The 277,430-nt window shown below is 41.0% G+C and overlaps 12 protein-coding genes across 16 annotated transcripts; 8 read left to right on the plus strand and 4 right to left on the minus strand.

Moving 5' to 3' along the window:
* The first annotated feature begins 4,769 nt into the window (after positions 1-4,769).
* Positions 4,770-6,439, plus strand: fam167ab (family with sequence similarity 167 member Ab). Its single transcript, XM_070926240.1, has 2 exons — positions 4,770-5,138; positions 6,176-6,439. Exons 1-2 carry the CDS (start codon positions 4,770-4,772, stop codon positions 6,437-6,439), a joined length of 633 nt encoding a protein of 210 aa, XP_070782341.1.
* A 5,892-nt stretch (positions 6,440-12,331) lies between these two features.
* ccm2 (CCM2 scaffold protein) lies at positions 12,332-20,138 on the minus strand. Of its 3 annotated transcripts, XM_070925948.1 has the most exons (10): positions 20,021-20,138; positions 16,127-16,303; positions 15,905-15,988; positions 15,508-15,691; positions 15,018-15,154; positions 14,517-14,652; positions 14,228-14,285; positions 13,993-14,128; positions 13,757-13,895; positions 12,332-12,804 (listed from the first exon to the last, which is right to left on the minus strand). In XM_070925948.1, the coding sequence occupies exons 1-10, from the start codon at positions 20,048-20,050 to the stop codon at positions 12,509-12,511; spliced, it is 1,377 nt and encodes a 458-aa protein (XP_070782049.1). In that variant the 5' UTR covers positions 20,051-20,138; the 3' UTR covers positions 12,332-12,508. The 3 variants fall into 3 exon arrangements, with proteins under 3 accessions (XP_070782049.1, XP_070782050.1, XP_070782051.1); XM_070925949.1 differs by lacking the exon at positions 16,127-16,303 and having other exon boundaries at positions 20,021-20,050; XM_070925950.1 differs by lacking the exons at positions 14,517-14,652; positions 15,018-15,154.
* A 7,890-nt stretch (positions 20,139-28,028) lies between these two features.
* On the minus strand, positions 28,029-76,558 carry xkr6b (XK, Kell blood group complex subunit-related family, member 6b). The gene is made up of 3 exons (XM_070925852.1): positions 75,993-76,558; positions 29,790-29,986; positions 28,029-28,999 (listed from the first exon to the last, which is right to left on the minus strand). The coding sequence occupies exons 1-3, from the start codon at positions 76,556-76,558 to the stop codon at positions 28,029-28,031; spliced, it is 1,734 nt and encodes a 577-aa protein (XP_070781953.1).
* Positions 76,559-84,249: 7,691 nt separating this feature from the next.
* On the plus strand, positions 84,250-92,298 carry mtmr9 (myotubularin related protein 9). Its single transcript, XM_070926048.1, has 11 exons — positions 84,250-84,264; positions 84,667-84,851; positions 85,590-85,698; positions 85,862-85,987; positions 86,095-86,268; positions 86,406-86,623; positions 86,839-87,000; positions 87,141-87,282; positions 87,658-87,878; positions 88,327-88,478; positions 91,721-92,298. The coding sequence occupies exons 2-11, from the start codon at positions 84,670-84,672 to the stop codon at positions 91,882-91,884; spliced, it is 1,650 nt and encodes a 549-aa protein (XP_070782149.1). The 5' UTR covers positions 84,250-84,264; positions 84,667-84,669; the 3' UTR covers positions 91,885-92,298.
* Positions 92,299-97,652: 5,354 nt separating this feature from the next.
* On the plus strand, positions 97,653-104,021 carry tdh (L-threonine dehydrogenase). Of its 2 annotated transcripts, none has more exons than XM_070925587.1 (9): positions 97,653-97,763; positions 99,592-99,786; positions 100,136-100,178; positions 100,290-100,360; positions 101,082-101,231; positions 101,361-101,533; positions 101,714-101,804; positions 102,085-102,354; positions 102,862-104,021. In XM_070925587.1, the coding sequence occupies exons 2-9, from the start codon at positions 99,600-99,602 to the stop codon at positions 102,999-103,001; spliced, it is 1,125 nt and encodes a 374-aa protein (XP_070781688.1). In that variant the 5' UTR covers positions 97,653-97,763; positions 99,592-99,599; the 3' UTR covers positions 103,002-104,021. The 2 variants fall into 2 exon arrangements, with proteins under 2 accessions (XP_070781688.1, XP_070781687.1); XM_070925586.1 differs by lacking the exon at positions 97,653-97,763 and adding an exon at positions 98,832-98,841.
* A 5,763-nt stretch (positions 104,022-109,784) lies between these two features.
* On the plus strand, positions 109,785-130,084 carry pinx1 (PIN2 (TERF1) interacting telomerase inhibitor 1). Its single transcript, XM_070925964.1, has 7 exons — positions 109,785-109,818; positions 110,553-110,662; positions 110,775-110,867; positions 111,748-111,838; positions 112,454-112,543; positions 116,737-116,819; positions 128,570-130,084. The coding sequence occupies exons 1-7, from the start codon at positions 109,800-109,802 to the stop codon at positions 129,281-129,283; spliced, it is 1,200 nt and encodes a 399-aa protein (XP_070782065.1). The 5' UTR covers positions 109,785-109,799; the 3' UTR covers positions 129,284-130,084.
* A 2,839-nt stretch (positions 130,085-132,923) lies between these two features.
* Positions 132,924-135,241, plus strand: sox7 (SRY-box transcription factor 7). Its single transcript, XM_070925735.1, has 2 exons — positions 132,924-133,155; positions 134,248-135,241. Exons 1-2 carry the CDS (start codon positions 132,924-132,926, stop codon positions 135,234-135,236), a joined length of 1,221 nt encoding a protein of 406 aa, XP_070781836.1. The 3' UTR covers positions 135,237-135,241.
* Positions 135,242-139,590: 4,349 nt separating this feature from the next.
* On the plus strand, positions 139,591-156,398 carry LOC139302620 (retinitis pigmentosa 1-like 1 protein). The gene is made up of 6 exons (XM_070926322.1): positions 139,591-139,704; positions 151,192-151,197; positions 151,288-151,827; positions 154,875-155,051; positions 155,231-155,965; positions 156,264-156,398. The coding sequence occupies exons 1-6, from the start codon at positions 139,591-139,593 to the stop codon at positions 156,396-156,398; spliced, it is 1,707 nt and encodes a 568-aa protein (XP_070782423.1).
* Positions 156,399-174,598: 18,200 nt separating this feature from the next.
* blk (BLK proto-oncogene, Src family tyrosine kinase) lies at positions 174,599-182,975 on the plus strand. Of its 2 annotated transcripts, XM_070926214.1 has the most exons (14): positions 174,599-174,701; positions 175,836-175,926; positions 176,115-176,211; positions 176,387-176,414; positions 176,862-176,952; positions 177,046-177,144; positions 177,254-177,357; positions 177,519-177,665; positions 178,141-178,293; positions 178,390-178,569; positions 179,435-179,511; positions 180,692-180,842; positions 181,940-182,071; positions 182,247-182,975. In XM_070926214.1, exons 3-14 carry the CDS (start codon positions 176,116-176,118, stop codon positions 182,447-182,449), a joined length of 1,461 nt encoding a protein of 486 aa, XP_070782315.1. In that variant the 5' UTR covers positions 174,599-174,701; positions 175,836-175,926; position 176,115; the 3' UTR covers positions 182,450-182,975. The 2 variants fall into 2 exon arrangements, with proteins under 2 accessions (XP_070782315.1, XP_070782314.1); XM_070926213.1 differs by having other exon boundaries at positions 178,141-178,569.
* Positions 182,976-193,933: 10,958 nt separating this feature from the next.
* Positions 193,934-213,743, plus strand: fndc4a (fibronectin type III domain containing 4a). The gene is made up of 6 exons (XM_070925938.1): positions 193,934-194,009; positions 201,157-201,272; positions 202,881-203,085; positions 209,538-209,627; positions 211,876-212,009; positions 213,702-213,743. The coding sequence occupies exons 1-6, from the start codon at positions 193,934-193,936 to the stop codon at positions 213,741-213,743; spliced, it is 663 nt and encodes a 220-aa protein (XP_070782039.1).
* A 9,950-nt stretch (positions 213,744-223,693) lies between these two features.
* LOC139302622 (low density lipoprotein receptor adapter protein 1) lies at positions 223,694-241,255 on the minus strand. Its single transcript, XM_070926323.1, has 8 exons — positions 241,220-241,255; positions 238,979-239,091; positions 232,134-232,248; positions 231,647-231,719; positions 231,260-231,406; positions 229,016-229,143; positions 227,644-227,678; positions 223,694-223,799 (listed from the first exon to the last, which is right to left on the minus strand). Exons 1-8 carry the CDS (start codon positions 241,253-241,255, stop codon positions 223,694-223,696), a joined length of 753 nt encoding a protein of 250 aa, XP_070782424.1.
* A 20,498-nt stretch (positions 241,256-261,753) lies between these two features.
* On the minus strand, positions 261,754-274,234 carry LOC139302687 (E3 ubiquitin-protein ligase RNF19B). Its single transcript, XM_070926393.1, has 9 exons — positions 274,082-274,234; positions 272,776-273,266; positions 269,132-269,337; positions 268,805-268,952; positions 266,435-266,597; positions 266,047-266,161; positions 263,367-263,498; positions 262,458-262,728; positions 261,754-262,036 (listed from the first exon to the last, which is right to left on the minus strand). Exons 1-9 carry the CDS (start codon positions 274,232-274,234, stop codon positions 261,754-261,756), a joined length of 1,962 nt encoding a protein of 653 aa, XP_070782494.1.
* Between the last annotated feature and the right edge of the window lie 3,196 nt (positions 274,235-277,430).

A 277,430-nucleotide genomic window follows, 5' to 3' on the forward strand; every position in this document is an offset into this window, starting at 1 on the left:
TTTTAGTGCTTTGCCATATGTTTCACTAATAATAGTTTGGGGTTTCTGTTATTATTGATTGGTTTGGGATCTGTATTCAGACAAAGTTTGGGCACCGTAATGTTATTTTAGAGTCCATGCCAAAAGAATGTACCACTAAGCAATATGACAATCACAGCATGTTTACACTGCTTGCTGAATGTTTGACAATTATAAAACGGGTTATTTGTAAAACTTTTATTATAAAACTTCATAAAAATGGCAATTTTTCTGCAGGTTTTTAACCACCAATATTATATTGATACTGATGTCCTATTACAAGGAAAATGTATTAAACATGTTAATGCCCCCCAAATTATGCTAGATAATCAATGTAAGCACACTGAAAGCTAGTGTAGTTGTGTGTGAAATGAAATCAATCTAGCCTATGTTGTGTTTTAGCAGACAGAAATGGTTACTATTTGACTAACTTGAATTTGAAGATACTGGTTGTTGGAGGGCTGATACACAAAGTTACTAGAAATTCACATAGTATCTATATTCAAATATCAATATTCCCCTGCAGGGATGATAGCGTGTCTCATGAGATGGCAGCAGCAGTAAAACAAACCAGTGGCTGTAGAAATTACAAGCTATATTGAAGTGAATAGACAAAATGCTCTATTTTTATCTATATTTATTTATGTTGACTTCTTATAGACTTATATTCTATGATGAAAAATCACTTCTTACACTTACATTACCACTCTGCATCAATATACAAACTGCAACGTGGATACTACAAGATATGTCCATTTTTGAAGAGCTCTTTGAACTTATTCTGGCAGAATTTATTGTAGTAACTTTCGTAATGGATGAAATGTGTAACCACCAATGAAAACTTTGATGTTAATGAGTCTGTATTCAAATTTTTCACATTTTGTACTTATTGTCAAATTGTATTGTTTAAAAAAAAGTTTATTTGTGGTATTTTGTGGACTGAAAATAAATAATAGTAAGAGTGAAGCTGTTGCTAAGTTATCAGTCTGTGACGCACTTTCATTAATATTCATGCGGCGGGAAGTCTGATAGGGATTCCTGGGACGTCTCCAAGCAACCAGAACCTGACGCAACCTTCCCGCCCCTCCTCCGGTAGCTCTCTGCTCAAAAACAAGTGGACCGTGGAGCTGTTAGAGGGATGATATCAGAGAGAGAGAGGGCTCGTGATGGTCTTCACTGATGCGGCTGCTTGGACTCTGGCTGGCTGACTTCATGCTGGACCGCAGCAGGGGGATTCTTACAAGGTAAACGAGCCACACGCAGTTTGAATTACAGCAGGATGCCGGCAGCGTCTCACCTTGCAGCGCGGTGTCAGAAAGGCAAGCGGAGGTTAAAATGAATGTCTGCTCACGTGGAGAAGATGTGGACGCAGTATCTCCCGGTTTATCCGTTAAGTTAAACTTTAGCCTTAATGTGGTGTAGTGATGCTAGGCTGTAAACCTGGAGAGACCAATGAGAAATACATGATGTTGCCTTTATGCTGAGAAACTAACTGGGCTGCATGAACAAAATGAGAAAAAAGTATGAAATGAGTAAACTTGACCACAGCTTGACATTCCGACCCCCCACCCCACCCCACCCCTTTTATGAGCTAGGCTAAGACTAAAATAAGGTAAAGTGAAATCTAAAGAAGGAAATAAGGTATTAAGTTGTTTTACTCTCGTTACAATAGCTATGTTTTGTGTTGACGTTTTTTCACAAATAAAGTTATTAAGGAGAGAAACATGTTTTTCTTACTTATATAATGTTGACATGATAGTTTATTGTGTGTGTGTGTGTGTGTGTGTGTGACTACAACCCATCACACATAGCTATGCAGGCACATACAATTTCAGGTTGTATTATAGTATATGGTCTGTTTAACTTTAGGTGATGTGATTCGATTAAAGACAGAAGGAGTCATGCTTGATGGTCACAATGATATTTACGTAGAAGCTGTTATAGAATATGTTAGATCTTTTTTAGAAAGTATCGTAGCCTCTCCAAATGTGCCTTTTATACAAATTCATCATCCTTCTGCACTTAAGAGAACAGGGAAGAACACCTGTTGATACTGATATCCAGTGTTGTGATTGGTTTAGGCTGTTAATGCTGCTTATTTTGAACCTCAGGCTGCTTTATTACGTTTCTGTTGCCATAATAAAGGAATCCAATATGCCACAGTAATTAAGTGTTTACCTTTATGAAGAGCAATTGTATGAGGCCACTCTTAAACTTGATTCTGCTGATGATTTCTATAGATAATGCTCATATTCTCATGCACTGTACTGTATATCACTGCATAATCAGCCCTCAAGTCTGAAATTCAACACCTCTGAATGGAAATGACTCAGAGGTGTGTTATGTTATAGATATGAGAGATACACACTAAAGCCTTTACTCTGCAGTCATGTTTATTATGTAGACATGCTTGCATGTTCCAGATAGGAGAGCCAGACTTCTTAAGCCAGACCAAGTTTTGGCATCTTATAGTCCAACACCACAAAATAAATGTTATTGGTGTGGCAACACTGCAACTGGATGTTGCTGAGCAATCAAATTCTGCTGCCTTAAAACCAGAGGAATGTATGGCTGATGCTTGGTGATTTAGATGGCAGTTGGGGCATTTGGATAATGGGGATAAATGGTCTTTTTTTCTCCCTCCAAGATTTGTCCGTGTTTGTATTTTCCCCAGGCTGCATTTGATATTCAGGATGTAAATTTTGGCTTCTTTAAGATACAGATTTCCTGCTGGTCTATTCAAAAGTGGCTGGGTTTACCAAAAGTGCCTCTTAAATGATCAGGCAGCCAACAAGAGGCTGGCTTGGGGTTTTTGATATTATAACTTTAAACCCTTTATTTCCTTATAATTGTGGTCACAGCTCGTTATATAATAATTGCGTACCCACACTTTTTCCTCTATGTTTCGAAACCTCTTGCCTCTGCAGTTCGTATTTGTATTCCTTATTGTACATACAGGGTCTTTACGAACTGCATGTGACATGGATTTTCCTCCTCCTTCATTGGTCTCCTTTAACAATGTGGTCTCCAGAGACTGACTCCTTTAGAGAATAAGGAGAGGATCCTTTCGTGGGCATTCATAGGTCAGCTACTCTGCACAGTCAGAGGTCTATTTTACCTTGCTAAACAGCCAAGCCTATCATTAGATACAAGGGCAATGACTTCATTGCTGGTCTGCTGTGCCCATTATGGAATAACTGAGCACTAACCACTTATTGAGTGCTTGAAGACTTTGTAAGAGGACCCAGGGCAGAAAGTCTGCTTTATGAGTGTGTGTTTGCTATATCATTTAAGAGGCTGCGTTAAAGATTTAGTTTGTGATGCTATTAGAGTTAATCTTTCCTGTGGGCCTCGATACTCACCCCAGTATTCCTAAACTGGGCGGATTAAAAAGTAGTGAGATTTGGATTTGGATGCCATATGTTGTGGTGTAAATCTATGGGTGTATGGATGTATAGCATGATAAAAATACTGGTTCCTTTAAAAATGTTATGTGATATAACTCTTTAGCCATGTTAGTCTGTAGGTCAGCCCACCACTTTGGTCCAGACCGAAATATCTCAGCAACTATTGGATGGATTGCCTTTACATATTTTACAGACATTAATGGTCCCCAGAGCAAGAATCCTACTAATTTTAGTATTCTCCTGAATATTCCTCTATAGGGCTTGCACCACGATGATGGTGACATGGTTTAAACTCCTCCTCGGGACGACACTGGTTCCTCTAACTTTCCATCTAGCGCCACCATTAGGTCACAACTTCAGTTTGTCCAATACTTTGGTTCATGAACAAATACCTGCAAGACTAATGATTCCCATCAGCCTCAGCTGTACTTTAGCATGCTAACACACTAAATTAAGATGGTGACCCGACCAGGGGTTAGCATTGTCATTGTGAGCATGTTAGCATGCTGATGTTAGCATTTAGCTCAAAGCACTGCTATGCCTCACAGAGCCAGCCAGGGCTGTCGACTCTTATTGCTGTTAATTTCTGCCTGGGAGACAAAATGAGGAGTACTTAAATATGCCTGCAATGTTCAGAATCCGTTAAAGTAATTTTGGAAATGTGTATTTTTGTCACATACTGTATGTTTTTAGCTATAAATAGAAGGGTTGCTGTAAAAGAGCCAGACTATCAGCCAACCCAACTGCCAGTTGTCTGTCACTTCAAGGCAATAAGCCCTGAGGACAGGAGGTGGAAAATTGCTGATTCATTTACAGTGCCTGTGTCATTGCCATGGAAACAATTTGTTCCTGTTAAATGAAAATCCTGGAGGTGGGTTCCCTCAGTGTGCTGGTCCTTTATTATTTCATATATGAGAAGCCAAATGCTCAATCGAAATCAGTTTACACTTCGAAGGACAGCGTGCACAAACTTTAATTACACCTGTCATATTAATATATTCTATCCAGTCATACAACTGAGCCTGTCATGCCAAAGTTGAGGTAGCCTTTTTGTCAGATGTCGCGTTAGTTTTGCCTCTTGTCATTTGAAAGTGGTTGCCAGTGGCATAGTCAGCAAATGTTTCATGACTTGCTTCTTCTCTCCTCTGCAGTTCTTAAGATACTCTGCCTCCAAAACACCAATGGAGATCTTAAGGATCTTTTGAAGATTGGACGTAGGAAGGACAAAATCCTACAACTATTTTTATTTGTAACAACGAAAGAGGCCACCAATGAAGAACAGATACCTTTATCTGTTTTTATTTTGACACATTTTTTAAGGAGATTTTTGTATTTAGTATATTAATGATGGACGCACCCTCAGCTCCTCAGATTATGGTAGATGGGGCTTGTGTCCAGGAGGAAGCCGAATGTGGGGAAGACGTGGATCTGCCCACAGATGACCATCTCATGAACCTGAAGGCCTTGACAGAGAAATTAAGACTGGAGACCAGGAGACCTTCCTACCTGGAGTGGAAAGCCAGGCTCGAGGCAGAAAGCTCCAGAGAGTCAGGAACTGGAAAATGCCCCATCCAAGTGGAGCCTGAAGGGAAAGCAGTCACACCCAAAGAGACTGTGGTGAACTCTGATGTGATTCAGTGCAAGTTGCCATCAGGTGTACTGAAGGGATTTGGGAACATTGATGAAGCTCTCAGTTGGCTGAGGAGAGAACTGGTGAGACATGACTTAAATTCTTTACAATGTACAAATGTATCATCTATTGTTGAAATATGGAGCAGTTTGCTTTAAGTTTATAATATCTTATTTTGTTTAGTATTTGCAGCCAGTGGATGGCCCATTACAAAGATCTTGTTTAGGCACTTAGCGCTAACACATACAGTATATTGGATACTCAAGATTCAAATACACACTTTCATTCACAATTATTAATTTGAAGGGATTTTTAATTTTGCAGTTAATGGCCAGAATAGAAAATAACTTCCTGCTACTTGGCTAATTAGAATTTAACAATGGACACAAATGTCCAATTACTGACCAGAGGAATCCCATTGACATGAGTGAGTGAGATTGATTTGGACTCAGGCAACAGCATCAGACATTTGTTACGCGCAGTTTCTTCCAGCATAATCATTTTTACTCTGCTCAATTACTCCACACATTCACCCACAGTTCATGGGTGGCTTGGACTGAGCACGCAAAGAGGCACTGTCCGAGGCAGAATCATGCTCACAAACATTTTGCACAAAGACAGTGGACAAGAGGGGTGATTATGATCATTGCACAGACGTTTGCACAGAGACAGTGGGCACCAAAGAGATCAAACTGAGAGAGCTTATGATGAGAAACTTGTGTGTGGATGTCCCACTGTGAGTTTTCTTTTTAGATTTTGTTACACAATAAGGACTGAATGCATGGACCTCCAGTGAATCTAGATCATGTGAACTACATTGTTGTTTTTAGAATAGGTTTAGGAAGTACACTTATTCGCTTTCCTGCAGAGGGTTAGATGAGAAATTGATTCCACTCTCATGTAAATATAGAGCCACAGCCAGGAAATTATTAGCTTATCTTAGCAGAAAGACTGGAAACGGGGGGGGGGGTAACAACTAGCCTGACACTGTCTGCACTAATTAATAAATAACACCCCCTGAAAAACAACCACAACTGAGCAACTCCATCCAGGGAAAATTCTAGTTGATTAAGAGATTAATAAGTTAATCAGCAGACTGTTTTCTGTCTCTCTCCATCAGACAGACATGCGCTTGCAGGACCAGCAGCTGGCGAGGCAGCTCATGCGGCTCCGGAGCGACATTAACAAGCTGAAGATAGAGCAGACGTGCCACCTGCATCGCCGGATGCTCAACGACGCCACCTTTGGCCTTGAGGAGCGGGACGAGCTGTCCGACCTGCTGTGCGAATGTCCAGTCACCCCGGGGCTCGGCCTCTCGGCCCCGCTGAGACTCATCGGCGTCACCAAGATGAACATTAACTCTCGCCGTTTCTCGCTCTGCTAGTGGCAGTGATCGCACTTCAGGCAGAAAATCTTTGCTCCAGTGCAACGTGCCAGCCGTGGCCAGATGTTAGACAGTGGTGAAATCCTTTGTGCATTTAGGGCTTGACCACAATGTTGTGAGGATGAACCTAGATGTAAATCCTGTTTTACAGTCCCTATAATCAAGAGAGAGATTTAGGTAATGTATATTATTTAGAAAGAATAATTTGAGTGTAGTAGGTACATATGTAGTGTTTTTGCCACTTAACTATACATGGCAGCTAAATACAGAAACCAATCTGTCTTACAACCGCAGCAGATTTTAGACCTTTAGGCCATCATGACTTGAAACAGAATACTTTTTTAAAACTAAAGTAAAGCCATCTCAAGCTTATTCCTGTCCACTAATCAGTTATATTGTTACCAGTTACCCGATATATTTCCATATACTTTGGTTGTTTGCTGGGGCTTTTGTGGTTTCTATCTACAAGCCAAGATTCATCAAGCACAGATTAAATATTTAAATGTATTTTTACTGCATACAGATCTCTGTATGATGCTTTCAGTGACAGTCAAGATGTGTCTTTTAATCTGAATGTTTCTTGTTTTTAAAAAGATGCCTTAATATTGTATACAAATAGCACACTATACTATACCCAATGCATATTTGATTTTAGCGCATAGAAGTATCAATTTAGCCAGCAATGCTTTTTTGTAGAGTATGATGAATTCTTTATAATGATTGTCAAATTGCACTAGTTGGTTTCAAGTCTTTTGCAGAAGTTTGCTTCTTATACGTAAGGATGTTAGAGCTTTGCCCTTTTCATGCTCTAATTGTTGAGTTCCAGCCTGAAAGTAACCATTTGAGATGAGATTGTTTGTTTGAAACAAAAGCATGGTTTAGTTTCATGGATAAATATTGAATTATAGCTCATCTACATCCCTGTGTACGGAATGACATGATTATGTGGATCTTGATGTGAGCCTTCTGTTATGTCGGCAGTAATGATGGGATATGTCATTGGAGGTAACCTTTCCTTACTCCTTTTCTTTTGGGTCGTGGGGGTTTGCATTTGAAATGTGAGCATATGAAATTTGAGTGAAGTATAGTCCCAATGCGCAGACCATGCAACAGCAAAAAGGAGTTTCAGGGTTTGAGATGCCCCTCCTTGTGGCCCAGATATACAATAATACAACCTGCACAAAAGCACAGCTTTAATGCTCTCACACACAAGACGTCTAATTTGTTAGCCACAACGGTGCCAATGGTACCAATAGAGCAGATTACCACTGAAATGAGGTTTAACATTGGTGACTACTACTGCTCAGACTGTTCCAACATTATGTTTTGCTTTTTGTACCAACACAATACTTTTGTATTGTCTAAGTTTGCTGTGTCCCCTGAACAGTGAGGCACAAAACCACCTGGCAAGAAAACACCTTGATCTTGTGTTACTAAGCCTAATAATTGACAGGAACATGCCTTAAAACTGGTTTGGTAAAGTATGGTACCCTAAAAGGGTCATTGTTAGCGCTAGTATGTTTTCACAAATGTACCCGAAATAAATAATCCATCAAGAAGTTGGATGTGTTACTTTTTCACCCTTTGATTTGCTGTCATCGCAACAAAATGTCACCTGTGGCCTCTTATGTTCCCTTGAGGTAAGACTTGTCACTCAAACACAGGATAAGCAGGGAGTCTTTCATCAGTACACTGTGTATGAAAGTGCTCACTGAACCATGGAAGGATTATAAAAAATAAAGTAGCTTAGATACACTGAACCTGCAATCTTTTTGCACTTAGACGCACTGTACGTCACTGTGGACTAATTAAACACCTAAAGTTGCTCTTAAGCTGGGGGCTTTTAACACAATATCTTAATGGAATGTCCTGCTATGTCCCCAGTGTCTTACCTGCTCTAAAAAACAACTACCGTTTTAGGATTTCTTGTGATATTTTGACATTTTCCAAACTATGCTCATTTGAATACCAGCATCTCTAATTAACACCTTATACAGTAGTTGGTTTGTTTAATCCATACAAAAAGTGTAAAAACATCAATTTGCCGTTTTGCTTGAGGTTATGTTTGACGAAACAGTCCGGCACATAATCCCCCATAAATGGCACATTTTTACATTTGTTTTTGTACAGATTAAACAGCCCATATAAATTGTTCTGTAATTAGTCAGCGTTAGAGGTACTGGTAGATTGATTCTTTACTTTCCAACTAAGCCAGACTAGCTGTTTCCCTCTGTTTCCTGTCTTTTCCTTAAGCTAAGCTAAGCTAAGCTAACCAGCTGCGGGCTGTTGCTTCATATTTAACAGGCAGATGTGAGAGATGTTATCGATGTTCTCATCAAACGCTCAGCCAGAAAACAAACAAGTGGGTATCTCACCTCCTTTCTTCAAATGAGCTTCTCAGTCATGTCTGTCTTAATTCTTTTGCTCTGCTAATTGCTGTCATCTGTGCACCCGGCACAACAACTTGCATAAATAATGTGTAAACAGCCCGGGCTCCCACAGTTTTGGGTATGTGTGAAGATGGTTTTGCATGTGAGAGTCAGTGTGTCCCGCTCGCTGAACCCTGTGTCCCTCTCCATCTGGAGGGCCTGAAGTGGCATGTCATGAATGACTTTGCTGAGCCTGAGATTTTCATGCATGAGCTCCAGCTTTATGTGAGCTTATCGCAGCTGAAAGCCACAACTCCTTTTGACTGAAAGGCTGCCAAAGGGGCTATCGCATACTTTTTCTAACAAGCTGCTGGTGATCAAGATGGTTTCATTTCTTTCTTTCTGTTGTACCATAAGACTTTTTAAGCTATTACAATGAAATAAATGCTGTGTAACAAGCAGTTTGTTCCAGAGAAAATTAAAAACAAAAAGTACTTTATGCTTGTTTAGATTCCAGTTTTGTGTAGTTCCCTGGAATTTTCCATTTTATTAATTTCATGCCTAAACCATCTCATGTGCATGACAAAATGACTTGACAGGCATAAAATCAGGCACTGTCTCTGCAGCTGAAGCATGAAGACCAGACACTGTATCAAAAGCCACAGTCCTGATGCAAAAATTAGGCATCGTGCTGAGAGTTTAAATATGCAGTTGCTTTTGGTTGGTTTGGACAAACAAACTACAATATGAGCTTAAGGGAAATTATTGTATGTGAAGACTTTCCTCCAGTGTAAAGAAGGATGCAGTCAGTTAATTGCTATCTTCACCTTTTGTCTACCAAGAGCTTTTTTTCCCCGATGTTCTTGACTGGGAATGTAGCTGCCATCCTGTTCCAGGAACATAACAGATGTAACACCGCAGAGACGCAGTTCTCACCGTGACTGAGCTGCAAACATGGAGCATGAATGGCTGACAGAAACCTCACCAAGGTGAACCGCAGGGTGAGACTGGCGAGCATCCCAGACTGCATCTCATGCCGAGCCTTTGTGTAGGAGTGTCTCGGTGCATCCCATCACAGCAATGATTTACAGTAAGGATGAGGCGTTTGAAGGCCAGAACACCACAGCCCAGAGATGAACACAATAAATAGACAAACTGCAGTATTTTAAGTGATTGGTTATTCCTTATTTTGGCTCCTTTTTGGATGCTGACCTAGATGATGTCATGACAAAAATTCCTATTTCCTCATTTGTGACTCTTTGCAAAGCTGGAACTTTGACCGCTCTATCAATGATTTACTGGAAAACATTTATGACACTCTTAATTTTCAGTGGTGTGGAAATGAGAGCTGAATCAGACTGTTTTTGTTGGCGAAACAAGACACGTAGCTAACTCATGAGGCTTTAAGCTTGACCACACAATTAAACCCCTGGAGTGTCGACACACTGATTCTGACTGTGTTGGTTCTTAGAAAATAGATTTATAAGGTCAGGGGAACACTTGGACCTGTTCCTGGACACACATTAAACATGTCAAGGAGCTAAAAATTGCTTTTAAACCACAGCTTTCTATGTGGAATATTAATTTGAGGAAAAAGCCCCATGCTTGCAGATTCCTTTTCATTTTGGATTTGGCTAGCAACAGGGTCTTAAGTGAATCACAGGTTACTGTTTTTTATAAATGTGAAGCTATATATTATTTGGATTTGTAAATGTAAATGTAAGTAAAATGTTTTGCTTCAAGCATCTAATCTAGCACGGCAGGGGCTCCGGTCATTGTTGTTAAGATAATTGTCAAACTCTTTGTAAAACAGCATGGGATCTTTGAATTACTTAATTAAACTAACTGATCTATTTAATGATGACTTGCTTCAAATGAGGCACTGCAGTGAGTCATTCTGTTGTGACTAAAACTGGATTAAGATGAGAGTTTACAGGAGGCCAATTAGGATTCTGCCACATACAGTGAGAAAGCCGAGACCATGTCAGAAACAATAATTTACTCTCCTCCTGTACCAAAACAATGAAGCAACATTGTTGCAAACGGGTACAACTAACCAAGAATAGTTTGCACATGTGATGAGAAAGAATCTGTATTTGCTCAGTGAGATCATAGGCTCCTTGATTATCTCATCCTTTTGTTCAAGGCAGACAGCATCTCAAGCCAAAGAGGCTATGTGAACCCAGGTGTAGGGTTCCAGTCCGTGCATGCACTCCTATACCTCTGCTTCATTCCCACAACAACCATGAGACAACCCAGACAATGGACGAACACCTCTTGATTCCAGTTGGTTTTGTACTTTCAAACTTACTGAGGAAAATCATATAAAAGTAGAACTGTGAAGGAAATGGTTTAAAAACCTGGTGAGTGGCTTTACAGAGTGGAATGTGCTCGACTCGAACTCTACTGCCAACTTCTCGTCCCTCAGACTCACAAAACTAATCCCTAACTTTGAGGGCAGCATCCAGCGTGATTGCTTTGATGAAACTCGGGCTGAAGTTCCACAGCAGCTTAGGTGCACCCAAGCAGATGATCAGTCAGAGAGGATCAGAATCAGATTAGAAAACTGACACAACTTGTCAGTTTCAGTGTATGAAAGTCAAATTAAATGAAGAGGTTAGTCTCACTTCAAACTGCTGATAATGCAGCAGACAGGTGTAAAGAATAATAACCATGTTGTTTTTCAAAATACGTCACAATGCTTGTCATTTTACAACAAAAAACAGACAATCAGTATAAAGTAGCTGTTATTTAATAACCATGATTTGCTCAACGACTGTAGTTACAGTTCATAATTACCTGTCCGTGTGTGACAGACAGTTGGCAGCAGTACTGCAGTGTAAAGGCACAATGACAGATAAATGCAATGTCACAAGACATAACTAGATGACCTGCAGAGGAAACAAAAAAAATACAATTTTATATCAGCCATAACCTAACTGGCTTTGTCAAAGACAGTCCCCACTCAATCGCTTACATTGAATGAGAATTTTTGTTTTTACAGCATTTCCTTGGTCAGTTTGAATAAAGGCAAAATTATATAAATGAGTAAACACTGATAAACAAATGATAGTGTAAAACAAAGTGGTACACAAATCTTATTGAAAAACAAAATTATATATAGAAAAATGTCACACTCTCACAGCAACAAACAAATGTGAAATAAATGAAGAAAGTTCTCCTGGCGGATAGAGCGGATTGACCTATAGTAATACAAAAGCACACACCATTACAGCCTCAGTCTTAACCTTCTAAAACATGTCCACTGTCCTCTGATGGATTCTCCAGAGTCTTTAAGGGTATTCAAAACAGACTGACTATTTTCAAAGACTCGCTACATTGCTGACAGCCATGGCAGATACTGCCAATAAATGAGTACAAAAAAATCAAAGAAACTTTAAAAATACATCAGAGGCTATGAATCCCTCTGAAATGCAAAAATAGCCAGCTGACTGCACGTCATCTACAGGGTCTGCATAAGTGCATTTGTTGACTTCATGTTTTTGTGATAATAGGTTGAGGTTTTCCTTGAGTGCGTAGGGACTATGGAACTTCCTCTTGACAATTAGAGGAAAATACAATTAACCAAATCTTAGGTCAGTGCTAAGGACCACCTTCATCTGATCCGTTCAGCTCATGCCTACTGCTCAGTTGAGGATTGGCTGCCATTCCGTGTCCTCAGCTCCCTTTATTCACCACGTCAGGGCGTCACTCCCTCCTGGTCCATACTGCAGCCGAGAGCCTCGATGTCATTACTGATATCGGTGATCATGCGGTCCCACTCGTCTCCCTCAGAGGCCTCCTGGCCCTCGTCTGAGGCGGCGCTTCCTCCGGCTGCTCCGTTGCCATTGGTGGTGGAATCAGAGGCGGAGCTGGCGGTGCGCCGGTAACGACCAAAGCTGTCTGTAATGATGCCTCGGCCGTCCTTCACGCCAATGGTCTCGAGGAAATTCTCAAAGTGCTGGCTGTCCTTCTCTGGTATGAAGGGTCGTAGGCCTGCAGGGGCACATTATATTGCATATAGTCACAGACAAATATGATTGTGTTAAACTTATTCTGATATAACACGCAGGTAGATTTACATTATTGAGGAGACAGCAGTGCAGACGGTAGTTTTACTCACATATTGGTTTTTATAATGTCTCCCATTTTAATAAGGAGACGAAAGTGGGTCCCAAACTGTGGAGGTGTGGCTATACTGGCATAACCACCAAGCACAACTGTGACACTGCTGTCGACTGTGTGCTTCACTATTCCCCAGCATCCAATCACAACTGACCACATCAGCACAATCAATCCAGTTTGGGAGCAGCTACTTAGTGTTAATTAATACATCCGAGTGTGAATGAACAATGAAAGTGGCACCGGTGTAACTATGACCAAACATTAGACAAGTTCAACATATTGGACAGAAAACAAAGCTTATGCAGTGAAAAGCATTTCCAGTGGCAACAGCTACTCGGTTAGCAAGCACTTCCTGACATGGAGAGACCATAGACTGTATATAAAGATGGACAAAGTGTCTCCACTTCCTCCCACTGTACAAAAATGAAGCCAAAATATCATGCTACCATAAATACAATTTGTACACAGCTTGTTGTGCTCTTCTACTAACACGTTTTCATTAAACCAGTTTTCAGTTGATTCACACAAAACTAATCTCACACGGCCCGAAACGCTCAGAGGTCTGGAAATCAAAACATGGATCTAATAGACTTTTGAGTTGAGTCCAGTGACTTTGACAACGCCTGGTTTCACAAACAAATTTTGGCTACTTACAAACACATGTTCTAAATATAACTGTATATAATAGCCTACTGTTGATCTCCTTTTCTAAACAAATGTTGTGCTTTAAGTCCTTGTTGAGGTTGATGAGAAATTGTCTAGCTACACAAGTAATGTGTAATGTCAATGTATCTTAACTTATGGGGAAACAGAATGGTCATACCAAGTAGAAGGAACTTCCTGCTGTCCCCGTAGAGTTGTCGCAGGTTAATGCAGAACTCATGGATGGAGGCACCGTTACGGTATTCATGGAGGAGGGTGGCAAACTGCTGGATCTCCTGTGATGACAGTTTTGTCCGCAGCTAGAAGAAGAAAAAAATAATATATTAATACAACTTGAAAAAATGCCTTATTCTCAAATACAGAACGGGACAAAGAAAGAGGGTGAAATCATCATACTGTGGTCATGTAGTCCTGCAGCAGCTCTGCAGCAGTGGTGCTGAGCTCTCCTTCACTTGCGGTCTTCGTCTGAGGGGACGCTGGGGTGGAAGGGGATGCAGAGTTTTCTTCTGCCTCCATAGAGCCCTGGAAAGGACTGAGAGACGAATGCACCCCTTGGGTCAAAATCTGTCTTCATCACTGTGTCTGAAATTTGAAAACCCATCGTCGAGGTAGGACTCAACGCTGTACTTACAATGTGCTGGCTTCCCCTTCAAAGGCCTCCTTAACATCCACTTTGCTTGAAGAGTCATCTGCAAAATAATAGCCAAAAAAAGTATATATTTACAGGTTCATACCTGACTTGAGATCTGGCACTTTAGTAGCTTGAGAAGAGGGTAAAACTCCAAAGATATCCAGAGTAAAACAGTATTACACAATATTACACCAATCAAATTTTACAAAAACATATATGTTAAGCTTGTTAAAAAAATAAAACCAATAATGTATAAAATGAGTCTCATTCAGTTTGTTTTTTTCCTTACCGCTGTATAGAGAAAGGTGTCTGGTAGGTGTAGTTGCTCCATCAAAAATGGCTCTGTCCAAGAAGTCGATGGTTGATTCTGTGTAAACGATCTGAAACACCTGGCTGAGCAAAAGACACAGCTCCTCTGCTGCTGCCTGAAGGAGAAAAACATTAGCAATTAACAAAGCACTCCACTGCAGAAACTAATCCCTGTGTGAGACTGACAAGTGCATCATGATGAGCTGAATTCTGCTCATTTCACTGTAATTTACCATTTGTGGTCTTTACATTCAGTCCTGTCTTTATACCAGTAGGAACACGCATAACAGACTTCAGACTGTGGTTAGCTAGGGTCGTTTCATTACCCTAGATTTCAAAAATCTAAGTTATTGCTGGCAACTAGAAGTCAATGTCTGCCTCGCTGTACCAACAAAACAGTGTTTTTTAATTTCTGTAGTTGATTCTGGTTACATTCTGACACTTAAAGGCGTCCAAAACGTAGATGGATGCAAAATAATACCTTATTATCAACGGCCAGCACAAGCAGACAGCAGACCTCCACAAGCACAGCTCCACTCTCTGACAAGGAGCTCAGGGTCTGAGACTTGTTGAGATCAGGACATGAGCTGGGACAAGGAGAACCTCCTGACTCCTGGGCTGAAAAACAGAGACAAACACACACAGTGATATTTGATTGTTTAAATGTTGAATTGTTGCCAACTTAGCAGACACTACTTTGGATATTTTTTGAAATATATGAATCCAAACTTTTCTTCATTATTGGGCCGCATTATTTAAGCTACAAAATAATTTGACATTATTGCTAGTAATGAAAGATGTCATTTACGCTTGTTTTAAATTGGATTGAACATTATCAGATCCCTATTATTCCCTGCTAATTAATTTGTCCTTGTGCAATGACAACATTACCAAACAAAGAACCAGAGGGACCTGACAACAGTGACTACAACTTAACATTTACAGGAACTTTTATTTATGTAATTTTTTACCTGTTTTGATCACCACGAGGTGCAAAGAGTCGTCCCTGATGTAGGAAACAGCAGCAATATCATGGATGGGCACTCTCAGGATGATGTCTTCTCCATCACGCCATACAAGCTTTATGTTGTACGCCGACAAGCTCACCACTGCATCCTGCTCTGATGTCAGCTGGCCTGCCAACTGATGGGACTTCTGAGAATCACAGAGGTATACAAGGTGGGTAATTATCCCCGTTATGATAGAAATTATAAATACCATATCTGACAACTTTATTATTCCAGTTCAACACCAATAAGTATAAGCATTAAAGCTTTTATCATCTGTATTCTTATGTTTGCATGAACAGAACTCAACAATTTAAGGAATCTCATTGAATATTATTTATGTCAGTTATGTACTACTTACCCTTGCAGTGTCAATGAGCTGCAGCACTTCTGTGCGACTCGATGGGTTCAAGTATCCTGGAACTGATGTCAGCTGCCCCAAGTACTGGACAGGATAGAACATGCACAACACACACACTTTAATAAAGATATCAAATAAATCATTATGGCCTCCTAAATCAATTGTACTACAGTATTTTTAATATATGGATAGGGACTTTATATCTCTGCTAGTCGCACTCACTTTGACTTCCTTCTCAATGTAGTCATTGAGCAGGATGTCAGGGTCGATGCGGTGGTCAGGCTGAGAGAGTGAGAAGGTGTGGAGGGCCCTGCGTTCTGTGGCTTTCTCCTGGGCCTTCTTGTCTCTCCCCTTCTCTCCTTTCAGGAAGACTCGCTTGAACGGAGACACGATACCAGGCTAGTGAAAAAAGACAAAGAGAACAGGGTGGAGAGAAATTAGAAGATTGTTGAGCTGCCTTCAAAAATGCAGTGAGAACTGAGACTCAATTTGTGTGGATATGTAGCATTTCAGACTCTCTGAATTGTAATCCATTGACAGTATGTTTCTTTGCAACAGAATATTATTATATATATATATATTATAATAATTACAGCACTATTCATATCCACAACATACATAGGGTTTAATTGCAAAGGGCTGGCAACACGGTAAAGCAAGTGCAATTGCAGCTACAAGTTTAATGTCCTTCCAAAAAGAACTATATCAAACTTCTGTTGACTGTGGTACTTATACGCCTTGTACTTTCTGCTGCTTCCCCTGACTGTGCTAGTAGCTGCAGAGTAAGATACAGCAGATGGACAGCCCTTCGTGTTACCCAATACTGTTGCTCAAATGTCAACAATAGCATGTGCAAAAGGAAACTGCATTTTGAAATACTGGGTGGTTTTGCAGTTGAAGTCAATGTAAAACATGATGGAGAATCGAAAATCATGAACATTAACCTCAAAACATCAACAAGCAGTTTCCTTTTCTCCAAAACCTCTTCATTGCTTTGATTGCAAATGGCCAGTAAAAAAACCATGAAATTATATAATTCTTTAGCTTTTGTATCAATCAATGTCAACACGGCAGCACTGCTCAAGAGCTTGATCAATTTTCCAATTTTCTGGCATTAAGCCTATGCATAATACAAAGCATTTCAAAGCATGTCTCTTGATTCACAGCATTTTAAAAAGCCTACCTCGTTCTCCATGAACCCACGCACTAGAAGAGTCGCCTATTCAACGGCACGGATGCTGCTATACTCACACTCTTAACTGTCTTAACTGGTCACCTGTCGCCTCCACTCACACACACACACACACGCACACACACACACACTCACACACACACAGTGACAGCTGCCAACCAGTGACAGACGTACAGGATCAAACACAGCCTGAGTGTGTATGTGAGGGGTGTGACCCCGTCACAGAGGAAGGGAAGTGTCTCTGTCTTTATACTCAGGCACAAGAACAGGAAGAGGACTAGCCACAACTTCCTGTGATGACACGCGCATTCATGCTTTGAATACTGAGAACGCTTAATGACTTCTCATGTTGTTTTGAAAACTGTATCAGATGTTGAAGACAGACAAAAGAGAGTGTGTGGCGAATAGGTGATAATTACTTTTACTCCTCATCTTCATATTATTGTGACATGATGATTGCTGCCCTCCATCACTCACTCAGGACTCTGCAACTCAAGGTCCAGACATGTTGATGCTACACCACAGAAATACAAGACCTTGTTTATTCTATTATGCTAACCACAGATGTTGCATCTGCAACGCTGTTTACACTGCAGATTCAATAAGGTGAAAGGTGCAGACAATCTGATGTGGCTCTATAGGATTTATTTCCTTTTTTCGGCCACTCTATGAAAAGGTAAATGTAACAACTTTGCTCTACAAGCATAAAATCAAGCAAGAAGAGTAAACGTCATCTAGATGATGTTGGCTGACAATATCCACAACAGGAAAACTATAGCGTTACTGTAGTATCAGTGCATTATTTAACAGTACGTAGCTCGTAAAGACAAGCGCATTAACATTTTATGGCTTTTCCTTGTGAAATGTGAGACAACAGCTACCGTAACTGAGCTCAGTGAAGGGCCTTAAGAGCAACAAGTGCCTCTTTTGGTGAAAGTCAGTTCAGAAGAGAAACACAATTGTGGGTACGATATGGCTTCTTTGTGCTGTGATGGCCAGGGTGAAAACAAGTGCAGGTGGACTCTCAAAACGTTCTCACAGTATAAGAACAGTCCAATCTCTTGTAATCTAAGACCTATTTGTCTCCGATACGCCTAAAAACTATGACTGAGTTTTTAAGTAAAATGCTATGATCTTTCCCAGATCTTTCCAGATCTCAGCTGCAGCACTTTTCTTCATTGTTGATTTGTTAGTGTCTGTACAACATCACCACTCCAGCTGGGCTGAAAGCAGGCTAATACAGTGTATGTGTGAGTACAGACAGCGTTCATTCTGCTATGTTACTGTAAGGTAATACAGCTGTAAAATTCTGACAGTGTCCAGACTTTGTCTAAATGTCATAAGTTCCCAGAGCTTCCCCTGACAAGTAGAAAGCTCTGATAAAAGAGAAATCAGTTAGCATGTTATCATATGAAGAGGTCTGAGCTTTCACTTGAGCCTGTGTAATAATGTAGGCTAATTCTGTACAGTGAATATTAAAATACATCTGGGACAAATGCTGTTCACTATCACCACCAAGTGGCACAAACAAGAACTGTATGTACTGGTGACACTGGTCCCTAAAAGCAAAGATCATCCACCCTCACCAGTATCAAGGAGGTCAAAACATAACAAGAAAGGATATTCAACTTTCCAAAAAGCTACAATGCTGATAGATATGCATTTAAATATATTTACTATGGATCTATCTTTTTTGTGGTCACGACTAGGCAATTTATTCTCAGTGATAAGTTACTTTGAGTGGAAGTTTTAAAGTTACTGCTTATCAAACGAAGAGCAGGCTTTGGGTTAGTTAACACTGCTGACAAAAACATTTCCTTGCCACAACAAACCTTCTTAACACTAGGATATCACTTCATTTCTGTTCACATCATGAGGACGCGGAATTAGCTGGGAGGTAACATAAGTGTTTTTGTCACTGGGGGGGGGGGGGGGAGATAGAATGACCAGCACGATCATAGCAAAGATGTTAACCTCAAGACACTTCACTTCTCATTGGGCTGTGAGAGCTTGTCAATGTCATGTCCTGCATGGATTTGGTGGGTCCTGCCCTTCAGTTTCCTCCTGTGCCAACCAGAAGAACCAGAATCTCCTCTGTTTGTTCTCAGACACAGTAGGAAGAAAAGATAAAAAGAAATGTCAGCTATGTGTCTGGACATAAAGATATGTCTCCATATCAAACGGGATCACTTGGTAGTGCCTGTAATGTACTGTGTGTGAGAGAGGGCTGGATAGTTGGCATAACCCGGAGTGCTGATTCCCTTTAGCATGACTGACACTGATAACTGCTGCCTCTGACAGCTGATGTTGAGCACACAGATCTTGCCTGACCCATGCCTACACATAACAACTTGGGTTATTACTCTGGGAAACCTGGTTGTGCTTTCACTACCTTTTAGAGAATACTGACACTGTGGTATATCAGCATCACACTACGGATAATACATTAACCTCATTAATGGCCATAACAACAATGACCGGTGATTTCCTATAAAATACATTTACCACAGCGAACACAGACAATATCGGAACACGTTTTAAATGTACTACAGAGCGAACAAATGTGTTGGAGTAGATATTAATATAACTATGAGAAACAAAAACATCCTGAACCGAGACAGTAACGATAACGTTTTAAACTTCACTTTAACACTTCGATCGCTCTTTTAGGGTCAATCTGTTGCGCCTTAGTTTACCTTTATTTAATGCCCATTCGGTTTATGCGCACTTAAAGTAACGCCGATTGATAGAACAAACATGTCAGTGAGTTATCGTGAGGGATTTGCCCCTGTCCGCTGATATTTACTTGATATTTGGTTAAACTTAGCCGGTTAACAGCTAAGCTCGCCAGGTCTGACTAGCTAGTAAGTTGCCTTAGCTAGCTAGTCAACTTGCAGTACAAAGTATGTCAATTGCCGACTTACCTTTTTCACTTTTTTCACATCATCCTCCATTTCTACGTGAAGATCCTCTTCTTCATATTCAGTTCAGCGTGGAGATCCAGGTGGGAAAAGACATAACTACCGAAGCTTTTAACCAGCCCTCATCTGACAGTAGTTAGCTTGCTAGCCTAGCTTAGCCTAGCCTAGCATTGGTAAAGTGATGCCCGAATTTGAGCTGATAGCAAAACGCCATCCTGATTTTTGCCTTATTCCACAACCATTAGAGAAAATGCCGGCGTGCCACCAGTATGAAAAGTGTGTGCTTCGGTGCTGTTAAAATAACTAAAGAAATAGTCTGTGAGGAAGACAAACTCGGATAAGACAGGCAAAACTTTTCAATCGTGCCGCCATTTTGGGCGTTGAACTGTGGTCCAGCATGCTTTGCTTTGCACAAACCAAAACAGCTGCTACTGTGTATTACAGTGATAATACGGCCGAGTGATCAGAGAAGCCAGTTTGACGAAACCGTACTGTAGTGTTACTTCACGGGCAGCTTTTCAAGAAGCTAACTAACGTTAGAATAAAGAATAATGAAATTATTCAATGACAGAGATTCACTTCAGACCAAAGCATTATAGCCAGAAATGCAGACAAGGATTGCCTTTTGCATAAGTGACTAGACTGTAACATATCTTAATATTAATGCTACGTATATTGCTTTATGGTTGAAAGTCCAAAATCTCACACTTTTGATCACTTAATTATGCACAAACAACAGAGTTTTTTTCACAGCTGATATTTTCTACTTTTAAGAAATTGAGAAAAAGTACAGGTGGCTCGTTTCTGTTTAAGAGTCCCAGTAAGCCATACCTCTTGACCTGACACACCTAAATCCAATGAAGCTGTTATTATTGTTACACTTGTGTTTTCCCGCTAAGATGATTGTAAATGTCTTGCCCTGATGTGTTTCACTTGTAACATCTGTGAGTGGAGCAATCTTGACACGCTGTTTACAATTAGTGTTTTTTATCCCTGTTTTACTAGGACACGAACGTAGACAGACAAACAAGACAGCAACAGAGAGAGAGGCAGATGAGAGACAAGTGGAGAAAGACAGAAACATGTATTGATACAGCAGGAGGCTATCAGATAGTAAAAGAGACCAGTCACTCACAAGGTTGGCTGCACGAGTGCCAACAAAAGAAGGGTAAGCTCTGCACACGTCCAGTAACTGTCAGTGGTATTAACTTTTTAATAAAATCATATTCATGTGTCTTTATTTTCCTAAACCTGTGTCTGCTATTGGTTTGAAGTATTTGGGATGGTCAGGAAATGTCACTAAATGGCCTCATTAGGTGCCTTTTAATTTCTTCATTTAAATTGTAAGAATGAAACGCTAACCTCCAGGTATTTGGGCTGAATTTGTTATGTTAAAGGTCTGTGTTCAAATATGAATATACACTTTTAACTCATTTGCAAATAGCAGTACACGTGGGCATCAATGCAAGTATGATGATGAAAAAGTATTACATTTAGTAACCTAGTTATTAAGTTTGTGGGGCCTTATTTGGCTTTTATTTTATGAAGAGTATAAAAAGATTCTCAGCAGATGTAATCTCTCAATATACTATATTGTATATTTTTCCAAAATGTGTCCAAAAAAGATGACCCCAGACTCAACATTTATATTTTAACTATTGTTCCAATGAAAAAAATAAATTCCTTTGTAATTAGTGGTGGTTGTGGTTCGTGAAATGATTAGCAAAGTTAATCTTTTAACCATGTTAAAAGCCCCAACGCTGCCATCGTCAAACCACGCAGGTGTTTTCACTTGTTTGTCTCAGGTCTCTCACTTTCTTGCAGTTTAGTTGCTGTTTATGCCAGACAACTTAGGCCTTTATCATTCTTATTAGAACATCAGTTTGGCGGCGTCACATACAGTAATAATTCCCTCTACAACTTTAACCTGCAGAGGTCTAATCAAAGTAAAGGAAAACACCTGTGTGGGTGTGCAGGCCTTAAACTAGCTACATTTCAAGATGCACTAATAACAAGCTGAAAGATTAACTGTAAAGCAATATATTAGGACACATTCTCTAAACTTTAGCCCAAAGTGTGTAGGCTCACGTCTTACACCTTTACAGGCCATATATGTGGCAGCTGCTTCCATCTGTTGAAATGTGAAATGTGCATGTGAATACAGTACTGATATGTTGCACTTTCAAATACTATATTTATTTTTCTCTTCTGGGATGAACAGTCTGATATATGAATCTACAGTAAGGCTTAACATTACATTTTCAGCATAATATTTCTCTTTTCATCTAAAAACCAAAACATACAAAAAGAACTTTAGCACCATATGTTATTAATAATATTCATATTGTTCCCAAAAATAGGACATCAGTTTTGCTTTTTTAAAGAACGGGGATTCCATGAAACAATTTACTTACATTTTATATTTAACAACAACAAAGAAATCATTCCTTATATGTTCTCAGTCACAACATAGGTTGTATGAGTACACTTTCAGAAACATGCTACAGATTGTAGCAAATTTGCTTACTGACGTTGTGCCAACTTTTGGAATACCCCGGATAAATCATATAGTCTAGGGAGTATCCTGATAGATTTGTGAAATACACCAACAAGCTAACACAATCTAGAAATTGATTGAATATAAACAAAGCAATATTTCCCAACACCTTTGATAACAATTTCAAAAATCAGCAGCAATTAATATGACAACCATAGTCGCTTCATTGGAATATCAAATCCATTTTTAAACAAAATATTACAGCCAATTCTACAATAACAACAAAAATAGATACACACAGATTAAGGACATATAGATGACAGGAATTTACAACACAGCAATCACGTTCTATATATTTTTTTTTTACCCAAATCCCAGTAGCAGAAGTACATTTGTGCTCCTGTGCGTTTGCCAAAAAAAGATGCATTTTGTCATCTACCAGTTTCATTCTCTCAGAGAAAAGAAAGAAAAAAATCCTAGTGCAGATTGAATCATAGTAAAACAAAAACATACCGTATGCTGAAACCAGTATAATAAACACTGTATGAACAGTAGAGTAACTGTTGGTTTTTGTGCAGATTGGAAACTTAAAAATGGCACCATTGAGAGTTGAGTTCTGCTGTAAACTGTGTGGATTTGAGGTGCTAGCTCTCGAGCATTTTGAGACTGCAAGTTTCAGTCAACCTGAAGGCTATGCTCTCAGAAAGCCAAAAAGTGGACTCTGGAGTCCACAGTGGTAGCACCTTTTAAAATGTATTTATTCAGCACCAGGTTATTAACAAAAATCAAAGAAGGATCAAAAGTAAAAGAAGAAAATGCACCGTTTTATCATCTGAACGTACTGCTCCAATGGTCAAACAGATGGTCATGACACAAAGGTACAGACTTAAACCAAGTCAAACACTACAATGACCTGCTGCTACACATTAATGCAGAAATCAGAGGGTTTGTTGTGCAGTCGAGAGCACTTACATGCTAAATGTTGCGGGTCACCTCACAATGAGTTCTAAAGGCATGCTAGGAGGTGGTGGGAAAACCAGGAAATTAGGTTATTCAAAAGTGAATCAGTGATCGGGCCTGTTTCCTCATTCCATTGTTAGAAAATGCAACATAAATGATTTTTTTTTTGCGCATTTTGTCATCATTGACTTCTTCCATGTTTTATTCCAACTGCAGGCATTATTGTTTTGGCTAGAGGATGTATTGTTCACACGAGACAAACGACACAGAAAGTTTACATCTTGGCACTACAAATCATTCATCATTGCAAGACAGAAGAAGATGTAAAGGCATAGACAAAAGTACAAAACAATCATTGACCACATCGTTCGGTGTCGTGGCTGGCATCTGGTAAGACTATCCATCAAACAGTCCAAAACTAACGCTTTTGAGCTCAGTCCAAACTGCTAATTGTAACTTGCTGAATCTACTGGGGCTGCTGCGATTCGGCATACTCAAACGTAATAAAGATGAAGAACCCTACGTTCAAGTACGGAAGATGTTCAGTATTGCCTTACTTTTTCTCCTACGTCTTTGACTGAACCAATAACTGGGTTTCACACAGTGCCCACCACTTGGTTCTGTCACACTGTGAAGTTTAGTTGTAACACTGTAGCTAGGAAACAGTACAGTCCAGTAGATGACAACTTGGATGAAACTGTAAGACTAAATAGCGCTGTTGAGGTGTGAGCTGACGGAATTGAGAACTTGGCTTGATCTGGTTTTCGGGGAGACAGACAGTGAGAATATTGTTTGGTTGTTGTCGTTGTCTTGGTGAGTGTGCTGGCACATGAAACAAGTAAAGAAAGACATTGGCATTGTTGTTTTGCGGACCTGGCTGCCATGGCTGGATTGAAGCACCCAAAGTAACAAGGCACAACAAGGACTGAGAAGAACAAGCTTGCTGTTCAAACGCTCTTGCTGTGTGTTGTGGCTGTCGAGGGATGTGGAGTTGGGCAGATAACCTGACAGAAACAATTCTCTGTAGGGGATTTCTTTGTGACCATGTTTATGGTATAAAGTGTGGCAGCCTGAATACTACACTGTTCAGTATAGTTACGGCCTCCACTTTCACTCTTGTGTAGCTTAGCTCTTGAAACCCGTGTATAATTTAAAGAAAACAAGAAAAATATACAAAAACTAAAACCCACTTATTAACCAGCTTCTAGCTAATCATTTTCACGAGATACAGAATGTGGCAAAATGGTGATTGTTCTGTAGAAATACTTAAAATATACTGCATGTTTCATAAAAATCCAGATTTGTAGATAGACTCTTTGTAGACTTAATTAAAACCAATTAGTTTAATTAACTGTCATTACTAGTATCCTAATGACACAGTTAAGCAAGCATAATGGCGTTTTACGACATGAAGCACCACTAGATGAAATGCAGCCCAGTTGTACATAATCTTGTCTATAATGCTATATAATATACCGTCGTCTCCCACACACACACACACAAAAATGAATGAATCACAGTGTATTTGCACCTGATTTGGACATTTGTCCACGTCTGGAAAAGGTCAGCAGTGTTTAGAAAGGATGCACCGTACGCCAGGCAGCCAACTACCACAAAAAAATGCCCCTCCCCCTACTAATAAGAATGAGTAATCGTTACCAAGAAAACAAAGTGTGCAAACTGTAATTTAGTGGTACAATCCCAGCCGAGGAGTGGTCCAGGATGCAATATGTTAAGGAAAAAATGGAGACCCTTGAGGACATGCCTGGGGATGAGAACTGCATTGAGACACCCCTGAGTCAGCTGGTTCAGTGGTCTTGTTTGTTGGTCCTGAGGAACCCCTGTATTGGCTGTTTTGCTTAGGTTTTTTTTTAAATTTAACAATATTTATTATTCATTATTCATTCATTGACTAACTATTAACATGGCTGTTCATTCACTACAACAGAGAGGAACTACTCTGGCTACTATGGTAAACAATGAACAAGTTGGTTGTTTGCATACTCATGTGTATCTATACATATGGTGTGTCGGATGTTTGCTCCACCCTAGCTGACCCAACAGTTCTCAATTACTCAGGGCTGAACATCGCTTTTAAGCTGAAGGGTGGCAGACCCTGGATGTTGAAGCTCTTGGTTATGGCAGTGTACCTCATTGCATGTTCTCATGTCAGGATCTCCAGTTGTTCAGCCTCAACCCCGTTGTTCAGTTACCAGAGAGTGTGAGAGTGTTTCACTGGAGGGTACCAAGGCCCAGCACCGCAGAGATGGGGAAGAGGGCGGAGCAGCAACCGAGGATGGAGCCGAACAGTCGGTGAGAGAACAGAGCTGTGGGAAAGGGCTGAGGAGACGCAAGCATACGTAGATCCCCTTATACATACTGTAGGTTGTACAGTAAAAGTAAAAACTCTTTCTCACACAAGAACACAAGGAATCATCCACCAAACTCCAGTCAGGCCCTTTATCACAATCTGTCCTCATGTTCTTTTCCAACCCCGGCAAAAACCCCCTCTCACCTTTGGCCTGGACTTACATGGCATCTGCCTTTTACAGTACGATGTTAACAGGCACGTGTGGCCACAGCTAGGCAGGAAGCCAGTAAGCCAGGAGAAAGGAATCTCTGTTTTGTGTAGGGCTGTTGGCCATCCCTTGTTGGGTGCATTTGTACTAATGCCTCATACTAAAGTCATGCCAAACACTGCAATGTAAAAAACACACATTATATATTCAGATGAATCATTTGAGTAAATAGATAAAATTGGAGTATGAAATGCATTCATTTTTCTCATGAGTTGTTCAGTAGCCCTCGCTGGAAATTTTAGTCAAGCTCCTTTGACATAGAAGGCATGTTTTTTTATTTTTGTCATGAGTGAATACAGTGGTCTGTATCTGCAGTGGAGAGCTCCCGCAGGTTCAGCTGGGAGATGTATTTCAGTGTATAATTGCTGCACAGCAGGCCTATAGATGGCACACATTTTGCAAGGACTCATTCTACTGGTTCAAGGGGGCAGATAAGTTGGAAAGACAGTACTGTAAGATGCGATTTGGCTTTGTTTCAACTGCGCTAGCAGGTGCCAGAACAGTCGCCCTGTGCACCCATGTAAGAGTATAACCTCTTTGAGGGCGCACTGATGTTGAGGAGTATACCTTTTAACTGCACCGCACAACATTTTTTGTTATGTAAAAAAGTGTGTGTTCTGGCAAAATATAGTTATGTCAATGACTATAAATGTGGACACAAATACGCACTGAAGTATAATAGCATAGAAATATCAGATTTGTCATATTTTTTTCAAGAACTTATTACAAGTCTTTGCACCCAATACGCATATATTAATCAACCTAAAACATTTGTTGATAAGAAAAACAAAATAGGGAGGTTGGATAAGGGAGTACTTTCTTGGATTCAGAAGGGAATGGTGGAGGATTCCTTGAAGGCTGTCTTTGCACTTTTGAAAAAAAGTGCGTGTGAACACACATTTGTACCCTTCTACCCTTTGCTAAACACCTACAATCTTTAAAAAAAAGTCTTTGGAATGTTTTTTACTGTGATTTTCTACCCACCAATTTAGAAAACGTTGTGCTCATTTCAACTACATTCTACATTCCTTTCATTGTGTCTTTTCACCTCAGGTGCTTATCTTCATATTTTGTGCTGTCACAACTACGGGCAGAAATGACCAAGTAAGGCATGCTGTTACAGCTTGCCTCCACTGGAGGGCAGTCTGCACTGTAAAAATTGAATATGTGGGTGGAACTGATTGAAGGTCAGTGTGCTTCTTTTTTCTTCCATACATGATGCGATTACGATTTAGGATTTTGAACAAAAATAGTACAGCCAGGATACACTTGAGTCACGTAAGCTCACAGAGGGAAAATCCATTTTGAATTGCTTCTCTTTGACACATCTTTGATCGTGTCCTTTCTGTAATGTATCATGACAGAAATGTCAGTGCTTTTTAATTTACAGGCTAAGGACTTGGTAAACATTATCATACATTTCAATAATTCACATAAAGAATGGCAGTAAATGTTGGGATGTGCAAAGACCTGCCCCCTCCGAGACTCTCCTCCATCATTCCCATCAGGCTTTGCGCCAGTCCCATGTCACAGGGACATACAATATGCCCTTCACAAGTATTCACAGGTTGAATCACCAATACAGTATAATGCATTAAACACATTTCATAATGAAACATTCATATGTTATCTACACACCCATACAGAACCCTCCTCTATCAATGTAGAGGGATTTATATGAGACTTCTGTATGTATCACATAAGATATTGTAGGTTCATAATTTTCTCTCTGTACTGGATGTTTTTTCCAAAAATAAATCATGACTGTGTGTTCAGACTGTCTTGACAGATTTTCAGTTGACAAAACACACATCTCCTGCAGAAAAATTGAATGATCATAGAGGTGAGAAGAGAAGAGAGCCGAGTCGAATGGAAAGAGATAATATCTGGAGAGGAGGAAGAGCAGAATGAAAGAAAGGAAACGCATGTGCATTGTTGTGTGTAAGAGGAGGTGACAGAGCTGCGGGAGATGCCTTCAGAGGGAGGATTCGTACTGCAGGAGTTCATAAAGGAGCGGACCATCCCTATACCTGATGCCCACCGCATTAGGGCTAATGTACTGCAGCACATTTATGGTCCTGCGCAAGCGCCGATCCACAAAGTGTGCATCCCAGGCTGGGTAGCGTTTTCTGGGCATGTCTATCTTGATGAGAGGACCCTCAGGCCGGATGGGCCTGCCAGCTGCATCCACAGGCTCTGTGGACCTCACCTGGAAAACCGGAAGGCAGGTGTCCGTGGCTGTTTCATCGGACTCCTCATGTTCCCCTGCCAGACCCCGTGTGGGGGTGGCCTGAGAGCCACGGGGGCCCGGAGTGGGTGCCATGGGCTCGGCCTCAGGGGGTAATGGAAGGCCCCACAGCAGCTCAGCACAGCAGGAGCTGGCCAGCACCCTCAGCCGGGGGCCCATGGGGTGTAGAACCCCGTAATAGAGAACCATACAGGCCACACCTGAGGCAAAGCACAGGAAGACGCCGCAGAGGGCAAAAGAGGCATAGGCGTCAGTGGTGGCTGGGTCACGGTACGCATACCAAAGGGAGCTGAGGATGGCATTCTCTAACAGTACTACTGTGTAGTAGGCCACCATTCTGTACCGCGTCCGGCCCTCACGTACATTGAACCAACAGAAGACATAGACCACGCCCACCACCATGTTGAACAGTACCTCCTCCCACTTGGACATGCAGAAGTCGGTGCCGCCATGGATGACCCAGAAAGCCATGGCGCACCAATGGAGCACCACAAAAATGCCAAAGTAGATGTGGAAAACAGAGGCAAATAGGGCAAGGGAGAGCACCCGTGAGGAGATGGTAAAGAGGCGCCAGAACAGATGCACCAGGGCACCTCTGTAACTCATGCTCTTCTTGTCGTCACGTGAGTCACGCAGGAGTTTGTGGTAAGAGGCTAGCACCCAAGCCAGGGACAGGAGGGAGGACATGGCAGAGACACCTGGGAATATAGACAGAGAGAGTAAGAGTAAAAGCAGAGAAAGACCAAGAATGGCAGAGGTACTGACAGATGCTGTTAGATGGTTCTAAAAACATCAGAAAATGAAAGAAAACCCCAGTTTCATTTGAAGTGCGAAGCATAACCCAAAGAATTCTGGTTTTATCTCGACTTGGCTGCCATTCCACTTACTGTATACAGTATGTTTCATTTCAGCCAAAGCAATCCATCACAGTTTTGAAAGGCATATTATTACCAAGATCATCATAGGTCATTCAGTCAACACAGTCTCCATTTAGTGCACCAATTCAGTTTCCTTAAGATTTGTATAATGGTAGAGACAGCAGATATGTCAGAGCGGTAACCTGCTGCATGAAAAATGATAGAGGATTATCTGCAGAGCAGCAGCATGGTGCCTCTCAGCAAATGTATTGATGGCATTTCTATAGACACCCAGACAGGGAAGGGTATCACTTGTTATGATTGAATTGCCTTCCTTGGGGAGCTGTATTGCACGAGGAAACTGGAATTGTAAAAGAGGTTCCAATAACAAAAGTGATGAATGTTGGAAATTGGATACAACGGTGGAGAATATTGCACACTGTAAATAGAGTGATATGTGAACTTCACAGAAAAATGGATCGTCAGTGTAAAATATGGAAGTGTCTCAGCATCATGCGATAACCACAGTATGACATACAGTACAATGCAAAAAAGACAGAGATGAGAGATGTCTTGAACTACACAAAATTAGACTAGTGTTGCTCATATAGAGCCTTAGGGAACCCCTTACACTGCAGCCACTCAGCCTTGTTGCTCTGGATCATGATGCAGAGCTGCAGCACCAGCTGAGGGGCGCTTTCTAAGAAGGTCTCTAGCAGTCGCAGCATGTTGACATCGGCATACTCGTACATCATAGCCCAGTAAAAACGCCGCTGGTTCTCCTTCTGCCGGTGACTTTGTATACCAAGGTACATGGTGCGTATGTACCTGCAGACAGAGAAAAGAGGGGCGGTTAAACAATCCCAACATTCATAAATATTTCACTGTACTGATACAAAAGGCGCAAGAACACTTGCTGACATCAATATTGGATCTTTGCTACCCGGAGAAATTAATAAATTCACTATTCAGCACACCTGCACATGGTTGAGTTTTGACAACACTAGAGGGCATACTTAGCTGCACATTTTAATACATCAATCTGCATTCATGAGGAGTTTATCATTGGTTTCTTGAATTAGTGAAAGGGACTTTTCAGATATTCAAATGAAGTTGACTTTAATGGAAAGAACACTTAAAGGATTTGACAAAAATGTGTGGATTTTGATCGTCACATAAACGTATGTGAACACAAACACCTTGTTCTCAAAGCAAGAAGATGTAGTTGTGAAAGGAAAAGATATACATGAAGAAAATAACACCAATGTTAACTAAAATGAAAAAACATTCTCACTTAAAAAGTCTCTCATATTCAAAAGAATCGCATCCCTGAGCACCAAGTGACTACTTTCATATCTTAGCAGCTTTACTCCACAATATAACAGCCTTTGTAAAGCAGCATGGAGGAAAACATCACTGCCATGGCCGGATTAAAAACATTTTGCAAGTGTCTTTATGGCCTCTGAAGGTGTGGTTTTTGAACTTGTTATAGGATGCATATAGTAAGCAAGGCAAAAATCATTCTCTTAAGTGCATCACATGACCCATATTGTAAGCGGCTGGACTGGCTATTTTCATGAGTGATGGGGTTACATAATGGTGAAGTGACTCTGGTGAAGCCAGGGAGATGGTAGGCAATCCAGTTGAAAAGTGGCAGTTAATTGAATCAAGCTCCTATTGCAATCAAAGCTGTACCACTGCTTTTCTTTTTTTAAAGGACAAGACACCGAGAGTCATTGTGTGCTGCTGAGCAAAAATGTAATATGCTCAGGCCTGTGTTATAACTAATTAAGATTGTAATCTTCTTTGGGTATGGATTTTGAAATGGAGCGCTGCAGTCGGAGCCGCCAATTAACGTGTGCAGAAGACAAGTAAACAATGATGAGGAAAACATTTAGCGGACCGAAGCTTTGGACAGGAACATCACACCATAAGCTTGAAAATGCACAGTGAAAAAACATCAATCCCTCCAACAAAAGAAAATCAAAACTACAAAAAAAAAAGGGAAAACAGCAGTCTGGCAGGAAAACAACTTTAGTTCTTCAAACGTGGTAGCCCGAGTCTGGCTGTAGAGAAAACAATCACTGAAACCAGTATGACAGTTATAGTGGTTTATAGTTATCTTAACAGTGACTTTAGCCATTGCATATTGGGTGGTATCTGCAGGGCCTATCTGCCTGAGCTGGCAGAGTGGCCAAATAAATCCAGCACTTGATGTGAAGGCAGTCAACCGAGGACAATAGTGTAGCAAGGACAGAAATAGACTAGACAGTAGCACTCCCCAAAACAAATTGAGAGGCCATGGATCTAAATTCAGTTCCTAAAAGTGAGACACAAATCCACTGCAGCAAAACAAACAAAACTAGGAAATGCTTATGAGTGGTTTTCAACATAATTAGCTTCTGCATTAGCTATTGGGGAAGAGATTACTGTTCAATTTGAAATGACGCTGAGAACCGTGCACTGTAAAGAATGCATCGTCTCGTAGGGTCTGATTGCTTTTGGTTATTGTTTTGGCTAAGATTTAAGCGTTAACCAGTTCCTATTCTCCACACACACAATACAACAGCTCACCAGACCTTCAGTTAAATGTGATAACTGGAACATGAAATACATGTGGTACACATGGAAGGCCTGAGTGGCAATTGTTTCTCACTTTTTGTTTACTTGCACTCGACAAACGCTTTGTTTTCCATGAGACATTATTTTGATGTGACACATTTGCTCTGATCTTGAGAAAATTGATTTGAGGTTGTTATTTTTGCAGAATTAGTACTTACAGTATAATTTATTACATACGGAGATCACAACACAGACAAACACTTTTCTTTATCACTAAATAACTATTTCATGGCCAAGAAAATAAGCATGCTCTGGTGAGAGATCACAAAAAACACCTATAACTGTTACATGTAGAAGGAAATAAGACACATCTGAGCACAAACTAGGGAACTAAAGTGAATTATTCTTTTTTTTGTGCCCACAGCAAAGCTCCCGCTGCTTCCCTTTGCTTTTTCTGACAAAGTTGGCAAACCTTTACATGGTCCAGTCTGTCAGTCAGACAGTCAATTAGCTAACCTGAAAAGACAGCCAGATTTTCCCAAAAGGTGGGAAAGAAATGAAACAAACAGAGCTCCATCTGTAGCTACAATATTAATGTGGAGACTTGAGAAACTCTGGAATTAGGTACATTTTAGCAGCTGTGTTACAGTAGCTCTCAGATGTGGCTGACAAATATGCACATTCAGGTGTTTTATACACATATTGTATACAGGTATTATCCATGCTTTATTGTAACAAAAGATACACAAAATCCCCCCCCTATTCTGTCCCTAGCACTGTTATGGCATCCTCTACCCCCTGAGTCAAGGCTGCTAATGCATGGAGTAAAAATAGAGAAAATAGGTCTGGCTGGGCAAGGAAATTTAGGAGCACAGGCATGGTGGTCTTTCTCGGGACAGTGGACAAGGGGAACAAGAGAGGGGGCAAAAATGGACAAAAGTTTTTTGGGATCAATAGCTCTGGGCTGTAAGAGGCACCATTATATCTGGAGGTAAGGCTGGCATTCCGTGACATTTTCAGTTGGACTGGTAAATGTCAGATGGAACAAGTCAACCCGTCTCCCTCACTAATGACATGCCACAGAGACCTACACGGGCCCTTTGTCTTCATCCCCCAATTTCCATTAGTCTGTGTGTTCCAGTGATACGTCTCACTGGTCTGTAGTTCCTCCGTCAGAAATAGTAATCTTCATGGCCTCCGTCGCTGTCTCGCTTTTGATAAAACAAGACTCTACAGCCATGCTAGCAGCTCTGTGAGGCTGTACTTTGGCACAGCAGTGCTTTGAGCTCAATGCTGATGGCAGCATGCTACGATGCTCGCAGTGACAAAGCTAACATGCCGATGTTTGGCAGGTGTAGTGTTTACAATTCACACCTTTTTTTTTTTAGCATGTTAGCATGCTAATATGTCATTGGTTTTGCAGGTATTTGGTCATAAAACAAAGGACAAATTACATTTTTGACCTGATGGTGGCACCAGATGTAAAGTTCATCCTGTAGCCAATTTAATTGGAATTGATCCAATAGTTGTCAAGACATTTAACTCAAAGCAACCAATCTGAACTTCATGATGGCGCTAAAGTAAAAGTCATGGTATCACCAAAGTCATTAGGACGCATCATCTGGGAACCATGAATGTTAGTACAAAAGGACTCACCAATCCATGTAGTAGATGATGAAATATTTCTCTGGATAAGTGAAAAGTCAGAGAATCACCAAGTCAATGGGGTTTATTCTTTGGGCAAAATGGATTTTTTTCCAATAGTAGAGGCATTAAAGCTAAAGCACAAAAAGCTAAATGAGAGTTCTCACTGTACACATCCACTCCCCTTTCCTCTCTCCTCTCTGATAATATACTTGGTTAGTTCATATTCCCTTGGTTTCAGCAACAACAAAAAAATACTTACAGTACAGTACAGTTAAACACTTTGGGTTTCACGGCTGTCAGAAAAATCTGAACTCACTCCATCGCGTCTCCAACACACACATAGTGCATGCATTCGCGAGAATCTCACACACATCCCGCAATTGTGATGCACACTGTTAACACTCCCACTGTGCCTTTTTTTCAGATGTAGTAACACAAATGGCTCTCTAAAAATAAGCACACACAAATACATACACACACGCGTGCACAGGCATACTTGTCAGCGCTGTAGGTAATAGGGGAATTCCTTTCTATTCCAGACACATTTGTCAGATGGAGCTCTCTCTGTCTTCCTCCCCTCACTCCACTTATGCTGTGGTCCACTCCTTCATGCCCCCCCCCCCTTCCCTTTTAGCTCCATAGCTCCTCTACAGGGCTCCTCATGAATTATTTGTGGCGAGATCATAGCAATCGCTCATGGCTCGTTAAGCAGCGTACGCATGGCCTAACAGCTCGACGCTGTGCCGGGGTCGTGTTCCAAGCTCAGCCGTCTGTCATTGCTGTCGAGACACTGGCAACCATTACCCCCCCACACATACACGCACAATCACAAACATCTTCTGAAACGAGAGATTTGCCTGCATCTGTAATTATTAACTAAAGGAAGACATCTGATGTAAAGCCCAGATACAGACATGTTTACACAAGTTTACAGTTTGAGATCTGAGCATGAGCTGCAGTGAGGGACAGGTGGAATGACAAACACACACACACACACCATGTGGACGACTTGGCCATGTTGTTCCTCCCTCTCCTCCAAAGTCATTGACCGATGAGTCATCCAACCACCCTTACACTAATCCCTTGAGTGGGTGGTTAGAAGGATCACACACACACACACACACACACACACACACCTAGCCAAGTTTAACAGCATCTGTCTCCGAAGTCATGCTCGTGGGAAGGCTCAGCAGCTCAGACCGCATTCATATCTTGTCATAAGCTGATTCATAAGAAGATCACAAGTACTATTACAGCAGCGTGAAGCAGAGCTTATGCATCGTCTGTTAACAGGTGGAATCTGGCAGGACACTAAGTATGGGGGACACATAACATACGCAAGGCCTGAGGGTTTATGAAAATGTGTGTGTGTGTGTGTGTGTAAGGTGGAGGCAATGCCAGCTGCAATGAGTCACACCCTGAGTCACTCCAAGGGGCCGCACATCGACTCTCAATGAGGTTTAAACCTCCTTTATCAGGGAGATTTAAATTCTCCCTATTTTGCTCGGTATCCTCACTTCTCTGTGTCTTTCTCTCTTTTCATAACTCTCCCGAACACCCCACCTCGCCTCTAAGACAGAATTCAATTTCTGTGTGGAAATTTTTTTCTTCTTTTTCGATGCTGATTTTGAAAAGTGGCGGGGGTGTGTGTGTGTGTGGGAGTGTGGGGGAGCCGGGTAGCAGTTACAGCAGGTACTGCCTATTCATGGTCATTCTGTGTCCTCTCTACCTGTGCTGTTTGGCTCTGTCTCCACCTTTTTGGTGCTTTTTCATTTGTGCCTCTCCCTCCTCGTTGCCCAGTTAGATTATACCAGCATATCTCTCCATCAGGAATGCATCTCTATGTTGTCTAAGAATGTTGTTTTAATATAACCAGTATTTAATAAAAACATTGCCCTTTACTAGATGACATGAAACTGCACAACAGGAGCAACAATTACTGTGAGGACTAAAATCTACAAAGAGTTGCAAACAATTCTAAGACGCAAACATATTTTGACAAAGCAATTAAATACTACAAACTGTAATATACCTACATATTAGAGCTTAGTAAATGTATCAATTAGTTGATTGAAAGGAAATGAATCGGTAACTACTGTAAATTAATTGTTTAGTCTAATTATATAAAGCAAAAATGCCACACATTTGATGTTTCTAGCTTGTTAAATGGAGAATTTCTTTTCCTTGTTTTACATTTAATATTATAGTTTTTTGACTGTTGATCAACAAGTGATTTGATTACGTCATCTTAGATTATAGAAATTTTACTGTTTTCTGATGTTTTATTTTTGCAGCTCTACTGCATATTGATCTGGATGCTCTGGTCAGAAGATTTCTCAGGCCTTTTGGTCCGACCTTAATTGCCCCTTGTTATGTGAAATGTGTTATGTGTGTCCTGTATTTGATCTTTTCTAATCTAGAGGTTTCACCATGTCCACTGCTTTAAAGTTTCTAGGATATAACTGTTACTGTAAAGTGTAGAAAAGTGACATGATAAAGATCCATTTGTGACAAAATTCTTCCCTCTACGTATGCACAGCCCTCTGCCTGCATGAAGGAGTCGGTATGCTTCAAAGTGTATTATCATCCTCATTACAATGATTATTGCGTCAAACTTCTTTGCTTTAAGCATACACCAACATTAACTCTTGATCAAATTGATTCAAATACTATGCCATTCTGTTACTCCAAGTTTAAGGTCTCTTTCTTTTAGTCTAATTACCAGTATTTTGAAGTAGCAATCATGCTCACTTAGTACAGAAAACACACTCAATATCGTCCTCTTTCATGCTCCTATCCAGACTTTATAAACTGCATGTGTGTTAAGCAGAAATTCCTGTTGTGGCTTTCTATTAAAGTATGTAAAGGACAGATTTTCCTGTCTCCTGGAGCACCTGGAGTTACCTCGCCAGGATGGCAGCAGTCTATGTATGAATGGCTAATAGCATTTCTAGTGTTGATTTTTGAGGGAGAAAGTCATCTTTTCACTCAGCCACAGCGAGGTCAGCAGCATGGGTCAGCTATAGAAAAACTGGCTGGGACTCTTGCTCAAGGACACTTCAGAAGGCCGTCTCACAAATCTGCCATCCTTTTGCCCTTTACAGTGAATGAAAGTATCACAGCTCCGCCGGGAGCTTAACAGTGATGCCAGTGTTGTGTTATTCATCATTCGCCAATTTGTACAGTGCCAAAGAAAACTGTTATAGCAAACATCCCTTCAACTCAGCATCTTAGCTGCTATGGGAGAGGAATAGGAAATGAAAATATAACATAGGTGTTTTGAAAAAAATGTCAAGACAAAGGATTTTTGCACTTTTCGGAAACACTTTGTGGCTCAATGGGCTTCCCCTTTAACAGTGTACCACTGATCCTACATCCGATATGTCTTTATCCCCCTTATGGCGGCGAATAGCCCTGGATGAAAGGCTGGCTGAGTTGAGATCTGAGTCCCACAGGCGAGGTCAGATACACTCACATGCAAACACACAACGATCTGTGACCAGTGCCTTTGGGTGATTCCTACACCGAGAGCTGCTGGAATGTTGAATGGAGACCAGGTTGACATGATGCAAGCTGAAAGCGATGGGGAACGGCAAGCCGAGATGAGAGATGCTGTGTCAACTCTGCTCCACCCTGTCAGTTCTTGGAGTGCGCACTGGTTAACCACCTCTGACATCTTGACTAAATAATATCACTGTAATTATAACACTTCATACATATACATCATTTCATGTGGTCTGTTAGAGGAAGTGATTTATGATGGGCATTTTTTTCAAAGGTCACTAATGCCAGTGAGAATCTTACCAGTTAAATACAAGCTTGCTGTAGTTTGGTGCTTCATTTATAAACTGACATTAGCTTGTTGGCATCATATTGTCATAGCAACCTGGAATTTGTACTGTTACTGAAATTTGTCTGCCTGTGTCCAATTGTTTCCTGTAGAACCAGAACAAATGATTGCCAAAGGTTATGAGAAGATCAATACCATTTTGTAGCTTCATACTTAACGTCTGTTACCTGGAGACAGTTAGCTTAGCTTAGCATTGAGACTGTAAACAGGAGAAAACAGCTAGTCTGGTTTAAGGTTTATATAGACAACACTTGGTTTTATATAGGGTTACGTGCTGGACTATTTATTGCCCGTGAGCAATGACTTCCTGGAGTTTCTGCTGGTTAACTGGCAACCTCACTGTGATGACTCTGTGCATTCTGCGCTCGGCTAAGAAAGGTCAAGTCTTTATGCTAAGATAAGCTAATGGCCCCCTGGTCCCCTCTTTTCATCTAAAAAGAAAGTGAATAAGTGTATTTCCTAAAATGTCAAACTATTCCCTTCACTGTGTGATGATGAGGATGTTGAAGAAAACTGATATTGTTTCGCATTTCAGTGGGAAAAAAGCTTTTCCTCCCTTTCTTTACCTGTGCACAGAGCACAAACACTGACCCCCAGCATGTATAGTAGCTCTCCTCTCCTCTGCTGTACTCTTTTTCTCTCTGTGCAGCCAGTCATTTGTTACCATTAGCAACGGTCCTCAGGTACCCCAGCTCATTGCCCTGGGATCACGTGACACAGCACCACCACTAAGAAGAGAGGAAAGCAGAGAGAAGAGGGTAAAAAAAAAAAGGACATGGCAGGAAAATATATAAGATGATAGTGGAGGAGGCATGTGGAGAAGAAAGAGATGTACACGAGTCACATGATCAAGGCCTCTCTGCCTTTAGATGGACGACAGCCAGAGATTCAAGCTGATCCAAGATAATTTGGGGTCATTCTCCAATAATGGACTAAAGCATGATACAGATAAGGAGGTGCAGATTCTGTATCAGTGCTAAAGAGAAGGGATGTTGCCTTGCCTTTCAGATACAGAATGCTATTGATCACTTCAGCTGGGCATTAGCAGCTATCAACAACAACGTGGCTCCACTATCCAATGTCCAGATGGGTAATCAAATGAAGGGCAGGCTTAATTAAAGGATTGATTTGATTCAACAGTTTTTACACGGCTCCGACCAACATCATCAAATGGAGATTGCACAGAGGCCAAACCTGCAGTCTCCATAGCCTGAACTCTAAATCTAAGTTTAAGAAGGAGATCTGGCTTGTAACATTTCCCCCAAAACATTCTTAACATTCTCCCCAAAACAGCAATGTTTACAGTATTATTTTTTTTCTTTCCTTTTTTGAATTCATGATTCCATCCCACAGCAGTGTTTGTTTGTTTTTACCTCCTGTGGTTACTCAACTAGTATTCATGTAGATACTGTTACTACCTCTGTTGTTCACCTGGTTTTGCTGAATGTACTATTTTCAATGAGAGGACAAAAAGTGGAGCGCTGAAAGATACTTGCAGATTTACTATAAAAAACACTAAAACACTTTAGGGCTGAAACCAAACGTTTCATTATTGTTTACACTGCTGAATATTCTTTTGATTAATCGATTGATCTTTTGTTCTATAAAATGTGAAAAATACAGTTTTTCACTAAAGCCCAAGGTGATGTCTTCAAATGTCTTGTTTTGTCTGACAAGCAGTCCAAAACCCAAAGATATTCAGTTTAATATCACATACGACAAAGTAAAGCAGCAAATCCGCACAACTGAGAAGCTGGAACTAGAGCATTTTTGGCATTTTGCTTGAGAAATAACTATTAATTAAATATCAAAATAGTTGCAGATTAATTGACTAATTGTTTCAGTGCTAAAACACTGTGCAAATACGCTGCCTCTCCCCCTCTGCATGCTGGGATAGGCTCCACTCTCGATCTTCATTGTTTTTGATTTGAGTTGGCTGGCAACAGCTTTTTGATTTGTTGTTTGTTTTTTAAAGGTTAAAGTGCCAGTTGCAGTGATATTTCTGAATTACCTTCTCAAACACACAGCACATTACAGCTGGTGTCACAGCTCTTTTTATCAGATGTAGATTGTAGAGTTTCTACCCGAGGCACACACACATGAAACGTGGCGCTGTATGACTTCCTCTGCCACTGAGAAGCATTTGACAGAATGAGCTTGAATATTAGGATAGGCAGTTATTACAGTAAAAGCAATTTGTCACTCTGTGGCCTTCTACTACCTGAAAAAGCTTTCTTTGGAGAGAAATGCCCCCGCAGCCTCAGGTGAAATCCTCTTTCTCTCTCCCTTTCCTGCTGTCTGTCATCACTCTCTGTCTCCCCACCCCTCCTGTACTGTTTTTGTGGCATGCTCTTCAACTAGAGGAAGGGCCAGATTATGTGCGGATTAAGAAGAAAAGGCTTGACCCACTTGCTTTTCAAAGAGCACCAAACCAAAAGGGGCTGTGCAGAGGCCGACTTCCATTCAGTGTCAGCACTCCTGCTGCACTGTGCGAGACACTTGAAGCTCATGTTTATTGCTCTTAAGACTATAATTAGCAGGACTGGCTTATGGCGTTAAAATGCTTCCAGAATTTAGAGACTGGTTGAAAGTTCTCTGAGTAAATCTCCTTTGTGCCTGAGAGTTTTTACCGCTACTAACACATTACCAAAAGCACATGATCATCTCACAGTGTTTTGTTTTTGTTTTTTTAAGGTTTGCTTACAGGTTAGGTGGCATTATGCATTTCTCAAGCCCCTGAAGATAACGCAAGAATGGAGGCGAGAGCCAAGTCAGCACACAAGGAGGAAAAGAGGAGGAGGAGGGAGGAAGGAGGGGGGCAGAGATAGAGAGGAGAGGCAGTGGAGATAACCGCCAAGAAAGTGTAGAAGAGGAGGAGAGAATAGAGAGAAGTGACAGTGTGATGTAGTGACAGAGGAAGTGGAAGGAGGCGAGAGGCAGCGAAAGTGGCAAGACAAAGACACAAGGAAAAGCTACTAGAGGTAGAAAAGAACCTGGGGAGTGAGAGGAGAGTGAGAGGAGGGGAGTGAGACAGAATGAGACCCAGGAGGTAAACTAATCACCGAGCACGCAATGCAATTTTCTGGCTCTGTGCCTCCACTCCACCATACTCCTCCCTCCTTCGCTCTTGCTCCTTTCCTCCCCCCCATGCGCCCCCCTCCTCATCCTCCCCATCGTCTCGGGGGCTCTTTTTACTATTCCGCTCACACACACTGTCTCTTGCTCCTCTATCTATCAGGCTGTACCATTTCGACGTTACCCTCTCCTCTTTAGTGCTGCCCAGTGATCCCCTCTGGCTCCCAAAAATGGATTGAGCCACTCTTGCCATCAGCATTCAAAAATATGCTGTAGATGAAGGGAAAGAGAGTTTTAATGAGGAGAATTTGGTGGCTTTTAAGCAATTATTATCGAGTGCTGGAGGATGTTTCCTCAGGTGTTTTTATACCCCATCTTTATGAGGGGGTTTGTGTGTGTGATATGGTGAATGACGGGGAAAATACAAACACAGTCAGCAAGAGGAAAGAAAAATGATATAAAACAGAATCTGTCTGTTTGCATCTGTGCATGCGTGTGCGTAGTGTGCCTTTGCCCCGAGGCGAAGGCATTTAAGAAATGTTTGATATCGCTGCAGTAAAGGTTTGAAAGTGTGTTCAGTCTCTCTCCCGAGAGCGTCGGCGGCGCCTGCCTGCCTCACTGTTTTGCAGCGCCTTGATGATGATGATAGATGTTCGCTCCAGACATGCAAATAAAGGAGGTGGCTCCCTAGAACTGCGCACATGCTCTCACTCTCAAACGCACGCTCAGACACACATACACACACACACACACACACACACAAGCACATGTGTATGTTTGACTATGATCAAGTCATCCATTGATATATTAATCTTCCTCTTTAGGGAATATACCCCTGGGAAAATGCAGAAAGCTCCCACACACAGCAGTCTCAAAATTGCCCTATTTTCACAGGCGCACTGACTGGAGAGGAAGATTAGTCACATAACGTGCTCATTTGAAAGATAGGAGCCCTTCTCTAAGAGGAAGGTGTGAATGTGTGAGAGGAAAGTGAGCTAGCTCATTATTGACATGCAGTATATGTCAGCTCATCCATCATAAGTGACACTGCTGTTGCTACTGAGGCTTATGGGGACACAAATACACACACACACACACACACACACACACACACACACACACACACACACACACACTTACAGAAACACACACACACTATAGGAGCGATTTCAACAAGCTTATCAAATTTTATAGTATTAGTGTGCACATTTTCTCTGTAACACACACACACACAGATATATAAAATGTGAGCACAGACCAACATGTCGGTTCCCACAGCATGTCATGAATATGACACATAAAACACCTACACCAAAAACAACTTGCGCACATCTTCACACGTTTTCAAGACAGACACACACATATGCACACACATGACCACATTTTTACACCAGGCTTCACACCATCAGACGGTGTCACTATGGGAAAGCCCCGAGCCCCATGCTAACCTGAGGGGATCCAGTGGCACAAAGCATATGTGTGAGCCCCCAACTGCTAGTCACTGACAGGCCCGCTGAGCGAAACCTGTTGTGACAGATCAAAATATCAGCCTGGCAGGCACAGGGAAGGAGAGCGAGAGACAGACAGATAGAGAGAGAGAGTGAGAGAAAGCACATTAAGTGGCCACCATAAAAACTAATCCAGAGGTGCTTTAGCTATGCGGGGTACTTTAAGGTCACAGACATGCACAAGTGCAGTAGGGCTGCACAGCAGACTGAGAGAGATATGGTTACTGACAATGAGGGAAAAAAATTAAGAGTCATCATAGTTTCCTTCAGGAACACACACACACACACACACAATGCTGGTGGAAAAAATATCTCTCCTGCCCGTTCCAGCATTTTCAGCCCCATAAACAGCTTCCTCCCATCACCCAAACACTGGCTAACACAATATGATATAAATCCTCTGAGAGAGCTGCCTGGATTCATGGTGTCAGCTTTTCCAGCTCTTAAAAACGCATACAAGCACACACAGAGTAGCAGACACAACACACACGTACAGACTCAGCTAGGATGAGAACTCCTGGGTCTGCTCTACCATTCTCGGCTGGGGGATGGTGAGATGGAGGATAGAGGGAAAAAAGAGATGTGGGGGATGGGGCCAGATCGATAGAGGTATCCTGGGAACTCTTCCTTTCTTCCATGAATCTACGCAGGGAAGATCGGATGCTGACAGGGCACAGCCCCCCGTTGGATACCGGATCTAGGCTTCTGCCCCCTCTGAAGGGACTTCATCAGCACAAGGAGTAAATGATTGGCTGTTTGAACAGACGGAAACATCCCTCATGCAGTCATGCTTGTCGTATCAATAAAAGAAGTGTGTGTATCATAGCAGGTATATCTCCTTGTCTGCACCTCAGGGTGAAAAGGAAAGGGCTGTGATGTGTGATAAGATACATACTGTGTGTTGAAAATAGTGTAGTATGTATTATGTGTTGACAACATGACATGAGGGATGAGTGTGTTTTTATTGAATAGTTTAAAGATAGAGGTGAAAAAACACTGACAGATACAAATCTCAGACATGTATAGAATAAACTGGACTGCAGGACAGTGAGCTGTGGCTGAATTTGAAGCTCAAGTATTTGAGAAAGAACCTATGTATATATTTATATATATAGACCTCACTGGAGAGTCCATCAGTCGTAAGACGCCAAATAACACCTCACAACATCCATGGATATTAAAGGAATTGTTCGGCATTTTGGAAAATACACATATTCACTTTCTCGCTGAGAGTTCGATGAGAAGATTGATGACACTCTCATGTCTGTCTGTTAAATATGAACCCAGCTAACCCAGCAGTCAGTTAGCTTAGCTTAGCATAAAGATTAATTCCTGGCCAAGAAATAATCCAGCACTAAACCCCCCGTAAAAACACAAGATATAACGTGTTTCTGTAATTAGTGAGCTTCAGAGGAGCTAACAGGTGGATTTTTTAATCTTCAAACAGATCTAGCTGGCTAGCTGTTTCCCCCTGCTCCCACTCTTAATGCTAAGCTAATTGTCTCCAGACTGTAGCTTCATATTTAACAGGCAGATATAAAAGTGGTATCGATATCGGTATTCTCACAACTTTTGGCAAGAAAGCAAACAAGCGTATTTCCCAAAATGTCTGATGTCCTGGGTGTAGCATCAAAGCTTCGTATTTAACCTATAATTAAGTTATGGTCAATTTAAACAATGTGTGCTGCAATTATCTTTGCCAGTTATTGTTATTGGTCTGAAGTCGTCTATTTCCAGGACATGTAGTTGCAAGATAAACTGCCAAAGTGATGATAACTGAGGATTTCACCTTGAGTGTTAAACCTTTGAGTTTTAAGAGATGACAAAGACCACCCCTTGTCACCTCCTAGACACACCTCTGATGAGTCAGCTTGTTTTCTAACTGCAGTCCAGTTATATGAAAAGCTTTAAACAGAGTTCAATATTTTGTTCAGCTGTTTTGTCACTGTGATTTCCAAGTGAAGTTTCCAATCATGCATACCTTCCATCTGAAAGAACTAGTACACTGGTAAACCTGAATGGAGCCATGTTTCTCTCCATTAAGGCTTGTTCCACATGTCATGTGGCATGGCGAAACACAGGTTGGCCATTACCGCTACAGAGCACTTTAAGTTCAGTGGGTGGATGGAGAGAGAGGAAGAAAGAAGAGAGGGTCTGTGGTTGTTTGGATGAGAGTTTAAATGAGGTTGTGTGTGTGTTTGCCTGTAAATGTGGGCTGAGTAAGTGAATGAGAAGAAGCAGTAAGTAATGGTCAGAGTGGAAAGGATACATTAAAGATGGAATTGATTTTTTACTGTTATAGCCCCAAATATGAACAAATCATGAAAACATTATCATTATTAGTTAAAAAAAACTGTACTGATACTTGGAGAAGAAGATGATACCATGTCTATTGCAAAATACACATCAGCATTAGCTCACTCAGTGTATTTAGATTAAACTATAGATTAACTCATGTATGTAACATCCTAAATGACATATAACCAGTATGTCTTTTATTTTATAACTTTTGTCACAAATGGAGTTCCCTTTACTTACCTTTTATATGTCTTTGTAATTTAATAATAAACCTTTAGTTTTACAATATATACTGTACAATACATATGCTTTACTGAATTACAATAATTTAAAGCTTATTTGAATTGAATTGAGACAAAGAGACGGAGAGAGAGAGAGAGTGAGAGAGAGAGCATCAGAGAGAGCTGATGACTCCTGGGAGTTGCTAAGTGATGGTAACTGGACTCCAACATGTTGCAGTCTGGGAAGTCTCCTGATGAATAGGAGGGAGCGAGGGCAGCGGAGGAGGGACGGGAAGGAAGACAGGAGAAAACCTAGCTGTGTAATGTACGGGCACAGAGCCAAGGCGTCCATTTCATTCACAAAACCCCTGAGCATGTCCAACCTTAGGCTGAACAATCTGCTCCTACTCAGCCCGGGGGGAAGAGGACAGGAAGCTTACTCCCTCCTTCCTTGCTCGCTTCTATCCTCTCCTCTTCCTCCTTTGTTTTTTTTTTTCTCCTATTTTTGTTTTCTTCATTAGGCTTCTATTTTCTGCAAACCTTTTTTAATGCACCATCACTTTGGATGTGTCGACAAGACCAACCAGCCAAACCAATGTTGTTTTGGGACTCCCTGACTGAGTTTATTAAAAATTTTTCTAAGTGTGAAATGAGTCATTTGGCATGGAACATAGTGGATTTGTTTCTTTCATTTTTAAATGAAATGTTAATTGTACTTAAAGACTGGCCATCAGCTAAACACGTCCTCTTGCTGGTGCTGTCTGGGCTGCGTACCTGCTCTAATTAACCGAACCAAATTACTGAGGCCTGTGTGCCAACATTGCATCCTACTAAAGTTACAGAAGACTCTCCAAATTGGGAAAAAAAATATGGTTTTAAATATTTCATAAAAAGCATCCCATCCCACATGTAGCAGCTCAACTTGCCCTGACCCTGGGGTAATTTGAGTCAGAGGAGCTGCTTCAGCCTGTCTGGTCATCATTTTGACAAGGAAAAACAGCACACACAGAAATATGTGCCTGTAAAAGATGATCTGAAACTATCACTATCAAAAATGTGAAATATCATAAAAAATGCCAAAATACACTGGAGTGGGGCTTTAAGAAAGATTTTTTATAATTATTTGCAGTTTGTTTTGCACTTAATGTCAAGAACACAGCAGAGACTCTCATCACACACCTACGCATTCACAAATGCACCCGTAAAAATGTACAGATTACAACTGCCCCAGTGACACGTTGAAGGACACACAGTTGCAGCACATTAAAGCAAACTCTTTCAAATAGTGTTTTTTAAATTAGCCTAGTGATACTCACAAAAAGCAAACCTTAAAAGGTTCAACACACAACTAAGCTTTAAGATACATTGGTTGTTTATTGCAGGTGTAGGGATCCACCAATACAGAGATACCTCGCCAAGGTTTGCTATCACTGATAACTGTAGTGTGTTTGTGTACATGTCTGTGGGTGTGTATGTAGGTGTATGGTTTTGGAAAACAAATTTAGACACATTTCTGTCCCAATATTAACCTTATGTGGGCCTGTGTACATGCGAGTGTGGAGGCATATGTATGTGTGTTTTTTTTCATACAAGCTAAAAATGCTGCATATCTTCTCATAGGATAAGAAGTTATGGGTGGCTGAAAAACCAACTGGGGTTTTAAAAAAAAAGGCACTAGGATCAACAAGAAAAAAAAAATTGTATGCAGTGTGATTTTGTGATTCTTAAGCAGCAGCTTGGAGCATGACTTTAGGAGCGGGTGGGGAACTAGGGAGAGAGGAAGATCAGGAGGAGGAGGAGGAGAGGAAGAGAAAGTAGGACAGAGATGTGTGGGCCTGGCTCTGTAAGGACGGTGGCTCTAATCAGGACTGAGCAGCTGCTATTACTCCAGCGCTCTCTCAGGGAGGGCAGGCAAAACCCTACTCATGCTTCAACATCAAGGAAGGAAATCTAAATCACACAGGCTCCTGTTAGAAGCAGCACACAGCTTAGGAAAAAAACAGGATTTTCACTTGTCTTGCTATATGAAGACATTGTGAGAACTGCGGATTATTTGGTAGAATTGATCTGCAGATGAAAATGATCAAGGTGGAGCTGATGAGAAACCGTCTATGAACTTCACTCATTTGGACACTGTCTATTTCACCCAAAAAGAAATGATTGATCGAGCTCAACCATCCCGACAGGCCTGTCAAGCTTTGGATTTCTCAACATGCCAAAGCATGCGGAGAAAGAGACATGGTTTTGGACAGGGTTTTTTTATCCTTTCCAAATCTAAAATCACAAGACCAAAAATGTAACGAATGGATTAAACAGTGTGTTTATCTGCTCCAAGGTAAGCTGAAATCATGTCCAGTTAACTAACAGTACAGTAGTAACTGAACATTACTTCCAATCCCCATTCACAACTTGCACACCTGCTGTATAGTATTTCTGATTCTGGATGCTATCAGAATTTAGGCTTAGCGGGTCTGTCCTGCTCGGATTTGCTCAAGTTTACACTTCAGAAACCCCCGCTAACATTAGCCGAAGCAACGGGTAGCCCTCATCCTTTTTCTCTTGTAAAGTTAAAAGTGAAAACTTTGTCTAAAAACACAAGGACAAACTAGTTCTACACTGCAGTTTCTAGTTTCTGGTGAGGTGCTGACTTTTTGACTGGGACATGCACTTTCAGCCTCAGTCTCTTAGCACCACATGCTGCCTGCAGCCATTTACAGGGTTCTCATTTCAAAATTTGTCAGTTGTAAACATTCAAAAGTCAGCCGGAGAAAGTGTTTTCAACCAACACGTGGAGCTATTATTGGCTTATTTAGCTAGCTTACAAGAGTGGTTCAGCCAAGAAAATCGACAGTCACCAGCTAGTAATGAGAAGCCTGTATTTGTCAGGGCTTGCAAACAGTCAATTTGTTGTCAAACTGGAGCTGCTACGTAAATTACATTTCCGGCAGTAGTTTAAATATAGATGCATTTCTTGATAAAAAAAAGATATTGTGTTCCAACTCATGAAAAACGTATTTTTCATTCAAACTTTTTCACATCAGCCTCAGTGCAGTCCACAAATTGTTTTTCATGCAAGTCACCGAAGCCCCAATCCCTTGTAGCAGGCCCTGTAGCAACAACACCCAGAAACATCTCACGCTGAAATATTAAATAGCAAATGGGAAGCGACAGTCTCCCGAAAACTCAGCACTTTGTGGGAAAAACAAGCTGTCAATATCAGCGGTCTGGAAGCACATGAAACTTGAAAGAGACAGACAGACAGACAGACAGCGACGGAGATGGAGAAACAGAAAGAGAAAGAGATGGAGAGGGGACACATTGACATCTTTGTCTCCCTCACTGTGGGCAAAGGTGCTCGTCTCTGACAAGGGAATGTCGATCTATATCTAAAGTGGACAGCTGAACCAAAAGAGCTACAGTGTGTTGGTGCCTGTGTTCGCCCAGGAGGCAGCGCACGGTGGAAATCCTACTAAACACACACTCTCTTTGCTTTTCTACCCCACTGCGCTTAAAATATTTGGAGACACTAGTTGACCATGAAGTTTTGAAGCCATTAAGTTTTTAACATGATGAAATTCCAAGATTGTTTTCCTACCAAGAGGAAAATACACTGTACATCCACAGTAGAGTAAATCAACATCCACACACTGTGTTGTTTGATATGCCCAAGTGTGATCTACATACAACTGTGTGTAATCATTCACTATCGCAACACAGCCATCTGTTACGTCCCAGACAACTGTTTGTATGTGTCAGACGTTCTGAAGGAGTTATATGCTCTAATTTATTCATGAGGTTTTTGTTTGGCAAAAATGATCACAAGACAATTCAGTGATTAACAAATGACAACACATAGTAAGGATTCTGCAAAATTCTCCCAAAAGGCCAGCTTTCGAAGTCAGTAGTAAATATGACACAAGAGTCCTACACTTGCAGGTGGTGGGCCCACATAGCAAGATCAGCTGCTTGGCTCCCAGCTGAATAGTAATGTCCAATCAGCTATGTATGCGTACAGGCTGCGCTCACAATTACTCTGCTGATACACTCACGCCAACGCTGTGTGCTCCCTTCACCACCCGACCTCCTCCTTATGTGCTAAGCTTTTGGTATAGTGGATTTCACGAAGATTTAATGTTCCTGTATGTTTACTGGGGGGGGAATAGTTCTCCAAGCAGAATCATTGTTGCCATGATCAGCACGTAAACTTGAACGGTGCCTTCGTGTAGTCAAACTTTGGGTGCGAGGCTGGTTTACCAACCATAAAGGGGCAAATTGCCCCTGAGCCCCAGAACTACAGGGTCCCTGAAAGCTCCAAGCTTACTGCTTTCTGCAAGCTTATGTGTCAACTGTCTTGAGTCCCTGAGTCAAGTCTAGTTTCAGGACCTTCATTATTCAGTTTGTGCTTTCCCAGACAGCAACAGATAGAACATAAAACAATGGTTGTCACTATCTAGGCAATTCTGCAGTGTACAGTACAAAACAGTAACCTACGAAGATATCTGATATCTCGCAATATCTGTGTAACTTTAGAGAAAAAAATATCATGTGTACACATATAACATACTGTTTTGTGAATGCAATTTGAACAGCCTTTGTTTTCATTTGAACCACAAAACCGTACCAAACATGTGATCCAAATAATAAAATATCAAACAGCAAAAAACTGACCAAAGTGAGCTGTTATAAAGCAAAGTGTTTAAAGTGTTAGCAGACCTCTGTTTCAGTGTGTGTGGTGGGGCAGGGTGAGAGGGGAGGGTGTAGTATATTTAAAATAACTGCAATTCCTGTATGATCCGTAGTCCAAAATCAATGCTTTTTGTCAGGTCAGACACAGCTTCCTATGAGATGTAACCATCCACGTCCATGGACCAGTTGGGGAAAAAAGTTAAAATTTAGATGCCTGTTGTTAGTTTGAAGTTAGTTTGCCAGTAAACCTGCAACGCTACAACGCGTTTGTCTCAGGCACATGCATCCACACTCAAAATACATGAGTAGCAAAGAATATCAAACATCAAAGTTCTCACAAGAACGTAGAAACAATGACTACCATACTTTTTCGAAACCGCCGCAGTGGCTGATCTTACCCGCAGCCTTCTGTTGAAGCTCAAAGGCACGCACCGAAACGATATCCTACAGTATCGCCCAGCAGTTCAAATGAAATCATCTGCCAGAATTTAAAAGGAAGAAGTCCTACCTCTAAAATAATTACAACTTGAAAAATGAAAATACTGATCAGATTTCCAGTATGTATACATGTCTGCCCCAGGTATGGCCTATAATCTTTTACCGAAGTCAGCAGTGAGCCACACCTCAGCTGGAATCGGCCCACATGTGATTGCTATCTGGGATATGTTGCATATTCCTACACTGTGTTTAATAAAATTACCACACAGCAAACATGAGGCTGTACACAATGCACAGACAGGAGAAGGAACAGGGGGTTAAGAGGGGCACAGTTAATAAACAAGTTAATTCTTATAACCTTATTTTGTTGTTGGTGCCACATGATAAGGATTCCCTTTGTGCCAGGGTCGCCGCGCATCCAAAAAACGAAACATCTGGGAGTGGATAATTAGCTAGTGCCTGTGTGTGTGTGCATGCTTATCTGTGTTTGCACCCAGGTCACCTCCCCAACTCACATCAGACCACATCAAACGGCTGCATCTCAAGCCTGTGACACACTTCCATCAAAGGCAGCACACAAGAGAGAGAAATGTCCTCAGAAAGGCTCAATATGTTACGGTCGGGTTGCGTTCCTAAAGCAGCCCGGGATATAAGCAGCACTATAAGGCACACACACACACACACACACACACACACACACACACACACACACACACACACACACAAGTGCACTGCTGTAAATGGAGCCAAGTCTGAAAGAGAAGAAACCCACAAGCTGTATTCAGTAAACAAAAACAGGACTGTGCACAAAGTAATGCGACACATACAGTACAGTCTGAGGCTAAATATACATGCAGCTGAAAATATGGAGCTTTTTCAAAGGAGAATTCTCCCTATACGTCAGCTATATGACAGAACATTCAGCTCAAATATTTCTGTACAACTTCAGAGGCTCGTATCTTCTTGGCTTTTCCTATATTTACTGTTTTCTGCACAGTGTCTGTCAGAGTGCAAGACGAGGCAGAGTTGACTTCAAACGGTCTTGTCCCATCGAATAACAAATCACAGCCCTGCCAGCTCTACCTTTGAAGCACCCTGGACGGAGCATGCTCAGAGAGTCAATAAGTCGTTAGTGGAGGCTTTAATGGCAGTTGCTCACCTTGTGAGGCTGTGCACTGACCCAGAGTCAGACCAGGGACCACCGGCGTACCACCCTGTACACAGCTTCATCTTACAGATCCAAAGGACACACACAAATGAGAAATGTCTAGGAAGATCAGCTGAAGAATTGGCTTCTATATTATCTATCTATTTTGTCTGTTTTTTAAAAGCTATGGATTGATGCATTACTGAAAATAAAGTGTTGAGATTAATGTATTTTTGGCTAAATTCTGTATAGCAATGCAGCAACATTAGTGGTGCTTACCAGTACGAAAGGTTTCATAAAGGACTACATGCTAGTGATGATAAACTACTCAGTAAGTCTCTTTCAATACAACACTGAATTCTTGAAAAAGGGTACAGGTAAACTTTAATTCCACCTGGCTATGTCCAGAACAAAACTTTGATTGCAAATAATCATCAATCATTAACATACAGGGATATGATAAATGTGAGTGATGGAAAAGAATTACACTGGACTCTCTACCTCTGCCACACTACCTTAACTGGATCATAACCAAATTTCCTTAAAATAAGATGTATGAGAACATTGGACCAGATAACAAAATGAAATGCGACTGAGTTTAAAGAATTTTGAGAAATACGCTTATTAGCTCTCTTTCTGAGCGTTAGATGAGAAGATGGATACCACGCTCATGTGAAGCTACAGCCAGCAACCCATTAACTTAGATTAGCATAAATACACTGCGCACAGCCAAGAAATTCCTGCACAACCACTTTAAAACCACAAATTGTCGTTTTTTATACTCCTTTATACTTATTAAACAAACAAGATCTCAAGCGTTAATTTGTGACCTTTAGAGGTTCTGGGAGACATTTTGTAAACTTTGGACAGACCTAGACTAGCTGTTTCCCCTAATGATGGCTGTAGCTTCGTATTTACCATACAGACATAAAAGCGGTATCAAAATTCATGACTGGGAGGTCTAGTACTTCCCCCAGAGTAGGTCAAGCTATTAAAATCTTTGGAAAGACCAACATCATTCTCACAGAAGCATTCATGTGAAGAGCATTGACACATCCTTTACCAGCATGGTTATATTATCCAACCATGCAATATTACATTTGCCTTTGTAAAGTCCTCACTATCTTACAAGTGCAATTTAAGGCCAGAAATGGAACAAAATAAATAAATAAATAAATACCTCATACTACAACCAAGACAGGAATAGCTTTAATCGGGTCAAGTCACGCTGTGTAGACATTGTACGAAGATGTGATGGCAAGATTTAAAAGTAAAAACTCACAGTAAGATCAGTAGGCATTCATGAGGCCTGGAGACTGAGATCAAAACCTCTTTGCATAGTGCATGGGCAGGAACGCTTTCGAAAGTCTCCTCTCGTTGTGACCCATTCTGAACCTTTCTTTTGTTTTTTTTTTACCTTCAATTCCTTATTTCTTTGCTTTCCACACTCTCGGTCCTCTTTCCCAATTTTCACCTTCTGTTTTTCACCTCTTTTACATTATTTCTCATCTTTCCTCTCTCAGTCCTTTTACCCAGTTTTGTCAAGGCGCTTTTTATGAAAGGCACTGAAAAAAACATGCGATGACAAACTGCTTTGTCGCTCTTCTTTCCTTGATGTTTTCTTAATGTGGAAGAAGTGATGTAACAGCATGCAAATCTTTCTTTTCTGTATAAAGGAATAAACATAAACAGCAAACTTAATTATGTATTAACAAGTAGTAACATTAATTTTAAAGAGCAAAAAGTATTTCACCATTAGTCAAATGTTTGAGAAATGATGAATATATGTATAAGCACACCCTTGTCTCGTACAGAACTTCTTTCATCTTGCGTAAAGACAGTTTTGTGCAATTGTGTCCTGAGTTAAATCCGTATAATACAGTCATTGTGAGGACGGAGAAGAATGCATATCTTTCATACACTTTGCAGTTAATGTGGACAATAGGACTCTCTCCCACAGTTGAGTCACTATTAATTAGCTCCTCAAACATAAGAGGATCTGGTAAAGGCACATCCTGCATTAAGTAAATTCATGTTGAACAGAGCAACAATGGCACACATCTTTTTTTTCTTGCAATAATGGGATGCATTGGCTCGTATCCCTCCTTACTTTGGCAGCCGGATAAGATATTACTGTGCTGACGGCCAATGTGTTTGTAGGCTACTCAATCCAAGTGTAGTTTAGCCAAGGAACTGATGTTTGATTTATGTTTATTACCCTTAATTTGTGTCAATAACCTTTTTTTTATAGAAGTTAAACACTTTCTTGTATTTCAAATGAACAAATTCATCAAAGGATTCTAACACTGCAGAAGTGTAGCGACAGTTCTCGTAACAGTAACTGTGGTGGAGATCTGAGGTCAGGAGCATAGCAGAGCCTCTTGCTATTGTGACTAACATCAATAATATCACTGATTCACTGATGTATATCAGAACTACATGTGAATTCTTAGTTTTAAGTATTACTCATAGTATCAGCATCGCACTGCCCATTTTACATTTTATGTTACTACTATAAAGTACTGCATCAGTGTAAAAATGGGTAATGCAGTTTCACAATAATCTGTCTACACCAATGTTGGCTGGCTTTCCTCTCAAATAAAGCATGTACCAGTAGCCAGAGCTTGTGTCTTAAATCCGCTATCATCCCTCTAACTCCACATCCCTCTGTCCCTTGTCAATTTCCTCTGTCTCCACCAGGCTGTGTGTGAGTGAGTGACTGCGGGAGAAACTGTAATTTCCAGGGAGAAGCTGAGAACTGTCTCAGTAGCGGCACAGCCCGGGGCTTTACACACACAGCTCCTTTTCTGCAATTCTCAGAGGAGCTGCCTGTAACCAGAACGATACCTGACAGCCGAGAAGGAAAGAGAGAGGCCACGTAATGGTGGGTGGAGCCAAGAAATAAGTGCCCCGTCACAAGTTATTCACATGCACCCTCCACTGTTGAGCTCTGGTTGCAGTGTATTCTAGGAAATGAAACTAAAAGAAGACTGAGCTGCTGGGATGTGTTATATAGGTCATTAAAACAGCCCGTCATCCTCTACGCATTGATCCAGAGGAGGCACATCATTAAGAGGCCATCGTCTCCACTTAAAATGTCAAAAATTACACCAAACCCAGCTTGCATTATGACTCTTTATGAATTTTGCTCTCCCTGCCATCCTTCTCACACTTTCACAATCCAGTGGAGCTGAAGGGGGGAATAACTTTAAGTTTCAAGAATTTACATATAGACTTAAGGATTTGATAACTTGAGTAAGTCTATCTTACAGCTATAGAGATAAAAAATATATAAAATATAAATATTTAAATCTGTTATCTTTGATGTCAGATTAAAATAGAAGTATTTTAATGAAAATAACTGGACAGTGTTTTAACCTTGTTAGTGCTACCAATTTCATTAATACGCATCAATCCCTAGAATTGTTTCCTGGATCCTGTTGAAGTCGTCAAACCAGTGGTTTCTGACCTTTTTGCCAATTTGTGACCCCTCGTCACAGGTTGTTCATGTTTATCAGCTGTGAGCAGTTCAACCAGAGTGAATTTTCCTTCCTGAAGCCTGAAGCGGTATGAAAAGGCAAAACTAGATAGTATAACACAAGAAGAAAGCAAATATCAAGACAAAAAGTCTGAGAAAATTAACAAATTTCTGTATTTCCCAGATTTGTTTTTTTCCTCTTTTCTATCTTGTTAATCACCTCCTTCACCATGCCTTGAGCAGGTGAGATGATTTGGTAGAAAATCTCATTTATACATTATTGGTATTCCAAAGCTGAATTTCAGAGTGATTCTCCTTTAATATCACTGCAAGCTTGATTTTATTTTTGAATACATGTATTTAATACAAAAGAGTATCACCACATACCATGTAGAGTCCATGATAACTGCATGACATCATTGTCCAGAGCAGATATACCCACCAAAGCAGAGGACAGAGTCACTCTGTGGGAGGCCCTTGCCTCTCATTACCCTTTAGAATAAGCAGACTGAAGACAAAACATCTTGTGCAAAGCACCAACGCAAGAATCCGCCCACCCTGACTCTCCAATAAGTTCAGTGGACCCCTGCTGGGTGGCGCGTCGGCATGACACCATCTGCACAGGGCTCGAAACGCCCGCGCACTTGGACCTCAGCAGGGGGGTTTGTGCTTACAAATGGATGCTATGGTAACTAGATGTGACTCTTCTGTGAGTTTTTGAACACCCATATCCAGTGCCACCTGCAGATGAAATGAAACTGGAGTGGTATAGAGTGTGTGTAAGAGATGCTGAGAAAGAGATGCTGGTCTGCACATAGCCAATATGGAAAACAAACACAGCATTACAGTTCAGATTCGTAGGGATTCCCCGTCCTCCCACCCACGCGCCTTTTCTCTCTTCTTCAGAATTCCATGCACAAACGTTAGAGCGACTGCTCACATCGCTGTTTGCTCAACAGTTCATACTGATTCCACTCTTTATGCACATCCACACTTTATGCAAAGCTTGCAGGGAGACAAGTGTCTGAGACAGGAGAGAGAAACAGAGAGACAGTGTCAAGGGGGGAAGGCAATAGGAGACAGTGGGATGAGTCAACACTGTGCAGAGCCAGATCACAAGACGGAGACAAACACCATCTGGAAGCCAGAGAGTGTCGCCGTCATCGTGTTGTTCCTTTGAACCTGAGACCTACCACAGAACCTTGTAATCAACACAATGCCGCTGGAAGCCGACGTCCAACTGGGAGACGAAATGATAGTAATGGCGCTTAGCACCCAAAGTCCTGCAAGAGCCAGGGCCGGCAGAATCCAACAAGCATGGGCTGAGCGTCATTGAACACTTAATCACGACTAACGGCTACATTTGAATAGTGAACATCTGCATAGGTGGGTTTAGAGGGTGCAAGGGGTCCGTTTTTGGTGCTGGACTCCTTAGAAAGAAGCTGTGGAAAACGACAGTGGTAAGGCTCAGTTAGAAAGTCCTCAGTCTCCCGTCTTTCTTGCAACCTGGCGACTAAAAGCTCTCAGGGGAGCAGTCACTCTCAGCCCACTCGTTGCCATGGCGATTAAATGTCAATCAAGAGATGGTCCCTCTACATTAGATTTTACACCCACACTCAGTCTCACACTTCCCTCATTCAAGCTGAAAGGACCACAGAAAATAAACATAATCATACGTAGGTGGAGTTCATGTCATGAAAATCATCAGAGCCCGATGAGAAAGTTTTTCTTTTTTTTTTTTCATTTTACACAGCAGGAAATAAAACATTCAGTGCACTCAAATGATGTATTCACCTCATTTTACCTCAGATACTTTCAGATTTCATTTTACTCATAACTCTGTTTCATTACTACACTTCTTTATCCTTCTCTCTCCTATGTACAGTATATATAGATAGATAGATATACATCTATCTATCTATCTATCTATCTATCTATCTATATATATATATATATAGATAGATAGATATACATATATATATATTTCCAGTCTCTCTCTGTTTTTCAATATTTTCCATTTACTACCCTCTCATATTCCTCTCTTTGTTTCTGTGGCTCAGACAGTGCTGCTGAGTCTCAGTGGGGCTGAGTGAAAGTGACCTCGCAATCGACTGCTAATACAACTGTCATCGCCTGCTGCCCGCCAAGGCCCACCAGGGTAGGTCTGGGGAAAGAACCAGAGGAACGAGAGAAAGAAAGAGATGACTGTGTGAGCAGAAATGTGGGAGAAGACGGCAAAGTGGAAAAAATAAATAAATAAATAAAATAGAGGCCCTGGAGGGGAGAAAGCAGTAAAAATGGGAGAGTGGCGAGTAAACAGAGGGATGGCAGACAAGCACAGTGAGACAAAACTTATGTCAGTGGGTGAGCAGGAGCAGAGTGGGCCGCAGAAGCAGACTGCTCAGACTAGCATGAGTCACCGAGGTCATCCAGTGACAAGGCTGCACACTGTAGCATCACGGTCAGCAGGTCAGACAGGTGGATGGCTGTGAGCAGACAATGTTTTCTACCTCACTGGACACAACAGGGAGCACATGGGTGCCCCTGCCACTGTGCATTGTTAAAATAAATTGCACTTATTCACTTAGATGCATGCATCATTTGATCTTGCCTTAGTCTTACATCACCTGCCAGTCAAATTCTGCATTGGGGTATCTTTCCTTTTGAATTTTGGTGCTCTTAATTCTTTAATGGCTATTAGGGTTATTATGCTGTTGTGTGTTTTTAAAGGGGTTCACCCAAATTACAAAAAAGAAAACATATTGTTTCACTTAGAATATTGTATCTAGCCAAGCAGATAGTATTGGTTTATTTGCCATAGTTTTAACATGTATATATCTTAAATGTGTTCTTTTCAAACAGGACAAAAGCTTAGTGAGAAACTCCGGTGTGATTCCTGCTCCTGTGCAGCATTTGGCTTAGAGTTGCTGATATGTGAAGGAGCTTTGGTTCAATTAGGAAGATCTTTTCTCTCACATTTTGTCTTTTTTTTCTCTGAGTGAACTTGATACTGCTATTTCTTTCCACTCTAATCTTCTCCATCACTTCCACTGTCCCACGCTGTCAAAGTCCCTTACATGCACAAATTTCGACCAAATCTGAACAATCTTTCTGCCCCTCATTGAGTCTTATCGTCAAAGCCTTCCTCTGTTGCTAACCTCAATAAATACAGTTATACACTTCCACTGATTTCTTCTGACTGAAATATATTTTGATGAAAAATACAGCACAGAGAGGAGGAGACATAGAGAGGGGTGGTGCTTTTTGTTCTTCATGTTTCTCCGCATGGCTGGAGCTGTGTGTGTTTCAGCCACTGTACAGCAGCACTGGTTTGACTGGTCAGTGCTGGACTCCACTATGAATCTAGGTCACAGTTTGCAGCAGGGCATTATCTCATTAACAGTTCTCGATACACACAGCTCTCTGACTACAGGCCACAAACAGTAAAATATGTATGTCAAACCAAAAATGGAGAGAAGGAAACTTCAAAAATATGTCACAAAAAGAGCTTCTAACACATACGAATTTTTAATAGGACTAGTTTCACGAGACACATGTAAAGACAAGCAACACTCCGGTTAATTTGTCAGAACTTTCTGTCTTCAATTGTGGGACTTCATGGGAACTGGAGGATATGAAACTTAGTGACGGTTCAATCAGGAAGACTATCTTTCATGCTTACTCTTTTAATTAAGTTTTACCCTTTCCCGCTTCCAACTCTCTGCTGACTGAGGGCGTTTACAATTTTCATCTAAACCAATCAGATTTTTGCCAAGACCTCTGTGAGCAAATCATCCCGCTGCTGTCAAACTTTAAAAACTGTTTCTTTCTCTGCTGCTGCCAGCTGTCATTTCAGTGACCGATTAATGAGAACCACCTCCACCTCCAGTTTTCATCAGAATCAGCTGGGGAATGGGTCCTTCAAGTGAGCTCATCAGGAATCCCGCTCCAGGTCACATCCACTCAGATTTTCAGCTATAGGCTCTTTCCACCACCATCAGTGTCTGCCCCTGTGAAATGATGATGTCACACACGAACCCATGACTGAGGCTGGTTCAAACACTGATGTATTTCAGTAAACTCTCCTCACATGTTAACCAGCCCAACTCTGACTGACACCCTCGCCTGCAGAAGCTCAACCTAATACTGCTGACAAAGAGGCACCTCCTCTGGCTGCTGCCTGCCGCTCGCACATTCGTCTAATACCGCTTCTCCACAGAAGGCATAACTGCTTCATTAATAACGGGCAATAAGATGATGCTGATGTTGTATGGCTAAGATACTTTTACTATGTGCTGAATTACTTTAATATAATTCACATATCATATAATACTGAGGCTTGGAGGACATCAATTCTAAACAAGCAACACATAAGCTTTAGATAGGGTGGTTTTTCTTTTATTCGAGATAAAGATTTTAACATTCCTTCATTCCTTCTCTACCTACCTCCAAAAATACTGAAAAACCATAGATATACCGTACTTGCTACATAGTACATGAAATATAAATATAAAACAAAAATGAACAGTGTATTTATACTTTCTTTGTCCCACATACCTGATGTCTGCCTCAAAGTAACTTAATCATCATCACTCAGAGGTTGACTCAGTTTAAAATCATAGGGACGTTTCAGTATACAAACAGCAATTGTTTATATGTAACTTATTATATTATATTATATTAGTATTATATGTACATTTCACAGAACACAATAGGCTGTACAAATTCACAACGTCACCACAGCTTTCCTGTAAATCCCCCCAAATGTCTAAAAATGCAGAAACTTTATCTCAACAGCTTTATTTACACATCATATGCTCTCCACCAACACCGCTCTGCTGATAAATTCCCCAGCCATTTTGACACTTGGAAAATGAAGTGTCAGATTCTTAGTTGTAATTCTGATGGGCAGATGCTGCGCAAAGAGCTAATTAAAACTGCACAGGGAGTTCAGCTGCGAATAATTAATTGCATTATTACTGTACTGTCAGATGATCTATTTAATAATTCTCACTATAGAACAAATGTATTCAGAGAGTCTCCCTCAAAAAGCGGCAGACAGAGCATTTTCACAACCTCATAATCAAGTTCCAGTGCAGAGCTTTCCTATGATCTCTTCGTCCTCTCACCGTCTTTGTCTTTCTCTCCTTCAATCACTCTCTCACACACACACACAGGCAACACAGATATTTTGCTTGGCTCTGGTATTTCCTCTCCATTGCACACAGGAAAAAAAGCCAAAAGCTTTGATGTGAGGCATGTTAATGACTGGTTGGGCATTTTGAGAAACCTTAAATGCACAGTATGTAATTTCTGCCGCTAGGGGCCTCTCAATCAAAACAGTAACAGAGACGTAGTTTGATGATGTTGTGAAGTGGCGAGGGATCATGGGAGTTGTTATCTTCATTGTTAAACAACCACCAACACGATGAAAATCTATCGTGACACGGACAAGGAAATGTATTAAAGTTTTATTCATGTTTATTCACGTTATGTCATTTCATTCCAATGAAATAGCTGTAAGTAACGTAAGCTAATGTAACGTTAACTTGCTAACTTACCATTAGATGAGTCGACTACCGTAGATTACGTTATGAGGCAAATTCAATCAAAACAGTCAAAACAATCTAAAAATAACTTTATGAGCCTGTTGAACATTGTTGTAACATTATAACGTTGCCGTGCACATTAGCTTGGTAGCTGGCATGAGCCACTTGTCATAGTAGCACATACAGTCGACACTGAAATATCATCTCAATAAATTAGGTCTCTATTGGATTACTGAGTATAATTCTGTGACATTATATTCCTTTCTCACTCTCTAACATATCATCTGGTGTTTCCCCAGAAGTTATAACAACTATCGTGTAAAGAGGATATGATGCCATTAACAGGCGACCAATGTGGGATAATGTAATTACACAACTCAACAAAATATATAACATAGGTCTAGTCGTTTTTACACATTTTAATGTGGAAATGTTACATACTATGCCTTTCAGCGAATTAATGTTTTGGCTCAATTAATTTCACAGTGTCTCTGGCAGGGACAGGTGTAAATGAAACCTGACACATCAAATCATCGTCAGCAGTCCAAATCCAGGAGGGGAACGCACAAACACACAAGCCAGCATGCACACACAGACACACACACACACACACACACACACACACACACACACACACACACAGTCAGCTGAAGTGTGAAAATAACTGCACAGCAATAACAGCATTCGGCGTGGTATATTCATGTAACAGGTATGTGCAGTTATGTAGGTGGTCATAGTGAGCCAAATAGACTCATTGTTATTCAGGGGATTAGTAGGAGTCATGTTACGACATACAATGTAATGTAATATAATTGCAAGTGACGCTTTAAATGACACTCAGTTAAAGTGTGATTATAGACTTTGTGAGTGAGCCTTTCTAAATGTCCAAAATGCCCATTTGAGCTGTCGAATGCAGACATTTATTTGATGTGTCAAACTGCAAATATACAAAAAAATACACAGACGAGCTTCTCTGTTCCAGATGACAGGAGAGAAACATTAAGTGTAGTTAATGTTTTACAAAGCTTTATATTCTACATGAAATACAGTATAAAAGTCATAAATAAATCATAATCATTAACGATTAATGTCAAGATTTTTCTCTACAAGAAAGTCTCTTACAGACAGACTTTGAATCAGAACAAACCACAGCTAAATGTTTTGTTTAGTTTTGGTAGCAAACAGGTCACTGAGGTCGTAAACTGCTCTCTGGAGGACAAACGGCCAATTTTGCTGATATACCTACAATACGCTGATATAGGCTGATATTGGTACGGTCAATTTATTGGTCTTGCTCTAATAAAAATGCATTAGAGATTCAAGGCCTAATAAGGGCATGGATGTGGATTGGTTGCCCTGTTTACACTAACGCCATAAGTCTGAGGTGAGATAAGGAGAAAATAAAGACTGTAATGGTGTAGGGTCACCTTCAGGGGCTATACTGACAAATTAGTTCAAATGCATTTGTGCTGAGGTGGAGAGAGGTTTAAGTAAGATCGCCCTGTTAGGTCAGTGAAGGACTTCCAGCCAACCCACCCTCTACACCTGTTCCTGTAGGTGCCTTATGATCCTCTGAACTAAAGTCTTGATGAGAAGCTGCCTAAAGGTCTCATTTTGGGTTAAAATACTGCACATTGGAGCCCAAACTCGTCACGGTGCAGATTTTATGTCTGCTGTCAGCTTGTGGTGCATGACGGTGCTGCATATTGCTCCATGTTCTGTTACATTCAGTTGTCTTCAAAGAGCAGAGATTTGTGCCCAATGGGGAGGTGAGAGAGAGGAGAGCTCAACCATGCCAAAAAAGACAAAGACCTGTCTGGAATCGCTTGTGCCAGTGAGGGAAAAATGCCCGACAGGACAAGAAAAAAAAAAAAGAACAACCATCTCTCTCTTGGACATAAATGGTTTGGGAAAAGCCTCAAAGTTCTGCACAGAAAACACAATATCAAATAAGTCCCAAATAAATCAATAAACAGACACTCAAACATTGACAGGGCTGCTTGATTTTGTATTCCCAAGGACCTTTCTCCTCAGCGCAGACTAAAATAATTCCTGTGCTGTTTTATTCTTTTTTCTTTTTTTGGGGGGGGGGGGGGGGGGGGTCGCCTAGCATTCCAATAAATGTTAAGCTTATTTCAAAAGGCTCCATGATTAAACATCCCGCTAATCTTGGCGCGTTCTACATAAAACTCCACAGAGCATAAATCCAGTTATTGCAAAATGTGAGCAGAGGCAAACATAGAAAGAGGGGTTGCCGTCAATTTTCAGGTCGAAAATGGCAACTTTATAAAGACAGGAAATGTGAGGAAATGGGTTAAAAACGTGTAAATTAGCCATATGGCTACTCAGGACTGCTGCATGTGTGGGTGAGAGAAAGAGACAGAGAGAGGGGGGAAAAAAGAGTATGAGGAGTCTAAGAAATGCTGTAAATACATTATAGCAAGTCCTTACTTAATTAAAGATTAGATGCAAATCTATTTGTGTTCTTCCATAATTTATAATAGATAAATGTGTGAAGTAAATAAAATCAACAGCTCTCGCGGAAGGGATATTTATCGTCTACTTTTTTGTTGTTTCTTCCAAACCTGTAATCCATATGGAGGCAAGGGAGTCGCAGTAGCAGTTTTCAAACTGTTATGTCCCTTAAAGGAATACTGGACTAATCCACTCAGACACGGTGGCTGAAAATATCTCACTGACTCCATTTCATCCTGAAACCACTGCAGACGAAGTATAAAGTGGAACAATGTTCATCCACATCTTGGACCCAAATTGGCAAGTCATATGGTATATAATATCCCTTGCATATTAGAAAACCACATGATTGTTATGTATATAAGTGTATGTATAGCAATCAAGGTTGCTTGTACATAAACATAATATTTAGACTTTTGTTGTGTATTCAGATTTTATTTAATTTCCCTGTTTTATGCAGTGACATCAGAGATATCTTGATCCACATTTGAGTAGTTTAAATCCGGTCTCACTGAACATTCTCGTCTCCATAAATGATCAAGTTTTAATAAATGGTGTCCCACAAGGGTCAGTTCTTGGTCCAATTATGTTCTCTGTGTACATACTTCTCCTTGGCCACATAGGCCACGTAATTTAATGTTTTGATATCTGTTATTACTTTCATGCTGATGACACATGGCTGTATTTTTACCTCTTAGGTATAACAAGATACTGATATGCACACAATTACTTGTTCATGTGCAAAAATGTTAAGTCCATTGAAATATCTGGTTCAGTCCAGCTTTATCCACCCACATCAAATCGCAAAGTATGAGATCCTTCCTTCAGCCTGAAGATTTTGAAAAAGTCATCTATGCTTTTATTAGGTCACCTGCCTTAGCAAATCCTCTCTATTTCGACTACAGCTGGCACAGAACTCTGCAGCAAGGCTTTTAACAAAAACAAGACGTAGATCATACATTACTGAAGCTTTAGCGTCTCTCAATTGGCCCCCTATCAGTTATAGGAATGATTTTAGATTTTTAGTATTATCATACAAGGCATTACATGGTCAAGCCCCTCTGCACTTACAAGAGTTGTTGTGTCCTTCTGGCTGTTACAAGGTCAAGACTGAAAAATACAGGCTATCATGCTCCTTGACTCTAGAACGGCCTATCACAAAGTGTTATATACACTAAATCAATGCACATCATTAAAAAAAAAACATCTTAAAACTGACTTTTATCTCCCTCTTTTCTTCTTTCTGTATAGCACTTTGGAATTTATGTTTTGAAAAGTGCTATAAATAAAGTGTGCTTGCTATACATTTTGTCTTTCAAAATGACTTCCACTAATGAGGATCTGAATCTGTAATAATCTCATTAACAATGTCACGCCATGTCTTTCTGCAGAGCCAAACTTCACGGCAAAGCATCAGATGTTTTACACTATACCATATGAGATGAGTCAACTGCCTCTCAGCACTCATTGTAGCATAAGGCAAAAGAACATTCACACCTCCCATGCATGTATTCACACACACACACACTCACACATTTACATACATACATGCATAAATAAGCATTTACACGTATATAGCATGAGTGAGAGGCAGGTGGCTGAAGTTCTAAGTTTTTCTTGTGTGTGTTTGTATATAAGGCGTAGTGCCATCAGCAAGTTCCTGCTGCTTTTGTCTGAACACACAAGCACACTGACCACAGTGTATTTAAAAACGCCGCAGGGCCCAAAGCATACAGGCTGTTGTTAATATGTAATTCACTGTGAGGGCAAACAGACAGGGAGCGGGGATGCAGTGGAAACAAAACAAGAGATAGGAGAAGAAAAATAGTGATGGAGGTAAAGAGGGAGGAGAGGTGGGAAATAAACGGTAGGGAAAGAGCAAACACAAATAGAAACAGAGACAGACATGAAGAAGTACAAGAGTCAGAGAAGAGAAAGACAAAATAACCGGGAAGCAAAGAAAATAGGTCTGAGTTTCAACATCTGAAGCACACTTGGTGTAGACCCATTCCCTGTCCGACCTGAAGAGGTGGTGATATGTGACATCTAACTGATCACTGTTGGACTCCTGAGCAGATGACCTCTCTGCTGTGATGCTCTCAGGTCCCCCTCAAGAACCCAATTTAGCTCTCCTGGCTCGCCACGGTCACCTGAAGAAAGGAAAAAGCCACCCAGCCACAAGCATCAGGAAGAGAGGAAGGACACACGAAGGACAGTGATGGACTGCTGAGCAGGAGGCCTGAATATGGGCTGTCCTAAATATGATGAAGCCCCTAACATTATGTGGGCCAGGTTTTTCTTACAGGAAATGTCACATGAACATGAATTCAAAGCGTGAGGATGCAAGCTGGTTTACATATACTGTAAAAACATGTTTTTAAAAAAATTTAATCTCTTGGGAAACTCTTATCTCCTTGCCGAGAGTTGAGAAGATGAGTACTTCTGTCATATCTGTCTGTAAAATATGAAGCTGGAGGCAGGAGATGGTTAGCTTAGCATAATACTGTAAAGACCAGCAAACCAAGGGAAGCAGCTACCCTGGCTCTGACCAAGCTAGCTGGTTATGGGGTTATGTGTGGGACTATTTCTTAGTCAGTATTCATGCTAAGCTAAGCTAACTGTCTCCTGACTTTAGCTTTATTTTGAACAAACATGAGGGTGGTATTGATCTTCTCATCAAACTCTCTGCAAGAAAGCAAACAAGTGTATTTCCCAAAATGTCAAACTATTCCTTTATAAATTACCATCAATAGTCTGCGTGTAAAATACATTTCTACATATGAAACAAATATTTTATTATTAAATGATAAAGCATACTTGCCATACCTCTCCAATCTAACTAATAATAATAATACAACAAAAACTAATCAGAAGTACCATACATATGCTCACAGTGACACACATATACTCTCGCTAATACCTGTTATGAGTTCATATCTGATAATCTGTTGGCACTGCTCCTTAAGATCCTTAAGATAGATGTTCTGGTGCTCTTTTCTAAGGGATTTTTAATGTACTCAAAAAATCAGTGCGAGCTGTAACAACTTGGTGTGTGTTTATGTTTGCATGTTGACAACTTTCTGAAAAGGAGCGCTATGCAGTGAGTTGGAAAATGATAACATACATAAGAAACGACTGCACAGCAGTGTATTTTACTCACTTCTCTCACTGTCAGAGTTGGCATGATTTTGTCTTCTTCTCATTCTCATATTAGCACGGTGACACCCTGCTCAGTGAGCTGAGACAGCATGCACACTCTGCATGCAACGGCACTGATTTGGTGAAAGGAGTGAGCTCTTTTGACTTTGCAGGCAGCGTATCTTCATATAGCTCATTTCTCAGTGAGTGTAACAGCTCACTAAGCAGGGTATCACCATGCAAATATGAGACTGAGAAGAGACGACTGCGAAACCCTGCAAGTGTGACACTGTGAGAGCGAGAGAACTAACGGGGCTGTTCAATTATTTATAAGCAGAGATTGTCTGTTTATCAAACTGACGCCTGGAGCGTCGACCATGATTAGACTCAAACAATGGTGGTCTTCTCTGAGCACTGCTGATGCAGCTTCTAAGACACAGCCCAGATATGAATGAAACACAGACAGCATCAAAAATAGCTATGAAGTGTGTGTATGCATGTGCGTGTGTGTGTGTGTGTGTGTGTGAGGATTTTAAGAAAGATGTACAAAAATAATTTGATAATTAGGTTTTGGGTACACGTCTCTTTCATTGTATATGATTGCAACTATGTAATACTACGTTGTACAGGATTTATTAACCATTTACACACCTGTTATGGAAGCTTTTTTGGGAAAAGTTATAGTTGTTGACAAATAAAGTGTTACCAGGTTAGGTGTATTGTGATGATTTATCATATATTGCTAAAACACGATTGATCCTATTTAACTGCAATGAAATGTGCGTTGAGTAGTGGTCCAACATACTAACAAACCTCAAAGTATTCATGCGTGCTACTAAATGTACATCATTAGCTAAAACATAATGTAATTATGAGGACATCTATCTATTTTTCTGCTCTTTTTCTCCAATTTTGAACCTGCCAATTACTGTCGTCGTTGTCGCTGTAGTCATGCGTCTCCTCCAATATACAGCTGCTTCTTTTTACCTGACGGCAAGGGGCAAAGGTCACGCAGAGGCTCACACTTCTTCTCAAGACTCCACACCCCTCTGCCCCGACAACTAAACGGCAAGAGACAACACTGCAATGACAGTACAAACTGTTCGACTCTGTTCGATGGAGCACGTTGCTAAGCAGTGAACACTGCTGCCCAGGATTTATCCAAATCTCTGTCATTGCAAACAAGTGCTTTTACCCTGTTGAACCCCTGCCCCACTACGGCCGCATGGCGTATTGTCAATCTTCATTTGCACTGGCCTTCCATTTTATTGTTTGTTTTCTTGTCCATTGAATATTGCTATTCAAATAAAGTTTAATATTATTATTGTTATTAAACTTTAGTCCAGTATTTACACTATTTTACCCTTGGTTTGGGTGTTAATATCTGGGACTGTTTGGCTTTGTAAATGTTTGACTTTCTTCACCTGCCACTTGTTTACTTCCACTTCACACTGGGCAGGTTGTGTGCAACCAGTTTATATGATCTCCTGGGCTGAGTGCAGCTTCCCACAGATGTATGTGAACATTTTTTTTCTTGAGCTGAAAAGTGGGGCTGAAAGCTGCACAGCACTGCATCATGGGGCGTTGATTCTCAGTTGGATCTGCAGTACTAGCAACCCATTTACAATAAAGGAGTAATTTGATTCAGTAGTAATATCAAAATCTTATTTAAAGACCCTTCAAATGTTGGTTATAACCTCTCCCTTGTGCAGCTTTTTGTATCAATTTGCTCTATTGTGTGAAGTCTTTTCAACAGCGCATAAATAAGTGCCTGTGAAAAGCAGTGAATCCAAAGAAATGGCATGTAGCGTGAGAGGAGAGCTATTAAGCCACAGGTTGACTCATGAACCGAGGTGTAACAGTTTCCTGCACAAATGAGACGTTTTGTCAGAAAGAGGGAGCAGAAGTGAAAAACTAAAAGGACGGCGGAATGTGGGAGATCTGAAAATGGGCTCTGTAGGGAGTAAAAGATGGGTGGTATAGCAGGATAAGGGAGGCAGGGAGGAGGTGTTGAGTTGTAATGGGGCAGGAGCCAGATGCTCCAGTTTCCTTGACAGAAATGGAGGTCAAGTGCAGCTTTATGTGAAGGCAACACAGGGAGAGAGGCATAGACATAAAGAGAAAGATGGAGGGGAGGGAGGTAGCATGATGACTTTAACTAGTGGTAGGGGACACAGCATTTGAGCTCACAATGTAGAGAGCCAGATTCTTCTAAAGATAGCAAATAAAGAGAGGATAAGACAGCATAGAGGAACACACAGTGAGGTGTCTTCTTCCAGGATGGATGGTGGGGGATAAAAGGCTTTATGAGAAGCCTAAGAACATTAATAGGTGTAAGTGATAGGGAGGGATAAGAATAAAAACATATGTTAACTTCGCAGGGAGGACAGATGGTAATGTGGTGGCTTGAGCTTATGGAGAGCACTAATGGATAGAGAGAGTGTACGGGGAGAACGCATGATGATCTCAAATAGTGCATCTGGGAGTGTAGGCCTCAACTATTTCAGGAGAAATGGAAGCATAAATATATATTAGGAATATAGCTATTAGGCTGGGGTCTCCAGATGAAAAGTAGCCTTTGTGTGTAAGCATTTCAACTTGCACTGGATATCCTCTGGGCCCAGGTAATGATTTTCTCTGAGTAGAATATGCAGTAGACTAATGTGAAAAAATATCACACAACATGCACGGTGTGTTTGTTGTGAACACTTCTGAATGAGCTCAAAGGAAGAGTTGCAACAGGGCAGATTTAGATTTTTGTTTAGAGGAGAATGGAAATAACAGACAGCTGTAGGGAGGATTGAGAATTGAACTGATGCAGCCAATCTAATTGCCAAATAGAACTAGGCACACAAACACCAGACTTCAAAGTCAATAAATCCTACATTGTCATGAGCCAAGTTCCACAAGCTCGCAAGCTACAACTGTAGCAAGCAGAAAAGAAGAGTGTAAACATGTTAACAGAGCCTACAGTACACAGAAGCAAATTGAAAAACACTCTGAATCAGGAAAAGATGTGTCAAATTTAAAGGATAAGGCTGGTTTTGAATGAATAGACCAAAACCAACAATGCAATAGTCCATCTCTCATCGCTTCCTGACTTCCCTGTCCTGTCTGTGCACTCAGCCACAAGCCCACTGGTTCCCACACTGAAATCTTTAAAAAACAGGCTACACATATTAACTCCTTTTTTAAAAAAAGGTTCAGTAATTTCATAACAGCTGGACACTGTCGTTTTAAGCAAACATTACTCAATCAAGAGTAAATAGTGCATTTATTGGGTACTACTTTCAGCTGCGGATTAAAACACATTTAGTGCTCTTGTGAGTATTTCTGGCAGCAAGATGGTGTTTGTGGGATTGAATCAAAATAAACTCCAGTGCCCATGTTTATTAAAATAAACAAACATGTCACCCAGTGCACTGGTGTGGCTCACTGATGTGTTTTTAATAGCTTAATCTCTGTGCTCTGAGGGAAAGTGTGCAGGAGATGACTTTTCATAAAAGAGGAGAGCCAGGGGAGGGTGGGAGGGGTTCATTGTCCACTGGCTGCACCACCTCTCTCTGATCTAAAGTGCCTAAAGAAACAGGACATGGAAATGTGTAATTCTGCCAAGGCGTGTGTGTTTCTGTGTGTCTGTGAGCAAGAGAGAGGCTGGGACGTGAGACTGCATATAAGGAGGTATATAAAAAAGCTACTCTCAACTCCCCTGAGGTGTGGTTTGTGTATGTGCGTATACACATATGTATGTGATCTGCACACAAATCTGTCTGGTAACCCATCTGCCCGTGTGCTTAATATTCCTTCATGGGTGCCGGCCTGTTTCTGTCTGTTGACCAGCGTTGAGAGGCAGCAAGGATGTAACATCAGGGCCTTCAGGCTTGTACTACTAAATATTGTTTTGCTCAGGAGGCAGGCCTGAGGCGGTTAAATCAAGCATCATCACAGGCTCTTCATCCCCATTAATTTGCCCTACACTGAGCTTAAGAGCTCTCTGCAGTAACAGTGGGTGTTACCGCCTGTGAAAATAGGATTGCAATCAGCTAACATGTTGGCTACTAATTTATTTAGGGTTTTACCCTTACATACAGAGGTAGGGTCACCAACAACATTCTGTTAAAACTTGTTGATTTTCATGACAGACTGTTAAATGGTGCATCTGTCTGTTTATTAAGAGGTGAAACATTTGGATTCAACTGAATACCGCATGCTGAATCAAACATTTTCCAGCAATACTCTCTAATTCAATAACCCAGCTTGAACTCACATCCTGATGACACTGAACCAAAACAGCAATTGAATCGGTTTTTCAGATCCCCCTCTCTCCCTCTGCTACTTGAAAAGCTGAAGCACATATTTCGGTATCATTTATGGCTTTCCGTCTCTTTACCCCCAGCTGTGACAGGTTCCAAAGAAAGCCGGCTTGCATTGAATGCTTTCTTGCATTTTGATAGGCTCCTCTGTCACATAATTGGGGGTTTTCTTCGAGCGCTGACTTTAAAGGTTTGTCCCCTGTTATCAGTGCTAATGAGAAAATGAGTAGCGTTGCACTGATATGTTCCAAAGCAGCAATGGAAGTTTAATGTGCTGTCTGTAAATAACACAACAGAGTCAGACGTGTACTTTAAGAAAGATAAGTGCTTTCCGTCTGTCCCTGCTCTTTTCATCTTTCGTTCACTCTAGAACAACGTTAAGTTAGTGGTATTTAAAGTGTTGTAATGTGTTTCTTATAAAATGAACATCAAGACACAATATTTTTTCCATTACAACAGTGGAAAACAATTGGATTTTTTAAGGAGATTCACAGATTTATTTAATCTGCCCGCAAACAGAATGAGCAGCCTAGTGCGACCCAGCCGTCTATCTGTTGGTTCCTTCACTCCTAAAATACTCCAGTGCCTCCACAGTGGAGGGAACAAGATGTTCCTATCTTTCGCCATTTTAAACTCTCAATACATAATTACATGGATTGTAACCAATTTATCCAAGCCTTCATCTTTTCCCTCTTTCACCCCCTCAGCTGTTTTTTTTTCCTTGACAGGGCAGCTGGTTGCATTGTATCATCTCAATGTCTCGCTTCACCGCGTGTACAAAGATTTTTTGGCAACTACAAGCAGCCCAGCCAGCCAAGAGAGGCTTTTGTCGACTCCTTCCCAGTCTGTATTAATATTTACCAGGCTAGGAAACAGAGGCAGATGTCAACCATGAGGCGATTTCTTCATGTTGCTCTGTGGTGAGCCCACTCTTGTTCTGGATTAAAGTGTAATCCAAGCATCAGATTTGTGGTGTTGAAACATTTTGTACAATTGCAAGGTGCAGGGGGGATTGGTCCCCACTTCTTTGATTCCTGCAGAACTGGAGGATTTCTTGACAGCCAAGATAAATGTACAGTTTCAGTTATACAATGACAAGAACGTAGATGTTTACCAGCATATTTATCATTCTCACTGTGGTCTCATTTGACCCCTACACATATGGAAGATTTGCAATTCAGCAGTCTGAAGTGTATTTCATTTTGGCACTGAACTGGAATATATTATGTTTATACAATAATACAACCCACACACTCAATGTAACATAATGAAAAACAACAGGAATTAACATACATCTTTCTCATTAACCCTACTGAAATCCAACTACCTACTCTATTCATTTTAATATGCAGACATTACTTAACAGAAACTAACAAGGCCAACATTAGTCTGTTCCACCCTTCACTATTGACAGCAAGAGTCCAAATGTGCACTGAATATCATTTTAAACCTAATATCACTATCACACCATGACTCATATCTTCTAGATATCGTCTTCATTGTGGTTAAGATGCTGTGCAACACAGTGTTGTGTTTGTCTGGGAGGCTGTATGACACCCAGTGAGACAGTATAAATCAATACACACTCTCATGTACACACACCCTACAATGCTCAGTGTGTTTAAATTGGTAAAGGGCTGCTTGAAGTTAAAAATGCCAATGCATTAAAACGTATCAGCACTGGACAGCTCGCACAAAGAGGACAAGAGAAGATCAGTCTTTTCAGGAGGGACAGCTCCCGAGACCATAGACTGTATATAAAGATGGACGACATAACAGCTCCCTGAAAGTGAAGCCAAAACATCTCGATCGCTCCCTGGTGGCTGGCTGCAGTATAGGTCATAAACCCCGCCCCCTCCATGTTAGCGAATGGGACATGGGCCAAACGGAAAAAAAGTAAGTGAGATAAATTATTTCATTTTAGGTAGTTCTTATCACGCCGATGTTTGTTCAAGTGTTCATTTTTCTGATACATTTGGTTTCAATTAGGTATTTGATGCATGATTGACAGCTGAGATTGACTGTGGTGTGCTCACGATTGGGTGGGACCTTGATACCGCGGCTCCACTCCCCAATCACCACTGTGCAGACTCTGACTCCAAATGACGTCACCAGTGCAAGATGGCAGCAGCCATATCCGGGATATTTTGGCTTCATTTTTGTACAGGCCAAGATATCCTGACCTTTAGTCTCTAGTTTGGGTCAAGCTCCAAAAATCCTGGATCTTACATTTCCTACAATACATTTCCATAGCAGCCTCCATTAGACCTAGGCTCCGTGCCTCCTAAATGATGACATCAACGGGGTAATTTTTTTCAAGCTCTGAAAAGCTCCCTCCAGAGCCACGGAAGACATTATACCGCTGTTTTCCAGATATAGTACTTGTTGTGGTGAGTTAACTGAACTTAATGTGTAATATCAGTGGAGTGCCCTTTTAAATGTGCAATAGTATTTAATAGTTTAACCACGTTTAAATATTTGGTTACTGATTGTATTTAGAGGTTGTTTTTAAGCTGCAGCACATATTTTTCTTTTAATACTGAGACAAAGAATGGCTTCAGAAGATATTTGATGTTGCTCACTGCTCAGTCTTGAAATTCTTCTCAGTTTGTGAGAAGCTACTGGAAATGTCCTTTTATACAATATTTTCACCTCCAACTATAAGAAATTAAAAGGAAAGAAGACGACGACACCCCACCCAATTCTGCTGGGATTTCCCAACAACAAAGAGCTTCCAAAACTTTCTGCACGGATTTCCTCGGGGGAAGGGGGGCAAAGATGGATGCAGTTCTTTTTCAGCCAGACGCTAATTTGGGTTTACACTGATTAAGCTGTCCATCGTACTGCCAGGAGACCTCTGTGTATGTGTGATCCACTGTGCGCCTGAGCGTATGTGTGCAGAATCTCTAAAGCTTAAGGGGACACCGTCAGCAGTGCCGGTGATTCACAGGGAGGACGACATGAAAGAGCTGTGGTGAGCCAGTGACATGGTGGGATTACAGATGGGAGAGGAATCCTCCCCCGTTCAGTCAACAATTAACAAGGGGATAACTGCAAAACAAGCTTGGCCATTCTGTCATCAGCTCGGTCCTCAGGTGCACAGAGGGAAAGCAGCTAATTGAATGTAGAATTGAAACTAGAATTGAGTAATGAGACATGATGAGGCAGTGTTGTTGACTGTCAGCACTTCATCTTGTTTTCTCACATTAATGAAGGCAAAACATTTCACAAACTGATACTGTAGCATCTCATTAACAGTTGCAGTGATAGTTGTTTTGAAATCCAGTCATAGAAAATGATCATTTATTCCCCATATGATGACAAAATACTAGATAGGAAAAGTTCAGACAAATCCAATAAATTGCATCATATAGTGGAACTAAAACCTAAAATAAGCAACGTGTTGTTTAATATATGTTCATGCACCATACTACAATGTAATATGATAACATATGCTACCTTTTGGCAGTTTGGCCTCTCACAGTGCCTAATAATCTCCATATCAAGTGTTAGTCCTGTGGGTTGTGAACTCTCACTAAGCTGACAAGAGCAGCTTTTGACCCTCAACCCCCGAACCAGCAGCCAGGCGGATCATGTCCGAAGGGAGACAGTGGCCTGACAATGATCCCTCGCCCCTGGCTTTGTGCTGTCACAACATACACACCAACACATTATGTTTACTTGAGTTCCTCATAAGCAAGTTTCAACGCACTAGTTTCTTTTTTTTACTTTGATTTAGTAAAGTTCGATTCGGTTCATCTTAGGTCAATTTCTACAACTGTACATGTAAATTTGAAGCTAGGGGTGAAAACCGTATAAATGTCCTTAAAAGCAAATATTTCTAATGTCTATATAGTCTTCACTATACACACCAACAGTATTTGTTTATCAATTTTCTGAAAGGAATAGTTTGACATTTTGGGAAATATGCTTATTAGCTTCCTGGCGGCGGACAGGATGAGAACATCGATACTGCTCTCAGATATGTTTGCTAAATACAAGGCTACAGATAGCAGTTAGCTTAGCTTAGCACAAACGGCAAAATAGCTGGCCTAGCTCTGTCCAAAGGTAACAAAATCCACATACCAGCACATCTAAAGCTTGTATGTTTGTTTAATACATACAAAACCCGAAGTTTAAAAAACGACAAATTGCTATTTGTTTTTTTAAAGATACTTTTTCGGGCTTTTTGCCTTTAATCGATAGTGACAGACGAGAGAGACAGGAAAGGTGGCCTTTTATTATATATGGGACGCCCGCTCAACCAGGTGAGCTACAGGGCACCCCAACAATTTGCTGTTTTACGGCTATGTGCCGGGGGGTTATGGCTGCAGTTGCCAGGCAACCATCTAAGACGCCAGGAAGAAATAGTGACATAACACATAACTTAATTAGAGAGCTTGAGAGGTGCTATAGCAGATGGATTTTGTTACGTTTGGACAGAGCCAGGCTAGCTGTTTCCTCCTGTTTGTGCTAAGCTAAGCTAACTAACCATAAGCATATTTTCCCAAAACGTTTAGCTACCCCAATTTGTAGGCCCCTACAAAACATAGACACAACGTAGACATTAATATACACAAGGTAATATTTCTATACAATTTCTACAATATGGTGGACATAAAGTACATTATGCATACAAGAATGAGACAAGACCATGTGCAATGTTTCTTTCCCCGACACTGGTACATCCTGTCCAGTGACACAGCAGACAGCTGCTGCTTACTGCAACAGAGATTGCTCTCACTCAAAGGTTTACCTTCACATGCATCAACCACTATTACCACCAACACAGCCAATGACTTTGACTGTGCAACAGTTCACAACACTCTCCACATCTTCCTCCCGCTACAGATATGAGCAATGTAATCAATTGAACTGCACTAGAGTAAATAAACTTGAGCCAATGCAACTGCAGCTAATCAATATAATAGCCTTCAGGTGCAGCTCAAAATGAGTCTGATGAGGAATACAGAATGGATTGTCTCATTCTGGGAAAACCCATCTTGACAGGGGATGTGCCTGCATGCACTAAATGTAACTTGAAGATAAGAGTGAAGATGCCACATGGAAAGGAAATTAGGCTTATTTTCAGACTAAATTGTGAGGGGGGGGCAGGTGAAACTGGATGAGAAGGTATCTCATTTAAGCCTTATGGCAAATTTTTTTTTCCAAAAAGGTCAGTGAGTTTCAGTTCAGATTGTACTCTCAGTCTCAGTTTGTGAGTAATTTATCCTGTAGCACAAATGTTCTCATGCATTAGATTACAACACAATCATGGCTTAGAGTATCCATTTGTCTGATGAGGAGCGAAGGCAGCTGTCAAACACAACCACTGTAACAGAATCAGTGCTCAGTTTCTGGTGCACAAAAACGCCACAGACGTCGACTGAAACCTGAACTGAACTGAAATGAAATGATTTGACCCCTTCCACTGAGTCTCGCAGTGTGCTGTTTTACATTTTTTTAGCCGCTGGCAGTCCTCTCAGAGCAGCCGTCATGCGTTACTTTTTTTCCCCCCATTAAATGCCAGCCACTGCGTCTGTCTGCACCAAAAACAACTCGCTGCTCAGAAGCTCCGACTGAACAGCCTAAATGGACCAGATGAGCTGCGCGCACCAGTGTCACATTTTACTACTGCTGTAGCCGCTACATGTCACAGATTACGCGCAGAGACGAACACCGCGAGTGTCCCCGCGGTCCCCCGACGCATCGATTTGTATGGCCAAGAAGCGGACTTGGGGACCAAAGATGTCGAGCGTCGCAGAGGAATCGATGACATCATGTCTGTGGGGGGAAGATGTAGTTTTGTGAGCCGTGAAAACAGATGCTCGTCTGGCCTCTAGTTGCAGAGTTGGAGTATTTGATGCGGGGAGGGAAGAGCGGGTGAATCGAGGCGACCGTGCGCCGTGTGATGCACTGTGATGTGAGCGGCGCGCCTGATACACACTCAGACACGCGCGCACGCGCGCTCATACACACGCACACACACACACACACACACACACACACACACACACAAGCTTTCGGCTACTACCTGTCCGTCTTTGAACAAATAGCCCTCTTCCCTCCCCACACAAGCGCAATGGCGCACTGTGATGAAATAATCACCGCGGTGTAATTTCTGTGCAGCTGTAGCAGTTTGTTCTGGACACGTTTTGGCTGAGAGCATGAAATATGTTGCAACACGCTCAAGATGTAACTACATGTATTGGAAATGCAAATACAGGCATGTGTGACACCAAATAGTGGAGGCTGTGAGGCGAGCGTAATGGCATCACCACGGAGCTGATTTTCACCCCAGTCATGTCCACAACAACGGGTTATACCAGGTGACAGTCAAGAGGAGGTTACAAGGCAGAGTGAATGGATGGAGTGAGAGGAGCTGGCGGCGCCGTGCTTTGAGGGGTTTAACTGATTCTTTTAAAGGCAAAACTTGAAGTTTGTCTTACCTCCACACTTGTCCCATCTGAAAGATGTGTATGACGGTCTGCCAGACCCAGACAGAGAGGCGGCAGCACCTGTCTCTTTGCAGACTGGCTGCTCTTCGACTACTCAGCCCCTCCACGGAGCCCAGTCCGCCCCCTGTGTAATCCTGCACAAACCACCTGAAGCTCAGGATCTGGACCAGAACCGAGGGCACCAGCACGAAGAACAGGGTCAGGCCTGACCACAGGAAGTCCTGCTTGTGGTAATAGTCGATGGCCAGCCACAAATCGGTCCCCACGTCCCAGAAAAAGACCAGCAGCGCCAGGATGATCCACAGGCAGTCCAGCCAGAGGCGCTCCTCCTGCGGTGGCCGCGCCGCATCTCTCCCCTTCCCCTTCCCCTTCCCCCGGAGGTAATGCAGGCAGGCGCTCCGGCAGCCCCAGTAGCACGACGAGGTGTTGCAGCAATGGCAGATGTGGAATGAGCTGCCGTTCCGAGTGTCGTCTTCTCCCGTCCCCACCACCTCGTCCAGGTTGTGCAGCTGGGCGAAACCGGTGACGACCCCGCGACCATCGGATTTCGCTGCCATCTTTCCCTCTGATGTTCCCACCTCCTCCGGCTTCCGGGGTTCGTGACGACACTTCCCTGACACCTGTTTTGCACCCCAAATGTTGGAGCCATCTAAAAGCGGGGTGTCAGCGCGTCGCCGTCGCTCACTCTGTCCCCAGATAGCGCACTAGTGGCGCCACGGACGCAGCGCATCTTGTCTCGCTTTCCCTCCACTGCAGATCTTTTCCCACCTGGTATCAATAATCGAATCTACAAGTTCAGACAGTTCAATTGGTAACTCATGCATCCAACTGTGGTCCAGCAATTTTTACCTGTGCATTATCTCATTCCCCGCTGTTCAGTTGTTTCCCCTCTCTGCAGCTCTCCTCCAGCTGCAAGCTGAGTGCCATGAGCAGACCGTCCCTCCACTGTCCCACGCCGACGTAATTCATCCCCCCACCTCTCCCTTCCTCCCTCTCTCTCTCTTCCCTCCTCTATCTCTCTCTCACACACATAAACACACACAAACACACACACACACACACACACACACACACACACACACACTCTCACACCGTTTCTCCTTCTCAACGTGGTTGCCATCTAGTGTCTCGTTTGAAGCCCCCAAATATGCAGGAGAGAACTGCATGATGTAATGCAACATGCCTCATCACCACCAAAGGAAGTCTTTCCTGTTGTTTGAACATTTGAATCAGCCACAGTGACACAGTGTGGGGTCACTTTTTGTTGGAGGAAAGCGGAACAAAAACAAAAGCTCTCCTGCTGACGAAAAATGCATCCTGCAATGACTTTTATTGCTCTATAAAGAGTTTATAGTGTCCTCACTGGGCTTTTTAGTATTTGTATCTCCTGGTATGAGTTTAATGTTCCTATATGATACTATCGGCATTGGGTATGTTTAGTATACTTGTGAAAGTAATCTTTTTTTGTAAGAGAAAAGTAATTTCTACCAACCTGCATCAACAAATTGGAAGTTAACTATGGAAAAGCAAGCTATAAGCGACATCCACACACCAAAAGACAGAATGCATCTATATGTGAATCTATAGAACTCTAGACCGGTTGCTAAGGGACATGTTAGGTTTTCTCTCCTTCCTGCAGCATTTTTTCCCAGCAGCAGTCTAGGGGTTAAGCATTTGCTGAAAAGTGACCCCCCCCCCCCCCCCCCTTCTTGTAGCATGTGCGAGCAAAGGGCTGGCCAGTCTGCTGCAGGCTCAACAACACTGTGATTAGACTGTGCTCACAGAGCTGCCATGCAGGGTCATATCCAGTGTGAGATTGATTGGATCATGTCCGCCTCACCCCCGCTGTCCGCTCTGCTCTCCTGTTCGGTTTTGATGGGAGCTGTCCAGTGCTGAAATAGGGCTGAAACTCCCTCTCCCTTTATCTCTGAGGACACTCTTTGAAACATGCATCCCCTAAACCTAAACCTAGTTCTAGTACTAACCCTGAAACTAAGTCTTGACTGTCAAAGAGCCCTTTGAAGAAGTAAGGACTGGGCCAAATGTCCTCACTTTTCAAAAATGCCCTCACACTCAAGGTTTTAAATTCAATTCAGCTCCAAGGGGCAAGCTGGTTTGTAAACACACAGACAACTAATTCACACACAAAAAAGAATGTAAAAATTCAAACTATGAGTGTAAAAGATTAAAGGAGACTGGAGAAAAAACAGAGAAAAGTTAATGGCAGTGAAGCCAAAGGTATATTGTGTCAAAATGTGCAAGAAGTACACGTGAATTTATCAATCTATAAACAGTAAACTGACCATCTCTTATCTTGGCTGTTCACAAGTTCATACACAAAGACCAGACACACCAAATCAATTCAGCATTGAGCAGTAACATGAATTTCCAATCCAAACACAGGGGAAGACTGTAATTATATAGTACATTTGTATGGGTACAAAATCATGTGAAGTGCAGACAACCTTGGGCCATTGAAACCCCTCCATGGCACTTCACCAGGCAGCTTGGATCCAGAATTTGATATTTAGGAATTTCAACAAATTATGTGTTTGTATAATGCTATTTAACCTGGGAGTGTTTTTTGTATTCATCTAAGAAGAAATTTAACAAAAGACTTTTTCTTATTACAGGACGTTTACATTTACCATGTAATCATGTTTCGAGTGGAGGCAGACTTTAATACTATCATCATATCCACCTCTGCTGGTCTTGTGACTAATGATAAATCCCACTGGAGCAAAATGTTAACACATTACAGAGAGGAAAAGCATGACTAGTTGGCAGGCTTTTCTGTATTTGTTAAGAGATGCCATTGGACCAGTGAGCTGGAGCCCAGGGCTACATTAATTCACTTAATTATTTCTGACTGGGTTCATTGGACCAGATCTTCTGGTTTCACACCAAAAGTAATTATAATATACCTGACAATACAAACATACTCCTTGTGTGTACTTCATGTGATTACAGTTAAAATATATCCAGCTCAACTAAACATACAAAGCTTTAATTTTATTCTTTTTAGGTTTTTTTTTAAACTATCAGAGTGTCCCAGACGGTCTGGTGTGAATACATCATGTAAGATTACATTCCTTTAAGACTAGCACTTGTCGTGGTGAATTGTTACTTCTTTATCTGCGGAGGACGGAAGCAGTGGGAGGAAAAAGTCACAGTGATGCTGCATGAAAAGAATTAGGGTGTAGCCGTTCCTCCGGGCCCGGATAACTTTTTAAATGTGATCGAATGCACACAAGAGACTGTGTGGCTGTGTGCAAGGTACCGGCACATCATGAAACCTGTTTCATCTGAGTAGCCTTCATTTTCTCTTCTTCCTCAGGGCTGTTAGGCCTCCACAGTGCCTTCTGGATGCACACTCAGCTCTAATGTTCACACACAATAGAAACAATCAAATCAGGAGACATCAATTCAAATTATAAAGCACTTTTTATCCAATTTGTCACAAATGGCTTTACAGGGCAGCAAACAGGCATTAGTCATTTCTAACAAAACAAAAACAAATCACAGGCCAAACGTGAGTGTGTGTGAGACAGAGTGAGTGGGTGAATATTAAAGCAGACTTAAAAATACAAGGCAGGAGGAGCAAGAAAAACTCAGGCCTCCTGAGGAAGAGATCAGTATGAAGGCTGGTTATGGGGGCGTAGGCTAAATAAATCAGACAGTGTGTGTGTGTGTGTGTGTGTGTGTGTGTGTGTGTGTGTGTGTGTGTGTGTGTGTGTGAGTGACTTCTACCCATGGACAAGGAACCTGCAGAGGAAGGGAGCAGTGATTCTTTCTATTCGGCTGTACTTGTATGTAAGTCCTGCATCCTGTGAGCGATATGTTCAGGTGGAGCAAATCAATGATGCATTGCGGACAAGGCTATGTTAATGTTTTGTACTTCAGAGGCGTGACTCTGTGTAATCAACACAAGTAGCAACGAGAAGCCAATGACAAGTCTGTGGGAGTTTATTCAAGTTTGTGCTGCTGCTGAGGCTTACCACGGTGTTCAGGTCACTATACCATACTAAGAAGGTGAAAACAAGCAACGTAATCAATCTGTATGTGCTCACTTTCATGTTGATGGATTTTACAGCAAAGTAGAAGAGAAACTGATTTGTGTTTTTAATACTGGGAACAGGGTTTGAGAAGAGGGACATTTTCAGCACACCCAAACTGTAACATAAAAAACACATCAGGTTACCACTCATGTCAAATCTTATCTCACCTACCAGTGACACATTTAACCGAAAGATGAGTTATGAGTGAGTATATTGCAAGTGACTAGAAACTAACTAGGCTTTGGACTACCAACAGCTAGGAAAAACCACTGTAATGCACTTTTCAGTATAGTACAACACATACTAAAGATACTTATTCAGTAACAATTAACAAATTACTGCTAAGATTTAGCAATGTTTTAAGTCTGTTAGCTGTCCTGATCAACAAAAGTGCAAACTAGTTGTTACTAATTTCATCTCAGGTCTGTTATTTGAATGTGCAAATCAAAGGCAACAGACACAGACAGGTGCTGTTTTGTTTTCTGTGACTATGTTTCATTAAATGATCTCAGTTTTGATCTGATCTGAGATCTGAGAAAAACCAGCTCTCAAAACGTATGAAAATTTGATGAAAGCAAATAGGGAAACATATTGCTCAGGCTTACAAGGTTTACAGCAGCACACATGTGGCGTGTGCTGCATGCGCTAAATAATGCAAAGAATGTAATTAGTGATGAATCCTTCAGGAGCTTTCACACTTTTTTCACTGTTTTTTCCCTTTGGGGTGCGAGCTGATGACTGCAGCTGTAGCAGATGTGGACGTCTCAATGCAAAACTCCTTCATGTACCACAGACATGGCGGAACAAATCTGTCCAAACAATAACTTCAATTTACAATAAAAAAACAAAAACAAATGTATCGTTCTGCCATTTATTTCATAAGCTTTATAAAGATATAAAATGACCTTTCCAAACTTTCAGAGGGCGGTGGAGCTATTGATGCAGCTTTGAGCGAAGAAATAAAATAGCTTCTCACAGAGCTTACGCAACAAAATTTGGTATTAGACTCTGCACCCACGTTTAAGTCATCATTATCTGCCGTGACAGGCTGCTCTGATTCACTGGACATGCCCAAAATAACGAAACGACATCACACAACAGAACAAACACCAAACAAGCCGTTCAGAACAGAAGGTTGGATGGGACATTGTCTTTATCAGAAATTGAATGAAAAGCTTGAGTGAGTAATATGGTGTAGGTGTGGGTACAAACTGTCAATCCCTAAAATGTGCCGGAAGATGTTCCAAAATGCTCAGAGCTTGTTAATAAATGTCAAAATCTGATCTGTGTGACTGAAACTCAGCGATAGCGACAGTTTGACAGTCATCGGTCGTTGTCACTCATCCAGGTCTATCAATGTACTTTTAATGGAAAATTTAGTTTTTGACAAGTTTATTAATATTTTCCCTTAGATTCTTCCAAGGCACGGTGAGTAAAGTGTGTTTCATCAAGTGTTATCTCTTTAAACATTCATCTGCTGCCATAAAAGTTACTGTTTTATTACTGAACCTTTTATAACAGATGCTTAAGTAAATCATCTCCTCCTCCACCAACACATTTGTCTAAGCATCCTGTTAAATAAAACATAGAGGTTAGGTTACTCTATTGTATCCTGTGTAGGGCTGTGAAGTGAATATTTGCTTTGAAAGCTATTTTTTATCAGCCCATCTTATTTAAAAAAAAAAAAAAAAAAAGCCATAGCAAAGCATCTTTTCCTCAGAGGAAGGGCAGTTATTTGGTTTGTAAAGCAACGCTGGGTTTCACATTCAATTGAGCCGGGGCGTCTGTACATGCATTCTCTATGATGTGGGATGGAAAGGCCCAGAGCAAGCCATCTATTGTGAAGACCAGACAAGCTGCAACTGAAGCAAATACTGCACTGATTTGCAATACATCACACACACACACACACACACACACTGCCCTGACAAAGACGTGCCTACAATAAACAGGCCTGTTATAGCCTTTGCCAAGCCATCTGCTCTTCTTCTTCTTCTTCTCTCTCCAAAAGTGTTCACCTCTTTAGGGAGTCTCCCATTCAAGGTCAGTGTGTGTTCCTTCATGTGCTTTAAGATCTCAGCAGGAAGGCCTCCTTGCTATCCTAAGAACTAAAGACAAAATCCTCAGGCAACAGCTTTTATCAACCACACCCCCCTTTTTTAGAATAAACTCCCAGCTGCTGTTCGGGAAGCCGGTCCTCTTCTGATCTTTAAATCTAGACTCAAATTGTATTTAGTACCTCTATTCCATCAAGATATGACTTGAGTGTCTTTACTCTTAGCTCAGGCTTGGTCTCATCAGTAACTAGATTGGCCGTCGTGGAGTTTAGTGGATGGAGCACATCGTCCAGCTGTTTGCTACTATGGTCGTTCTTAACCTGCGGGTCTTCTCCTCCTCTGTCATTTGTGCATCAGGATACTGAAGTCCAGTCTGTCTGGTCTGCCGCTGCCCGCTGTGTGCCCTACTGGCTTCTCCTCCTCAGTCGTCACTGTTCCCCGGATTCTGTGCTGCTCTTTTCTCTGGGGCTGTTAGGAAGAGCTGGGCCTCCCGTCTTTCAAGTTACCCTGCTTCACTAAGCTGCCCACGCTGTCATACTGCACATCCTCCAAGGGATCCCATCCACTTATCACCCCCGACTACACCGCCATCAACTTGGAAAAACATAAATAACTGACACTGGACTTGTTTCATTGGACTCATTTCACTGGCATAATTTATTGGAGTTATTTCACTGGACATCTTGACATTAGATTAACTGTTAAAACTCTGTTCATTTTACTGTAATTGCCATTTTTCCTTTTGGCTCCTATTCCATCCCCAGCCATCCAAGGAGAGAGGGGTCTCCCGAGGTTTCTTCCTTTTTCCCCCCTCATATTTCTCTGCAATTGCTTGTTAGTTTGGCAAGACTGTATATACACTATAGATGCCAATTTACTTTTTCCTTCTGTTAGATTGTGTAAGTAGCCTTGACATTCTTGCCTTCTAGTTTCCAGCCTGTTCATGTACCTGACTTATCTGCCTGCTGTTTTTATTGAATATAGTCCACCTGGTTTTTGCTGCCTTTTAGTTATTTACAGGTCATGTAGGCAATCTGACTGACCAACCAATAGCAAAACCACCTAGTCTGCATGAAGAGTCTACTGTTGAGTCTGGGGCCTTTTTACTCCCTTACAAGCTATGATTTGTTATCAAAATAACACGCACACATTTTTCTACACCTGGCCAGCACTATCATTTATTTCCCATGATCATGCAGGCCACAAGTCTCTCAAAAATCTTTCAATGTCACCACCTAGTGTCCCTTTTTGATATTGTTAGATGTTTCATACAGGCAGCAAGTGAATAGATGTTACATAGGTGAGTCTGAAAAATAAAAGCAGCTCCATGTATGCAACAGGAATGTGAAAAGATGTGCCATAGAGGAAATGTGTAGGTTTTCATTTCATAATGAAGAGGTAAATAAATAAATAAATACCTGTGTGATTTTACTAATCATTTGCATTTAATGCTTGAACAAATAATCAATGGAAACATTTTGCACAGTCGCTGATAGACATATATAATAATACAAATAAATAATTACTAAATACTTTTGTTTACCACTATCCCTGTATCGTAATTTAAAATGTTTGACCATGCAGTGGCTCTGAAAAAAATGGGTTTAGTTCTTTTAAAATGTGTTTGGCTTTCAGAGCAAAGGGTTATGACGTGAACCCCTATCAGTGACCAAACTAGTTATGTTTTAGATGTTAGACCCTAAAATAGAACAAATCTTCTGAACAAATCTTTCCTTAAACTGAAGTGCAGTTCTGAAATAAGGCTCCAGACGATTGATGAAAAGTCTTCAACTCTTTAATTTAAATCCAGCAGATAATTTCATTTTGACTCGACGTCTGTCTAACTGGATGAATGAGATCAACCTACATTTTACATACATTCATATTTCATCTTACACGTAATTTGTTTTGTCACATTGAGTCCCGAGTTGATGTTATAAACTCTTCGCATGTATTTAAGTGTAGCGTTAAAGTTCAAAATCATTGGAAAGCAAAGAGTATTCTTTTTTGTAATTTTTAAAGAAGAATTTTGAAATTTCCTATTCAAATTGTCCGGAGCCAAATTTCACAAGTCAGTTGTTTCCAGCCGGCGTGTTTTTGTGAACGTACCGGGCTCGCCCAACAACAGATAAACGGAAAGATAAACAGGTAATTGTGCGATAAATCATTTTAGCATCAATGAAAAAGGATTTTTTTTGTTCTGTACATTTACATAATGTATGATGTTAACATGTTGACGTAAATATAGACGTGACAGACAATTCATAGTCACGATTAGCTAGCTAGCTAGCGTTAGCCACTTCATTTCCTGAATCAAGCTAAGTTAAGCTAGCTGACAGATGTTGCAGAATTTATTGGTTTAATGTTAATTGACATCGACTTGCACGATGTCTTTATTTAAAAGTAACACAGCAGAGCTTGAGTTAGTCTGTCTTAACTTTAATAACGTTAGCTAATAGGTTGCGTTGTCCATATGCGTTAAAAAAAAACAACCATACTAAGCATTTCTTTTTACCCTGTATCTGGGCTGTCTGCTGCCCTTTTCTTCAGATCATGGAGTTTGCAGAGTTGATAAAGACACCTCGGGTGGATGGGGTTGTCCTGCATCGGCCTTTCATGCCCACTGTGGAGGGGACCCTGTGTTTGACAGGTCATCATCTGATTCTCTCCTCCAGACAAGACAACACAGAGGAACTGTGGCTGCTTCACTCAAACATTGACTCTATAGAGAAGAGGTGATGAGCTTCTTATTAACTGTTGTGTTTTTTACACCTTTTTCCTTCACTGTTTTTCAGACAATGTCCCTGTCAAAATGCAGTTTTATTAGTTGCGCTTAAAAGGACAATGACACATGACAAGAAGACATTGTGCTGTGTATTGTTGTATATTATGACTCTTTATAACACCCATTATGAAAGCAGAGGCAGATCAGCAGGGCATGTATTCTGTGAAATCATTTTGAGTAACAAGGTAAGAAACACAGAGCGAAAGTAGAGTTGTGCCTGACTATGGTTATGCCTGTATTTTCCGTGCAAATATTGTGGTTGCATGCACCAGATCTGAGCATTTCTCAACTATTTGTTTTTGACTTTAACATTGGAGAGAGTATCTGAAACTGTTGTGGCAGGAAGTTTGAGTCTGACTGTGTGCTCTCACTATAGTGTTTCCCACAGGTTGAGAATTTCTTTTGTGTGGTTGAGAAGGGTGGGGAGCTGTAAACAGCTTTGTGGATTAAACATTGGCTGTGAAAAATTACAAGCAAACAAGTAAATTAAGGATTGCACATAAATGCACCACCAAACATGTAAGGAAGAAATCTGTTTGGGTGGAATTGGAGCCATGCTGTCGACAACTCCCCAGCATCATAGGAGATGCGTGCATTCTCGCTGCGAGGCATCAGTACCAGCATTGTATCTTTCCCATGACAACTGCTGTGTTCACCTTTTGAATAAAATCTTCAACTTCTCTTTCAGATTCGTGGGGCCTCTGGGAAGCATCATAGTCAAATGCAAAGACCTTAGGGTGATTCAGCTCGACGTCCCTGGCATGGAGGAGTGTCTCAACATTACCAGCTCTATTGAGGTAAATAAAAACAGCATACATTTTCATGCCAAAAAGCCAAATACAGATTATTTTTTTAGTTTCTAACTGCAAAATGTTCACTTTTACTATCTAAAAGGTTGTCCCATTTTTAATGTCAAATTAAATTCTACATATACAATACATGTTCTTTATTCCTCTCTAGGCTCTGTCCACGCTTGATTCAGTCTCCCTGATGTATCCTTTCTTCTACCGGCCCATGTTTGAAGTCATAGAAGATGGCTGGAATTCATTTCTTCCAGAGGATGCCTTTAAAGATTTGGAGTCTATGGTACAGACATGATTAGTGACAAACACCTCCACGCTTAACATGCTCTCAGCCATCTATTGTACATGCTGAACACCCCTCTTTTAACCTGTCTCCATGTCTTTTATCAGACAGATGAATGGAGACTGAGTGAAGTCAACAAGGACTTCAGTGTGTGTCCATCATACCCCCCTTTAGTAGCAGTGCCCAAAGATGTTGATGATGACACATTGAAGAAAGTAGCTACCTTCCGTCATGGTGGCCGCTTTCCAGTACTTAGCTACTACCACAAGAAGAATGGCATGGTGAGCGCCCGGGAAATGGAGTTTATATGATTCTGACTGTTTCTGTTGCAAAAACTGTGAAATGGCTGAACACTGTCTGTAGGCATGGTTTAGTTTTGTTTGTATGGACTGCGTTTTTTAATCACTTCCACTTTCAGGTGATGATGCGAGCAGGGCAGCCTCTGACAGGCACCAACGGGCGACGGTGTAAGGAGGACGAGAAGCTGATCAACGCCACCCTACGGCCAGGCAAACGCGGCTACATCATTGACACGCGCACTATCAATGTTGCCCAGCAGGCCAAAGCTCGAGGTGGAGGATTTGAGTCTGAGGCTAACTATCCTCAGTGGAGGAGGATCCACAAAGCAATCGAAAGGTGCTGAGACTTAAAGGGCTTCAGTGGCTCCATTGAATAATAACTAATCTTTGTGCTGAGTTCTACAAGGCACTATGCTTGTTATGTATTTTTTTTTCCTTTTTTTCTTAAAATGAATATTGCTAAGACTGATACTGTATACATGTGTTCGTATGACTGAAATCTGTATTCAATATATATGAACTATTCTGTTGTGACAAATCTGTCATTTCCAGGTCTAACGTCCTCCAGGAGAGCCTGATAAAGCTGGTAGAGGCGTGTAATGATCAGTCGCACAGTATGGACCGCTGGTTAAGCAAGCTTGAGGCTTCCAGCTGGCAGACTCACGTCAAGGAGATCCTCACCACGGCCTGCCTGGCTGCCCAGTGTATCGACAGGTCAGGGACCAAAGTTTGCTTGTTATACTAGTCCAGGACCAGTAAATACTAAGCATTACCGTCACAGTTCATCTGCTCTGTACATACTGAATTGAGAAAAACACAGTGCTCAGTATTGAATCTGTGACACTTCGTCTTAGGGAGGGAGCGTCTGTGCTCGTTCACGGTACAGAGGGGGCAGACTCCACCCTGCAGGTGACCTCCTTGGCTCAGATCATCCTTGATCCGGCCTGCAGGACCATCAGAGGTTTCCAGGGCCTGGTGGAGCGAGAGTGGCTTCAGGTAAGCTCATCTGACCTTTGAAGCACAGCCCAAATTTTTTTCACCTTTTTTGATAAAATTAATTACTTGAAAGCTTGAAATTACACACCTTATTTTGTAATACACTTTGGTATTTATATGTCGGTCATACAAGGAACAATATGGCCACAAATTAGGTTACAGAAATATTTATCACCTCACATAAGCTGACATTCATAAACACTTGTACACAGGTGTAGTAATCACGTCCACATCTTTGCATTTCTCCTCTCACTCACGCCGTTTCCATCTTCAGTTTGACATTGCCTCTACTTCAACCGATTTCTGTGTGGGAGGGGGATTTGATTTTCCCTAACCAATCACTAGAGACCAACCCTCTTTTACCATCTATCCCAGGCGGGTCACCCGTTCCAGCAGCGCTGCGCCCAGTCGGCCTACTCCAACAGCAAGCCTCGACAAGAGGCTCCCGTCTTCCTGCTCTTCTTGGACTGTGTGTGGCAGATCCTTCGCCAGTTTCCATGCTCCTTTGAATTCAGCGAGAGCTTCCTGGTGCTGCTCTTTGAACACGCCTATGCTTCTCAGTTTGGCACCTTCTTGGGCAACAGCACAGCTGAGAGGTAAGTCTGTTGAGGTTAGCTTATATCAGCCATATGCTTATTGATTTTGTTTTGTATTGCTCTGTAATTCTCTCAATGTCATGTACACCTGCATATCAAATACATGTATATACAATACAGTGTTTATAAAAGTTAAAATGCAGTATGTAGGCCATTAGTGTGGTAATGTCTCCTTCGTGACATTGATGTAAAGAGTATTTTATGGAGCCTTTCCTTCACATTCTTGAGCTGCTGCCCGGTAAGCAGCTTTACGAGAACAGCTGTGGATTAGGTGACTTTCCCAAAGTCAATTCAAAAGTTTTTATTGAGGGAAAGGAGAATATTTTCACCAACATCAATGACAACATCCAGGGATGTGTCATTGTGCAGGTTACAAGCCCACTTCCACAAACTGAAGGCAACCACTGTTCTTATTGGTTGACCTAACACCCTCTCACCCTTTCCATAGAGCCAAACTGTCTCTGCCTGAGAAGACTGTGTCCCTCTGGTCGTGGGTGAATCGGCCCCAAGAACTGGAGCGTCTGACCAATCCGCTCTACGAGGCCAACAGTCTTGTGATCTGGCCCTCAGTGGCCCCTCAGAGCCTGCTGCTGTGGGAAGGTAAGAAACAAACACAAAAGATATGCAGTGACTGAGATTATATACAGCAGGTGACCTAAAAGGTTACGTCCATCCGTCACATTTGTAATATGCTGCAATAAACAACTGTGTCTCTCAACACTAAATGTAGAACAGAAGAAAACTCAGCTGGTCTTCAGACTAGAAATTTGGAATACTGATCACAATAAGTGAAAATACCCACAAAGGTGTAAGGCAAAAACTTGCAGCAACAAGTACAGTGAACTTAATGGGGTTTAAAAACAGGCTTGATATATACTAAGTGGAGCTTTTGTTTGATTGGCTGGAACAGATGATAGAAGAGGGTTAGAGTTGCCATACTCATCATAAAACTATCACACTCAGTGGTAAATTTGTTCCAAAGCAGACTGGCAGTAGCTACACCACTGAGAGCAATCCTGATATTCTTGTTTGACACAAAAAGCCTGCTTCTCTGTGCATATGCTGTGCTGTGTACTTAGAGCATGACACATGTCACATAAGTTTGTGGGTTTGACTCATGTCTTTGGTTTGTGCTTGGACTGAAGACCGGCCTGAAACCAAGTGTGAGGACGTTAATTGCCAAAAACAATTGTTAGCAATGGGTGGGAAAACCGCAGTGATAGGCACAGGTACACTGTGTTAATTGTTCATTGTCTCACCTGTGATTACTATTTTGCTCAGACAGACACTCTGAAATCTCACCAGAAGGGGGCGCTATTGATTTCACCAGTTTGCAGCCACTAGTAAACACTGTAACATACAGTCCCCATTTACTTTCAGCCGTATGTTCAAAGTTACAAACATCCATACATTTTATTTTACAGGGAAATTTGTGACAGCAACAGGCCCCCATTTCCCCCATTCTATCCATCCAATTACATGACCTTTTGACACGAAAATATAATATATAAAATATAATAAAAACATTTAGTAAATGGTAAAAGATAGAAATTCTGAGTTTATCTACAACTTAAGTCATGTTGTACAGTACAAACATAATAAGCTATAATACAATAATGAGCATATGACTGATAAGATTTGGTATTTAGTCTTTACAAATACTGTGTAAACAAACATTCTAGCATTTTCTTTCTCAGTAGTGAACGTCCACCTGCGATAACCAGCCTTATGAACCATGTCACATGAAGAGGTCAAACTCTGCATGTGGCTGCTGAGCTCAAATTACTTTTTTTTCCCTCATTTGGCTTTCAGCACCTTTACATTTTCTACATTGCTCAGATTGCTTCTCTGGCATCTCGATGGTGTGTTTGGCTTGCATGTTTGTCTTATTATAGGTTGCACAGAAGGTGTCACTGACACCTGAGACTGACGGTTTACTACTAGTTAGCAGTTAGCCGTCATATGCACGCTAATCTTAGTCCTGTGGCACACTTTCGTACTTGTCTGTAGCAATTGCATTATAATAGCCTTTATGAATTTAAGGCTTATGTTGCACCACGTAATATCAGTTAGTGTGACATAATGACTTGATGACTGAAAACTTTGCTGCTGCTCACTTCATTTAAACAGATTAAGAAACTTTTTTATTTGAGCTGTAAATTTGATGTCTGAATTATTAACAACTCCTTCCACCTTGATACTTTGAAGTAAACTTTGTTATGTTTCAAAGCACCACATGAACAAAATGAGCAGTGATACAGTGATTGTTGCATGATGCTTAAGAAAATCTGTGTGGGTGAAGTGAATGCATGCTGCTCTTTTCTCTCATTGGCAGTGTGAGATTTCATCAGGCTGCTGTCTTTTCTAAGCAAACTCTCTAAAGATTTAAGATTGTTTTCTTGTGATTTATGGTCATTGTAAATGGAGGATTGCATGTTAAGTAGATAGCACCTTAAGTATCCACTGCTGGAAATACATTTTCTAACCTTTTCGTGATTTCTGGGATCTGAAATGACTTCATGAAATGCAACAAACATTTCTAAATGGCTATATTTTAAGGAGCATGGTTTGGCTTGTGGTATGGTTTATTCCAGCACAAATGTAATGATGGTGATAAAACATTTTTGGAAATTGTTTAAATAAGAAGAATTTAGTTCATTTCAATAATTGTGGGTTCAGTGACTCCGCAAACGTCCCAGGGGTATCTACGCTTGAACTTGCTGAATCTCAAATCAGCTCAAAGCTCAAGCCATTCATAGAAAACTAGGGGGCGGGTTTACAGACAGATGAGGGGTCATTTGGTTCAGTGTGAGGGGGGCCCCCCTTCCTGTCTAAAAGCCTTAGAGCCACTCCCTCGTCCTATATGAATTGGAATGTATGAGAACTACTGAAGCACGTGAAATGCAACAGACATCCTGCTTATGCAACGCTTTCATAGAGAATGACGCACGCTGCTCGGCCAACTTAAAAGACCCCATGGAAGTCCATATCTGCAGCTCTAGATGTTGACACTAATAGGGGCTGATGGTGTGGGCACACTTGTTGTCCTTCAACTAGGCAGGCAGTTGAAGTTTGATGAGTTGACGCTTTTACTAAAAGTGCAGAGCAGTGTTGTAAGGGCTCCATGCTTTAGTAATGGGACTCTTTAAACTGCAATTTTCGATTGCCTTAGTTTACTGTGTAATCCAGAGTCATATAGGGACACACTCACACATTATCCCCCAGTCTCCTTCCCCTATTGTATAATATGTGTGCCATCCAGGAAAGTATCATGCTCCTACCTACCTCAACTACCCAAATGTAAATAAATAACACAAGTAAAATAATTGAGATCTCAATAGTGCGTGAGAGAAGTGTCATTTTAGCCACATAGACGCATGACAGTAAATCCCTGTTATGCCACACTTGCACTTGTTATGACGGACAAGTCACCTCCTCATTATGTTGCACATTCCAGTCATGTGGCACACCTCTGTGGTCACACTTGTGTTTCCAGTGTATCAGTCCCTCAAGTTCCCCTGTCAAAGTTCCCCACCCACCATCATAGAGTAACTCAGTTCACACAGTCGGTGCTCTGTTTGATTGTTTTAGCTTTTTGTATTTTTATCACCCTCAGTGCCAACATGCTAAACTATGATGGTGAACATGTTTTACCTGCTGAACTTCAGCATGTTAGTGTTATGATTGTGATTATTTTAGCATGTTAGCATTTAGCTCAAAGCACTGGGCTGTTCACTTAGTACATTTGTTAGAGCATAATAGGAATAAGAGAAACCACTTCCTTGTAATAGGTTTTGCTCTTTATAGATTATTCACGGTGCTCTCCCCCTTTTCTATTACAGGAGTGTTCCTTCGCTGGAACCGCTCCTCCAAGTGTTTGGACGAGGCCTTTGAGGAAATGGTACATATAATTGAATACAACAAGGAGCTTCAGAACAAAGTAAACAGCCTGCGCAGGCAGCTGGCCCAGCTGGAAACTGAAGATCCTCTGCTGCAGACGCCGTAGAGAGAGAGAGAGCTGCGAAAGGTAGCGAGATGGAAGAAAGAGGTAGAAAATGTGAAAATATAACTAAATACAAAAACAGATCAATGTCAGCCCGGTTTTAGGCTTCGGTTAGGTTTAAATTCTTTTCAGATGTTTGAGAATATAATATCCAAACAAATATAATTTTGGATTTTGCACATATTGTTACATTTTGGTTTCCTGCACAGATTAACTTCAAGTTATCTGTCACACAGTTTACATGAGTGAAAGGACTGAAAGAGCGCCCTGACACCTTACAGGCATAAAGGAAAAAAAGAAACATACATTTCTAGCAATTTTTTCCACGTTGTGTTAATGAAACTAAGCAGGAGAGAGGAAAAGTTTCATAAAACCAAAACAACACACATCCAGTTACTTCTCAGAGTGCTGCTAAAAGCCAAACACTCATTATCTCATTGTCCTCAAATATAGATCTGAAACAATTAGTCGATTAATCAATTAGTCGACCGAGTAATTTTTATAAGCAAAAATTGTCAAACACTCACTGGTTCCAGTTTCTAAAATCTGAGAATTTGCTGCTTTTCTTTGTCATAACTCATTTTAAATGTAATAACTTTGAGTTTTGGGACGGTTGGTCGGACAAAGCGACCAATTTGAAGATGTCACTTCGGGCTCTGGGGAGTTTGGACGGGTATTTCTTCACAATTTTTTGACATTTCATAGACTTTTTCATAGATTGATTCATCCAAAAAATTATCATCAGATTAAATGATAATGAAGACAATTGCTAATTGCATCCCTACTCTAATGTTAGTGTGCACACAGAGCTGTGTGTACAGAAAAAAAAAGCTCAGTTCCTTAAATGATGCTTCAGCTTGTCGGCTGACTTCACAGTTGCTAAGCCTCGTCAAACCCACGCGTCTCACACTCGCTGACTCTCATTTACATACACAGCTATCTAAAAATTCAGCGAGTGAGTCCGTGTCCTCTCAGTGTGTTTTAATAGGATCCGATGATTTTTTGTTGCTATGATCGCGTTCAGGAGGGAATATCGGTCCCTCAGATGTTCATTTACTACAGGGGACACAGCCACCCAATATCCTGCTGAATGTATATGCCACTGAAGCACTGCAGAGTAACTATGGCAACATATAGGGTGCTATAAGGCAGCATGTGACTTTGCTGCACGTTGAGATGATATAATAAGCGTAGGTAGGGTCAGCACCTACTGTACTGTACAGTGAGAGGGGAGGCTTGTTTAATAGGAGTCCGACCAAAATAACCTGACTCTTGTGTGTTCATCAGATCATTACTTGACATTCCAGTAAGTAGCACGGCCAGTGGTGTTGAGAAAGACTTATTTAACACAACCTTTATAAAATGTTAATGTCCATCAGCTTGCCTGGTTATGTTTGGTCAATATTATGGTGGCAAAGACTTTACAGAGTTAATCACATAGAGGTTTGTCTGCTTAAAAAGTGAAAATATTATATTAATGTGAGATTTTGCTTTAAAGACCAATTTATATTTTGGTTATATAATAATTGCTGTGTTCAAGTTCAAACGGAATGCATATCTGCTGTTTTGTAGTTCAAGATCCAAAACTAATGCACTTTGTGTGAAAGGCATCCACCACATCATAAACATACTCTTGTAATTAATATAGTGTTTGTTGTTAGTACTCACTCAGCCGCTGCCATATTAAACAATAAATGTCAATATATCCAACTAATCAGACTTACTGCAGATGACACAGGCACCCGCATCCACAGTGATCGTTTTCTCACCAACCCGCGACTCATCATAGCGAGTCCATGACCAGGAAAAGCCACATAAAAACATTGTTGGGGTTTCTTGTAAACCTGTAATTGCAGAGGCAGCTGAACACATTTAAAACAACATGAAAGTTGCCAAGTTTTCTTGGAACACTGACATTAAAGCTCATCTTTCAATGCTGTACACGGGTGAAGGAAACTCCCATTAATACTATTAGGAAGGTTTTATACTGCACTTTAAATCCAAACAAAATGGCAGTTTTGGGGTAAAATGAAATCCACAGTCTTCATCCTTATTTTGTTCCGCCAGTAAGATTTTCTCTCCTTGTCTCCATGTCATCTTCACACATTTCATCTGTTCTGCTTTGAATGATATAATAATCACACTAAACTGAACTGATTCCAGCCACTACACTAAACTGTTTTATAAAGGGAAAGTTGCTTATAGCTACACTATAATAATTTGTTTCCTTTTGCCAAAAAATTACACCTTACCTACCGTTGCTTTGTGTGTGCATGAATGGAACAGTGAGTTCAATCAGGGTAATGGTGTGATTTACAATTGTACAAATGCTTGCATTGTGCTTAATATTATCCTTAAATGATTGTTGCTTTGACAAAACTCTAAAAGATTATCAGCCCTGTGGACAAATAATGCTTTTCTCTGATGTTCTTGTACTTATCAGCTTTGTGCAATGCCTTACTGCAAAATAAACGTTTCAGTTCTTTTATCACTGCTGATCAGATGTCTGTAAAATTATATTGTCGTTCAAAAAATTGTTTTTCTTTTTAATTTTCAAGCCATTAAAAATTATAGCACAGAAGATGTTTGATTTTGACTTTTTGTTCTCACGGCAAGATTTGTGTAATTTTTCTATCAGTCTTAACATTTCATCGACTATAAAAACATTTTTAGATTAATTTTGTTTATGTATTGATGTAATAGTACTAAACTTTAAAGCTGCGCTAATCGATATTTTTAAAAACATTGGATCAGATCACTATGTGTCATGTGAACGGTGTCACTTGTAGTGACAGAGAATTATCACCGGACTCTTACAATTTTCATGGTTTTGGTTTCACAGCCAGCAACTTTACCTTATTGGTTCAGTCCCACGGCTCTCATCGACCCAGTTTCTAATCGCAGCTGTTTTTATGAAAAGGCTCTAAAAACCTGCACTACCTGCCCAGCACCAAATGCCACACAGCCAAAGTTAGCGATTAGCTGGTGAACATAGAGGAGCATTCTGCAGCTCACGATCCAGATATGCTAAAATGCTCACCATAACGACTTCATAAGGTGAAATATCAGAATTGATTGTTATTTTCCAAAACAACAAATACTGCAATGGTTTATGTCTCGTGTCACCTTCGGGGCCCTGGTGACATCTGTCACTGCCCAGCATGATGCAAAGTGTGTTTCCACCATACTGGCAGGTGACATAGAATTCAATTTTCCCACATAAGGATTAGTCAACAGGGGCCCAGCCACCTCACAAAACATGTTGCCATCACTGTGACGAAAGGATCATCTGATGAGGTGACCGGGGAATAAATAGCCAGGGATCAGCTGCTCCGTGGAGGCATGTGATGGCAGCCAGTGTTTACAGTGCTCCACACTTCTCTCCATATTAATGTGGCCTTGGCTCTGTCACTACTCCCATTTCATGGCTCAAAACACACGTGATGCATTTACAGCCTCTTGGAACAATGGAGGACAGTGTGTGCCCTCAACCAGGTGTCGAGTGGAAATGAGGGTTTGTGGTACTTTCTGGAGTAATACTGTAGTATTGAATTATATTACACTTGATAATTAAGCCCTATTTAATTGTAGACATTGAGTGAAGACACATTTACAGCCAGTCATGGACTTCAGGGGAAAACACAGTCTGTCTTTCTGAGTTTGTCGGTCCATTGATAAGTCGGCGAGACTTGAAGAAATGATGAATTGTGTTTTTTGTCTTTGCTGCTGATGTTCTCAGCTGGGGTTAAACCTCGCAATCACCAGTACACTAACACTAAAAGAAAAAAACTAAACCAAAACTATGTCACTCACGGTTATCAGGTGTCATTTTCCTATCACGTTGCCTGGGAATGAGGAGTGGAGGTTATCTATGTTCAAGGCAAAATATGTCCGTGATTTTTGGAAACGGATGCAAAGTTCTCCTTAAAGAAATTTTTGTTTTTAACAAAAGTGTGTCAGTTTACAGATTAACTTGTTTTTGAGCAAGTCATTTCCTACCCAGTGATGACAGGCGTGGGGGTGTGCACCTGTCCACCACTCACGTTTCAGCACAGATCTTAGGCCCGCCCTTTTGTTCGCTCCACTCAGAGACATCGTCAACCTCTTTGTTTGACTTTGAGGTTTGTTTGCGGTAGATAGAACAGAGCCAGTCAACCTACCTTTCCCATGATGAACGGGAATGGATTCTGTTGCATTCAAATCAGAGCGGCTGTAGAGTTTCACCACTCCCTTTCACTGTCAGGTCACAAAAACGTGCAGTGCAGCCACAGTGATTTTGTTTTAAGTTCATGTGTCGTCCAGCCATGTTTAAATGACTCAATGACTCATTGACTCTCAGTGTTTGTATAGGCCCACAGTACAGACATGTGAGCTCATTTGGTCTGACTTGTTGTCACCGTCATGCTCTTGAGGACGTGCAGCACTTGTGTTGCTACATGATAATATTTTTAGAATCACTGCAGTTGTATAACAGAGTTCAGGGATATCATACAAATATCACAGCTAAACTAATATACAGTGGTTATATTACAGGAGATAAAAGGTAAAATAATTACTTTAAAGTCTGTTTTAAACCATGCATCAGCCTTTACAAACTCGGACCGTGTGGCCAAAGAAAGTTTCCAAAGATAACAAAGATGTCAGGCTTTTGTGGAAGCAATGGATAAAAGTATGCATAAGACATCAAGGATATGTCGATTTGAATTCAAACATGGGTTTGAATATTTCATTCAGTGTAAACATCCTACGGCTTCAATGTTGGAGCAAGTTAATACAAGATACACAGTATATTGTGGTGTCAGGCCAACTGATCAACCAATCTTAAAGTTATTTAAGGGGAAAATGGAAAAGCTGTATATATAGATATAGACTTGAAATTCTGAGGACATTTGGCAGTAATCTAAAGTTTGGAATACAGGAAGTGTTATAAGTATATGAAGGCATTAAAAAAGTATTCTTATTATTTGTACTTTTTATTACCCTGCAAGTTGTGAGCCATCTGGGGATGTTTGGAGACATTTAAACTGAAAGGTGTAAAATTTCTGTAAAAACAACCTGGTGGAAAAACCCAACTAAACCTAGATTTACTCACATCTTACATTTTTAGATGTAAATATTGAAATTAAAATATACTATAGCATACTTATCTGCTTGTTAAATGTGAATATTTTCAGGTTTTGTGGTCTTCTATGATAGTAAACTGAATATCTTTGGGTTTTAGACAAAATAAGCAATGTCAGTACGTACATTTGGCTCTGGGAAATTGTGACTTTGTGTACCATTTTCTGCCATTTTAAACACCATATGATAATGATCGAAAATGTAATTGGCAGATCAATTGTTAATGTAAATAATCAGCCATAAATAATACAATATAATGTAATGCAATACAATATAATAGGTTATTTGTGGTAGTTTGGTTGTGTCATTTTTGCATCCCCTACACCACAAGGCTCCATCACTAATATGGCTTCACGCAGTATCAATCACCACATGGCTCCGTGTGTGGAATCAGTTTTTTCTTTTTTTTTTCTTTTTTCTTTTTTTGGAGACGACGCGTAAAACCGTACTCGTGGCCTCAGATTTGACTGGCAGTGAATGGAGAGGACTTGCAGCCGCGCCGAAGCAGCGGGCAGCGGGGCGTGGTCTGTGAGGGAGGACCGCACCTCCGAGGCTCCACCAATCCGAGAGAAAGCCGGCTTCCCCTGAAACCAGATGGCCGCTGATATATAGCTTGAAGACGCAGCTGATGCAACACTGGACGGAGATAACACAGACAACACGTCAGAGCGGAAGGCTACAGGATCAGCTCAGAGAGGAAGCAGTATCTCATTCTCGTCCAGCAAGTCCGGCAGGAGTTTTGGCTGCTTATAGATTAACCGGTGAGTAAACTGCCTCCGTTATATTTCCTGTAGGCTATTAGTCAGATTGTGTTTTAAATTAATGTTTTAACCTCATTTATCAATATGAGCCATCCTGCATTTCATTTGCTCATCGCGACCACGTGCTGCCTGTTAATGTGCTTCTTTTATTTCATTATAATGGCCTTTTTCTAATATGCTTAACCGATATTTCACCGTTTCTGTGCTCGCGTGGAGCTCTTCTGTTTCCAGAAGCAAAGATCTTCTGAATTATATCAGGCTGCCAGTGTAACAGTGACGTGTTGAGCTCAGGCAGTGGGTCAAGCTTCACTCCGGCGCACTGGCCTGGTGTAATTTGTCTGGATGGCTGACTGCGCCTCACAGATCCCTATTTTAAAAAGAAAAGATTACATTTGAAATAGTATTCTGGATCGCACTGCTGCTCACCAACCCAGTCCATGGCGCCCAGCAACCCGTCCATTAATAAACCACTAAATTATAGACTTATCTCCAAAGATCCCGACCATGGCGCGCCGCATAAGGTCCAAAAGTGTGGAGGGGGGGGGGGGGGGGGGGGGGGTTAGGGTTATTAGGCTATTACGCAACTGGCTTACATGATGTGCACGTTAAACCTTGTTGGCACAACAGTCAACAGCACATGCTGTGAGGAGAGCAAAGGGTCAAGAGATGGAACAGGAGCGCACGGTTTTTTTTGTTGCGCAAAATAGTTTTACTGTTGATGCTTAATCTATAATCTACACCTATAATAATAATAATAATAATAATAATAATAATAATAATAACAACAATAATAATGCTCTTGTATATTACATTGTACTTTCTTTTTTTTTACTACAAAAGAGAAGTAATCTACAAAGTGTTGCACACATAGATCTATGAAGTAATTTCTAGAGAAAAAAAAGGTTCCAAAAATATTTCCAAATCCCGTCCTGTCTGATCGTGGATCTGTTCTTGGCACTGTTTTCGTCTGCTACTGTACGCCCTCTCTCCCTGATTGGCTCTCGTTGAAGGCAGGGCAGTATAAATACTCTCAAGTTACTCTCTCCCGTCCTTTTTTGGGACGCTCACTGCACTCTCGGTAAGTTCGCCTCTGAAATGATGCGTTGCGCTGAAGTTGAGGCGGCGCGGTGATGAACTAATGGAGAAAGCCGCTTTTCGCGAGATGAAACTTACCGCGCTGTCTGTACATGATGGTGCACTTTAGAGAGCTGCTTTCAGTGTGCCACGTTAATGCTGCTTGTGTTCTGTAGTCGTGTGCGTCTCCAGACAATGAAATGCATGTTGAAATATATGTCTGCTGTGAAGTTTTGTAAAAGTGAACAGCGAGTGAAGTCTATATAATGTTTGGCGGTTCTCTGTGCTCGAGTGCTCCGTTGCGCCTCGGTGGAAACAATAGCCTGTCATTTGCATGAGTGTAGCCTACGTGTCTCCCCTGCTGGCACATTTGGCATCTCTGACCGTTTCCATTGTTCTGAAGATTTGTCACTGTTGCGAGTTTCACCATTTTGCCGCAGATAAAAATTCGAAAGTGTTTTAAATGAACTCCTCAGAGCCAGTTTTGTCGCCCTGTCCTCAGTCTGTCTGTCTGTCTGTCTGCCTCCTGGCGCCTGATGTCTGGAGAGGAGCCCAAATCTCTTGACACAGACCTTCGTGTCTTGGCCAAAAAATGCACTGAAAGAGGCCACCAGATGATGGCAGTAACATGAATAGTACATCTAGATATTCACATTAAAAAAAAAACTTGACACACTGAATTTTGCTGATGCCTGCCTGACTTTAACAACCCAGATGCTCCCCAGAAGTGTGAACACCTTCTTTTCCTCCGCAGGTACCAGCATGCCTGTCATCAGAACCCTCAGTAAGGTGGCCAAGCAGGCCCTGCTCAGCACCCCGGGGTGCGGCTGCCAGCCCCTGACGGTGGCTGTGCGCAACATCAGCTTCTCCCCTCGGCAGGTGACGTCTGACGCCAGCTTCCACTCCGTGTCCTTCTCGGAAACAGACCACCCCAAGGTGCTCATTACAGGTACGCAGCTTCTGTTTTCTTTTTAATAGTTTACTTATTAAACTCAGCACAGTACAATCTATTTTAAACAACGTTTTTATCATGCCTCAAAGTTAAGATGAGGTTTATGAAGAGAAGTTGTACTCTGCAGGATTTCTTACAAGTTTGGCGATGAAAGCAGAAAGGGACGACTGTTAAAGACAAAGTGTAGGCGGCAAATGCTGTGGCCTTTTTTCTTATGGCCCACTTTCCTCCTTAGTTAGTTCAGTCTCCATGGAAACCAGCACTAACGATTATTATATGATTTAATGTGTTCAGTGACCTCCGATTACAACTTGTGTTTTCTGTCCCTCTCCATGTAATAACGCAGGTGGCCTGGGTCAGCTCGGCGTGGGGCTCGCCAAGTTGTTGAGGTAAAAGTTCTCATTTTGTCTGCGCACAAATTACACGTAGTTTGCCTGCAGCAGCAACGTGAGAAGAGTTTCTGTTTTCAAGTTGTATAATGTTGGCTATTTGCTTCACAGGAAGAGGTTTGGAAAGAACAACGTCATTCTGTCTGACATCCGGAAACCTCCAAGCAACGTCTTCCACAGTGGTGAGTCAACTTGTATATTGTTTAAGAATTGAGTTGTGCAGTCTGAAATTAATCCGACTCAAGCAAGATTGCAAGAGGGTGTGTCTAATTACATTACATTCATTTAGCAAATGCTTCTGTCCAAACGACAGACAACAAGTTCAGTAAATCAAGGAACAACACCTAGATGTTGTCAAAATGTGTTGTAGCTGTGACTAATACCCTTCAAAATTTCAGGCATTTGGCAATAAGGGTTGTTAATGTGTTACAAATGTACCATAGTTTTATTGCCAAATGGATCAACAGTGTTTGCAATTAAAGCCTGTCTAGTTCTGATTGACTTTCATTCATTTATGCTCAAGAGGAAGGCATATCTTACTGAAAAATGAAGATGTGATGACTCCAAATCAGTATGTGACACACAGTGACTTTGTTCTGCTAACGTCCAGTAATCAAGGTCGCTGTTAACAGCTTCCAGTTGTAAACAAAACTGAGCTTTTAATTTAAAGGACATATGAGGAAAAAATACATGTAACAGGAAAGAAACACACATTTACAATAAGAGCTTGTTAGCTGCTATAAGGACGTCTGTTGCAAGCTAGGGGTTGGCCCTGAAACACAAGCAGAGTCATTGCATCTACTGCTTCCACTTAATAATGATACAATAAATTCTAAATAAATACTTTATACAAGACACATTTAACAGTTGACTTGAATCTTCAATCATCTCTATCACCGCCAGGCCCCTTCATCTACTCAGACATCCTGGACTACAAGAACCTGCGGGAAATTGTGGTGAACAACCGCATCACTTGGCTGGTTCACTACAGCGCCCTCCTCAGTGCTGTCGGAGAGGCTAACGTGGCCCTGGCGCGCTCTGTTAACATCACAGGTAAGCACACTAGTGACTAGCTAACTTCGTCTCATGGGATCTAAGTATCGTGACAGCAACAATAATGTTCCCTTAAACGTAGGTGAGGTGCAGTGTTCTCATGGTGTGGTTCTTTGTCTGTTTACTTAGGGCTCCACAACATCTTGGACATTGCGGCGGAGCACGGCTTGCGCCTGTTTGTCCCTAGCACCATCGGTGCCTTCGGCCCCACTTCTCCCCGCAACCCCACGCCAGATCTCTGTGTGCAGAGACCTCGCACCATCTATGGTGTCTCCAAAGTCCATGCTGAGCTGATGGGAGAGGTTAGATCTCCGATTTCTTTCCCTCTTTTGCTACTCCAAAACAAGACCCCATATAAACCATGCACTCCTACTGGCAACTTAACATGGCATTATTCTTCTCTTCTTGTATTTAAGTTGTTGCATTTTTTTAAATGTAATCTGTTCATGATCAATAACTGATTCCTTTCTCTTCCTCGACAGTACTACCACCACCGCTACGGCCTGGACTTCCGCTGTCTCCGCTACCCAGGAATCATCTCTGCTGACTCCATGCCTGGAGGTGGCACAACAGGTGAGGGAGATGATATTCAGACCATATACAAGGTTTCAACTTTAATGGATGTCTATTCCTGTACCGCTCCTGTCATGTCACAAGTTTGTTATGTAACCGAATTATTCCAGAGAGTCGTCGAGACTTGTTGTATTTTTAGGCCATCAGATAACTCGATGCGATGATCTCCATATTTTCACTTGTCTGAACAGCTACCACACCCTGCTTTTTATTTTCTGTAGTTGATCAGAAGGTTTTATGTCAAAGTTGGTTTAATCACAATGTTTTTATTTCTGAGCAGACTATGCCGTCCAGATCTTCCACGATGCAATCAAATCCGGCAAGTTCGAGTGCAACTTGAAACCCGACACACGGCTGCCCATGATGTACATCGACGACTGCCTGCGTGCCACCCTGGAGGTGATGGAGGCGCCAGCTGACACGCTGAGCATGAGGACCTACAACATCAACGCCATGAGCTTCACCCCCGAGGAACTGGCCCAGGAGCTCCAGAAGCAGATGCCTGAGCTGGAGGTCACGTATGACGTTGACCACGTACGACAGGCCATTGGTGAGTCTCCCTTTGGTTTGTTTAAAGGAAGTCTGTGAAGCTGAACACCGACGGCTGTGGCCACAACTGTTAAATACAGGACAAATGCAGATTGGATTTACCTTCATTTCCTCAGATTCTATTGAGCCTGGCACAGAAACAGTAGAGAAAAGTCAAAGTCAACAAACTGACTCAGTAATGTCAGTAACACAGCAGTATCTATTTACAGCTGACCAACATTAGCCACCATAAGCTACTGGTCATACCAGACCAAGTAAGGCTGTAACAGCAAAAAAGACCCTGAGTGTATTAAGTTGAGCAAGGGTGCCTTTTATTTCTCATGAATTTTACTTTTCATTTGCAAGAAGAAGATTGGGGGGGGGTTGTCTTTCAAAAGCTGCGTAGTATCACTTGAAGGTAAAGAAGCTATTGACAAATGCAGCTCTGTAGTCAGGTTACTCAGATAGAAACCAGCAAGTTTTTCTTTAGAAATAAAATTCTATGTCTCGCTTATGTGTTTCTTTCCAGCTGACAGTTGGCCAATGAACTTCGATGACTCCAACGCACGGAAGGACTGGGGCTGGAAGCACGATTACGATCTACCAGAGCTCGTCCAGACAATGCTCAACTTCTTTGGAGCAGAAAGGCGCATGGCTCACGCCAACTGAGAGGGCGCGCACCATTGGTCCGAGTATTCTTTGTACATAATGTAAAATACTGACCAAAGAGAATAGAGAAACGTGGCCTGTACATAGTCGTTCTCTCATTTCTCTGTAAAATCAGAAGGGCTCTGCTTGCCTGGCACAAAGCCACCGTGTCTCCAGAATGTAAAGGTCAGTGAGGGCTAGACAATCCTTCCCCCGCTCTCGTCTATCTACCCCTGCTTTGCTCTCCTTCCCTTTCTATTTTCTCCTTGGAGATTCGGTGAGGAGCAGTCTGTCAGTGGCAGGTTGTCAGCGCTATCAGGGATAACAAACGTGGCCTGTGTTTGGATGAAAAAGGAGATGACTTGCATGTTGATGAATTGCGCAAAATGCTGCAATGTTTTCTGGGCAAAAATCAATTTAAACAAACGGAGAATGTTGCATTGTGTATTTGTAAGTGTTTCCACCAGTTTTTCTTTGGAAATCCAAATCGGTCAGGGTTTTTGTTTTCTGCAAAATTTCCAAGGATTGTTAAAATTCAGGTTTTCAGGGCCTAAAGCTCAGTAAAATCAGTAACTTTGGATTGAGGGGCGTACAAATGCACAAGTTGTGTGCTTTGATGTGGATTTGTAAATTACAATTACTTACAAGTAAATGAGCCTAATCACCTGCTGGGGCGATTTCTGATACAGTGCGTCTGTATTTCAAGCAGTGCAGAGTGGTAATTCTTAAGAATTGTTCTTCTGTTTATTCCACGTAACATTATTTATTCTGTCTGTCAGTGTTAAACATGTGGGAGCTTCATCGAGTGAAAGCATTTCTTAACGCTCTTGTTTGTAAGTGTACACTTTTTGTTATTTTGTTTTTCATCAACTCGGGGGATTATTTTGAAATAAAAGGGAAATGTGACACTATGCCACATGTGTCGGTGTTTCAATGATTTCTAAAAGTGCTGAAATTGTTTTCTATGTGAAAAGTCTTAGCAGGTTCTGTCTGTTCTTTCGCTCACATGGGCTTTGACAATAAAACCTTTTTTTCCACATACCTCTGCCGGTTTCTGTTGTCGTTTTCACACCTTCACAACATGAAGAGGCCATTTAATCTCTAACAAGTTTATAGACTGTATGGAAAAAAAAAAAAAAATCCACAGGCAATGTTACCTCAGTTCTTACCCTCAGGGTGTCAGAGAACATGCCATGGCAAACATTTGAGTACAAAATGTCCTCGCTGCCTCTAACTGTGATCTCTTAGCTCCTGAGAACACAGATCTGTCTTTACTAACAGAGTTTTAGATGGGTTAAATATTGAAGGAATTTATTTTCTTTTGCCGAGCCAAGCAATCCTATTGGGCTGTGAGTTACGCAAGCTGTCGAGTGTTAGATGGATATCGATTGCAGCATTGCTGGCGGTGTGTAACCCCCCGTAGATGAGATGCACCAGAGTCTGCAAAGTGCAGTGGCATGCAGAATCACTCTGAAATTACAATCATCAGATTTGACCTTTTTTAATGTAATCAAAATATTGCCTTTCCAGCATTCCTGAACAGGTTGAAACCAGTGTTGCGTGAGAGGATATGAGTATGTCGTATGTATATTCTGTTTCAGTTCAACGGGTGAAGGTTTGAGCTTGTGCTGAGACCTGTAATATAATCCATAGATAACTCTGTGTGTGCTCCAACCAGAAGCGACGCAAAGAATGAAATGGCTTGAAGAAGTAATTCAAGAGTTGTGATTTGCACACGTGGACATTTGAGAAAACACATCCAGCTGTCTCCGTAACTGCGCAGCTGTAAATGTGCCCTCACTGCATGTTAAGGTTAACGCTGGAAACTTTTTCTCTTATGCAATGACAGGTGGCATTTGTGACTCATTAAATTCCTGTTTCGTGAATTGGACTCATTGTGCAAGTGCTTACCCTTTACTGCCTTAACCAACTGCATTTTTTGTTTCAGCATGGAGTGTAAAAAAATAAGTCAATTACATGTTTTAGTAGTGGATGTGGATGATCACTGACTACAATTAACATTTTAGATATTTAAATCTTACCCTTTACTGCCTTCATATTTATTGCAAAGTGAGTTGCACATGAGAATCAAGCACAGTGGCACAGACTCAAATTATAGCTTTCCCCAAACTGGCTTTGGTTCCCTTGTTCATATTTTCTCCAGTGTGTGTCACAAATAAACAAATGTATTTCCCCAAAAGGATCTCGTACAGAGAAGTGGGGTTGATATTGCAGGCAATCATATAAACATATTAAACATATCAAAATATTTAAGCCACAGTCTAGTCAGAAGGCACAAAAACAAAACGATCCCAGATGAGAAAAGTGTCCTTCTCAGCACATCAATAAACACAGAATGGGATCATAAACTGTAACCCTGAGCACAGCAGTGTCCTTCACTACACGCTTGATAGCCTTTCTTCAATTTCTCTGTGTCAGTAATTGCAGCTGTTCCGGTGTGACCTTGTTTAGTTTTGTTTTGCAGTCATGCCGCAGAGAGTGCGCAGAGAGATTCGCCTCATTCAGCTAAAATTCAATGTTAACTAAGATGCATTTTTCATTAGAGACTGGAGAGCATGCATGCTCCAAACACTTCTTGAGCTCTCGTCACTAATGAGCACCTCTCCTCTGTGAATGGGTGTCAATAAAGCTGCAGGTGTGCTCTCCGCCTGGAATGAAAAATCATAATTTACTCATGAAACTGTGTGCAGGCTTTTTCCACACACACATCCTGTAACTCAAGTAGGAATGATTTCACACTGTTCTCACATCCATCAGATGTTCTACAAATAATATTATCTTTGTTTTCCTAAGATTTTGCAGCTTGTATAACCAGAGACAGAACAATGTCAACACCTCATGGAAATGAACTCTGAAGTACCTTAATCACACTAGCATGACTACAAAAGTGTGTCCTGTTCCTTTGAAAGCAAGTTTTAGCTCTTTATAAAAGGTGTTCAGTTCACAAAGAAAGATGAGACAACTAGCAGGGAAGCAAACAGGACACACCATTTGTGCTACAGGTGCCGTTGATGGTAAAGTCCTTTAAATAGTACTTAGTGTCATTTCTGTTCTCCCTCATATGAAAGAATGCAGTTCGTCTACCTCCAGGAGCTTGGTAGCAACGTGGAATTGCAAATGAAAATCAATGTTTGCATTGGATTTGAAATGTTACACATATGGCTCTAATTCAGTTTTCCTACTGCCGGGAACAGAGTGTCTATTTGTGAGATGGTCTTAAAGAAGCAAGAGCAGCCTGCTGTGGACGAGGGCATGACTGAAAAATCAACATACATCTTTCAGGATTTACAACACATACACACAGAATCTATGCACACATGTAGACCTGTTTCAGAGGCAAAATATCCCCACAGACAAATTTTATTTTGCATTTCTGCATGTGAATGTGACACAGAGGGAGCTTTCCAAGAAGAGGCACTGAGAGGGTGGTGGAGGAAGGTGTTTTGAACAGAAACAAAGGCGCATGTGACATGGTCTTCACTTATTTTTTATTTATTTATTTTTTTACTTCTTTTTCTCTCTGTAGCGAGGGAAGCCTTGCCTCTTATGTAAGACGTCTCCCTGGGTGTGCACACACACTTGCAAGCCCGCCTCCCACCGGCCAATCAGAAAGCTCCCTCGGTCTCCTGGGCCCCCAGTGTTTTGTTCGTCATCGTGTAATAAGATTCAAACAGTGTGCAGCAGCTTACGTGGGGGCTGGGGCAGAAAGTGAAGGGCGAGACATAAAGAAGACCATTGGCTAGAGGGGGGCTGCTGGGCGGTGGGCCAAAAACGCCATAACACTCTGTGCCACAGCTGTTATTCCACATGGAGACGTGTTGCCATGGTAATAGAGCCCAAGACCCCACCACCACCCTCCTCCCACTCTCTAGCCTTCAGAGTAATGTAAAGGCCTACTGTATGTCACTCCCCTACACTTACAGTACAGTTTTGTGGTTTCTGTTTCTCATACGTGACGATGTTTCATAATCACAGACAGACAGAAGCAACCAGCAGACAGATTTCATGCTGTTAATGTCTCTTATTGTTTTACTGATGTTTTTTTATGCTGCAAAAAGAACTTCCTCTTGTGGGAAAATAAAGAACTGAGCTGAAAATCTTCTTTTTTTTGTTGTTTAGAGAAATGCCTTTGCATGGCCTTCTCTCTGCTCCAGTAGTCTGGAACAAGACTGCCACTATGATGGTCAGAAAATCAATTTTGGCTTTGGGATCATGGTCACATTTATGAGCTCTAGGACTCAATGATCCCTGAGCTATACATTTTGAATGGAGTGTTTGACCTGATCTGACCTTTGCATGCACAGTTTGAAAGTGTGACCTGTGCATACTGAAGCAATTTTCTGATCATTTTAAATCAGGCCATAATGGCTGTAAGACACAAAACAAAACAGGGATGGAAAGCTCAGGTATTATGAGCTCTAATGTCAGCTTCTTTGTAGGACAATTTGGTTGAACCAAGTTGACAATATTCACTGTCACTGATCCGTTTCAGACTGTTACACAACCTTGCCTTAATCCCATGCTTGAGGTGGTAATTTTAACCACAGATTTGGGGTCAGATTAGAGCTTCACACAACTCAGCCTTGGCCATTATAGAAACAAACTGTCTTCTGACTCTGAAACAGAAGATGTGATGATCTTGTTCACTTTAATCCCCACATAAAGCTGTGCAATTAGGACAAAACTCTGTGATATACAAGATTGTCAGTCTCTTACCTTACATAGTGCTCAAAGTCATTTTTTTGTTTCGAAATTTGTTGATTAGATTTAGATATGAAAAGAAAAAGTAAATATGTCCAATGGCAGTCTTAATTTAGAGTGCTGCAGTATGGTACATATGTCACTGTACAGACCATATAAAAATAATTGCATCTCAGGAGAGACCATGTGTGTTACTGAGACTAGACTGGTGTCCAGTTCTGAGAGAGGAACTCTAAACTAATAACTCTGAAGCACATTTATGTTTTAGTTTTTGCAATTTTCCCCTGCTATGATATCATACATGAAACGTTCACAATCACTCACTCGCGAACTGTTTCTCACTGTTCAATCACTTTTAAAGATTAATTTGACAGCATAATTTTACCTTTAGAATTCAGATGGGGAAAAAGTTTCCTTGGTGACATAAACTTGATACGTTGGCTCCTTCCCAAGGCAAACAACTCCTGGAGGTGGCTCTAAGTCAGCCTTTGTTTTTAATCCTGGGCATGATTTCAAAGGACTAAGCTGTAAACACCTTCTGGGACTATTTAATATATGTCCATTTCTTGGTTTTAGGCACACACAAATTAAAGTAAACATTGGCCATATCAAGACTAAGGTTTTTTCCTTCTGATAAGGCTGATAATTACCATAACCAATACGTAATTCAAGGACACTCAGTCCCAGCCACCGCTTAAAACTGTAGAGCAACCACTCAAAATATGGAGCCTGGTGAGTGCCACTGGAATGATTTTAGACTTTTACAGCACTTCATCAATCAATTAATAATCACTTCAGGCTCTGTACTATAACACCCTAACAGCAACTATAAGTGAGACCAAAGCAACCACCCAGTAACATCCAAGAAACTACCACTGACACTATTACTAGTCCACTAATGTTACTGTTGCTGCTATTACATTCCTTTATCAGGCAGCTATAGCTTTCTACTAATGCTTCACTTACTGGTTATGTATTTAGATTCGTCTATTGTCTTATATGTTGATTTTAGTTACATAACAGGACTCTAATATTCATGCAGAATCCAGCGGCTCACTTAGTTGTGGCTAAAGCTGCTGCCTTCAAGTGCCACTTGTAAGCTCCTGTTTCAAAGTGTTTTTGTTGGCAGCAAGAGAGCTTGTCACAAAAAAGAGGTATTTGGAGCCGTGTTCAGAGAGGACAAAATGATGCTCGTCTTCTTCTTCGTTCCCCTCATTTAAAGCAGCTCCTCAGCTCTCTGCACCACATTGACGTGTTCATGATCGCTTGTGGTCAGTACAGGAAGCATCTCTATGCCAAAAACTGTTGAAATGTGATCTTGCACAGGCTTAGATCAGTAAAAACATTACAGCATTGGCTGCAGGTATTGTAGCAAGAGCACATTATGCAATGCTTTGTTGACTTGGACATATCATACTTTAGTTTTAGGTGGAGCTTGACTAATAGATTAGTGGGCTGATATCAGCTGATATTGGCTGGAATATAATGTATACTGGAAGATGTTTTGTCTGTCTGAATTTTTAAAATACTTGATCCTTGCCTCAAGGATAACAAATGTTGTGGTAATTTAGTTTTTATAAATATGAATTGTAATAGTTGAATTTCAGTTGAATACAAAAAAATCTACTTTTTCATATGAGTGTGTATTATATATTATATTATTGTTCATCTTAGTCACAACTCTAGTGACCGATTTAAATGTATGAGTAGTCTATACATTTTATTTAGCCATATTTTCTTTACATTGATACATATCAGTATCAAACTCAAAGATCCAGTATCAGTCGAGCTGTAGTTTTAGGTTAATTGAATCTGGGTGGCCCATCGCACATAGCATGTTTTCATGCTGTGGCTGTGAGGCCGTGGCGCCCTCCCTTGGCGAAGAAAATATATTGCAGTGAAACAAATAAAACAAAGATAATATAAAAAGTTAATGTAATACAGAAATTAATGCACTTTCATCTGTATGGAATACGACACACGATAAATATTTTTGAGGGATATGTCTACGATAAACAACCAGCGTGGTCACATATTCTCTTCAGGCTTTTTCTGGGATGCCTACTCGACTTCGGCAAGCTGTTTAAGGACCCCAGGATGTCCATGCTTGCTGAACGTAAGTAAATTTCTTTTAGAGTTTTGATGGATATTTCCTTTTTTTCCAATGTAACAATATGTATTTATATGTTTTATTTTTGCAAACAACAACCACTACCAGCTGTCAAGAGACTGACTGACCGAAGTATTTCGTACTCGTTAAAGTATTGGGGTAGCTAACATTAGCATTAGCATAAACTAGAGCAGCCTGTAAACACGTGTTATCTCTTGTAACTCTGCATTTAACTGCAGTAACTTGCCATTAGCTCATTTTAGCTAACTATATTGACCTTTTATAGCCTTTATTGTTTTATTTATTTGCAGTCTGTTTTTAATAAACCTGTTGTAAGCTGTGACACATTGTTCTCTCAACACATGGTCGGAAATTGGAGTGTAAAACATTGTCCTCGGCTGTGATTCCCGTAATGTTGACAGCTGACAGTTGACATGCATGTGACACCTTAATGTCCTGGTTATTATGTGAGCTGGTTATCGACTAAACAGGGAGCCTTCCGTTCCGCGTATATCGATTAGCATTGCTTTTATTGATGAAGTACTAACATCATAATTTAAGGTTTTAATATGTGTGTATTTAAATGACCAACGCGGGACGGCATTACGGTGTAACAGCGGTGCGATGAGGCTGAATCTGGTATCTATCTTTGTGTTAACAGTAGTTTTAGAGTAAACCAGTGTCATCTGTGCGTTTTGTTGGCTGACTGTTATGTAATGATGTTGCTGTTCTCTCTCCAGCCCGGAGGAAGCAGAAGTGGTCTGTTGACCCCAGGAACAGCGCCTGGAGTAATGATGACTCCAAATTTGGCCAGAAGATGCTGGAACGAATGGGCTGGTCCAAGGGCAAGGTGAGTGTTGAGATGGACATCTACTGTTTCAGGTTGGGTCAACGGTGAATGGATGAGTTGGTGAACGCCTGTGTCACGTGTTATGTTTTCTTTTTTCACTTTTCATGTTAAGGGCCTGGGCAGAAGTGAGCAAGGCTCCACTGACCACATCAAAGTAAAGGTGAAAAACAACAACTATGGTCTTGGAACCAGTGCCAGCTATGAGGTGAGCACATGTTGTCTTGTATTTTTTGTTAGTTTGAACACATCCTAAAAGCAAATAGGTCTATTTTTGAGTGATTTTCCAAGGACTGGTGCCTTAGTTCAGGTTCATTATTATTAAAAATATTTTCATGTAAACACTTGCTCTTGTGCTTGTGTTATTTCCTCCTCTTGGTGTCACTTTCTGAAGGAGCCAGACTTTAATAGCACACATTTTGATCACAAATTGAGACATGCACAGCTGGTGCATGCATACCCTCAATTTTTAAGAGGCATATTGCAGGTCCTTTCAAACCAGAAGGTTGGTTTTGGGAAGATAAAAAAAGCCTTTTAGTTCGAATGCTCTAATTCAGTTGAATACACACTTGGTTGCAGTCTTATACATCAGTCCTGCAATAAATCCTCTCTTCATGAAGGTTGTTAATGTTCAGTTCTTGTGGAAACTGTTTTACAGACATGTTGATTCAACTATATGGTCATTTTGGAGGATGAGCTGTCGGACAGTGTTGCATTATACAGAGTAGTTTCTGTTACTTAGACCACCCTCATTGATATAAATAGTGACAAAATTATAGAAACACCTGTTGGTATAATGTAACACAATTCAACAGCATCACAAACTGCAGCCTCCAAATTGACCATACAGATATAACAGTCAACAAAAACAGCACATTATACCCGTCATGGAGGGAGGATGTATTGCAGCCCTGTTTTATTAAACTACATTAGTTTTAGCTTGGTGTACGTAATAAACTGGCAACTGAGTGTGCAAATCCGTATCTATCTATAACATTACTTTTGAAATCATCTGACACTGTAAAGATACATTATTGTCGAACAGAAGTTTCTTGGTTCTGTTGTGTTGAGATCTGCTGTGTTCACAGGATAACTGGATCGCCCACCAAGATGATTTCAATGACCTTCTTGCTCAGCTGAACAACTGCCATGGTCAAAACAACCAACAAACCAGTACTGGTATGTACAAACAGCAGCGTTAAGATGCGTAATGTGTATTGTGTAATGCACTGTTTACAAACTGGTGGAGATTTTATTTGTGGTGGTCGACTCCATGGGGTGGTATTGTGTACAAAACAGTGTCACATTAAAGAAAATGTCTTAAGTGATTTCAGAATAAACCAAAAACAAAGACCTTAAACTTGACTGCCTCTTGCAACACTGCAGCTCACATAGTGTGTCCTCAGTTGTGTAAAAAACTTTATTTCTCTTTAATTGGTCGGCAGTAATATCTAGAGCCATCTAGAGTTGATAAATTATGTGTACTTACTGTCAGTGGTAACCTCGCCAACACTGTGGCTCTGTATCAAACTACACATGACTACACCAAACTACAGTGCAGCTGTTTCTGGTTGGCCGGCCCATCTATTGGACAGTAGAGGGAGCTGCACTGCAACATATGGATACAGTCACTGTCACACAATGAACATCTTCATTATCACTGTTCTGGGAAACAAAGCACGTACTGTTATATCAGAGTTGGTAAAGAGGTGCAATGAAACTGAACGTGGTAAGTTTGTAACTACACATGACCATATTTTTCTTATATTCTTACATTTCCTATATTATCTATAGAACCACCACCAGAGGAGCAGAAAGGATTCAGCTTGGAAGAGAAGTCCAAGACGTCCAGAAAGAGGGTCCATTACATGAAGTTCACGAAAGGTGGGTTTCTGAATGGATCAACTGTTCAGCACAGTTTCTAAAAATTCTCCTCTGAAAATGTATCTGCCTTTTAAATATAATTGTTTTAGGGCAACCATGTTCTGATTTAAGCTTAGTACCTGCCAGTAACAACTCAAGTGTGTCCCTCCGCTTTTTTAGGTTTCCACCTTTCATACAATCCACACACACACAGACGGCCTCCCGTTACCCCTGGTTGAGCCTTGTGCGCTTGGCTCAGACCACAGATGCTGATCAGAGCTCTGTCAGCCTGTGCTGGGTCAGTTGGCCCGGTCAGTGCTAGGGGAGGTTATTAATAACTCTTCCTTCTACTTTCATTACTCCTTGACACGTCAGGAAGTCAAGATTTGCTGGTCAAGGCCAGTACACTGATAGGCACAAGGAGGAATTTCGTGTTCAGGACCACTGGAGACCAAAATGAAAAACCACTAGCCCATATTTTACTGCTGAGTCGCTTTACTTGAACATGGAGCATAGTTGAATGATTACAGGCACAATTTGTTAAGATTGTCAGGGTGTTCATTATTAATGGTGTTTTGTGTTGGACTGAACTTGCAATGCATAGCTGATATTAATCCGTACCGATTTATTACAGTAATTCTGTGAGTCCTTCTACAAGAAAGTAGTGCAAGCTAATCAAATACTAACATGTGTTAAAGTAATTCATCTATAATTGTTTTTGTCACTGGGTTCAGATGTAGCTCATCAGGTCAGCATACATGGGAAAACAAAATATCTCAACTTTTGCCTCACCTGGAAGAGGCTTTTATATTTTACGTCATTCAATAGCAACTTCCTGTTTCCTGTTTGGGGCATCTGGCATGTCCATTTGCTGGCCCCCCAAAAACAACACCTCCCAGGGGCTGTGACCCATTAGATGACCCTGCCAGATAAAATGTGGCCTCGGTCTCTCCCCCAGACCCTCTCACCCTGTTTTTGTGATCTTAATTTGGCAGGAGCCAGAAAAAGACCTCGTCCCTGATGGATGAGATGCACCATACAAGGCGCACCTCAAGACACGAAGCACAGACATTAGGGGTGTGATGATGACTCTTGTTTTTCTTATTTTCCTCCGGATGCTCTCCTTCCTGCCCTCACTCTTTATACCTACTTTATTGAAGTCCTACAGCTCGGTATAACCGCAAATGTTTGCTCAAGTTGAAACTTTTCTCTGACTCGTGCAGAGGCACCTTTGCCTCAGTTGGTGTCCTATATTGTGAGTCTGCGAGAATGTGTTTGCATCCATGTTGTTTAATGTTACCGCACGGCACCATTTACCATATTTGGTTTGGAAAATTGCATTTGTGACCAACTATGGACAATGTTATTCCAACTAACCACATGATTGCATCAAAATCTTAACCCTGTATTGTGAATCCCACCAAACCACGAGCTTATTGAATTGCTACACTTCTGTTTGGGCTTCTTTATCCTTACAGCTATGTCCACCCGCAAACAGCCTCATTGACCCCATGACAAGCACCACAAACAATACCTTGCTCAAGAGTTTTGACAGCCACATTTGTCTCTTGTTCATCACTGGACATTTGTGTTGACTGTGAACTTGGGCCTCTTTTATCGTCTTTGCATTAGGACGCACTCGTACCCCAACCTGTTGTCAACTAATAAAGTCTGATCCTGCAGGACTTTAAGTTCTAATCCATTTGAGGAGATCCCTTCTGTTAGCACCACCAGCTGCTTATAAATGTCAGGGGAAGCTAAAGAGCATGTAGCACATGACACTACTACTGTTTGTTACATGAAGACATTTGATATCTACTTTCTTTCAATATCTTTATTTTCTCAGACTGTCAGAAAGCAGAGAGGGAGGCCGTATAGGGGATATTGCAGGTGGGAATGTTTTCATTGGAATTCAATCTTAAGCCAGTTTGTGACTCTGTCTGCAGTGGACCTGTCAATTCAACTGTCTTAGGAAACACAACACCTCTTTAACCTGTTTCTTCTCAGAGACGCGCAACCGTTGTCATGTAACAGAAGGGACGCTGGCACTACTTGTTTGTCCATAAACGCCTCATAACATAATTGGAAACTTGAGTGTTGAGTGCTGAGTACCTTCCTTGAGTGGTCTGACAGGCATAAACTTTGAGTGCACTGAAACCTCAGTTTTGAGGTGTTTAAATGTTGGAAATATTCATGTTCCTCTCACAGTGGTAGGCGACAGCTACAGGAAGTCTTACTTTATTTACTTACTTTATAATTCTTACGGTTATTCTTCTGTTGACATCGGCATGAGCAACCAAAGAGTTACCTGGCAATATATAACCTGCCACGCCTGTTTGCATGCTTCCAGTGGCTGTCAGCTCGTCTCCCTGTGAAGCTGTTGCCAAGTTAAGGCTTGGTAATAGATTTAGTGTTGCTAAGCTTGTTACATGAGAGGTTGAAAAAGTCAGGTACTACACCCATAGCTCTGGATGTGCAGAGATCATCTGTGAGCAGGCAAAGGTCAACCATTGAATCCACCATTAGATGACCATATGATTTCATATCCAGTAAAAAATATTGTAACAGACTTTAAAACTATATTGTTTGCTTAGTCTGTAACCAGTTACTAAACTCAAATACTAGTCTTGTCTAGTAATGTATTATTTATTGATTGCCCTTGATATTAAATCTGTTTAAGAAAAACAAACAAACAAAAAAAAAAACCCGTCTCCGTGCAGGCTTCCTCCTTACTCTCCTGCTTTTTTTTTTTTTTTTATTGATATCCTGTTCAGGCTGGTTCCCTCACTGCCAGCGCTGAGGATTGATGGCCTTTGTTTGTGGGGAAAGGCACCAAAATCTCCACTGCTTAGGTCCGGGGCCCACAGCATAAACTAGTAACCCAGTTTTAATTGCTGCCTCCATCTATCACCTGTCATGGCAGCAAGGGTGGTTGATACAGAATTTAACTACAGCTCTCCATCCGTTGCTCTGTGTGGTTGGCTGTATTGCAGTGTTTGGGTTTTTGGGCTTTTCATCTGTTCCCCTAGAAAGACATCTACCTCCAGTTCCGTGTTTAATACTGGTGACATTGATATAACTGGACACCATCAATCTTATTTTGCTTTTTTAGTAATTTGTACGTTTTTGATTCATCAAATGTGTGTGCCTCTGTAGAGCCTCAGCGATTTGTTGGTCTGGTTTGACTAGTTATCTGTACTGACAGTTGTTGCCATTTCAACCGTGTCCTTGGAAACCAGCATGTATTCGCTAACACTTTCCACTGCATGATAGCAGCGCCCATGCTTCATCCTGTGTAGTGGCATTCAGCCGCCTTTTTCAACGTTTAAAGGGAAAGTATGGTTTAAAGGGAAAGTATGGTTAAGCTCCTTTTTATCAGAACACTGTAATTTGCACTTTCACCTGAAAAGCCTGAATTTTCTGACAGGTACTTCCTCATCCAAACAGCAGAAAGGTCAGATCGGCCATAATTTTACGTCTGACCTAAGTTCACTAGATGACAAACACCACAGGCTTCTCGTTTATTGTAGTTTTCAACGTACTTTCTTGGTTTTACTTCTTAGACCTGCATGTGCAGCGACTTTCAAAGCCAAGAGTAGATAGAGGTTTAAAAGCAATAAATAACCAAATGTTATCAGAGCCCCGCTGAAGGAAGAGGATGCAGCTGTACGAACAGGACCCGGGCCTGAGACAGGCGACTGTGTGCTTCAGGAGTCTTTGAGGCCCGGCTTGAAAATGGGAATCCGGAGGCGTGGCGTGGCAGACCTTGTCGTTGGTTTATTTTTCTTTGCCGTTTTATTCCTGGAGCACGAAGCAAACCATGCAAACCTCCCCTTTCTTTACTCAAGAGACCACCTCCCCTTACCTTGCACCCCCAACACACATACAGACACACAAACATACTCATGCTTTCAACTGCAACCATTACAGGTTGCCTCAGTGAAACAGTTTACCTCAAGATGCATTTTAAATTTTGGGTGGAAAGGTGTGTTTTGGGGAAAATTGTGACTATGAACTGTTTTTGGTCACCCTTTGCTACATTTGCCAGTATGGATGTTTTGTTTTGCGGACATTTCTGTTTGATTTTATCCTCTTGTTTAAATTAGCCTTGTTTCTATGTGCCAGAATAGTCCAAAAAACAAACTTAGTTCTAAAGTGAGTTTTAATTTGCTGTATGATTTTGAAAAGGTGTCCCCCCCTCCCCCTTTTTTTAGGAAAGGATCTGTCGTCCCGTACTGAAACAGACCTTAACTGTATCTTTGGGAAGAGAGGAAGAGCTGCCAACGACCAAGAGCAGGTAAGAGTCATCAAGATTATTTACATTATCCTCAAGGAAAGAAAAAATCCTCTTTTGTCTTGAAGTTCAATGCAGGCAGCAATTTCAAGTTTACCTTTGAAATATGTTTTTCTTTTTTTTGATTAACCTGCAAACAAAGACAGATACAACATTTTTAGATATATCTAGAATATGCAAGAAGAAAAAATCCCTCACACTGTTGATCACTTGTACTCACTTCATAACTTTGTAAATAAAGTGGTTTTGCTTGGTTTTATTCTGTCATAAAACAACATACACATAAAACACTTATCCAAATAGTTCCCAAAGAAAGCAAACAAACAAAAAGACACTCAGAAACACAAAAGCAAACAAACAAAACAAACTATAAACAGCACAAACAAGTGTTATAATTGAAGCAAGACTCAGGATAAAGTTAACATAACTTCCATTGTTCCAAAGTGTGTTCAAGGGATGGACAGTGAGAGATCTGTGGAGAATATTCCTAATCTAAGGTGTAAATGACCGTAGTTTTGAAAGCCGAGAGGGCAGGCCTCTGATCTTCCTTAACCCAGTCAATGTCAAGTGTTTGCTGGGGGAGGAGGTGGCGTACCTCTGGCCAGGTGGCTCGAGCTTATCTGCCTCTGTCTTGGTAATTAAGGATGACCACCGGTGCTGATGCCTCCATCAGTCGTTGCAGTATCATGTGATCCCTCTGCTTCTACGGGGCCCAGCTCCTGAGCAGCCTGTGGCCTTAGATTAGCTGTGTCGCAGCGTGCAGCTTTAACACGGCCAACAGGCCTCTGATGGCTGCAAGAGCACCTAAATCCAGTTAAAGGATTTGCACTCTTACCCCCTACTCTTCTCTTCGCACTTCCTCTCTTCTCTACGTCTGTCTTGGAGCGCTCACATCAGGTAGTTATAAGGCCAGGGGGCATTATTAAAGGCAAATCAAAATCGAGTGAGGTGTGCAGAAATCTTAAATGATGACGCTTGCAAAAAAGTTCTCTTTTTGCTCTTGGCATTGGTGGTTGGTCACTTCAAATGTCACTTTGCCATTTGGCGTTTTGCTGGCTCTCATGCTTTTGAAACGTAGCTTACAGGCTCACAGGTGCAAGTTGCATTTCAAATTAACCTGCGTTTGGTTTCTTACATTTTTACGGTCTTTTTAATTAGTAATGGGTTGCATTGGAGTTTGCTTGAGTTATTGTCAGAAATGAAACATGAAAATTAAACACAAATATCTGCTAATGAAACACACTCAGTTGAAAATACTGAAATCATCATGTTAAAGAAGTATTGCATATTTAAAACCAGACAAAAAACATAACTGTGGGATTATAATTATAAAGACATGAGAAGAAGCACAAGCAGACACAGAACTTCTGTGTATTTTATTATGACTTAATAAATCTTAATTTAAAAAGCTGGTATTTATGGTGTCACAAGTTCTGCTGACCCCATACAGAGCCCGCAGGACAATGACAAATGTAGCTTTTGGACACAGGAAAGCCTCTTGCTGGCCTCCTCCGTTTATCTCAAGCATTTAGCTTGAAGAAATTGGCATCTTAAAATCCATAAATTGCACGAGAAAAACCTTCTCTATTCCCCCTGCAGGTGTCGAGCCATAACATCACAATGGCCGCTGCTCCCCAGCTGATTAACATTGGAAATGCAAGCAATACACACCATCATTTTCCCCCTAATCGTTTGGTTATGGGTTGTTATTTTTCAGCCAGGAGGGACACCATTGACCATATCGAAAACACTGAACACAATTACAATGGCTTCCCATGAGGCTTTGTGTTGAAGCCCAGCAACATCTGAGGTTGCTGGGAAGAGGTAAAGAGGGTGATGGACCAATCAAGCTCTAGGCATTGTGCAGGATCTCCTGTGAGTGTGTCCGTGACCCTCTGTGCACCCTGATGTGTGCTTACAGTACTGTTACACCTCTACAATATACACACATGCAATAATCTCAATGCCCCAAAGACTTGCAGTGACTATATCAACGTTAGGAGCTTTGGTTTAGTGGTGGAGTTGATTTGCACAAGTCGCATTATCACATATCTGCATTCCTGACAAGGTGAGGCCGGGAGACTCAACCAAATCTGGATCGGCCTCTCCTGAACTGCCCTCTGTCCCGTTCGCGAGTCTTCCAGCACTTTACCCACCACCCAGTGCTGTCTCTCCAGCCTCCCTTCCACCAGCCCCCCACTGCTGGGGTTTTCCTTCCTCCTGCAGTGATGTGCTTCCTGCTCGCCTCTTATCGCTGCTCACAACGCTCCCTGAAACGCAGACAGGCAGACACACACACACACACACACACACACATACGTGCACACGCTCAGCCGTCCCACACGTCTCCTGTTAATCAAAAGCAGCACTGGATGTGTTGAAAAGACCTCATGAGTGCATGAGACAATTATTAACCCCTTCATATTCATTGGTTGTATACAGGTAGCTCATCCAGTATTGTTTCATCAGAATTTCCATCTTTAAATTGTGTAGCTGTAAACCTCCTGTCCTGACATCAGAGCTGTTTCAGAGGTTAAAATCACCCTTTTTTTTTAAGTAGACTTTAAAATTTGAAACATTTTCCATTTTTAATGTATGACGTCTTTTTCTTTTTTTTTTAAGTTGAAACTAAAACATTGGAGGAGTGCTTTTGATATTCTTCAAACAACCACAGATGCACTTAGAAGCATGAGGGGGAAAGAAGACCATGTAAGACCACAGACAGTAGCTGTGTGAGCCCAGGTCCAACCACGCAGGAGGCTTAAAATAACAAAAACATTAAATGAAAAAAGTACTCTGATTTCGATCATCAAATTTCTGATCAAAGAATAATTAAACAAGCCTAAACAAGCATATCAAATCATATATCTTCCTTGGGATGTGTGACAGAGCAGGGACTTTAAGCACTACAATCCCACCTATCATCTATTTGTTTAGAACACACACAAATATACACTTAGTGTCCACTTTATTAGGTACACCTGTACAACCTAATGCAATCCAATACAACTGCTCTGCCATAAAGTCTACTTTTATGACCTAAGCCTATAATGTTCAGTTTTTTGATTGCTTTTTGAACACCTTGATAGGCGTGATAATTCAATTATGTTTTATTGAGGTCATAGTTAGTGGTGGTGGCGCTCTACTGCACTGCAATTTATTGAGAAGTGTTTCTAATATTCTGCCCTCCTTTTTAAATAGGCAGGACAAACAAATAGAAACACTTCTCAATATAATCCAGTCCAGTACAACATCACCTCCAATTATGACCTCACTAATAAACATGTAATTGAATTTACAAATTTCCGGCATTGTCAACAAAACATTATAAACTTTGTAAAGGTAGGATTTCTTTTACAGGTGTATCTAACAAAGTGGCCACCGAATTATAAGTTTATTACACTTGTGCAACATGACTTGTTAATTTCCAACTGTTAAGTACAAGATAAATGGATGACCACCATTTCACCCACAACCTCATTCCACCCCACCGAGTAGCCTCCTGAAAATGTATGCTTAAAACCATTATTTACACTCCCTGACCAGTGAGGGTTATCAAGTTGTGGTGGAGCACCTGTCCATCTACATGGCTCTCTGCTATCCATCACCCATCCCACGCTCGCGAGCCCCCTTCATCTCCCACCTCCTCTTGTGCCCCTCAACACAATTACTCACGGCATGACAAACGACAGGCTCTCTCTGCCGAGATATCAAAAAGCCCCGGCCACTTCTAAATGAAGGCACTTTGGCAGCCCTGTGCTCCCCGTGCTTATCGGCGGGCGAGCAGTGCCCCTGGCCGTCCTGCGTCCCCCTCTCACTCCCCCTCCTCCTCCACCACCGTGCCCTCCTCAGGGGGTTTAGTTAGGGGAGCCACATGGAGGGCCAGCCCGGCTTGATTTATCTCCCTTGCCCCTCTGCCCGGCCACTCAGGCAGGCCGAAAGAGCCGACGAGGCTCCAACGGGCCTCAGCTCGAAAGCCCGGCATTAGCTGAAATAAACCATTCTGCCGCCCAGTGAAAAATGTCCTCTGATTGGCTAATTAATCAGTCAAAGGGGAGCGACGCGGCTTGTGACTTGAGGGACCCAAGCGGGCGACCGCAGAGGGCCTGCTGATAAATAGACTCCCCGCCGATTCATACATCAACAAAAGTTAGTCATTTTTTAAAGCCGCCAGCTCAGTTGAAAGGTGGAAACAAGCCATAGTTTTATTTTTCCACCTACATTTCTTTCTTTTTTGGGGGGGGGGGGGGGGGGGGGGGGTTAAAAACAGACAAAATTCAGTTTTATCTTTTTTTGTGGTTGTTTTTCTTCTTGCTGTTAAACGACATAAAAAACTTTCTAATTTCTGATATTATGACCGTAAAATGGTGATGCCTTAGATGTTGACATTCATACTTTGTCATTGTAATAAATTATAAAATAGAATTAGATTTCAATATTTCAGTTTTTTCATTTAGTCTTCCAGATCGTTCTTTGAAAAATCTCAGCATAATTTATTATATAATTTTACTTTAGCTTAATGCAATCACTGAATAGAATATTGAGTTTACTGATTCTTAATCAGCACAGTAAAAAAAAAAATAACATTCATGTCTATGAATTCAATTTTACAGTTGATTAACAGATACAAAGATGCTACTGTTAGAAACATCAACGTTACAATATCAACCCGTTCATTAGTTCTGTACTCTTTTAAAGATGTCAGGGAAGAAAAATGGTTGAGGATAATTTGGTACAAAGCTTGTTTTGACTTCTGAACGTCGGTACGCCGCACCCTGCTCTCGGGTCAGCATGACCCCTGCGGCCTCTCCCACTCCCACTCTTGCTCAGGCACAAAGGGCCGAGGATCAAGCCTCATCGGGTGGCACCTGTTGCAAGTTTTGTCTGCCCACGCGTCGTCCACATGAAGGATCGCACATCAGCGGGGGCTCCCCCGATACCACCATCTTAAGGAATATGGAACGGGGGGCGGCGCGGGCTGGGGGCTTGAGCGTTCGGCAGATGCGTCGGCAAGGCGCCAGGGAGCCGATGGGCGGAGTTGAGCGGTGAAAGTTTGCTGACAGCGCAGATGCAAAATGTCTTTTCGGTACAGAAATTGTCCGCAACTCTAGTTCGGGTCTCGCAGGTTGCTACTGAGGCCTGCGAATATAGATAAGGTATCAAGTGTCCCATTCACATGTCTTTAGTTACTATTATCATTTAAGACTAACATCTTTTTATTTCAGCTTGACCTCATGCAAGTAAGCAGGCTGTAAACTGTTTTTGTCTTCCATTACTGTTATTTTAAAGCTCTTAATTTTTCTACATGTTGACTTCCATCATTGGGACGTAAGCTAATACAGACTGGCTTAAATGGCTTTGCCCGTACCTAGCACTGTATATATTTAAGCATTTGTTTGTATCAAGCAGTTTTCTTGTTGACTTACATTCTTCACAGGGTTAACTGTCTGTCCTGTTAGTTCAATAATAGGATTATTCTTTACTTACTGCAGACTTCCGCAGTATAAATAGAAATACGGCATCAAAGCAGAGAGTTCCTTTTTCTTTTGGCTCAGTTGTCCATCAACTTGCAGCATTGATCTGTTGAAAGGGGATGCCGGTGTAAACGTGCGTTGTCGCAGTGTGGCTGCCGCACTTTGAATGGGCCAGTGCACTCATTCAGGGTGCCGGGCTTATTGTGAGGCCGAGGAGCTCTAATTCATTCTCAGATAACATCTAATTGCCTCAAGCAAAAGCTCTCCCTTTCTTGAGCATGTTTGTTGACAGGCCCTTTTGCTTCTACCGCCGAAAAAATATCAAGACCCGCCAAGTAAACCCCCCCTCTCCTGCAAAGACACACACACACACACACCCCAACACATTTAGCACCTACCTCCCTGGCAGTTCTGTGGATTGCTCCCTCCTGGCCATGCCAGCTCGCTGACACTTACAGATTAGCGCAGGACAAAAAAGAAAAAGAGGGCGTCCGTCTCTTAGTTACGGGCCTAAACTAGAATACATGGGGCCAGGGTAATTACCGCCTGGTGAAGCTAACCGCCCAAAGATTTCCAGCCCTCTCGGCTGTTTACAGCCACCGACTACCGTTTAATCACTGACTCTTTAATCTAATAAATCACAGCTGGGGAAAATAATCACTGTATCTTCCCTCTCTGGGGTTGGGGTGAGGGGGGACCCTATGCTCTTGAGGGGGGCATTGTCGGCAAGCGTTTGCAATGTTGAACAAGCACAGGGCAGTCATGCTGCATGCATAATGTTGTCTTCATTTGTTACTTATGATAAACGTTCTCGTACTGGGCACAAAGTGCAATTTTTCAAAACCCATTTTTTTGTGTTTTGTCTTAACTACACACAGAAAGTATGCCTTTAGCAAAAGCGTTGCTTTGTGGAAGCTTCCATGTGTGGCATTTAATGAACTTACGGTACATGATTCTACTGTTTCTAACTTTGTTACTCTGTGTAAATATTATTTCTGCGGAGGACAAAGATAAATATTTGTATCAGTTTCGAGGCAGTGACATTACTTAAAAAATATTGACGGTCAACCCGAAGGCTTTGCTTATTTACCAGGGAATAAGGTATCCACCTGTTTCTCTGTCCGCCCACATCAGGCTCATGAAGGATGGGCTGCTGGACTTGTGTGCTCATCAGGGAGAGACAGCTGGCTAATCAGGGCCTGATCCATAGACCTTGAGTATCGCCAAATTTATTATTGTGGCAGGACAATGAGGGCACACTCATGCAATTACAGACCCAACCAATATTGGCTAGAAATTATTGAAGAAAAACAGCAAGTAATGCAAACAGGCAATTTTTAAGAAAATAAATGGGCGACTGCAGCTTTGTCAAATGCTAATTAACATGTGAGCCAGAAGGTGACTTTATACCTCCGAGTGGCTGATTGGTAAGACATAACTCTTAATATTTACCAGTTTTAATAACTAACAAGTAAACATCCCAACCTCGCATTTGAGTCTTGTCCAGTTTTACACTACTGCATGAGGTTTAGATTTTTCATGACTAAAACACAGTATAGCCACACTTGATTGCTCTATTTTTAAACCTCATACCCACACCTGTAAAGGGCTTGAGGGGCTGGTAGTGCATGTGAAGCCTGACCTCGTTACTGTTTGTTTTGGAGCTACCATAAAATGTTAAAAAAAATAAAAATAAAGTAAACGAGACCTAACACCTCCATTTAACATGGTTTTATCGGTGCATCAGGCAAACATGCTGCTAAAATACCAATGCTTTCTGCGCCTTTTACAGGACGTCTGTGACATGACTTCAGTTGCTTGATTGGTAATGCTTTGAATTAACACCCCTTGCACTCCAGACTCCAGCCAGATGTCAAAATGCTTTGGAGCTTTGCATTGAACATTGGAACAGTTTGTTAATGCTCAGCATTGCAAGTGATTGAGTTGAAGAATTACAAACAAATCAACAGCAGCCAGCTGTTTCAGTTGATGAAATTCACACTGACTGCGAGCATCAACAAGTGGTGCAAAGTGAGCGGTTATATTTGACTATATTTCAGGGACATTTTGCAACAGATCTGTACTGCCACTCTACAGATTATATACACAACTCTCTAAAAATACTAAAGGAAACCACTAAACGGCTTTGTTTTATATTTTCTAAATGCAGAACCATTCAGCTGACACACAAACTGTTTTACTATTTCGGTAAACGCTGAACAATGTAGGGGATAAATTAAAAGGGTTATTGGATTGGACTCAATATTAGCAAAGGCTCCATTTGAAAGGCCTTGGAAGGGGAGACATCCATAAAAATATAGATTTTGAAATTTTATTCTCCTTAGAAATAAAAACATGAAGTAGCTTTGCTTGCTCGGTAAAAATTTCAGATCTTGTCAGTAGCTAAATAATTGAATAAAGTTGAAGACATTTCCCTGCTGATCTTGTTGGGTCAAAAAAGTTTCACATGCACTCTAGTGAACCTTTTCCACCGTCGCTCTGCTGGCTTGATTGACTCTCCTCCTGAATATGTTGGCCTCAGTGTCTTGGCACCTTGGCACATGTCTCACAGCTGGCTTTCCATCAGCTACATTAGCAGGGACAGATAGAACTGGAGTGTCTTGAAGGAGGCGGCCTGTTGAATGTCTTCCCACCCTCTCCTTTCTCTGGGACCCTCGGCGGGCCCTCCCTGTGTTCCCTGCCCAGCCCCAGCCCCCGGCAGGGGAGAGAGTGGAGCAGGAAGGGCTCCGATAGCCAGCCAGACCGCTCCTCTGCTGAAGGAGCCTTATCTCAGAACTGCACACAGCGCGCTGAGCGCATCCTTTTCCTGGGGTTCTGGGTCCAGGAGGAGGTGGAGGAGGTGGAGGAGGAGGAGGAGGAGGAGGAGTAGACACGGCTGGATATAGGTGTGTTCTCCAACCCTCCACTCCTCAACCTCACTGTTGTAGCCTGGGACTGTCTTTTATCATTCTTCTCTAGTTCCAGCAATTATGTAAACTGATTTTCTAAATTAGAAATTGGTTGTGTCCCTTGGTGTTATTATCTTATGGTGTGACAAAGTCTTACTTACCTTCAGTCTGCACTGTATATTGAAGGTCTAGTATTTTGTTGTCAGGGCTTCACCTAACCAGTTCAATGAGTAAAACTAGACATGAAAAAGACTTAAGTAATTCTCTTCACTGCAGGGCTTTTCCCTGTGAGCCACCTGCAGGAAGTGTTGACTGTCCACTAATAGTTCAGAAATGTAAATCAGTACTGTAGTAATTTAGTTTGATATTACAAAATAAAAACATTAAAACATTTTCAAATTCTCAAAGAACAAAATGGCACTGGTCTTGAAGAAAAGCAACACAGCAGCAGCAGAAAGGTTTTCTAATTTTTGTTTTATGTATTAATACTACATCATCATTATGTTGTTAATGGCAGGAAATTAAGCATGATAAAATATTAATTCTACAGTGCTTACATTTTGATATAGATTAATAAAATGGCTTTTTGGAATTGCTCTATTACATAGTTGAAGCTTGTATCAGGATACATATATTCTGGTCTGAGGGTATCGTCTCGTGCCTGCTGAATGCAATAGATCTCACACAGAAATGGTGACTGATCATAACAGGCCAGAAGAAATAACACACACCTGGAAAAAGGGGAAACAAGATCTCAAACATTACTTGCCGAGTTGTTTCTTAGTAACATGTTGCCCTCAACACAAAAGTCTCCAGGGCTGCCAGTAATGCTGACTGGTTCTGTAGGTTTACATCCATACTGTACGTGTGTGTGTGTGTGTCCAGCCCGTGCTCAGCACAGCACTTTCCCTCCTGTCGGATCAGGGTCTAATGGAGATCCCCAGGCAGTGAGGACGAACCACAAACCAAGTTCCAGCCACTTCCCCTGATGAAGGAGATGTTTCTCTCTCAGTCACTCTCCTCTCCTTTTTCCCCCGCTCATTCACCCTCTCCCTCTCTTGAGAGTAATTTCACAGGCAGTTCTAAAGTGGCCCCCAGCCATCTTCCCAAATCCCAGTTACATGTTGTTTGGCGCTGTCAGCTCTAAACCCCATCTCCACTCTCCCAAGCAGAGAGGATGCCATTGTGCAGTAACAGGGAGTATAGATTTTCTCTGGGAAATGGGAAAGTTTTGTTTAATGGCACCTCAGCTGAAGGGCCTTATCCCCCTTGTTAGAAGTTGGGGTTCTTTCTAGTCAAGGTCTGAGGTGGCGGAAAACTTTGCAGTCCGCTTGAACACCTGCCTTGTCATTTAGCCTCATGACTGTGTGAGGCTTCTGAATCCATCCTTTCTATACAAAGTACAGTCAACAGAATATGCAGTAATTCATGTAATACTCAAACATGTGATACCCAGTCAAATCCTGATTTTTACATGCATAATCTATACTATACTATATTAATCAATATATTAGGTCGCAAAAACAATGGTTGTTTCCCTTATGCAAATATATTGACTATGAAGAGCCTTTCAGTGGGTTAGCTTTTAGCTTGTAGGGTTTCATTGAAGTCCCAGGTGGCCACTTTAAAAGAATTGACACTATTGGTGTATATATAGATAAATATAGATATAGTACACATCAAGCCCAGTGCATGTGTAGTCACTTTGCATTTCAGTCTCTTGAAGTCCCACAAGACCTGTTTGGATCTACATCCACATTGTTTTACTAGCCCATCAGTTAGCTTGTCTATCTCAATCAGTGTTCAGGGTCAAAGTAGTGTAATCTGAACGTAAAAGCTTAAAGGCCAAAGCACGAGGTGACTCGGCACAACACAGTGTTTTCAATTCATCTCCAATCTGTAGGGTTTGAAAAATGCCGTCCACTTCAGCATCTCTGAGGTAACACCGGGCGGCGGTATTGTTTAGTGCGACTCTCAGGAGGAGCTTCTGTATTCTAGTGGACAAATCATTATGCATTGAGTAGGCCATTAGGAAAATGAAGACAAATGGGTCGCAGGGGTGAGGTGACAAATTGTTCATGCTGTAGAGGTAAAATCTAGTGTTGTAGCTCACAGTTGTGAAGTTGGCCCTGTTTCTTAATGCAGCCTAAAGGTTGGAGAGATGAGTTGGTGACATACGTCCCCAGATTGGAGCACCAAAACAAATGAAGGCTCTTTCCTCCTTTTTAACAACTAGTCTCAGTGTGTCTTTTAGCAAAGGGATCACCTCCTGACTGCCTCACTGGAATCAGTAGAAGCTTTTTTTTTTTTTTTTGTTGCTCCGAGCAGCTTCCACTTTGATCCCAAAATGGATCGTTCTCTGACAAAAGTCTGTGAATCTGATGTTGCTCATTGGCAGACGCACAATTTAACAAAAACGTGCCTGAATTGTTATGTCATCTTTTGCAAACATTATGTGATGTTGCGGGGGGAAAGTCTCATGTCTCGAAATCAAGATGATATACACCAAACACCAGAAACCTGTTTTAGCCAGGAAAGATAGCGATCACATACATTTCATTCACCAGAGTTGCCTGAAAGATATTTGAGATATTGCGACAAAATAGTTTTGAAAGATGAACAGTGTTGTGGTTAAATCAACACCTCAGACAGTTTCATCAAAAGATCCCCAAAACTATTAACTGCACAATTATTGTGGTCTATCATTCAATGGTTTCCCTAAAAGCACTGAATATTTAAGGTACGAATTGTGGTCAGTGTCTGTTTTTTTAATTTCATTTCTGTTAAAGAAGAGTTGGTTACTCAGCACATTTAATTATAAGATTTGCAATTTATTGAATAAGTTTGAATAAACCCAGTGTAATGAATGTAATAAACGTGTAAATATTTGTAAATCATGTGAAATTATTATACGAAGGTTGTATCCTGTTATTTATTGAATAAGGTGTGTTTTTGGTTGGATTACCTTCATCAGGCACATATAGTATTGTTTCACACCGGTATGGTTTACTTGTGAGGAGCTGTCACAGAGGGATGGCAGTTAAGGAGCTGACTGTGCAAGGACACACAGCTGGATGTGTGGAGCGACGTAGTGTTGAAGAAGAAGATGATGATGATAAATGTCAGATGTGTGACGATTAGGTCCGCGGAACTTATTTTAAGGGGATCCTTTAACACCTATTGTTACATCAACATCCTATTTTGGCCTCTTTTCACTCACCAAAATCTGCCGGGTTAATCTCTGCACGATGATTGACGATCACTTAAGCTCCACCGTCCACCATTGTGTGCTGTCTATTTCTGTGTGGATTCTCTAAATGCTGCATTAAATCCTAACGCTGTCTTCTCATGTGTGTATTTTTTGGTCTAGGAGAGCAACAGCAGTGATTCTCAAGGTGAGACGGAGGAGGTTTTTACTCCTGCTACTTCTCAACTGGATACAGAGTCCATCACCAAGACTGTGACGAGTACTCTCAATGTGCAGGAGTATTTTGCACAGCGAATGGCTCAGTTGAAGAAGGGTCGAGGACAGGGCCAGAGTACAGCGCCCTCAGTGGAGGCGGAGGCCAACGAGATGTCTGGTCCAACCGAGGAACCCAGTCCCATCTGCAGCAGCAACGATGACTCGGACAAGCCCAAAAAGAAAAAGAGGAAGAAGAAGAAGAGCAAAAAGTCAGCAGATGAGCTGGAAGTGGCAGAAGAGAACAGTGCCAATCCCATCGTAATAGAGGACGATGAAGAACAACAGCAGGTGCGTCAGGGGAAAAAGAAGAAAAAGAGGAAAATGGTCGAAAACGAAGGAGCTACAAATGAGAACTGTAGCGCCACCTCTGGTGTGGAGCAGAACTGTGAGGAGCTGCCTCCGTCCAAGAAGAAGAAGAAGCTTAAAAAACACAAAAAGGATACTGAGCAACTAAATGGACACGGGCCAACTGAGGATCAAATTGTAGAATCTCAGGTTGCTCACAAAAAGAAGAAGAAACACAGAGAGGAGGTGGACGATGTTATTAAAGAGGAGAAGGAGGAGCTGGTAGAGAAGAAATCCAAAAAGGACAAGAAAAAGAAAAAGAAACATCAAGAATAGGGTGGAATTAATAGAATTGACCTCCAGTTCCACCAAACCTTTAGGCTTCAGGGGGACTCGCGTTATCCTGTTATCATAAACATGATCATAGGGACACACGTGTGGAGTAATTGCCTTTATGATCAAATCAGATGTCTTGTGTATTTTGTGTACTTTGCTACAGTGAGGAGAAAAGGGAGGTTAGACATTTGATCACATTAAAAACCTGCTGCCCAGTAAAGCCACATGTGTGCTGGTGGCGACTGGGATGCAGCATTGTTGCCCCAGATGATAAAATGCCTTAACTTAAAGAGTTTGACATTTGGGGAAATATTTAAAGTATTTGCTTTCTTTCTGAGAGTTAGATGAGAGGATTGAGCCCACTCCCATGTCAGTCATTCTTTACTCATCCAACTGTGGGCAAGAAGCAAATACGTGTATTTCCCAAAATGTTGAACTATTCCTTTCATCTGTTGGCTAAATCAATTTCTCTACAAGTGGCTCCACAATGTCTAAAATATAGACATCATAAGTTGACATACTTTTTAAATGTGTTTCCATGGTTGTTTTTCAATGTGTCAAAAATGCATTTTTACCATCATTTGTGTCTTGCCACCTAATATGTAACTCTTCATATTGTTCATTAAAGTGGCCCAATGAGTAGTCTCTTTGATGGTTTTATGTGACTTGACAAATATGAACGAATGCAAGTTGATGTTTTGCTTGAAATCTGAAAAAACATTTGTCTGACACATTCACTGTAAGAAAACAGACTTTAAGATTTTGGTGCTGTAACAGGATGAAATCACTTTTTAAATAAATCTAAATAGTCATGCATGTTTGATTGTTTTTTTTTTTTTTCTTCCTTCATAGGTTGATGAAGTTTAAGTGAACATATAATTACAATGTAGGAGAGTGGTGAGGAGAAAACGGTTTACTTCAAATCTGGAGTAATCTGGAGAAGACCACAGTCACTCTTTCCACTTCCTAATGTGAATGATGAGGTTACGAAATCTTTTCTTTGACTTGACAGACGAACTCTCAACAAGCCGGTCTTGTTCAGCGACGAGTGGGTGGTGTGAGTCAAAGGAGGAAAAAGGAAATTGCAGCTGTCCAGTCTTACACTTCAAAACAACACAGCATCTCTCGTCACTATTTTGGGTTTGTAAGTTACGAAAACTCTAGACGTGGATTGGTTCAGAGCCTGACTATCACTGCGAGCATCGCAGGTGTTCTCTCCATGTCCTCCTGTACTGCCGAGTCATTGTCAGATTCAGTTCAGTTTTATTACAAGACCCATTAGTCCACGTAGAAGACAGTTAACAGTATAAAATAGACAAGTAAATGGATTTAGAAAGTAAACCTTTATCTGTGTTAAATTAATTGAAGGTTCAGGGGAAGCTGCATCATTTTATTAATTTAGACAGTTTTTTAAATTAAAGATACCTTGTTGCAAGCAAAACATTTGTCTCTCCAACTGATGTGGCTATTGTGTTTTATGTTAAGAAAAGGTCACTTTCCTTTTTAAAGGTCACATCAACAGTATGAATACAGTATAATTGTTCAATCACCACCATTTACTGACATTTGCACGAAATGGTGTTTTATTTTGAAAATAACGTTAAAATTCTACAGGTATAACAGCAGGTTATGTATGATGGAGAGTAGGGTCGATTTAGCCTAATAATACTCAACACTGGAATTAATTGAAACTGATTTGGATGTTTGCTTGCTTAAAAAATAGTTAGTGAAATTTCCTTTCATATAGCACACATGCAGAGACAAACACCCTCCTCAAGTCTCCAGTAGCCACATGTCTTTTACACTGAAAAGGTGACCGACAGCAGGCTGATGCAGATCCCACCCACACAGCGGTTAACACACACTGCTGTTAGTCATTTCACAAAATCCCCAACTCCGAGCTTTCATGTCCTTCAATCCAAATCACAAATATGATGTGAAACTTTAGTCTCCCACATTGCCGGTGCTGCTGTCTAACTGTACTGTACACGCGCTCTCACTCACTCTGCGCCTCCTTCAGCTCACACTTCTGTTCTGTTGTGCTGACTTTCACTGGCTTCACATCAATGTGGCCCAAGTCAGAACAGCAGGAGTAAGTGCGGCCCTATATATCACTGATGTGCCTGCTCTGCGCACAATCTGTGGCTTCAGGTGCCGCATCCTGTTCCTGTGGGGGGGCTAGAGCTGACACTTCAGTTTGATGGGTGGAAGGGCACTAGAGTTTAAGATCCATGTTGCCTGTGGATTAACTCTGGAAATTCTTTAATTCCAGGAGTAAAAACCATCTAATCAGGCTACTCCCTCCTCTATAAATATTACAAACCAAGATACTATCTGACCTGTGATCAGTAGCTGTATTTGTGTGTGTGTGTGTCTGCCCTTGTGTGTGAGAGTGTGAGCTACTCCATGGCTGCAGCCCAAGAGTATCCTGTCAACAGGAACTCCTGGATTTGATATGCACCGGCCTCTGGCCACAGAAGGAAACTGATTTGTATGTAGTGTGTGTTCAGTGGTTTTTATCTCTCCTCTCACCCACAGATGTGTTTCAGAGGTTCCAAAAATTGCTCAGCACCCAAACTGTTAAAAAGACGACCCTTTCCTTCTCTTAGGGAGCTATTTTAATACAGGCATTGGCATGTAGATGTTATATATATATATATATACACACACATATACATACAATATATTTATAAGACTAGTTCATTTCTGTAGAATGCATCTGTTTGTTAAAAATGTAGGAAGTAAAGATTTTCCTCAAAAATGGGAGTGTTGTGTTTTCATTAGCATGCCAACACCGTGACTGTCTGGTAGCTTAGGCTTCAGTGGAAATCTGAAAACACCCCTTAACCAGTGTACTCAGTCCTAATGTGTTGAGAACAGGTTAGATAAGTTTGTCAGGTCAGGTTTTCCTTGTTGCCAAATATCTCACTGTAATCACAATAACATTGAAGCAGCCTGCCTGTAAAATAAGAAATGTGTTTTCTCTCATGTTTTTGAATTATTTCTGTGGGTTTTTTTTTTTCATTTTGACAAACTATGGTCCCATGTGAATTTAACCCAGTTGATCAGTAGGCTATAAAAAGAACTGGTAGGCTGATCAAATGGACAACAACTAATCATGATCTGCGCAGTGACTTGTTTTAGGATGATGAAATGACGTTATCTGTCAGTGGAAAGTGTTGTTTTGTTGCGAGGCCAGTTTAAGTAGTTAGTAGTGTTGAAATGCTGCTCTCTCTCTCTCTCTCTCTCTCTCTCTCCCCCCTTTCACGGGGCTCAACAATCAAGGAGGAGCTGAGAGTCCTCCGGGGCTTCTCCTGGAACCTGCTCCTCAAATATAAAGCGCTCCCCCCATCTACCAGGAAAGACTGAATCATAACTCACAAGGAGGAGCCGCTGCCCGAACACATCTGTGGTTTCTCCTGAAACCTGCACTGACGTCTGACTGCAGCCTGACAGCTCTAGTGATCCGGCCGTCAGTGTGTGTGAAACACCGCAAAGTGTGTGAAGTTGTTCAGGTTTTTTTTTCTTTTTTTCTTTCTTTTTTTTTAAACCAGGCTGCAGTGTTCCTCGACAGAGAACACAACTTGTCAGCGACAGAGTGAGAATCGCGTCTTGAGTTTGGAGAGGAGAGAGCGCGCAGATGGCAGCCCTCATCAGCGCGTACTCGTCGTGGCCAGAGTCCTTCGAGTGTCCTCCAGGAGACGGGGACGTGCCCGACGGACATGGCCCGCACAGGACCCCTGTGGACAAGGCGCCGGAGCCGCGGATCAGACGGCCCATGAACGCGTTCATGGTGTGGGCCAAAGATGAGCGCAAGCGGCTGGCGGTGCAAAATCCAGACCTGCACAATGCCGAGCTCAGCAAAATGTTGGGTGAGATGAAGAAAGTTATTTAAAGTTAAAGTTTTATTATTAACAGGCCTATCTACGAATTATTACTACTACTATAATTATTGTTAGGCCTATTATTATTATTATTATTATTGCTTCTTTCTAACACGTGTAATTCACTTCGGGCCTCGTCTGTTTTACAAAAGTTTAAATGTTTCCAACGCCAAACGGATAAGTAAATTAAAATCTAAAAAAAACTCAAAAAGATGTTAAAGACATTACAAAAACCCATGTTTTTAATCGTAGTTGGTCCTAAATGAAACCAAGTAAATGAATCAACTTAACTATTAAAGTCTGAAGCGCGTCGCCCAAATCCCCTGAAATTCCAACTTAATGTCACTGAGCCGTACAATTCGTTGAGACTGTGGACAGAGAAAGACAGAAATGTTTCATTCTGCGTTGGATTGAAGATACTTGGATTCGTCCTTAATGTTAAACTCAAAATCTGGCACTCTCGCAAATCAGAAATCACCTTCAAGCCAATTCGAGAACAGAAAGAAAATATGCTTTCATAAATGAAGGTAAAATCGGCACTTATGTTTATCTTAAAATAGGGAATTCATTACTTGAAGGCCCTTTAACAACAATTAAGAACCAAAGAGAAAGCTGGATATTACAGCTGCCGTCAAAGTTTTAATTTAGATGTTTTTCTTTCTTTCTTTTTTTTTAAACAGTCACACACCTGAGAAGTAAATCACAATTATGTTTTTTTTTTAAACATAAAGTAAGACTTATCTTATTTTTATGTTATGTCTGTTTTATATTGCCATTAAACTTTTGTTTAATTTTGGAAAACATGTTGTAATCCCACCATCATTCATATGAATTTAATATCTTAACTATCCCATAAAGGAGTGTAAGCCTACAACTTTAAAAAAAACATTGAGGGCATATTTATGGATATTTGATGCAGATTTAAAATGTAGATATTGTTGAGTGTGAGAAAATATATTCACTATAATATTGTCTAGTTATAACAGACTTTAAACATGACGCAAAAGTAAATTGCAAACTAATCTGTTTAGGATTTTTTTTGTCAAAATTCAAAAATTCTTCTGTCTCCTCTTCCTACAGGCAAGTCCTGGAAGGCCCTGACTCCCCCTCAGAAGAGGCCCTATGTGGAGGAAGCAGAGAGGCTTCGGGTGCAGCACATGCAGGACTACCCCAACTATAAGTACCGGCCTCGCCGGAAGAAGCAGCTGAAACGCATCTGCAAGCGAGTGGACCCTGGCTTCCTCCTGAGCGGGCTGGCCCCCGATCAGAACGCCCTGCCTGACCAGCGAGCCCTCTGTCACCCCCTCGACAAAGACGAGGGCAGCCCTAATGGTGTCGGCAGCAGGTTTTCCAGCCCAAGCCCTGCTCTGCCCAGCGTCAGAAGCTTCAGAGACCCTGCCGGCTCCAACAGCAGCTTTGACACCTACCCCTACGGCCTGCCTACTCCTCCAGAGATGTCCCCCTTAGATGCTATGGACCACGAGCATGTACCCCCCTCTTATTATTCAACGTCCGGCAGCTCCTCTGTGTCCTGCTCTTCCTCAGCCTCCTGTCCAGATGAGCACCACCAGAACCAGACACACATGGGCAGCCCGCCCCCTTACCACACTGACTATACTCAGACCCAAATCCACTGTGGGGGCACACACATAGGTCACATCCCTCACATGTCCCAAACTGGTGGCGGTGGACTGATCCCTGGCCATCAGCTGTCTTACTACAGTACCTCATCTTTCCCCCAGATTCACCACGGGCTCCACCAGGGCCACCTGGGTCAGCTGTCCCCCCCACCAGAGACACAGGGTCACCTGGAGACTCTAGACCAGCTGAGCCAGGCTGAGCTTCTGGGTGAGGTAGACCGCAATGAGTTTGACCAGTACCTGAACTCCACTGGGACCGGGTTCCATCCTGAGCAGGGCAGCAGCATGACTGTCACAGGACACATCCAGGTGGCGTCCGCCACCACCGCCTCTGCCACTGCGTGTCCCAGCAGCACCACAGAAACCAGCCTCATTTCTGTGCTCGCGGACGCAACGGCGGCCTACTACAACAACTATGGCATCTCGTAAGCTTGGTTACAGCCCCCATTACACTCGTGACTGATCAGAGACACGGTGAAGACATTTTGGGATGACGTTACACTTGGGTGCTAGTAAGGGAAAAGATTTCTGTGCTTTCATCTGTAATTTCAAATCTCGTATTAGCATCTTTGAGCAACTTCCTCCCACCATGATTAAAACCTGAACTGATTACTGAGCAATATGATTGTCTGGAGCCGAGGAAAGAACAAAGAGGAATTGGAGGAACATGAAGAAAGGGAGATGGACAACTCAGGGATGCAGACACAAAATACTATAGTATGCCACCTCCAGTTGTCATGACATTTCTAAACCAGAGGAACAATCATAAAGACTTGTCATCCACTTGTAAATGTCACCAGTTACTGTTGCCACTGCGGCATGTACAGATGCTCTTTAGAAGCTAATTTAAGTCCTTTGATGTTTCGCATAAATGCTAACTGTAATGCTATTATCGATGCTTTCCATTCGAATGTTTGTATTATATGTTCTCGCTCTCATTAGTTTGGGAGTCTTACCTCAGTAGTTGTAATTGAATGAGGTTTTAGTTGGACATTTCTTATGCAATTTAACAAAACGGTGTATAATGAAGAAAAAGGTGTTTATACTTCTTCTCAAGTACTTAATAATATATAATCATAACCTCTACGATGAAAAATAATAATGGTAACTATAACTGTATGCTGATTTTAGGTTTGTGAAAGACAATAATTTAAAATAAAGTTCAATTTTTATATAAATGCAGTTGCTACTTGGATAATGCGCCCACAGTCAACATACCACAACAAAAGAATTACTTTTTATTATTTCATTATTACACCTAAACAGGAGACATTGGTAATAACTGATACACTTAAAAGGCATTGTGTGCTAGCATATATTTCTACTCATACACATAATAGCTAATTAATACAATCAGATTCGTGAATAAAAACAACAAAAGAAAGTTTTCATACACAAATGGGGGAAAAAACGGTGTGTGCTACTTGTCCATCTTTGAATTCAGTGTCACACCATGTATTCTTCTATTCTGGGCTCTGTCTAGTTGTTGTACTGCAAGTGGCCCGTTCTGACACCCACTCCCCTGCTCACTTTTTCCACCCTCCATCGCATCATCCTTCTCCATCCGTCTCCTCTCGCTTTCATTTCATCCCGGTTCAGAGGATTAGTGTAAAACAGGCACAGCCGTCGCCACCCGCCTCCATCTTAACGTTCCTTTGTTTTCCTGGAGTCTTATTCTGGGTGCCATTCTTAGGCACTCTGGACCCCCCTTCCACCCCCACCCCCTCACCCCGTCTTCTATCTTGCTGATGCAGACCTTTCGTAATCTGTGCAAAATAAATAAAAAAATAAATCCCAGGGCCTCGTTGACTGTTTTACACCCTCCTCATTTTTCTCTTCCCCCCTCCCCCCCCTCTCCTCTCCACTCCTCCCCACTCCTCCCCTCTCACCCTCTCTGTTCTCTTGAATTTTTCTTTTTCGATAAAAGGAATTCAGGGGGCTTTTGACAAATCCTGGAGTCTGGCTGGTCTTCCTGCATTTTTTGGGAACGGTTGAGTCGTGCTTCTTGTAAAGAGGATGTGGCGGAGGAGCGGTGTTTCCTGACTGATAAGGGAAAAGCCTCTCTCCGTCAGGATGTTTGGGCCTGGCTGGGCCCTGCATTAAAGAGCCAGAGAGAGGGAAGGGAACCCGCTGTTCAGCGAGCAGGAGGAAACACTGCCGTGCTGATTAGCATCTTACTTACCCGTCTTTACTTACCCGCCGTTTTTCAGGAGAGACTTTCTGTCAACCTGGCCTCTCGTACGTTACTCGGAAAGCAGAAAACAACGCTTGTGGTGAACATATGTACCATATATGACCTTTCTCTGTACTCAACCATGATAGTGTGCTTTTGACACACCTCAATGTGAATGTGATTAAACTGACCAGAATGACAACATTCATCAAGTGCCAGAGTTTGCAGCTGGCCGATGTTGTACTCATTTCTTCAGGGTTAGATCATTACCCTTTGTGCCTGCGGAGGTTCAAAACTCTGCGGAGGGTCCATTTGAGGGCGAGCATATTTTGGAGGTGGGAGTCGGACGGGTGGTGCCCCAGGCATACGGGGTGAGAAAGTGGTCTTTGGTGCGGCATCAACCCCAGAGTTGTCAGGGTCAGCTCAGGGTGCTGCTGCAGACTCCCTTGGTGAAGACGCCCTGCAGTGTCTCAACAATCACATCCACCACCTCAGGGTAGGACACTGTAACATGGACAAGGACAAAGACTCAAGCGTCAACAAAGCATCACTTGAGCATACATTGCAGAATAAAGCAGTGTTTTCATCAATGACTAAGAAAATATATTTATACGAGCAAGATAAAATGCAGTTAATGTCACATAAAAACTATTTATCTCCAAAATGTCAACTTTTCATGAGCTAAGAAAAACAGTCCTTTGAGCTTTATGAAAACACATTTTTCAGACAATATGTTTTTTTTAAATGGTTCATTTAGCTGACAAAGTAGAATTTTCTCAAACCATAAAGGAGCACCAAATCAAATCACCAAATTTGGAGATAGTCAAGATCAAATAACTACATGTTGTATTTATACAGTGGCTATTCATAGTAAAGGTATAACACATATGCATTTTCTACTAAATTATATATAATGTTGCTGTTTTTTTTTTTTTAATGTGATCACCTTTCATCTATAAAGCCTCTGCAGTGATAAGTAAACAACATTTGGTTTCTAAACCATAAAGTATACAGTAGTCTCCAATGATAAACTACTAAGTACTGACCAGTTCGCATCTCCTGTGGATAATAACACATATCTTTGATTAGCGCACCAAAATCCCTTCTGTGAAATGCCCAGAGGAGCTCTACAGGGGTATTTACCGAGAATTGTGGATCCTGTGACTTTCAAGTTTTCAGGAAGTGAGGGCAAAACACTCAACTTGTCAGCCTCAATCCTTTCCTCCCTAGAAGTTGACTCATCGTCATCGTAACCTTTAGTCAGAGCCGTCTGCTGAGAACGTGAGACAGCCATTGCTGCTGTTTTAGCTGCAATAAATCAACAAGAGAGGAAAGAGAAAATAATGCGTCAACAAACACTGGCATGACATTGTTGTGAACTGCATAAACTTTACACTTTACGCACACAGGCACTTGCAGGAATTGTCTGAGAAGTCCCCTCTTGTGTGAGAGGGGAGTGCACAATCTTAATTTGACTAATTGATTTTTTCCACACTTGCGGGATCATGAGAGTTACAATATTTGCAAATATAAGGATATAGGCTGAACAAACAAAAGAGCCTCCTCTTGTTATTTCTCTCTGATTGCTGACTGGCTCAGTTCCAGTCTCAGGTCAAGCCCATGGAATGAGTCTGTCAGGTAGTCTGTTATGTTTCCTATTTCCTCCTTTGCCGTCATGTCACTTCCCTCGGCAAACAAACAACTCGGCAGTCTAACTCAACACTGTCAAGGTAACAACGTAAGGCTCGGTGCGTGTGGACGCGGCGCAGAGCTTGCACAGCTGTGTAAAGTATTATCCATCGGCTGGGGCCGAGGTGAGCAGTGACCACTTTAAATATCGTGTCCCCCGGAGGCACGGAGGAGGCTGACTGTCTGGTTGGTCTAGCGTCCATTGTGTAGCCAGCGAGGGAGCGTCCAATCACGTCACATTTAGTGGTCGACCATTTGTGCTATATGACGTATTGACTGTAGGTCAAGAGGAAGTGGCTGATTTGAACTACATGGCTAAGACTGGGAGACTGAGACTGGGATGCCCTTTAAACCTGCATACTGTGGATCCTGTATGTTGTGGTGTGTTTGTGTCAGCTTCTGTATTGTAAGTTATTATGAGCATGGTATGTTGCTTACTTTACTATTTTAAAACCTAATATATACAGCTGCATGTATAACAAGTAATTTATTTGCAATTGAATGAAGCAAAGTTGTCATTCCAAGTGATTCTGGGGGAATAATCATGTCTTTCCTGTTAAGCCTTGCAAATAGAAAACAACAAACCCATTACCACATCCTCATCACAGTAAATGCAGTGAACTTTACACCAAATTAAACTAGTCTGTGCGACGGATAAAGACACTTACATCAGTAAACACTAAATGTTGTCGGAGTGCATTTCCAGTTGGAGTGTGTTACAGCAGCATAATAACCTGTTTACAATTTGTACTTGGCCCTAAATCTGGCCAAAGGAGGAAAAGAAGGAGAAAAAACACACACACACACACACACACATCTCACAGCAAGGGATTATGGGCGCAGCTATTCTTCATCTCATTGTGGCTCAACAACAGGCAGAGTGTGGGGTGGCAAGCAGGCGTGTACGTCGCCGGACGAAGAATGGACCAGACTCGTCGAGGGACAGGTGCCATGTGGCAGAGGATGTGCGGGGACACAGATGGGGACCCCTGGAAAACTTGGGGGACCGTGCGAGCAGCCAAGGGCCTCCCACCCGTACCTGTGCTGTGAATGCTGCAGCTGAACGGGATCCGGCACCTGTTCTAAGCAGATACAGGCGACCAGCAAAAGCACAGAGGGAGGCCAGCACATGGCTGCCAACCCAGGGAAGGAGAAGGCTAGATTTCCATTTACCCATAAGCGCAGCCTGATTACCAAATCGGCACAGGCTTTGCTGCAGAATGTACAAAAAAGGATTGAGAAATGTGCTCTTCCAAAACTATGTGCATTTCTGTAAACTCCTCACTTATTAAGAGCTTTTTAGTTGTGTATTAAAATGTTTGTTAAAGCGTCAATGTCAAAGTAGAAACAGCACTGAAAAGCCAAGAGGTGTAAAAACGTATAAAATACTAGCACAGATGTATTATTCTTTTAAAAAGTGATGCACAATTGCAGTGCATGTCCTATTTTTACAGCCTGGCCCGCATTGGTCTCTCTCTCTCTCTAATAGCATGGCTTGCATTGGTCTATGTGTGCTGCAGCGCTATCTGGCTTGTTTTTGACTGCTGCAGATTCTCCCAGGGGTGGTGTAACTCTTCACCTCAATGTGGAGGAGGATGTTCCTATTGTGCTTCCTAATTGCAATGTGGTTGTTCCATTTAAGAGATAGAACATGCTTATCTGGTCCGTATGCGATCTCCTATTGTGGGAATAACTGGAAGAGGCATCACGTATTTTGACTCATGTCTTAATTGAGATAATTACAATATTTCATGCAGCGTTTTCATTCTCTGACAACTCTGTTTAATCAAGACTGGGGTGAGACATGCTGTTAAACCGCAAAGGATATGGCTAATTCCTGCAAAGTTTGGAGAGATTCAAATTGGTCGTCTTTTGAGATGTCGCTGTTTTCTCTTCTTATGAATTCACAGTTGTGAAAAACACCAGCTAATACCACGTCCAAGCATTAAGTGGATTTGGACACTGCTCTTTAAAAGTTCTACATGTCTTTGATCTTAAAGTCACTCCAGTGGGCCCCACATACTGCCATCGTGGCTCTGGCCCCGTCATCCTGCACCAACAGTTTACTCAGCGTGCATCCTGAAAAGCAGACACACTAATGATTTAGATGAGTGATGTTATAAGTTCAGCGGTGTTAGAGAGACCCTTTTAACAGCTACTGTGGAGGATATAGACAAAGCAAACCACCAGGCTGCCTGATGACAGAGAGCCATTACGTTTGAAATATTTCAGTCCCCGTGAGAGATTAATTGATTTGAATAACTTTATTATCCTTCAGTGAAATAGATTCGCATTGCAGAATGTTGGCTGACATCAGTAGCAATAAAAAGGACTCCTTCATAAAGTTATTCATTAAAGTTATTATAACAGTTCCCAATGATTTAGTGATGGCATAAAAAAATCATCTTTCTTTATTTTTTTGGACAGAGGACTTTAGTGCTCACATTAGATGAACACTCACCCAAACCTTAGACCCTCAACGAGAACAAGGAACAACTCCCTAAAGGAAGAGACCTTGGGAGGACGTACTCAAAGAGGGATCCCCCTCTGCGATGATCAGCTGGTGGGTGCCAAGAATGAGCTGGTGGTGATGACTGTCGTCATTCCCTCTGTCTGACCAAGATCTGGATCTACAGCTTGGTATGGAACAGATATAAAACAGGTTGGGTTGAAGTATTTTTCATTATTTTCTGACATTATTTTCTATTTTTACGGACGAAAAGATTCTCGATTACCCAAGAAAATAATCAGCAGATTAATCGATAGTGAAAATAATTGTTATCTGCAGCCTTGATAATATTTATTTATATTCATCAGTATAGAAAAAAAGCAAAGACATCCTGCCCACATCTGGAATTATAATTGAAGTCCCCATCACCCAGGGGCCTGAAGATTCATGTAAGATGACTGATCAGTAATGCAAGTTCCTACATACAGGAACAACAAACCTCATTTACAGCTGCTTATTCAGAGATAAAGTGCGTCAGTCATGACAAACAGCATTTCCGCAGCCTTGATGTGCGTTGTTTACACTTAATAGAAGGCTCCTGGTTGACCTTGGCAACGGGTCACTCTGGCATCATTTCCATGCTCACTCCCATTCCTCCGACCTTACGTTATGAGCGTAATATTCGGGATGTTGTTGATGTCTGAGCTTGGAGGAATCCCTTCCTGCTGGATGCTCAGCCCCGTTTCCTTAAAGACTCAACATCAAAAATGAGACACATGGAAATGACTCACACAGTTGTCCCCAGAGTTCAGACACTTCAACTAAAGTACCATGTTGACAGGTTCAAAACAGGATATGAGCTGGATGGGTCTATGTTTATTACAGATGGTGGAATACTTAAGAGCAGTGATAGCTGAAAGCTCTGATAAGCAAATCAAGCTGCAACAGTCACGTATCCACTGTGACCTGTAAGTGGCCACACAAATACTGAACTCACTAACCATTAGCACTAAAAGTCTCAACTTACAAACTTAGACTAACATTCAAACATAGATTGATAATAAATAGGCTACCGTATTTTCACATTTAGGCTCCTTGGACACTTCAACTGCTTGTCAATTCCAAAAATAGCTGCACAGCAATGCAGCACATGTAGGCAAATAAAGTTATATCAAGGCATTTTCCAGAATCACAACTCTGTTAAGCACACACTGTACTCAGACTTGACCCTGTAGTTTGGTAAATTCTGCTTCAGCAAAATATTACACAGTTTGCATTTTCACAGGGCAGTTTTCCCAAGGTGTTTGGAACTAAGAATCTATAAAAACTCATTAATTACAATAGCCCATGACCTTATAGGCTAACTTATGCCATTTATAAACTGACCGATTTCTGCTTAGGTGTGGGATAATAATTCTACGGGCAAGAGTGCCTCTCAATCATATAAATTAAACATTAACATGAGATATGTAGGTTGCACTATTAAATTACCCTACAGCCACCATCAATGGCATGTGTTCATTTAAGAGAAGATAACTTATTCTGATGCAATTTTTCTCTTAATTAGCTCCAGCTGTGTTACATTCAAACAACACAGAGATAATACTTAAAACTTCATTCGTAAAAAAATGGTCTATCTGTCTTTCTGCAGAATATGTCCAGCAATGTTGCTCTAATTTTGCTCATATTATTTCAAGTAACTTTTTTTAACAGCTCAATTACTCTTAATTGTCTGTCTTGTAGCAAATGTCATTATAGGCTTGTAGCTGCTAATTGATTTGAAAAAGCTTACAATGTGGTTTTGTTTTCAGGCAGCTAGTCTGGTTTGACTTCTGCCATTCACAACAGTGTACTTGCGACAAAACACAAGGAATTACACTAGAAAACTGCCTGCCTGAGCATCGGCTTGATTGCAATAGAGAAGGATGATTCCTCCATTGATTTGATGCAGTTTTCTAGGAGTTAGCATCTAGTGGCTCTGAGAGGAACTGCAGCTGAAGCCACGGCAGAGGTGTGTTCCTGACTCCGGTCCACTGCAAGGGCACAAATTGTATTCCAGGATTGTCGGGTTTCCTACAGTCGTACAGGAATCACGGTAAAATGAATGTTAGAGATTAACTTCCTTTAGCTACATCCATGATAGTTATCTCATTAGCCAGCTAAGCTCAAGTATCGATCATAACAAGTTTTTAACATCTATATCTAACGTGTACATTTGGTAGATCCAGTTTCAATGCTGTCCATGTGTGTTTGATAACTTTTTTCAACATCGTTGTCCCGTCAGTCGTGTGTAAAGTATTTCTACTCTTATGGGGACCGAGCACGAATACACGTTAGGTTGGCCGAGCGGTCTAAGGCGCTGCCAGCGTTCAGGTCGCAGTCTCCTCTGGAGGCGTGGGTTCGAATCCCACTTCTGACAAATGTGTTTTTTCCACATCTTTTCAAAAGTGCGAGAACGTTACACAGTTTCGGAGCAGCCGGGACATCTTCCGGTGGTGCAGTGACTGGAAGATGCTGTTGGCAAACCCACAATACCGTGAAGTCAACATGTATTGAACATTACACTGTGACACTGCAGCACACACATACTCATGTAAGGTATCAATAGCAATCATAATATGTAAGTTACAGTAGCTGTATGATTAACGTTGGTTACCTACCATCCATGTCAGAAGTCTTAAACTGGTAGCCAGTAAGCTAATTAAAATGGTTAGCTAACTGACACGTTTCTATAAGTTACTGACTTCTATTACTGTGAATTTCCACTCAGAGTAATATTACAGCTAGCTTATTGCATGTAATGTATAGCGGTACTTGTGTTTCTTGGTTTACACAAACTATGGTTGCTACCTCCTTATCTCATACCAGGTAACTCAAGTGAGCTAGCTAACTTGTTAAGACACCAAGACTTTCACAAAATCTCCTCAGAGAAACGATCCTTTCCTAAACTAATGACGTAACTTAAATTTGCATTAGCGATCGCTAGCTATACTGACTGAAGTTGCAGTATAACTTAATGTGACACAGAAACGTCACAAGACAACAACATAATAAAAAGACTTCGACGAGACGTATGGTAATATAAGGGGTGTGACTATTTATGAAGAAAATAAAAACATTTAATGGTTAGGCTACTTACTTTGATGAGTTATCTTTCGCTACTGACATGAACGCAGAAAAAAATGCTGTTGTTCTCGCGAGCGTTGTTCTTGCAACGGTAAGAATTGCCGCGATGTCATCCCGCGGCGTGATTGGCTTACATCCAGTCTCACATTGGACATGATCCTGACAGGACTAAATGACTGATCAGAGGATCTCCAAAAGGTAATTGCTATAATAACTATGTACTGTGTGTGTGTGTGTGTGTAAGTATCACCTCTATTGTGGCAGTGTTGTGTTAAAAGATACAAATGTTGATGACTATTATTTGAATGAGGCAAGATAATTGAGATAAAATATTTGTTTGAGTGACTTATTAGATACATGGGCATTATGTTGCCTGTGCCATGTAGTCAAGACGTCTTTTTTTTTTAGTTTATCAAACTGAAATAAAAATAATAAATCAAAATACAGGAACCTGAAATTTGAATGAATAAAATAACAATAAAAACAAATAATGATTACACTTCCTGCCATGGAGATATATAGGTATATATATATATATAAAAGTATTTTAGTAAGTAAAGTGTTAAAAATCAGATAAGGTCATGTTTAAATATGCAGTAGACGAGGCTGTTTGTGTATTTTTAGATCTCACTAATACAATTGTCAATCCTCATGTCTTCTGTTGGCAGGTTGTAAAAATAGTGACTCGTTTTGAAAATATAGATGGCCATACATTAATTGTACAAGCACACAGATGCGAAATATTCCCATGTCATGCAGCGCACACTCACACACAGTGTGTGCAAATGAGCACATACACACAGGCATTGACACAAGCATTACAGTATATAGTAACACATTGTTGCATTCGCTAATGCACAGTAGTCTGAATTTATGGTGGTGAAATTAAACACATGAAGCAATACTGTGTGTTAACCTTTGATGTGGCATCAACCTCATTACATACATGAAAGTAAAATAATGAAACACATGCACATCTGTTACCTCTACTTGGCTAAACCCCAAACTTACAGATTTCTACAGCTTGGAAATAAATAAATCGAACAAAACTGCGAATGGGTAAATATAACAGGACATTTCAATTAGCATTCTCCAGAGGTTCCCTGTAAGTACAGCAGGATTTGTCCAGAGCGTGGGCCTGCTACTGTAGGATTGTGCAAATGTGCTTTGTGTGTAAATGTACGTTGGCTCCGTCTCTTGGTTATATTTATACTCCCTCCCTGTGATCCTCACTGTGACCTCACTGTGACATGTAAAGGTTAAAGAGTGGACAGAGGTTAAGTCTGTCTGGACACTCATTATCATTAGATTGGCACCGGCCCTTTATCGTATAGATTAAACTCTGGGGACAAAGACATTCATTCCTCAATTCGCTCCTTATATCTTCTCTTGGTTTACTTAAATTTATTTATCAACTCTTATTTAACACTCAGGGACAGGTGACTTTTTCAGGGTGTTTTCCTGTGGTATTTTTAAATGCCTTCATGAACTTAAGATTGGCACTTGCATCGAACTTAGAAAAATACTGAACAACAAGAAAAAAAAGAATCCATTTGAAATCCTAGACCCTTATATTGTTTGTATTTAATTGCAATTTCTTCTCTTTTTTTTCTGTAACAATCGAATTTGCTAGTATTTGTTGTGTACTTGTATGCCATCATTTATTATTTAATATGTCATCGTGGAAGGTTAACTGTAGTTCTTTAGTACTTTTGAAAGTGCAATTACATAACAATGTGAGTATTTGTGACCATCCCTTTGTGTACCCTTTAAGTGAGTATTTATCACATCTTATGTTCAGCCATACAACCCTCAAGTCTCATCCTTTAACTGGGGCCATTTATCAAGGCTTCAACTTCCTGGGTGTAACGCTTTAGCAGGACTGTGACTTACACAGCAGGTTGCACACTAATTAGCCCTGATATTTTAACTGCAGCCAGGAGGGGGGAGTGCTAAGCCTGAGCATCAGTGCACACGTGCGAGCTTGACAGAGGATGAGCCTCAGGGCTTCCTGCTGCGACTGTGATCCAAACGGCATTCACATGGTGGAAGCTAGACAGCTGACAGGAGACTGAAATGTCTGCTAATCATATTTAATTCACTTTAATGCAGACTACAGGTTCTGGGAAACCCTTTCTTTGTGGCTTTGTGGCGCTTAGAGCTCTGAGAGGCTGGCGGTGGATGGAGTAGTTGATTGCTCACAGAAAAGTAAAAGCATTGTTGTGTTTAGTGTTAGTAGTTGTGTAGTAGTGTTTCAGAATTCAAACGTTTAATTAAAAGATAAATCATCTCTTCATCATGACTCAAGCTGATCGGTACCTCTTCATTTGACTCTAAGGAGTGCGGGGAGGTGCCTTGCTTGCACAGGAAAGCCCACAGTCAGAGGACAAAACCATGTCCTCAGCAGTTCCTTTCGAGTCACTCACTCACCGTCATGACTCAGCAGGGGGTCTTTCTGCTATTTTCTCCCATGAGTCAGGACACAATAAATCTGACAGATGGCAGCAGGAGGGCTTCCCCCACTGTGTGCGTGTGTGTTGTAGGCTTTGTGGGAGTGGGTGCTCCTGTGATGAAGCACTTCTTGAAACTCCCGGCATCATAGGGAGGGATCGGCATGCTGTCTGCGAGCCTCCGATAAGGGTAACCCCTCACGTACTCTGTGGCAGTTCCTTTGTCCTTGAAAAGAGCGAGCTGACCCCCGAGTGATATTTAAACAAGGAATGTACAGTCTCTAAAATAGTTTCACACACTGCACCTTTCACATGTAACAAGTGCAGGTGAAACATGTATAATTTGATGTTTTTGGCCTTGTGAGTATTTCACATGCGTTATCATTACAATCTGTCTGAGGAGACTTTGCCAACCAGGCAGCTGGGTTGAAGTAGGCTAATTAGCATCTCTTATTTGTATCATACTGCCCTGGAAAATAAATTCAAACGCTGCCATCTCTGCCCATTTATCTTGTTATGACCCTTGAGACAAGTCTTTGTCTCCTGTTGGCCGTTTGTTATATGTAAAGTTGTATCTGCTTTGTGATGGTTACAGGGCATGACACAGCAATTAGGAGAGCTGGTGTGAAAAGGGTGAAGTGACATTTTGACAGAATATCACTGGAAATCTTGATCTGATGGCTATCCTGTTACTGTTCAGGTTGCTAAATGTAACACGAAACAAGACAGCAGGTTTTATTTAGTGAAAATGAAACACAATATGAACTCTTCTGACAGGAAAGAAGGAGTGGCAAAAGATACATCAACCCACAATCTCCGAGAAAAGAAACAAAAACAAAAAAGTTAACGCTGCTGTTTGAAAGACGTCTGACATTCCTGAGTCCATTTGTTATAATAATAATAATCTAAAAATGTTGAAGAATACTAAAACACAATACATGTGCAAAGTAGTGCAGGATATAAAATCAAACATTAAAAGCATAATTAAAAGTTTGGTTCTGTATTTTCTTTATTCTCACTGACACATTTTAAACTGTAGACAACATCATGTCACAGTGTTGTATATTTAAACTACAGTGTAGTTTCATACTTGGAAGACAAAATGCTTTGTGTTCCTGAGAAATGAAAGAGCGATTTGAACTTGTTTTGAACTTGAGCTCAAGAGCCACACAGAGAGAAATCTGTCATAATAAAAAGAGGCTGAGCTATCAATTTAGCTCCCTCAAGTCGCCGAGTGACATTTTTGACAATAAGTAACAAACCCACCACTCGGATCACAGCATGTGTTCGGACAGTGATGGATTTAATTTGCCTTTTCTTGGCTTGAAACGGTTGTCATTACTATGACAAATTCTGTGGTTATATCTCTCTTCAGCAGCAGAAAACCTAACATGCAACAAATGCAGGTGAGGGAAAGCAAAAATTTGAAAAAAGTATAAAATGTTGAAACATGCGTGTTGAATAGAAATCCTTCAGTTATAAGTTAAGTCAAGTAATTGAACCTGAAATCACAAATTTGCCTTGAAAGGCTTTAAAATCTGTAAGAAGAAAAGTCCTTGTTAGTTATAATATTGTTTCTCATTATTGACATACAAACTTATTTCCTCATCCATTTGCATACCAAGTTGGTATATAATAAGAGTTGTTGATATTTAACATTTGTTGTAGTATCTTGCTCAGGTATAACACATAAACGAGAAGCCTAACCAACATGTAGTGTTAGAGACAAAACACAGCAAAAACTACAGCCGTGTAATGATGACAGGAGGGACATTATGCCTAGTCATAGATTGTCGCTGAGCCTTCAACTGCTTTCTAAAAGCGTGTTTAACTCCCTTTATGCAATGGTGAAGTCCAAGTCATGTGTCCAAAGCCTCAGCAGATTTCAGTCCAATCTCAGAGTGATTAGCAGGGCTTTCCATTCTATCCTTAGCTTCCCATGTATCTGATTAGCAGGTAGGCCCGCTTCTGGAGGGAGGCTTTTGAACTGCTTTCTCGTTTCTCTGCTTGCAATAGCTCTGGTGTTTCTTCGGGTGCCACATGCTGTGGCTTTGGATCTATTCATTTTCAGTTTGGTTATTTCATCCTCTGGATTATGATTGTGGATCATGTGAGTATACATACCCAGTCTGTATTAGTCCATTCACTGTGCATTTTGGCTAGACTTCTTTATCTTTCGTACATTAAATGTTATTTGCATAGCAGCAGAAATATGTGCTAATAAATAAAGAATGGCACTGGAAACTGCACTTGTAAGGGATCAAATTAAGTTAGAATTTGAGTCATGTTGGGTCGCAGTGTGTTTGTGTGATTAGCACAAAGAAAGGATGCAATAATCCATGTTAAACTGGAAGAACTCGGGCTGGCCTGTACGCAGGATGTGATATTTATTTTCCTTGTTTGAACCCTTTTAGGTGCCTCAGTTGGCAAACATGACACCTTGGGGATAAATAGCATTATTCTAGGGATCCAAGGCCACATATGTTTCCTGGTCATGGTGAATAAAGAAAAAGATAAATACTTTTTGCATCTGTAATCCACCCAGTAGAAACAAGCACTACATTTGCTTAGCAGCAGCTAGTTTGCAGAATAATTGTCTCTGCCATGTTTTTGAAATAACTTCACTCAGCAACTTTGCAACTGGAGTAGACAATACTGCCTTACAGTATGGTGAGTTATCTTTACATACAAGCATATACTTTTCCTGTACCTTTATTTTTATCACAAACCCTCCTGCAAAAAAATTCTATAAAATCTCCAAAATTATATTTTTACAGAAAGATTTGTTGAGACATGAGACATACGGACAATGTCAGCATCCATTGTGGCTGTTCAGGGCTCCTTTACTGTAGGACACAGATTATATGATTGATATTATAACACCGTTGACAGAAGATTGTATTAACAACTCTGAATTCAGTCAACTGAAATAGAATTCACCTTCATAATCCTGGATTATGGGGGAAGGAAAACCTTTTCTACTCAAGTTATATTCTAAAACAATCAAAATGCCTTTGTAAGCTATAAATGTGAATACGTTAGGTTTAACCTCAAGACTTAAAGGCCGAGGCTGGCAACATGACATGTAAGAGTATTTACAGCAATCAATTACTTGTCTTTTCTCTGCCAAAATGTTGAAACACTTGCTGCTTTACTTGCACATAGACAATGTTGCTAATACAAGAACAAGGACAACAGCCAAACCTGTTCTTTATATGTGTCAGTCAAGCTTAGCCTATTTTTGAGTCACAGAATTTGACTCATTTTTATTTGCATTTCACATTGGGCTTGCATCCTTTTCTATCAGGCAACAATGAATTATCTTTACCTCCAAGTGTTGTCACAGTGAGAATGCATTGTGCTTATTGCAGATATTTCTGCTTTTTATAGGTAATCCATGCATTATTGATTGCAGGAAAAGCTGGCTAAGAATGTATTTTCTTCAGTGAAAATCACAGAGGTAATGTCCACTTTCACTGCTAGCAGAGACTTAAGCTCGTTATTTAAAGTCACTTGGGGGATTTATTTGCGGCTGTATCCTCATTATCCCCGTCTTCATTTACTCTTTGATCTTCTCAGCAGTCTGTACATACACTATGTAACAACCGTCTCATGTGTATCCCGCTTTAAAATGTAGCAGATATTTGCAGCTGCTAAACTGTGAATAAATCTAATCTTAAACTGGATATATTTGTCTGTTTTGTGTCAACCAATATAACAGCACATAAAAAAGTGTATAATAGGTATGAAAAGTATATAAAAAAGTGTATGAGAGCATGTTAGTCTCTGACCTAATGCCACAAGGTTAATGTCAACAACTTTTTGTGTCATCCAGGTTCTGAGATATCTAGAAGTACCAAATCTAGAAGATTCTTAGATCAGCTGCGAAATGTCTTCAAGTATAAAACAGCAAATCCAGTGACCTTTGACTTCTTCACTAGACACTAGATAAATGTAAAACAGTATTTTGCTGATTACAGGTGTCTCTTTGTAAGGATTTTCTTTTTCAGACGAGCCTTGTGTCTGCTTTAATCAAGCATGTTTAGCTACTAATTGAAACAGGGTTCTCTGCCAAGCGATATACAGTTGAATCAGGCACTTCTTAGTCCGAGGACAGGACAAAATTTGATTCTGATGAAGACGCAGTCGTGTCGAAATGTTAGTCTGTTTGCACAATTAAAGGCTGCAAATCAATCAGTGTGCTCCAGTCTCTGTTTTTCCTTTGGATGTTTAGGTACTACTTTAGACTTAAGTACTTTAGAGACGACGCTGAGGAGCCATGCTGGGTTACCAGGAAAAGCTAAAATGGGCATAACACTGCAAGTGCAACTTCAGTGTCTGCATGCAGGTTAGCCTGGGATAAAAAGTTGCATTCTAAAGGAAACAGGAATTTCTGTCGTGTTTTGTTTGCTTTGCCTTTAATCACTTTAAGTTGCATTCTAATGTGTTCTTCAACCTGTTCTGTTTTTTCACCTCTTGTTTTAATTTCTCTTTCAGCCTGGGGTGAGTGGGAGCCATGCGGATGTGTGGTGCAACACCTTCCCCTAGGCAGCGCAGGAGAAACATGACAACCCCCTTTAACTGTTTACCTAGGCTGACCTGAGACCATCCTTCATCCAGAGCAGACTACCATCCAAAATGTCCTCGCACAAACGCAACTTCCAGTGCTTCAATGCTGTAGGTGGTGAGGGCTCCCACAAGTCCTCTCACCCCTTCAAGCATCACACCAGCCGGCTCCCCAGGATCCCCCAACATGGCATGGTGGCACCTCTGGAGGAATGCTACCTTTGCTCTGAGTATAGACATGCCCAGGCCCTGGAAGCATTAGAAACTCCGGTCACACCTTTGTGTCACACTCATACACCATATCACCACCATCATCCACACCAGTATGTTCTCACGGGACCGACCAGGCCTGCGGAGCACCCTGTGGCACATTCAGGCCACAACCGGCTCATTCCTCATCACAGGTACAACAAGAAGGTGGTGCTGGTGAAGAACAGCGACCCCTCATTCCGGAGGACCATCGTCTTGTACCGCAGGAGTCTACGCAGTTTTGGGCTTTTTTTAGAGGAAGTTTCGGAGCTCATGCAGTACCACATCAGGAAGTTCTACACTCTGGAGGGCCGCAAGGTGAGCCATAAACATCTGGAACAAGATTATGTAAAGATATGTTTAGTTTTCGTGTTCTTTTAAAAAAATATTCTCTTACATAACCTGCAGAGAGTTTGGGAGTACATGGGGTTGTATAAGATTTTATTCTATTATGTGTTCAGGAAACTTCTTTTTCCGAGAGGAAGTGTCTGTGCTTGACCCAAAGTAAATACCATCCCTTGTGTTTTAATGAATTAAAAAGCATGGCAGAATGAAATTAACATTATGAGATGCGTTTGTCTAAATTCATTTAAAAAGTATGCTGCTTTAAAGTGTTGTTACACATTGCTGTTATTTATGCCTGCGATTGAAAACCAGAGTGAAAGAGAGGCCTCTAGTGACAGGACTGATTCCCTACTAAATCCCAGTTGAGAGCTTCGTTAACTATCAGCCCTACAACAAACACACAATTTCAAGTTATTTTCTTCTACCTTTGGACCTTAGAATATGGTATTGTAGCTCATTGAACATGAATATATGGCAATATGGAATACATCAATGTCAAAGACACAACAGAAACAGCAAGGTTAAAGGATCACAATACTACTAGTAATAGGTTTTTAATAATTGACATCATAGGATTATGATTATTATATATCACATTATGTCCTGGGTGCATTTAAAATGATTTTAAACAGAGTACTGCATCTTTTGTCATGAAGACATTGGATAGTTAAAGCCTTCTAAAAGGCGCATCCGCTTTGTTTTTACAATAAGAGGATGATTTATGCTCACTTTGAAATCCTTTGCCATCTATAAGAAGCTATTCCATACTGTGCCAAAGCATTTCTGAAATAGGAAATTCTACCCTGTGCTTTAAAACCCCGCTGAAATGTACAGAAACATGCAATGCCTCATTTTGTTAGTATTCGAATCCACGTGATATTCAGTTTAACTTGTGTTTGACTTCACCAGTATGGTCATTTCATCTGGGAGGAAATACCGCTGCAATGCAATTCATTTGTGCAATTTAAATTTCAACATTTACACAACAAATACACTCATACAATATTTGTTTACTTTAATCTATTTTATAATCTAAGTCTAGTGGAATAAATATTGTGAGAGTGTGTGCATGAGGGAATGAAACAGGGATATTCCCTCACACACACACACACACACACACACACATTTAGATTGTGGGTATCGCTCTAAACCCCATTAATCTTGGTCAAATCAGAGCTATTTTTGAGAGAGGAAAAACAGGTCAACGTTGAAACTCCACTCCCTCTACTTTGATACTAGAGGTGTCTCAGAAATGTGTCTTCCACAGTGGCAATTAATTATCTTCACCTGGGCTTTGTGTGACCATGGATGAAGCCATTCATCTGCCTTTACCAACAGTGGATTCAAAATTCAAAACTGCACTTTCATCAAAACTGGCTGCTCATGAGAAAAAATAAAATCAACAAAACTCTCAATATTTTAGTCTACATGTTTTCTCTGAGTTTCATAGCTGTCGGTAGTGAACAGAAGCAGCAGTATTCAATATTAAGTGTCATGAAAACGTAATAGCAGTATTTCATACAATCTGCAGTATTTGCTCTACTTCACCTGAATACTTCACCACATAAAGAATAAAATATGAAATAGAAATTATACATACATATCGTATTATCTGTTATTTTAAGATGTAGAAATACTTAACAGCATTATCGTCACTGTCTAGTTAAAACCATGTATCTCGGCCTTTGTATGGAGATGTGAGGGAAAACAGGTCAGTACACACTCACCCCCTAGATTAGCATTCAGCCACTCAGGCTAATCACCTGTAATACAGAAGACTGTGATGATGATGCTGATGATAATTATCCTGCATGGTGTTAGCCATCCACTTTTGTTAATAACTTAGCAACACTAACGGGCATAAAGAGAGCCTTAGTGTTTGTGTTGCATTACACATTTTAGGAGTAAGAGGTGTCCTAAAGCAAAATAAATCAACATAATGATACTGTGTTAATGGATTACAATGTTCAGACCACTGTGTTTGCTTGTCTATATCATTTAGTCTACTATTTCCACACACTCCGCAAGCTTGAAATATTGCTGAGTAATTCCCACTCTTACAAGTGACAATGGCAGCTCACCAGTGCAAGAATGCTGGTGAAGTTTCCCTGAGATCATCCTGGATTAGTATATTGACTCACTGCTTGACACACAGCTTTCTTTTGCAGGGATTTAAAGCATTCAGTTGCACAAAAGATGGGACAATGTTTAGACCCAATTAAAATATTCTAATAATACTTGTTTCTTAAATATTTCCCTATGAATATTTTTATTTGCTATAGTCCTATGTATTTAGTAAGAGAACAGACATTTACTAAAACCATGACTACAAACTAACATCAGACTAACACATTAAAGTTTTAAAACTTGGTTAGTGGACCCCTTCAATATTAAACAATATTGAATACATAAAACCCATACTTAAAAGTAATATGGAAAGGGGCCACAGAAGGTTCAATCTTGTTCAAATAAGAGAGGACGGGTTATGCAGCTCAGTGGCTGGAAATATAGCACCAACACTGCAGTGTTTAACCTCCACTATGTCCACAGTTTCATAAATATGCACTCAGCTGTAGGGTTACAAATGTTCACCCAATGGCATATTTTATACTAGGAAACTCAAGGCAAAAGTAACAAAATGCTGCACTATATCTGCCTCATCCTACTTCCGAAAGTGTTCTGCATTCAGTTTGCTCACACCTACAGTGCCTAGAAAGGCTGACAAGGACTGATAGCCAAACAAAACTTTTTTAAAAAGTGGTCCTGTAGTGTCTCACAAAAACAGCATAAAATATGGTGAGAGGTTGGGCATGTTTTAATTTGCAATTTTGTATTAGCCAGAAACATACCTGGCAAAATTCCCATCTACTTCAAATCATGGCATGTCCATGGCATTTAATGCAAACTGTTCCAAATCAAATGTACTTGTAAGCCTATTATCTTTATTTTGCTATAAACTTCATTCAGATGTTTATAGAGAGACTCAATCTTTACTAACACTTTCTGTTCTTCGGTTTCAGATTGACAATGTTCAGAGTCTTATGCAGTGCCCCAGTGTCCTTGTCTGTGTGGGACGTGAGCCCTCTCACCCTTCCATCGTGGAGAATTTTCGGAAAACATCTGATGACAAACTTCCAAAGCTGAGTGCGAGGTCACGTTCCAGTCGCTGCAATGAAGGACATGAGGGTACGAGAAACAGTTTATTGTTTATTGGCTTCATTTCTGAATTATATTTTTAACATTAATTATTAATTACATTCTAAGCACTAGAAAATGATTTGCAAAATACAGTATAACTGTATTGTACACAATGAGCAAAAGAGACTAACATTGTCTATTTTTTGTTTTTTTCTTGTTTTTTTTCCATTTCTTGATGGTAAACCAAGGACTTCCAACAAAGAGAAATGTCATCAATCCAAAACTGGAATCTGACAACAGATCTGCCAGGCAGTCAGTGTCATCTGACAAGTCATTACCAGATGAAGCAGACTCTCCGGATAATGTGGATTCCTGCCTTCACACTGGTGATGGAATGAGAGATGATGATGTAGAGAAACGGGTTCGTGTTAATAAAGATGGCAGTTTGTCTATGGAAATGAAAGTGCGCTTCCGGCTACAAAATGATGAAACATTACATTGGTCGACACAAGTAAGAAAGACAACAGGTCCCGAATGTGAGTACCTGCAAGGACAAAGGAAACCCTATTTTGCACAGGTTAGTGATAGAAGCTATTCAGAATCTGAAAACATCTCTGCTGGTGAGCAAGATGAGGCTTACATCACTAGGCGCTATCAAAGACACATAGAGGAGCCTCACTGTCCTAACTGCTGCCGTCACTGCCAGGATTATGACATCTGGAAAAACGTCCCAGGGACACATGGAGCAAGTCGCAGAATTCTAACTTCCAGCTCAAGTGCATCCTCACATACAATGGTCTCTAGAAAGACAGTGGTTGAAAGGCAAACTATGTCTAGATCAAGCGAAGATCATATAGAACAAGTGGTGGAGAGAGAAACTTGTGTGAAGCAGACTGAAAATATAGAGTACTGCACCATCAGGAGTTGCTCACCAAATTGCAAGGTGCAATCCTCCATACTGGACAACTGTGAGGTGTGTGTTGACAGTTGTCCTAGTGCTTCTTCTGAAGTATTAACAGACCATGAGGAGAATCAAAACGATGAGGATGATGATGTCCTACCGGGTGCTTCAAGAGCATCCTTTCAGAATAGTAAACCTGAGGGGGAAGAGACCACTGGAAGTGCAGCGTTGGATACAAGATCTACTTTACAACATTTGTCCCTGAGCCCTACAATTAGAGCATCAAATGCTTCAGGGCACTCAAGCAAGTCAAGAAAATCCAAAAAATCATACACTTGTAATTGTGGAGTGTCTGAGGATGATATAAAAGGACAAACCAAGGCCCAAGCTGAAGAAGAAGGTGAGCTACAAAGAGATCGATCAAGTGCCATGTCTGTCAAATCAAATGCCTCTGGCAGATCAAATAAGTCTGAAGAAATACAGAATACAGAGTCTGAAGATGTAGAGGAGAAAAGATCCAAAAGTGCCATGTCAGTTCATTCAAATGCCTCGACAAAATCCAAATCCAATGTTTTAGATGCCGAAGAAATGCAAACACATGATGACAAAGAAACACAAGAAAGACCATTAAGTAGCATGTCTGTTAAATCCTCTAAATCTGAAAAATCAATGAAGTCAGAAGTGGCAGCTGAACAAAATAAATCACAGGAGGATGTTGCTGAAGAAAGAGCATTAAGTTCCATGTCATTAAAATCCAAATCCTCTATTAAATCAAAGGGATCAAAGGTCTCTTCTCTCCCAGATACTGAACAAGCTGAGGAGGAAACTGAGCAAAGGACATCCAGTGCCATGTCAGCTACATCAAACGTCTCTGCAGAATCAAAATTAGGAGCATCTGAAGCATCTGTAGAGGAAAGCATTCAAAACACAGCTGAAGAAAATGAAAATGAAACTGCACAAAGAGCACAAAGCGCACAAAGCGCGATGTCAGTGAAGTCAAATGTTTCTGCAATATCTAAAAAGTCAAGAACTTCTGAAGCTCCACCTGAAGAAAATTCAGAGGACAAATCTGAGGGGAGTATACATTCTCCTGTGTCATTAAAGTCACAAAATGCTGATGAAAATTTTGAGGGAGAAGAGGAAGCTGAAGAGGCTGGAGAAGATCAAGAGAGAGTGCCAAGTGTCATGTCATCCATATCAAACACCTCTGCAAGATCTACACGTTCCAAAGCATGTAAGCTTCAAGACGAAGAAAATGCTCAAGATGATACTCAAGAGAGAGCATCTAGTGCCATGTCAGCAAAATCAGCAAAGTCTAAAACCTCTGAAATTGAGGTTGAAGTGCAAGATACAGACGTAAGAACACCTAGTGCTTTGTCAGGAGTGTCATCAAATAAAGCTGACAGTGAGGAGGAGGAGGTAGTGGAAACTGTGGAGAGAGCTCCAAGTACCATGTCAGTAAAATCCATGAAGTCAAATGCATCCGCAAGATCCAGAAAATCACAAAAATCAAATGCATCTGAACAATCAATAGTGTCTGATCTTTCAGCTGAGGAAAAAACGGTTGAAAATAAACAAAGAGAAAGAGCATCGAGTGCAATGTCAGCTAGGTCCATCAAGTCAAATGTATCTGCAACATCTAGAAAGTCAAAAGATGTAGAAGGACCAATGGAGAGAGCAGCTAGTGCTATGTCAGCTAAGTCTAATGCATCTGCAAGATCTAGAGAATCCAAGAGGTTTGACCTTCATGCTAGAGAAAGTGTTGACATTTCAGATGATGGAAATGCTGAAGGGAGACCACAAAGCACAATGTCAGTCAAATCAGCAAAGTCAGTGAAGTCAAACATTTCTGCAAAATCCAGCAAATCTAAATCATCTGACGTTCATAATAAAGAAAGTGATGACAATCATGAGGATGGAAATGATGGAGAGGAAACTGAAGAAAGAGCAGCAAGCTGCACGGATGAGGTTGAGGAAACACCAAGCTATGTTTCAGCAGAGGAAAATCCTGTCAAACATGATGAAGCTGACACAAGAGCATCTAGTGCCATGTCAGAAATATCAGTCAAGTCAAAGTCATCTGCAATATCCAGTAAGTCAAAAGCCTCTGAAGGTAGCTTTGAGGAAAACAATGATGAGGAAATTGCGGAAAGAGCACAGAGTGCAATGTCAGCAAAATCTGCAAAGTCAAATGCCTCTGCAGTATCTACAAAATCAAAAGCTTCTCAAGTTCTTCCCAAACATGATGATGATATTTGTGATGAAGGAGATGCTGAACAGGAAACCAGTGAGAGATCGCAAAGCTGCATGTCAGACAAATCATGCAAGTCAAACATTTCAGCAAGATCAAATAAGTCAAAATGCTGTGATGGTTCGGATAGAGAAAATAACACTGAATATGAGGAAGAGAGGGGACCTAGTGCACTGTCAGTGAAATCAGCACAGTCAAATGTGTCAGCCAAATCAGCTCAGTCAAATATTTCTGCCAAATCTAATATGACAAAGCACAGTGATGTTTTAGCTGAAGAAAATGCTGCAGATCAGACAGAACATGGAGAAAGAGCGCCAAGCAATATGTCAACTACATCTGCTAAATCTGCTAAGTCGAATGCTTCAGCAATATCTAAGAAATCAAGAGGTTCTGCAATTCCTTCCAAAAACTGTGGTGATGCTTCTGAAGAAAGCACTTCAGAAGGGAGATCAGTGAGCTCAATGTCAATACAGTCAGTTGAGTCAAGCATTTCTGCAAGATCAAATAAGTCAAAATGTTCTGCTCATGTTCCAGCTAAAGAAAGCTTTGAGAGTCCTAATGAAGAAAATTACAAAGAGCAAACTGAAGACAGAGCACCAAGCTGCATGTCAGCCAAATCAGTCCAGTCACATGTTTCTGAAATATCTATTAAGTCTGCAGGGAGAGCACCAAGTGCTTTGTCAGTAAAAACTTCAAAGTCAACTTCTTCTAAATCAGCAAAGTCACATGCTTCGACAAAATCTATCAAATCAAACGCTTCTGAAGTTTGTTCTGGCAAAACTACTGGCATTCCTGATGAAGGAGATGGTGAAGATGAAACTCAAGAGAGAGCACCAAGTGCTTTGTCAGCCAAAACAGCAAAGTCAACTATTTCTGTCAAATCTACAAAGTCAAAAGGCCTGGATGGTCAAGTGGAGGAAAATATATTTGATCACGAGGAACATGCAGCGCGAGCTCCAAGCAATATGTCAGCCAGATCAGGAAAATCAGCAAAGTCAAATGTTTCTACAACATCTAGAGCGTCAAAAGTTTCTGAATTTCCCTTGGAAGACAGTGTTGACAATTCTGAGGAAAGAATTGTTGAAGGGGAGAGTGAAGGGAGAGCATTGAGTTCAATGTCTGCCCACTCAGTTAAGTCAAATGTTTCTACAAGATCAAATAAGTCAAAATGTTCTGCTCGTGTTCCAGCTGAAGAAAGCTTTGAGAGTCCTGATGAAGAAAATGACAAAGAGCAAACTGAAGAAAGAGCATCAAGCTGCATGTCAGCCAAATCAGTCCAGTCACATGTTTCTGGAATATCTATCAAGTCTGCAGAGAGAGCACCAAGTGCTTTGTCAGTAAAAACTTCAAAGTCAACTTCTTCTGCAAAATCTACTAAGTCAAAAGGACTGGATGGTCCAGCTGAAGAAAATACAGCTGATCATGAGGAACATGAAGAGAGAGCTCCAAGCAATTTGTCAGTCAGATCAGGAAAATCAGCTAAGTCAAATTATTCTACAACATCTAGAAGATCAAAAGTTTCTGAAGTTACCTTGGAAGACGGTGCTGACAGTCCTGCGGAAAGAATTGTTGAAGGGGAAAGTGAAGGGAGACCAGTGAGTTCAATGTCCGCCCACTCAGTTAAGTCAAATGTTTCAACAAGATCAAATAAGTCAAAATGTTCTGCTCGTGTTCCAGCTGAAGAAAGCTTTGAGAGCCCTGATGAAGAAAATGACAAAGAGGAAACCGAAGAAAGAGCACCAAGCTACATGTCAGCCAAATCAGTCCAGTCACATGTTTCTGATATATCTATTAAGTCTGCAGGGAGAGCACCAAGTGCTTTGTCAGCTAAATCAGCAAAGTCACATGCTTCTACAAAATCTATCAAATCAAACGCATCTGAAGTTTGTCCTGGCAAAACGACTGGCATTCCTGATGAAGGAGATGGTGAAGATGAAACTCAAAGAAGAGCACACAGTGCAATGTCAGGCAAAACCGCAAAGTCAACAATTTCTGTGAAATCTACTAAGTCAAAAGGACAGGATGGTCCAGCTGAAGAAAATACATTTCATCATAAGGAACATGAAGACAGAGCTCCAAGCAATATGTCAGCCAGATCAGCAAAATCAGAAAAGTCAAATATTTCAGTAGTATCTGAGAAATCAAAGGCTTCTGACATTTCTACTGATCACATTGCTGATTCTCCTGAAAAGGCAAATGAGGAGGAGCACAATGAAAGCAGATCAGTAAGTTCAATGTCAGTCCATTCAGTCAAGTCAAATGTTTCTGCAAGATCAAGTCGGTCAAAATGTTCAGTTGAAGAAAGCATCGCCAGAACAAAGTCACATGCTTCTACAGTATCTGTGAAATCAAATGCTTCTAAAGTTCCTCCTGATACTAATGATGAGGAAGAAACTCAAGACAGAGCAGAGAGTTCAATGTCTGCTATTTCTGCCAAATCAAATAAGTCAAAAGTCTTGGCTGAAGAAAATACTTGTGATTCTGATCATGTGGAAAGAGCTTCAAGCAATATGTCAATCAAATCAGCAAAATCAGCAAAGTCAAACGTTTCTGAAATATCTAAGAAATCAAAAGCTTCTGACATCCCCTCTGATCACAGCACTGAAATCGCTGATGCAGAGAACGAAGGGAGAGTGAGCTCAATGTCAGTTAAGTCAAATGTTTCTACCAGATCCAAAAAGTCAAAATGTTCTGATGTTCCAGCTGAAGAAAGCTTTGAGAACCCCAATGAAGAAAATGACAAAGAGGAAACCAAAGAAAGAGCAGCAAATTGCATGTCAGTCCAATCAGTTCAGTCTCGTGTTTCTGAAAGATCTGTTAAGTCACAAGCCTCTGGAACTACAGAGAGAGCACCTAGCAGATTGTCAGCTAAATCAGCAAAGTCACATGCTTCAGCACAATCTGCTATATCAAATGCTTCTGAAGTTTGTTCTAAAACTACTAGCATTTCTGATGAAGGGAATGGTGAAGATGAAACTCAAGAGAGAGCACACAGTGCATTGTCAGCCAGATCCACACAGTCAGCCCTGTCAGTAAAATCAGCCAGATCTGCCAAATCAACAAAGTCAAATATTTCTGCAAAGTCTAGTAAGTCAAAAGCCTCTAATACTCCTCAGGAAGAAAATCCTGAGGAGACTATGGAGCGGGCACCAAGCAGTACCTCCATTAAATCAACAAAATCAAGAAAGTCAAATGCATCTGCAGTATCAAAGAAATCAAAAGCTTCTGAGATCCCTGCTGAAGATGGTGCTTGCATCACTGACGAAAACACTGAAGAAGAGGCGAGAACAATGAGCTCAATGTCTGCTAAATCAGTGAGGTCAAATGTAACATCAATATCTACAAAATCAAAGGCTTCTCACAGTCCTCAAAATGTAAACAGTGAAGAGGATGGTGGAAATGAAGCTGAAAAGAGAGCACAAAGTGCCATGTCAAATAAATCATTAAAGTCTGCTGGAAAATCAGTAACTTCAAAAAATACTGAAATTTCATCTGAAGAAAATGTGGCTGATTGTGAGGAAACTGAAGAGAGAGCACCAAGTGTCATGTCAATTAAATCACTAAAGTCGGATGTGTCTCTGAGGTCAAGGAAATCAAAAGTTTCTGAACAGACAGCTGAAACACATACCGAGGAGGTAGATCAAACAGAGAGGACTCCAAGCGTTTTGTCACTGAAGTCAAATGTTTCTGTAAGAACCATGAAGTCCGACGTATCTGGAATTACCCCTAGTGAAAAGACTGAACATCATGAAGAAACTGATGCAATGTCAACTAAATCAGCAAAATCAAATAATTCAACAAAATCAAACAAATTAATAGCTCCTGAAATTCCTACTGTAGAAAGTTCGGACACTCCATGTATAGAAAATGTTCAAGAGAAAGCTGAGAGAGCTCCAAGTGCCATGTCAGCAAAGTCAAATATGTCAGTGAGATCAAGGAAATCAAAAGTATCTGATGTTCCTGGTGATGAAAATATTCATGAAACGGAGAGAACACTTAGCCATGTGTCAGCAAAATCCAATCGCTCTGAAATGTTAGGCAGGTCTGAAGTCCCTACTGTGACAATTGAGGAAAGTGAAGACAGAGCACCCACAGCCATGTCATCAAAGTCTAAGGTTTCGGCACGTTCAAATAAGTCAACAACATCTGGCGCTAAAGGAAAGAAAAGTGAAGGGCGGCCACAAAGTTCTTTATCTGTCAAGTCAAATATGTCTACGAAATCTCGAAAATCCAAAGTAACTGATATTTTAACAAATGAATATGTGGAAAAAAAGGAGGAGTTGAAGACAACCACAGCCTCTGAGGTTTGTGCTGAGGAGAAGACAAGTGTTTCGCCAATAAATGCAGGGGAAGTTCTGAATCCTGAAGACAAAAGTTCACCCACGTCTAGTTTGCATGACAAAGAGAAACAACAAGACACAGCTGATAAGAGGAGTTGTCACTCCAAGACAAGCAAGTCAAAGTCTGCTGCAAATTCTGCTGTGTCAGAAACCTGTAAAAATGCACAACAGCCAAAAGGAAATGAACGTCATGTGATTTGTCACACAGAGTCAAATGAAAGTGATTTGTCTCAAACTCTGTCCAGTTCAGATATTGTCAAAGAGATGTGTGAGTCTCGAGCCACTGAAGAATCCAAATCAAAACTGGAAGCTACAGACATTGATAGAAGTGCCACTGATAACAAAAGTGACAAAAGCAGCAAGCGCAGACGCAAGAACACAAAGGCTGAGGACTTTGAACTGGTCCCATCTAGCCTACCAAACGCATCCCCTACTGAGGTTGTGAATGAATGGCTGAAAACAATACCAACTGACGGTGATATGTATGACCTTGAGGAATTTAATGAAAACTGTGATCGTCAAAAAACTGCCCACACTACAGAGGAAATTAATAGAATGGAGGACAATGAAAACAATGACGACCCTGCAGCTGAGAATACAAAAGACACAAATGAAGGAGTTGGGATGAATACCGAACCTAGTAATGACTGCCAAACAAGCACAGAGGCACCAAATGCAGATAATACCTGTACTCAGGGAGATGATGCCTCAAAAATATTTAATTCCTCCGTACAGGTGATGAAAGTACTTTTAAATCCAAAGCTTGACAGATGTAAAAGTTTACCAGAAATTTCTCCAGTACATGGACGAAAACTAAGCTCTTCAGCAAGAGGTCTTCTAGATTGCCTTGTGAAGTTGCAATTAATAGACCATAATCCTAAAAAAGCCAACGAAAAAGATGAAAGATACCAAGAGCTAATGAATATTCTTCAGTCTCTTTGGCTTTGTGATCCTCCAGAAAATGAACATGTGTTAAAGAAGGATGATCGTCATTCTGTGGATGATGAATTCAATCATACATCATCCTCTGGTGTGGATGTCAACAGTGGCTCCACAGGCTCCGGGAAGAGTAGTGATGGTGTGAATGGTGATGCATCTCAACCACATACCAGTGCAGATATGTTAAGGATTGTACAAGAAGTCAGTGAAGGTGAAGGTGAAGCAGATGCTCAATGGACATGTGTGTATGAGGAAAAACAAAAAGAAGATGATCCAGCAACAGATGACACAATTAGAAGCAATGATAGTCCAAGAGAAATGCCCGAAACACCACCCTCCTCAAACAAGAGTTCAGGAAATGACAGCAATGGCCAAAAACTTGAAACAGAATGTCAAGAGGACACCAGTTCTGAAAGTCCTCCCTTCGCTCAAAGAGCACAGTTAGCCAAAAGGATTTCTCACGATCCTGATCCTGTTTGGGTTTTAACCTTATTAACTAAAATAGAAAAGCAGTTCATGACACATTATATCAATGCAATGAGAGAGTTCAAAGTCCGATGGAACTTGGATGATAATGAGCAGCTCGACATGATGATAAGTGAACTTAAAACTGAGGTCCACAAAAGAATCCAAGCAAGTGTAAATAGAGAACTGAGAAGAATTCAAGGTCGAGCAGGCCTACCAAGACCCCCTAAAGAAGCGATGTCCCGTGCTTCAACAACACAAACGGAAGAGAGAAGACAGAGGCTGAAGATTATGCTCAAAAAATCAATTGATCCGCAAGCAGAAAAAAACGATGATTCAGCAACAGGCACATCTTACAGTGACCAGCGCAGTGAAAACGATGATGAATACTGTCCATGTGAAACATGCATTAAGAAAAAACTGACACTGAGGCCGCCACTTCCTGCAGAAGTTATGAATACTGCACCTGTTGTCATGGACTTTGACCTAAAGAGGATTCTGATGATGAAGACTGGTGACCCAGGCAACACACAGGCAATCAACTGTACACCTCACTCTGAAAATGACACTGAAACAAAAGCAGCAGAAACCCTTGTAGAAAAAGTTATTGTCAAAGCTGCGAGAGAAGTGGAAGGGGATGAAATACACCATGACACTGAAGATGACTCTGCAGTTGCAGCAGATGAAAAGGAAGCAGATGATGTGAGTCAAGATGCAGGTCAAGAACATGAATCTGAAAACAACCAAGCAGACGAATTAGACACCATCAAAGAATTGACTGATAATAATGAGGAAGAAGAGTCTATTGTGGCAGCCATAACTACACAGGAACCTGGCAAAGAGGAAGCAAAGAAGGGATGGAGGACGATAAAGAAGAGGTTGCTACCACCAATGCAGATGATTCTGCAGAGGAGAATGAGGACAAAGCAGCTGATGAAGGCAGATGAGAACGACGCCACAGCTGAGGAATTGTCAGAGGAACCAGCAGAAAAAGCAGAAACTGAAGACGAGTCAGATGTTGAAAGAGAAATTGCTGTCACAAGTGAGGATGAGTCAAGAGAAGAGACTGCTGAAGACACCACCGCTGAAGATGACAATGCAGCAGAAGACAGTGATGTGGCAGCCACAAGTGAAGATGAATCAAAGGAACCAACTGAGTTAGCAACAACTGAAGATGAGATTGCTGTAGACAAAGAGACTGCTGTCATAAGTGAAGAAGAACTTGAGGAGACATCTGACGCCATCATAGCTAAAGATGAAAATGCAGCAGTAGAGGCCACAAGTGAATGTGAATCTGACAAAGATGAGGATGTGGAAGAAGGGACAGTCAGTGATGATGAGGAGATTGCTGACTCCAGTGAAGATGAACTGAAGGAAGAGGGTGCTGAAGCCACCACAGCCGAAAGTGAAAATGCAGGAGAAGAGGCTGATGTGGCATCCATAAGTAACCATGAATCTGACCAAGAGGTAGCTGTTGAAGAGGGGACGATTGATGATAAAGAAGAGCTTGATTCCACAAGTGCAGATCATTTTGCAGATGAGAATGATGACACAACCACAGCTGATGAATCATCAAATGAACCAGTTGAAGAAGCAACAACTGAAGATGAGATTGCTGTAGAAAAAGAGATTACCATCACAAGCGAAGATGAATCAAAGGAAAAGACTGGTGGGGCGGCTACAACTGAACATGAATCTGACAATGAGTTTCTGGCCACAAGTGCAGATGAGTCTGTAGATGTGAACAATGACACAGCTACAGCTGATGAATTGTCAAAGGAAACAGCTGAAAAGGCAGAAACTGAAGATGAAGAAAAAGAGATTGCTGTCGCAAGTGAAGATGAATCGAAAGAAGAGGCTGCTGAAGCCACCACAGCTGAAGATAAAAATGCCGCAGAAAATGTGGCAGACACAACTGAACGTGAATCTGAACATGAATCTGAACATGAATCTGACCAAGAGGAGGCTGTAGTAGCAGGGGCAGTTGAAGACGTGGAAGAGACTGCTGCCACCAGTGATGATGACTCAGCAGAGAGTTTCGATGCCACCACAAATGACGATGAAACTTCAGAGGAGAATGATGCCACAGGTGATGAACTGTCAAAGGAACCAGCTGAAGAAGCAGCAACTGAAGATGAGCTTGTTGTAGAACAGGAGATTGCTGTTACAAGTGAGGATGAACTCAAGGAAAAGGCTGCTGAAGCCACCACAGTTGAAGATCAAAATGCAGAAGAGACTACTATGGCAGCCACATGTGAATGTGAATCTGACAAAGGTGAGGCTGTAGAAGAAGGGACAGTCGATGAAAAAGAAAAGTTTGCTTCCACCAGTGCAGATGAGTCTGCAGATGAGAACAATGCCACAGCCACAGCTGATGAATCATCAAAGGAACCGGCTGAAGAAGCAGAAACTGAAAGTGAGATGAATGTAGAAAAAGAGATGACAAGTGAGGATGAATCAAAGGAGGAGACTGCTGAAGATGAAATTTTAGCAGAAGAGACTGCTGTGGCAGCCACAACTGAAAATGAATCTGACAAAGAAGAAGCTGTGGAAGCAGGGGTGGTTGACAATGGAGAAGAGACTGCTGCCACCAGTGATGATGATTCAGCAGAAGATTCTGCCACAAATGAAGATGAAACTGCAGAGGAGAATGATGCCACAGGCGATGAATTGTCAAAGGACCCAGTTGAAGCAGCAACAAGTGAAGATGAGACTGCTACAGAAAAAGAGATGGATGTCATAAGTGAGGATGAATCTAAGGACGAAGAGCTTGCTGAAGCCACCAAAGTTGAAGATGAAAATACAGCTGAAGAGTCTGATCTGGCAGCCACAACTGAAGATGAATCTGACAAGGATGTGGCTGTGAGAGCAGGGATGGTTGAGGATGGAGAACAGGCTGCTGCCACGGACGACGAAGATGAAACTGCAGACAATGATAAAGCAACAGCAGATGAAGATGAAAGTGCTGAACATGAATCTGACAAAGATCCTGAGTCAGGTGAGGAGGGAACAGCTGAAAGAGCAACAACTGAAGATGAGATTGCTGAAGAAAAAGAGATTGCTGTCACAAGTGAAGATGAAATGAAGGAAGAAGCTAGTGAAGCCGCAGCGGCTGAAGAGGGAGATGCAGCAGAAGATGTGGCAGACACAACTGAACATGAATCTGACGAGGAGGAGGCTGTGGAAGCAGATACAACTGCTGCTAGCAGTGAAGATGATTCTGCAGAGGACATGGATGCCACCACAAATGATGATGAAACTACAGAGGAGAATGATAACACAGCCAAAGCTGACAAACTGTCAAAAGAAACATCCAAAGAAGCAACAACTGAAGATGAGGTTGATATGGAAAAAGAGGCTGTTACCACAGATGAGGATGACACCAAGGACGAGACTGTTGAGGTAGCCACAGAAAAAGAAAACTCAGGTGAAGAGGAGATGGAAGAAACCACAGATGGAGAACAACCTGTGGAAAAGGATGATAATGTAGACGCTGATCCTGAATCTGCAAGAGAAGAAAGCTCCAAAGCTGTGACTGAAAATGAATCAGAGAACGATGAATCAGCCACAGATGAAAATGAATCAGTAAACAATGCGACGACAGATGCCAATGAGAGCGCGGGAGGAGATAATTCTTCCAACGTCACAAATGATAATGAATCAGGAGAAGAGTATTCAGGAACCAGGCCTGAGAATGAGACTGTAGATGAAAGTGAAGGAGAAGACAAAAATACAGAAGAGGGTGAAGTGGCTACTGATGAAAATGAGACCTTAAGTGAGGCAGAACATGTTGAAGTGGCATCAGCTGAAGAGCCTGCAGAAAGCAGTGCCACTGACGATTTTGTTAAAGGAGGAAAAAAAGATGAAGAAGAAGATAACACATCTCATAATGATGAACTAGTAGAAGGTGAAACAACTGGAGAGGAATTAGAAGAGTCTGAAAATGATGGAGAGGAACCTGCTGAAAATAAAAGTGCTATGGTGTCTGGAGCAACAGGTGAAGATTGCACAGAGGCTGCAACAACAGGAGATGAGATTGAAGAACGTGAAACAGCAGAAGAAGAATCGGGAGACCCTGAAATGACAGGGAATGAGATTACTGAAAGGGAAGAATCCACCGATAACACAGAAGATGAATCTGCAGAAGATAATAGACAGAAACACACAGAAGGAGAAGATGAGGAGGCTGCTGTCAGTGAATCTGAGACTAACCCTGACAAAACCGAACAAACATGCGAAGAAGGTGACATGACTGAAGAGCATCGGGAAGACGCTTTAAGTGAGTCAAACGATGAAACAGAGGGCCCAGATGATGTGATGGAGCTGAAGCAAGAAGAGGATGTGGAGGAAATCTCAGAAAACAACGAAGACAGCACAGAAAACAAGCCAGTGGAAGATGAAGAAAATGATGGACAGACAGGAACAAACGAAACACAATGTGGATGTATTAACATCACAAATGGAAGCCATAATAATGATGTCAAAGTCTCCAAAAAAGGGGAGGAGGAAACTGAGGCAGCCAATGAAGACTGGAGTGGAAACCAGGGAGATTCAGCGGATGGAGAAGATGAGGCAGAGGAGGATTCAGACGAACCAGAGGAAGAAACTGATGATGGAGGGAAAGATTTCGTTCCAGGCAAGACAGATAATCAAGAGGCAGCTAAAAGAGCAGCTCAGAAAATAACATTATTCCCACTTGATACTTTGATCACTGTGAATGCGGAATCTGAGGATGGCGCTTATGCTGATGCTGAAGACGATTCTGAGACTGAAATAAACAGCCAAGAAGAAGTTACAACCCTAACCCTTCCCTAACCCTTGAGTCAAAGACTTTGAAAAAGATGTCATCGTAAATTGACTGTGACTCTGTAAAGGCTTGAGGGAACTGATAGAGAGGGAGATGCACGAATAAAAAGAGGAGTCCACAGTTGAAAGTAACAATAAGACAGTTATTAGTAAGTAATGAGCATTTTCGTCATTGTCTTCCAGAGGAGCTGTAACAAGAACTAAAGAAATACAAGCACTTTGTTCCTTTGTTCTAATGCTGAGATTGAACACATGCACAACAACTACTGATCATACAGCTGTATGAAAAGGGAATCTTAAAAACTTGAATGTATATACTATATGTAGGAGGTTTGCATAGTTTTAATGCAAAGCTACATGGGATTTATTTTCATGCACTACGAGTCATAGGGTATTTATTACATGTTACCTATCTGCAACTCTGAGCCTCAGACAGAACATGGTACTAATGATAAACTATGCTTTACGGTGTTTGATAGAATCTACGACTGTTACATTAATGAATGTAATATATGCACACGTACTGTAGTTTTTCTTCAAATTACTGCAGTATATTTACACCATTTTTGCTGCTCAACATTTTTTTGCAGGATTCAACAAGTCTCTGAATGTATTTGATCTAATCAAAAGTATTCTTTGACTATGTTTGGTTCCAAAGTAAAAAAAATAATAATAATACAAAGTTATATATTTTTCTAGTTAATATTGTATTTTTCTGGAAAGCCAGAAAATGCTGATAATATTCATTTTGAATGTTTAACTTATTATTATGCAGATACAATGCTGTTCATGGGAATTTTTTTGTTCTGGATCTAAGGAACAAAACTGGATGATGTTTAACATCAGCATCTTCACAATACCATCAGATAACTGCATTATAGATTTAAATGATTTCTATAGCAGATGAACACTAACATATTTGGAAGTTAGCAAAAGTCATGGCAGGGTTTTATGTATGATGACAGGCTTTCCTGTTCTGTATTTTAGACCATTCAACAGTGTTAATCAGTAAGAAAATACATTATTTTCTGTGGTTCAGAGGTTATGACCTTTGCTGGATGTACTGTACTTATTGTCTCTGAAATTAAATGTACTTTAAAGCCATCTTTGTTATTCTTTTGTAAGACTTACGATTCAAATCCAAAACAAAACTCTTCGTAACATTTTATGCCATAAACTGATGCTTCACACGTCATCATCCGAAGAGACTTTCTGCAGCCTATAATACTGACAATCAGTGAAGAACTAAATTTATGGGTAATGATGGGTTCTTTTAGGAGGGGCTATAATAACATCACATGCACAGTTCTTGGCACAACAATGAATACAGGGCCCTTGAGTCTCTGAATTGTCCAAGATAATTGAAAACATAATAGATATCCCATACACAAGTATAATCAACTTCTGTGGAAAGGGATGGTGAATGAGTGCGTGAGTCTGTCTATTGAGACTTCATTCATTCTCCTTCAACTGTGAGCCCCATTAGACAGAGCTGATGGATGTGCCTTTCTCAGAGTTTCCATTTACAGTCTCTTGTGGTCATGTGACACACATAATTGGTGTCACTCTGATTGACTACATATAACACCACAGGGAGGGGCAAGCCACTCTTCTTAAGCTGTCTTATCTAAAGTCCTTTTTACTGCATCTGCACGCAGCAGTCCAATACTGCGGAGTACTTTTGGGAAGTATTTCCTGTCAAACCAGTGATTAAGAGGAAAAAATCAATACAGTTGTATTTAGGTTAGCTTGGCACAAACACTGGAGGGGAGGCAGTTACCATCTACCAAAATGAAGCTTCACAAAACTCCAACATTTCCTTATTTACATCATTTATCCTAATAGCAAGCAAGATACCCGCCAACAGGAAAAGAGAATAGTAAGGAAAGATACTTTTCAGCCACAACAATTTACTGTATGGTTGAATCTTACATGTCTCATTAACCCACTCCAAGCAGCAGCAGGCAGCTGTTTTCAGCACCAGACAGGTTTAGCCACTAGCTGCTAAAGAAAGTCTCGGAGCAATGACACCTAGATGAGTCTCAAACAGGCTATAACAGATTTAGTTTCTCAGTTTCTAGATGAAATACAATGATTCTATTCCTCTACTCAATATTTACCGTTACCGCTTTCATAATAATGCTGCACTAATGTTTGATTTGGTGAGATGAACTCAATCCTCAAATCTTCTGGGAAAGCAAAGAGTGTTTGAGGAAGCACCTGCTTGCTGGCACAGAGTTATTTCCACGGTAAACACTGGAAGAGTGAGGAACGTCATCCGGAGCACAATAATAAGGGGCTTTCCCGCAGCCATGTTTACCTCAGAGCAACTTGCCTCTGGAACAGCTGCATAGACTCCCAACTACGTTACTGCAGACTCGTCTGCAGATGTGTCTTTTAAACATAGAGTGTGACAGGTACAAATGCAGTTTTTGGTACTTAAAATATCATAGTAATGCATCATTTCACTGTAAACATGAACGTTAAGAAACACAAATAAAAAGAAGAATAAATAAATGTGCTGAATTTAGTAAATTAACTCAGTATGAAGGCTGCCATCTTACTATACATACAATAAAATGCCTTTAAGTATGCGGGAAACCCCACACATAAAGCTACAATTCAGTTTCACCAGTTTGATGTCTGCTGTCTAATGGAGGAAAAGTGAATTTCTCCCAAAACTCATGAACATCCCAGAGGAACAGCAGAAGTGCCTGTTGAACGCATGGGGGAGTTCAATTGTTCCTTGTTTATTGAGAATCACTTTGTCTTTTTAAGGCAAATGCAGGAGTGAGACCTTCTTTCACTCCATGTGAGACAGAGGATAGAAATGGTTCCCACACAGACAGGAAGTCAAAGAGGGGCCTCTTGTGATGTAGAGGGGGATCAAAATTGAGGAAAGTGTGTGCCTGCATGTTGACACGTGTGTGCCTGAATTAATCCAAACTTTGATAAACTTTAAAACAACACTTACTGAGTACTAACACGACAGCTTCTTGTCAATATTCAATTCATAATCTGTATTTTATATAATGAGCGTCCTGTTTGGCCACATACTCGCACACAAAATGTACAGACATTTTCAGTCACATGCAGTGCACACTCACATTGATAATGGGAACTGAAAGCGCTCATTGGCAGAGTGTATGCTTTTGGCACAGAGGTGGCCAGGACCACGTTAGTAAAGGAGACCCACGCTCCCTGTCTTTCCCACCGTTGTTCAGGTTATCCTGTGGGGCCACTTATGACCCTTCTGCAGGCAGGATGCAATGTCTGGGGACCCCAGCAGAGCCGTACACCAGCATCCGCCAAGCCCTGGGAAGAAAACAAGGGCTGATGGAAAACCAGAAGAAGGGAGTATAAAGAGAAACAGCAGTTAGCAACCAGGACGCACTCAATAACACTCACCATGCACCTGCAGCCTGTGTGTGTGTGTGTGTACACATTAGTGTGTATGTGTGTGGAGTGAAGTGAGGTTGTTCCTTCAGAGAACTACAGCACAGCACAGTCCCCACACACAGCACAGGTGGTCCAAACAAAAAAACCTGTGAAGTGTTGCCCAGAGAGTAATATCCCCACGTTGCGTGTTGTATAAAGCCCCCCATAGGAAACAAACACTTCCGGTGCTGTAAGATTTATTGTTCCCTGCACTTATAGGTTACAACATACTCTGAACGATATCTTCCTTACAAGGTTCTCTGATTCATTCTTAATGACATTTAATAGCAATTTAGCATGCAAACCAGAAACAAAAGGGGTCATAATTACTGCTAGATAACTCAAGGACACATTGTTTTATGTTTATTGTTTCCATCGCTGAAGAAGAGGGGTGAATTCCCTCTTCAGTGCATTGTGCGGTGAGAATAGGAAGGACCTGGTTAACTGTGCTGTATGGTGTGAAAAACCAAAGCATTGTTATACTTTGATAGATTGACCGCACATCAGGTTGTGATTCTTTTCCCCCAATGTGACAGACTACTGCATCTGCATTCACATCCGCACACTGCCCTTCAGCTCCAGATACAGATATGCAAGCATTACACAATAGAAATCCCTGAAGTTCAACACTCTGTTGAAACACTTCCATATAGCAGGTCAATGCAAGGGTTATCTATAAATGGAAATGGCATGAATTTAGGGAAAAGCTGGCAACGTGTCTTGAATTGAACCTACTGTAAGAGAGACAGGGTTTAAAACATGACTTTCTGCGCCCTCTAGTGTCAACACTGGGGACCATCCAGAAGCAGACAGCCTACACTGTAGGCTGTCTGCTTCTTGAAGGGCCCTACAGTACAGTAAACCATCAGTCGTGGACAGCTTAATGTGTCCGGAGGTGAATACAGAATCAGTACAAAGACTTTTAATACATTTTACAACTTTAATCCAGAGTAGTGTTTATTAACTGTTTGTTGTTCATTTATTTGCACAGGAAAGAAAATATAAAACTGAAAAACAACAGCCTTGTGTAGGAGCGCTTATAAGAGTCCTCCTCCAAGAGCACTTGAAGTAGTGGTGTGCTGATCGATACCTAAAGTATTTTTACTACTAAGATACTAAGTATTGCTACTAGCGTCAATAGCACTGATACCAAAACAAAAATGGATCTGTCTCACGTTATAAACAATTTGCTATTTACCATTAAAAACTTTCTTGTGTTTTAACATGTGACTAAATAAAAGTAACAGAGAATAATAAAAATAAACATCAATTCTTCCCAAATCATTTGGTGGTAATAAAAATGTGCAGAAGTAGCCTGTTAATGATGTCTTCACCTTGTGATGTTTGTCCTCTACATGACAGTACATTAGCTGTTCTCAATATTAAAAAGTGTCAGCTTCCGTATTAATTCTGGTGATTCCAGTCCCGTGATCAGATCAAAACTGTGAATGTCATATACAGTCCTGCTTTTATTATGTTCCAATTTCTGGTCAGCAGGTAATAAAGGTAAAAGGAGGGTTGCAATGAGAGAAGAATAAGGAGTAAAGCGGGAACACACTGAGACACTTTCATCTAAAAAAAACTTTAAAATGTGTTTAAGTAGAAAAACATGGTGATAAACATAATTTGCAGATCAGGCACAATATGAAGAATTAACACTGCAATAATACTTGACATAAAAAGCTTCATCACTAAAAGAAGCCAAACTTTTCCTTCAGTCTGACCTTTGACCTTGCATAGGTTAATGAGAAACGCATTCCCATTCTTCCCATGAGCCATGTGTGCAGACATGCCGATATTATTTCTCAATTTGAGGGTTTCAGTTCTTCAGTCCATCTTGTGGCAAGAATGTGTACTGCTTTATGGAAGTACTGTAAACATGTATGACAGTTCAAGCGTAGAGTTGAAGAATACAGTGGCTTAAACCACCAGAGGAACTGAGAAATTAGTCATGGAAACCATGCTCTGTCTTTTATAAGTGAGTATCCGGCACTTATCACACATACTGTACAGACTCAGTACAGTACAACCCCTTTTCCACTGCAGATCTCACGTATTCAAGTATTAAACACAAATAATTGAATGTCCACCAACACATTTTGAAATGTCCGTTTTGATTAGTAATCTCCCTTCTCTTTGTAATTTCTCTTTGTAGTGCCACATTTGTGTCTTAAGACTATAGATGAATTGTACGTATGCACTTAATTCATTACCAAGTTGAAGGTTTGATCAAAGTTAACTAATTGAAGCTTAATCAGCAGGTGAGGTGACTGTTTGACTTTGTACTGTTTTGGTGATGATCTGCCACAGGGACAAGGGAGGGAATTAAACAAACTGCTGTCTATTTACAGTAAACTCTATGTAGTCCCCCAGGGGGGGCCCAGGTCTCCACTGTGAGGGAGAGAGAGAGCGAGAGAGAGCAAAAGAGAGAGAGAGAGAGAGAGTTTCAGACACAAAATGAGCAAGTGAGAGTGACACACTGACAAGCAGTTGGCTTTCAACAAGGAAATTGAAGACATTTTGCATGTGGAGTGCTTCTGAAGACACAAGCCTGGGGGACAAGTTCAAGGTATTTATCTGCTGTATGTTTATTTCACACTGCAGACTGCTAACAAAAGTACAGCTACTGTAATATTATGAACAATCATACCAAATAGTGTAAAATGTACAATAAAAAGTGATTTTTATAATGTTGGTAAATGGAAATAAATTGAAATACTTGACAGGTGAACACTAATTGAGTCTATTGGCGTTCCGTAAAGTCACATAGTTAATAATAATCACAACAGAATTTACAGCAATCACTTGCACACAAAAAACATGTGTTAACATACAAACAAACTGTCATGACATTATAGATGAAAATAAATTTAGACTAAGAAAAACACAATTCCTAGCATGTGTGGATAAATCGCGATGAAAGTATTGATATGGTAGGGGAAAGGTTGCAAAGGTCAGTGAATATAAAGCAAATTTTCCTTTAAATGATCAGTTTCTCCACATGAAAACAGACATGGATGTATACTGAAGCTTATACTTAAATAGAAATAATGATTACGGAAAGTGTGTCGCTGTTGTTTCCCACCACAGTTTTAATTACATGTCATTGGACATCATTAGGTAGGTTGTGATCGTGACAGTTGTTTTCTGAAAGTACGTTTTATATGTGATTTTATGGCATAATTAAAGTATAGACACAAACATGCTGACATCAAAAGTCATTGAATGAACAGCAAGACAAACAATGTGTGACGACCGTATGAAGGCCAAGCCCTGTTACTGTACAGGTGTTTCCATTTAACTTGCAAATTAGCATGTACAACCATAAACTTAAACTTCCGTGACAAACATTAATCCATTCAGGATTAAACTGGATTTTACAACTTTTCATTTGACCGTTTGGTTCAAGTGTTACATTTTTAAATTCATCATCTATCATATATACCCTTCAAATAGATTTATTTCATATTGGCTCAAACAGTGTACATTTTAACAGTAAATTTCTGCATCTGCCTCAGTTATTTTTAGTTTGTTTTTAACTCTGACGTGGCAATATGGCTGTGTCTTAAACTGTACATGCAAATGCTACCATACAAAGTTGAAAACATATTTTTCCACTTCCTCTTTTTGAGAAGCAATTTGTTTGAAATGCTCTTGTAACCAAGACATAAAACTAAAAGGAGCCTCTCAATTCATTTTTCAGCTCCGGGCATGAACCCTCAGACTCTCTGGCCCTGCAGCGGAAGGACTGGAGACTGAAAACCAGCTTCAGTAAAGCTCATCTGCTTTATCAGGTAAGAGCACAGAAACAAACACGCTGTAAATATCTGAGGCTCTGAGCAGGAACTTAGTATGAGTGGTGGTATTTGATAATGTAGAATGAACTGCACTGCATTATGCGGCATGTATTGCATTATATTGAATAAATCTTGTTAGTAGTATGCAGTGTAACTGAGGAATATACATTGCATTATACATGCAGGATGGGCTGCGCCTGCAGTGGCCAGAAACAAGTACAAGATGGCACGTTCTACAAAGGAAAACACAACTCTCATGACTCCCACTCGTCAAATCACATAGTAAGTAGACCACTTAAAGGAAAAAGCCTTACTTACTGAGCACAAAGTATAGTAATTCACAGTGATTTGAAATTAATCTAGATTAATTACTTAATTAATTAATGTGTCTGTGTTTTTCATTGACTTCCTGCACATTGTGAATATTAAAAAATATACTTTTTTTCTCTTTCTTTAGGGAAGAAGTGGGAACACCTTGGATAATGGTAATCAATGAACACAACACATACAACACACTTTCTCCTGAAAATAACAGGCCCGCTTTTTATGCAGTCGGCTGCTGCTCAGAGAGACAGTAGCAGTGAGATGAGGCTGCATTTAGCGATTGAAATCTCACTTGGATTTCCTCTGTTCTCTTCTGGGGACAAGATGAGATTATTCACGAAAAGAAAGTCTTTTTCATGTCACAGACGGTATAAAAGCTACAGAATCCAGAATTCCTCAGAGAAGAACAGCTTTTGTAATGCTGTGCTTTGAATTTAGTTGTATGCTTGTGTGGTATACTTCCACTATATTAACCTTTATGTAGAGTTGCCGCCAAATAAAAAAATAGACTTTTTTTTACCTAAATTAACCACCATTCGCAATCAATAAAATGAAATTACTGTTTGATCATTTCTCTTGAAATAACTCTTTGCTCCACTTGTCTTTAGATGACGTGTTTGTGGCACAGCATGACTTCACAGGGACCAACGACAGTGATCTACCTTTCAAAAAGGGAGACAAACTTAAGGTTTTACAAGAGTAAGTAGCCTCGTCCTCGTCCCTATTATACAGTATGTACGTATAAATTATTCAATACTTCTAACCTGAAGAAATAATCTGCCATGTTTGTAGAAATGGAGAATGGTGGGTGGCTAAATCGTTGGCGACCGGACAGGAAGGCTTCATACCATGTAATTATGTAGCCAGGGCAGATACACTGGAGGTGGAAAAGTAAGAAACGATTTTATACGTATTGTTATTTTATACAAATGTTAAAAACTCTTAAATAATGTTTTTAAATAGTTGCATAAAGTGTGTTTTGTGGTTCTCTCTTCTGCAGATGGTTTTTCAAGGGCATGAGTAGGAGAGAGACTGAACGACTGCTTTTGGCGCCTGGAAACAAACCGGGGGCCTTTGTAGTCCGGGAGAGTGAGACCTGCAAAGGTGACTGCCATCAGTCGCTTTTTGTGAGCTCGCCGTGAATCAGAATTTCAGTGGCAATGCATCGCAGGAAGGGACAGTCAGAGACAGTCAGAGACGTGAATATGCCCTTCAAGAATTAAACTCTACAGGTAACTGTGCAATCTATTTGTTTTTCCCCATAGGGTCCTTCTCACTGTCAGTCAGAGATCATGTATCAGAAGGAGATGTGGTAAAACACTACAAGATCCGCTGTCTAGACAATGGTGGCTACTACATCTCGCCCTCCAACACCTTCCCATCCCTACAGGAACTGGTTAAATACTACAGCCGTAAGTAATAAACAGAATACGCTTCATCTATACACAAAACTTTGGTACATTTTTTTGGAGCTATCATTTACAAAGAAGTACAGGCCTGTGTTGAAATGTTTCCTAATCAGTCATTCTAAAGCATACATCATGTTCGCTGCTGTGAATTATGAGACGTCTGCACTGACTTTGAATTAAAGGGTGAAGTTAGACCCTTGTGATGTGTTGTGCATTTCCTGTGTGAGAGAAGCGATAGTCTTTCCACTCCTGTGACGAAACCACAAGATAAGAAGGCCAAATCTCTAGAGCGGCTGCCAATGCGCAGCAACTTATGAGACAGAAGAACACACAGACAAGCTTTCAAAATGATTTAACTAAACACGAGCTCATCAGGCCTTCTCTACTTAGTAACTAAGTAACTAAATTTAGCACAACAGAAAAAGAAAGTAAGAAAAAAATGTGTTTATTACATTTGCATGTATCATGTTTGGTGCAGGTACAGCAGACGGTTTGTGTCAGCGGCTGTATGCCCCATGTAGGCCTAAGGAACCCCAGCAGCCGTGGGCACATGACGAATGGGAGATTCCCAGAGAGACTCTGAAAATGGTGAAGAAACTGGGGGCCGGGCAGTTTGGAGAAGTGTGGATGGGTGAGAGAAAGCTTCATCCTCTCAGTGGCAACATTTTACAAGCCAAGACAGTACAGTACAGTGAGTTAAAGCACCCTGATGTAATTCCTACTGCAGGTTACTATAAGAACACCCAGAAGGTTGCTATCAAGACCTTAAAGGAGGGAACGATGGAGCCTGAGGCCTTCCTCCAGGAGGCCAACCTGATGAAGCAGCTGAAGCATGAACGACTGGTGCGCCTCCACGCTGTGGTCACCAAGGAGCCCATTCTTATTGTCACTGAGTTCATGATCAACGGTAAGAAAAAGAGGAGGAGGGGAGATTTTTGATGATTAAAGTCTCTCCACTGAGAGGTGATAAATTGGGCTTCAAATAGGGCTGCAACTATCGAATGTTTTGTTATTACAGATGGATCTGGCAATTATTTTGTCAATTGATCGTTTGGTTAGTTAAGAATGTCCATCGTATTATTTTCAGAGTCTGAAGTGACAAATGTCTTGTTTTATCCAACCAACAGTCCCAAACCTAAAGATATCCAATTTACAAGGATAAAAAACAGAAGAAAGCAGAAAAATCCTCACGTGAGAAGCTGGAACAAGAGAAATTTGGCATCTTTGCTTAAAATGACTGAAAACTATTAATTGATTATCAAATTAGTTGCAGATTAAGTTTCTGTCTCTGGCTTGGACAACGTGGACAAACCATTTACAGTTCGTTTTTGTCTGTCTTTGCTTAAAGAACTCAAAGACTTCTCACTTGGTTTGTGAGGAAGGTCAATGTGAACAAAACACACAATTTCAATGTATGTCAGAGAGTTGATGCACTTCTGTGGTCATAATATGAGGTGATGTTGTATTGTGTTAAGGTTTGATGTGGAGAGGGCAAACTAACTGGAACACATAAAATATACACTCAAACCTGAGAACTCCATCAACTAAAGGCCTCACAAGTGTTGCATTTATTGCAGGACTGTCTTGAGCATTATTGTATAAACCTGCTGGAGCCTTAAAAGCAATGATTGTAACCTTATTATTTAGTATCATGGAATATCATGAACTGCAGCATCGCATGAATGTGGTTGCTTTGTCTTTCTGTGTAACATGTTGAAAATGTTATCTTTCATTTTCTGATAGAGTTGTGCTTCTCCTTTTCTCATTTGCAGGATGTCTTCTGGACTTTCTAAAAACAGACGAAGGAAAAAAGCTGAAGCTAAATAAGCTGATAGACATGTCGGCACAGGTGGGAAATCCTTTAATTCTAAACGGTTTCAGCAACATGATCTCTGTGATCAGACAGATGTGAAACCCACAATTCTCCGTGAAACAACGAAAGCCTTTTTTCTCTGAAAATGTTCTAAATACAGAAACTTTTTTTTCTCGCAACAACATGACGTTAATATTTAATTCACAGATGTTTGCATCCTCTGACAAAAACAAAAACACTGTCCTTTTCACTGTCTATTTATACACACTAGCTGCTCTACAGTAACGCGTTGAACGTCTGTTATAGTATGCGCTTTTGACACCAGTCATGTGAATGTGAATACACATGGAAACTGTCAGCAGTAGCTGTGCGGTTTCTGTGGTGGGGCTTTTGCTCATCTAGCTTGAAAGCCTCGCCCTACGTCAATTATTAACATCCGGACAGGAAATCATGCTATTTTCCATGAGCTCCCCCCCGAACTCTTTTGCCTCTCCAAAAAAAGCATTTTCACTTCCTGAGAGTTGGCATCCTGTTAAACCCACTTTTCTGCCAATGTCACACACGTAAACACAAGTATACACACATTCTGTAGCTGCAGAGTTTGCATATGCTCAACTGAGACTACTGTACACACTGACCAGAGAAAACAGACACATACATTACAAAACCTCCACTTACTGTCTGGATTCAGTGTGCTGTAAAACAGGTTGTCGTGGGAATTTCAGGAAAACAGAAGACTGGCAACAAGGGAGTAGTTCTTGTGGTTTTATTCACTCCTGCAGACAGACGGCCGCGGCAGCAACTCAGTTGCTCCTGCCCGGCTGACCGTACTGCATCTCAGAGTGGTCTGCCTTTATACAGCATGTACACCGAGGAATGTGAACACTTGTAAGACATATGTCCTTCTCTTTGACAATCATTACCTTGTAGGCAACAAAGCCACAATAAAAGGTAATGACAGACATACACACAGCTGAGAATACGTAAAGAAAGCTATAGTCCTTTTACAAGGGTCAAACGGTACTACAGCAAATCCCTGTGACCACAAATGAACTCTTCAGGGTGGGAAAGGAATGTGTTGTATTTTCCCACAACACAGGTGTAGTTCTCTTTTTTCTTGGGCCAAATGAATGAATTAACAGCTTCATTTTGTGACTTCGCGTTTCATGTGATAATTCATGTTTCCGATATTCCTCTTTTCCTTCCTATATGACAGATAGCTGAAGGCATGGCGTACATCGAGAGGAATAACTACATCCACCGAGACGTGCGTGCAGCTAACATTCTGGTCAGCGACATCCTGCACTGCAAGATAGCAGACTTTGGCCTGGCCAGGATCATCGAGTCAGAATACACCGCTCAAGAAGGTGCAGTATGTGCAGTGTTGCTATAATAAATGCATCCAGGGCTGTAGCCAGGATTTTAGAAACACAGGTCATGACTTCAAGTCCCCCAATGCACCCTCCAACCCCCTAAATTTTAACCAGACACCAAAAAGAAGGCTAAAGTTGACTGTTAAATTGTACTTTTCTGTAAAGCTTCCCCTCTCCAGCAACATGAAGGTCTAAATTACATCACATTCATTTGACGCTTTTGTCCAAAGTGACTTCAGAGTGCAATCAGACTAAAAAGGAACAAGAGATATATTTTGAAAGTGCAACGCTCTCAAAGAAACAGCTAAAAAGCTAAAGAAGAAGTTAGAGAGCTTTGTCACAAGTGCCGCTATTTTCGTTTCTTAAGAAACGAGATAGCGTGGGGTGTCGAGGTGAAATGCTGTAATCCTGTTTCAATGACAATTAATCAGCCGATATTTTTTAACAATTTTATTATCATTGTGAAGCACTTTGTGACTCTTGCTCTGTGAAAGATGTTATATTAAATACACTTTACTTACTTACGATACAATTTTTTATTGTAGAATGTAAACTCTCCCCAGATCACTAAAACCCCCCAAATTCCCAGAAAAAATACTGAAGACATGACCGCAGTAACTTCAATGGTGGCTGTGGCCCTAAATGCATCATTCAAATCCCAGGGATCAATAAAGTATTTCTGATTCTGATTAAGTTAGATACACATTATCTAACATGCTGTGGTTCTCATGCAAACATCTGTCTAGAGGGCGATACGAATAAGTCTTCTATCACAGCATACATCATTTCATATTGTGATAGCAAATCTATCACACTGATCCAACAATTCTGTGAATCCAATATTTGCCACCATTGCCTTAAAAGGACAAATACAACCAGAGATATCAAAGAGACCACCTTGGTACAAATCATCATGAAGGGAAATCTCTACCGGTTATCAAACCTCTATCACCTCAGGGTATATGTCGTCATATCGCCCCACATTAAGGAGAACAAACACACATTCACGCACACCTACATATTTCTCTGCAGTCACCACCCAGTAACACAATTCTTCCTCTGCCTTTTCTCACCCTCTTTCTGACAACTAGGTGCTAAATTTCCCATCAAATGGACGGCTCCAGAGGCCATCAATTTTGGCACATTCAGCATCAAATCAGATGTATGGTCCTTTGGCATCCTCCTCACAGAGATAGTCACCTATGGAAGAATACCCTATCCAGGTACGAGGAGTGAGAAATAAATATAAAAACAGAGAAAAATGTACTTCAGCACAAATTACGTTTTATTATATTGTCTAGAAACCAATGCAAGCGGTGCATTGTTTCTTTGCAGCTTAGTACATTTCAAATTATGATCCATTAAAATCTCACATTGGCTGCATTCCATTTTTTCCAGGGATGACCAACCCAGAGGTGATCAGGAGCCTGGACAGTTCGTACAGGATGCCGTGTCCGGACGGCTGCCCAGAGGAACTCTATGACATGATGATGATGTGTTGGAGGCAGAGGCCCGAGGACCGGCCGACGTTTGACTTTCTGCAAAACACTCTGAACGACTTCTTTATCGCCACGGAGGGACAATATGAGATGCAGCCGTGATTAAAGAAAAAGAAAACATTTCCTGTTGATAACCCGCAGACAACAAAATGTCCTCAAGAGAGACACATTTTTTTTACGCCAACCTTATGAGTGAATGTAAAAGCTATTTATGGCTTATTCCGTCTCTAGCAGCTAAGAGGGTCAGAAAGGAAACATTCAGAAAGTTGTGCTATACTGACTCTCTTGTTAATGATGGCTCCCATTCTTGATGACAGCCTCGGAGCATGAGGAGACATAAGTAGGACTGATATATATATATGATGGTTAAAAGGAACATGGAAATACAAATGCAGTACAAGCATGATGTAAAAAGGCCTTTGGACCCGAGGAAGTCGGCACAGGTAAAGTTGCAGATTAAACACTTGCATGATACAGAATCAAGCAGCCTGAGATTACATGCACAATACTTTGCACTTTTTGTTTTTATTCCTTCAGTCATTCAGCGGATACATAAAAAAGAAAGGGGTTTTCTAAAGAGAATTGATACTTGCATACATGTTTTTTGTAAATAAAAATATTTACATTATTTAGAACTTTGACTTGTATTTCATTCCAGTTGCTTTAATTAAAGTGCCATAAAACATTCATTTTAAATCACGGTTTTAGTGGCTACAATCACTTTCTATGTTTTTTTGTCGGAAATGTTACTTAACATAAACCTTTCACAAGGCTCTTTTGCTCAACAGCTTTTCTGAGCTGTTAAGCGGTGGGACATCATAAAGTAGACGGTGCTCTGAATGACGCAAAAATAAAGAGAGTTTGCAATCACAGGATGTCCCATACAAACACAATAATCACACATAATCATTTCTGCAGACCAAATTAAAGTCTGGCATTTTTCATAGTTTAGTTTGAATCATGTTAAAACCAAAATCATAGGTGAAAAGTAAAACACTAACTTTATGACACAAAAGTTAACAACAGTATCAAGAGTGAGAGAAGGCAGTAGCCTACAGGAAGCCTTTAAAAGATCCTACTAAATTACAGTGGTTTTGATCTTCTAACTAAACCATCCCAGGGGGCCCAGACAGTATCTTGAAGATAAGAGAGTCGAATGGCTGCGGCAGCCAGGGGTTAAACCTTCCTTCCTGAATGGACATGAAACAGGAAGTGTGAATAAGCATTCCTCAAATGCCACACAGCTAGAACACAGCTCACATGCCAAATTGGTTGAGGTCTTCACATTTGTTTTTTTCGGCCTAAAAACATCCATTTGGTATTTGGTGGCCGAGAGACTTTCTGATAAAGTGCCTTTGAATTGTGAGGGTAGAGAGAGACTTTTACTTTGATATCAACTGCGAATAAGATGAGAAAAAAAGCTAAAATCATTTAAAACATGTACCAACCCTAATTAATCAATAGTACACACACATACACACACAAGATCAGCACCATCATTACATTAAGTGTTATCTGCCGTAAGTCGAGCAACGAGTGTAATGAGTGTTTACGTCCCACTGTCAGGCTTTCCTGTCGTATCATCAAAACATTCTGTAACAGCGATTGATTGGTTTCTATATAAGTGAGCTCAGGGCTTCCTCTAAAAAATACACATACTCCTTGGAGAGTTTCCAACTGACACAACAATAGGAGAGGCCTGTATCAACCGCATCTTTAATTTTTTAATATAATACATTAATACCATTAAATGCACACCGGCATCAGATAGCTGCCGCGATGGCAATCTGTGTAATATCAGTCTTTTTATTGAATGCAAGCAAAGACAGTATAACGGCAGTTTGGACTGTTTAATGCCTGTGGTGGCTTGGATGGATCCCCATAGTCATGTGGTTCCTTTTTCTTTCCTGACAAAACAGATTTAAAAAATATATATAAATGGATAAAGCCTGAAATTTCAAATGCAGAAAACTTAGAGGAAAAGGTGTTACAGTCATGTACTGTACTCTGGTCATCCTGCAGAGGGCAGTGTCACACAGTTTCACATGTGCTCTGCTGTAAACAGCAAAGAGAGTTGTCCAGCAGTCCAATTTCCTTCATTCAAAACAATCCGTAAAATAATACTTCAAATCATATATTACCACAATGCCAACATTGTGTCTCATATTTTAATGTTTTTTATTATTACATTTTTATAATACATTTTTAACCTAAATTGTATGCCTTTTGATGACAGGAAATGAGGGCAGAGAGAGAGAGATAGATAGATAGAGAGAGAGAGAGATGTGGAATGACATGCAACTTAAGTTAAATGTGTTTTCATAGAATACTGAACTAGGATACAACATTCACCTTGACAGCAGGGAAATGCATTCTCAAAACACACTGCACATCCTCCAAATGGCATTATGTACATGTTTCTAGATCACAGCTAGGGTCACTAATTCCTCATAAATCATATTTCGGTCTACCATCAAACCCGCTGTGCTGGAGAGTCCAACTGTGTACAACCTCACACATCCTGTCCTGCACGGCGGTCTGAGTCATTACAGCTGTGGGGCCACCTTGTCACGCACTGATCCTATCACAGTTATCTGCATGTATTTGGTCTTTATCTGTCTACTTGTCGGGCTGTCTTTGCATCTAAAAGTGCTTTTTTGGTGCTGGAAGACATTTAAGAAGAGCATATTATCTTTAATTTAACTTTCAGTTAACATGGAAGGCGCAAAAGGAACAATTATCATAATAGAAAATCTTCATTCTTACTGTAGAACAAATGCATTACCCTGCTTTAAGGTTTTTCCTTGTCACACTTTTATTAATGTACACATTTTTCTTTGCTAATTCTGCTGTTTACCTCTTGCAGCATCACCGAATATAACAGTGGTGGATTATCTATCAAACATCCCAACATCCTGTTGAGCACAAGCTGAACCTTCATTCAGTGCCAGATACTGTAAATGTTATGGGATGCAGCTAATATTTGCTCACAGCTTTCAAAAGCTATACCCCACAGGCACAGATGATAATAACATCAGTCTGTCAGCTGATGAACTGAGGGAACTACTACTAATATGTCTCACACTGACTGATAAGCAGCCTCACCTTGAAACGAGCCTTGATGTTGACACAAGACGACAAGACATGTGGGGTAAAGGTTGGGAGGCCTAATCACCCTCTACCCTCCGTCTGTTCATCACTGCTGCCTTCGAGGAATAATGACGGGAAACGGCGGCTCGTAAACAGATTGATGACTGATCCCCGCAGAAGGCAACACATCATTAGCATCTTGAGAGGATAACCCTGCGCTGTCCTCTGAGATAATAATAAAAAAAAAAAAAAAGACCACATCACCGCAGATGAAAAGAGATGTGCTTTCATCTTCCAGTAATGTTGCTTTTTTCAATGGCGTTCAATTGGGATTGTGCTCCTCATAAACATGCTTTCTCTCCTGGGCTTTGATGTCATCAACTTAATGGGGTCCATCAATCAAGAGTGTTTGGGCCAACAGATGTGAGGGCTCTTGAAACGATGACAGAAGAAGTCCACAAAACGTTTCGCAAAATGAGCATTTGGAGGATGACACATGGACGAGAGGGCTTGTAAACTCATGTACTAAATGTGTACATTTCACATGATTCACAGATTTCATTTATGACTTGCCTTATATACACACTAAATGAATCTGAGCAAAACTGATGTCCCTCAAAAAATATCTAATTTATGGTATCTTTTAACTCATAATATAAATCTTTATTTCCTTCCCTTAATTTAAATTAAAAACAAATCTTTGTACACATCAATCTGTCAAGACTTGCTTCAAACAAGAAAGTTTAAGTCAAGACTAGATTCAAACATGAAAATATCTCTCTTAATATGTGTTAAGAGTTACTAAAATTCTAATATATCTCTGTGAAGCCATTTATAACCTATATAGTACAGCACTGTACCAAGGATTTATTTAGGAAATATCAATAGATCAATAGAGAGGATGCTCATTGATGGGTGTGTAGAGCCAGCCATATTTTCTTTATGCTCTACAGACCTTTTAGCATCTTTAAGTTAACTCTTCAATCACTCCCTCCGCTCTCTTCAGTGTTGTTTTCAGACACAGCAGACAGCTGTTGTCAGCTAAAAAGCTCTGATTAATCCACTGTACACTTCCTGTCCGGCACTGAAGAGGTTTTTAGATGTTATAACTGATACCCCCACCCAACGTGGATATTACACTGAGTAACGGCTGTTCTACGACCTTTCAAACGGACTCCAAAAATCTACACGCAAGACCGTCTTAGCCTGCTTAGGGAGCCTAGTTACGTTCCCGGAATACCACGTCTCTAGGGCCTATATAGTCGACTATGTGCCAATGACCGGATATTAGCAGGAATATCTGTGTGTGGTAGGTGTTTGGAGATTGGTGGTACCCCAGTAAGACCCTGAAGGAAAAGATCAATACTGGGGAAGGTCCACAGTGAAGGGTGGCAGACACTCGCCTGGTTTTACACTGGGCCTGCCTCGAAGGCCCTAACCCTAATTTATAATTTAGAGATAAATTTAGGAAATCCCTCCCTGTGTCCCAAGTATTCAGAAAATTTTAACCTCAACACCAAACATAATACAACAGCAGCAAAACACCAATCATAACACAGCAGCAGCAAAACATCAGACAACTGAGCTGAACCTATTCAACATGTCCTTCCATATTGTACATTGCAATATAAACACAGCAGCTTTCATCAAATTTCACCAATCAAGGTCAAATGATTATCTACTGTCGGCATATCTCAAGGAGAGTAGTCTTCTTACCTGAGGGAGGCTACTTAGATGATCTCAGAGAGGAGCAACACAGGAATTTGGTTGGAATGTACAAAATACAACCCAGTTTTATTGGAGTTTTATCAAAAGAGTAAATGGGTACAAAATGTTCAAAAAGAAGAAAATATAACAACCAAGTAACAAAGTCTCACAAACAACCAAGGACCCCGAGGGACCAAAAAGGCAGTCTCGAAGAGAAGCCAAGCAGAGTTTGTCAGCCAGTCCTGAGCCTTTGTTCTGCTCTTCCTTTTATAACCTTTGCCCCCTGTTCTTGGGGGTCGGAGATCCATAAAAGGTCTTCCTCTGCACAAGCACTTTAGCTATTGGGTGAAAACACATAAGATCACAAAATACATTTTCCACGCGGTTTTTCACTGCAAGCGTAGGTGCAGAAACCACAGGCATGTGGCTGTACCTTCAACTGCTGTTTTAGCAGTTTCATAAAGGTGTGAAGTCTAGCCCCGCATTGGGGGGACACGTCACCTAAAGTACATCTTGACCTGAACTGTTGAACTTAATTTGAACTGTTTCTTAGAAGAGAGAGGGGGGAAAGGGTATGACTCGGACACAACACAGGTGGATTGCTCAACAGCACCAAACAGACTGACTTACAAAGTTAGCGACAAGCTGGTGAGCACAGTGAAGCATTTAGCAGCTAAAGAGACAGATATTTCCCACAGGAGCTGGTGGAGAGCTAAACAGAGCCAAAAGGAGAGTGGAAATTGGAATTACAGCACATCCGCCAAGTGGACAGAAACACGACTCCAAATGAATGCTAATGGTGTCTGCTGGGTGTGTAAATAGGCAACTGTTTGCTTACACATTTGCCATATCGAGTTTATAAATTGATAGCATGTCAGTGTCGTGTTTATAGCTTGTTCAGCCGGCCTCAAGTGACCAATAAATCTATTATTGCTGCTATCACCACAGGAAGATGGCCAGGATAGTGGTGGCACTTATAACACTATACATTAGATAGATTGAAAAATATATATCCACACCCAGTAACAAATCAGATTAGCCAAATGCTATCAGGCTTTAACACAAATACACCTGCACGCGGGAAAAACTCAAATGGATTATGTCAAACTACTATCTACGCCTGACATACAAAAGCATTAACACGTGCTTGTTATAATATTTCTTCATTCATTTGGAGCAGAAATAAAAACATTGCTCTCTCTAGTCAGTAGTGAGCACTTAATGTTAAACATTAAACAGAAGAAAATGATGCAGACAAAAAAAAGAGAAGAGAGCACTTTCTACTTGGCTCATGTTGTATAGATCTATACAGTTGGCTGATTATATTCTCCTTTTTTTAACCAAAATGAAGTCTTATGCAGAGGCCATTCGAGCTAATGGAATTTTCTTTGATGAAGCCAATACAAAAGAAATCTGCACACAGGGGCACAATTTATGGAGGCCTGCTTCCTTTCCTTTGGCTGGTTGGAATGGATTTACGAAACCATCTGCTAGATTGATATTTTTTCTTGATATACGAGTCTATGTCAACTCATTTACCGTAGGAAGCCTTAAAGCCGCGAGGTTAGCAGGAACCCCACCAATCCCCACACATGTATCTGGTGACAGACCACCATTGTGCTCAATGAGGAGTCAAGGGCACCGGTAACTACAGGGACATTTAATTACATGTGCGCTGGTGCAGTAAAAAGAACTGAGAGGATACTGCTGGCCTACGCGATGTGGGCTGAAATGTGACCATTCAATGTTCATTTAGACCTTCCGTCTCCACTGATGAGCGTTACAGGACAAAATGATCTGATTAGTTTTAAGAGAATAGTCAGTAATGAAGAATCAGACGAGGAATTAATGAATTCTGGTAGGAGTGCGAGTGTCTGTCTCTCAGCTAAATTGACTCCATACAATCACATAAACCTTTTACTGGACAGTAAAACACCAAGCTCCATTACAGCTACACCTCACACACTGATATCTTGTGTCGTGGACATATGAGTCTTTTGTTAGCTCACCAACGACACAGCTCATCATCCCCGATCAGTATGCAGCGCAGTGCTCCTGCCCATTTAAGATCCCTGCTGTCACCATCTTCCTTCTCCTATAGCGGGTTCTGTACCAAATGTCAGCGTAAATATTCATATGTGTGGCTTTGACCTTGGGTGGCGGTCTCTTCCACTATGCTTTCTCTCTGCCTGTTTTTTTTTTTTTACATTCAGTGTCATAAAAAAGAGGGAAATCGAGAAGAATGCGACATAAAAGTGAAGGTGAGATGTTTAGTTAACATGTGCTCTTGAGCGAAAAACGCAAAAACTAAAGTTAAAAAGTTAAAAAATTGTCTTTTGCATTGATACTTTCTTCAATATATGAAGTTTACTATGTACAGTATAGCATAGGAGGTATACACAATGCTTTTATCCAGTCGTGCCATACTTTCTTGTGATTGAACTGCTTTGTGTCCAAGCCAGAAAACTCTTTAAACATTGGGAGGGTGTCATCCAGCATCCAGTTTCCACTCTGACACTGTAAGTACCTGAGAGTCATCAGGAGAATGAACTATAAACAGTCGGTATGCAGCCACTTATTTAATCCTCCCTGCCATCTTTCTGTCTTCTCATTACTTATAAAGTTCTTCTACTGGGCACTGAACACCAAGCAATTAACATTTGCAGTCTTTCCTCCTGCCAGGTGAAGTTATTTTTGGTCTGTTTTTAACCCTGTCCTCATGAGATCTTGTTAGAAAGTGTTCGAAATGAAACGATGACTTGGCAACACAGAGAAAAATGCGACGTAAAGCGGTGTAGGGATAAATGGGGCTCAAAACCTGGAGGAGGTTTGAAGGTGACCTTCTGCACTTTTACTTGCTTAATTTATTCATTAAAAACAAGTTCTTTAAAACGGCACCTGCATTAAATTATTTCTATGTTAAAGTGTTTGAGAGTCCGGTAATGTGAAGGTGACACATTCCTTAATGTATACAGTGGGAGATAAAAAGGGCCAAGCCTAAATATGTTTTCACACACACACACACACACACACACACACACACCATTGCAGGATCACTATAACTGTGACAATATCTCCTTTTATATAATCAACAGTGGTAAATAACATCAACATGACAGGTGGTGTCCATGAAGGGTAGAGCTGTGGGGGACATGTCAGACAAAAATGGTTGGGAATTACTGTCTCAGAGGAAATAAAAACTAAGGATTTAAAGGATTTAATGAACTACCCAGTCAGCACACAGATGACACTTTTCAAATCCCATGAACTCAACAGCACAAAAATGTCTCATTATAATGAGGTGATGGGAAGCTGACACCATGAGAAAATATATGTCTACTTTTAGACATATACTTGACAGCAACAAACGAGATATACATTGACAATACAGAATAATAAAATACAACATGTACTGTAAACCCAGGAAGTCAACACCTGACTCTGAATGGAAAGACGTCACATCAATTGAGAGAAACACAGAGCAAGAATAACCTTCGGCGCGCTGAGACAATACGTCAGCTCTGCAGCCGTTCCAGCCCTTTGCCTGTGAACTCAGTGTCCATAATTTGCCTTGATTTTTAATCATATAGAATCACGCTATTTCACTGACAGTCTAATAAAGAAATTCTCTGTTTCATTACTGCAAAACCTGCAGGGGTGCATGAGTTCCCAGGAGTGTAGCCCTGACACAGTGTCACACAAATCATCAGTCACAAATGGTGCTCCCACACAGAGAGTGAAAATCCATCCATTGTGGTGAACTGTGTACTTCTGCACAGAGATTGAATTCATTCAGCAGGACTCCGGTGGTTTTTCCCAGGTTACACACAAAATGAAGGAATACTTTCCCTCATGCAGTGAACAGCTGAGCAGGGGGTACTGGTGCAGACGGGCAATTATGTTAAAAACAAACAACTCGCTCCAAAATTAGTAGCAGAATTGAAGAGCAGAACATGTTGAGTGCTTCCATACAAAATTAAAAAGCCATAAGCCTGAGCGCTGCTTGTGTAGATCACTTTGGTTCCATTGTGAGCCGTTCATTGAATTCCTTACAGCATAAAGTGGGAATTTAATCTGCAGTGTGATTGAAGCTTCGGTTACCTCTCCAACATTCTCTTTTTAATGCTGTTATAAATCATTCCCCAATGTGTCTGCCACTTTGATCAATTATGAAATATTTTCTATTTCCCACTGACATCACTTACTTTTATAGGCCTGAAGATGTAAAATATTATGAGGTACGCCAAGCTTAAACCCTGTGAAAACTCACTAATTCCCACTTAATTCTACAGACCACAGCAGCTCTCGCATTTCGCCGCTGCCTTTACTGGACGCATTTTGATGAAGATAGACTCATGTAACTGCAGAGGGAGTTATCTCATGGCTGAAAGATTTATAAGAAAAGAAAGTGAAGCAGACGTTCCCCCCATTCTTGCTCTTGATGTTCCTCAATGAGTTGATTAATTAATAAAATGATTATTTTTATGTTGCCATTTTATCCACAGTGACAGTGAGAGTATATAATCTGTACTGATGTTGTATTCCAACAAGCCACCTACTTACTTTATGTTCTCTAATACTTTTTTCTCTGGACACACATGTGAACCAGCGATTTAAGTCATTTATGACTACAGGGAAGTACGTAATGCTGCCAAGACTTGGCATACATTCTGGCTCATGTTACGACTATAGGGCTAGTGCTGGTATTTCTCTTTAATGTGGGATCCAAGGAAGACTAACATCTTACAGGATTGAAAAAAGACTGCAAGAGGATTTTTTAAGGGGCAAAGAATATAAATCCCCAGCATGGTAGACTCAGGGATATAGCTGTGTGTGAGCCAAGAACTCTCTCTCTTTCTCTCTCTCTCCTCTGAAAATCATCACAACTTACTTGAAAGAGTGTAGTTATAATTAAGCACCTTGTTCACAAATCACACACCACTGCAAAAATAGTTTTATCCTGATTTTGAGTCTCACACTGCCTGTGGCAATATCATAATCAGTCTCTATTTGAACAACAGGTTATTTTGCAATGAGACAAGCCATTGTGTAACTCTAACTGAACTGCAGGATGACATTTGCACCAAGAAAACTCTATTGATTTTGTATTACAGATGAGCTCTATAAATAACTGGAAGGGAAATAAACTTTGACACACAAGTTGAAAAGAAACAGAGCAGTCAGTCTCTATCGTAAACTGACTTTACATCTAGGAAACAACACAACACAGAAGAATAGAGTCAATGCAGCGAGTGCTAACCGTCTCAGTGTCTTTGTTGAAGAAAACTGAAAAGCTGGTCTTGCGATAAATGCCACAGAAATGTCAGCCAACAAATAGACAGCTGTCATGGTAACTGCAATATCTAATATCTGCCTTAAACGTCTTATTATTATCTTTTTTTTCAACAAAAGCCTCAGTCTGCACCGGCTCACACAGGACTGGTGAGCACATAGAAACCATGGCAACACCGCGGGGGGCGGGGGGGGGTTGCAATCTTTTCTTGACCACTAAAAGCTTTTGAGTGGTTAATTTAACAGACAAGAATAAAGTTTTGAAAGGGGGCAACACACTTCTGTTTCATGAGTTATTTTGCTCCTTTTATCATAATAAAAATCAGATTTGTGTGATCTGATGTCCACTCATCTTCGGACTCATCATTGTCAGCTGTATAATAACACGTATGATGAGTTCTTCTTCTTCGGAGCCTGCATGTGCTGGCAGATTCCCTGTGAAGTCAAGCAACCGTGACGCGAAACGCTTGTCCCATGAGGCAATGCACTCAGCTTATCAACATGATTCATCTTCCTGATAACATGCTGCTGTGCTGCTGGGTTGTGTGCATCATGGGGGGGGGGGGGGTTCAATAAAACACTTCATGCTTATGACATTTTTAACCACAAGTTGAGTGAATGAAGTACAGCAATAGTAAAATACTGCTACAACATAGAAACCATTCCCTCTTGAGGAACGTCTCTGTCATTCAACACAACATGACAACACTCTGTAACATCAACACTCCTCATCCTATTGCGGTAAATATTAGCTGCTGGCGTTGCTACTGACATATTAAAGCAGCAGGAGACGCTACAGTGTGAGTGGTGGCGGTGGCCCAGGGAGGCGTATCGTGCTGCTCCCTCCTCTGATGGCACGCGGATGGTTAATGATGGGATGCTGCGCGTGCACTTGAGCTGAAAGTGCCAGAAACCTGCGGGTCGTATAGGCTACACCGCAGGATGACCAACCCCGCGTGCGTGAATAAACAACATTCAGGTCTGAGACGTAAACAGTGAGCTGCGGAGCGCGAGGGCAGTTCAAAAAAACCCCAAAAACTTAGGCGCTGTCCGTGGTGCTGAAGCGCCCCGCGGCGTCCCCTCGGTCTGTGAGGGGACCTGCGAGCCTGTGAGCGTCATCTTTTCTGCGACCTGCTCATACCTGAGCTCTCGTGCGAGCCCAGGGATGATGGACGTGCACAGTTCCAGCCTCCAGATTCAGTCTCAGTCCGCATGAGGACATGGACGACGGACTTGTGGATTTAAAACCCTGAATGAAGAATCCGCTTCGGCTCGACAACATGCTCCTGAAGACATCGTTTGTTACGTATTTCCACCGGTTATCTATTTACTGACCAGCTCGAGTCCGATTCAGCCAGTAAGCCGTTCGTTCATTCATGAAAGGGATTCCAACATGTTGTAAAAAAAAAAAAAAAAATGAACTGCTGTGATTTAGTCGCCCTTCAAGCATAGGAGACCTGCGATTCAGTCTGAGAAAGAGACGATCCCCAGCGAGACATGGCTCGTCTGCTTGTTCTGATCAACTCCGTGGTCCTGTTGCTTTTTGGCAGCGGCATGTTCTTGGTAGGAGCAAGTAAGTACAAGCCTCTATAGCAGAGGAGTCAAACCAATTATTGTGCACTTTGCAGCCTTGTAAAATGCGCCATTAGCCGTACAAAGTATTACAAAAAGTCACTGAGTCTGTTGGAGCCTAACGAGGCTTTTGCTGTATTTTAATCTGCACCTGATGATAAACTTCATTCCACCCTCCATTCGCACATCAAACACAATTATTTTTTTTACTCATGTTTACTCACCTTTTTTTTTTTAAATCATAATTGCCAGCTCATCCAGTAACACCTGTTTAACCAGACACAGAATAGATACAGGCAGGTTGCTGGGCTGCTGTATCTGTCTTTCTTTTGAATAATTTATTAAAACAAGACATGGTTTCTATTTTAAAATATCCTTTGCGTTTTACATTTAACCTTAAGAATAACCTTGGCAGTTTGCCCTACTTATGCATCTAATAAAAAAACAAAACAATATTAGCACATTTACAGCAAGAAACCTGAAGATAATTTCCTAAAGAGAGAATCTGCACTACAACCACATCCAGCCCTTTTCCCCCATTGTGTCTGCTCACTTGGATGGCACTTTCTCTAGTTTGACTAAAGAAAGACTATTTAACTCTTCAATCATGGCACTACTGAACAATGTGACTTGCAGAATTGGGGGGCAAAATACACAGGGGCATTCTCTTTTTTTAAATAATGTGCCAAAGAAACACCAGTTGCAGAGCCAACATTGCTTTCAGTGATGAGAGAGGTCACCTGTGCTTACATTGTATGTGGTCTCATTTACAACACTGTATATAAACTCAATATAGCTATTTCTTGCATTCTTTCCATTGTAAGCTCAGCTTCAGAAACCTTCCCTTTCTGCCTTCGTGTGCGTGCATCTACAATATCTCTGTCTCTTTATCTACCTGCCTAAATCTATCACTTCCTCCCTTTCCCCTCAAGGGAACTGAGTCCTGCATGTGAGAGCGCCTTGAGAGAATCAGATTGGCACTTCACTGTTTCTGCGTGTGCGTGCACCTGATACAGATATTCAGAGCTTTTATCATGTTCTGCACTGACATGTGAAACGCGTGAGCATCTCTGATCTCAGCGGAGTTCTGCATGGGGCTGTCAAGAGCAGGAAAAGCGCAAATAATAAACACTCATACACTCATAAATAAAAATTTTGGCTGTTGCAATGAGCTTCAAAGCACATGAAAATAAATGTTGAATTCATTAGTGCCAGCCCTCAGCATGCTATGAGAGTACGGGATTCACAGTGACACGTAATTCTGGAGGAAGGTCTAAATTAATTGGTTCATGGTGAGGTTGTCCTTAAAAATATCAACTCTCTTAGGTACTCCAATCAATGGAGTTTGCTTAAACATTTTGTGTTACTAAAATAATGTAATGTTGGACGGTGAATGGTAGCATGTAATAAAGCCTGTTTTTCTTTCATCTCACCCACTGAAATTTTGTTTTTAAAGCGTTTCACTCATCCATTGAGCATGCTTGTCAACATGAGTCATGATTACACAATGAGCTACATGGCACAGGTATTTAAATTCAGATTGTTAAAATTGCACATTTGTAAAAACCTGCAGAAATTACATTAAGTCCGAATGATGTATTAAAGTAGACATTGAGAAAAATTCCAGTATGAGCAATCTCAAAGTCAAACAGTGAAAACCCACACACTGTGTTTGATTTTTGTCATTTTCTTGGTCCAAACTGACAAAAAAATACTTGAACGTAGGAAACCATATTTACATTCACACAGTCTGAAAACAGGCATGCTCGAAAATGAATCCCACAGGAGGCCTAACCAGAGCTTTAGGAAAGTAAGCAAATGTGAATTAGAATTTATTGGATTGATTTGGATGGCCAGGCTCATATCATTCTTCAAATTGGCAATCTGTTTTTCATAAACTTGGTGACACATTCTTGACAAACAGACGTTCTGTATTAGAGCTGGATCCATCAGAGCGAGGGCTAACATTTGGCTCATGTTGTCGTAATTGCATCTACTGTCACATGGCAGACATTTTACAAATACAGGATTAAAAAAAAAAAGAAAAGGATTTTATAGAATTTTATATCAGTGTTTTGAGTCTCATACAGAAGCTCACACTTGTTGGTGTCTTGTTTAGACATCTGTAGAACCAGTGAACACCCGCTGTAGCCAATAAATAAAACAACTTGTTCATAAATCTGCTCCTGCACGTCACTGCATGCTATCTTTTACAGTTTTGAGATGATGAAGCAATGTTAGCTCGAGGCTGCAGAGCCTCAGGGTTTGACCAGTGATTACATTAACCTTAGACTGGCACCTGGTCCCATCTGTTCTCACTGTCGTTTCATGGCCTCTGAGTCTGTGACAAAGAAGACAGAGTGTACCTAAAGGAAGAGACAGTAAGTGCCCCCACTGTAGAGAGGCTCTGAAATGTATAGGAAGAAGCATAGGACTTCCATCTGTATCCATCTACAAAGCTACTTCATACTGTTGTTGCTACACTAGGTAGATAGATACTAGTGTAGAGGAGTAAGAGATTTAAGCAAAGATCACATAAAGCCACTGCTCCCACGTGGCATCAAATGTGAAAGAAAGGCGGGATCTCAGAGGGGAGATGAAACAAGAAAACGGTCCTCAAAGGTAATATGGGGGCAGACAGTGCTGCAGCTGAGATAAACCAGCACAACATTGCTTAAGAGCTCCTCTACCAGGTGATTTGCAGTGCGGGTGCCTGCAAGTAGCTGTGTGACAACCTCCCGCTGTGCAGAGGAGAACATTTAGACTTCCCACGACTGGGTTAGAAACACATCCACATGAAGCTGTTGACTGGGCAAAGCATCAAAATTCAAGGCACCTGTTATGAGTTACTGCCTTTATTTATTAGATGTCAGTGAGTATATTATCTCACAGTGGACTGAGGCATAATATGTATTAGAAAAGGATTATATTACAAGCAGCCCCTCAAACTGTCACTAGCTTAAAGGCAACTGAGACTGGACTATGATCGATAACACAGGGAGTCCACAACCTTGGTAAACCACAATGTTTTGCGTTTGAGGCTGTATGAATTATGCACCTTTGGGAGCTTTATTGTGTTGTTAGTGCACCGAGTGCTCCATCAGTTGGAAAATTTATGAACATTTATTACCGAATAATAATGAGCAGAGCACTCATTCATGTCAGACTTGACACTGCTTGTGAAATTAAGTAGTGGCAGCTTCTATCTCTATCTGAGACATTTACTGAGTCACGGAGCAAATGTCACTTTGTCACACTGTAAATGAGTGCATGAGCTTTTACATTTATTTTATCATTCAAAAGAAAGAAGTTCAAAAGTGACTAAAGAAGTTAAAAGAAGAAATTAGTCTGCAGAGGATTTCTGATACTAACTGGAGCCGAATTACGATGTCTTCTTGGCACCCAGATACTGTATCTATTCACAGATAGTGATGAGATTTAAGGGCCTTTAAACAGTAACTTAAATTGGAGCTTGCTCATTTTGCATTTGCTGTGCATTTCAACCTTAATGCTTTTCTTCAGCATCAAACTAAACACAGAAGTGGCTCCTGGAAATAGTAAAAATGGGCATGACATGTTATCTGTCAAATTGTGCTCCTGGTAAATCTGACAGGGGATGTAATCTCCAATTTTCTACTCCCATCTCATTTTTCTAATTCTGTTTAATCAATGTGTCACGGTTATCCAAGGTGGCCTGCAATCAAAAGCTGCACAGGCTGTCTTATCCTGACAAATCTAAAATCTCAAAAACCCATCTCCAATCAATCTCTTCTCTTATGCTGTGAACATACAGTATAAGCAACCAATAAACAAACTGTGCTTCGCAAAGCAAATCTAGAGGACAAAATATTGCCGTGTCTGGCTCTGACAAATTCAAACTGGGCTCCTTTCCACGTGGCTTGTCAGCCATTCAGAGATCCACCTGCACTTTCACTATCTCTCTGTGCACTCTGGTTAGATGGGGAGTAGCTAATGTGCTGGGCTTTGGCTACACGCTATGATTCATTCCGGCAGTGCACCCACATCCCAAGAGGGTCTTACCATTTGTTTGCACTGACACACGCCTCGACCCATTGCTGTTTCAGGTCTTACATAACGCATTCTGTGGAGTGGGGCTTACTCAGGACACGTTGCCGACAACAAATATTGAAGTGTCCACAATGACACTTATTACTGCAGAAGGGAACATCAAACAAGCCGGAAGGGAACAGGATTGGACTACTGGACTTCATATCGATAAAAATATTTGCATTAGAAAATCACATCATCTCTTGTCTGCTCATGAGCCAACATTTGGAGACATGAAGAGCATTTTTTTCTTATTTATCACAAGCTTCTAAAATACTAAATGAATGAATACAATAACGGTAGTTTGTAGTTTTAGTTCTTTGTGTGCAAAAAGTCACCTTACCCAGGTAGGTAGATGTACTTACAATATACTTGTCGAGCTCAACCGTGTGCAATGGAAACATCATATAGCAAGAGGGCATTTATACATTAGTGATGATTCATGGCCTGCTTCAACAGAACCGTCACCCGCTCCATCGCCAGTAAATGACCCGCAGACAATGCATCATGGTTAGTGGCAGCTTTTTTTTGCCCATGCGTGGCCGTCTGTAACCCCCATTACCTAAAGGACGATGAGCTTCAAGAGAAATGAACGTGTGCCGTCTTAGATATATGTTGCACCTGATTCTGAAGGGTGTGTGCACTGTGCGACAATCTAGGCTCGATCGTGTTTGCCTGTTAAATAGTCAGATGTGTCCTCGCAAAACAAATTAATATTCTTGTTATTTTGGTAACATGTGTATTGGGGATGACGCAGTTACAGGAATCAAAGCTTCTGTGTGGCTTTTAGAGATGCAAGGCTGTTCATCATGAGAGTTTTAAAGATAAAAATGCAATCCTGGTGTGTCAAAGCCATATGCAACCTCTGAGGAGGGATTTATCAAGTGCATGAAGCTTTGTTAAATGTCAGTGTCCCAGCATGTTGTTATGTAAGATTACTAATAACAGATTAAATTAGATCATTAGCATGATCATCAAAGGTTCACGACACAAAATGAGCTGTCGTTTTGACATTGCCGAGGCGCAAGGACGCAAGAACCATTATTGTAAATATATGTATGAGTCATTCCCCGTAGCTCTCCAAAGATCAAGGATAATATATAGTATATGAGACTTGGCCTCCCTCTTAACCTGCCGTGCGTCTATCAGCACCTGTTTCCATAAATAAGCTTCTCGTTAAATGGACAAAATGAGACAGACGTAACCTCTTGATACCAAAAGCCAAGCCCACTCTCTACAGTTGGAACATTAATTTGTGCTCACTATTGCAGGCTAAGCATTACTCTGTCCTCCTGTTCATCTCATCCGCTCCCCTCCATAAGCCAATCTTTGAACATGTCCCAGGAACCGAGCGCCATCCCAGTGTTTGACCTTGACACCCCGTGGTTCATAATGCCACAAGGGCTGACACGGTGGAGACTGATAGCCTTGTCTGACCCGAGGGTCTTGAGGTCTGCATCACTGTCACCTTTTGCACTGAACACAGAGGCCATCATTGATTGTCTCCAAGATAAAACAGAAGTGCAAGAAGCGACGGAGAGAGAGAGTGAGAGAGAGAGTGAGAGAGAGAGAGAGAGAGAGAGAGAGAGGTTGGGAGGGAGAGATAAAAGAGATAAGGCGAGAGGGATGTGAGAGGGACTGATATAGAAAACGGCAAATCATTTGAAATAGCTCCCAATTTCATCATTTTGTCTTTCATCTTTCTCTCTCAAGTGCACTTTTTGGATGAAATACTGTCCTTGCACAGCACACGCTTTTGGCTGTCATCTCAAGACAACTGTATTATGGGTTATTACGCCCGTGCCCCATGAGTTAATGAAAGCGTTTGAAAAAGAAATTGACTGTACAACTGTCAATTAATACTGCTACACTGCTACACAAAGCTGTGACTACAAATCTTACTACTGGTACTTAGAGAGTAGCTGTGATACTGTAATTACAACTCATTAGACAAAGCGTATGTTATTCTGTCTACTCTGTATATATTGTCATTCCCATAAGAAACTGCTCTTTTTGTCATTATTTTTCACATATCGGACAGCTCAAGACATTTCATCCCACTTGACCCTCTCAACATAGCATCAGTAACTTTCTGTGACAAAACAAAGTCCGTTTGGCCCACTTTAATGACAAAAGCCCCGAGGATGGCCTCCAGGCCCCCAACTGCCCGGGCCAATCCCATTTTACCTATCCATCTGACCCGAGCGATTGCTTAGAGATTGTGAAGCTGCACAGGGCCCTCTATTAGATCTGTCACCCTCTGTTTCTCCTGGCTTTTGCTTCCCAGGCTTTTGTCCCGATTCGCAATCAACGTGTCCACCGGCAAACCAAATCATGATAGATGGCTGCGAAGTGACTGGGTGAAGAAACGTAACCCTGTCCGAGGGAGGTGGACATGAAATAGACACTGTGGTTCTCCCCTTAATAACACACATTACAAATATTGCACTAGCACTGTTTCTGACTGAGACTGCCTTTGAAAACAGTATGTCCTGTATGTATTTTATACCCCTGGTGACAAAAAACCAACATCCCTGTTTAGACGACAGAGTGTGTTTAAACGTGTCAAGCAGTGAGTTTAAGTAATTCAGTAACAGTGGGTGACAGAAGTAATTAAAGTGACACTGCTGTAGTTGTGTGATGTGGCAGTTTATTAGTCTGAGGACAGCGGATCAGAAAACAGTAAAGCTGGGACCTGGAGATGAACGGAAGAACAGAAATGAAAACTCCAAATCAATCCAAAATCCACATTAAACCACAGAAAGGTGAACACAGTTTTCAGTCTAGTCCACTGCTTGATCACACGAAACCCAGCTTACATGATGACACATACGATCTGGTGTCCCATACTGCTGCTGTGTTTCCTCATCCTGCTGACTAATTCTTCCACAAACCTGACCGCTTGAATTTTGAGTTATTCGCTTTTGATTCAGAACAAACACCTGTGGTGGGTTTTAGAGTGCCAACACAATGCTAGAGACGTTCCAGGTGCAACGTGGACACAGATGGCATGGGTAATTTAATATCTAGAGGAGTGGGTGGATTAACAGACCCCTCTGTTTCTGTTTCCTTTCCTCCAGACCGGCCACCGGCTCCTGTCAACGTGTCCGTCATGCACCTGCGGGCCGACTCGGCAACTGTATCCTGGGAGGTTCCAGAGGGGGACATAATAATTGGCTTCTCCATCTCACAACAGGTAAGTCCAAAAACATCTGATGTAAATCAGGGAGGCCGTGGACAGGTTAGCAGAACACCCCCCCAAAAAGAGAAAACTGCATCTGTGTTATTTTTGGCCGTAGCCATTTGTGGTTTGGCATTGAGCCTTCATCATGTCCTGTTGAAATATTGTTGGCACACCACCCAGCCAGCAGGTAGAAGGAAGAACTCATTTTCTACCATGTCACAGTTCTTGACAGCCTGTGGACACAGTGGGATAAAATGGGGGCGACAAAAATGATATTTTTTGGACAATAAAATGATAATCTATTCACTGACTGACAAGTACATACAGGAGATCTTATATATATTACTATGTATCAGGAGTTTGTCCAGCATACTGAGTAAGTAGTAGCACATATGCACAAGATCCTGGGTGAATAGAGATGTGTTTTCATCTGAATGTTTATTCTTAGGATCCCCTTAAAGCGTTGCTTAGCATGCAGAGAGAATGACTAAATCTTGCCTTCAAGTCTGGAGTTAGAATAAAACTTGGCATGGTCGATTTGTCAAGAGAAAACAAGGGTGCAGCGGGAATGCACATAAGCATGTGAAGCTGCCAAACTCCATTTTTTAGGACGAAAAGATTTCACAGGCTTAAAATAGGAAGACCAATGAATGCTAACACTGAATGACAGAAAGCCATATGCTGCTCTAATCAAGTTTATGCTTTATGCAACTGTGAGTTGCTGTCGGAACCGTCCGTCTGCAGACGTGAATAAAACCACAAGAACTACTCCCTTGTTGCCAGTCTTCTGTTTTTCCTGAAATTCCCACGACAGCAACTTAAAACATTATGCAGCCATTTAACTTTGCTATTCACTCACGCGACTGATGGGCTGTATAACACCCAAACATCTCTTTCGGCTGTTCATCATGTTGTCAGCTGACTTTGAACACGTCTGGTAATTGCCTTGAGTGTATATGGCGGTTTAATCATTACATTATTCATTGTTTACAGAGAGTTACAAGCTTTTTTCTTTATCAGATCTCTCAGTCAAGCAGGGCCATAAAAAAAAACACATGAGAAGAAGACATCTGGCCCAAAGCCACGTCGAGTGCAGATGGGCTCGAGAGCTCACTAAGAACAGAGCTCTGCATGCAAGCAGGAGGAGTAATTCTCACAGCTTTGGGTCTTGATTTCTCCAATAACATTCAGGTCAAAGACAAAGTCTGAGCCTTTGAAAGCTTGAGACCTAAGGTAATTGCAGTTGAAATTAATCCACCACTTTTCAATTTCCAGTCAAGACTCCATATGGCGACAATAAAGTGCCAACTGTTAACATAATAAAGTACTCAGCGGGTCGTTCTCTTGTACCTTGAATATTTTCTAGTTGGTCACCTCCATCTCTCTTTATCAATGGCCCATATAGAGGTACATGATTGTTTATAGCTTTTATCTTATGATGTTGGAGGGTGACACATTAATTAATGCAACATCGCCCAGTAGTCTTCCTTAGGGACCCATTTGCAGGGTTGGTATTTCTGTGTGGTAACCTTGATCACCTCATTGCCTTGCATTGATTATTGCATCTACTCAAAAGATCAATCCATTCTGTTTGTTCTCTATCCCTCCTCCAATCCCTAGAGGCAGGAAGGACACATGCAGCGATTCATTCGGGAAGTCAACACGACCAGCCGCTCTTGTGTCCTTTGGGACCTGGAGGAGGAGACAGACTACATCATCCAGGTCCAGTCAATTGGCCTCTACGGGGAAAGCCAGGCCAGCAAGAAGGTCCATTTTCGCACCCTCAAGAAGTCAGATCGCTTCCCCTCCAACAGCTCCAACCAAGGTAAGCTGCTCTGAGATGTAATAATTACCTGTGTTCATTTGAAAAAAAAAAAAGAAGGTGTTTCTGTCTGTGTTCAGGCACAATAATCGAGTGGGGCTTGTGTTTCCTCAAATACTATTAAACCTTTAAAAATGAAAAGGATAAGGCTGGTATTATCTTTTTATTATTATCATCAAACCTTTCAAAAAGACCAAAAACAAAAATCAACCTATTCTGCCAACAAGTACCGTTTGTGTAGCAACAGATATAGTTAATAGCTTCTTGCCACGGAACAAAACACATTTTGACCAGATGGTGGCACTAGATGAAAAGCCAGGATATCACCAAGGTCTTTAGGATTCAACCTCTGGGGACCATGAATACCTGTACCAAATTTCATGGCAATCCATCCACAAGTTGTTGAGATATTTCAGTCTGGACCAAAGTGGTGGACCGACCAACAGACAGAACAACACTGCCATCCCTATAGCTGCTAGCATGGCTAAAAAACGAAAACACAGAAACGGGGAGAAAATTCTTTCATTTGCTGAAGACGGCCAGTGGTCAAACTAGCAAAGCAGAGTCAACAAGGAACTTAGCATGCTAAGTGCCTGATATGGATTTACCTTTAATAGTAAATAAATGCAGTTGTGGAGTTGTTTCAAATTAAATGTTCACTGTAAGGAAGAAATACACAGTTGACCCAGAGCAGTGATGTGGTTCTGTTATGTGTTTTTTAATAGTTTTTGAATGATAATGTGGTTCCATGGCACAGAGGTATAAGCTATATCAGCCTTTGGATACACAGGCAACACTTGTTAGTAGGATAAATTAATTGTTTGTTTTAGTGTCTTCATGGGATTTGTTAATATTAACGAAAATACATAATTTGATTGGTATTGTGTTAGTTCAGAGTCGCAGTATAATTGATAAGGTCACAATAGGTCACAGCAGTGAGTTTTCACAGTCCCACTCTTCATCTCACTCTGTTACGTAACGTAATTCGTTGCTTTTAATTCGACAGCACACGGTCTGCCACAGGCACAGACACGAGCAACCCATTACAGATGCTTTTCCTGCTGTTGCGCTAAAGCCTCTTCTGACTGTTGAATGCTTTTAAGCACCCTGACTTTGAAAATGAGGTACAGTAAAGGCTAGTGCCAATGCAAGTGCAGGTAAGCTGAAGCCTCCTCTCACAGCGTCCCTCAGAGGGGGCTCTATGTGCTTCTCGCAGGTTTATTTTCTCCTAGACGCCAATTCATTATTGACAGACTCTTCAAGCGTGGCTGCAGGCAAGCTCCTCTGAATTTATGCAACTCTATATCGCTCCGGGTGCCTAATCAGGATTCTGACACACACTCTAAAACACTTTGGATTCAGTGTCTGGGCTCAGCTCATGGGCTGGCGGAAATATGAGGACCGTGACCAATAGAGAGTAGGTTCAGTAGCTCTCAATTTCGTACAGCAAACTCCTTTGCTAATCTTCTCTGAATTAGTTCAGCCGTGAGTACGGGATGAGCCAAACACATTAACTCTTAAAATAATGGCAGCTTGCATTTGACATTGGTCTAGAAACAGGCCTCATACTTCAAAGTATTTTTACTCTTATCTTATGGTCTGGTTGAGGTAGTGAATATAGGAAGTGCTGATGCAAGTGACTCATAAATGTTTCTCCTCAACTGACTCAGGTTTGGTGCCATTAGTTGAGCTGGCGTGATTGGCAAAAGAGAAAGAAATTTCAACACAACAGCCTGTGCATTACGCTAATACTTTCCTGTTGCTTTACACTCAGGAAATGATTTTCTGTTCTTATTTTTGAAGTTAAAAGGAATGGATTTTAGAAACCTTACTAACCATCAATATCTGAACAAGTGCTGAGCATGAAAAGACTTGGCCAGTGCCTTACTACTTTTTGGACTGTTGGAAAAGATTCACTATGCAACATTAATCAGGATTTGTAGCCCCCCCTCTTGAGTCATCCAAGTGGGTCAGAAAAACAGCCCATTGAGTGGATGAGCTTCATTTGTGGGAGTTTTGTTTTGTGTAGAAATGTAGAAGCAATCAGTGTCAGCTTTCCATAAATCTAATGCCGCCACTGCTGACTTCTCATGCCCCAGTTTCAAAGTCCAATCACATCAAGTTTCTTTACGTAACTCTAGTCAAGTTTACCGCTCCGCTCCTCTTTTCACGTTTGGCTCTGTGTCAATGTGTATATTTTGATTCGGATGTTGGCGGAAAATGTATTGTGGACTGAACTCACGTGACAGACAACGCACACATCACCTTGGAAAAATCCATACACAGCAGCTGTGGCTAGTACTCCTCTAATAGATCGCCTATTTGCAGTTGTTTTTTTATTTTTACCCCAGTTTCAGATAAAGACCCCAGACGAATGACAAACACAGTAACCTAATTAACTCTGCTGGAGTGATGGAAAAGTGATGTAGGTAAACTACATCAGCAACACATAACTAATAGTGCTTCAGAGATGCCACTGCAGGCTACGTATCCTAAAAATATCCAGTATAAGTAGTTAAGCTGATACTTACATGTATTGACTTCTCCGCTCTGATTCAGGTGAGTCTACTTCAGCAAAGAGGAGTAGGATAGAAACATGTTTGCAAGCTTAATGGTTGACATTTTATTTGTTTTTCAACCCCATATAAACTGCTACAAAGATAAGGTACTAGCAATGGTTCCACTGTACATTTGAATCGTGTTAGCAAGTGCAATGTTGTAGAAAGCTGATGTTTGCTGTTATTTAACTGTGGGTTTCATAAATGCTGGTTGGGAAGAAATGGCTGTTTTTTATTGTTTCCTCTGCACTTTCATCCATTCCACTACAAACAGAATACATATATTTGTACATATACTTTTACTACATCAACAGCCTGAATTAACTTATCATAACTTTCCTTCTAAATTGTATCCTGTGTTGCATCAGCTAACTAATGTGGCTAATGTTAACCTGTCCAAAAATAGTTTTTATTCTAACTTAACATTAGAATTGAAGGTCATTAATGGTCATCATCATGAGAAACTGGGCTTTTCTCCTACATACTCCTTTGAGAGACTCACTTTTAGTCACAATATTAATTTCCACAACCCCTGAAAACGAATTTCCGTTGATTTTTTAAAGTTAAAGTTGTGTCTCTTAACAAGCTTTTCCTCTGAAAGGATGTTTACAATGTTTCCTCCTAAAATAACAACATATGTATTCTTCATAAACCTTAATGCCCCTTAATTTAATGTGACATTTACTGTTCGGGAGCTTGCTGCTGACCATTGTTCCTTAAAAAGCCTTTTTAATCTAGCTGGCTCCAGCATCACAGAGCCATTTCAGAGATCCTTTGTCACAGCCAAGTGCCTCGTATTGAAACTAAATTGATTTGCGGCGTATACCAGGCATTCCCAGGAGCCAAGAGCTACGATACCCATGAATCAATAATGCTTTTATTTTTTTCCTCAATGCAATTCTGTTTGATAATGTGATTACATATTAGTGCATATGCCACTGAATGTACACCTGTCCTGGCCAGATTCGGAATTCATTTATTCCATATAAAGCATTTCCTGGCAAGATACATGCCATGTGTTGCTGGAGAATTTGAATTTAGGCTACAATCGATTTTTTTTTCCAGGATCAATATGTCTTTCCAAAATCTATTTCAATTTCATTAGTTACATGGAAAGCTTTTAATCAGAGTATATTTTTATGTGCTTTGCCTGCCCTTCAACAGTTACGTACGAAACAGGGTTCTGGCTTTATGACTGAAAAAATATAACATTTTTGTATGTTGGCAGTTTATTTGTATTCCATGAATTTAAGCAATGTCTATGAATGTACATTTGTAAAGAAAACATAAAATACATTTCACAGAGGCATGATTCCAGCATAACGAAGGGACTTAAAATGTAAGATTTATCATACTGTAGGTGGTTATTTTGCTTATAGATGTAATAAGACATTAAACTGCTAAAGATGTTATCTGCTGCCACTAAGCTATCAAGCTGTTTCACACAGGAGAGCAAAAAGAGAATATTTTCAAAGGATGGATGCCTTGAGTAGTTGAACCTAACTAGGTAGGTGGTCCCCTTAGACACAATTACTGTGTGATACTTCAAAGAGATGCCAAGCTGTCTTTGCTGAGTCAGAAGCTACACCTACTGTAGGCTCTCCCATTACCAGCACTGAGACAAAGGTATGCTACACACTGCTCACTCCCTGAAAAATACTCTTTTCTCTTTAACTGGTACATGAATTCACAATTCTGTGAAGGTTGGTGGAGAATTCAGTCCCTTCCCTCGCACACTTTTGATTTAATTAAGTCCAAGGGAGTAGCGTTGTGTTGTCTTTGTACTGTACTGTGTAAAGGGAAGAACTGACTCTTCAAACTGAGAAAATGTAAATGAAAACCAATTTAAGGTTTACTGTTTGTCAGTGTGACAATTAATTAATATCTTATATTTTTTTAACTAATTTTCTCAAGTTCAGTGAACTTCACTCAGTTGATTGTACATTTTCACACCTTATGAGACATCTTTGAAGTAGTTATTATTAGTAGTAGCATAACTCACATTTTTACGGCAGCAGGGAAACTATTTTTTAAGCTGAACATGTTGTACAGTGTAATGAAACCCAAAAAACACAATTGCTCAGTCTCAAGGAGACACAACGCAAGAATAAATTACACGATGCATCTTTGTGACACCAGAACAGCACCCCTGGTGTGTTGTGACACTGTTTCCCGACACAGTTCGCAGCCACAAACAACATCATGGGACTTCGGGTGAGCAGAAGGAAGGTCGACTAATTATCTCAACACAAACTCTTTGGTGCACCGGAGGCACCACAATCCGCTCATTCTCCACTAGCAGCACATATCTGAGCGTGGTGCCGACATGAAATATGCATGATACGGCAGCAGGACATGTTATTCAGGTCAGCTGGAAATTCTGTTCACTCACTCTGTGGTATGAGACCTGCAGTTCTTTGTAGTTATTGCATCAAATACGAACATATACACTGTACATCAGCATGCTACACAGTCTCCATGTACCAAAGCCCTCTTTCAAGTTAAGTAGGGTCATTAGATCAACTAGAAAACTGTAAACATGCATACACATAACTCTACATAACTTCTAATATATGCAGAAGAACTAGTTTATTATTGAGTGGGTTGGGCTCAGACAGACAGAGGAGATGTGGGATTAATAAACTGGCGTACAACTGGAAGGAGCAGCAGCTGTACTTAGCACTGACCTGACCTGGCATTTAAGTGTAATGTGCAGCCCTGACATCAACTCTGGAGCTCACTGTGCAATGGGAAGAAGCAGGGGATGATGTAAGTGAATCTTACATTAGGTTCTCAAAGGATTGGTGGGGATTTTTCTCAAGTCTATCTTAATACAACACTCACATGTCATGTGTAGGTTGAAAGAATTGGTCGCTGTAATCACTTCTGGCTGTGAAGTGATACAGAGCGACTGCACTGTAAGAGAAGGGGGAGAAAATCTAAAGCCCTCATTCCACACAAAACTGCATTCTGCAGTTCAGTCGAAGCTAATATAGATATATTCCTCCTGGTAGTCCCAGCAACAAACCTACATACTACTACCAAGATGTATCCCTCCACTGCAGATTAGCAAGATAACGGTGTTCAGGGAAACAAAAAGAAGGAATTTCATACAACTAGCCAATAGCTAACATGGGGATAAGAGTTTCTTTCAGCTAAACCTAAAGACAAACGCTTGAAAAGCGAGTTTGTGTTCCCTTATTACATATTGATAAATTAGCATCAAGCATTTTTAATTTCCACTGGGATGTACCCCTTCCCTCTCTCCACACGCCCATACACACCACTACTACCAAGACCAAAAAAACATGGCAGTATAATCGGCCGCACTCCCCAGCAGTTATCATGTGAAGAGAGCTGACGGTCTGGCATTCGGGGGCCAGTTTCTTGACAACTTGATTCACTAAAAGAGGCAATTGGGAAGAGTGGTGCTCTGGAAGAGTTCCATCCATGCGGGTGAAGAGATAGTTTGGAGAGTGGAAATAGGCCCAAAATCAATCCACTTAAAGGAGGATTAATGCTACAGGACTGATACGTGGTAATGCCCACCACATTTTCTGACTACAACAGTTTTTGTTAAATGGCTTAAACAGTCATGAGAGACGATGACAGTGACAGTCCTCACTGACAGAATGTAAGTGGAACATCTTACATTATCAGGAGAATAAATAGCTCCGCAAGTGACACTACCTTTGTGAAGGTTATAATGTTCAGCTTTCACTGAGACACACGGGTGTTGTTTCAACACGTAACATTGAGGACATTGTTTGTGATGTTCTTTTGTATTGCATTTTAATGTCTAATGTATCTAATGTCTCTTCCATATAAATAAAAAGGGATGGACAAAATATTTAGCACTATTAACAGTACAACTGTCCTGTCTGTCCTCTCTCCTAGATGACCCCACTGTGCAGGGCCTGGACAAGTCCCGACATCTTCAAACAGGAGAGATGATCATAATTGTGGTGGTCTTGGTCATGTGGGCAGGTAGGTTTGTAGACTGTGTGTGATTGATAATAAATAAGCCAGAAGAGAAAGAACTGAAGAGCAGGAAAACCACTTTATAGGCCCTGAAAATAGCACTAGCAGCCTACATAAACACAGTATTTTCTGCCTAAATTAGGACAGTTATCGTTATTTCACGAGAGATTTCTGTTTTGTTTTTGTTTGTTTTTATTTTGATCTTGTTTTACTTACTGCTTTAAAGTGGGTGGGAAAAGTATTATATTTCCGTGCACCAATCACAGTTTAGCAACATTCGAATGAAAATGTGATGACATATGTTGGGTTGTTTGCTCGTCAATCAAACCACACCCACGCAGTCCTGATGAAAGAGATTAGCCGAGTTTTTGTTTAATAAATAATAACTAAATAATAACTAAGGATGCCCCCCCTCCCCCAAACTTTAACTTTGACTGTTGCATATTTATTCATGAATATTTCATTCAGAAATACTTTGAAACCACATTTTCAGGGGCTCTAAGTACTATAAAGTCTGATAAATGTACAGAATTTTGACTGAATGTCACTGAAGCTGGGCCTGCATGTATGTGACTAGGTAGAGATATTTTTTGGTCAAAATGTCAACAGTACTCGAGCTTAGGCACCTGATTAATGTTTGATCTGTACCTCTGGTCATACGGTCTCCTAGTCCTTCAGGGTGTCACAGTAACACGTGTCTTTGATTAATGTGTTTTTGAAGGTTATTAATAGGCAGACTGTGGATCCAATAAAGTCTAATATATATAAATCCAAAGCCAAGCATCAGATGTTATTTAGCAGCTGTTATCAACAGTGAAATGACAATGATGGAGACTGAGAGGTTCCTTACTGTAGATTATCATGTAGCTACATCAATACATTGACACACCAATCAAGCTAATAATCAATAAACACAGTCATCCAGCACAAGACCTAAGTGGAGTCCAAAAAAACTAAGTAACACTCATAATGCACAATAAATGTAACAACTCTGAACATCCCGTCCCTTTTAGGCTTTTTCCCCACCAGCGATGTAAAACCAACATCACGCTTTCCTGAGCATCCTCTGCATCTAAGCTCCCCATCCAAGTACGATTCTCATCTCCTTTGAGGAAGTATGCTGATTAATGAAGTGCTGAGGCACAATGAGAAGTGGCACATCTGACAGGCCGCCAGGAGCAGGGTTTCCCACCCCCGAGCACCAGAGTGAGATGTTAAATAATAATAATGAGAAAAACCAAAGTAATGCGGAGGCTGTGAGGAGTGGGAGTGAACGAAAACACCTCGTGGCGTTTTTCAGAATGGACTGCTCATTTGCAGTCAGTCCAGTTTACAGTCAGATTTACTTTATTCTTTCTTTTTGAAAGGCACCACCTTCTGCATATATATTTGTTTATTTCTATAGTCATTTGTAATTAATTTCTGTTCTTAAACTACATTCTATATCTTTACCTTTTTATCTTCCATTCTTTATCTCTGTTACTTTCTGCTGCTTGGTCTGGGTCTGAAAAAAGTGAACTGAATTATAAAGTAATCAGGGAGATGCTTTACTATGGTGCAATCTCATCTGCTGTGTTGTATAAGGTTTCTGTGTGGGAAAATGCTGTTGGTTGGTGCTTAAAATGTGCTGAGGACCTTAAAAACAGCCCCAAACTTGCAGAAATTTTACTTTGACAAACTGTCATGTAAACCATTTAAATGCAGAGAAATCACTCCTCAAATTACACAAATGCTACTGTAATTCAACCATGAAACAAGCCAGTGGAAATGCCCATCATGAATGCCTCCCTGCTATAAAGAGACAACGACATGTAGCTGCAATATTGCAGAGCACTTACGTGATGCATGAATAATAATTAAATTTAATGAATTACGCTTTGCTTCTCAGTATTTCTCACAGCTCCCCAGTTGTCTTTACCGGAACTGTATATTGGTTTCTGAATATTTAATGATAGCATCCTCACAGAAATTCATAACCTCAGTGAAGCTAGGAAGTTAATTGTGAGCATACAGTTCTCATCCATCTGGCAGAATGCAAAATACAACAAAGCAAACTCAGTGGAGAATCGCTGTCTTCCAAGCTTTCAGATTAAGGCCCGGCCATCACCCTCCCCTGGGAGCAGAATGCCATTATCCACATGGCCTTTCAACGTGCTCTGTTAGAGGAAGTGGTGACAAGCCTGTGAGTGACAGTCACCTCCTCATGACTGAATTCCTTTCCCCTTTCGTGTGTGTGTGTCCCACCTCCCGGCAGCTGTTATTGCCCTGTTCTGCCGGCAGTATGACATCATCAAGGACAACGACTCCAGCAACAGCAAGGAGAAGGCCAAGCCGTCGTCAGAGAGGAGCACGCCGGAGCACCACAGCGGAGGACTGCTGAGGAGCAAGGTGAGCACGACTCCTCTGAATGAATACAGACATCACAATCACTTCAGGATTTCCTGCATAGTGAGAACACACACACCAGTCTCCTCCATGTATCCCTGACACATGATGGACTCTTGGCAAACAGTGTGTCTGTGTGTGTGTAGACAGCGGTGTCACCATCTATATGAATGATGTTGCAGACACTCCTACTGTCACAGCAGGAGAAGCGCAGGTGTCACTAATAACATTAACCGTGACTCTGTTCTATTCAAGTGTCCCAGTGAGTCATGACAGTGTGACAGTGAGAAACTGAGGCAGCTAAATGGAATTCAGCCATCATTAATGTTATTATTTACACCTGTGACAAATGTCTTCCATGAAAAAGGCCTATGTTGATGTGTTCAATGTGTCCAATGTACACAGTGAAGTATTGATGAGGTTTTCCCTCTTTGTTCTGTGTTGTGCTGTTTTTAATGCACCTTGCTGCAGAAACAATTTCCTCCAGTGAATAATAACATTAATGTAATCTAATCTGTGCGCTCAGCCAATTCATGTTGCCATGAAGTGCCCGCCTCTTTGGCACTTCACAGCTGCAGACTTTGTTATCAACATGATTACTGTAGTTTTGTAGAATGCAGGTACATCTCAGGCTCTGCTGCACGGGCTGGAAAACAAAAGGCTCCAATATCACATGATTAATGATGGCTGTATTGTGAGATGATCAATGACTAAAATATCGCCCAGTGATGGTGTATGTGGCCGTCACACCTTTGGTCCACATATACTTCTGTTGGTTTAAGGTGAACCTACCAGAACCTTCTCTCCTGTGCTTTACTCTTCTACACACTCTCATTTAAAATAGATTAACAGCAATCAACCGTTCCCATGATTAAAACGCAAGACATACATTGACATTTATTTGATTAGCAAATGCAATTTGCACGTGGAGGCAAAAAAGAGAGGATGCTTACATCTGTTTAATTAGAAAATAGGGTTTCTTCTAAAGTAAAACGTCTTACATATAATATCAATGACAATAACTGGTTACTGTTATCACTGGAAAAAAAAAGTTTAACTTTATATTTTCCTTTTTATTTCAGTGTTTTTTGTTAGATTTAACTAATTTCATTCACAGAATCATAGATCTATTCTAGACTTTCTGTTATATAACTAGTGCCTTTACTTTACCCATTAAGTTTAATGCTAGACCATATATTTGTTAAGCTTGCCCTTACATATACTGTATGGCAATTCATCTTATCCTTTTAAGAGAAGAATTCTTATATAATACTCCCTATCAAATCATATTCCACTGGGGAAAAAATACATCTTGCGTTCAATAAGGCACCTAATGGAAATGGTATCTTTCCTATAGAAGTAATCACAGGAATCTCCAATGAGCCATTCCTCAACCTCCATCAGTGCAAAATACTTACAAGCGAGCAGGAAAATATATGTTGCATGTGTTAAATTAACAGGGTTTACAGAATAAACCCTGGGATGCCCTTTAAAAAGTAACAGAGCAGTGGACAGATATATGCAGCCACAGCTCAGTAATGAGGCCATGACCAATCGATGGTCGAGGTCATTTGCATCGCGCGTGTTAGGTGCCAGGTGGTCGGACGCTGATGTAAGGTTTCTGATGGAGAAACTCTCTCTTGCATCCATTAATAGTAACAGTAACTGATTTTTATTTATCTTCATCTGTTGCAGTTTCATCCCTCTGTGCCGTCCATCAACATCATTGAAGTTTGAGAAGAAGGAAGCCGAAGTTAAACTCTCTCTCTCTCTCTGTCTCTCTATCAATGCATAGTTTCTGTGATGATCATCAGTGGAGAAGGTTGACCGAGGCTGTCTTGAAAAAGACACAAATGCATGTAAACAGTATTTGTAGGAAAACACTACAGATACACACCCCTATACACACACAGCCACACACACACACACCATACGGTACAGTAGCTAACACCTACTCCTGCAGGTTGATAGAACATAAATTAATGTTAACCCATGGTGCCGTTAACATTGATGTCTTTGCCAGGTGCTTAGTATGTTGCAATACAAAACACACAACACGACTTATCATCTCTGGGAGGCCTGTTGTCATGACTTTAAATACGCAGTGTATTTTTGATATCGGCATGTGCAGTTAGATACCACATTCACCTGTTATAGGCTACCCAACTCTCAATATATCAACATTTCTCCACTGCAAATAGTGTTAATAGATTGTCTGATCACAAGTGTATATTACCTGACAGCTGCAGGCAGATTGTTACTAAGGAGAGAAGGCAAACACATGTATCCAAAAGACATTTGTACAGTTGTGTTCAAAATAATAGCAGTCCCACATCACTAGCAAGATAAATCACTGTTTTTGTTAAAATTTCAACTTCTACACTGCAAGTAAATTTCTAGAAGGTTTAGTAAAGGTATAGAAAACCAACAGACCCAACAGGCATGGCGTGCATGCTGCTGATTCTGTGAAACTGAATCATTAACTGAAAGGGGCGTGTTCAAAAAAATAGCAGTGCTGAGTTCAATAAGTGAGGTCATTGATAATGTGAAAAAAACAGGTGTTAAACAGGTGGCCCTCATTTAAGGATCAAGGCAACTGACGCTGCATATGCTGGCTGTGCATTTGTCCTTGAAAAACAGAGTAAAATGGGTCGTTCAAGACGCTGTTCAGAAGAAGAGCGTTCTTTGATTAAGGAATTAATCAAAGAAAACCTATAAAGAAGTGCAAAAAATGATAGGCTGTTCAGCTAAAATGATATCAAACGCTTTAAAATGGCAGCCAAAACCAGAAAGGCGAGGAAGAAAAAGAAAAACGACTATTCAAATGGATCGGAGAATAACCAGAATGGCAAAGGCTCAGCCAATGATCAGCTCCAGGAGGATCAGAGAAGATCTAAGGTTGCCTGTGAGTACTGTAACAATCAGACGACGTCTATGTGAAGCCAAGCTACCAGCAAGAAGCCCCGGCAAAGTCCCATTGTTAAAAAAAAGACATGTGCTGAAGCGGTTACAATTTGCCAAAGAACACAATGACTCGCCTAAAAAGAAATGGTGTAATATTTTGTGGACTGATGAGAGTAAGATTGTTCTTTTTGGGTCTAAGGGCCACAGACAGTTTGTCAGACGTCCTGCAAACACTGAATTCAAGCCACAGTACACAGTGAAGACGGTGAAGCATGGTGGTGCAAGCATCATGATATGGGGATGTTTCTCGTACTATGGTGTTGGTCCAATTTATCGCATACCAGGGATCATGGATCAGTTTGAGTACATCAGAATACTGGAAGAAGTCATGTTGCCGTATGCTGAAGAGGAAATGCCCTTGAAATGGGTGTTTCAACAAGACAATGACCCCAAACACACCAGCAAGCGAGCAAAATCATGGTTCCAGACAAACCGCATTCAAGTAATGGAGTGGCCAGCACAATCCCCGGACCTTAATCCCATAGAAAACTTGTGGGCTGACATGAAAAATGCTGTTCATGAGGCAAAACCAAGAAATTCAGAGGAATTGTGGAACGTAGTACAATTGTCCTGGGCTGCAATACTTGTTGACCGGTGCCAGAAGTTGGTCGACTCCATGCACCACAGATGTGAGGCAGTTATCAGAAACCGTGGTTATGCAACTAAATATTAGTTTATGATGCTCAGGAAAGTTGAATCTTCAAGCATTTCTTAGTTCATACAGTACATTTGAGTTTGTAAAGACAGATGTCAACACTGCTATTTTTTTGAACATTATATTTCTTGACTTTCTGTAAAATATTATCAAATTCAATTACTTTTTCCAATTTTCTTGCTTTGAAATAGAAAGTGCTGTGTCCCCAATGCATTTGTGTTCATTAAAATACAATTTATTTGAGGGATTTTGACGTTTACTCACCTTTTTAATCACACTGCTATTATTTTGAACACAACTGTAAGAACCACCACAACAACATGTGTTAATTTTTTCCTAATTATTGAAATTAAAAATCCCATTTTCTGGATAACATTGTATTTTTTCACATTTCATACATAAAAATTATGTCTGTACATATTTCATTCATTTGCTAAATGGAGTTGCATGCAGGTCATTTGCCTGTAGAATAGCATTGGATGTGCAAGTTAGATGCCAAAACCGGAGAAATAAACATGATGGCAGTACTGTGAGGCTGTTAATGTTTTCTTCTGTTTTGCCTGCTTTTAGAACAGGACACCATCTTTCATCATCCGGTAGATCTTGTATATTTCCTGACAATTGTATTACCTGAAGTGTAAAATAAACCTTATTTTGAATGTCCCATTACTAAGTTGCAGTTAATGTAATGGAGTTTCTCTCGCTGAAATGCACAAATCACAAAATGCACGCACAAACTACTCATCAGCTGTCTGCATTTTGAGCTTTAATGCCGGCCAAGACTTACAGCACGATAGAAAACTGCACTTCATGCACAAAATGTTGCCAAGTCACGTCACAAAAAGTGTTTTAACGCAGGTGATACTTTAAGTGCTACAAATTAATTAGGTAATGTATATGGTAGTTTAAATTATTGTAAAGTCACTCTCTTCATTTTGAGGTACAAAATGCATATAGAGCATAAAAAGTGACACCTTAAATCCTGACGTGTACAGTATTTCGTGCATGTTGCTAGCTGTTTGTCGGTCAAACTGAGAGAGAGAGCCACTTGATACGACCGGGGGTTGTGATGTGATGTTCGGGATAACAGGCAGGGATTTGGAAGAGATCAACTCATGTCTTGTTAAAGCTCTTCACTTCAAGAGCTGGCTCTCGAGCTTGACGAGATGCTCTTAGTGATGCTGTTTTGTGAACATGACCATGAGAAATCTCTGTGAAAATCCATCAGAGGAGGACTGACATTTGTCACACTCCCAAAGATGACAATATATTCTTACAGTTCATTGATTAGAAACACATATGAAGGTGCTTTATCTATCTGGTCTCTTTCCTCAATAATAAAACCTCTTAATAGCTAAAAGGCATCACATGTTGAAAACTGTAGTTATCTCATCAACAACGGCTACATTTATCCACAATGAACCAGACATTATGAGAAGAGACGGTCTGCTGCAGAACAAATTCAATAATCCATTTCACCTGACCTTTAAATTAAAACTTTCCTAATCAAAAATGTAATTACAACAGCTCATCTTAAAATAGAAAGTGATTACAGCGTCCCAGGGATTAATAATTAATATTGTACACCCTCCCTTTTTTCTTTCTGTCTCAGAGGTGCAGACTTCTTTCCATTAGTTGTTCAGGTGATTTATGGGATGTTGCTATGGCTGAGATAAGCTTTGGTTAGATTTTAGATGTGAGTCAGAGATCCAGGTATAAACTGAATCTATAAATAAATAGATTTATAAAATATAGGGTTTGCATAGGAGTCTGCTTTTCATTTCACTTGGCCCCATGTTTCCATGTGCAGAAATATTAGCAGCCTCCTCTGCTCTCCATCTGTACTTTATGTATTTCTAGCTAAGTAATGGAGCAGAAAGAGGTGGAAAAGAAGGCCTGACATTGAAATAGAAGTCAAAATGTATGTCTTTTGAAATTCATTAATGAGGTCTCCATGGTACGCTGTCACTAAGTTGTCAGAGATTTGCTGAACTTAGAAACTGCCTGTCCTAAAATCCTATTTTCTTTTATAAAAGCAGCCATTTATCCTGTTCCTGTTGTAAATGAAAAATGTTTCCAAACATTTTTACACTGCAAATATATCACACAAATAGCAGAAACCAGACATCAGATGATTCACTGTTATTTACTAAACAACCTGCACAGTCACACATCTGACTACAATAGGAAATATTCACAGTACTTGCAGGTTATTGCCCTCCATTTGCCACTTCCTCAGGTGCAGCAGTTTAGACCTTCACATTTCTGACCTCCGCAGGACTCAACAGACTCTCAATGTCAAACGGTACAACCATTACCTACACAACATTAAGCCATTAGGGCAGCTTGGAACACCTTATCAGTAGCTAATTAGCCATTTCAAAATTGCGTTAAATACCCAATTAGCAATTAATTACACAGTTATGAATACTAAAAGAGCTGTTCATTCGCAGATCCCAATACACCATGGACAAATTAGACATCAGTAATGAACATATTACCCCAAAGTTAAACACGAACTCCTGAATTAGAATCTAGTCAATTATAAATCTTATAAAGGTGCATTGTGAGAATATTTGGGAACATGTTAGGAGAACAATCTTTTTTTTGTCATTGATTCAGCATCTTCAGTCAGAGACAGAGACAATATTATCTTAAAACCTAAAGTTGTGAGTCACACAAATGTAATGCCACAGCACACACACGCAGCACACAAGCAGCTGTGGTTGTCAATGCAGCACATGAAATGGGTTCAAGCTTCTCAGTCTCCAGTGAGTTCTCTGACAATATCAAAGTGCAGGTTTTTTATTTTCTTACAGTTTCTCTTTGGTGCTCACTGCCGCCTGATCTCCTTCCTGAAGACAAGCCCGCTACTCCACAGAGTCTTTGTTCACCCACCATCAGCGCTTTCTGATTCAAGTCAGGGTGGTCACATTGAGTTTTCTGGATAGTCCAGTCCAAACTTTTAAGGTCAGAGTGCTGCTGAGGCTACAACTCACCGTCTTCCTCCCCACAGCCTGATGAAAGTGCTGCAAAATGTGAAATACATAACGAGTTCTTCAACACATTATATGAACAGTTATTTGATTAGTCGTTTGTATTGTCGCCCATCCAGCAAAAGTCTGCAGCCTAAACTTCTGTTTCCCTGAATCGCTGAAAGTGAAACCACGGGTGATCTTTCAGAGGTGTTTTTGTTTTTTTCCCCCCGCTGTTGCTGCTGCACAGTCAGATAACCAGATTGGAGGCACCCCGTCATGATGCAGCATCCACGTCTTCAGAAATTAAAATATTTGCATACCTCAATAAACAGTCATCAGAGTAAACAAACCCTCACAAAACTACCACCTAACAGAAACGCACGCACAAATGTGATTTCATACCAGTAAAATACGGGGAAAAGCTCTTATCTGGACCCCCAACAACATAAATATTCATATTTTAAAGCACTTTTTCATAAATGTGATGAGTGATTTTTTTGAGTTCATTCTTAATTTTAGGTTTGGCAGTGGGAAAAATCTTTCTACCAAGTTACAGGTGCAGCTATATAAATTGGATTGCCTTGGTTAGAGAATGTACTTCTACCCACAAGGTGCAAATGTTAGCATGCTGGTATAAATAACACTGTTTTAGATCACTCCTTCATAGGGTGTATAATTATGTAAATTCTGACATCAAAGTTCATATGAGCATTTTTGATTGAGAAACGAGATATTGATAAGACAGTGTTGCCTGCACCTGGTTTTCATTCAGGCATGAGCAGTGGGCTGAATGAATCACACAGACACGTCGATGTGATTGTGTCAGTCAGACAGCGAGACAAAGAGGATGTCCTTGCTTTGGATCGACCAGCTGGAAAAACGTTTGAGAGAAAAACACTCAAATGTTAGATTTTGGTCTGCTCGTCTGCACAGTGAGCTGAGGTCGTTTAACTGGTTCATTCTGAACTCATTATTGATCAAATTACAGAGAAATTCTGGAATCAAATAGATTTGCAACAGTGCACACATCATATTGTGCGGCACTGCTGAAGGCCAATATGACAGAAGAAGCCTTTAACAAAACACCGGCTTCTGCAAGTTTGCTTCTATATTCTACAATAAAAATTACAGTTGAGTGCAATGAAATGTTTGTACAAAGTCTTTTATTATGCATAAATATGTAACAAACCATAACAGCTTCCAAATTCTGTACATTTTTTTTTTTTTTTTTACACAGTTTAGGACGACTGCTTGTGGTTTATAGTTAAATTGCTATTATCTTAATATCACAACACTGTTGGAAACTCACTAATTGCATAGATAGAAAATAAGCACCTTCTTTGAAAAGTAAACCGATACTGTAAACGTCAGTGGCCAATTTGGGTAACAATAGCTTTTGTGACAACTCTCCACTTTTCCAGTTGAAGAGCTTTCTCATTTTTACAAGCCTCAAATGTTTTCTGGCCTCAAACCTTCAGAGGCTGATTTGTATTCAGCGCACTCCAGACTCAAATTGGCAAGTGCGGGTCTGAACCCCCCCCCCCTTCAGCTTCTCAGCTGAAGCTAAACAACCGCATCCATTCAAGATTTGCTTGGAATCTGATCAGTCTGCTGTATACAGGATACCGACTGCATGTAACAGAACTCTTAAGAGCCTGTACAGTCCAGCAGATCGATTTGTGCCATAATATTATTTATACATTGATTGATCAATATTCTAAATAAGGATCCAGACGGGTTTGGCTGCAAAATCTAATTATATTACACTGGGTTTTTTTTTGGCTTGAAAATCAATCAAAAAGGGCAAAGACTTGGTGAAGACTATATCCAAGTGTAATATCTAACAGGTATCTGCATTGGATTGTAATGCAGCTTGTGGTGAAGCTGCGCAGAACTCCAGCGTTTATCCTTATGAGTAAATGTGCTTTGTTGGTTGTCATTATTGAAAACCAATTCTGAGTCCGAGAGATTCTGGACAACAGCCCATCTCCGGATATCACTCAATAGCACTGAATCAGCGGACACTGAAGCATCCGCATGTGAATCAATCGGTCCGTCGATGATGGAGCAGAAAAAGGTGAGAAAATGTTGTAAAAATCATTTCTGCTCGCGAGGGAAAGATGAGAAAGGTAAGGCAAAATGACAACACTGCAGTTTGACAGTGCACTCTGCTGACCTTGAACTTCACAGTTAATACTGAAACGCAAACAAGGCTCAACAGATCATCCATAGACATGCTGGAGGCTATTTATGACATCCAAACAGTGCAGAGCTTTCTTTCAAATATGCAGAGGGGCTGGTATTTCAGCCAGTCAGGAACGAAACAATGCAATTAAGCTTCATGGCGTAACCTGATAAGCCCTCCAATTATTCGGCAGCGGGTGTCATGACAACAACACAGAGCCCCTGCTGCCTCCCGTCGCCACGATGATTCTCAGTCATGACGCTGTGAATACAGAGAGGAGGACCACTTCAGCCAGACTGGGGCACAATATAATACTGTCTTGACAGTGAACGTCATCTGAGCGCTGGATAAAAATAATTTGTCTGAGCGGAGCAGCAACTCGTCTATAATAAGATTCGGGAGGAAGGACATGTTTTGTGGCACAGATCGCAGTAAAGAGAGGAAAATATGAACTGTGTCGATCAGTGTCACAGGTGATTACTGACGTGAGAACAGGACTTTATAAATGTGCAACTGTACGTGGGTTACTAATGGCTATTTTGGAAAAATAAAGCAATTCCTGCAGTGATAAAAACCACATAAGATTACATTTGTACAAATCGTCTAACCTAATGCAAAACACACAAGCATCTACACATTCACATCTCAACAAGAGTGATAATTATCTAAAAAAAAAGGCCCTGATTCTATTCATCCTACTTTATAATGATACAATATGCATACATAAATTACACAGCTTTGACACTGAAAAAATACAGCATATGGAAATAGGTTTCTTTACTATAATAGTTTGGCCTCATCATAACCTTACATCATTGCTATTCTTTGACAGTAACAATCTTTATGTACAGTGGCAGCTGACTGAATGAGGAGACGACAGAATGCAGAATAGTCATTACATTTTGGTTACATGAGCTGTATTCAAGTAAGACAGCATTGAAATTGATTGTTACAGGACTGTCAGCAGGAGAAACGTTTGCTGTTGTGTCGAGAGACAAAGATTGTGTTTTCTTTACATTTCAAAACAAAATCTCTTCATAAAAATGGACATCCTATCGACACTGACGACATGAAGCAAGCAAGCACAAAGGTTATCAACCGATTTTTCATTTTCATTACTGAATCATCAGCATTTCTCACAATATTAAGGTCGTCTTGTGTGTGTTTTTAATGGATTCAAGATTTTTTTAAACCAGATAAAGATTTGAAGAAGGGGCACTCCATCAATTTTATACTGTTCAGCTTGTGAAAACAGTTGTATAATGTCTTCTGTGGCTCTGGAGGGAGACCCTGATGATGTCACAGTGATGTCATCAGGGTTATCTTGACTTGGGAGATTTTAATTTTCAAACACCTGCCTTACAAACTGGGAGTGTGGAATTTGAAATACGTGGGTGTTTACCAGGCAGGTAGAGTCTAATAAAAGACACTGTCTTGTTGCATTATGGGAAATGTAGGATCCAGTGTTTTTGGATACTAGGGAGTACAGGTGAGGATATCTTGGTCTCTTTTGAGTCCCCCAACTTTAAGAAAGTGCAATACTAAATCACTGGAGTACCCCTTTAAATGTCAAACTGTAGTTGTTTATGCTCTAGTTTAGAGAATGCACTGCTTTAACCACAATAACGAGACTGAATGAAAACAGCAAAGGTAAATGTCTTGCACTATAGCACAAAACTAAGCTTGAGCTTGAAGGTTCATTCTTGACCTTCCCAAACAACTCATGGCCTTCCTCAGCAGATAAAGTTGCTCAGTTGTCATGGTGATGGTTTAGTTTGTTGACATGTGACTTGAAAAATGGTTAACTGAATTCTGTCGTCAGATAATTTATTATTATTTTGTATTACAGTATGTGATGCCACCCCGTCACCCGATCCACACAACCACCTGTAATATAACAAACTAAACCATCTTCATGAGAACTGAGCAAATCCATCTGCCAAAGAAGTCCAAGAGATGTGGTTTAAAGTCTTGGATATACAAAGAAAGCAGCCCTTGTGTTGGGAATTTTTGGCCAGAAAAACTAAGCTTATGTATGATTTGTCAGTTATAAAATGTGTTCACTGTACCACACTCTGTAAATGTTACATGTTTGCCTCTTTCAGACACATTTCCAGGTTGATTCTGGCCTTTTTTATGACACGTTTATTTTGCAATCAATAAAGAAATGACACATGGGTACAGTATGCCTGTATGTCTAATTACTTTACCACATGCTGTTTCATTGGTTGAATCAGCACAAAACAAACTAAATGATGTACCATTGTACTGAAGATTTGTACCATTTTTGCGGATGACTTCTAACACTGGACTTCTTCCAGTGACAGCTGAGACTGGCAGCTGTTCCTCCATCAAGCAAACGACAAGAGAGCTTTCACATTTTCAGAGAGACGACAGCCTTATATACACGCACATTTCTGGACTTCTTGATGCTGAGAAAATCCTCATCAGAGTTTACAGGTGGAATCCACGTGTGAAGGTATTTTTTACAAATTTAGATTAAAAGGAGACTCCATACTTTGTATTCATCCTGTGATCCTCCGCGGGAAGCTCTCTTAGTAGAAACATGTAATTTCTTGCCACCGAGTTTTTCACCGTCTTTCATCTGGTATACTGTGAGAATTTGAATATGGCTGTATACACTGAGTGGAGTGTGTGTGTTGACTGGCAGGCATTCACATAAATAGCAGTTTATAAAATCAGGTTATTCATTCTGGCTTCTCTGTAGCAGCCTCAGAATATCAAACACAGCCTCTCTGGTTCAGGTTGTCACTGGAAAGCGTGATATGCCATCTGTTCAAGTGATGTGTGCCGTTTTGTGGTTTTTGTTGGTCTTGGGGACCGTGGTATGATTTCTGTCTAATTTCCGTGCTGCTGTAAATCGGGCAGCTATTGCCGCTGTGTGTTATTCAAACTCATTGATGCTGATAAACAACAGATTCTCATTGGAGACCTCATGGGGACTCAGAGCTGCATCGTCAGAGACGGGTTCGGAGCGGGACTCGGCCAGTCTGACAGAGACAGAAAGAGAGCAAGAGAGAGGAGTAATACTGCTACAGAGGTCTGAGGCGGTAAATATTCATTCATCAACTGGGTACACGGGATGTGGAAAGGTTAAAAACTGAGAGGAGAAAGGATCAAATGCATCAATGGTGCACAGAGGATGTTGAATGACAGGAAACGAGTGGGAGGGCAAATGTACCAAGTGCATCAATGGAACACATAAGTTGATTCATATTTCCATTTGTAATGAAAAAAAGGAAATGATAAGACTATCATGTCTATAATGTACGATGACTGAATAAAGGCAAGCTATGATGACAGCTGATGAATAACCTTAGCACTGTTTTTCTTACAATTTAACTAAGGTAAGAATTTCTATATATTTTTGTTCATTAAAAGCAGCCATTTCACCATTAAAACATTCATTTTTAGACAACTAAAGACCCAACTGAGCCCCCACAACTCACATTCCTAAAAATAGCTCATCAATAGTTGAGCTAAAGATAGGAATCTTTCTGCAACTACAGAATCTGGCCTGCTTTGTTTATGCGCCAGATAAGTAATCAACAGGCTAAATAGCTTGAACTTTTCCTGTACAGGGGGAGTCACGAATGTGCAGATGACAGTAGTTTCAGGATGAGAACACAAATGAGTGGTATTCTAAATGTAAGGCCTCATGCAACATGCAGTACCAACCATGTACATAACTCTTACCGGTGTCCATGTCTTCTACTTCCATGTTGCTGCATGCCAGGTAGAAGACAGAGGAAATCATGACCACGTGACTCAACAGTAAAGGTTAAGATATGTAAAAACACTCAGACAGTTCACAGAAGTGTACATGCACAGCGGCATGTGCTATCCCCGCTCCACCATGCATAAAATACAGAAACACTCAAAGACACTTAAAATTACAACAAAAAAAAAGAACTCATCACATTTAGATTAAATTATTCAAGTTCCTCAGTAAAAAAAAAAAGCCAGCTGTTACATAATCTTCATTTCAACTCCAAGGTCACCATTCATTTAAGAAATCTTAAATACAAATCAAACCATTTAATTAAACCCATTTGAACTGAAGTTGATGTCACTAGTTGTGACCACCAATTGCCCTGGTTGTGACCACCAAGCCTCCACTTGAATAACCATCTACTCTTCTAACAATTGGATTTTTCACAGAGGCCTAAACCCTGACCTGCGCTGTTACAGTTAATTAGAAATGATTCTACTGAAGTTGGTTTGGCTGCAAGTTAGAAGACTATAAAGCTCTGCTAGCAACCCCTGGACAGCTACTTTCACACAAGTGGAATAAATTGGTTTAAAATGAACTGCCAACCCAGAGACCAACACACTGATCCCCAAATGCCATCTTTAAATTCACACACTATCTCTTAAAAGAGGCTAAAACTAAACACCAAACATTAAGGATAAAAACTCAAAATTTCTTAATGTGTGCGTGTGTGTATATGTGTGTCAACTAGTCACCAAATAATTCAAAAATTCCATCCATCCAATGTTATAAGCTACATATAGCTCTTACAAGGACCGAGCTGTTGAGGACCAAACAGTTCACAGCTGGCGGCCAGGGAACAAAATGTAGACAAGATAAGCGAGCCCCCGTGATCAGAATCAAAAACGTTGACCGACTGCTTTGTGATCAGACCAAAATCTAATGCTTTGGCTTGAGCAAAAGTCCCCAAATTTTTTCAAACCATGACACCCCATTCAAAACTAAATACAGAAACACTGCAAGTCGCACAGCGCGTTTATGTACTCTATTTGGTTGTTTCTCCTCAATGCTCAATGTGTTGTCAAATTGGTGTTTCCTTCATTTGCTTGAGTTTTGACTATTTGCAGTGCATTAAGCTTTCAGGGCCACCACACTCAAAAGTGTGATCCTTAAACATTCAGAAAGGTGCCTAAAGACAGAAACCACAACCCTTCTCTGCTGACTAAAAGCTCTTGTGTAACAGTGAAGAGTTGCGACAGCCGTGACAACTCAATGCGATCCAGAGTCTTCTGTGTTTCAAGACAGTTATCCACCATTCATGCACCGCCACAACACAGCCTGACATCCTTGCCGACCTCTGCAGTGGAGATCTGCTCTAACACTCCCAAAAATCCTAGCATTTCCTCTAGGATGTCAGATTTTAAGTGTTCCCTCCACACTTGAGGTCAGTATTTCCTCGTCCCTGCTATAAACAGCGTCAGTAATGACCTGCCTTCCTCTTCTGATCTCCCTCCACACCCAGCCAGCTTCCACACAGAATCTCTGCCTCTCATTCACCCATTTGTTTTAACCAAAGTGTTTTATGCTACAAACACACAACAAACAGATCTATTAGCCGCAGGCAACACAACTTAATGAGTTGCGATCTCTTTAATGTGCGGGGCACCATCCCTCTGCTGCTCCTCTCTCTTTATGGAGGGGGAATACAGCACTGCAGGACACATACACACATATCAGCTGGTTATATGATGAAATGAAAAGCCATGCGGAGGGCTCAGACTCTCGCTGGCCTACATTCCTAACAGTTCGTTGTGCATGGAGAGGCATGATCAAAGAATTTTGATGGGTTTTAAGTTTGGGTAAGAGTGTGTCTGAGGGACCACGGGCATGATGTTGCAAGTGTGAAAGTATATCAGCCCAGTGATAATGCAGAATAAGGGTTACTTCCATCACACCTTTGTGAGCCGAGTGCATGAGAGTGAGCGCGTCCATGTGAGAGTTTGTCATACCTGTCAAGTCTCACGTTTCACCTGCGAGACTCCCATTTTAGTCTCTCTGCAGGCATCCCACAGCCGTTAAATTACAATTTCACACACTGCCACACTCTCAAAGAAAATAAAAAGTGTTGCATTGTAATCCTGGTTCGGTGACAAAGTGCTGGTGCACTGTGGAGCGCCCTTGCTGGCTTCAGTCACTGTGACAGCTCTGTCAGGAGAGGTGGGCGATCATGTTGACAGGAGAGGAAGCGATAGTCATTTCTATTGTCCGCAATGGAGCAGTGACCTCGCAGGAGTTCAGACTAGTTACACATGGTTTCTGTAGGCAATCAGCTCAGTGTTTAACACGAGCTTGCAATAGCATACTCACATGCATTATTTTACAGTGATATATAATATGGTATATACTCAAATCAAACTAATTAACTGCTTTAAAAAGTGCTTGTAATGATCATCAGTAAAGTGAATGGCCTACTCTATCATAACAAACGTCAAAGCTTCTTTAGCTCCAGGCTAATGCTACAGGTATGACAGCTAAAATAAATTAGCACCAAACTTAATTAAGGTCTATAATTGGGTGAGCATTGCTAACAGCAGAGCATTGAATCTATGTTATAATATCTTTCTAAATCTCTAAAAGTTGTCATCATTTCAAACACCTCACCAGTCAATGATGATACTGTGTACACCCCTGTGACCTTGAGACAGTTGTTTTCATGCATCCTTTCTACATCAGGTCATTGCCATGGCTGCAATGTCATCTTTTTGCATAAAGTTACCTGAGAAATGGAGACTATTGCATGTCTGTGTGTGTGTGTGTGTGTGTGAATTTCAATAAAAATCTGTGCCAGTCAATGTGTCAAATGAAGGTTTTCTTATTTAAAAGAGTCTGAAAGGTTACTGACAGCTGACCATCACACTCAGCGCAACTGTCATCTGCGAAAATTGCTCGGCAGCATTCAAAAGGTGAACTGTTTCTGTTTAGAATTGGAATTAACTTAAAAAAAAATGTTTGCATAAATGTGGTTGTCTGGGGAGAACATTTAAGTATTTTGTGAGCAAGAACAATCCCATCTCCTTCCACAAATTAAAGAACACATCCCCTGTGTTATATGCAAAGGTTACCTTGAGAACGCATCATCGAGTCCATCCTCCACGTCCTGTTGGGACACAAACAATATGAATCAATACACACATAAATTACTTCAAATTACAATCCTGCTGCTTCTGTGCTTTCAAGCTCCTGTGCCTCTTCGCTGAGTCAGCCGTTTGTCGTAACTTATTTTATCCAAGTGACACAAAAATGAATTAATGTGCTGAAGACTCAAATACTGCATAATGCATATTTTTGATGTTTTTTGAGATCTAATGCCAAAAAATGAATATTCATATGGTAATATTACATGACTTATATAAGGTGGAAGTCTGGAAACATATGGATGAGGAATACATACATTTTGGCCTTACTTTCCCTGCACTAGTCTTTGGGAAAGCAAATGATACGACCAATCTAAAATCGCCTTGCATAGTTCCAATTTATGATAGATATGATAGATATTTATGATTTACTAATAGATGGGATAAAATAAAAATGATTCTGTCCAATTTACACTGAAAATAATATTAAATGTAACCCCATGTGAGGAAAACGTGGAAGGATTATACACTACACAACCGAGTCAACAGTAAGAGAGGAGAGTATTAAAGATCAAATTGGACTATCTGATGAAATCTGACTCCATTAAAGCAGAATTTCTCCAAATGAAAGAAAAATCCTATCAGGGAAAACAATGTACATAGACGAATTTGTGAATTTATCTGTAGGAAAGATCATTCTAATGAATATGGTGTCACCTAGTGTTGAGAACCTGTAAGTGAACACCAGGGTGGTGACTGACGAGCCTCTGCAGCGTGAACGTTTAAAATGATTTACAACAACTACGTGTAACTGCTCCAATTATAGAGAAAAAATTACTGGTGTACATAGAAAAGAATCACCTTTTAAACGACAGGAAAGCTACTGAGGGAAAATGTCAATTGTTTTATTTGCAATGGACACACTGCTCTCTACATGGGTAACCCCCTACTTTGGTATTCATACTACAAACCCAGCACAAGGTCTATATTAAATATCTATTTAAAACCTCACTTAATATACAGTTTGCTTTTTATAATCTCTTCTTGAAAGAAAACAAAATGGCGGTGTGATTTACAAAATATTAAAAAAATACTAGGGATGTGACAAATACTGGTCTTATCAAGCTGATGTGAAAACGTTGATGGCCTCAAGTTAATTACTTAATGAGATCTATGCAGTGAGTTGTATAGATTTTAGGAAAAAAGTTGCTGTCTAGGAATTCTGTATCAGGAGAGAAGAAGTTGGATCAGTGCACCTCTAAATACACAGCTTATCGTAGATAGTCACCTAAGCATAAAACTGATTTAACCAGCATTTTTCAGACCGATCAGCAGTTTGGAGGCAGATGGTGTGACCTACCCAGGAGTCGTGTTTGATTGGTCGCCGTCGAGTGGGGTTACTACGAGGTGAGGGCGAGCTGAGTGAAGCAGAGAAGAAGGGCCTCCGGAGCTTCTCCTCCATCCCAGCGGGCTTGTGTGCCTCTGGGTCTGAGGGAGACGGAAGGTGGGGACAAGAAGGTGACGGGGTAATAAAGTGAAAGGGCAGAGGGAAGTAAACATGGAGGTGAGACGGAGGGAGACAGAAAATAGGAAAAGGATGGGACACATCCAGACACAAAACAGAGAAGAGATAAGGACAGACTCGTCAGCTTTTTTGTCTCTTTAACTCTGCAGTGAAACATCAACTCAACTGGCAGAATTTAAATCATCTCTGTAAAACTTTCATACGTCTCTCTGTGCCGAGTTACTCCCGAGGTCCTCGAGGCTTTCACATCACATTTTCTCTCTGTCCTCGGGCCACTACCGCTGGCAGCGGAGCACATTTTAATTGAAAGAAGCTCGAAAAGCCGGCTCTTAACTACCAACAAACCGAATGGATGATTAAGTCTCGTTTTGCAGACCCTTTGACCCCCCGAAGAGTGGAAAACACTTTGACCTATAAATGTCACGGCCATTGGAAAGTACTTAAAATCTGCTGCTCCCCTGAATGACTAATGGATGGCGTATAATTAGGTGATTTGTCCTCCATGTATATGAGAAGTGATTGACGTCAGTTTAATGTGTGTGTGAGAGGCTGCAGTGTCAAACTACAAAATTACAAGTCTCACTGTTGTGTGCACACTAGAGGTGGAAAGGTCATTTAAAGTCATTATGCCACTTAATGGTGTTCTCTGGAAACTGTTTGTGAGGATTATGAAACAAGTCTGGAGGAATCAGGTCCTGCGAGGATGCAAGTACTTACTCTAAATCTGTATCTAATTACTGTCTCATTTCAGTGGCTGCAACATCTTACAGTTGTCATTTTTACAGTAGTAATCACATCATTGTAATCTCTTAAGCGACAGGCGGTTTCTTTCTCTCCCGCCTTATACATTATGAGATTACATAATCTTTATCCTCGCTCTCCTAGAATTACAACACCGAAATTCTTCCAGGCCAGTTACAGCTGTATCATCAAGCTCTGCAGCAACAAAAACCTACCAATAAATATTGAAGTCTCTGAAAACTTGATGTGAAATATTTCTCTAGGACATTAAATATTTAGAACTAAATGAGAAACAATCAAAGTTAAAAAATATCCTTAGTTAGTTAATCCTTAGGGTTTCCAAGCTTATAAGGAGATCAACATGTGAAGTTGTTTTTGTGCCTTAAACTGCACAAATCTGTGGAAAATGTCCATTATCACAAAAAGCATACCTCCCAATTAGCTCAGTGTGATAACTAGCTGTTGGCTCTAGAGATCAGAGCCTTGTGTTTTATATGGTGCAAAGCAGTGGAAGGCAGTGGATAGTTTTCCACAGAACATGCTACAGAAGAAACGCCTGCTTTAAAAAGGTCAGACAGCTCACACTATCTCACATTTTACAGCTGCTAAATGCTTTTAACCCGTGCTGCCCACTGACATGGTTTGGGACACACACACGTACTTTCTTTCTGCCTGTAGAGTTAACTTTGTGTAGTCTGTGTTCACGTTATCACTTCTTCTTGCACTGGTAACGTTATATATGTGTCACGTTAGCTAGCTAGAAGACACATGTCTATCATAGTGTGATGTGTGGAAATGCGAGGACGAATGTCGCATACAAATTCACATCTAAAAAGTAGTTTTACTGGTTTTCAGCAAGTTGTTTTAGTTCTAAACACTGAAAGTCAATATATCAGCGACTGTACCGATGGGTTTTCTACCCCACTGCAGTAAGTGCACTCCTGATTGTTTGTAAACGGAAATCCATTTCCAAGAGTTTTAACAAAATAGTTAGACATTTTGGGAAATAAGCTTATAACCTTTCTTGCTGAGAATTCGATGAGAAGACTGATACCACTGTCATGTCTGTGCAGTAAATAAGAACTGAACTGTAGATAACAAAACACTGTGGCTTTACAGGGGGGTTATGTGATGAGTTGTTAATAAGTGAACTTTAGATTGATTTTTTAACTTCAGAGTGGTTTCGATCTATAGCTCTGCAAGAAAGCAAAGAAGAGTATTTCCCAAAATGTCCCTCAAATCACCTAAAGAATGATATGGTCCGTTTAATTGTGTGTTGCCATCTTAACTTGGAAACTGGTTCAGTTTAATTGTGCAACCTTTTACTAATAAAATCACGTCTCTTGTCGTCGCTGTTGAACTCAGTTTGATGTGCAGAGACAAACGCAATGAAGTCACCTGCTGGAACACACTGAGTGTCGGCTGTCTCTGTCTGCCCGTTGCTTGCTGCACAAGAACAGCAGGTCCTGGCCTTCTTGGTTTTGTCTGCAGGCAGAGAAAAACACAGAAAACTGTAGGTTCAATGTTCTTTTGGTTGTTAAACATATTTAATTACTGTCCTCCCAACTTGACTTGAAAACCAAATGTATTCCCAGTTAGAGTAGTCACGGACTGGCCTCATTACAGCCTTTCCTTACTCGTGTTTTTGTTCTAAATAGTTCAAGATGAAAACCTTTCACTGAACTGTCTCGATGTCACCTTTTCCCCTTTGTTCAGAGAACTCACCTTCCTGAGCAATCTCCCAAAGATCGAGGGCTACTTTAAAGGCCTGGGCTACCGTTAATGTCACAGCCTGAGCCTGGAGAGAAAAGACAAGGGGGAAGAATAACACAGTATTGAAATATAAAGAGTGACATCATGGAGAGCTGTGATTAAATTTGGTGATCAAGAAAATGTTTTGCTTTAACATCTTTAGTCTGATTATTCATCCATCTACTGTGATCTAATCTTATTGATTTCTCAAAGTAGGCTGGATTAACAGGACACAGAACAGACTAGTGAGCTGTGAGCTGGCCGGCCACAAGATGGAGCCACACACCATCTACATTCATGCTACGTGCTGCCTCAAGTGCAGATCACTCTATTACTCAGTCCCCAAACAAACTGACCTCATGACCTGCTACAACCCAAGAGCATTTATTCCATATATCAAGATAAATACAGATATAAAGTTGAGGTAAATGCAATAAAATCACTCGTGTTGCACACTTACAATCTTCTTCTTTTGGCAGAGAAATGCATGGCACTCCAGGGTCTCATTGAACTGACTCTGAGAGACATACGCAAAGACCTTATCCTGAGTTTTATCTGCTGTGCAGTACGAGATTCTGGAGGAGAAGAGAGAGGGGAAAAAAACAAACACACATTATCCCAGCTTACCAACACTATCAATCCCTCTGACACATAAGTGCAGTTATGATGATAAATGAGCAATTGCAGCAGACAGGAACCAATTTGTGACGTGAATGTCTTAAGGCAAACATCCTTTTTAATCACAGGACTCACATGCAGAACAGCTCAGTGCATTAGCCGCTAGCCTGCGCTCTTAATCAAACCTCATACATCAAGGTAAGCTACGCTGCGTACATGTCAATTTAGGCCATAACTTCGCCTTTGCGCTCAACCTTTTGCATATGCATAAGCAAACCAATCATAGCAGGATGAGAGAGGTGGTTATGAATATTATGCTGATTAAGTCCCTCAGCTGGGAACGGTGGAGCAGGAGGACACACGAGCGGCAGTGACATCCATGAGAGATGCTTGAAGCTCTTCAGTACTTCATGTTTTCAAAACACAATGTGTTTTATGCAAAAATCAACTCAAATGGTGGCACAATATTTGCTTTGTGGATTCAAAGTTTTCCGTGCTCAGATGGTCAGTTGACGCTTAAATTCTCAGGTAAGTGTTACGACAATGGAGGTACAGGGACGACCTTTCACTGTATTCAGGTAACAGGTAATGCTATTCCTCAGCGTTTCATTTCTGATAAATAACCTCCCTGACGGTTACGTAATATCTTGTGGCTTCTGTTGCAGTGTCTGAATTTCTACTGTCAGTGCGATATGGAAAGTCTCGGATTACAAATTGAACTCCGCCGTGACTACATTGCACTTGAGACCACATTCCCAACAGTCACACTGGCTCTCTCCTGGATCTAATATCTGGTTTTCAAAAAATCACAACTGTCTGCAAATCCAGTGACAGCCATGGCTGGTTATTTTCAATGGTTATCTAAAACCAATCTAGACCAAGTTCACCAAGCCATTTCGCTCCTCCACAACAGCTTGTACGGGTTTACTGCAGCGACGGATACAAAGCCAATAGATTTGTTTGGATTTTATGCAGGCTATTAGAAGCAGTATCGATCCCGAGTCACCCTGTATGTCTATCTGAGGTTGTTACCTGAACCGGCAGTGCGCATCATGTTTGTTGATGTGTAAATGAGCCACAGTGAGTGATGCACTTGACCTTTATCACTATAATTAAACATACAACCTTTGTTACAAGCAGCACAAGGACAAGATTGGGTGTTTTTACTCTCATTATGCCTGATATAGAAAGCTGCTGTGCGGGTCGAAGTTGTTATTTTTCCCTGAATAGAACAAATCAAATCATCCTAACTCAATTAGACTCAGGGTTAGGGTTACTCAGGGTCTCTGCACGCATGTCAACATCATCAGTGACCACACTCAGTGGTGTGTGGATCTCTATGTAATCTGCCGTCATTACAGTAACTTGTACACTGTATACAAAAGGGATCTGCAGCTGACAGCCCCAATTAAAAAAAAATGGGTGCACTAAAAATTAAGTAATTTATTCGATCAAACAACAAGTATGAAATCACCAGACCTCAGATTCCCCTCTCGGATTGTTTTGCTGGCTTGCACCACTGCTGCATGACCCACATTGCAATGCCCAGGACGCCCCACTCTGTATCCCCCCCCCCCCTCTCCCCTGTGCTCGAACTTATATTTGGGCCTTAATTGCAGAAAAATGAGCAGAGAAAAAGTTGAAAGGGTTGACCTATTTAAGTTGGGAAAACAAGTGTGATGTAACTGCTCAATATAAACTTAATTATCATCTTATTGAGATATTATCTACTTTCTACCTATAATAGTCTGCGCAACCTGAATTTCACTTCTGTGCACTTGTATAGTTGAAGCCTCCATAGATTTGCATCTTGTTGTGAGTGCCCTCTCTGAATTTAAATTTGTTTTTCAATAACATTAATAACTTTATAAATTATTAATGAAAATAAAGTAATGCATTATATACAGTACAATGATGCATACTATTGCTTTGGCAGCAGTATAACAGTAGCAGTACCATCAATAGTAATTTAATCAGTAACTGTAGTTGTGTCCTTGTCATTTAGGGCATCAATGCTTTAGGAAGACAATATAAAACAGAAAGCCTATAAAATAAAGGTTATCTAAAAGCTGCCACTGATTTGATTTTGGTTTTGACTTTCTTTTTATAACTTATCACAGTTTTAATTAAAGCTCCCACCCTGAGCACATTCTGCAGAGTTTAAATAAAGGTTCCACAGAGGTTCTAAATCACCATGGACAGTCAGATGAAGACGCCTGGATCTCAGCAGGCTCCTCTCTCTTACCACATATTGCAGTAGAGAGATACCCAGAAGTTCTGAGACAGAGTTTTGCAAATGCATTCAACAAGAAATGCTGTTCATTGTCCACAATATATTGTTAGATTACCCAGAACATCCAGCTGTAAGCATCAGCAACATGAACAAATAGGTCAGTGCACATACAATCTGACTAGTCTATGTCCCCAAATAAGAGTGTCAGCAAGAACATGTGTGTACAAAATTACACATAGATGGTGAACAATATGGAAATTATGACATTTGCATCCCATCTCCTGTTATCAACAGCAAGAGTTTCACACATATGAATGTATCATACAGAGAAAAGCGTTCATTATAATATGGCATTCATGTAACAATAATGTGAACCTCTAAACAAAGACGTCTCATTGGAATGAATACACATTTAAGATTTCATCTTTTCTGCAAACACACACTTCCTCTTCGATTGACAGTACCTTCTATGGAGTGTGATGAATGTGTGAGTAGTGAACAAAGGTCTTTTAAAAATCCTTCTGCATGCAGATTTCACTCATCATAAGACAACTGGTACAAGGACAAACCTTTTAATTACTGGCACCAATGTGCCACACAATGGATCAGATTCACCAAATAAGCCTTCAGCATGAAACAACAACAGAAAAAAAGAATAATTGACACCACGGCAGAGTTTTTCCACTAAGCTTGAACAACAGAAGCTGAGCTGTCAGTCTGCATCATATCTCCAAAGGGGCTCTGCGGACCGCAAGCCTTTGATCTCCTCACTGTGTGGAGCACCGGTGTTCGTGCAGCAGAGAGGGAATATCAATGGAAATATTTAAATATTAACAGTACAAAGCCTGAGTAGAACTTCATACATCAAAGCCTCAAATTCTCTATATACACTGAATAAAGCAGGTATGCTGTTTAACACAACAATGAAGTACTTTTGTTCAACTTTCTACCCGACATATAATGCATTATAATACAATAATGAAAAACGGCACTTTGCTTTTGCTGCAGGGAAGCAGTCAAACATTTTTTTGCAAAGCAAATTGTCAAACAAACAGAAAAAGGCAAAATATTTTCATGAATGTTGAAACACAGGCACTTCCTGTATCTCACAAATGTAATGATATGTCAGAACCCGATGTCAGTGTCAGGTACAGTTCCAGCTCTCCTTCTCTGTATGTTTTGCTGATTGATATGCTGGTCGGCTTCGGAGAGCTCCTATCAGAATATGAATCAGTAACACCAGTGGAAGGGCAACACCTCACAATGTTCTGCTCATTGGGAGGTGCAAGTATCACGGCCTGTACGCTGTTTTCGATACCTGAATGAAGGTTTATACCGTATTCTACATAAAAGCCCGTCAATACTGAAAATCAAACAAGCCACTCGTCTACTGATCCAGTAAATGGCAAATCTGTGTATGAATAACGAGTACACTGTTTTGTTTCACACAGCTATGACATGTAAAGATTTGTATTTGGTATAATAGAGTTTTTATTTTTTTCTGATCCAATGTATTCTGTTTTAAAATAATTATTTGGCATTTTGGGAACTACACTTATTACCTTTAGAGTGAGTTAGATGAGAAGATTGATAACACTCTCAAGTTTATGGATTAAATATAGAGCTAGTGCCAAGAGACAGTTAGCTTAGCTTAGCATAAAGAATGGAAACGGGGGAAACAGCTAGCCTGGCTTGCTCCAAAGTTAACAAAATACAGCTACCAGCAACTTTGAAGCTCACTAATTAACATGTTCTATTTTGTTTGTTTAATTTGTACAAAAGTGTAATAACAGCACCTTCTGGTTTTAGGTGCTTCTGCATTTATTTATTTTTTTGCTAAGACCTACAGCAGCGCTACAAGGCAGACTCGCTCATGTTGGAAGATCAAGTAATTGAGAGTCAGATGCTGTAAATTAGACGCACTGTAAAGTGTCAGGGCTGCTGAATTCAATATCAGGGTGTAAAACTGAAAACTTAAAAAACACGGATAAAGGATGATATTTCATTGTTTGTGTGTGGGTGGGTGAGGGTATGTGTGTGGGTGGGCGTGGGTGGATGAGGTGGGAGGGTCATGGCTGCGAGGATCCTGTTTCCAACGCAATGCACAATGCCATCCTGTCTGTTTTCGATCCCCCACTAAGCTTCCCCTCAGGGAAACAGCCCGACTTCCAGAAAGTGTGAATGCACAATTAACTCAACAAACACACACATTTACATACACACTCACTGTGTGAAGTGCATACTTAAATGCTCATATGTCCATCCATGCGTGGACATATGTGCACACACACACACACACACACACACACACACACACACACACACACACACACACACACACACACACACACACACACACACACACACACCTTGTGTATCTAACGCTATATTCCCATATTTGTTGTGCACAATAAACAGTCTGATTTGATCCATTCTCTCACATCTACACTCCACTTTCCTTCACCCTTCACTTGCTTTCTTGGCCAATAAATGGATTATGTGCAACTAAAATAAGACACAAGAAGGGAGGGGGAAAGGGGGAAAGGGGTTGTAAGGAGGAGGAGGTGGGGGTGGGGTCTCATAAAGGGGATAAATCACTCCTCAGTGAACCCAAGCTCTGCATGTGGCCCCTCGATCTCTCCTGTATCATTACTCGGGAGTATTGGCAAAGACTGGCAGCGCAAGTTTCAAAGTGGGCAATTAGTTGTGGGTATTCCTGCGTTCAAAGCTCTGTTTATGTTAATATGAGCAGAGAAGAAAGATTTCTTTATAGGCGGTGAAAATGAAAGGGGGAAGGAGAGGAGGGGAAAGATAAGGAGAGAAGAGGAGGAGATCAAAGACGAGGCTGATTCCCCTGGCCTGTGGTCTGTTACCGCTGATAAGGTGGATCAGAAGGGGATGCAGACCTGTGCGTGCGCACATACACGCACATGTATCCACACACAGACACACACATATACACACACACACACACACACCCCCCGTCTTTATCACAGCCTATTCTGTAATCACAGTCCAGGTCCATGATATTTAGACTGTAATCCTCAATGACACGAGGCCCAGTCTATATTACAGGATGCTTTCCAGAGAGGGGCAGCCAGCCAAACATATCACAATCCACACTAGTTTGGTAGAATGAAACTTAGCATGGTGCTGAAAGAGGTTATCTTTCATTGACACAGAGAGACAGTAACAGACACCCCCAGCGACCCCCTCCTGCCCTCCCATTATTGGTTTTCCGAGTGAATTGATCAAACATGAGACTCACAACAGCTCTGAACAGAGAGCTGCTTAGTTTAATCCTGCAAAAGGAGCCCAAGCTATGGGCAGAAGGGAAAGTGACCTAGATAGAGGATATCAATGTCTTCATGTACCGGATGAAGCCACTTCTTTGTTTTTAGGACTCAACTTGAAGGATTACCAGCACTGTAAGGCACTGGTGAAGAGCAGTTTAATAAAACAAATTTAAAAAAAGAAATAATTTAGTTCATGAGCCATCCATTCAATAAACCCATGTTAAGTGATTATGTATCTTGTCATGTTGCTCACCCATTCTTATAAAGTCTGGCATTTAATTTTTGAGGTAACTATAAGAACATTTAAAGTTACACACTGCATGGAATTCTTAATGTTTTGCATGATGTCTTCAATAATTAGCATTACCAGTAGTCCTGAAAGAGATCACTGCCACTTGTAACATGTAAAAGCACACACTTTTTACATTAGATGAGCTTTCTATTGAACATTACAGTAAATGGCTTGACACAATGGCAATCTAAAAATACTTGCATTGAATGGAAATCAGAGTGTTGAACAGTACACTCTGGAGTGCTTAAGTGCTTGTCTCACGTCTTTCTCTTTCTTCTTCTTCTCTGTGTATTTTCTGATATAATGTTTTTTGTTTTTCGAATTAGGATCTTCAGAGTCTTTAGCCATGCTATCGGCTGTGTCAGGTTGCACTTAGGCACAGCGATGCTTTGAGCTAAATGCTCAAAGTAACACGCTCACAATGACAATACTAACATGCAGATGTTTAGCAGGTATAGTGCTGTATAGTTTACTGTGTTAGTATGCTAAAATTTGCTAATTAGCACACAGGCGCTTGATGAAAGGCAGGGGATCAGAAAAGTGATTACAGTTTATCCTGAAAGGGATATGGATGTCTGTTCCAAATTCATCCGGTAGTTTCACTAAAAACCTCAAATGTCAGCCTTTCATGGCAATACATCCAGTAGATGTTGAGATGTTTCAGTTTGGACTAAACAACGGACAGATGAACAGACTGACACTGCCGTCCATGGAGCCAAGCAGCATGGCTATAAATACCTGTACTGAATGGGAATCTAAGTAAAGCCTGGCACGGCACAAATGCTGGGGTGTTTGTCTCAAAGAGCCCAACCAATGAGCAGGTTTTTCTCTTTAAAATCTATTTGAATTCAGTACATTTTATTTACCTGTATATGGAGACATTTTCTATGAGGTCTGTAGTCTCTGTGTCTGTGATGATGATGCCCTTCGGTGAGACTGTCAATGTTACTTTCCGAAACTTCTTAGCTCTGGCTCTGGCCTGTGGATATGAAATATAAAAACATACACATTAAAATCAGATAGAGAAAATCTTGCCACAGTATAGACAGAGCTTGCCCGTCACTCTGCCATAAATATCAGATGATCTTCCTTCTGATTAAACACCAAGAACCCTCAAATGCAACAGTAGCTGCCAAGCAAAATAAAGCAGCCTGCATGAGTTGTCCCAGAAATGTGGGGAATTTATAAAAAGATGACAGAACGGGGGAGGGGGGGCTAGCCCAGAATGAGTACTCGAGGTCAGGCTGGCAGCCACTGAGTCGCCCTGCCGCTCTGCTCCATCTGGAGTTTCAGAAAATACGGCCATAGTGCTGAGCTTGCGGTCTGTGAGAGCGCCTGTTGACAATGACAATGACCTCCTTACCATGCAATTAGCCAGCAAAAGAGAGCAGTTTAGTTTTACACCCAAATGACATCAGGTTAAGAATCAGTAGAGTGGAGGAATACAGAGGTGGAAGAAGAAAGAAGGGAAATAAAAGAAAACGATTTCATCATTTACTGCACATTTATACTTTCATTTGTGCAGGAGGTGAAATGAGGGCCAACAGTGAGGAGAAGCTGAGGATGAAAAGGAGTGGGGATCTTAGCTTAAACAAAAACTAGGACTTCTGAAGGACAATAGGAGTGGTGCCTTTGCTCGCTGTAGGAGCCTAAATGCCCTGGAGATTGTGACAACACATTCTGCTTAAACATGCGGCACTTACAATATGGGACACTGACATTATAATAGGGAGGGAAAGGGTGCTGCGGCTGACTGTGGCAGCTCATTCACGTAGGAAGTGCTAACAACCACATTTTCTTCTGTCATGTTACTCATGTCGTGCCACGAGGCAAAAACCAATCTGTCAGCTTGAGATACGCCAAGTTCAGCCTTTCTCTATATGTTCGGTCCCTCAGTCTTGTCTTATCATGTCTGACTGAAGCATGTGGCAAATGGAAAAGTCACAAATGTATTCAGTAATCCCATTCAGGTTGATTGGTTACCAAGGGAACAGACAGAGACAACTGAGATGTTTTTTCTGTCCTGGTGTAAATCAATTGAATCTTAATCCCGCCATTAGGTTCGGTTCAGCCTCTTAATTGAGAAGTGGGAGGTTTGTGATTAGGGAGCCTGTGCCAGGCTTTTGTTTCTGCAGAGAAAGCCCTTCCAACAGATTAGACATTCACAGTAGAAAGGTGTGCATGTGTGTGAGCATGAAAGAAAAATAAGTGGCAACATGAATAGAATGTTTACGTTTGTGTGCACAAAAACATGCAAATAATTGGGGGTTTTGTACGTCTACAAACTCGCTGGTTTACATGCCAACAGTCTAATCGCAGTCTTGTGAAAATTGACAGGATTCTGGATTGATGTGGAAAACCGTGCTCAGAAATCCCCAGTGTGGCTCGGTGCTGTTAAGCAAACATCACATCACTGATTTGACTGCTGCACATGTGCAACCCTTCATAATCCTGGATTAGCATTTATGTCTCCATTCAGCCATACTGACCTTGATGTAAACATGACCCAACTATAACTACATGCCAATATTTTACAGAATATTTGCATCCAAACTTTTTCCTTAGAGTGGACGTTTAGTCCTGCATGCTAACTTGAAAGGCCACACTGACCCTTGAACACTGAAATGGACAACGTCCACAATGGTTTTCTGGCCATTAGAAAAGAGCTGTGATTGATTGAATTACTGACATAAAGGGCATCTTATATTCAAATTCTGCCTCCCTTTCATTGTCTGTAGTGATAGTGATACCCCAAGTACTGTAGACGTGTCAAAATATTGTCCTGGGTCTTCAGAATAACATGGATTAAATCTAAACTAGTATTCCCCTTTAAATTATCCAGACAATGTGCACTGCAGTTTGAGGCTGCAATTTCACCAATCCACAGGAGAATTTCTATAAAAAGCATCGCTGTAATTGAAATCTTCACAATGTCATTCTTGAAATTTCACATTGCTATTGAAGGTGCTGAGCTTGCCTGCAGAATTTAAACACCAGAACCATTACAATCACATGTACTATTACTGCTAGTACTTATAATAAAATGTCAGAGTCAATATAACTTCCATTATAAGACTGTATGAGTCAGAAAGGGACCAGTGACTCACCGTGGCTACAATTCTGCGAATGGCAGCTGAGGCCATGTCCTCTCCTTTGGGCTGGCCCACCTCTGGTGGGCCAGCCCAAAACCCGGACTAGGCACATGGCACAGCTGCCCAGTCGCAGCATTGTAGCCACCGGTGAGTCCCTGGTCCATTTCTGACTCATACAGTCTATAAGGAAATCAGATATGCTCTGACAGGGCTAAACATAATTAGAAGATTTTAGCAGTGAAATGTGCTTCACTAGATATCCAGAGAAAAATCCCGAACTATTGTCACATAAAATATAAATCTAAAAGTCTGTCAGAATTACTTTTCAAGTCAGTGTCTTCATTGCATTGTTTGCTGAGCAGACTGTTTACAATACTCAGTCAGCACAGACAGCATGAGAGTTGGCAGAGTAACATCACAGCTGAGCAGACAGTGCTGTGGATATACGGTCAGACTTTGCACAACTTATGTGTGATATAATAATCACACAGAGTTGTCGGACCTCTGCAATATGTTGTCTATTACATATTAAAAGTTGAAAATTGCATTGAAAGATAAGAATAATAGACCAACTCTACTGGAAGAATAAACACAAGGTATTATCATTTATTTTGTGTATGAAAGCATCCAAATGTGAGCCTTACATTCCACACTATGCTTACATTTTTTGCATTTAAATACATCTTACATCCTATTCATCAGTGACCATCTCTTACATGTTAAGAAGCTAAAGTTTCTATAGTAAAAAAACGTTAAAAAAAAAAAACTGTTGCACAGGCCCCACAAACACGCCATCAGCTGGGCTCTGATAGACTGTACAGAATGGCTGCAATGTCCTGCTGATGCTGTGATTTCCAACAGGTAGCACCAAGCTGTCCTCTAGCTGACTACTGTGGACTGGGGATGGGGGGGGGGGGCTGTGCCCACGCAGAGAACTTAAAATATCTCTCAGCGACACCTGGACTCCCTGCAGTGGAGCATCAGGAGAGGAATAACTTACAAAACTATGCAATGGACCACATTCTGTGACAAACGTAATGGGGCGATAATTGAAACATGATCCATTAATCCACAGCATTATTTTAACAGCAATAGACATAGATCTGAAAATTCTCATGCTTTGCCCTCATTTGTTTCCCCTCTCCGTACAGAGATATTTCTGCTGATAACACACACACACACACACACACACACTGAAATGAGAGTCACAAAGAGTATGAACAAGAAGAGCATGTAGAGAGAGAATGAGACACACACTATCAGTGTCCAACACTCTACTGGGCTATACTGGCAGCAAATTCTCCACATGGGCTGAGCCATCTGTCACTGGCAGGCCCCATGCAGCTGTAAAGGCGAACAGCAGAGAACACCATCCCAACACTTCCAACAACTCTGAATTATTAACTAATCTTCAATCATGCCATGGGGGCTGCTTCGAAACCAGAGAGCACATTTGATGTTATTGAATGTGACTGCTTCGGTACACGGTGGGCAGCAGTGTTTGTGGCTTTTGACTGTTCTGGATGATCGATTTGTGATGATTGAGAGTAAGAGTTATATTTAGTCTAACATGGAAGTTGTGCCTTTAATACTTAAAGCAATTCAAATAGTAAATATAATATATTTACTGTTCTGAGCCAGGAGGTTAACTACCATTTAAGAACGGTTCTTTAATACTCCATTGATCCATGAGGGAGAAATTCATCCTTTCTCTTTCCCCTCTCCACAGGAGGTCGGAGGTCAGCGTCAGCTACAGAGCAGCACAAAGGGCTTCAGTTTTTTGTTCTAACAACATCAAGGCATGATAAAATAAAGGAATCTATTTCTGGAAAGGCAGTTTTTCAAAATGATTTTAATGCTTTAAACATCACACAAAGCAGTGGATATTCGACAATCTTCAATCAAATGAAAACTATCTGCATGGGTATAATTATAAGAGTGAAGTGTAGTAATGCTAGAAAACTAAAAGGTGTTTTAACCAACATCATGCCACAAAAAGCTGTAGCTGATGAAGAAAGAGTACAAAACAAACGGGTATCGCCAATTAACCGTTCGCTAAACCCGTCCCCCAAATAGCAATTGTTCATTTATAGGTTAGCAACCGTTTTTCTAAAACCCAAAATACAACAGCAAAAGTGTACCTAATGGATTAAACAATGTGTTTATCAAATTAACATAAGGTGTAAACATTAGAACGCCCAGCTTACAGTTCAAGGGCCAAGAGTTAGTATATCTATATATTATATACAACATTTGTTTTGGGGAAGTTTAATGCTCGCAACCACAGCCTAACTCGTCACTAGAAGTAGAGTCAGCTGGAAACATTAAAAAGTCAGCAGGTGACGGATATTCAACCAACTCATTTCAGGTAACGATATTTATGGTGTTCACCTAAAAAATGAGAAGCCTAATTTTGTTTTCATCTGTGTGAAATTGGAAACCCATTGTTTAAAAAATGACTACTATTTATTTTGCAGTAAATCTGACACCAAATCATTGTAAACTGCATTATGTACCATGCCAGAATGGAAAGTTTGACAGGCGTAGAAACAGTAGCTAAGGGTTTTGGGACTTAGCAAAGGGTGGAATTCAAACGACTCAAATATATGTAACCTCCATCAATTCCAGTATCAGTCCCTCAGGATGGTTTGGGTCAGCTCCAGCTACAACTCCTGGTCGAAATCTTTATTGCATGGTTGTGTTCTTTAAAATGTCACTGCACTACAAAGCTGAAGTGCTACAGTCCATGTTGTGTCTTCACCAGGCTACACACATGAATTATTAAAGAGCTTCATGTTGATGCTGCAGGGTTTCCAATATATTATCCCCCTAAAAGAGGAGTGCTTAAATTTTTAATAAATCCTGTGTGAGTCTACAGAGGACTGGGACTGATAAGAGTGACAGGAACAAGCACGGGGAGGCTAATTGGATTTTGAACATGTTGAAGAAAATACTGAGGAAGACTTTGATTCTCCTTTATATGCTGTCCATTTGTCATCTGTGTTAGTGTGAGTGTGTGGTAGTGGGTGTCAAGGTGATCCAATTTATAGCCCACAAAACAAGATTAGGGAGGGCTAGGCTGCGGTGCACTGATGAGGTTTGCGTCTTTATGAAACTGATGCCTGGCAACACTTTTACACCCCGGCTGTTGCAGCAAGTGCACCGATTCCATTGTGTTGACACAAAAGCCTCACAGTTGGGACACACTAGGAATCAATGCATTACAACGAAGGCATGGAGCGATTTAATGGCATTTTGCTGCACTGGGCCTCAAGTTACACAAGTTATAATACCATTGCCCTGAGATGTTGAGCACTGTAAAAATATTCGACACTCTGTTGAACAAGTGTAGCATTTCACAGTAGCTGATCTGACTGTTGTAGTATAATAGGAACCACGTGCTCTGCACGCCTTCAGCTACATGCAGCGATCACCAGCTGTCTCTTTGAGCTCCACGCTCAGTAATTTAATTTGCACCGAGAAGTCAAAAACGTACCCGGGTGAATTCAGCTCTGGCTGAACACCTACCCTGACGGTTAATTAATAACACAAACAGAAGCGCACAGATGTACACACAGGCTTGATATAGCAGGAAAGGGCATATGAACAGGCGTGCAGGGGGCACACACACATGATTTCCCCAAGATACCATCACCCCAGTTAATTGCAAAAACTGTTGGAATAAGTGGGTGCTCCAGGGTCAAAATAACAAAAGCATTCCCTCTTTTCAATTCCCCTACAGGTCAGTAAGTAGGCCATTTTTTCTAAGGAGGATTCGCCATCTTGGTTTAAATCCAATATATTAAGTACAACATCAATATATGAGTTTTATACCCAACTGACACCCCCATCCTCCACATCCTTCTTGATACAATCTCTTTGCCCTACTGTTTTACTCATCTGATGGAACTTTGAATCTAGGACACCACCTTGACAGGGAAAATAGGCCGCACATTCAGGGAAGATGGTGGGCTGGGACGGTGTGTGTGTGTGTGTGTGTGTGTGGGGGGGGGGGGGGGGGGGGGTGTAACTGGTTTCCTGATTCCGCCTTGAGGGGGAACCTAGAAAAGCTAAGTCCTTCCTTTCAAGCTCTCTTACTGTTTTCTTATTTCTCTCCCTCCACTCACCTCTCTCACCTACTGTATCTTCACTTGGCTCTGGTTGTACCCACTAATTTAAACAAATCCCCCTCCCCACATATATCTAAGAGACTAGCTTATTAGAGGGGCTTGGGGATATTAGGTACCCATCAATCAGAGCTACAGTACAAACCTCGAACGTTGACAACATCAACAATAACAAACAAGGAGTCATGAGATCAAACAGCTTATGTTGCTAAGCAACCACAGGTTTTATCACTAACAGCCCAACAAGCAGCACGGAGGTGGTACCTGCAAATTACATTACTGAACACCTTGGCTAGACATCAAAAGAAGTGTACAAACCACATAAAGTGCTCAGATAACAGTGGAATTACACGCAGCTCTGAACTGGAGCAGCACATAAAACTCACACTTCTGAAGTTTGATTATTACACATCCAATGGGCCCAAATACAAAACCTCACGTCTATTTCAAAATGCTACCACCTCAACTTTGACTCCCTTCATTTCACTGTCCTCACACTGACATAAACCTACAGAAATGTTGCAAAAGATTAAGAAGCAAGTTTTACTAAAGACAAACACTGCATATCCATCCAAAAGCCAAAAGTGACATATTGCTTGTTCTGTCCGACCAACAATTCAATTTATTATCACGTAAAACTAAGAAAAAGCAGCAAATACATACAAATGACAAGCTGACAAGCAAAACTTCTGGCAGTTGGATGTCTAGTATGTTTAGTGGTATCACACTTAATGTGATGAGATGAGGTGATTTTCTTGGAAACTCACTTCACTTCAAACTCAAAGAAGTTGTTTCAGTTTTTTTCCCGTTTTCTTTCTGAATATGCAACCTGACAAAGGCCCTGTGCCAAAACACAGTGTTTAAATACAAAACATCTCCAATAAGTGGTGTTGCCAAGTTGTTTTTCTAGTCATGAACAGACAGAATGCATTCTCACAAACTGGGTTTTACTGCTGTTCCTTATTTGACATGATGTTTTCTTCTACTAGTATCACTAGTATCTGATGGAAATCATATGACAATATTGCTTGTAGGGAGCGAGGAGGAAAACAAAAATCCTCTGAAAACATGATGGATTTTGGTCTTGCTTCTTTATTATGATCACTAACTCGAGTGCAGCTGAAAAGCTTCATTTTTTAAGAGATTTCGTAGAACTCTCATTTCTGTGTGATATTTTTCATTTTCTGCTGCCAAAGACAAATGTGAGCAAAACCAATAAAATGGATGATTCAAATCCTTCAAGACTCTAAAGAGATTTAATTTTGTTTGTGTCTACTTGTAAAAAAATATATATATTCTAGCACAGTGGAGTCATCGAGCTTCTGTACTTAGAAAAACAATTTCCTTTAAGCTTTTATTTCATTTTCACTGACAGTGAAATATCTCCACAGTAAAATAATTCAGGTTCATGAATCAACTATTTGCCCTGGAGGTCCTTGAATGAATCAGTGCTGGTGTGGATCTTTCAACATAATCCCCTTTTCACCAAACCCCCTCATTAATTGCTTTCACTTCAAACACCCTATCTGCTGTTAATCATAATGATGACGGGAGTTATCTAGTACATGCATGGCTGAGCTACTGCAAAGTGGGAGCTGTTTAGGACAGTCTGGGAATATGAAGGAAGAGTGACTGACATTGTGTAGCAGAAACTGAGAAATAAGAGGGCACTTTTAACAGAGACATCAAACATGATAGCATAAATAACCCAAGCTGTTTATCCAAAGTATAAGGTGAAATAAACATCAGCTCAATGTAAAAGATATTAATATGTGTTAAATGCTTTAAAGGATTTTGGGACTTTCTCGCCAAAGGTTAGAGAAGATCATATCATATGTACTGTACAGTAAATATGTAGCAGCCAGTTTAGCTTAGCACAAAGACCAGAAACAGCTAGCTTGGCTCTGTCAAAAGGTAACGTCTACCAGCACCTCTAAATCTCACTAAGTAAAGTGTTATATCTCGGTTAATCCATATAAAGTGTAAAAACAACAAGTTGTGGTTTTACAGGGTGTCTGGACAGAACTAGGCTAGCTGTTTCCCTGTTTCCAGTCTTTGCTAACCTAATCCAACTAGCTAATATTTAGCGTTGACACATGAGAGTGGTATTCATCCACCTCTCAGCAAAGAGCGTAAAGTATTTCCTAAAATGACATGCTAGTCCTTCAACTACAGCAAGAAGTGGATGTCAAATACATGAAGGACTTTATAGTACTGATAAAAAACTGAGCCATGTCATTTTTACATTAGCAAAAAAAAAAAATCAGCATTCAACTGTTAAGTGTGCCTGGAAGCATGAAAGATATAGTATGTGTGATAACTTATTAAAAATGATAACCGAAAAACACAATCACAACTTGATGAAAGATTTTCCTATAATGTCGTGAATGCTAATTGCCTTTGACTGCAGTTATTATGCAAAACATAGGCTCCGACCCCCCCATCAGGAACCGTCCTCCAAAGGCTCTGTGAATGATTAATTAGAAGGGATCAAACCAACGTTCTTACATACAGCAGGAAAACAGCCTTATCTTCTCTAAGAAGCATGTTTTGTCCTCAGATGTGTCCAGAGAATGAAATGGGATTAGCACCGGGGTTATTTTGCAGGCAGGCATTATTACATTCTTCAAATTAAAAGTCAACACAGACGTTTGGGTTTTGGTCCTGAATGACTTCCTGTACTCTATTTATAGCCGGCATCCCGCAATGAAAATTGTGCTAATATTTGCTCCGCAGACAGTGACAGTTGGTTGGCATGATGCTGTGCAGGAGGACTGAGCCAGATATGCACACAATGATTTTTTTTTTTAAAGCAACATTTCCAGGATGCAGGATTCTAGGAGACCACAGATTGCAGCCCGTGTCCTTACAACAGTCAACAAAGGTTTCTTTTAACCATAACCATGATCATTTCCTAACCTTAACCAAGTACTTTTAGTTAGTAAATTTAGCAAATCCTTAACCATAGAGGCTCATATGAGCAGTCATATGGGTCATTTGGGATAGGCACTGACAAACAACCTGGTCTATTCTCTGTTTAAAAAAGGGCTTTATTCTGAAAAGCTTGTGTAAAGCCATTTAACTGCTCATTTATCTGCTTCACTGTGTGCTAATTAATCAAACACTGCAAGAGGAGAGATTGTTCGTTATACGGACTGTTTACAATCTCATGACAATTACAGTTTATCACTGACAAAAGCGCATTAAATATGGAGGTGACTTGCACAGTAAATGTCCATTGAAAGTGCCTCGTATTATTTTCATTGAGTGATTCAGCAGCCACTGTTTGTCTATGGCTGACATACAGACTGCTGCTGTCTGTTAGATTAATACTTTTGAGATTCATATAGGTCTAAAGCACCAAGGGCCATGTCTCTACCCAATGACCTGTATACAGATATCATCCTACAGTTAGTACGTTAACATTTTCAAAGCTGTTTCTATATGTAGAAATCAGAATATATGAGATATGTAGAGTATGAGGAAAACAAGGGCTCTATCGACAAAGAGAAACAGTCAGAATCATGCCAAAATAACATTACCACATGAACAATGCAGACATTTCCATACTTAAGAAATCTTTCCTCGAGGCTATTTATTCATAAAGCATAATTGCTCAGCACCGTGGAAGGATTGTTTTCATTAGCAATTCAAACAGGGCATGATTTTCTCTTTGCTGATAAAGATCTTTTTCCCCTGGAGTCTGCTGGCTCCCATTTCAACATCTTCATCAACTATAAATAGCTCCCTCAACAGGAATCCATTCGTTAAATAATAGGTTTTATATTTAATATTCTTGTTTTCTATTCAAGGGTAAAGCTGCTACTTGTAAAAGAATAAAGGAAAAAAAACTGAATCCCCAGGTTTACGAATCCCCTTCTCAAGCTGAGTGCTAAGAAAACAACACTTAGCCTGAGCAATCATTGGCTTTCCCATCCATTGTCACACCAAAGCAAAACAAGTCACCTTCGAGAGCCACTGATCTCATTTGAGACAGTGTATCTCTGCGCCCCTTTAATGGATGAGGGCCTCCCACAGGAATCCCCTCTAATGCGGTAGAGCACTTTAGACCCTTCCAGCTGAGTGATGGATGCTAGTCTGTCACAGTCGGATACCTCGGCTTCTAAGGTCTCATGTCTGGAGTATTAGGGGGTATCAAAGGGGTAATCAATGTGAGTGCTCGAGCAGTGCGTTTGAAATGACTGATTCAAACTGAATTATACATATTTTCTTGGTATGTTTTTGCCTTTATTTAATGTCAGTATTGAGTGTGAGAAGTGAAAAGGTCCTAGACTGGATTTGGCTCCAGAAGGTTGTAGGTACTCCACATGCCAGGGGGCGTACAGAGGGTTTGGTTTCAGAGGAGAGGGGGGCACAATGAAGTCAACCAAAGACAAAAAAGGTCAATGCTATTTCCTGTATTTATATGCATTTATATCAATTTAGCAAATTACATATTATGATAAAATTGGTTACTATGCTTTCCAAAATAATGCTAGTAAAAAAAAAACAAAAAAAACAAGACAACGGCTATGCTTTTAAAGTCTATCATCATCGGGCTTCATAATTAATATGAAGATCATCAGAGGAAACTGTTAAAAGCTAGTTCATTAATCTCAGCTGGCTGTCTTATGAGAAAACTTCAACTGGGCTTTTATTGTGCTTCGTTTCAACCATAATAGCACACACATTGTTTCTCTATGCAGCACTGAGCTACAGAAGTTTTCCATTTTCACATTGACAGTACAAAGTTATTTTTAGTAGTGGGTTCCTCGGCTCTCAGTGCTGAGCTCAGATAGGGACACGATGTGGTGTCAGAAATGGCGGGGGGAGTTTGAATTTTTCAGAGGAACAGAACACGGAGATGGGATTTAGCTCTCTGGTGGAGGAGCAGGTTCAGCTGATACGCACACACACACACACATTTACACAGGCATCTGCAGTACTTAATCTCTCTCTCTCTCTCTCTCTCTCTCTCTCTCTCTCACACACACACACACACACACACACACACACACACACACACACACACACACACCAACAGAATAACAATTGAAAACATGCTCAAAAAGACTCTTACACAGGAGTGACAGCATATCCCATTTCACAGACAGCTGCCACGGACATCAAACAGAAAGAGGACTCAGATGCTAGGACTTCACTGTACACCAACAGGAAGATGGGTTGTGCATGTGTGTGTGTGTGTGTGTGTGTCCGTGTGTGTCCATGTGTGTGTTGCTGCAGCAGCATGAGCAGGCAACTCTCCCAAGATAGGGTCTCTCAGTTTCCTTGTGTTGCATAATTCACTTTACTTCAGGCCAGGGAACCTTGTTGGTGCTAAAAACACCCCAGAGAGACTGCACAGAACAGCATAATAATGAGCTGTATATAAGGCACTGAGACTGTGGTTTGATTACACGTGTTGGTGTTTCTGGAGGTGAAACAGGGAGCCAGGCATGTATTTAGTCAGTGATAGACTGTAGGAGTGAAGGCTGCTCAATGTCAAACTGGCTAACAGTGATAAAATTTAAGCTTAGATAACCTACAAGGCTTTAAAAGAACGTATGTGTTACTAAACATAACCGCTTACAACACATACTATCATATACTGTGGACCATGAGAAAATGTTATACACTTGCCATAACACAGCTCCCAAAGGTGCCACAAAGAAAATCAATATAGAATATGATGTGGAGCAGTTTTTAATAACATGAGGCTGAGGCCTTAAAATCGATATTTGTGGAGTGCAACGGTAAAGAAAATATACTCGCAGCTTCAAACATAACAAAGATTTGATTCAGTGTACGAATGTTGAGTTGAAATTGAGTTATTGGGTGATAATTTCCAGACTAGGATACATCAATATAGAAGTTAACTGGTGTTCCTAGAGGGACGTTTTAGGTAACTGTTGCAGTAACCTTCCCAACAAAATGAAAAATTGGTTGAAAAAGATTCAACCAAACCCCCTGATACATACTGTAAGTAGTCACAGCAGCACACTAACACACACACATCCTGTTAGATCCTTCACACATCCTGTGTCTCCACACAAATTCCTTTGTTGTGACTACAGAGCAAGATAAGATCCCCAGTGTTCAATGTATCTTCAGCTAAAACGTCCTCTGTCATCCTCGAAGAACAACAAGGAAGATTTAAGGTGAATCTCCTTTTCACATTTAAGGCATTAATACAGAAATGATAGTTGTGGGATAAAAAGGACAGAAGGGCTCCGACTAAGCTTTGACTAAACCCAGACCTTTGACAGAAAAAGAATGAGGTATTATTAAATTTCAAAATACCCATAGCAACCGCAGGATTAAAAACACAAGAACCCAAGAGGAGTGTTTAGTGTAGTGAAGCACTTGACAACCCAGTGTGAGGTTGAATAGCATTGTTCTCACCTGCCCAAACAAACCACAAAAATGCTTTTAAGAGTTTCATTCAACCTGCTCCAAGCATGTTTAATGTGACAATTTCCTAAATCCATTTAATACTGTATCTCCTCTTGATGCAAGCACCTTTGTAAGCTAAACTGGATTCACAAGAGGATGACACAAAACAAACATTCCTTAAACGGATAATAGATTCATAAAGACAGTTTTTCAACATAAAATATAAGCCACTGACTGGAAAGAAATAAAAATATAGGCTGACAGATGTAAAAGTCTACAGCCATGCTAGCAGCTCTTTGAGCACCACAGTGCTTTGAGCTATATGCTAACATCAGCATGCTAATATGCTTGTAATGGCAACAACAACATGCTGATGTTAACGGTATGTTTACCATATTCACCATCTTCATTTAGCGTGTTAGCATGCTAATATTTGCCAATTAGCACCAAAAACAGCTATTGGACAAAGTGAAATGCAGGCCTGATTATGCGGTCAGGTGAAAGGTCAGATTTGTGTGAACTGTCAGTGAAACAACGAAATAGGAAACAAAGAAAAAAGTTGGTGGGGAAATAAGAGTCAAGTAGGAAGCAGACAAACACAAAGTCAGTGCAGAGCTGTCACTGAGGTAGCTGTGCTTTTGACAATAATCCAACTAATCAGACTGTTGGGGGGGATTTAGCTCATGTAGTTCTCTTCTGACCAAAGTGGAGTCAAAGGGTCATGCACTCACACAAAATCCTCTTATTATTCATGCAACTAAATAAAACTGCATTTGAACATCATGTTCACAGAGTCATTTTGCTAAATTTTACATCTGCTTAAAGGGAAATGGCTATGAAGGGGAAAATACAATGTTAACCATGTTAAATCTATTTAAGGTAAATTCACTAATAACACAGTGCATCAACAGAAGACTGTAGAAAACAAACAGAACCAAATCCTGATTATATAGTGTGAGCTTTTTGAGTCATGAAAAGGACCCTGAGGGATAAACGACAGGTTGAAATAACTTAAATCATCAACGCGATGCAACAATACCTCACAACTTAGGCAGGTGCTGATCTTTGAAATACGAAATCCATTAAACAGGTTACTTTCCAAAAAGCACGTTCCATGAAAACTCATTAGCAGCACTTTATCATCTAATCCATCTCCAGTCTGCGACTGGTGAGACTGATGAGTGTGTCAGCATGATTTATGCAGAGCATAGGTGGGAAATCTGCTCAGTTAAATCACCATCTGATGCACTCAGTTCAGCTAAGAGCACATATTGGCTTAATCGGTCTTATAAATGGCTGTATATTCTATACAGATCCTAGAGAGAGCAAGATGCAACAACTAAGTGTTTCTTCTTTAAACGTAGCTGAAAATGATGGACCACCAGCTTACCTCAGTTTTAAATTATTTCATTCATGGTCTGGAAAGCACACTACGCCTTTATTTTAATGGATTTAGCAAAAGTCTTCAATGTGGTTGAGTAGTTTTACAAAGATTATCCTGTCTTGGCTTCAGAAGTCATGCCTGGAAGTGGTGCCAGAGCTATTTATCAGACAGACAGACATGTGAGAGTGCACATACTGACAGGCTGACCCTTCAGAGAACCTGTAATAAAACTAACATAGGAAAGACTTTAGATTTCACTATTTTAGCACAGTGATTGTATTGAAGTCACTTAAACATTAAAACAATTATTTGCTATTCTCTTCTGTTTGTCTCTTCTTGGTACATTATTTGTGTGTGTGTGTGTGTGTGTGTGTGTGTGTGTGTAATAGTAAACATTGCATTGCTGTAAAAGGTCATGTGCTGTATGCAAATTCAACCTTTCCTGTAGACATCATGTTAAATAAATCAAGGGCCTAAACACTGAGAGCATCCAGGCGATGCAAACTAGTTCCACTGCAAACTTTTTCATAGCAGAGTTTGAGGATTATTATGGAGGAGTAAACCAGAACACTGAATTTTTTTAGGGTAATTTTTCAGTGGTTTAAGCAACTACAACTTAAACAATTGGTCGACTGATCGATTGGTCGAGAATTGGAAGAGAATAATTGGCAACTATTTTGACTTTTATTTATTTATTTATTTAATCATTGTAAACTGAATATTGTGTTTTGGACTGTTGGTCGGACATAACAAGACGTCACCTTGGACTCTGAGAAACTGGGACATTTTTTTCAGTATTTTCTGACATAGACTAAACAACAAAATGACATTCACCTCTTCTGAACGATCTGCTTGGCTGGATACCACTTGGGGTGGTTGGAAAATGTTTTCTGTTATTTGGGTAAAATCTCTCTTTAAATGGGTTTCCCAGTCTACACAGCCAGATTATAGCACTCAAAGCAGCATTTCTGACACTTTAATTCGGCATCTTAACACAAATTCTAATTCTCCATCAGTCCCCAATCATCAACTCCTCATCTTTTTATTCATCACACTGAAAGCAAAGGAATCCTACCGGTAATTTGCCACACACTAATCCCAGCCTTCATCCCTCTCACTGCCAATGTATTGTTGACATTCCCTGTATATTATCCTGTATATTCCCGTCATTACCTCTTTGCTGGTACGTCCCTGACTCATGGGAGAGTCTTAACGAGCCATTGAGAGATAATTGCTCCCTGAGGGTCAGTGCTAACTGACACCGCTGCCTCCTGCATGTCATTCAGTCAAGTCCCTGTCAAGTTAAAAATATGCAAATAGAACTGCAGGCTGCATTCACTGCCAGCGTTTCCAACCAGACGAATGTAATGACGGTTGAGTCCACTAATTCCAGATCAAGCTCTTCTCTGGACTTCAAAGCGAAGCAATACAAACCGCATATTCTGACATTTTCCTCAAAGCAATAACGCTTGAGAATCTAACGGAAGCACACTTGAGATGTGTACTCAAGAAATAAATGAAGCTAGTTATTTTCAGCTTTTTCTTTGAAATTGATCACACAGCTGTTCAGCAGAAGCAGGCTGTGATATTTACACCACTAAAATAATTGCAAAAAACAACCCTAAACCCAAGGACAAAGTCTTACTGTATTCAACTCAGTCTGTCCCGAAGCCACACCATTTTAAATTGATGCTGTACGGCATGGGCGTCCTTGGCGCCAAGGGCAAGTGTGTGTGACTTCTGAGACACTGAAAGGTCGGTACTGCTTCTATGTGACGGGATCCAAAGGGATGGCTTGTACTCCAGGCACATGCTGTGTCCTCTTCCGTCCTGCCAGTGGCTTTGACCTCAACAGATGACAACGGACGGCCACGAGGGGCGATGGGGAAGTGCTGTACGTGTCAGCTTTCTGCTGGCGAAAGAGCTGAAGACTGGCTTCACACATGTCCAGAAATAAATCTTTTTATGTTAGTAAGGTAGAGTGAAAATGAAATTATTCTGCCTGTTTTTTTACTTGTAAAAAGAGTCCCTCTTTACACGGCTAGTGTAACTTAATACAGTAACCGATTATGCTGGATTTCACTTATTTATCATGCCGACTGTGTGTCTCATCCTGAGGTTGTACAAATACAAAAGAAGAGATTTGGTTGTAATAAATAGTTGTCACAGGCACTAATGGAATCAGTCAGACGTGCACACTGTCAACAGAATTCAAAACTCACATTAGGAATGCCACAGCCACCACAGTCAATATTGTTTCAACTTGTTCATCTTTTGGGGTCCATCTTGTAAAGACAGAGCCATGAGTATCTATGAAAATCCAGGATGACTTTTTATCCCTTTTCAGGCATGAAATACGTAACATTGCTGACTAACATCTATCTGTTAAAGTAGTGGCTTTTAGACATATGTGGCCATTAAGTAAATGTTTATTATGGCATTATTCAAACTTGACAGGACCCTTACGAAAAAAGTTATTTTGCCATTAAAGCCTTAAATAATGACCACTGTGTGTGTGAGGGACACTCACCCCCAGAATTCCTGAATACATTTTCATATCAATTTCATAATTTATTGATTTATTGGCACATCCTGTTGCCTATTTCATAATGTCCAACAGTACCCAAGCATAAAATGACTACACGTTAAGTTGGGACTTAATGTCTGTACTGTATTTTGGACACATGGTGTGTGTGTAAAGCATTTTGCTGGATGGAGAGAGTGCTGGTCTGATTATTACTGTGATAGTAGCCTCTTTTGCTCTGTGAGGGAAAATAAGTATTATTTAGTATTTTTTAAGTATTAATAAGTAAAATAATTTAGACTGATTTGACTTCCTCAACAACTTTAAATTGGCTCATTTGCAGTGTTTCCCAGTTTATTAACCCTTTGTTCATAAGAGGTGATAGTTAAGTGGTGGATTTATTACACTGCTCTCAAGACAAGACCTGCAATTTCTTGCTTTACCGTCACTTCAGACTTATGCTATGTTGGATGTGTAACAGAAATGTTACTTGGTCTGACCAGGTAAGATTGCCGTCATGACTTTTACACATAAGTGACTCAGGTGCTCACTCAGACATTCGGACATGTAAAATGGCCATTAACGTAACGAGGTACATGTCTGAGTTAAGTGTTGGTCAAGGGGAAAGTTTGACCTTGCAGTGGTGTTAGCAGAAAGGTCAGGTGCTAACCAAATTAATCATGCCAGTATGTTTAGCAAAAGCTTTCCCCATGTGCCTAAAAATCACCCAAGTCATTATTCGATCCGCATTCTGCAGGAAATTTCCTCGAGTCAGTTGACAGGACACAAATGATTCATCTTCTTTTTTTTCCAACTTTACACACCTAATTTGTGTGAATGTGCCAAGCAGCTGCAATATTGCCTTATTTGCATTCCGACAGCCAGCTTTGACGCATTGCCACATGCTGGCATACAGGCGCTGTCCTCTCTCCAAATTACCTGCTAAGTAGCTTCTGGACATCAGCAGTCACCCTGTCCGCCTGTACCATTTGTGACTGCTGTGCTCACATTTTTCCAGCCTGATTCCTCTGGTGGCTCTCAGACTCAAACTGCTTCTCTCATCAGGCGCTGAAATCCAGCTGGATTCTGCTCTGACAATATCACTCTGCTTTATCCCCTCCCTCTCTCTTCCCGGCGCCAACAACAATAAGAGGAGAAAAGCACAATGCAGAGGCTCCTGCAGACAATGTGACACAGACAATGTCTTTCAATTTAACATGTTGATGGTTTGTTTGTTAGCTTTTGTCATCATGGTAATGATGGAGAATATGGTGATTTTGGCGATGTTGAGGGAAATAATAACGACTCCCATCCATCAATGTTTGCACAAAAAACAAGATCAGAAGTTTTAGGCAAGCAGCTGTCAACAGCCTGAATCATTTCAGACAACCTGTCACTTGACGTTGACATCTTGTGCTCAAATTCAGAGACGTAATGTGTCCAAAGCCATCGGAGAGACTCATTAAAGCCCTAATCCAATGAGAAAACATTTAAATCCCACAGACTTACACTCAATACTCTTGTATTCAATCATTTGTGTAGAACATTTCCTAAAGAGAGTGAAGAAACCAAGCACATCTTCCTGGCTGTGAAATGAATCACTCAAATTTAATGGGAGCTGGCATGGGCCGCTGATTATTCACTAAGCGGGAATTCAGGATGAGGCAAAAGCAGCATGCTAGCATTTATGGCAGTGAGATGCTCGCAGGCGATGTGGCTGCAGGGAGGGAGCATTCAAGACAACACTTCACACATCGGTGAGACAGCAGAGCTGCAGGCAGCAGAGCAGCTCCACTCTCTCTGCCCGTCACTGATGGTGTGACAAGCTTTGTTGTTCTGACCCGTCAATCAGCACTCACAACCTCCTGTACTTTACACTGTAGTAACCCAGGAGCAATCTCGTACTATACAGTATTGTGTAGTAGTACTGATTGCTATTTGGTCAAGGTTATCTATCTAAAGTCATTCTTCATTGACCTCTATGGGTAGAAAATACCTTAAAAAGCATCAAGTTTACTTTAATAACGCGTATAATATGTATTATATTGTTTTGAATGTATGGCTGAAAAATACACATGTAGAGGATTTGGCGCAGTATTATACTGTGAACTACCTCATGACTGTGTGTCAGGGAGATAGAAGAGTAACCAAATAACCGAATGAAAAAAATCACTACAGACTAATATCCCAATTACATTCCTTAAAGTATTCAGTATTGGGTCTACAGTAAAATGAAATTCTCCTACTTCAGCATATTTCTCTCTAGTTGTAGGATTTGATCATACAAATTGGCTGGATTTTAATTGGGTATTTAATCTAGGGGCTGCAACATATTGTGATTTTCATCATGAATTAATCTAAATGATTTAATTGATTACTCAATTAATTGTTTACACAATGAAATGTCAAATACCCATGACAAGTTCTAAGACCCCAAGGTGATGTCTTCAAATGTCTTGCTTTGTCTGACCGACACTCCAAAACCCAAAAATATTCACTTCAAAATGATCTCAAACACACACATAAACAGCAAATCCTCACATCTGAGAAGCTGCAACCAGCCAATATTTGGCATTTGCTTAATTAAAACAATTTCGAACGAATAATCAGTTATTAACACTTTTCGCCAATTTGTTTTGGGGGGGGTTGGCTGCTCGGTTATTCGACTAATGTTCGGCATCAATTCGGATTGGCTGGGTTTAATGTATGCTATGTTGTGATGTTGTTTTGGTAAAGAACATTTGGCAGTGGGACCAGCCAGAGGCGGAAGTAAAGTAAAGCAATTACAAGTGGACTACATATCAGGCCGCGGCTTGTAATTGTACAGCTTTTTACAACACAGTACATCCAGCTCAGCGACATTTGGCAACAAGACAAACAAAAGCTCTCCAGTAGAAAACACAACAGTCCGTTAGCTTACTACGAAGAGCCAGAGGCACACACTGTCCTTCTTCCCCTCTCTTCGTAGATTTTACTGCCTTTGCTACATCGCCAAAACCTTTACAACACTAAATCCAAACATTTAAAAACACACACATTGTCTCACTCACTCTCGTGTTTTGAAGTTCCCCATGTGTGCCGCGGAACTCCGGGGCTCTTGATAATCGCTCTGCCGGCGGATTTGAGGGCATCCATCCCGAGAGGTGTGTCTGCTCCCCGGCAGGTGGATTCCCCAGTCTCCGGACCGCAGGGAGGTAAATACAGCAGGCTGAGCTCGACGGCGGATGCGCCAAAAAAGAAGGAAACGGCGAAGAAGAGAGTCCACTGACACAAGTTCCCACCCTGAACCGCTCTGGTTTGCTCTCCCCACAGACTGATCACCAGCTGAGGACCAGCACGCGCACCTACTGCACCGTCTCCAAACTTAAGGGCGTGTCCTTCAACCTTGATAAGCTCACAGTAATAAAGCTTCTTCCTGAGTGTGACCGTAATGAAACACCATTACTGCAGTCTAAAGGACTTACTGCACTAATGAGTTTATCGCTAATGAGCTCACAAATTGCACTTTTTGTCTCTTAGGAGTCTCTGTGGTTGAGTGATCTGTGGTGGATGCACTGATGCCAAGTTTTTTATTCCTTTAACATATTTAATATGCATCAGAGACAACATGCTCTAAATCATAGGCTACTCTAGTTAAGGACTAGGTTAAAGCGTCTTTACTGCAATTTTCTCCCATCATTCCCTGGTCTTTCCAGGCTAAAACACATAACCAGTGGTGAAAAGTAACTAAGTACATTTACTCAAGTACTGTACTTAAGTTCAATTTTGAGGTACTTGTACTTTTCTTGAGTATTTCCATTTTATGCTACCTTATATTTCTATTCCACTACAATTTTGGGGGAATTATTGTACTTTTTACTTCACTACACTTATCTGATAAGCTACTTTACAGATTCAGACTAATAATACAAAATATATCCTAATCAACAAATCAGAATCAGAAATCGGAATCAGAAATACTTTATTGATCCCCGGGGGTAAATTATACAAATAAATGATGATGTATTATTATAGGTTAAGAACCGATGACAAGCCACCCAACTATATAAAGTAATTGAAATGAGTCCCAACTTTACCAGCTGCACACATTAATGCAATAGATCGAGTACTTCTTCCACCACTGGACACAAATCAACTAACTTCATTTGTGACAAATGCTTCAGGTTTTTTGTATGTCGGCGCCCTCTTTTGATTGAAACCAGTTATTACAGCGTTGCTGTTACCATCTTCTCTCACTACACACTCTGTATAAGCATTTAATATTAAATTACCAATTTAAAAAAATAATTATGGGCGTCCTGGTGACCTAGTAGTCTAAAATAGGGGTTCTCTTTCCGAGGATCAGGACTAATCTGAGGGGCCTCAAGATTATCAACAATAAATCAACAAGTTATATTCATCTTTTCAGACTTTCCTCTAATCCTTGCTTTTTTTCTTGGTATATTACTGTATCATTTTACTTCAGAAAGATATTCAAATAACACAAGGAAAAAACTTACAAGAGGACATTTTTGAGTGGGGACCTTTTTTCCTGTCTGTACTTCTAAAGCTATACAATAAAGGCAAAGTGCCCAATTTAGGAAACAGGCAACTCTCCAACTCCATTTTTACTAAAAAAAAATCAGTCTGTGACAGATACAAAACATGCATTGCGTTTTTGTCCTTCATGGTGAAATCTTTATTTAATTTCTCTCCACAACCCAGCACAGGTTATCATGTCATGTCCGAGATCATCTCTCACAAGTATTTCACACTCAGGAAGCTAAGCAGAGCATGTATAGTCATGTATTTCTCATAAATCATCGGGAAGGGGTTATTAGAGTTGAGCCTGAGGTGGCATGCTGCTGTTGTCATTTTGGTGCTCTGTGATCATTTGAGAGGGTCTTTAGTTTATATTTAATGCTCTCAGCAGCGCACACTACTGCAACTACACTGACGGCTGTGCGTGTGGGCATATATATATATATGTGTGTGTGCATGTGAGTGTGCATGTGTGTTCATGTGTTGTCCTGGATACACAGCAAGTAGGAGAATCATGCAGCTACTTTTAAATTGAAGACTCTTCAGAAAAAGGCTGTGTTGCTGCCACGTTGTTGTCACTAATGCACGTGGGTATCTGCATTAGAATGAGCATTTTTACAAACTAAAGCAATGTCTCCCTCCCCAGTTTAATAGGAAATAGCCTCTTGAAGGCCAGAAGCTGCACTAAAACAATGCAAAAGTGACATTTCCCCCTGTCTGCTTCCATGGAAGACTGTGGATTTAAGATTAATAGTTATAATTAATGGTATTTATAAGCCCTCCGGTCAATTCAATCACTGCCATAATGTCACAGAGCACCTTTTACTCCAATAGAGAACAACAGGTACAGGCTTCAGCAGTTTTCAGATGTCATTTTCAACTGGACTTCTTTCACAAAAGAGTAATCTAACAGTGAAGCATGCGTCATCTGTTTAAGGTTTCCCAATTCAGGTGTGACCACTGCATCTTAAAATACTGTCTTGCAACTTGGCTTGAGAAGCATTTGATGTTTACTCGCTGTTGTTAGATTGTTAATCCCTCATAAAACCGATCATGCTTGTGGGGATCTCTTCATTTGCAAAGAAAGGAGGGGGGTGAGGTCACTAAAAAGAAGTGTAAGAGTACAGCCAGACGAAGAGAGGGCTTCATGAAATAGATGTATAGTAGAGGGGGAGTAGGGTAGTCTCTTTCAGAAAAGACAACATAGAAAAAAAAACAGACTGAACTAGTCAGCTAACATGCTCTCAGTCACTTCTGTTTTAGATTCAGTGATGGATGCTATCCTGTCTGCCTTACAGTTTATCCCCCTCCAACTCTTATGTCATAGTCTCATGCTATTTGTCTCATACACGCACTCACACTCACACACACTCACACACACACACACTCATGTTTTTCATTTGCTCTCTCTAAACCCGCGTCTTCCTTAGAGGCTGGAGCTAGAAGGCAACTGGTGGGAGGGCCTGTCTTGGGAGCAGGAGGTGGCCTTGGACAACGATTTTCAGGTCAATCCAGCGACATGTCAGCTCATGGATTTGTTTATTTCCATAAAAAACCTGACTAATCTTCCACCAAGTACAAAGCCTGCATTGGAGGACACTCATACACCGTCTATTTCAAAGACTGGAAAAGCTGTCCCTTCGTCTCCTCCTGCTTCCCCTCCTGGCTTCTCTTGTCTCTCCTGCTCCTCTTCTTCTCCTCCTCCCCCCTCTCGTCTTTCTTCCAGTTCTGAGGCACACAGGTAGTCTTGGGACTGGGACTGCGAGTGTCCCAGGGACTCCACTGACAAGCTTCGGCTAGACAAGATGCTACTTAGGCTGGACTGGCGGGCGCCTCTGGGATGGTTCTCAATTTCCACACGGACCTCAATGTTGGTTCCTTCCCTGTAGAAACACATACAGACGTCACTATGAATCTGCCTGGTGATCAAAATGTTTCTGACTTGAGGAAGCATATGCAAAGAGTGAGTGAAAATGCGAACATGCTGATGCTTAGCAGGTAGAATGTCTACTACATTCACCATCTTAGTTTAGGGTGTTAGCATGCTAACATTGGCTAATTAACTCTTAACATAAAGTACAGCAGAGGCTGATGGTCACAAACCAAATAATTCTACAAATTAAATTTTTGACCTGGTGGTGCGAGATGAAACGTTAAGGGATCATCAAAGTTATTACAGTTCATCCTGAGGGAAACATGGATATCTGTACCACATTTTATGGCAATCCATCCAATAGTGGTTGAGACATTTCAGTCTGGAATCATAAAGAGAAAAGTAAAAACAGAGACAGAGGCAACACTTACCTCAAAGGAAGCGCTTGTGTGTCATTGAGCTCGCTGTCAGGCACAATAACCACCTCGCAGTCTGATTGGCTGTCCTGCTGGGTGTATCCATGGTGTTTTGTGGCTTCATCCAATTCTTCATAGCTATCTAGCTCCGGGGGCGTGGTGCTTGTACTGGGGAGCACGCCCACTTCCTGTACACTGACTCTGACTTCCTGGACGCTGGTGTCGCTGGGCGTTGGGTTGTTCTGACCCGGCCAGTGGTCGCTGACTACATGAGAGAATAGAAGATCTATAAGAGAAGTTGAAACTTCATCAGATCAGGCCACACTTTGGAGCAAAAAATGACACTGCACCTAGTACATATGAAAAGTTAGCTACACAGTTATTGAAGGAATAGCACTATGATTTGGGATATACGCTGATTGGCTTTCGTATTTTGTTTATTATATGAAGCTGGAGCCTAGAGATGATTCGCTTAGATAAGAAATATGCCTACCAGCACCTCTAGAGCTTGCCGATAGACGCACTGTGTCTTGTTTGTTTGGACCGTACACAAACAATAACAGTTACTTTCTTGAGTCTTGTTGTCACTGCCAGGCAACCAGTGGAGACTACAGGAATTTACTGCGCCCTGCTGCTGCTCACCAAGAAATAGTTCCAGCACTTAACTCCCCATAAAACCACAGCTTGACATTTTTATTTTACTGTTTGAATATGGATTAATCAAACAAGACAACATATTAATTACTGAGCTTCAGCGGTGCTATTAAAGGCAGATTTGTGAGCTTTGGACACAGCCATGCTAGCTAGCCATGGTTAATGTAGACAAACGAGAGCGGTGGCGATTTTCTCATCTAACTCTCGACAAGAAGGCAAACAAGCGTATTTCCCAAATTATCAAACTATTCCTTTAAATTCTGTACTCACAGCTGGCTAAGTCCTCCAGTTGGATTTTGTGTGTTTCAGGGGGCTCACTCTGCGGTCGACACCAACCGTTCCTACAGAGTGACATGGGGACGACCCCATAGACATACGTCAGCATTAGCGGCACACCCACACCTACAGGAAGACAGAAAAGCATGAAAAAAAACAATTCATAATATATTTTATAGTTTGCATCAAAATATCCTTTAATAACATACAAATGGTTATTAAAAGTGCACTCTTGGGGTTTAGTATTGCACTTCAATAAATCAAAGCAGCAGAGGCCAAAATATCCTGGTTTAAGTCCCTGGTACGTGTTAGGCTCCAAAGACACTGGATTCTAGACTTCCCATAATGCAACAGGATATCATCTTTTGGTAGGCCTGATAAATCCTCCCATCTCTCAAACTCCACATTCCCTAAATGTAGTACTCTCTGGGACTGGTAAATGTACTTTTATGTTAATGGATTTTCAGACATGTTAAATTGATGTGTGTGCTCCTTTTAACAGTTGTATTATCACTGCAACACCCACAACAAACACAAGAGGGAGCCCCCCCTGCTTCACTGTGGACTGCATAGAATAAAGTTGCTGAAACACTGATCTACAAAGCTTTTCTTGGCATCTTAACCTCCATATTATGCAATGTTGTTGTTCCAAATAATGCTGGGAACTATTGCTTATGCTCCCGGAACTTCTTTCAGGAACCAATTTCCTTATAAGCTTTTAAATCCTCTTTTAATTGGAGGTGAGCCAATCCAGCATTATTCATCCATTTTTTTTATTTTTAAGAATTTAAATCTACTGCATATCTGTTATATTGCTTGTTCTGATATATTTATTGCTTTTATGTCATCAATCATATTCCATCCCTTTGATCTTATGTGGTTTGCAAATCAAAATGAATCTCTTATGTTGTCTAATTCATTGTAAGTCTGTTTTCAAATCTCTGTTTTATGTTATATGTGGTGCTGCTATGTTGTCCAGGAGACTCCTGTAAAAGAGGTTTCCAATCTAACCTTAGTTATATGTAAATGTGCATTTATTATGATGAGAGGTGGAAAGACATCCCTGCAGTGGACACTTTAGATTCATAGTTAGATTCAGATTCAGAGGCAAAACAGCAACCTGTTGTCTCCTCTTTTTTATTTTCTGATAATAAAAGTCTTCAACACACAATTTTGACAAAACAATAAAAGTGTTCACTATGATGGATCACCTGTCTTAATATTAAGTCAAAATAAGAATAGAGCAGTGCATAACTACTCCAGCAAAGCCGGTTTTATTTCAGTTTGATTAGTCCCCACTCTCCTTCATAACCTTAAAAAAAAGTACTTTCAACAAGCCCCCAAACTCGACGAGCAGCAGCCTCCCTGCGCTGCGTGATTATGCAACCTGTGATTGAGATAGGAATTTGGGAGCACAAAGCAGAGTACCGACCAAACAAAGGGACATCATTAACACAGCGGGAACACTGGGACGCTATTGACTCAGCAACAGGGTGAAACGGGGGCAAGAGGATGAGCCTGCCAGCCAAACAGTTCGCAGAAAGAGAGGAGTGAAAGCGAGAGGCTGTGTGTGTCTGTGTGAGTCAAAAAGAGAGAAACAACAAGACAGGGGAGCCGTGACTGAAATATGAGAAACTAAATAACAATTATAGTTGCGGTGAGAGCGTAAAACAGAAGAGATATGATAAAGCATATGGCAGAGAGACAACTGAAATGTAACTGCAGGGTTGTAGAGACGGGGATGCAAGCAGGGCGATGATACACACAGGGATAGGAGGTGAGGGTGAAGAGTGCAGTGCGGCTAAATGTGTTTGAGTGTGTGTGTGTGTGTGTGTGTGTGTGTGCCAAGGGAGGGCCCGTCAGTGTGCGGTACAGTGATGGTTGTGACACAGCAGAGGGAGGCTGAAAGGCTGCTGAAGCCTTAAGGATTTCTGTCACACCCGTGAATGTTACCTACAGTAGGAAGTTGCATGAGTCGTCAAAATGCTACTCATGTGTGGTAATGAAATCAAGTGGTATGTTTGCGTACATTCATGATTTACACAAGGAATAGTTTGGCATTTTGGGAAATCCGCTTGTTTATTACCAAGAAGATCGATGCCACTTTCATGTCTGTAAGGTAAATATGAAACTCCTGCCAGCAGCTGTTTAGCTTAGCTTAGCAAACAGACTAAAAAGAGGGGGAAACAGGAAGCCTGACTCGGTCGACAAACAAAATCCACCTGCCAGCACTTCTAATGATTAACTGATTAACACATTATATCTCATTTGTTTAATATGTAATATATAAATAATAGTGAATGTAGCGTGTGAAAAGATGTGGGGCTTCTCTGTCTTGCTGTTATCTGAGACACTCCACAGCTAGCAGCCAGTGTGCTGGTCAAACCCACATGGGTCATCCTTATCTTTAATGACTTTTTGATCCACATGAGTACTGAATAGAAGTATTGATTAAACCACAGCTTTACTATTCAAATAGAAGGAAGTATTTTAAATGAGCGTATTTAGCATATGAAGTTTAGGATACTGTGACGATTTTATCTACTTTCTTTTCAACAAATCAATTTCTAAAAGTAATTCACTACTCATTTTGCAAAACAAGCTCATTTTACACTTTAATTACTCTTCTCGGTGTGCAGGACAGAAGGTGGCCATGTTGTTGTTTGTTCCTTACCCACAGTGACAGCTGCTATGACCGGCGACACAAACACTGACATCATCACCCCACTTGCCACAGTCAAGTAGTGCTTACTTCCTGAGATATTGTTTTTCTTACAGCGGCCATGGACCTGGAAGGTAATAAATAAAACATAAATTAGATCATGGAAATTTAATCTGTTCCTTGTTGTTGTTCTCATTCTCTGCAGCCACTTATTCCTGTCACTTATGCATGTCCAGTAATACATGCATCCCAGCACACATGAGGGGGAAAGGAAAACAGCCTGTGAGTCCTGTACAAGCTATCACAGAGAAAATATTCACAAACCAGTCACTCAGAAAGTGAGTTTATCCATTCAAACCAGTTATTTGGCGCGGCACAGGATTTACTGGCTCTTTTCTACCTTGCGGCCCATGTAGATTGGTATGCCCACAATGATGACTGGGATGGCGATGCCCGCTATAAGGGAGATGACCACCGGTGCTCCGAGCAACATGCCCACCTGCCACAGAACCTTGCGGGTTTGAGACCATGGCTTCTTCCCCCAGAAGGTACATCCTGAGGGACTGAGACACACAGGGGACACAGCAGGGGAGATCAGATAGGAGTTCATACCATTATTACGCCCAGAGTTCAGAAAACAAACGGTACATATTAAAACATATAGCATTTATAGCCACGTGAGCATCATGGCTCAATGTCCTTCTGTCTATCGGTTTGTCCACCCCTTTGGTTCAGACTGAGGATGAATCCCACTGACTTTGTTGATCTCTCACTTTTCCTCTAGCGCCATCATGAGGTTGACATTTTTGGTTTCGAGTGAAATATCTTGACAACTATTGGGTGGATTGCTGAGAAATTAGGATACATTCTCATGACCTTGGTGATCTGACTTTTCATCTGGTGTCAAATTTTTAATTTGCCGAACACTTTAATGACAGAATACCTTCAAAGTAATGACATCCCCACCAGGCTAAACTAAGAAGGTGAACCTGGTGAATATTACCTGCTTATCATTTAGCTCAAAAGCACTGCTGTGCCTAAGCACTGTCTCACAGAGCCACTAGCATGGCTGTAGTCTTGTTATCACCCCGTTAGTGCAGATTTTTGGTTTTATCCAAACACTCACATAGACACACTCATAATCATCCCCTCCATTGCTATGATCACAAAAGCATCAACATCCTGCAGGTCATGACCTTTTCATGCAGCCTCGTCCGACACTGACACAAACATAAAACCATTTTGAATTATTATTTCTTAAGAAACGAGTGAAATAAATTTACAGTATTTTTTTTTATAGTACTGAACAACATGACAACATTAACTGTCTGTCTCATTGCTGTCATTACATCATTACCCAGACTGAATGACCTCATCTTCATTTCTTATTTTAGCTTCGCCCTCTCTCCCTCAATTACAGTCACTTGCAGCTACCATTCACATTAGATAGATAAATGGAAATGGCGGGTTATTTAAGTCTGTTCGCGAGGAGTCAATATACTATATAAAATACTCTCTTGATATGACGTAAGGTACAATAAATGCTGCCTTAAAGTGCTTCTTAATAATCTAGTATCAGCCTGTGGTGTTGTGGTGTAACCCTAACTGCCAAGGAAAGCGGTGCAACACTGACTAATGCTGTTTGGTCTTAATGAAGCAGCAATTAGCTTGTAGGAGCAGCAGTGACAATGTAAGCAATACAAATGGCACCTTCAGGCTATGCTATTTCTCAAAGCATGCGTTTGTATCACAGCAGCAAATGTCAGTTTGGGGTTCTAAAAGCCTGAGTGGCTCTGAACTGGCAGATTTGCAGTGAGATGCTAAAAGCTTTGCCCTTCACATTCACTGTAGTTTGTAGTGTGAAAGACCGAGAAGGATGAGGGGAGAGAAGAGGAGAGAAGGTGTAAAAAGACAATGCAGCTCATGCAGACGAAAGCTCTCTTTCTCTTCTGACGCATACATCAACACATGATGATCAATACATGAAAAATTCATAAGTATCTACACCTTTCATTCACTGTAGTTAGGCCAGCAAAAAGGTTAAACTATTTCTTCAAATTCAGCTAATCAGCTTCCAGCTAGTCTTGCAGCTTGAGTTACATATTCTGCTGCATGGAAATATGGAGGCAGATAGAGCTGATTAATTGATGACCAGTCAGCAGTGACTCCCTTCCAGGACTGGAAAAATCAATGGAAGCCCAGACGAACAGTTTAAAGCAGTGCAGCCTCTCAACATTGACATACTGTCGTGCCTTGCTGCGCCCGGTTTTTTATCTCCGACTGGGTTTTGCTTTAAAACGTACAGATGGAACAGAGGTGTGAACACAGGTGTACAAATCTTAGAGAAGCTAGTTATTAAGGCTTTGTCCTTTAGGAAGAATTGAAGAAACTGATCAGTATCTTACATTTCTACAGAGTTGGATGTGTGCCACCGAGCATTTTCTGAGCTCATGCTGCTGTGAGGCTAGGATCAAATTCTGCTGCTCTTTCTCTCGTGTTTTTGAGCAGCACTTTCACTGCAGAGGTCCCAAACACCAAGATTGTTGATTCTAGGGCTACAAATAATAATTATTTTCATTATCAATTATTACAGCCCAAAATATAGATAGAAACCGCAAATCCTGAAGCTGAAAACAGTGAATGTTCAGCAATTTCGCTTGATAAAGGACTTGAACTGTTTTCAAGGTAAATAAAATTGGATCATTTAATTAGATGTGGGCATTTGGTTTGGTATGTTAATGTGTTCATGAGCTGAGTGTAACCAGAGTACCTGAGGTAGTGCACGTCGGTGATCTCCTGCATACACAGCCAGCAGAACTGACAGGCACACACAGTGCAGTTCATACGGTTACAGCTGCCATCGTTGGTCTTCATGATGTAGGCACCACAGCGAGGGCACGCTTTGATCTCCTCTGCATCTTCAGCAACAGAGTAAATGTGTGAGGGGTGGCCACACGTTCTGCAATGTTTATTTAGCACTTTGTAAAATGTGATAGGGAACCAGGAAAACACAACCTGTTCTAAATCGAAATCGAAATCCTCTTGATTTCTGGCACAAAAGGTTTGGAATAAAGGCAACATTAGCTGCTTGTCTCACCTCCTCCAGGTTCTTCATTGAAGACGTACAGCGTGGAGGCATCGTTGCCGCCTGAGGTGTGGCGGGCTCGCTGACGCCGGGCCTGGTCACACGTCTGGTTGGGGTGCCACAGCTGCCGACAGTGGTAGCAGAACTCTGTGTCACATCCCTCACGGCCACAGCTCAGCTTGGGACACTCTGCACAGCCGTAAGCTATCACTGCATAGCTGAGGAGAGAGAGAAACTGCAGATCAAAAATGACAGGATGGACATCATTATTATGTTAATTGATCCCTGAAGGGGAATTATTTGTTGTTAGGGATTCTTACAAACTGACATCTCAGCGGGCATCATGGAGGTTTAAACCCAGGTGCTCTCTACTCACTGTTCCACCCTGTTGCAATAACATGTGCAGCTGAGACGCACGGTGGCTGCAGTTTCATTTAAATATCACAGCTTTGGTTGGCTGACTGCAGTAAGCCTTTCATCTATTGGTTGGTCCTTATATTTTTCAACTGTTCAGCCTGGTGAAGCTCATTGAATTGCTCAGTGTCGTCTTTGCTCACAAACAGTACGTTTGCTGACTCAGTGAATCCCAACTCAAACAGAGATACAACTATCTGTGGGACTGCTTTCCAGAGTTCAACACCTGAACCAGAAATAATTCCATCCTTAGATCTTGAGCAGTCATTATGGTGATAACAAGGAGCTTGAAGCCTGTAGACCTAATGTCACTCCTCAGATGGGACATTAACATACATTTTAATATTCAAAAGATCATGCGGTTACTGATCAAATACAAGTGAAAGGGACCGTGAGAGATTCATAGGGTCTTTAGGATCCAGGCAGTGCGGCTCTGCTGTGAAGTCTTTGAAAAGCTCCTCTAGGCTTTTTCCTTTGGCATCTCCAGCTTTGTGTGGTTTTCAGGTTCGTCGGAAAGGTAGATGAATCAGACAGACCGAAGGCCACACACACATAAGAGGATAATTAGACGGCTGGCTGGATCCCAGTTTGGTGTCAGACTAGATTTAAACTGACTGTGTCTGACTCTCTATTCAAACACATTTGGCTGAACAACAAAGCCAGTGTGAACCTGCTCATGCATAAAACATGTCCAGGTATCAGTGGATATCTTTATCAAAGAAACCAGCAATAATTGGATTATTTAGATCAACACCCTTCCACACTTCATGCAAAGATGTTTAAAGAGGTTCTGACAAAACATACAGCAGCAGCAGCAGCAATGCCATGGGCTGAAAATGACTTTAATTTTTCTGCCCATGTAATAGATCATATATAGATGACAAAGTTTAACATATATATAAGATCCCACAGGCATGTTTTAAGATATCTAAAAATATTCTACTTTGAATAATAATTTGGGTCTGATATGGTGAATCCTGAATCTATGAACATGCAGGACACAAGATGTCTCCTACGGCACTAAAAAGTCCATTCTCAGCATACGTGCGCTGGAGAGTTTCAAGTGTCCACATCATATTTGTGTAAGTTGCATACTGGACCATGATTGGCTTCCAGACTAGTTGTGATGTCACAAAATCCTGCTCGTACATACTCATGTTAAACTCAGATTTCATGAGCAGGTCCCTTGTTTGCACATGCACGCGGTCATGCGACACACAGATCTGCACACCTTCCACTGATCGAGGCAGTAATGTGCCAAGAAACGAAGAAGAAGAGATTTAGCCTTTAAATCAGCTGTGCAAATGTAAAGCATTTAACACATTTGTCAGGCCTAAAGGATACACACAATGCGTTTTGGAGGGAGAAACTCAACATGTACAACTTTGTTTGTTTACAAGAAAACTCCAAAAGGTACTTTTAATTAGACATTTCAACCTGAGAAAGCAGTAGAAGCTATGTGGTATAACTGACATGTTTGACAGAAGTTCAAATAAAAATATTTTATTTAGGTCAATCTGATTAGCAGGCTACGCAGCTAAATTCATGTTAGTCGAGAACTTGATGTTCACTTGCTCGTGTGTGGTTTGCTCGGAAAAACAAACCACACACGCTTCTTTTTGGTGCATATACAAAAATCCTTCCTCATACGTCAAACTATTGTAATGTTGGATGGAAGTGCTGTTATTTGACAGCAACACAGGCACTGAAAGATTTCCACATTAAATCCTTATACTGCAGATTCCCTTGCAGCTTCTCAACTGAGACCACCGGCAGTAGATTCACATATGCAGCAAAGACATGACAAAAAGTGCACACATAGATACAAGTGGACGTACACTGAGCACCACGCCGTCTCAGAGCCGGCATAATCTCCAGCTAAGCTTCTGTCACTAAGACCTCGAGGAATGTGTGTATGTTGGGAACATGGGAATACACAAACCATACTGTAAGTGACCAGTTTACATAATGGTTTACATCAAAGGCACATTTATGTTGGAGCTATAAGTCATTTAAAATTTAAAACAACACTGTCCTCCACTTGTAAACATTTTTTTAACATGTGAAACTAAAAACTGGCATATTGATTTTTGCTCCGCTCATTCATCATGAGCAGGCTGTGAGCACTGACAGCCGGAGAGACAGACAGTCTACCACTGAGTCCCGAACCCGGGTGCATACGTGCTTTTGACCACAAATATTCACAGAGCACACAGCACACACACACACACATTATGATTTCCCATCAGCAGCCCTATCCTGTTACCCATCCATGAACATGGTGATACAGCGATGGGTCAGCACTGTACATGTTGTAAACGACAGCAGATGAGATGAGAGTTAACTCTGAACATGTCTTGTGGTTGCATTGCACTGTGGTCTATTGAGGCTGCTGTCAATATGGGGGGGGGGGGGGGGGGGGGGCATGTCTCTGACTCTTCCACAGTGGATTTCTCCCTGTAAGAAGAATAAGCCACCGTACCAAAATGATCAATTCTGCAAAGAAATATCAGTAGTTGTGCTTTAAACATCTCTATATGTGACATGATGTAATCAACATTTTAGCCAGTTATCCTCAGGGAGCAAGAAATACAGTAACAGATACAGCTTCCAGAAATGCCAGGCACAGTGTTATTGTAGTAAATTGAGTTCTTCCTTTAATGACCGATACAACATATTTGGTGAGTTGTGTGTAATCCCACATTTGGATGGATTCTTGAAAAGTCGTAGTTACCAAAGGAACACAATCAGTCTGTTCTGTTTCAGGATCTGCAAAAATATTTTGGTTGCATCAACATTTGAACAGCCTTGGGACGCATGTAAGCTTTCACTAGCTTCTTTTCTTTTCAAAGCTCAGTCAATCATTCTGACACTGAAAAAAAGCTGCTCCAGTCTTGTGTTTCATGACATAAAGCCGGTAGTGGGATGGCAGGGGTTTGACAAGAGCTGCCACATTGTAAAGCTGAATAAGGGCTCTCATTTTAATTTCAAGGTAATTACAGTGCAGTGAATTGCTGCAGTGTGACTCAAGATGTGAACAAAAAAGTTTTTCTGCAAGTTTAGAGAAGCCATTGTTCTCATTATTTATGCCTTTTCCTCTCCTTCAATAAATCATCTCCTCAATGTTGTTAGGTAACTATCGTTATACAAAAACATGCCTTTTTTTATTATTTATGATTTTGAAATGAAACCTTTTCTGTTCTGGAAAAAAAGTGTGTAGGAAAATCCTTTTTCATTCTCACCTGCAGTCAGGCGCAGGGCACCAGCGCGTATCAGGATCAGCAGCCAGGAAACGTCTCAGCTGGTACTCCTCAAACCGCTCCAGCAGCGCCCGGTCATCCAGGATGGCACGGACATCCAGAGGCGCCAGTGTTTCAGGGCACTGCGGGCACGCGATGCCCACCCGGCTCTCTGATATCTCAATGCGCAGGTACTGGCGGAGGCAGTCCGAGCACGTTCGGTGGGAACAGGAGGTGAGTCGTGGGAAGTGGCACCGTGGTTGACTGAGCAGGCACAGTGGACACTCCTCCAGGTGTTCATCCAAAAGCTGCTCCTGGCTGGAGGAGGACAGGGACAGGACGCCGGTGGAGCCGCTGCTGGCCCCGCCCACGCACTCAGCTGTGGCGGCACCCTCCTCGCCTCCCTCAGCCGCTGCTGGCGGACCTCCTCCTTCTCCTCTTTCGCCTCCAGAAACTCTTGATTCTCCAGCCTCTTCTGCTGTGAGGGTGAGGTCCTGTTGAGAATTACAGTGCAGCTGATTTACCAAATATACCAAACATTCACCAAATATTATGCAACAGACTTGTGAGGATATTCTGCTGCTGTTCACAAACAAATTTGAGAAATAAATGAAAGCAAATGGAACATCCTCACATTTCCAGTGAAAATCAAATAGGTGAGTGTGTATGAAGGTGGATATTTGGTGTACTTGGTTTCTTGGCAACATAATTTCCCGAAATTACCAATTAATTAAATAAACACTCTAATGGATTTGGGCTATAACAGTATGGGAGAGGGAGGAAGCAGAAGCAGAAGCTAATACATCCAAAGTTAATGATCTACAGCCTCTCTTCAGGTTCTTCTTTCTGACACAACAATTTGTGAAACATTTTGATTTTGATCTAAAATGTTTCAGTGTTGCCTCTAATATGAATAACAATTTACTGCAGCACAGAAACACTTTCTGTTTTCATCTTCTGACTATAAATATGGAGGGATAATGAATGAGCATATACATTATTATGTCCTACATTTCAAAAGTAGGAGTTTTAACTTTTTAGGTTACAGGTTCCAAGCAACAAGTTTTTCTGAAACTAGGAAAAATTATAGTATAGTGAGACAGAATAATGAAGAACATATATAAAAATCTGACACATAAGTAAATTTTCTGACTTTATAAAACTAGACACAGTGGACGAAAGCTCAAACTGGAACGTATAAAAACCTAAATCAAACATTAAAAAAGTCTACCTGAAGCCAAGACAAAACTAGGAGAAATAATACGATATGGGAGTACAACTATAACAGCGTGAGAAGCCTCCGTCTCACCTGCTCTGGATGCTCGCTCGGGGTCAGGGTGATGGCCACCTCCTCTTTGGGCCAGGCTTCCACAGGCCTCTCGGGCCTCGGCTCCGATTTGGGCTTTCTGCTGAAGAAGTTCAGGAAGCTCAGCGGCCCCGTCTGCTGCTTGGGCCTCTTCATGGTCTAGGACTAGAGCGGGAGCAGCAGCTGAGGAGGACAGGCCAACGACCATGAGCAGGATGCAAAGGCGTGTGTGTGTGTGTGTGTGTGTGTGTGTGTGTGTGAGTGAGAGAGAGCGTGTGTGTGAGAGTATGTGTGTGAGTTTGTGTGTGCGTGGGTGGGTGAGCACAGTGAGCGGCTCTCACGGCTCAGAGTCTTGGAGCTGGGCGGCTGCTCTGCGGTACGTGGGAGGAAGAGTGGGAGAGATGGAGAGGTAGACGACGGGGAGGAGGTAATCCCTGCCCGAGGGGAGCATCACTAATTTGGAGCCTTTCCAAGGCCTGGTCATGTGATCTACTTTGTCTCTCCTCAGTCTTCTTTTCCCTCCTCCTCTTCCTCCTCCACCGCCACTGCAGTTCCCTCGGTCCGAGCTAGTCCTGAAGTGGCCGACTGCCCTTCATCGTTTGAGGCCTCCTCTTCAGTCCCTTACCCTGGAAACAAATATCACAATCACGACTAAATTACAGTGAATCAGAAATGATGGGATGTACAATAAAGTCCCTACATGAAAAGTTGAGCTGCTAAATCTTTTGAACATTTTTGATGTAGAAAAACCTCTCCGTGAACCCCATGTACATGAATATAAATGTTTTCCCTCTGCAAATATATATATATATATATATATATATATATATATATTATGTATTAAATATCGTTGCTCTGTCTCTCACCTTTGCTCGAAACCTGAGCAGACACAATGCCAAGAACTCATTTTAAAATCTGACCTTTCAATAATGTCACACAAATAACTATTTCAAAAATAAGCTGTGCCACTTTACTCCTGACTCTCTATCTAAAATCCCCCGAGTGTCACTTATATGAAATAAAATCCAAACTGAAAAGGGGTTCGGATCTCCGCGATGCAGCCTGCCCGTCATACAGCCTCAGACATGAGCAACAAGGTCACAGCCATGAGGCACAAAGAGCAGATGGATGAGAGAGTTGTGACTGGTTTGACAGAGAGGATTGGGGGAGATGGCGGGTGAGGCGGTGATAGACAGCACAGACGACTCATTCTGTCTCCATTAGGCAGCAGCAAGCTTTCATAATCAGGCCCGGAGAGCAAAGAGAGCATGAGGTGATTCATGCAGCCCCAGACCAATTAAAACATGTCTCCATATTGACACTACGTCAAATCGGACCATGGAATACGGCATGAAATATGATATGATTATAGATTGTCGTCTATTTAAAGAATTGTTTCCCTTTCTCTAATTCTGTAGCTAAAGAAAAAGTTAAATCTATGATCTTTAAAAGTGATTCACTCTTTTTTTTATCAAATTAACTGCAGTGGCCAGAGGCAGGGTACGGCTACAGGAGCTATATGCTTCATCATTCTTTTACCAGAGATGCACAAAGAATCTGGATTTATGTAACACTGCAGTGCCTAACCTGCCTTCTTGCATCGAGACTCTGAGAGTTGGAGTTGTATTTATATTCTGGTCCTGTGGATATGTTCAAATCGACATGAATAGCAGGTCCTTCTTGCAGCAGCACATCATTACATATGGTAATTTAAAAGTAAAGAAAAGACATTCTTGCCCTTTGAAAAGCTGGCACCATAAACTGATGATTAGTGTTGATATTTTAGATGCATATTTTTTTCCCACTGTAGCTCCGCTGTATCTCTGTATTTAGCTGAGATACAATCTGGCCGATACACCATACAATATAAAACTACTGACAGCCGTTTTTGTCTCGAGTTAATGTATTTTATGATGGAATTAGCTGTTGCATAAGAAACATTTAAAAATCCTCTTAGAAAGTAAATCATCTTCTAGGAAATCTCTTTAAAAATGTACAAACCAAATATTTAAATAAGTTAACAGATGAAACACTGAACACAATAAACTAAATGTGCTAAATGTGCAAATGTCTTAAAAGGCCAGTTAAACCTTAAGAAGTGAAACAAAGAAACCCCAAATCTATAAGGTCAATGCTGGCAATGCCTCACAAAAGATGGGATAAAGTTGGTCGTGGTTTTCTGTCAGGAAGCTGGAGGAATATGAACTGGCTAGATGAGAGATGTTTGTGAAGCTTTCTGTTTCACGCAGGCAGACAACACGGAGGATACAATGACAGTCACAGCTACAGTATTAATACAACTCGTACACACTGTTTCCGGACCACACAGTGATGGTTAATGTGGTAACAATTGCATAAAGTCCTTTTTAATCTCTCTCAACAAAATCTTTATTTGGAAGAAGTGCAGTTGATAATGAGCTTTAGGATTTTGGCGTTAAAGGAAATTTCTCCAAAACCTGACCATCAGTTAGAAGCATTTAGAGTTCTGTATTTGTTCAAAGGTCCACTCTTTACTTTTTCCCACACTTTGTGAATGAAGACTGTTCTCCACTAGTGTCTCTAAATTCAGACTCAAATGTTTACAGGTGTAATATTTAAAAAACAAAGCAGAAGAGGCATTCTGTCATCCCTAAAAAAAAAACAGAACGCAGCATCCCCTGCAACAATTTGAAAGGGGTCAACCGTCCCTCCTCATATTTTTTTCCACCAGAGGTAGCGTTTCTATAACTGGGTTGTGCATCCGCTTCCCCAACATCCATATTCCACGGGGACTGACTTCTTCAGCCACAGCACAGGCTCCAAAGCGCCGACCTCTGTGATCAACACGTCACTGTGCTGATGTTTATTTATAGACATAATTCCCACATACGAAGACATCAAAAGCGCACACATAACACATTCAAAAGAGCTCAACTCGCATGCAATGAACATACTGTCTCCACACATTCACTCATACATGCTAAAACACACACAGGCACGCTGATACATGTGCAAACAGACACACACACACACACACACACACACACACACACACACACACACACACACACACACATAATAGAGTCTTTATATTATAGCTCAGCGGGCTCCAGCCAGGGCTTATCGTTTCACACTAAAAAGACAGATAGCCAAGTAATAATAAGTTGTCACTGCGCGGGAAAGTTTTCCATCAGTATGTTCAGAATTATAACTGTTGTACTGCTCTTACACAGCAGAGCAAAGATAGAGATACAAGCAGGCAGTAACTTGGGCCGATCTGGAAGCAGCACTATTCATATGGCCCTTAAAATCGGTCTGAGTATTCTGGAGAGTCAATTTTAGACTGCCAACTAAGCGCACTGAAGAAAGGCCA

The sequence above is a fragment of the Enoplosus armatus genome, chromosome 19 (genome assembly GCF_043641665.1).
Source record: "Enoplosus armatus isolate fEnoArm2 chromosome 19, fEnoArm2.hap1, whole genome shotgun sequence".
In the NCBI taxonomy this organism is placed as follows: Eukaryota; Metazoa; Chordata; class Actinopteri; order Centrarchiformes; family Enoplosidae; genus Enoplosus; species Enoplosus armatus.

Coding starts and splice junctions, on each gene's coding strand:
- fam167ab (XM_070926240.1), top strand. CDS start 4,770: ATGATGGACGCACCCTCAGCTCCTCAGATTATGGTAGATGGGGCTTGT. Junction 5,139..6,175: donor GTTGGCTGAGGAGAGAACTG/GTGAGACATGAC, acceptor TCTCTCCATCAG/ACAGACATGCGCTTGCAGGA.
- ccm2 (XM_070925948.1), bottom strand. CDS start 20,050: ATGGAGGATGATGTGAAAAAAGTGAAAAAG. Junction 15,692..15,904: donor AGCTCATTGACACTGCAAGG/GTAAGTAGTACA, acceptor TGTGATTCTCAG/AAGTCCCATCAGTTGGCAGG. Junction 14,129..14,227: donor GAAGGGGAAGCCAGCACATT/GTAAGTACAGCG, acceptor TTCGTCTCTCAG/TCCTTTCCAGGGCTCTATGG.
- xkr6b (XM_070925852.1), bottom strand. CDS start 76,558: ATGGCAGCGAAATCCGATGGTCGCGGGGTCGTCACCGGTTTCGCCCAG. Junction 29,987..75,992: donor CAGATGGGACAAGTGTGGAG/GTAAGACAAACT, acceptor CTCTGTCTGCAG/GTACATACGCACCATGTACC. Junction 29,000..29,789: donor CAAGGCTGAGTGGCTGCAGT/GTAAGGGGTTCC, acceptor CTATATTCCCAG/GTGTCTCTGCCATGTCCTCC.
- mtmr9 (XM_070926048.1), top strand. CDS start 84,670: ATGGAGTTTGCAGAGTTGATAAAGACACCTCGGGTGGATGGGGTTGTC. Junction 85,699..85,861: donor ACATTACCAGCTCTATTGAG/GTAAATAAAAAC, acceptor ATTCCTCTCTAG/GCTCTGTCCACGCTTGATTC. Junction 86,624..86,838: donor ATCCACAAAGCAATCGAAAG/GTGCTGAGACTT, acceptor TGTCATTTCCAG/GTCTAACGTCCTCCAGGAGA.
- tdh (XM_070925587.1), top strand. CDS start 99,600: ATGCCTGTCATCAGAACCCTCAGTAAGGTGGCCAAGCAGGCCCTGCTC. Junction 100,179..100,289: donor GGGCTCGCCAAGTTGTTGAG/GTAAAAGTTCTC, acceptor TTTGCTTCACAG/GAAGAGGTTTGGAAAGAACA. Junction 101,805..102,084: donor GCCTGGAGGTGGCACAACAG/GTGAGGGAGATG, acceptor ATTTCTGAGCAG/ACTATGCCGTCCAGATCTTC.
- pinx1 (XM_070925964.1), top strand. Junction 112,544..116,736: donor TTACATGAAGTTCACGAAAG/GTGGGTTTCTGA, acceptor CCCTTTTTTTAG/GAAAGGATCTGTCGTCCCGT. Junction 116,820..128,569: donor CTGCCAACGACCAAGAGCAG/GTAAGAGTCATC, acceptor TTTTTGGTCTAG/GAGAGCAACAGCAGTGATTC.
- sox7 (XM_070925735.1), top strand. CDS start 132,924: ATGGCAGCCCTCATCAGCGCGTACTCGTCGTGGCCAGAGTCCTTCGAG. Junction 133,156..134,247: donor CGAGCTCAGCAAAATGTTGG/GTGAGATGAAGA, acceptor CTCTTCCTACAG/GCAAGTCCTGGAAGGCCCTG.
- LOC139302620 (XM_070926322.1), top strand. CDS start 139,591: ATGGACCAGACTCGTCGAGGGACAGGTGCCATGTGGCAGAGGATGTGC. Junction 151,828..154,874: donor ACACTCTGGAGGGCCGCAAG/GTGAGCCATAAA, acceptor CTTCGGTTTCAG/ATTGACAATGTTCAGAGTCT. Junction 155,966..156,263: donor CCATACTGGACAACTGTGAG/GTGTGTGTTGAC, acceptor ATGATATAAAAG/GACAAACCAAGGCCCAAGCT.
- blk (XM_070926213.1), top strand. CDS start 176,116: ATGGGCTGCGCCTGCAGTGGCCAGAAACAAGTACAAGATGGCACGTTC. Junction 178,570..179,434: donor CACTGAGTTCATGATCAACG/GTAAGAAAAAGA, acceptor TCTCATTTGCAG/GATGTCTTCTGGACTTTCTA. Junction 180,843..181,939: donor AGAATACACCGCTCAAGAAG/GTGCAGTATGTG, acceptor TCTGACAACTAG/GTGCTAAATTTCCCATCAAA.
- fndc4a (XM_070925938.1), top strand. CDS start 193,934: ATGGCTCGTCTGCTTGTTCTGATCAACTCCGTGGTCCTGTTGCTTTTT. Junction 194,010..201,156: donor CATGTTCTTGGTAGGAGCAA/GTAAGTACAAGC, acceptor CCTTTCCTCCAG/ACCGGCCACCGGCTCCTGTC. Junction 209,628..211,875: donor GGTCTTGGTCATGTGGGCAG/GTAGGTTTGTAG, acceptor ACCTCCCGGCAG/CTGTTATTGCCCTGTTCTGC.
- LOC139302622 (XM_070926323.1), bottom strand. CDS start 241,255: ATGGCCTCAGCTGCCATTCGCAGAATTGTAGCCACG. Junction 239,092..241,219: donor TTCGCAGAATTGTAGCCACG/GTGAGTCACTGG, acceptor TCATATCCACAG/GCCAGAGCCAGAGCTAAGAA. Junction 231,407..231,646: donor TTGGGAGATTGCTCAGGAAG/GTGAGTTCTCTG, acceptor CTCTGCCTGCAG/ACAAAACCAAGAAGGCCAGG.
- LOC139302687 (XM_070926393.1), bottom strand. CDS start 274,234: ATGAAGAGGCCCAAGCAGCAGACGGGGCCGCTGAGCTTCCTGAACTTC. Junction 273,267..274,081: donor CGAGCGAGCATCCAGAGCAG/GTGAGACGGAGG, acceptor AATTCTCAACAG/GACCTCACCCTCACAGCAGA. Junction 266,598..268,804: donor ACCGACGTGCACTACCTCAG/GTACTCTGGTTA, acceptor TGTGTGTCTCAG/TCCCTCAGGATGTACCTTCT.